The 262231-nt window shown below is 41.9% G+C and overlaps 3 protein-coding genes across 16 annotated transcripts; 2 read left to right on the forward strand and 1 right to left on the reverse strand.

Annotated features, from left to right (window-relative positions):
- Nucleotides 1-23498: 23498 nt before the first annotated feature.
- Nucleotides 23499-141231, forward strand: Ric1 (RIC1 homolog, RAB6A GEF complex partner 1). 14 transcript variants are annotated; one of them, XR_005091482.1, is made up of 31 exons: nucleotides 23612-23877; nucleotides 34649-34756; nucleotides 55558-55637; nucleotides 75027-75134; nucleotides 79834-79976; nucleotides 80094-80230; nucleotides 82230-82321; nucleotides 83429-83517; nucleotides 86775-86919; nucleotides 87887-87935; nucleotides 91471-91623; nucleotides 93982-94185; nucleotides 98794-98832; nucleotides 99124-99234; nucleotides 100462-100551; nucleotides 101304-101464; nucleotides 102537-102675; nucleotides 108239-108367; nucleotides 108817-109545; nucleotides 111648-111806; nucleotides 111895-112031; nucleotides 113516-113802; nucleotides 114539-114730; nucleotides 116153-116330; nucleotides 116480-116668; nucleotides 117615-117988; nucleotides 124730-124890; nucleotides 135486-135698; nucleotides 139464-139497; nucleotides 140288-140442; nucleotides 141052-141231. XR_005091482.1 is itself a non-coding variant. In XM_028894578.2 (26 exons), exons 1-26 carry the CDS (start codon nucleotides 23734-23736, stop codon nucleotides 117901-117903), a joined length of 4269 nt encoding a protein of 1422 aa, XP_028750411.1. In that variant the 5' UTR covers nucleotides 23499-23733; the 3' UTR covers nucleotides 117904-119497. The 14 variants fall into 14 exon arrangements, 4 of the variants coding, with proteins under 4 accessions (XP_028750411.1, XP_028750393.1, XP_028750403.1 ...); XR_005091484.1 differs by having other exon boundaries at nucleotides 135490-135698; XR_005091483.1 differs by lacking the exon at nucleotides 124730-124890 and adding an exon at nucleotides 139181-139314.
- Ermp1 (endoplasmic reticulum metallopeptidase 1) lies at nucleotides 123204-168338 on the reverse strand. The gene is given in 16 exon segments (XM_028894594.2): nucleotides 123204-126003; nucleotides 126093-126256; nucleotides 131898-132013; nucleotides 132791-132993; nucleotides 135177-135329; nucleotides 140281-140471; nucleotides 140791-140965; nucleotides 149190-149410; nucleotides 150956-151168; nucleotides 153305-153397; nucleotides 154152-154298; nucleotides 158775-158880; nucleotides 159752-159783; nucleotides 159786-159878; nucleotides 166313-166614; nucleotides 167948-168338. Coding segments are annotated over 16 exon segments (2697 nt in total). The 5' UTR covers nucleotides 168271-168338; the 3' UTR covers nucleotides 123204-125838.
- A 74862-nt stretch (nucleotides 168339-243200) lies between these two features.
- Nucleotides 243201-254911, forward strand: Mlana (melan-A). Its single transcript, XM_028895330.2, has 5 exons — nucleotides 243201-243270; nucleotides 245343-245438; nucleotides 249792-249888; nucleotides 252856-252984; nucleotides 254425-254911. Exons 2-5 carry the CDS (start codon nucleotides 245368-245370, stop codon nucleotides 254491-254493), a joined length of 366 nt encoding a protein of 121 aa, XP_028751163.2. The 5' UTR covers nucleotides 243201-243270; nucleotides 245343-245367; the 3' UTR covers nucleotides 254494-254911.
- The last annotated feature ends 7320 nt before the right edge of the window (nucleotides 254912-262231 follow it).

Below are 262231 nucleotides of genomic sequence, written 5' to 3' on the forward strand. Positions count from 1 at the left end.
ACAGCCGTCTGGAAATAACCTACATCTCTACTGATACGGAGCTGGTTAAAAAGTAATCGTATTCCTACAAAGTAGAATATAATTCAGCCATAAATAGGTATAAGGGAGCTCTCTGTGTGCAGCTGTAGAGAGACCTTTAGGGTATCTTATGTGGAATAAATCAAGGCACAGCACTCAAGTATGTCATAATTTGAGTAAATAGTTGAAAGGAACACGTGTATATCTATTTGGTTGTATGGTTATAAGTATAGGAAACCAAAAGAATTGGTTTCTTAGAGAGAACTGGGTGGGTGTGGTACATACAGGGAAGTGAGGAAGGAGACAGAACCGGGAAGCATCCTGGCAGGAGGCCGGAAAACACAACCACTGGGCTCTTTTCAAAGGTGTGGTCAGGGCTAACAACAAGAGACAGGAACCTGGTGGGCAAGTTTCGGAAGAGAATCTCTGCTGTCCGAAGGCCCGAGAAACAAGGGGAAGCGGGAATTCGTGAACCCAAATCCGAAGAAAGCTTTTGTTGGTGAGAAAGAAGAAACCTAGCCACTGTGGGCCCAGTCTGCAGGGAAGGAGCTGGGAAAGGCCCACACCACCCTTCCCGGCTCGGATCTAGCAGTGCCTCCTGGTGAGCAAACAGCCCGGGTTGTCTCAGCCTCTTTCCTGCTGCGCCTCTGGAGCTACAGTACAGAGGGCACACTGGGAACAGTCTCCATCGCTTTCTCTGTTCACAGATACGACGTAAGAAAAGTGACCAGCTTTTGTTCACACACAAAATAAATAGCAATAACAATAACAACAACAACAATAATGATGATTATGATGATGAATTAATACTCAACAACAATAATAATATTTTTAAAACCCGCACGTGAAGAATTGCAGTTTCCAAGACCTTTCTCCCCGTCTAACATTTCTTTGAAGCACTTTTTACCAAGTCTCAGTCCATGGCGCCACCTAGCGTCCAGGAGAAGCTTCACAGGCTCAGTTCCACTGCCTGCCTCCAAGCCTCTGGGCAGGCGAGCAGTTTCACTGCCAGTTAGACCCAGCTGGGAATGATCTTCGCCTCTAAACGGGGAAAATAATTTGAAATTTAAAGTACTTGGAGGTTTTTTTTTTTCTTTTAAAACAACAGTGGAAAATTATCTACATTCATTTTTGAACTGGGTCATTATGATTTCTCTGGGGGGACATGTTTCAAACTGCTTCTAAGGTTTGAAGCACCCTGTGACCCACCACTAACCATTCTGTGAGCCACTTCCGAGTCTGCACTTCCTCGTTTAGTTGAGTTTTTGTTTTGTTTTGTTTTTAAGATTTATTGTGTATACAGCGTTCTGCCTGCATGTATGCCTGTAGGCCAGAAGAGGGCACCAGATCTCATTATAGATTGTTGTGAGCCACTTGTTTTTAATATAGCGATTCTCAATCCTGGCTGCAAAATACTCACGTGACACTGGTTTGTGGATGGGTTGTTTAAAACTAAAACGCCATAGAAGCTTTAATGAGCCAGGAGCCTTGCTTGTGCTAAGGGGCCGCCAGTTAAGTATGCACCCTGCAGCTAGGAGGTGCTTGCTCCCAGACTGGGAGGCCCCTGTAAAATGGTGTTCTAGCCCCATGCTCTTGTTCCTGAGGCACCCTAGGCTCTGTTGTCATAAGTCTACCCATTAGTCCTGGGTAGCCCCGCCTCAGGGCTCCCTCTTTAAGACTTGCTCCCTCCTCATTCGCAGTGTTAGAATCTCTGACGACTTTAAAAAACGACTTCTGTGATTCTTTTTCATAACAGAAAACCAAATGATAGTTTTTGTTTTGTTTCGGCCTAGGTCTCACTATGTGACCCGGGCTAGTCTGAAACTCTTCATCTTTTTCCCCCAGATTCCATGAGTCTGGGATTGTAGACCACCATGCCTAGTGTAGACAATTCCTTTTAACTTACTAATTTTTAGCAGTCAAAAAGTATATTTCTGTGTGGTATAAATTAAATACTCTTCAAAATAGGGAGTGTGACCACAGTGAGGAGACAGCCTGCAAAATGGGGTTGGGGGAGTAGGGGTGGATCTTTGCCAGCTATGCGTGTTATAAAGGATTATTATCTAGATTACACAAAGAACAGCAAAAATTAAATACCCCCTACAACTAATTGACAATGAAGAAATGGGCCACTGAACTGAACAGGCAATTTATGAAAAAAAAAAAAAAAAGAAAAAGAAAAATAGCCAATAAATATTTTAAATATAACATTTTATAAAATACCTATATTACGAGGATATAGAAATAAAAACAATATGATACCAGCACAAAAGCAGATATGTAGACCAATGGGAAAAAAACAGAAGATCTAAATACAAATGCACATAATGACAGCCATCTCATATTTGACAATGATGCCAAAAACACACACTGGAGAAAAGACAGCATCTTCAACAAGCGTGCAGGGAAAACTGGCTATCCACATGCGGAAGAATGAAGTCAGACACGTGTTTACAAACCTGCACAAAAATCAAATGTAAATGGATCCAAGGTCTTAATGTGAAGCCTGAAATGCTTAAACGGCTCAAAGAAAACACAGACAGTGTCCTGCAGGCTAGAGGTACAGGAAATGATTTTCTGAGTTCAACTCTGTTTGCTCAGAATTTAAGGCCAGTAGTTGTCAAACAGAACCTCGAAACACTAAAACGCTTCAGTACATCAAAGGAACTAATCCACCAAGTAAAAAGAAAGTCCACGGGAGGGGAGACAATGCTGCCAGCCATACATCCTAAGAGGATTAGAATACACAAAACACTCAAAAAACTGAACAAAATCAAGGAACAACTCAATTTTAAAACTGGGCTATGGAGCTGAACAGAAAGTTCTCAGAAGAAATACAAGTGGCTGCTACTGGCCATTTTACAAAGTGTTCAGCATCCTTAGCTGACAACAAATGTGGTGTGGGTGTGGGACATGGGAGCGCTTCCATGCTGCTGGGGAAGTGCAAACCAGTGCAGCCACTTTAGAAATCAGTACGGGAGTTAGGCTAGAGACTAGAGAACATGACCCAGACATACCCCTTCTGGGCACATAGCCAAAGGACTTTATATGCTGTTTCAGAAGCACTTGACGGGCCATGTTCATTGGTGCTTTGTTCATAATAATAAAGAAATAGGATCAACCTAGATGTGTGCCAGCTGATGGATGGATAAGGAAAGCATGGTACATTTACTCTGGGAAATATCATTCCGCTGTAAAGAAAAAATGGAATCATGAAATTTTCAGCTAAATGGATGGAACCAGAAAAAAAAAAATATGTTAAGTGAGATCACTTTGGCCCAGAAAGACAAATACTGCATGTTCTCTCTCATACGAGGATCCCAGCTTCAAATCTTTTGTCTTGTGTGTTTAACCTGGAGAACAAGTGACCTAGAAAACTAGAAATGGGCCACCGAGGGTGGACATTGGTGGGGGGGAGATAAGAAAATATGGTTAAAATAAAAGAGGGGGAAGAGTGGAGGTTGAAAGGTGAAGCATGAAGTGGGCGGGACGGTGGGGCGGTGAGTAAGCAAAGGAAAGGTCAACCAAAATGAAGGGTGCGGGAAAACGCTGTATGGAAACCTATGATCTTCAAGTCCCAGGGAAAAAAACACAATTAGAGGTGGGGGCCAGTGGAACACAGGTGACATAAGAGAACAGGGGGAAAGCGAGGGGTTAAAGGCTTGAGTGTGGGTGGAGGCAGGGGAGAGAGCGTGGATACGATGTGAGCTAACCAAGACTGAGGACATACGAAAAAGATTAATGGAAAACCACAAGGATGTGCGCTAATTCAAACTTAAAAAAAAAGAAAGAAAGAAAAAAACAGTCTAAACAGTGGTACTATGCATCAGTGGATGAAGCTGCCCCCAAAAGAAAATGGGTTATTAAGTAAAAACCTCAGTGCCAAGCATAGACTATTAGATTACCCTATAAGTTATTGGTCAGAGAGGCCACGCACAACACAAGGCATCGCCGCTGCTCTTGGTTGCCCACCAGAACCAGATGGTAAGACCATATTGCTGAGGTCACCACACACTTCGTTTGCAGGACACAGAGAAATTAGTCTTGACCAGGCAACTCTCTACCTACTGGCTAGCTTTCACAGTGATGGAAGATGCTATGCAGGCTGTTGGGGAGGAAAGACAGCAGCAGTCTTACCCAACACTGGATCCTGCATGCTGCTGCAATACCAACCTTCCAGGTAAGACACGCGCACTGCTGCAACAGCGACCTGGTTTTGATGGGAGTGGGGGGTTCGAATAAGAATGTCCTGTATAGGCTTGGGCATTTGAACACCTGGTCCCCAGGTGGCGGTGATATTGGGGAGGTTTAGGAGGTGTGGCCTTGCTGGAGGAAGTATGTCACTGGGGGTGGGCACTGAGAGTTTATAACTTCATTCCATTTCCAGCACCCCCCCCCCACCACCGCTTTCACCCCTCTGCTTCATGCTTTCTGTAAAAGTTGTGAGCTCTTAGCTGCCTGCTCAGGCTGCCATGCTTGCCTGCTGCCATGCCTCCCCACCATGATGGGCTCTTATGCCTCTGGAACTGTAAGCCCAAATAACTCTTTTATAAGCTGCCTTGGTCATGTGTTTTATCATAGCAAAGAAAAGTAACTAATCCAAGGGGGTAACCAATGACCTTCTAAATGGATTTGAGGCCTGCTTCATTCACAAGAGGGATTTCGTGCCCAGTAGTGTGAACCTGACGAGAAGCCCATGTCTAAGGAGGTCATAGGCCCTAGAAGTGAACCTACCTGTTGTTTTCTAAATGGTCAAGTTGTCAAACTGCCTTCTAAATATTTATATTTACACTCATAGCTCTGTGCTGCTCTCAACCCTGGCTGGAGAAGCTTCTTTTTGCAGTGGGCAGTGGTCAATGAAAAGAATCAAGACTGATTAGAGAGCTAAGTGACTGAGTGGTCAGCCACAGACGGGACATTGACATCAACCTCCCCCATCCAAGTCTTAGGGAACACCAAGGAAGGGGGGCGGGCAGAAGGATTGTGAGGGCTGAAGGATGAGGATAACTGGGTTGGGGCACTCAGAAACTTATAGCAGATGTGATGACCTGCACAAGACCCACACGAGATCAGCCAGTCAAAACTCCAGCATGACAGGGCTCCTGAGACCACAACCCAGTTGGACGCATAATCGGTAGTTGATGGATGATGAGGGAGGGTGATAGGGATTCACAATCCGCCCCCATGGTTGGGCATGATTGTGCATGCCCGGCGGACCTAGACACTTCTGCCTAGCCATTTCTGGGTCAAAACGTCTTGGTCTCACGTGACCAGGACCCTGTGGTTTTGCGTGGTTGCGTAAAGTGTGCAGCACAACCATGTGATCTACGCGCATGCATGGAATAGCCACATGGGCCTTTATAAGCCGGCGCCATGATTCCCGGCCCCACTTCACTCGCGTGTCTTTCCACAGGCCTGTGCATGTCTGTCTCTCTTTCTTATCTTAATAAAACTCTTGTTAGTGGATTCTGTCGTGTTTTGTGACATTTCCTCGAAGGGTAAGAGTGCCACAAATAACCAACAGAGGGGAAGTTGCTTTTCTATTGGAATGTGGTTAGCGGTAGGTTGGCCAGGCCGCAGTAGATGGCCCCACACCCTTGAGCACATGAGCAGCACTAGCTGTATTCAGTGGGTTATTAGATTAAATAGAAAGAAGGGCAAGAAGTTGAAGGTAAATATGGTGGGGGTGCGAGGGAAGAACTGAAGGGATGGAGGTGATAGGGGTGAATATGTTCAAAATACATTGTATATACCCATGAAAATTTCAAAGAATAAATAAAAATAGCATTAAAAAAGAACATCACAATATGTAACTTGAGGTGACTGTAGATGTACCAACCGTCTTATTAAATTGTAAAAGAGAAAGCCAAGAGGTCAGAGTCAGAGCTAAAATCGCGTGCTCCTAGCTTCCCAAAGAGACCTATTCCTGTGTATATGTCTTTAAGTTATTGATGACTGCCTCGTCACTGCCTGTATACAGCCTCTAGGTGGCATAATGTTGGCTGTATCCCTGAAGAGATCTATGGATTAAAGGATGCTCCTCTTTCTATGGCTCTAATAGACCCCAGCGGTACAAATAGAATAGTATTACTAATAAAAGCATAAGAATCAAATGAAATTTCATATACATCCTCTTGCAGGCACAAGAATATATTATAGAAATTCAGCTGGATATTAAAGCTATACCTAGAAATTTCAAGGTATTTTTCTAGAGGCAAGCCATTTATTATTAAATATTTGGTGTTAAACAGTTTTTAATATTTCAGCTGTCTTCTGCTATGAAATTCTTGTGTGCCCAAATACTGTAGACCATTTGGCAAACAGCTAAGCTTCTCAAACCTGCTTAACTTCCAGGTAACTAACTCCCCCGCTGAGCCTAGGAGACAAGCAGGCTCCTAGATGCATAGCTTTGCTTCTTGTGCAAATGAAACTCAGACTATCCCCTTCTCTCAGGCCTAGGGGCATGGCAGAGAGACTGACTGAGGACAACAGGACTTTTTGCATAACCAGGTACAGTAAGGACTGGAGCAGAATTCCAGAAGCAGACACAGAACCATGTGGCCAGAGAAACAGAGGAAGACAGAGGTTCAGTAGAGGGTAAAGCAGGTCTCTTGTGGGGTTTATCAAGGCCAGGGGTAAGGAGCCAGGAAGGATGTAGATGGAGGACAAAGGAACAGAAGGCGAAGATCAGGTCAAAAGCATAGAGCTTACTAAAACTATGAGGACAGGAAAACTGGGCACAGAGAGGAGCTGAATGTGAGGACAGGACTGAATCTATGTAGATAGAATTGACTTGGAAGAATAAAGTGAACAGACTAAAGAACTCAGTGTGCTTAGATTCATTTGATATCCCTCAGATTAGAATCCTTAGTCATTGTAGCATCTGTTCTGGACCCTGATAGAAATCTTCTCAAGGCAGGCACAGGGAATTCATTAACATGCTTTTTTGTGGTGTTTAGATATTTGGTAATAAATGCTTTATACTAAATCAGATCAATGAAAAAAATCTAGTTTCATAAAATAACAAATTAGAAAGCTATTGTTTAAAATTGCATTTTTTTTCACAGTGAAAATGGATTTGCCACAAAAATCATTAAATGAGTAGCTCCACTACTGCTTTAATAGTTTAATAATTTAATATAAATCATGGTCAGTTTTCTGAGAACGCAGTTTCTTTTTAAGATTCATTTTATTTTTTGTGACTCTATGGGGGTATGTGTCATGAGTGCAGTTGCCTGCAGAAGCTGGAGGAAGGTGTCACATCCCCTGGAGCTGGAGCTCCAAGTCATGGAGAGCTGCTCCGCAAGGGTCCTCTGCAAAAGCAGCTGAGTGTTCTTAATTGCTAAGGCCTGTGATTGCTAGTGCCCCCACCTTTTCTCTCCATCTTCCTGTCTCTTTCTCCGTGTTTACAGAAATGATTTACTACGTTTGTCATTTTTAAGAATTTTGTCACGTTTTAATTGATTTTGACTCGATTTTTAAGATGACTTACAATAAAATGACTTCTCAGTCCTACTTTTATGAATACTGTACTTAGTGAGTTATGCTCTCGTACCACTATTTAGCACAGACCTTTCAACAAAGACACAAACTTCCCCTGCAAAGCGACATCAGTGCTGCCCATCAGCCGAGTTCCACAGGACTGCTTTCACTTCCTGTCCTTAGCCTTTGGAGTGGAGACCTGTGGACTCACTGAGATCTGTGTATGTTAGCTTTGCGCATCCACAGATCAGCTCTTAGAAAATGCCGTTTATGGTGGGGGCAGCTTGTTAAGGAGTGCTCAGGGTTCAGATCAGTCTATCGCCTGTGCTTAGGAAGTCATGCCTTCCATTCTACACTAGGGAAAGACAAATCTAGGGACATGTAAGATCCAGTTCCTTTATACAAGCAATTTTCTTTCTAGCTTCAACTTTGGAAAAGAGTTTATTTTTTCATTAAGAAAGGCAACATTTTTCCAGGGGTGGTCATGTAAACTTGAAGTCCCAACACTTAAGAGGCAGAAAGAAGAGGATCAGGTTCAAGGTCACGTGAGCCACAAGAGGCCCAAAACAAGAAAGAAAAACTGCAATTAGAATCCTTATGATTGGGCTGGAGAGATGGCTCAGAGGTTAAGAGCACTGGCTGTTCTTCCAGAGGTCCTGAGTTCAATTCCAGCAACCACATGGTGGCTCACAACCATCTACAATGAGATCTGGTGCCCTCTTCTGACCTGCAGGCTGAACATTCACTGTACACATAATAAATAAATAAATCTTTAAAAAAAAAAAAAGAATCCTCACGATTGTGATGGGGATATAAAAATAAAAATACCACATTGCACAGACATATATCACTCAATGTATTATGTAAACGTTTACTTCAGACATTGTCTTTGAAGGACTCTAGCGATCCCAAACATGGCAAAAATAGCAGCAACAGGTTTTGCTTTTTTCCCTTCTCCCCTTGCTAAACAGTCAGATTACATTCCTAAATTCCAATATCTTTTCCTTTTTTGCCCACTGACTTATTCCTGAGACTGATCACCAAGGTCCAACTATCAAAACATCAAGGCCCAGCAATCGAAATTCCTTATTTCCACTAACCTAATCAAAATACCTAAGCAGAAGTTACCAACAGGTCCTAGCCCATTCTAACACAGACTTCTCCTTTTCCCTCTCTTAAAATTAACCCTTGCAAAGCTATTTGCCGCTGTTTCTCCCTGAGTCAGGTCCAGCTACTTTGTCCCTTGGCATTGCTTAATAAAGGATCTCTTTGTGTTTGGTTTGTGCTTGGAAACTGGTGTTTGGGTGTGGTCTGTGCCTAATCGGGGTCCAGAGTGCAGTACTTGGGTCTCTTCAGTCTTGGGAGATTGAAAAGTCAGGGCTTTCTTCTTTTTGAAAATAACTTTCCCTCACCAAGTTTTGTTTAGTTTTATGTGGCATCGTGAGAATTTTTCATGCATTTTATAACCTCCTTCCAAATCTGTTCCAGTGGTCGGATAAGCAGATGTTTGCTGTGGGACGGTCTGTATGTCAAATTGCTATGATTGGTCAAAAAATAAAACACTGATTGGCCAGTGGCCAGGCAGGAAGTAGGTGGGACAAGGAGAGAGAGAATTGTGGGAAGCAGAAGCTGAGGCGAGAGACACTGCAGCCGCACCATGACAGCAGCATGTGAAGATGCCGGTAAGCCACCAGCCACGTGGCAAGGTATAGATTTATGGAAATGGATTAATTTAAGCTGTAAGAACAGTTAGCAAGAAGCCTGCCACGGTCATACAGTTTGTGAGCAATATAAGTCTCTGTGTTTACTTGGTTGGGTCTGAGCGCTGTGGACTGGCGGTGACAAGGATTTGTCCTGACTGTGGGCAAGGCAGGAAAACTCTAGCTACAGATGTTCAACAGCAGACCAAAACCTAAGCAAACCTACCCTGCTTTCATATTGTGGCTTGAGTTATCCCAAGTCTGGCCTTTGCTGACTGAGCATTGGGGAAAAAATGCCTTGAGTGAGTGAACAGTGTAATTTCATTTCAATTGAGGAATTCTACATTCTTACTTATTAAAAGGGTGGTTATGTTAGTGCGTTGGGCTGTTACAGAGGATGAAGTACAGCTTCTGTCTTCCCCTATCTCTCTCTCACACAAACAAACAAAATTAAAAACTCTCTGAGTGGAGAGGTAAGCTGGCTCAGTGAATGGAGCTACCCAGAAGCTATTCCATCCTTGGAAGATCTGGGTAACTGTAGAGCCTCATGAGGCTTGGGGCCACTGTCTGCCCTGCTGATGATAATTCAGGGGCTTCTAGCCACTAATTTGAGATGACTTCCTTGGACCAAGACCCAGGGATGCCATAAGTTCTGTTCACTGATGCAACCATAAACACTGTGCCAGCGGCAGGATTCCATCTTCTGACCCCTGGGGTGCACTGTGGCCAAGCACAAACATGGTAGGTCCTCTTCAGCTTTATGTCTCTGTGATGTGACGTGTTAAAATAATATGAATGCTAGCATTTGGAGGGATTTGTAGTAGTGCCATTCACAATTCCAAGTCCTTTTACGTGAATTACATTGTTTAATCCCTACAAAAATTATTTATGGAACTTTGAACCTTAGATTAAGAATCTAGATTATTGTTGCTGTTGTTGCTTTTGGTTTTTGTTTATTAGGCTGGGGATCAACCTCAGGGCCTCCCACAGGCTAGGCAATTGCTCTACCACTGAACAATAGGTCCAGGAACCTAGGCTATGGAACAAATCAGTATGTCCCTAGAGCCTTTGATATTCCCGAGTTCATGAGCCCTGACTTTTGATAATGGGTCTCGGTGTACTTGATGTCAGAAACAGTGTACTAGATATTGTCGGTGCCTTACCCATGCCTCCTTGGGCCTTTCAGCTGCCAGCAGCACACCACCTTCCCTAATGGCTTTATGTGTTAACTAGAGCTCCAGCTGTGAGCATGTGTGTGGAGATATAAGGCCTCCCCAAGGCACCCTCTAACCAATGACCGGTATCAGTTGGTGCACTGATATTCTAATGAGTTCTATACTGGTATCCAGAGCTCCCCAGAGTGACTGAGCCTCAGTTAGCCATAGCAGTAACATGCTTTTTTTTTTTTTTTTTTTTTTTTTTTGACTACATATATTAGCCACAAGAGGGAACTGCATGAGCAATAAAAGGCGATTTTGAGAGAGTCCTCTGAGTATCTAACCCCCATTCCTGCAGTCTAGAAGGTTCCCGGTATGCTTGCCACATTTTATGCAAGTGTTTTCACTTGAGAAAAAACTAGATAACCACTTGCTGTTTTTAAACAATCATTAAAGGGCGAACTGATTTTATCTGCTTGATTACCAGGGGAGATGGACTTAATGACAAGTTTATATTGGCAATGGCCAATTTCATTTTCTAGTTCACACACGGCTGGTATGAACCCATGTTTTTCCCTCTCCCTGGTCAAGATAAAACCATGGAAGCAGTCTTGCCGTCCTTACTCATTTTTGTTGTTGTTACAGAAGAATCCCGAGAAAACTTAAAACACTGTGTTTGCATGGGGCTGGGGACGGGTAGGATGCAGAAGCCAGGATACTGTCCTTCCTGCCTCAGGATCCTGCAGATGATGGCCCTCTGATCTGGAATTAAAGGCATTGGTGGCACAAGACAAGACCAGGATAAATTTCCAGGAAAGTGGGGCAGAAAAGGGGGAGCTTGTAATGAACTACATTGACATCTTTAGGCTGTGCCTAGAACAGGGACATTCCTGTGATGCTGTGTATGTTAAATGATCTGCATGAGCTAGAGTTAAAAGGTGATTCTACTGTTCAATGTTAATTCCTTGATTTCATTTGTAGCTTCCAACATCATGTCTGCATGATGTACTTACTCTTCCCTCTCATCCTTCTGTGTTCATGTATGCTCACCACAGAAAGTTCTAGAGAAATTGCTAATTTTCAATAATCCACAAGACCTTTGGTTTTACTCAACATTAAAAGATGCTATTTCCCAAGTGAATGTAAAAAATGTGATCTCATTTGTTTCCTTACTGGAAGAATTAAGAGAAAAACATGTTTAGGAATTGGAAAAACTAGTAAATCAAGTTGACATAAATTATTATGTGTACTTAGCAAGAAAAGAGTTTGTTAAATTGCTAAAAATTTGGACCCTGTATTCAAGTGTAATCTTCCTCTGTAATTCTGTAAACTCCCATCTGTTTTAAGCCTCAGTTTCCTCATCAGTGAAATGGGCTATAGCATTTATCTCCTATCATAAAGAGGATAAAAATTAACGTGCATAGGGTGGACCTTGACATGCAATACAGACTGAATATATGCTAGTTATTATTATTTGTGCATCTACACCAAGCACAATACACAAAGGCTTTTTTGTGGGTGAGTGTATGTTTGAAATCCCAATTCTCTGATCATACAACCAAGATGTTCTAATTCGAGAAGTCTGGCATTTAGCCAGGGAACCTGCACATTTAACCTATCTGCAGGCAACGAAGATGTGGTGACTGTGTGACTATTCCTTGAAAGTGATCTCCTTGACAGGAGACAGAAGTCATCTTTAAATAATATTTCTTATCCTTTTGATTGAAAAACACATAGGAGATACTCCAAATACAAAGTTAAAAATATATCAATACTTTTTAGAAATATGATTATAAATATTTTGGCAGTTGTCTCTTTTAATATTTTAAAATAGATGCCACTGAGGACAAGAATGATGCCTTTGGGGCACTGTCAACTATTTGGCCACATTTCCTTTTAAGTATTTATAATTAGATATACTGGGCATTCAGTTTTAGAGATATTCCACTTACGTCAATTCTTTGGATTTTCTAAATGATTCTTTTATGCATGAAGAGCATGTAAATTGACTCTGATATTCAATAGCTGTTCTAAGAAGTCACATTTGTAAGATTCATTCAACTCTTTGATTATAAAGAACAACTATCTTTGGCACACGCCTTTAATCCTAATGCTCCAAAGGCAGACAGGCAGATCTCTGTGAGTTGAAGCCAGCCTGGTCTACATAGCAAGTTCTGGGCTAGCCAGGACTACATAGTGAGACCCTGTCTCAGAAAATAAGGTAGAAAGCAACAAAGGATGGTAACTGTAAGATTATTATTATAAGATATCAAATATTTATACTATCTTCAAACTTGATGAAGAATCTGAAATTATATCCTCTAGAACGTAAAGTCAGAGATTATTTCATGACCTATGACATTTTGTGCAGGTTTCTTGATGTCACAGCCTATCAGAGATAATAGCCATGGTTCACATTGTTGCAGGAACATTGTGGAGTGTGTTTACATAAACCTAGATGGTACAGGTTATTCTGTTCATGTAACCTTTCGATAAAATCAAAAGACATGGTAAACAGAAGACATGTGAGGCTGCTGTTGGCAGAACACAGCGTAATGTTTTGTAGAATCTTTTTAATAAGCAGAAGGGGTATACGCTAATAAAAGAAGAAGAAAGCATGGTAAGTGTGGTGGTTTGAAAGGAAATTGCCCCTAAAGGGATTGGTATTATTAGGATGTGTGGCCTTGTTGGAGGGAGTGTGACACTCAGTCTATTTCCTATTACCTTCTGATCAAGATGTAGCCAGCACCAAGTCTGCCTGCATGTCACCATGTCCTGCCATGTTGATAATGGACTGAATCTCTGAACTGTAAGCTGCCACCTCAAATGTTTTCCTTTGTAAGAGTTGCCGTGGTCATGGTGTCTCTTCACAGCAATAGAAACCATAACTAAGACAGCAAGTAATAAATAAACAAGGAACATTGTTGCTATAATTACCAAGATCATACTTGATGCATAATACATATGCTATACTTTTTTTGAAGATTTATTTATTATGTATACAGTGTTCTGCCTGCATGTGTCCCTGAAGGCCAGAAGAGGGCACCAGATCCCAATACAGGTGGTTGTGAGCCGCCATGTGGTTGCTGGGAATTGAACTTGGGACCTCTGGAAGAGCAGTCAGTGCTTTTAACCTCTGAGCCATCTCTCCAGCCCATATGTGATATACTTTTATAAGCAACTGTGAATACAAATTTGTTTACACCAGCATCACAGACACCTCAGTAAACACTGTGTACACAATGATTACCACACCACTACTTGATAGGAACTCTTCAGCTCTACTGTCATCCTGTAAGACCACTGTTGTGGCTTTTTTTTTTTTTTTAAATAAACCATTATTTATGCTGTAACTCTAATAACATTTCTCTAAAGTGGCCGAAAAACACATGAAACGATGTCCAAAGTCAGTAACCATCCAAGAGTCACAACTAAAAACAAGAATACTTTTTATACTAGTAGGATGGCTAGGAAGACGGCTCAGTGGTAAAGTGCCTGCTGAGCAGCGTGAGGATCTGACTCTGATTCCCAGCACCCACCCACGTAAAAACTGGGTATGGTGAGCTCCAAGTTCAGTGAGAGATCCTGTCTTGGAAAACTCTGTCCTCTTTCTGCATGTGCATACATATGCATGCAGAACAGAGAGGAGAGAGAGTTGTGAGGGGGGGCAAAACCTGATGAGAATGTGGAAAATTTCAACACCTCTCCCCACCAGCACTGTTGCTGGGATTGAGAAACAACGCAATGCTATGAAAAACAGAATGGTGGATCCTTAAGAAATAAAGGTAGAGCCATCCATGTGGTCTGGGTATCTGTCCAAAGGACATGACATCAGAATCTCAAAGGTATTTGCATACCTGTTCATGGCATTCCACCTCACAGTAGCCAGAGGTGGAAGGAACACAAACATCCAGAGATGGACGGATGTGTTAATAGAATGTGGCATTAATACAGAATGGAATATTCTTAGATTTTAAAAAGCAAAAGGTAACTTGTCACAGGCTACATGGCTGGGACACTATGTTGAGTGAAATAAGCTAGTTTAAAAAGGCAAATACTGTAGGATTCTATTTATACAAAGTATCTAAGCAGACAAATTCATGGAAATGGAAAACAGAATGGTGGTTGTCACAGTCTTAGGAAGGAGGAAAATTAGATTTTTGTTTAGTGAGTATGGTTTTGTTTTTGTAAGATGAAAATGTTCTGGAGATGTTTCACAGTGTAAACATATTTGCACTACTAAGCTGTATGCTTAAAATGTAGGGTTGCAAATGTATTTATTACTATCATTATTATTTTGGAGACAGGATCTTGCCACATAGCAGAGGCTGGCCTGTAATTTCTAATCCTCTTGCCCAAGCCTCTAAAGTGCTGAATTACAGGCATGTAGCACTATTCATCCTCTTAAGTACTTTTTAGTTTATTTACAATAAAACTGTAAATAACTAAAAGTGGTAATGATAAAAGAACACAGTGGTCACTTTACAACATCTTGGATATTATAAAACATGACATACAATTAATATTGAGTTGGTCTATTTTAATTTTTTTCATGAGAACTGTATATTTCTAGCATTATACTTCTTGGGATTTGTAATCCCTGAATAATCATATTAAACCTAGTGATAACAATAAGAGAAAGAAACTTGCTAGGTAGTTACGGGAAAGAGATCTTGCAAACAAGCCATTCTGCTACGGCCAGAAGCATCTTTGGTTCTGTTGACAGTTCTGTCCCGTTCAAAAGCCAGACATGTATTGGCTTTTGTGTCTGTGGATTTTTGTTTGTCTTTCTTCTTTAGTACAGCAACCCAATGAGCTGCCTGGAAACTCCGCATAATCAGATACTTCATTGGTCCTTGGAGGTGTTCACAAGAACCCCAGTCCAGTTACTGGGATAGAGAGGCACATGGACACCTAGTGGGGATCTATGATTAGATAATCTGGCTAACTAGCTTACCTCCCCCATCCCAGTCCAGTCATTTTGAAAGCCAATTTACTTCCCCCATGAGAAGCCATATTAACCTCTAGACAAAGCCTCTTAGCAGCTGACCTTCTCTTGGGACTCCTTCCACACACAGGAGCTCTGCATACGTCCTCTCTGCAATAATTCTCTTTTTAAGCTTTCTCTCTATAATAACTCCCCCTTTCAAAATTTACCCTGTGAAATTCAATCTTTGAGTTTTCAAAACAAATGACTCTGAGTCACTGACTCATAGAGGCTTTGGGGACCATACAGCACCTTGTCCCCCAATTAAGCACACCCGAGACAAGAATGTCTGTAATTCTCAAAGGCCCATTTCCTCACATTTCATTCCTAGAAAACATAAAAATAACTGACAAGAGCAGGACCCATAACATTACAGAATGGCTTGTTACAAGAAAATATTATATTTACCTTATGTGATACATGGATAACACAACAGATACAAAATTTTGGCTGAATAAAGAAGCAGAGAGGAGACTGAGGGAGGTGTCTGATAAAATCATGGTGAACCTTCCTGTTATGGGGATGTGGTGGTTTGAATAAGAGTGGCCCCATAGGCTCATATGCTTGGTCCCCAGTTGGTCGGACTATTTGAGAAGGATTAGGTGTGGCCTTGTTGGAAGAGGTGTGCCACTGGGGGTGGGCTTTGAGGTTTCAAAAGCTCACAACATTCCAGTTTGCTCTCTCTCTGCCTTATGATTGTGGTCTCAACATGTAAGGACTAGGCAACCAGCACCATGTCTGCCTGTCTGCCTGTCTGCCTGCTGCCATGCTCCTCACCATGACGATCATGGACTCACCGTCTGAAACTGTAAGCAAGCCCCCAATTAAATGCTTTCTTTTACAAGTTGCCTTGGTCATGGTATTTCTCACAGCAACAGAACAGTGACTAAGAGGAGGGTTAACAACGTGTCCTTCCTCTTTTAAATAAAGGATACACATAATATTCAAGTCCAGCATTTTGCTAGACTGGAGAACTGGTTGAGACATGGACAAACAGAATAATTGTTGTTGATGACTAAATTAAATATGTCACCAGCTAGTTTTTCTTTCCTAAAAAGACCAAGCAGGGTATGGAAGCTGAATCCTGTAGTCCTTGGGAGCTGGAGGTAGGAATACAGTGAGTTTGAAAATAGCCCAGGCTACATAGCAAGACTGTCACAAAATTACAAATGACCAAAAGTGTGTGTGTGTGTGAGGGAGTAGTAACTCTCTCCCTTACTTGACTAGGATAAATAATAACTTCTTTACCTTGTTTTCTACTTTGTGCTGATGTCCCATCCCAGAAATCTCATTTGCACCCATAAAGGCTTATTAGTAATAATCGGCCTTTATGGTACACTAGTGATTCTAAGTAATATTGAACTGTGATTTGTGAGAAATGTGGACAAGATAGATTTATTAGCAGCACACCAGTTACATGTACATTGTTTCATATTGACATTTTCACTTTTACCACGAATCTGCCAATATTCCCTACATTTGCATCCTGGAGGAGCCCAGGTGGTCACTGGGCAACATGACATGCACCTACATGGGCATGATTTCCTGCTGAACAATCAAGGATGTGAGGAAATCACCATTGTGCCCAGCAAGAAGCTTTATGAGATGGCAGGACTGTACTGTGTATCTAATGAAGCAGATTGAGATAGACCAGGTGAGGGTTATCTCTAGCCCTGATACACTATAGCAGGACAGTTGTGCTCCTGGTGCCTCCCATGTACCAGCTCCTCTAGAGTGGTAAACAAGCAGCTCCCCCAGAACAAGGACCTGAAGTCAGCCATGAGATAAGAACGTAGGAACCCTCACCAAAGGAGGTGAGGGTAATGGAGCAGAAACCAGGGAAGGCTTTGCCTGAAGCTTGTGCATCATTTTTAAAGGAAGGAGGAGCACATGAATAATCCTTGGTTTCCAGAAGAAGGAACTTTAGATGAAGAAGCACAGGCCACAGTCCGAAAGGATATTGAGGAGGCAGCAATAACAAGGGGGAATGATCCCTGCTCAATTCTGGATCCCCTGGGCATTGATTCGAACTGTTATAAGATACTTAAGAGGGTCAAGGAGGATATTAATCATGAGGAAGAGATGGCTAATTCTTTGAATGACTATACCCTGCATGATCAAACCTTAAAACTGGCAAAAGAACCAAAGAAGGAGGTTTTCCCTATGCAGACAAAGTCAAAAGTAATAGTGGCGCCACCTACATTATGACAGTTCCTCAGCTTCCTCACTGAAGCCTCCTTTAAAAATGTGTCCTCCATTGCATGAAAATGATCCTGAAGCATGGGATGAGGAATTTGATAATCAATCTAAAACTGAATTCTCTCCACTTTTTTATGAGGACTTAGGAGAGCCTATGAAAAAGCTAACTTTACAACCGAGGCAAGCTAGGGAAATGAAATTCATTTAGCAAATTCTCCCTGGCCTCATCAGGTGCAATTTCAGCAAAATCAAAATGTTTACATGCACTATCCTCAAAACTCTAGAAGGAAAGATGGTGTTAGACAGTCTTTGCATATTATCTTGAGAAATATGCTTGAGAAAAGAACTACAGCCATTTGAATTCAGACTAAAAGAAGCATTTGTGTATCAAGTGGATCCTTCACTGCCTTTAAACTTATTTTCCCACTAAATTGTCTCCCACAGGTATTATAGTACAAAAGGAAAGGCCTTTGGAATGGATCTATTTACACCATAAGGGCCATAATATCCTAATATTTACCTTCCTCTTCTTTCTCAGTAAATTAGGGAAGGACCTGATGTCAACAATTACATGGGTTTGATCCTTGTTGTATGGTATTATCCCTAACTAACAATCAATTTTTAAGAGCATTACAGAACTCCATAGACTTTCAAATTTCATTTGCAAATTACTATGAAGGATACAAAATCATTATCCAGCTGGCAAACTATCAGAGCTCCTCTTATGAACTGAATTGGTGATCACTAAAATTGTCCAACCTTCCCCCATGCCACAGGCAGGTACTTATTTTATTTATGGCTCATCTAATGGTACAGGAGGGATTCATGGTCCAGATAGTCATGAATCTATTAATACTTTTTTTTTCTTCAGCCCAACAGGTGGAACTGGTTGTTTTGATGAATCTATTACAATTAATTCATGAATCCTTAAATATCATTTCAGATTCTGCTTATGTTGTAGGATTGTTTCCAGCAATAGAAATAGACTCATACTTGTGCACACCCTAACCTTCCTGGCTTTACTGCAGAAGGAAATAAACAAGCTGATGCATTAATCTGCCCTATTTTTACTTCTCCAGGAGAAAATTGGGAAGGGGTATGTGTCTGTCATTGCAGATGGAGCCTACTGAAATATTATGGATTCCTCCTCTACTTCTCTGGGCCCAGGACATCAATGACAATAGCGGAGGATAAGGAGACAGTGGGAGTTACCAGAAAGATAGCAAACCTCTAGCTGAAGGGCAAAAGGAGGTATCGACCACATCTTCCGTCAGAAGTCAAGTTAAGGCCCTGTGCACCAAGGGAGAAGTTACTCTAATTAATGACTCTATGTTTATGAATGGACCTTGGGACTCATTCATCCATCTGATGAAGGGACTACATTTAATTTTCCCTTGGGATTTAAATAACCTCCCATTTGCATAGGACATCATAACATTTGTAATCAGTCCTATTACAGGTAAATATGGGCTTATGATCTATAAGATACTAGAACTCCTAATTATATGGGTCTCTTTTCAAGCTATTCTCTAGATTTTTCTGATCAATATAATAATAGTAACTAATAGTACTGGACAAAGTTTGGATCTCTGTTCTTGGTGGCAGAATATTACACAAAATGCTTTCACTGTTCTAATATTATAATTTGCTTGCTTATAGGATACTCATGCATCAAATGACAATTAGATTGATCTACAACATCTCAAATCAAAACCACTCTTGATATGCTATTAAAAAATAAAACACAATCCAAGAATGGAGTCGTGAGAATTCTGAGTGCTTGTGAGAAAACTCCAAGAACATAAGACAAGAGTCTTCTGACCTCAGGCTCTTCAACACAGAATTGTTCTTGGAATGTGTTTTTGTGCTCCCCCAAGGTGTAGTGGATAAGAGTGAGTCTACTTCAGCTGTTGTTATTCATGTGCCTCTATGGAGAAACATGTGCTTGCCATGTGTGGTTTGTGTGATTGAGTACTTTACTCATGTGAATCTTCCTAACTCTGAGTATAAATTGCCTTATACTCTAGATAAAGTTGGCTATTGCATGAGATTTTAGTCCACCTCACTTTTAGGCCCTGCTCTCCCAGGTTCACACAGCCAACTAGAGCAGTAAACAGGGAAGCTTTCCGTCTTTAGCAGTCTAACCAGACTAAAAGTCCTGCAGCTGGAATTAATTTCAAAGCTCCAGGTTGCCTCTGGATCTTTCTGCTATGCTGTAATATTTTCAATTAAATCTCTGGCAAATTTTGAAAGATAAAATGGGGGATAACATAATGAATTTCCAAGAATTAATTCATCATGCAGCTTGAAGTTTATCAACCTATAGCCAATCCTGTTTAATATATATTATATATCTTTTCATGTACTCTGATTACTTCTATATTATTTTAAAGCAAAACACAGCTCAGTTATTCATTATCAGTTTGCAGAAAGTACATATAATCAGGAGTCCACCCCAGAAGCAAACACACAGGATACAAGTGTAATAAAGCATTTGCTGAAAGTATAATGAAGAGACACAAACTGAAACTTCCTCATCACTGGTTCTCATCATAGGCTCCCCAGACATTAGAAATGGCATGTTCAGAACTGAAATCCAGCTGTGGCATTGTCTCAGAGAAGCCTGTGACTGTATGCAAATACACACAGCCTACTTTTAGACTGGTGACTATTTTTTCCTAATCCTTCTCTCAATACCATGCCTGAAACTCTACATTACTGTATTACTGTCTTTGATTTGCAAGTGGTGCACAGCCCTACTTGAAGCAGGACATTTCAACCATTAACAAGATTACTGTTTCATAGTCTTGTTACAAAAGTAACACGAATTCCTTGAACATAATTTAGAAAGTACGGGAAAAAAAAAAAAAAAAAAAGCCCAAAGAAGACATATTAAGTATCCATACTTAAAGGGCTTTTTAAACATCAACATTTTGGTACCTTTTTCTTTTCTTTCTGCTAAATGTGTTTCTTCATAAACATGGAATAGTTTATGTAATAATTTCATTACTTCATAATACATGGTTAACATACTTTTATAACAGATATTCTCTAACATACCTTTTAAATTTTACAAAACATTACATCATAAGTATAGACAATTCTATTTAAGTGTGTGTGTGTAATTTATTTAAGGTAGGGCCTTATGTAGGTCAGGCTGGCTTGGAACTCTTAATTCTTGTCTCCACCTCTCAAGTGCTGGGATTATAGGTGTATTAGTTAGGATTCTCTAGAGGAACAGAATTTATAGAATGAATCAATCTATCTATCCATCCATCCATCCGGGATTTATTAGAATGGCTTACAGGCTGTGGTCAGGCTAGTCCAACAATGGCTGTCTACCAATGGAAGATCTAAAAACCCAGTAGCTGTTCAGTACACATGGCTGTATGTCTCAGTTGGTTTTCAGTATACACCAGAGTCCCGAAGAAGGAACTCTAATGCCAGTGAAGGAATGGACTTGCCAGCTGGAGCAAAAAACAAGCAGACAAAGCACAAGAGCTTCCTTCTTCCATATCCTTTATATAGGCTGCCAGCAGAAGGCGTGGCCTACATTAAAGATGGCTCTCTCCACCTCAGAAGATGCAGACCAGAAGTGGATCTTCCTACTTCAAATGATTTAAGCAAGAAAAAATCCCTCACATGTGTACAGTCACTTGGGTTTTAGTTCATTCCAGATGTAGTCAAGCTGACAACCAAGAATAGCCAACACTAGAGGCATCCATCACGCCTGCCTTATAGGGTATATTTGAAGGCTAAACTCAGTTTCCTTAGAAAATAATTATAGGAAAGAAAAATAGGGTCTGGGTGTCTTTCTTTATACACACACACCATACAATGCCACTGGTCTTTATAGACATTGTTCCAAATTTTCCTCTAACAGTTTACAAATGTACTTGTTTCCATGCACCTTTATCAAAAGTACCACCCTCATAATACAAAATTTGTTAAATTTGAGAGAATCAAATACGAACCCATTAACTTTTATCAGTTTACTTGTGGCTCAAGGTAGTCCAGATAGTTTGACTAGAGTGGTGACCATAGGAGAAAGAAATAGGAACAGAAGACTTGAGCACTAGAATTGTTACTATGTTTTACAATGTTAAAATATGATTCAAAAGTTAGTTCTGTCACAATGAGTAACACTTAACAGAGTTTTAGAGTGAGATATTTTACCCTATCACTCCCAAGGGAGAAAGGCCCAGAAGGTCTCCTTCTGTCCATATTCAGGCCATTATCACAATTCACCTCAACCTGGTCTAAACACCACTGGGTCCTTGGAAGGAAGAGCAATTCTCAGTCCATGTGACTTTAGGCACATCCACCACTTTGGTGCTATGTCCCCTTAAGAAAAGAATAGCATGATACAGCAACATGATGTGCTTTGAAGCTTTTCTGTGGAATGAAATCAAATCATCCCCTTAAAATTATTTTGTAAACCTTAGTCGCTACAAAAGATCACAGCAGAGATCTCCAATCCTGAGCTGGCAAGTAAGGTCAAAACTAAGAACAATGAAAAATTACTTAAAAATTACCTATGATTGCAGAAAGACAGCCAGCCACACAGGTGAGGCCCATGAAGACAGTCTGAAGCAGAGGTGGAGCAAATATTCTGAGTAGAACTGCTACACATTTTTACTTTCTATCTGCCACGTGTTCAACTGTCCAAAAAGTACTAGACAATGAAATTCTACAATTTTGTATTGGCAAGGCAGACCTCTCTGGATCTATCTGTCCAACAGTGTAACTCCAGTAGATCAAGATTGCACCCACACTTTCATCTGAAAAATATTTTCCAGTTTTGCTATGCTTAAGACATTGCAGGTACGCTGTGTTGGGGGTGGAACACACCAGGAAGAAGATGCCACCTGCACAAAAGGCTGGTGAGCAGCGAGGCATTTCTTTGGTCAACTTCTTTGAAAAGAAGCAAGCGTTAGAACAATTACGGAAAGTTACATTGCTGTTATAAAATCCAGATTGTTACTCTGTTTTCCTGTTTGCTGTTGACCCTGCTACTTTTAAACCTTGGTTAACACATGTTTGAGAAAAGTAACTCGGGAAGATGAAAGGTGAACATGAAAGGAGAAGTACTCTTTATTCAGCCCGCTTCCCCCCAAGTCTACTTCCCATCTCTTCCTTCATGCCCTGTAGGGGTTATCAGGTCAATCTGCTAAAAGCTGTAGTTATTTTTAAGGCTCCAGGTACCAAAGTTAAACACTGCCAAAAGTTGACTACCCCGATACAGTTGTCTCTAGTCTGGTCCAACTCAGAAAACTAAGTCCATTTCTTTTCCAGAACACAGTGTACTGGGGGTTGCAAAAGACACCATCTGGGCTTCGTCTAGCAATAGCTGGTAGAGGGGCAGAGGGATGCAAACTAAATTAGAAATATACACTGGACTAGATTTAGAACGCCTGGAGACCCGAAGACAGGACTGAGGCATTTTTTGGCTAAGCAGTTTAGTGAGTGAATAACGACCCTGCCTAGAATGCAAGCTCCGTTAAGGGCAAGGACATCCCCCGGGCTCTCACTGGAAACCACAGCACACAAAAGATCTCTCAGCACAGACCCCCTCCAGCCTTGGAGTCGCAGAGACCCAGGGCCAAGCTCAGCCTGGGTGTCACGTGACGCTCGCTCCGCCTCCCCCCTCCCACCCCCCGCCCCCAGCCCCGGAGCTCGTGCCAATCGAGGGGAAGTCCAAGTGGGCCGGGCCGTCGGGATTGTCACCGACTGGGCTCTGTCGCCTCTTCCCGGTCCCCAGCCTCACGCTCTCGGTCGTCAGCAAGACGCACCGCACAGAAGAGCCGGCGTCCAGCCCTGCGACCCGCTGCGTGCTGACGCGCGGCGGCGGCCGGAGAGCACCGGGCGGAGCCTCAGGAGCCTCCCCGCCCGCGCCGTGCGGCGTGCTGACGCGAGCGGCGAGCGGGGCGGGCCGGCCTCGGCTCCTCCCGCCGCGGGCCCACTGGCTTCCCGCCTCCCCCACCCTCGGCCCGTCAGCGCCCGAGACTGCGTCGCGAAGCATCGCGTCGGCCCGGCCCGGCCCGGCCCCCGGGCAGATGCCCCGAGTTGCCGCTGTCGCCGCCGCCGACTCGGCCGGTGGCGGTGTGGGAGGTGGGCACCCGGCCCGGGGCCGCCGAGCGTGACAGACGCGGCCGGGGCCGCCGGGGGCTGTCGGGGCCGCGCGCGGACCATGTATTTCCTGAGCGGCTGGCCCAAGAGGCTGCTCTGCGCGCCGCGGAGCCCGGCCGAGGCGCCGCTCCACGTCCAGTCCGACCCTCGGAGAGCGTTCTTTGCCGTGCTGGCCCCGGCCCGCCTCAGCATCTGGTACAGCCGAGTAAGTAGGCGCCGCCGTCCCGACTTCCCCCGAGCGGCCCCCGTCCCGTCCCGACTTCCCCGGGGAGGCCTGGATCTAATCCCGACTCTCCCCGAACGACCCCGGCCCCGTCCCGACTCTCCCCGAACGACCCCGGCCCCGTCCCGACTCTCCCCGAACGACCCCGGCCCCGTCCCGACTCTCCCCGAACGACCCCGGCCCCGTCCCGACTCTCCCCGAACGACCCGGCCCCGTCCCGACTCTCCCCGAGCGACCCCGGCCCCGTCCCGACTTTCCCCGAGCGACCCCGGCCCCGTCCCGACTTTCCCCGAGCGATCCCGGCCCCGTCCCGACTACTCCCGAGCGACCCCGGCTCAGTCCCGACTTCCCCGGAGCGACCCTGGTCCCGCTCGTAGCGACTCCCCCCGGCCCTCAGCCCCTCTCGCCCTCGGGTGGGCTCCACGCTCGGGCAGAGTCTCCGCAGCCCCCAGCCCCCGCGTGGCGCCCACAGCCGCGCGCCGGGCCCGGAGCTCCCAGGCTGAGTCCAGACTTGCCTGCCTCTCTCTCTGCCCTCCTTGCCGAGGTGCCAATCTGTTGGAACGTCCGTCCCCCAGCACTCCGGCAGCTGTGGCGTGCCAGCTCCCCGCTGCCTTTAAAGGTCGTTGTTTTGGAGTCCCGGAAAGCCTGTTGGTCTTTCCCCGGTGTCAGACTGTTGTAACTAAAACTTAAGAGCTGTTGGTTCGTTCGTAGAGGCCTGGTAACTTAGCTGCCGGTCTCCTCCAAACATCGCGGACTCTACAGTCCCTTACTCCTTTTCTTGGCTCCTTCCTCTTGGACTCGGGGAGCTGCTGTGGGGAGGGGAGGGGGAAAGAGTCCAGGAATTCACATCTGTCTGCGCCGCACCTGGAAATAATAAGGCTTGGAGAGAGCGTGGGGCAGAGTTCTTGGCTTTGAGTCCTGGCTTTTTCCTCCTTGTGTCTTGAGTTCCGAGTTGATAGGAGAAATAAGTTGGAAAGTAAGTGGTGAGTGGCATAGCCCTTGTTCGGACGTTGCCGCTTGCTGGAAATCTGTCTGTAAAAATGACAGAATTCTAAGTTTAAAATTGCCCCATCCCCATTCAAAGAGACAGTACTAATCGATTTCAGAGTGATGTTCTCGTTGAAAGAGATTGAAGGTTAACCTTGCTCTTGGTACATGTATGAAACACTGGTTTGGGTTTGGTTAAATCCTTTAGATTTCTACTTGTTACTGTTGGAATGCCGATAATGCCCTTGATTGTCCTCACACACAGCTGTGGTAAAACCGGTACTAGAATTTAGGTAGTTTTGGTTTCTCCTCTGTTTTACTATTGCATAGTTAGGCTGTCAATCAGACTGTCACTAAGTTTTGGCTGACCTAATTTTCAGAAAGGTATCAGAACACAGCAGGCTACTAAACAATTACAGTATCAGCAATATGATACTCCATTCTGTGCTTAATTGAATTTTTAAACATATGCGCTGTAGTTGGTACCTAAATGAGATTCGTTTTCAACATATGTGGCAGTTGAACAACTTTTATTTAGGTCTAACTGTTTAAAGTTAATAGTTTATGTAGAAAAGCATAATTAGAACTTGAATTTTACATTGTTTCCTAAATTTAGTAGTTTTATTTGAATGTAACACATTGTAAAACCTAACATTTTACTTTTTTTAACCTCTAAAGATAAAAATGTGATTTATGTCAGTTTAGCATGATAGACCAGAAGCCTGTAAGTTACCTTATTTCCCCCTACAAAAAGAACATTAAAATGTGTCCCAGTTGTCTTAGGGACATTGTGAATATTAATAAAATCTGTTGTTTGGATTTGGGGTTAAATGCAGTTTTATGGAATTTAAATGTCTCCTCCTTTCCTTCAAATCCCCATTCTACACACAGCTGTGGTTCACAGAAGTACATTGATTACTACTGATCCCTAGTGTGTAAAACTTAGAATTTTGCATACATACAAAACAGTACATCACATACAGGGAAATAAAAAATGTTCCAGATTTAGATTTGGGGGAATATAAGGGTTCAGAGGCATGGAGGGAGATAAATTTCCCGAATACCTTAGGGAGGCTGCACGGCACTCTAGTTTTACATGGGACTGTGAACACAAGCTTTGTTACTTCAAAGATCAGGTTTAAATGTGATGATTCTGAGGTCTGTGATTGTATGGCCAGGTGAGTGGGGAGCAAGAGCCAGGCTCCACCTGCCAAGTCTTCTCCTCTTGGGATGTATGTGTGTAGCTCTTCTTATCCTGTGAAATGTTCATTTTAATTTTCTCCTTCCTAAAGTTCACAAAATGTGTGTGTTAAAATAAGGTTAGGTTACAAAATGTTAAAAGCAAAAACATTTCTAGGTAAATGAGAGGCTATGAATGGACTTAAAATGGCTTCTCTGAGTATATGAATGAGGGTGTTGGTTAAGACTCAGTAAGGTAGGCCTGCAGAGGAAAAATGCAGTTTTAAAAGAGAAAACTAGCTTTGTGGAAGAAATGTGTGTTTAGTCTCAACTGGTTGTTTGAATGTCCAAAAAAAGTTGCTGTGCATGAAATGTTGGTTACTCGTGAGACTATGGGAACATTAAACTAGAATCTCTAGCACTAAGTACATTTTATGGGTCTTCTAGTAAACTTTATGGACCACTTATATTTCCCATCCTTATGTACTAAGTTGCTGTTTGGAAGTCCAGTGTTTTAGAGTCATATCTGTTCAGACTAGTTTTCTAGCCAAATTTGAAAGATATATGTTAGTGTTGCTTAGACGTGTTTATGAACAAACGTTTCTATAGATACTCATTTTACTTTTTGATAAAGATTTTAAAATAGCACATTTCATCAATAAATTGGGTTTATTGCTTTGTTTCCATTGTGATGTGTTTGTTAGTAGGGGTTTGCTTTTTTGACATTGTGATTCCAGTTCAGAATTCTAAATCTAGTCCAGGGGCCAGCAAGGTCTAAATACATGGCTGAGATGCAGGAAAGTGCTGCCAGCCCTGGTGACCCACATAGCAAAAGGAGGGAGCTGACTGCAGGTCATTCTCGCCTTCCTGCTTGTGCCCAGGCATGTGCATTTCCACATCCACAAGTACACCCAGTAAATAAATAAATACCTGCTGAAGTCTGTAATAGTATGAGCCACATTTTTCAAGCCCTAAATGGGTGTTTTAAAAAGATTTAGACCACGGCTTGGTGGCTCACTCTTGTGATCCCAGCACTTGAGATTTGGGAGGACGAGACAGGAATATTGCTATAAATTTGAGGCCAGCCTGTGCTACCTAGTGAGTTCTAGATCAGTCTGGGCTAGAGTAAGACCTTGTCAAGGAAAGGGAGGGAAGAAAGGGCTGGAAGGAAGGAAAAAGGGAAGAGAAAAAGATTTAGTATATGTGTTAGGATGAAGTGGTAGAGGTAGTGTTGATGGGATGATGTATTTCCGTCAGGAGTATTGTTGAAGAATTCAGCTTGGAGGATGGAGCTGCTCTATAAATGAGATAGGATTCATAACTGATGAGTATAGTGAGATGCACTGCATTTGTAGTATGACAGGGACTATGGGTATTCCTTTAATTGACTCCACCATGTCTCCTGTCCACTCAGGGGAATTGAAAACAAACAAACCCCCACATGTTACACTTTCTCCTTATAGACAGAATTGCTAGGCAGAGTGGTGCATGCTTTTAATCCCTGCACTCACTCAGGAAGCAAAGGCAGGAGATCTCTGAGTTCAAGGCCAGTCTGGTCTACAGAGTGAGACCTTGTCTCAAAACAAACAAACAAAAAAATCCCCACAAAACCAAATCAACCAACCAACCAACCAAAAAAACCAAACCAAACAAACCAAAAAACCCAGTACCATCAAACAAAACCATATAGACACAGTCACATTCAGCTAAGCCTAATGACATGAGCTGTAGCTATTAAAGTCTACGGATGTTAACTGTGAAATATTTAGGATGCTTCCAATCTGAATTAGATACATACTCATCTCAATTTTCAGGGTACTGTTTTCAAATATTTAAATTGCTTTCAGAAGTATTTTTGAATACTAATTGTAAAGGATGGCATAAATAGACAGAGCATCGAAGTGACTTATGATATATAGAAAACATTCTGCCCAATGCTTGATGTTAGTATGGTGCACCAAAGCTGGTTTGTTGTTTGTTTGTTTGTTTGTTTGGACACAAGGTCTCACTCTATCACTGGCTGACCTGGAATTCACCATCACACCCAGAGAATGAAAATCTTTTGAGTTATCACTGTGAGTTGCAAATAAAAAGCTGAAATTGGCAAATCACCACTTATAAATAATGTAGTTGAGGAACTCTGAGCAGAAACTTGCATTCCTTGATGTGTGCTAATAATGAAAAGTCCCTGTTAATATGCACATGGAAAACACAGTGAGGTAGATGTCTCAAGAACCAATCTGTAAGGATATAATTAGCTATACATCCTCAGGAAAGCTGTGTAATTTCTATCTCCTTTTTCCTAACATTCCCACTTCACTGTTTTAACTCTATTGTATTTACTGCTGCCAGAGACCATCCTTTTAAATTCACATATCTGAAAGTCTTCTAGGGTTCACTTTTTGTTAGAGTAAAGTTCAAACTCCGTAGTTTGATATCAGAGACACTCCTCTCCTGGAATGCTCTCTTGCCTCATCTCTGATCATTAGTATATTAACTATCTTTTAAACTTCTGTTGTAATCCTTTCTCCATGAGTCATTGTTTATAACTGGAAGTGTTCATTGTTGATGAACTACTGTTTTGGAGTTTTTCCTTCTAGCTTTATTGAACTATGTATAACAAAGCTGTAATACTTATGATGTATGGTAAAATGTTTTTATATACATGTATAGTGATGGATCTACCACCTCACATAGTTCCTTTATGTGTGATGAGAACACTTAAGATCTACTCTCAAGTTGTAGAGATAACTCGATGGTTAAGAGCACTTACTGCTCTTGGAGAGGACCCAGGTTCAGTTCACATGCTGGCTGACAACTTGGTATAGCTCTAATTTTGGAGAATCTGATGCCCTCTTCTGGCCGCCATGGGCATCGGATAACCCATTTGGTGTATATACATACATGCAGACAAATACGCATACACATAGAAATCTTTTGAGCAGTTGTCCTCTGACCTCTACTGTTGTGTGATACTTTGATTACACTCTGACTATAAAGTTGCTTTGAGGCAGAGGCAGAGCTAGCCACTAGCTGACCAAAATTAACCATAGAGATCTTGAAGGACTGAAGATAGATGGGATACAGGAAAGTAATAAGGCAGGGCTGAGAGAGGATCTCAGCCCTTTCGGATTGAGGAATGGAAGAGAGAGGAGGTCACTGGTGGCTTCTCTGTCGCTTCTCTTATCATTCAGGTTCTTACCCCAATATCTGACTGGATTTTTTTTTATTGATAAAGAATAATTAGATAAAAACTTCACTTTACACATACATTGTGGCACATACATTCTCCCACACAAAACACACACACACACACACAACTATTGTATAATAATAATAAATTAAAAAAATCTGTTCTGAGCAATTTTCAAGTATATAATAATAATATCTGAAGTTATCAAACTCTGCATTAAATCATAAAAATTGACTAGTCTTATAACTGTGTGTTGGTATTTGACCCAAAACACCCCATCTCATCCACTCCCAACTTCTGGCAGTCTCTGGTCTACTCTCGGTTCCTATGAGTTTTACTTCTTGAGAGTAGACATATGTAGTAGCTTATGCAGTATATGCCATCCTGTGTCTGGCTTATTTTATTTAACATTATTTCATTAAAAGTTCATCCTTGTTATATTCAGTGTCAGGATTTCCTTTTTTTTTTTTTAAAGACTGAATAATATCCCATTGTATATAAAGCACATTTCCTTTATCAGTCCATCTGTTGATGATCACATAGGTTGTTTCCACATTATGGTGATTTTGAACAATGCTGTAGTGGACATGGGTGTGCAAATAACTTTTAAAATATTGATTTCAAATCCTTTTTTGTACATATTTGGAATAATACCATTTTGGGGAGGGGGAATCACAGGTGCACACACAGATAGGTAAGTAGACAGAGAGAAATAGAGAAATAGGATTACTAAACTGTGTAGTTATTTAAAAAAAAAAAAAAATTGTAAAGAATTCCCCAAACCATTTTCCACAATTGCTGCACCAATTATAGTCCCACTAACAGTTTTGAGAAGTTCTCTTTTCTGTGTCTCCACCCACATTTTATCACTTCATTTCTTGATGAAAACCATCCTCATAGGTACAGAGCACTCTCTTATGGCTTTGATGTGCATTTCCCTGCTAATTAGCAATACTGAGTACCTGCTGGCTGTTGTTAATGTCTTTTGTGGGGAAAAAATGTCAGTTCAGGTCCATTGCTGATTTAAATTGTTTTTCTTTTTGTTGTTAGCTTTAGGAATTGCAAGTATCTTGTATCTGTGCTAGGTTTGTATTTTCTCCCTTCGCACAGATTGTCTTTTCATTTTATTGAGTGTCTCCCTTGCTGGTTGAGAGCTTTTTAGATTCATGTAGTCCCACCGTTGATTTTTTGCTTTGTTTCTTCGCTTTTGGTGCTATTCAAAACTCTTTACCAAGTTTTTCTCCATTTTCATCTGGAAATTGATTGTTTCTGGCCATGTGTTTAAGTCTCTAATTGACCCTGTGTTGATTATGAGTGTTTTATTCTTTTCCATTTGGATTTCTAGTTTTCCCAGCACCACTTGTTGAAAAGGCTGAGTTCCCTTTTGTTCAGTCTTAGAGTCTTTGTCAAGGATTAGGTGACCATGTATGGGGGTGGGGTGGGGTGGGGTGCATGGTTTCTCTCTAGGACTTCTCTTTTGTTCCATTGGTCTCTGTGCTTTGTTTTTTTATCTAAGTACCATGCTATCTTGATTACTGTAGCTATATACTATATTTCAAAACCAGGTAGTATGAATGAAGTTTTGTTTTTCTTTTGATTGCTTTGGCTATTTGGTCTTTCAAGTTCTGTATGAATTTTAAGATTGTTTTGTAAATTTCTATGAAAAATATTATTGAATTTTGATAGGGATTGCATTGGTAGTATATACATTTAAACAGTATCAATTCACCATCCATGAACATGGGATATATCTTGACATTTATGTCATGTTCGGTGTCTTATAGTTTTCTGTGTAATGTGGTTAAATTTATGTACTATTTTATTTTTAAATGCTATTTATAAATAGAATTGCTTTCTTAAGTTCTTTTTCAGTTGGTTTTTAGTGTATAGAAACATGATGGGTTTTATGCATATATTTTGTATCTTATAACATTACTGAATTTGTTTGCTTATTTTAACTTTTTTTGTACTTGTAAAATCTATAGGGTTTTCTGTATTGTGGAGAAAATTGTACTTCTTTCAACTTCTGCTTTGTATTGTAAGTTTTTGCACTTAGGCTTTATTTTTAAAACTAAATTTAAAGCTTTTTAGGCAGCAAAAACATCTCATTTTATATTAGCCATGGTGCATTGCAACCAGTACAGGCCTGTGATACTGGCTTCTTAAGAGGTTGAGGCAGGACAATCACAAGTTCAAGACCCTGCTTTTCAAGGAAAGATACTTTCTCATTAAAAAAAAAAAAAATTCTTAAAGACTTATTTTATGTGAGTGCTGTATCTGCATGTACACTTGCAGGCCAGAAGAGGGCATCAGATGGTTGTGAGCCACCATGTGGTTGCTGGGAATTGAACTCAGGACCTCTGGAAGAGCAGCCAGTGCTCTTAACTGCTGAGTCATTTCACCAGCCCCTACTTTCTCATTTTTGAGACATTAGATTGCTTTTTGATGCTTTGAAATATTATTTCTTAGATTTTTCCTGTTGTCTACAGGAGGGTTAATCTAACTATATTCCTTTGCCATTACCTGAAGTCATTTCATGGAAAAGAATTTTTGTATAGTTTTGCTTTCCCATTTTTAATAGTGTAGGCTGTTACCTAAACCCCACTTTTTATTTAGTCAATACTCTACTTTTAAACTATCATTACAATTTATTATTGTTGATCAAAGTCCTATGAATCTTACGTGACTGGAAATTATTTGGAAACCACACTTTGGTATTTATAGTGTTAAGGTGAAAAATCATTGTCACATTTGAGATCCCCTGGCAATTTTCCTTTGTTATATAGCCCTTTTGCTTAAGCATTCCCTTTTTAAAAGTTCCCTACAGTCGAGCATCAGTCAGGCCATTTCTCTGTAGTCTTGGGCACCTCTTGAGCTTTGTTGATGTTACTTCTTTGGCTTGAATTGTACTACCTACCCAAATTGATTAAAATGTTCCATTGATGTCTGTCTTGGCTGTGTTTCCATTATTTTTATTACTTAAGGCCTTCATGCTACCAAACAACGTTATGAATATGAAAATGTTTGAGAAACTGAAGAGCTGCCTAGATGCATTATTATTAGATTGCTTAGAATTTGGTTATGTGCTGCTCTGTCTCCCTGGATTCTTACTTTCATACATTGCTTTTCTTTATAAAATTAGAATTTTGATCTAGTATTTATTGTTTTGATCTAGTATTTATTTATTAGGAATTGACTGAAATTTTTGTGTTTCTTATTTTTAAAATAAACATTTTTTAAAAGCAGATTTGGGTTCTTAACAAAATTGAGCAGCAACAACAGAGAATCCCCACATATTGTCTGCCCTTCCCTCAATATCTACCCCTTATATCAGCATCTCTTGCTTGAGTGGTGCATTTGTTACAATTGGTGGCCTCACACTGACCAGTGATTATTACACAACATCCATATTTACCTTATTCTCTCAACGTCCTGCATTCTGTGGGTTTTGAGAAATGTATAATATTATGGTATGTGTTAGCCAACTTTTGTTACTGTTCCAAAATATCTGAGATATTGAGCTTAAAAGAGGGAAAGGTTTGTTTTGAGTCAGTTTTGGAGGTTTTGGTCCATGATCAAAAGGCTTGTTGCTTTTGGGTCTGTGGAGAAATAGTATATGATGATGAGAATACATGGCAGAGGAAGCCACTCCCCTCATTATTACTGAAAAAAAAAAGGATACTACACAGTTCCAATTACATGACACTTGGAAAAGGACAGGCAGAATTTTTTTGTTTTTATTTGTGGGTTTTTCTTTGTTTGTTTGTTTGTTTTGAAATAGAGACTGCTAGTGCTGGAAGAAGGAACTAAGTAGATAGACCACTAAGAATTACTTACTGCAGCAAATAGTCTGTATGTTATAGTCTGAGTCATAAATGTCCCCCAAAGGCCTGTGTATTTTAGGCTTGGTTCCCAGAGTGTGATGCTGTTAGGAGGTAGGGAAACCTTTAGAAAGTAGCCCCCTGCCCCCGAAATGAAATTAGGCACTGGAGCACACCCTGAGAAAGATACTGGGACATGAGTCCCTCCTCTCTGTCCCTTCTTTCACTTCTGGGCTGCCATGAGGGGATTCTCTGTTGGTTTTTTAATGTTGAACCAGCCTTGCATACCTGGGATATTGTAGCTGAAGTTTTCCTGTGTCCACATGGCTCTTGCAGCCACTCAAACCCAAGTAAACACAGAGACTTATATTACTTAAAACTGTATGGCCGTGGCAGGCTTCTTGCTATCTAATTCTTATATCTTAAATTAACCCATTTTTATTCATCTATAAGTTGCCTTGTGGCTTGTGGCTTACCAGTATTTTTACATCTTGCTTTCTCTGTGTCTGGCTGGCGACCCTGACTTAGCCTTCCTGTTCCCAGAATTCTCCTCTCTGCTTATCCCGCCTATACTATACTTCCTGCCTGGCTATTGGCCCATCAGCATTTTATTTATTAGCCAATCAGAGCAACACATTCACAGCATATAGAGCAATATCCTAGCTCTTCCTCTATGCAGTCTCTATCTAAAGAGGAAAAGGAGGTAGTATAGATATAATAGGATGAAAGGGTAGATTCATGAACCTACTTTTAAAGAAAAACAACTTGCTGCTTGTCATGGCAGCGGCTGGCAATGACTCCTTCCGCCTTCCTGTTCTTTCTTTTCTCCTCTCTGTTAGTCCTGTCTATACTTCCTGCCTAGCCACTGGCCAATCAGTGTTTTATTTATTTACCAGTCAGAGTAATTTGACATACAAACCACCCCACAGCATGAGCTAATGGCCGAGCAGTTTTAATTAATGTAAGCCTCTGTGTGTTTACTTGGGTCCAAACAGCCACAGACCGCACGAGCCAGGCAGGACCAGGAAAACTTTAGTTACAGGATCTAGTTCACTTGGTCCTGGTACCTGATTCTTTGTTGGATTTAATTTTCTGATAACTTGTTGAGAACTTTTGTATCGAAGTTCATGAGAGATTTTGGTCTGTTTGTTTTGGTTTTCATGTAGTAGTTTTGTCTGCTTTTGGTAGGATAATGTTGGATTTACAAAACAAATTTAAAAGGATCCCCTATCTACTATTGGCACTTCTGTCTAGGGAAGGTTGTAGAGAACTGATATAGTTTATTTAAATATTTGGCTTAATTAACCTATGGGTGTATGTGGGCATAGTTCTAATTTGGAAAGTTACTAATTATTGATTCAGTTTACTCATTCAGTAGATGTATGTATGACTAGCAAATTGTTTTTTTTTTTTTTTTCATGATTTGCACGGAATACTGAAGGTTGATGATTTGATATTAGATATGCTATAGTTTTAAAATATTGCCAGTATTTTCTATAAGTAACACTCAAATTTTGTTTGTATCTATTTCTGTGATATACTACTAAAATAAAATATACCTATTTTCTTCCAGCCTAGTGTGTTAATCGTAACGTATAAGGAACCAGCTAAATCATCTACCCAGTTTGGATCTTACAAACAAGCTGAATGGAGGCCGGATAGTACCATGATAGCAGTGTCAGTAAGTAGATCTTTCAATTTTAAGATTATTTGCTTAAGAAGTCATGAAGTTGCATTTAAATGAGATATTCTAATATTCATTTAGTCTTTCACAGGTTTGTGTGTGTGTGTGTTTGTGTGTATGTGTGTGTGTGTGTGTGTGTGTGTGTATGTGTGTGCACGCGCGCACGCGCGCGCGCGCAATAGGAAAGCTGTACTGATTTCTACGGGCCTATGCTATTCTACTCTCCATTATATTTTCTTTGTTGACTTTACTACGTTCTGCCATCCCTGAACAGTACTTGTAATCTTCTGAGCTACCTCTCCCCAGCCTATAGATAATGTATGTTGGAGAAATAAGAAAATAAGTTTAGGGAACTTAGATTTTATTTACTGTACCCTCCCCTCTGTCAATGGAGGTCAAACTGGAGTCTTGTGCGTGCTAGGGAAGTGTTCAACCACTGAACTATACCACTGTCCTCTTATTTTTCTCTTAACTATTACATTAGCTCACCAGCTTGCCTGTTTCCACTCTCTTTCTAGTCTGTGGTATTTCCTGTTGACTGGGCTGCTCATCTGAAAATGTTCCAGATGACCAAAAGTACCAAGTAGTTGTACTTGTAGAAGAGCTGGTAGACTTCACAACCCTTCTTGTTATATACAGTCCATAAACTCACATAGATTTTACAGATTTAAATGATCAATGCAAATCAAAAAATGCTCACATTTTATGTGTTGTCTGGACTTCTTGAAGCTACAGCCGCAGATTTGAGTTGGGTAGTGCTGACAGCAACCATATGTGATATTCTCAGAGCTTTCCCCTCTTGTTCAGCACACTATAGATTACTGTAACAGTCATAACTACACTGCATATCAAGTGTTATACATACTGTGACATTTTATGTTATATTTAGAACTAGTACATACTGTAGATGTATCCAATCGTCTTTTTAAAATAAAAAACACAGAGCTAATGTAAAAGAGAAAAGCCGAGAGGTCAGAGCTCAGAGATAAAATCTTACCTCCTGCAGTGCTCCTAACTTCCCAGAGAGAGAGCTACTTCCTGTTTGTCTGTGTTTAAATAGTCTTTCTGTTCTGCCTTCTCATTGGTTCTAAACCCAACCACATGACTGCCTCATCACTGCCTGTAAGTACCGCCCTCCAGGTCTTAAAGGCATATGTCTCCAATACTGGCTGTGTCCCTGAACACACAGAAATCTACCTAGCTCTTCTAACCATCACGCTCTTGCTATGGCTCTAATAGCTCTGACCCCAGGGCAACTTTATTTATTAACATAAAATTAAAATTACATTTCAGTGCAAATAAAATATCACCATATTTCCCCTTTCTATTTTAATAAAAAGAAAAAAAAAGGCAAAAGGTTATAACTAACAAAAGAAAAACTATATACAAAAGTACAATAACTATATACAATATATACAAGTAACAAATACCTAAACGATGTCTAGTCCATTTGTATTTGACAAATCAGAGAAAATAATTCCCTTATCTATCCTATTTTAGTAAGTCCAAAATGTATCTAATTCACTTTCTATCCTAATTAATCTTCAACTATAACTAACTAATCTTCAACTCCCTCAGAGACCCAAGAAGGAAATAATATTAGCTAACAAAAATAAAAACAGGAAGTGCACAAAAGCAACTTCCAAAAATTTTGTGAGTTGACAGAAACAGCCAGCTGCCTGGACAGTCACCTGAGGTTTCTCCGCAGTGTTGGGGCATCATCTTCAGCCTATAGGCTTATTGTATCTGACAGACTCATTTGTGAAGTAGGTTGTACACAAGGTCAACAGTTCAACCTCACATTGGGTGAGAGCAGTCCATGTACCAGAAACACCTGAATTCCACTAGTGTCATGTCATGATTCAGGATTTTAAATTCTGGAAATTGTTGATGGTTTTTGAATTCAGCTGTCCATTCTTCTTGGCTGTGTATATATGGCTTCATCTCAGCATCCCCTTTTTCTCCATATCCCTCTATTAAATGCCAGTCTACTATTGAGAGGCATGAGCTTTCAGTTGTTGTTCCATTGCACACCAGAAGCCATCGGCCCACTGCCTGTTCAGCTGTCTTCGAAGAAAAGGACACTGTACCTTTTCCAGATTGTGAAGGCCACTTCAGGGATGGTGCCATATTGTCCTGACCTCAGAAGATGCCTTTTGATAAAGCCATAACCACACTTGTTTTGGCAGGAATTGGTAGTCCTTTGTTTCGTGTTCTGTCTGTCCATTTTTTCCTGTTGATTCGAGGATACTTTGTTGTCCAGTGGCTAACTTTTGCCACAATGAAAATTAACTCCATATGCAGTTTCTTCAATGCCCATATTTTCTCTGAAGTAGATTGGTACTGCCAGGAGCCGACATGTCTCAAAAAAGAAAAATTTCTAAGTTATTAAAACATTTTAAATGCCATATTCGGTAGATCTCTGAAGGGTTTGAAGATGACCTGTCTAAAATATATCTGCTCAATTTTTAAAACATATCTAATATGACTGTAATTTCTATTGTAATGTCTAACTACTATCTTTCATTTCTTTATGTCCTAATAGTTGGTAATAATGTAAAGTATTTAAAACTAGTAATTGTCTTTTTCTTTTCTTTTTTTTTTTTAAAACAAGAACCTTAAATCTAATCTCCTTTGCTTAGCCTTTTTCCTAACCCTTGACAACAACATATAACCAACCCCCCTAAACAATGAAAATTATCCCAGACCCAAAACCCATTAAAAAGAACCAAAAAAACTACCCGCCCCACACCACCTCTTTGGGAATGTGGGCGTCGTATTCTTAAAATTGCTTGCTGCTGGGTATGGGCGAAGTTATCTTTATCCTGAAAGAAAAATTTTAGGTTAATTGTCAAATTCTAGGACTGGTAACTATATCCTTCATTATTATCCAGTCTGTGTATAATGCCAAAGTTCAGGGTTTATCTCAAGTCCTTATTCAAGTAGTCTTTGAGACTGGATCATCTCAGCTAGTCATCTCAAAATTGCTCTGAGCACCTTGTAGTTCAAAGCTGATCTGTAGATGATGTTTGTCAGTTCAGTGATATTATTATTGTCCACGTGGAATTGTTGTTGTTGTTGTGGTGGGGCCCCATCTTCTTCCCGGAGACTTCAGTTGATATTAGGCCTGGCCGTGATTTCCTGCAGAAAACTGATAAGAGACTCGAACACAAAGACATATATATGCAGCTAATTGAAGCCTTTTTTCTAGAATTAGTTAGTACTCTATATGACCATTCATATCTTAACAAAGTTTAAAATGTATATGTATATATTAATCTTGTAAATTTTGATATAAAATTTATACTTTAAGAAAAGTTTAAAGAATCAGAATAGAATCAAAGAGTTGAGATTAGTAATAGAATAGTCCCTTAATTAATTTGGCTTTTGTCCTGTCCCATAGCAGAAAATGGCTCTTTCTGGCATGATACAGGGAGTTTGCATTTTCCTTTTAACAACATGCTTGAGTTTAAAGAAGGAGAGAGCCATTCTCCAACTCCAAAGTCAGCTTTAAATTTTAATTGAACTGGGACTATTAGAAGACCAATAGTGTTAAATCTTTAGAGAAAAGCAGAAACAAACATTTAGGAAGACATAAAATTTTTTTAGATTATATATACCCATATGCCATTTCACTTTGTTTCCTGGGATAGATGATTTGTCCCTTTTCTTCAGTTGTCTCATTTGTCTTGTGTTCTTCAGATTCCTTAACCATCATTCTCCTAAAAGACAAAAACAAAAACCTTTCCCCAAGACTAATTTTGGGGATGTTCCTTTTTGGCAAATTATTATCTGATTAAATGAAAAGACGTGTTACTGGTACAAGTTAGTTTAAATTGGATGTTCATGCTGGTTGATGAACTATCATCTCCTCTAATTAAGAGGTTTCTCTTGTTCAAATCGAACCTTTATCAATTTTGATGGTACCCACAGCTTATCTTCTCCTGTAGAAACAAAAGCAAAACCTCGCCCCAATGTAATACATACCCTGGTTTCCATTCTGAGGTCAGCACATCCTTAAAGTATATAGGCTGATTTAATTCTGTAGTTTTTTCTATTATCCAATGTCTCTCTGCAGCTGTTGTTCCTTTCTCATTGGCATTCAGAAAATTCAAAGTTAATAGCGCATTGTGCAGTCTATTTCTGGGGTTTTTGTTACTCCTTTCTGTTTATTTAGCATATCCTTTAGAGTTCTGTTTGATCTTTCTATAACTGCTTGACCTGTAGGATTATGTGGTATACCTGTAATATGCTTTATTTTGTAATAATCAAAAAACTGTTTCATTTTAACAGAGACATATGATGGAGCATTGTCAGTTTTGATTTGTGCAGGTATACCCATGATGGCCATAACTTCTAGCAAATGAGTGATTACAGAATCAGCTTTTTCAGAACTCAGAGCAGTTGCCCATTGAAATCCTGAAAAAGTATCGATGGTGTGGTGTACATATTTCAATTTTCCAAATTCTGCAAAGTGAAACACGTCCATCTGCCAGATTTCATTCCTCTGAGTACCCTTTGGGTTACATCCTGCTGGTAATGGCGTTTGATTATAGAAGGAACAAGTAGGACATTTCTTTACTATTTCTTTGGCTTGTTGCCAGGTTATGGAAAAATCCTTTTTTAAACCTTTACTATTGACATGATGTTTTTTATGAAATTCTGAGGCCTCCAGCACATTTCCTATCAATAATTTATCAATCTCATCATTGCCTTGTGCTAAAGGGCCTGGCAGACCAGTATGAGATCGGATGTGAGTTATATATAAAGGATGACTCCTTTTCCTGATTGTATCTTGTAATTGAATAAATAGTGAAGTTAATTCTGAAGCATCAGGGATAAATTCTGCAGTCTCAATATGTAATACCACTCTTTCAGCATACTGAGAGTCAGTTACTATGTTGAGAGGTTCTGAAAAATCCATTAATACCAGCATAATAGCATACAATTCTGATTTTTGCACTGAATTATAAGGACTTTGTACCACTTTACTTAAATTTTCTGATTTGTAACCTGCCTTTCCTTGTTTGTTGGCATCTGTATAAAATGTACGAACTCCAGATATGGGTTTTTGCCGTACAATTCGAGGCAAGATCCAATCAGCTCTCTTTATAAAATCAATTCTGTTGCTTTTGGGATATTTGCTGTTAATTTCTCCCAAAAAATTACTGCAAGCTCTTTGCCAAGGTTCACTTTCTGTCCATAATTTTTCAATGTCCTCCTTAGTTAAAGGTACGACAATTTCTGCTGGGTCTATTCCTGCTAATTGACGAAGTCTCAATTTTCCTTTCCAAATCAAGTCAGAGATTTTTTCCCCATAAGTTTTTAATTTTTTATTTGGTTTATTTGGTAAAAATATCCATTCCAATATAATATCTTCCCTCTGCATTAATATTCCAGTAGGGGAATGCCTAGAAGGTAAAATAACCAAAATGCAATCCAGCTTTGGATCAATACGATCCACATGCCCTTCATGTACTTTCTTTTCTACCAAGGCCAATTCTTTCTCAGCTTCAGGTGATAATTCTCTTGGACTATTTAAGTCCTTGTCACCTTCTAAGGTTTTGAACAAATTAGTCAGTTCATCATTTTTTACCCCAACAATAGTTCGTAGATGAGAAATATTCCAAATAATCTTTGAAAGTCATTAAGAGTCTGTAGTCTATCTCTCCTAATTTGCACCTTTTGGGGTCTAATTTTTTGCAGCTCTATTTTATATCCTAAATAATTAATAGAATCCCCTCTTTGTATTTTTTCAGGAGCAATTTGTAATCCCCAGCAAGGCAAAATTTTCTTTACTTCTTCAAACATTCTTTCTAAAGTATCTGCATTTGAGTCAGCTAATAAAATATCATCCATATAATGATAAATTATAGATTTAGGAAATTTTTTACGTATCACTTCCAATGGCTGTTGTACAAAATATTGGCACAGAGTTGGGCTATTTAACATTCCCTGTGGGAGGACCCTCCATTGAAATCTTTTAACCGGTTGAGAATTATTATAAGTAGGCACTGTGAAAGCAAATCTTTCTTTGTCTTTTTCTTGTAAGGGTATTGAAAAGAAACAGTCTTTTAAATCAATAACTATGAGAGGCCATCCTTTTGGTAACAGAGTAGGCAAAGGAATTCCAGATTGTAGAGAGCCCATCGGCTGAATTACTTTGTTAATTGCTCTAAGGTCTGTTACCATTCTCCATTTACCAGATTTCTTTTTAATAACAAATACAGGAGAATTCCAAGGGCTGGTTGACTGTTCAATATGCTGAGCATTTAGCTGTTCTTCTACCAGCTCTTCTAAAGCCTGGAGTTTCTCTGTTGTTAAAGGCCATTGCTGAACCCATACAGGCTTGTCTGTTAACCATTTTAAAGGTAGAGCTGTTGGTATTTTTGGAAGATTATCAGTTGTTGTGCCCTGTTCTTGTATAATATGGATGGCTGGTGACCACTCAAAATAATGCCTTCTAATATTTCTCTCAGAAACATGTGCTAGTTTATGATTTGTTTCTGAGATTGGAGGGATTTTAATCTGAGTATTCCATTGTTGCAACAAGTCTCGACCCCACAGGTTCATAGCTATGTTAGCCACATATGGTTTTAATTTTCCTCTCTGTCCTTCTGGACCTATACATTCCAGCCATCTTGCACTCTGTTTCACTCCAGATAATGTCCCAATTCCTAACAATTGAACGTTTACCTCCTGAAGAGGCCAAGCTGGATGCCAAAATTCTGGTGCAATTATGGTAATGTCCGCACCTGTGTCTACCAGACCAGACAACAAAACACCATTTATTTTTATCGTTAATTTTGGTCTCTGTTCATTAATAGAAGTTTGCCAAAAAATTTTCTTTATGTTTTCTCCTGAATTTTCTATTCTCTCTGTTTCATCATCCTGACCAGCATGATTTATTCCAATAGTCATTTGGTTATTTAATCGCTCTCCAGAGCAGGCATTTCCTCTACAGCTGCAGGAAAGGTTTGAACTGGTTTTGCTATGGGGGCCTGCATGAGGCCCCTCCGGGAGTTTCCCGAAAACTGAGGCAAAGGATTACCCTGTCTGTCCTTTGTTGATCTACATTCGTTGGTCCAGTGTTTTCCCTTACCACACCTTCTGCATACTCCAGAAGGAAGGGGCATTCTGTTGCCATTGTTCCTTGAAGAAACATTGCTTCTAGGAATGACCTGTTTACAGTCCCTTTTCAAATGTCCTTGCTTTCCACACCCAAAACATCTAACACTCCTCAAACCTTTTGAAATTACTTCTCCTACCCACGTATCATCATGCTCATCAACCTCAACATTAATTGTTTCTCTAATCCAATCTTCCAAAGGTGCAGATCTTGCCCTTAACGGCCTGATTATTCTTTTGCATGCCGCATTCGCATTCTCAAATGCCAAAGCTTCAATTATTGCCTTACTAGCTTCTGATCCTGAGACCATTCTGTTTACTGCTGAAGCCAGTCTTTCTAAAAAATCTGTGAAAGATTCTTTTGGGCCTTGCATAACCTTTGTGAATGACTCAGGTTTTTTTCCTGGTTCCTCAACTCTGTCCCATGCATTCAAGGCTGCCATTCGACATAAAATTAGGGTTTGAACATCATATAAACATTGTGTTTGTATTGAAGCATATTGGCCTTCTCCAATAAGCTGATCCTGACAAACTTGTATTCCTTTATCCCTCCATCGTTGTTCTACGTTTCTAGCTTCCTCCTTAAACCACGTTAGAAATTGAAGTCTCTGGCTGGGTTCCAGAACAGCTTGTGCAAGGTCCGCCAGTCCTGTGGTATAATCCTATTATATGTTGACCAAGAGTTTAACATTTGCTTTACATATGGGGAATGCATGCCATAAGATACTATTGCCTCCTTAAACCTTTTAAAATCCATCAGTTCAATTGGAGCCCAGGTATTTTGTGTAGCCATTTGATCAGGCATCTGCTGTACGGTTACAGGATAAATTAAGGGTGACTGTGTGAAAACAGGCTTTCTTTCTGTAACCTTATGATCCAGACTTGAACCAACTTCACTGTTAAAATTAACAGGTTTTTCTAAAGCTGTTATCCTGGCACTTAAATCGACTATCTTTTTAAATAGTAAAATGAGAATAAGCATGGTGATAAACTGCATAATTCGATCAACATTAATCTTCTCATATAGTTGTTCCATTGTCAGACTGCCTAAAATTTCAAAAACCCAATTTTCTTCCAATGTACACAGAAAACCCATTTTTTTAAATGTGGAAAAAAATTGTCTTTTAAATAGTTTCCTTTATGACTTACCAAATCTGCGTAGAACAGTAGAAATCCGAGCGAATTTCAAAAGAGCCACCTAGTGTCCTAGGTGTGAATCCAGAGAGAGAGAGAGAGAGAGAGAGAGAGAGAGAGAGAGAGAGAGAGAGAAACAGAGAGACAGAGAGACAGAGAGAAAGCAAAAGCGAAAGTGAAAGTGAAGGGGTAGCCGGCTAAAGCTTAAAGCCAGCCACTTGTTCCCTCTTGAGCCAAGTCAAGGCTTGGCTCTACAGGCAGGGGCCCTGTTTAACAGGGCAGGCCTGAGCTGTTTGTAGCACTGGCCTTAAGCAAGCAGCTCACAGTCCGGCCTGAGCCCAAGCAGACCTGGGCCGGGGCTAGGGAGCCGGCTGCTCCAGCTCCGGCCCCAAGCAGTTTTTAATGGATTCTTGTCACGTTGGGCGCCAGATGTAGATGTATCCAATCGTCTTTTTAAAATAAAAAACACAGAGCCAATGTAAAAGAGAGAAAGCCGAGAGGTCAGAGCTCAGAGATAAAATCTTACCTCCTGCAGTGCTCCTAACTTCCCAGAGAGAGAGCTACTTCCTGTTTGTCTGTGTTTAAATAGTCTTTCTGTTCTGCCTTCTCATTGGTTCTAAACCCAACCACATGACTGCCTCATCACTGCCTGTAAGTACCGCCCTCCAGGTCTTAAAGGCATATGTCTCCAATACTGGCTGTATCCCTGAACACACAGAAATCTACCTAGCTCTTCTAACCATCACGCTCTTGCTATGGCTCTAATAGCTCTGACCCCAGGGCAACTTTATTTATTAACATAAAATTAAAATTACATTTCAGTACAAATAAAATATCACCATAACATACTTCTATCAAAAGAACAGAAGTGCTGGGCAGTGGTGGCCTACACCGTTAATCCCATTACTTGTGAGGCTGAGGCAGGTAGATCTCTGTGAGTTCAAAGCCAGCATCCTCTACAGAATGAGTTCTAGGACAGCCAAAGCTGTTACACAGAGAAGCCCAAAAAACAAACAAAAAGAACAGAAGAGAACATTGTCATACTTTTAAAGCATTCAAGTCTAGATTATTTTTTTGTTGTTGAATTTAGTGGCAAATGTGTATTATATAGTAAATTCCAAAAGAATACAATTTAAGTGTCATTACCAATCTAAATACTCATCATTTTAGTTCTAATTCATTGGAACTCATAGAAAATTTAAAATACTATTTATTATATCAGAATTTGAAAGTATATTCATAGTAAAATTACTGAATTCTTTAAAATTTTTTTTAGTTTTATTAGATGTTTTCTGTATATGGCATTTTGGGTGTGTGCCTGGTGTGTGCCTGGTGCCTGTGGAGGTCAGACACAGACACTGGATCCTAAATGGGTGTGAGCCGTGAGGTAGTGCGGGGAGTGGAACTTGGAGCCCTGCAAGAGTAACAAGTGCCCTTAACCACTGAGCGTCTCTCCAGCCCTGACTGCTCAATTCTTGATGAATTATCAAATGGTATAGCACTGCTCTACTGTAGTTTGTTTGCAGGGCCAGTGCTGTGTGAAAAGGCTGAGAATTACTCTGTATGCATAGCCTAGACAGAGTAACTTCAGATTCATAAGCTGCTCACAGAAATTGAGAAAACTAATTCAGTACAAACTGAAGTGGATTCTACTAAGATGGGTGTTAATTGAAAGCAAAACTTACATACAAAACAGAAAAAACTTAGTTGGACAAATTCCAAAGCTTCTGAAGATATCAGACTTTTAAAGCTTGTCTTTGTTTTCTGTTTTCATCAGAGATAAAAGCAGAATGTCTTGACTTGTGTTGCCTGACAAGTGTTTGTGGCTTAGTGTGGTAAGGATTTGGTAGAAACTTTCTTAGCTTTTGGTTGAAATGAACGTTTTTTCCGAATTTAAAGAGTCACTCTCTGCTACTTAATAGGCAATGAATGGCTTTGGAAAACAGCTGTTTTTGTGTGTGCTAGGATTAAACCTTGGGCAACACACAGGCTTCACCTATTTCTTCCCATGTGACTTTGGGTTTCCATTGCTGTGATACAACACCAGGACCAAAAACAAACTGGAGAGGAAAGGGTTCACTTCAGCTTATTACTCTCAGGTCACACTCTCCTTGAGGGAAGTCAGGGCAGGAACCTGGAGGCAGAACCTGAAACAGAAGCCATGGTGGAGTGCTGCTTACTGGCTTGCTCCTTGTGGCTTTCTCGGCCTGCTTTCTTATAGCAACCAGGATTGCCAGCCCAGGAGTAGCACTGCCCGCAATGGGCCTTCCCACTCCATCACCAATTAAGAAGATGTGCTATGGAATTGTCCACAGCCTAGTCTTAGGGAGGCATCTTTTCAGTTGACTATCCTTTTCCCAGATGACTAAGCTTGTATCAAGTTGATGTAAAACTAGCCAGGATACCATGTAAACCAATGTAATGGCTCTAACCCATTTCCCCCTTGCTCTGTGCTTCCTGACAGACTCTGGGACTTCCTTTGGTGTGACATGTCTGTATACATTCCTCCCCAAATTGTAAATGGGAAATTCTCTAGTCTATGGCAGTTGTCTACTGACCTGTTGACCATACCACACATGAATAACAACAGCAAGTCCATGGTTTCTTTTAGATCACTGACATTTAAGCCTGTTTATTTAATGGTTCTGATTAAGAATTTCAATATTCGAACTTGCTTAGTGATAATTTTTGACATATCCCTTATTTCCCATGGTTGTGCATCAGGGTTTTAAATTTTAGTGACTACTGTATCATGGTAACTCGATGTTTTTTTGGTTTTTGGTTTTTGAAGACAGGTTTCTCTGTGTACTGGAACTGGAACTGTTCCGGGTGTCTTAGAACTCATTCTATAGACCAGAGTGGCCTCGAACTCAGAGAGAGAGCTGTTTGCCTCTTCCTCCCATGCTGAGATTAAAGGCATGTGCCAATTGTGGTAACTCTGAAAAACAAATTCTTCTAGCTTTCACACGTTAGGTTGCTAATAGTTTTCCTCCAACTATTTATGTGAAGGATTTCTTCTTGTGTCTGCAGTCACTATAGTTTCTCTTCTCTTGGCAGCCAGTTACCTAAACTTTCTTTAAGTTCTACAAGGAGACATTCAGGGAATAGTTTCAGTCTCCAAAAATAACCCTCTTGGCCCGGAAACCACTTCAGTACCTGAGACTGCCCCCTCCTCCTCCTCGGTAAGCAGAAGCAACAGTCAACACCTATAATCCAGTGGTGGGGGACAAATATTGTCCACCATACTCCAGCCAGACACACTTGACACAGTTGGCCAAATATGGATAGCTAAATTGATAAAACTGACCAGCTCCATCAAGCTCTTTCCTGGGTGTTGTAAGTGTTCCACTTAGATTGAGAGTTTGATATTGTTTGAGCTCAATCTTGTAAGAAGAAACCAAACTGAAGCCGTTTTGAATAAAAACTTCCATTTTGAATAAGGGTCCAATAAAGTTTAAGTTCCCAAGACCTCCACAGACCTCCCTGGGTAACTGACGTCCCAGTTAACAAAGTGTGGGATGTAAATAGTAAGCAAGCTGCCCTGCCACCTTGACTAAATCAACCAATGAAACATGGTAAGTGTAATACATAGAAAAATGATCTTAGGAAAGTCCTTCATCCCTGAATCCTGATTGGGGAGAAGTGTAACTAACTTGGCATAGATGTTTGTGGTTTTTAGGTTTAAAAGTGATGAAACATTCTGCTTGGGTCACAGTTTAGCTCCTGAGTCTGTTCCGTGGCCCTGACTGATCAGTAGCGGCTTAATTACAATAAATTTTTGTTATCTGTGTTGACTTGGTGTGTGAATTTGTTGGCTCCAAGAGAACCCCATAGCATTGTCAAGTTCAGTTGTTTTGATAGGTGAATGGATTTTTAGAATTTCCTCTTCAGTCTTTCATGATGTAACCCTCCAGGACAGTGGCTCTCAACCTTCCTAATGCTTTGACTCTTTAATACAGTTCCTCATGGTGTGGTGACTCCAACCATAAAATTATTCCATTGCTACCTCATAACTAATTTTGCTACTGTTACGAATCATAATGTAAATATCTGCTATGCAGAATATCTGTATGCAACTCCCAAAGGGGTTTCGAGACTGGTTGAGAACCACTGCTCTTGTTTTAGGAAGTTTAGATGTATCTGTTACTAATCATAGTTGAAATTGATGAATAGAATGAAGAAGTTCCAGGAGTCAGATGCTCTCTAGAGTACATATAAGGTAGATTATGTGTAGTTACTGGCAAAGAAATGGTGGAGTCAGTTTTATAAACACATGGGAATGTTTTTCCTATAGTACTTTCATGGAAATTTTACCTAGTGTTTAGTTGGATTTCATTTAGTTTTCCTTTACTTCTTTGAACAATCAGTAGACTTACTTTGATATAAAAATTAAAATTCCTATGTTCAGTGGCAGTTGTGATTTTATTTTAGAAATAAAAACTTACCTGCTCAGTTTCATTCTGGAATGGGTGCACTGAAGTGAAAGTACCCTGAGCTGCTGGCTTATGTGTGCTGCCAGCTCTGGACCATTAGCTGTGAGGTTTGTAGTAATGAGCGTCTACACCACATATATGGAGTGAAAAGAAATAGATTATGAAGAAATTCTATACTTTAATTGAAATAAAGTCAGAGTCAACTTCTTTTATCTTTGGACTTTAAAATTTTATTAGCTTGTAGGCTTGATTAAAGAAATATAACACTGAATTAAAGTAGTAACAATGTCAAAACATTGATCTTTTAAACAAAAATTTGTAAGTAAATTTCCAAAGGTCATACTTATCCTAAGATCAATACTCACAATTGACAGTATTTTTATAAGGGAAACATAATTTAGATTACATGGAAGTATTAGTATTATTCAACTTATTACAAGTTTTGTGGCTATAAGAGAAATCAAGATGGATTCATTCTCTTGTTAACATTGATGAGGTCCCTGTATATTCCAGGTAGGAATGAAGATACAATCTGTGAAAAAGTTACCTTGAACCATGGAGTGTGATTTCTTCCCCCTCCTCTTCCTCCTTTCTTGAGATCCTCTCATGCTCATGTTGCCCGGCCTGGCCTCCAGCTGTAGAGCTGAGGGTAGCCTGGACAAACGCCTCATCCTTCTGCTTCTAGTTTCCAAGTTCTGGGATCACAGGGGCATCTCACTGTGCCCAGTGTTTTGTTGTTGGTGCTTTTGTCTGTTTGGTTTTTACCTCCATTTCCTTTATTTACTTTCATTTTTTGGAAGGGTATTTTTGCTAGGTATAAATATTTGGCTTTGTCACTAGACCCCTGTTAACTTGTTAAGCAGTTAAAAAAATAGTAAATACGAAAGTACAAGAATAAAATTTATATCAGACTTAGTGGTTTGGGCCTTTAATCCCAAGTACTTGGGAGGCCTGAAGAAGGAGGATTGTCAATTAAAGGCCTGACTAAGTTACATAGCAGTTTCAAGGCCAGTCTGGGCAACTGAGTGATACCCTGTCTCAAAAAGTAAAACAATACTGGAGATCCAGTAATAGCTCAGCAGTACAGGGCACAGTCGTAGGTTTGACACCAAACATCGCAAAAAACAAACTAAATTTACTTAATTCTGTAATGTGTATCCCATTCTGCTTAGGTAAAGATGTTCATTTGAGGAGAATATTTTCAAGGGGTATCTAATCAACATTGATGATTATTTAAGTTAAAGATTAGGCTGGATGGTGGTGATACACGCACTCGGGAGGCAGAAGCAGGCAGATCCTGAATTTAAGGCCAGCTTAGTCTACCGAGCAAGTTCCAGGGTAGCCAGGAGGAATACACGGAGAAACCCTGTCTCAAAAAACAAAAAGTAGCCGGGCGGTGGTGGCAGTGCACGCCTTTAATCCCAGCACTCGGGAGGCAGAGCCAGGCGGATCTCTGTGAGTTCGAGGCCAGCCTGGACTACCAAGTGAGTTCCAGGACAGGCACAAAGCTGCACAGAGAAACCCTGTCTCAAAAGAAACAAAAACAAAACCAAAAATTATTGTTCATTGTTCATTGTCTTCACTTGTTTCTATGGAGAAATTAGTAAATAGACTTGCTAATGACCCTTTGAGAGCAATGTAACTTCCCTGCTCTTCCTACATCCAAAACTTTCTCTATGTCTTTGGGTTTCATAATTTAGCTATGATGTGGTCAGAAGTAATTTTTGTTGTGCTCATACTACTTGGTGTTCTGTATACTTCTTGAATCTGTGGGTTGAGATCCTCAACTTGAAGATGGTCAGGCATTAACTTCTATACTGCCTTTGTTGTCCTTGCTCCCTTTTTATATCTTTACTTTTTGTTATTTTGTTTAATTAATATATAATTACATTATTTTCCCCTTTCCCTTTCCTCCCTCCAACCCCTTCCATGTCCCCCGACGCACACCTTGCTCCCTCTCAAAATTCATGGCCTTTTTACCTTTATTATTGTTACATATATATCCATAAATATATAAATACATTCTTCTGTGATAGCAGTTGACTGTGTGTGTGTGTTTGTGTTTACATCTCATGGTTTCTGTTAGTCTACTTTTCCCCTCGTTTTTTTCTATACTTTTTAAGTGACTATTTTCATTGGATAGATTGCTTAAATTACCAAGCCTGTCCAGTCTGTAGTATGCAATATGCTCTCCATTGGGATATTAAGTTGGAGTTGTATATATTTTAACTTCATAATTTTTTTGGAGGGGGCAGGTTTCGAGACAGGGTTCTCTGTAACAGCTCTGGCCATGGCTGTCCTGGAAACTTACTCTGTAGACCAGGCTGGCCTCACACTCAACAGAGATCCACCTGCCTCTCCTGAGTGCTAGGATTAAAGGCGTGCGCCACCACTGCCCAGCTTAACTTTATAATTTATATCTATTTAAAATATTATATATATGTAATATATAAAAATTAAATATAACATTTAAATTTTCCATGAAAATTTTATTCTCTTGTCTATGGTTTCTTTCCTTTTATCTTGAGCATATTGCCTTGAAGTTTTTGTCTAATTCTATTATCCTGATCCTTTGCTTTTCTTTTTCCTTTTGTTTGTAAGTCTGTGATGTTGCATTTTAATATCTGAGAGTTTGTATTTTATTATGGACACTGCAAGCGAACTATAGAGAATTACATTACCTTCAGACTCAGAAAGATAAAATCGAATGCTTCTTCTATTTGTGGAGCCTAGATTTAAACTTGTATGTGTGTGAAAGGGAACTCTGAAGGGGAGATCTTAAGGTAGAGGGGAAGGACAGAAGAAGGGATAATGGAACACATGTGACTCCAGAGTAGAAGAGGAGGAATTGGGTAGGAAGGGGACCTGTGAGAGGGGCCAGTGAAGGGAGGAAGGGGCACTGGGAAAGTGGGACAGGTACGAACAGTGTAGATATGAAGGTCTTATAAGGAAGCCATTACTTTGTTTACTAACTTTAAGAAAAATAAATAGAACCTGTTTTTGTTTTTAAATGTGGGTTCATGCTTGCTACCACACATAAAGAGTCTGAGGACAACTTGTGGGCCTTGGGGGTGGACTGTGGCTGTCAAGTTTGACAGCAAGCATATTTATCCACTTCATCAGTCTTTCTGATTCCTTGAGTAGTTTTTAGAAGTCCAAATTAGAATCACATTCATGGAAGAACCACATCTTAGAGTCACTGCCAATTCAGATGACCTGAGTTTGATCCCTGGTGCCCACATGGTATTAGGTGGAAGGAGAGGACCAACTTCCACAGGCTGTCTTCTGAACTCTATGTATGGGTTGTGGTACTTGTGTACACATACATACATACCACTCCATGCAAAAACACATCAGCAAAATAAAGTAAAAAAAATTTTTTAGGGGCTGGAGAGATGGTTCCATGGTTAAGAGCACTGTCTGCTCTTTCAGGGGACCTAGGCTCAATTCCCAGCACCCGCATGGCAGCTCACAACTGTTTGTAACTCCAGTTCCAGGGGGTCCAACACCCTCGCACAGATATACATATAGGCAAAACATCAATGCACATAAAATAAAAATAAATATATCATTTAAAAATTTTTTTAATTCAAGTAAAGGAAATAAAAGCTCAATTAAATTTAAATGCATCATTTGAGGACTTGGAATATTTATATTAGGCCACATGAAATTTCAGAATTGAATTATTCCTGTTCTATCCTTTCCCCCATTTCACTGTGAATAGTTTGATTGCTGTGATTTCATGACAAATTTCATTTCTCCGCTGTCTGTTGGCCCTGCATTGTGTACTTCTAATCTTGCATGGTTTGGTTTTTGTCCCTGAGTTATAGTTCGGTATTTTTAATTTTTCTAACCTTTTGAAGATAAAGAGCAAAGTAACTGGAGGCTTGGTGGTTAAGAACACCTGTTGTTCTTGTAGAGGACCCGGGTTCAGTTCCCAGCCCCTGCTTGGTGGCTCATAGCCATCTGTAAACAGCTCTAGTTCCAGGGGATCTCATGCCTTCTTCTGATCTCTGTGGATACCAGGCACACATGTGATACACATATGTACAGGCAGGCAAAACACGCATAAAATAAAATGAAAGTCTAAAAAAAAAAAAAAAAAAAAGAATGTCGTAACTGTCCAACCTTTTTTTGTTTTGTTTTGTTTTTCAAGACAGGGTTTCTCTGTGTAGCTTTGCACCTTTCCTAGAACTCGCTTTGGAGACCAGGCTGGACTCAAACTCACAGATCTGCCTGCCTCTGCCTCCCAAGTGCTGGGATTAAAGGCATGTGCCACCACCGCCCAACCTGTTCAGCCTTTTTGTATTCATTTCAGTTACTTGTGTTCTGGATTGTTTTGTTTGGTTAATTTTCTTCTCAGTTCTCTTTGCTAGTGTCCTGCATCTCTCTATATGTGGTAATCATTTATTGTGTGTAGATGATGCTATGTGATGTGGTCTAACTTTGTTGAGTGCTGGGACTTTTGAAGTCCTGTAAGTCTTTCTGGCATGCAGTTAGTTGGAATAGTTTGATCTGTTCATGCCTTGTTCTATGCTTGCTTTTGAGAATTATTAACTACTCAACTTACTAAGGCATGGATCCTTTCTAGGATTATTGTACAAAGAGCTGAGGATAACCTTCCTGAGTAGTCCACCCTGCCCTGTGAACTATGGTTTTTAGTCCTGTTTCTGAGACAGATGCTGTTAGCAAGACTCTTGAGACACCATGCGCTGTTGCTGTTACAGTTCTTTTTCTCTTCTCTTACCAAGTGCTTTCCTCACATCCCTGCCCTTGCTGGTCCTCTAGAATTGCTGTTGTGTGTAGTTCTTTCCTGTCTAGGACTTTGTCACGTAAATTCTATCTCTAAGAGTGTCTGTCTTCCAGAACTCCCAGCTTCATTTCCGTAGTTTGGAGACGTCTACCAACCAGGCTGTGCTTCAACTTCCTCTGTCATTGTTGTAATCTGAAAATCTTCACAGGGCAGTAAGCTATGTGAGAGGAATAGGGCTCGCTTGTTTCCCACTTTCCACGGTTGACAGGCCTTGGTGTATGCTTTGAGAGTCGTTGTTGTTGTAGAATATTATTTGAAGGTGTGTTATTTTTGTTTATGTTGCATTTGTTTAATTCTGAAGCTATGTTACTGTACCTGTCTAAAACACCTGATGGTCTAAAAAGGACTGAAGAGTCAATAGGAAGGCAGGAGAAAGGATAGGCAGGGCTGGCAGGCACAGAGTATATATAGAAGGAGAAATCTGGGAGATGGAGGAGTCAGGAGAAGGAGCCAGAGGAGGAAGACTCCAGGGGCCAGCCACCCAGCTACATAGCAAGCCACAGAGGAAGAGTAAGATTTACAGAAGTAAGACAACAGAGAGGCAAAAGGTAGATGGGATAATTTAAGATAAGGAAAGCTGACTATAAACTAAGCCAAGCTAAGGCTGGGCATTCATAAGTAAGACTAAGCCTCCATGTGTGATTTATTTGGGAGCTGGGTAGTGAGTCCCACAAAAGAACAAATACAAACAACAACCCATTGTTTTATATATAAAATGTATATTATAAGTATTTTTAAAGTTATTTCAAATTGAAGCATAAATCAACTTCAATTTTAATCCAGTTTTGTTGGAAGCTGAAATCTGGCTCCCCTCCTTCCCTTTTTTTAGAACAGAGGTTAGACCCATAGTATAAACAATGTGACAGTGTTAGGAATATAATTTAAAAAATTTATTTGTGAATGGGGGTGTGCATGTCCACAGCCTGAATAGAAGTCAGAGGACAGCTTACAGGAGTCATGACGTTCCCAGGGATCAAATTCAGGCTGTTCGATTTGGCAGCAAGTCCTTTATCCACTGAGCCATCTTGCTGACTTAGGATTCATTCATTCATTGAGGGAGGGTCTCAGAACCTTCTGTGTAGATCAGGCTGGTCTCAGACACATAGAGAGCTAATTGATTGCTGGGATTAAACCTGTGTGTCACCACACCTATCTCAGAAAAAAATATTTGATGAATGTTGTTCAGATCAAAAGATACTCATCACCTTTATTTCAGCATCTTTGTTACCTTACCATTTTCCATTTATGTATATTCATGTCTGTATGCATAATAGTTACATTATTGTCTTGGGAGAACAGTATATTTTGAGGTGATTTATATTTTTTCTTACTTTAAACATATATAACAAAGAATATGAAAATTAAAATACAATTTATAGATCAGTGTGAAGAATTCGGATGTTGCAGTCTGCTATTTCATTGTTATTTGAAATTACTGAATTTTGGATGGTTGTATGTATGTGTGTGTGTATGTGTGTATGTGTGTATGTATGTATGTTATCAGGGGGAATTAAGATTGCTGCCTGAAAAGATTAAGCAATAGTTACGTGCTTCCTTTATATTATTTTGGGGTCATGGAGAGAAAGGTCATAATGATGCATAGTAATAGATTTGGTGACTACTAAAGGGACATCATTTATTACCAAGACTTTAAAAACTTGTTCTAAGGCAGAACTGTTTATGAAATGTCAGTAGTAGATGTCATTGAGATTTAGAAGTATATGTTTGGTATACACAGAAGTCTGAAATGTTTACTTAAAATGATTGATACCAAATATCAAATAGTAAATCAAGGTATTATTTGTGTTTTCACTATTGTATTAGATGAAATACTAGCACAAAGTGATGCTTTATTCTCACTGACATTATTTTCTGTGTATGCTTTATTACTTTGGTATGTATGTTATTAGCATTTGATTGTCTGAAGTGTTGAATTTTTTGACCTTTGAGTGACTGATCTTCCAGACAGCATTTGTATGTTAATGTTACCATCTTAAAAACTGACTGACCATTCTGTGTTGCCTTTCCCGCTCTCATGAGGTGGCAGTAAAGTTCACAACACTCATCATTTGTGGGAGAGGATGTTTGTGGCTTTTGCCCTGGTTTGATTGGAAGCTATTTTCCTTTTGCAAGAATATAAAATTACCATGAGGAACTTGAAAGATAATCTTTTCTGAACAATCTTTATCTTCTTTAATATTCAGTAAATTAAACTGTAGTTTTCGAAAATATATTGCAGAAGGGTAAGTTTATAGTTAAAAGCAAACCCTGGCTGCTCTGGGAAATGTTTCCTCTGTCATTCCTTTAACTGAAAACAGGAAGCCAGTGCTGGGAAGAGATAGGAAACACTGGATGATTTCTTTGGTTTTGATTCTTTCTGCTTTGGATTCGGCCTCACTTACCTCTGAGATGATAGAACTTCAGTGTTAGGGTAAAGAAGTTTGGGTAAAAAACTGCTACTTCACTCTGTTGTTTGATTTTACAATGAAAATATCTTGAAGGAGCTATTATATATGCATATTTATGTAAATGTAAAGTGGTTGTTTGAGCCCTGTAAGTCACAGATGGACACCGTGATCATATAACATAACAATGGTTTTGTGTTTCTATTGTTGAGTTGGTTTTGTTTTTGAGAGAGAGTCTGGCCAGAAACCTGCTTCAGTCACCCAGATGCTACATTGTTTTTTAAATACAATTTCTGTCTTTATAATATTTAGTTTCTTTGGAAATTTAGATGTTCAGATGTTCATATTTTGGAAATTAGAGGTTGACTTTAGTTAGCTGATGTTTAGATTTTGAAATTTCAAGATTTGCTCTTTTTCCTCTTGTCTCAGAATTTATTTTATAGTAAGAAATTTAAATTTTTTATTTTAAGTATTTTGAAGTAAATGATAAATTTATTTGGGTACAATCAGACATTTTATACTTTTACTATTTGATAGTATTGCTTTGTAGGCTTAGAATTATTACATGCCCCACTTCTGTAGAGGTCAGAAAGGGCTGTGTATTTTGCACAGTACTCATCTATTGAGTTATAACTTGTTTTAGAATGTTTATGTCCATAATATTCTACAAACTTGATTTCAGTTACATAGTTTATAAAATATTTTTAAAATTTGTTAAACACATTTTATGATAGATTATATTAAAAGTCATTTTTCATATATAGACTATAATTCTTCAAAGGAGGGTTGAGTGAGATTTCTTTTTATAGTCCTGGATTATAAAATTATAGCCTAGGGTGGCAGTTACAACATTCTAATTTATGGTTAATACAATTTCTCTTTCAGACAGCAAATGGCTACATCTTGTTTTTTCATATTGCTTCTTCAAGAGGGGACAAATACCTTTATGAACCAGTATATCCCAAGTAAGTTTATTGGCTTCATTCTTCGAATACATGGCTTGCAAACTTAATATTTTTTAAAGACTGTCATTTGGGATTGTCTAACATCAGTAAGATGTTAAGTTGCATTTCTGAAATGATGCTTCAGAAATTGTCAATTTTTTTTAATTTAAAAAATATGTAATTAAGTCAAGGAATACTGAGGATTGTGTTATATCCTTTCTTAGACATTCAGAATTACTACTAATATACTCCAAGTCAGATACTTTCTAGTCTTTTTTAAAATGGAGAGCTGAGAGATAATATGAAGAGGCAAACTCTTAGTCAATTACAGGCTCCTTTGCCTGTGTTTATTATATATACTCACACGGAAAAAACCCCACACAGGCAGTAGTTACCCCCTAGGTAAACTTTGGGGGAGACATGGACTTTTGCTCTTTAAATGTTTAAACGGTGTCGTTATGTTTTGCATATTTCCTTCACTGCATGCTTTATTTTTTAATAAAAAAAAAAAACCATACTTTTAAAGCACAACATTTTATTTTCTAGGGACAAACCACTTCTATGTCAAAAATTTGCTTGATGTTACGTGAGAGACTGTTGCCAATATGATTAAGAGGAAACTCCTGAGAAGATTACAAAAACCTTAAAAAAATAAACTATTTTTATATTATTATATACAAATAATATTAATTATGTAACATAATTATATAAATGATATAATATATTAAAGCAGTATATTAAAAGATATTCCTAAAATATAGATCTCATTTGTGTATTATTAATCATTAGTAATTATCAGCATAATTATTTTTAATTTTAATATTAATATTTAATACTATAACAAAATAGTATAATTAGTAGAAATTAGTGATAAATATATTGTTTGTATAATGTATGATATATATTAAATATATGTTAAGCATAGATATAACATATATCAAAATTATATACATACACACATACATATATATATTAAAAAGGCCTTACTGAAGAAGACTAAGGCCAGTTATGCAAAAAAACTAGTGGGATGAAGAGATGTGAAATGAGCCTGACACTGTAATACTATCAGGATTGTCCCAAATAGTAGTTGCACTGAGCTGTTCATAATTGTTCATATTAGACAAATGCCACAGCAAACCAGTTGTATTAGCATAATGTCTTGATTTCACATTTAGTTTGCACATTATTTCAAACCTATAGATAAATTTCTTCTAGTATGAGCAGATACTGCATTTTTAGGCTGCAAAGATGGCTCAGTTGAAGACCCCAGTCAGTCCCCCAAACCCGCATAAAAAGTGCCAGGCATGGTGGCCTGAGCTTGTCATCCCAGGACTGGAGAGGTGGAAACAGGTAGAACTTGCTGGAGCTTGCTGGTTAGCCAGCCTAGTCTTCTTGGATCCTCTGACCTACACACACTTTGACACACAAAAGACAATGACATTTTGGGCTTTTCTTCGTTTCTATGAAGTGATTTCTGCCTATCTTATTGCCCATTTAACTTCACTGAACTTTTCAAAGTTCTCATTGTACATAAAATAATTTAAGAAAAGTTTTATATAATAGAATTTAAAAAAATGATCTTTAGGGTTTCTATTGCTATGATAAAACACCATAATCAAAAGCAACTTGGGGGAAAAGGGCTTATTTCCATTTCATGTCCCAGGAACAGTCCATCATGAAGGGAAGTCAGGGCAGGAGCCCCTACATGAATGCTGCCTATTGGCTTGCTCCTCATGGCTTGCCACCCAGTCTTTTTATACCATCCAGGACCACCTGCCTACAGGTTGCACACCCACAATAGAGTGCACCCTCCCACATCAATCATCAGCCATGAACATGCCCCACAGGCTTGCCTACAGGCCAGTCTGGTAGGGACACTTTCTTTCTTTCTTTCTTTTTTTTTTTTTTTTGGTTTTTCGAGATAGGGTTTCTCTGTGTAGCTTTGCGCCTTTCCTGGGACTCACTTGGTAGCCCAGGCTGGCCTCGAACTCACAGAGATCCACCTGGCTCTGCCTCCCGAGTGCTGGGATTAAAGGCGTGCGCCACCACCGCCCGGCCTAGGAACATTTTCTTAGCAGAGTCCCTCTTCCCAAATGACTCTAATTTCTGTCTAGCCAGCACAGCACTTCAGTGGTATATCATCTTTTTATAATCAGTATATTCACATAGGTAAATCACACTTGTTACATGTAAAAAATAATTTAATGATTAACATTAAGTGTGTGTAAAACTCAGAAAACAACCATCATGGACAACCAGGATGTCTGCTGCTAGATAGTGTTCCCTAGACATGACAGACAGGGAAAATGCACCCATGAACTCTCAACAGTAATGACAATACCAGTTGACATGCCAAAGTAGATGGGGGAGACTGCATAAGATCTGCCCTAGATGAATAACTACAGGTGGTCAGTGCCTGCTGGGAAGGGGAAAATCAGTTTGCTCCAAGGACGAGCTCTAGCGGAGGATGTCCGGTCCTAGTGGTCAGCCCTGGAAACATGTACATAGAAGGACTGCTAAATAAACGGGGGGGGGGGGGGGGGGGTTGTATATATACCGTGTGTGTTTATCTATGTAACAGCGATAACTAAGAATTTGGTAGAGGGTAGAACATGAGAGGAGCTGGAAGGGGAAGGGAGTAGCAGGAGTGATGTAGACACAGTCCTCATGGATGAGTGTCTCAAAAGTGTTTTTAAAGTAAGTTAAAAAGTCAGGAATAGAAAATAAAGTACACATAACCTTTTTACTTTGCAAGACTATGACGTAGAGTAGCGATTCTGTGAATCATTGGCACAAATAGTGCTCTGCTGACTGGATCCCACCCGCTGCATTTGTGAGCCCAGTGCTTTCTAGAGTTACTTATTTCACAGAGTTTTCTGAAGAAACCATTTGTAAAACAAAAAAAGAATGCTAGCAAAAGTACCTTTTTGGGGAGTTGGTGGTTAGGAGTTCATGATTTTTTGTTTGTTTGTTTTTTGAGACAGGGATTTTTTTGTGCAATAGTCCAGAGTCCTGGAACTCATCTTTAGACCAGGCTGTCCTCGAACTCAAGATCCACCTACCTGCCTTTGCCTCCTGAGTACTGGGATTAAGGGCGCCTGCCACCACCGCCTGGCTAGAGTTCATGATTTTAAAACCTGAAAAGTTGTGATCATGTAATGGTCAGAGGAGAGTGAAAAAAGTGGTTTTGGCGATGTTGCCATGTGTATTATTGTAAACGCCTATATAATTTAAGATACTTATTGCCCAAACTGCTGCACAGAAAAGCTACCCATTAACACAAGCTGATGCAGTCACAGGGAAGAGCCAGGATTCAGACAGGGTATTACAGTTCCACAGTCCGTACTCCTTAGTCTCTGATAGTACATACTTCAACCCTGTTTGCCTCATCCGGCAATCTCCTGCTTCTTAAGACTTGGGGAATAAGAAATAGTAAAAAAAGGAAGAATCCGGAAAGGTTTGCAATAGTCCCCGAAGCTAGAGGCAGCATAACAAAGGCTGGCAGATAATTGTGTCCTCTTCAATTATAGAAGTAGCACCGCCCTTTGTTTCTTCTCTCTACATCTTAGGAGTTCATCACATCGACTTTATTTCTAGAGCATCTCAGCTTTCCTGTATTACATGACAGCATCTTAACCTCAGACTACACATGATTTCCATTACACTCCAGCTGGACACACAGCTCAGATACCTTCACCTAATGTTTCCAGCATTCTTGTAGATGCAGGGAGGCAGTCTTCAACAATGATGGCAGTCTTATTAAATAACCTCTTTCATTTCAAATGTCATTCTTTGATGTTCTGTTTGTCTTTTGTATCTTTATAAGTTCCACCCTATTTTAGACTGGCTGAAGGCTTTAACGTTTTTTTTTTACATTGTAAGATGAGCAGTGAAATTTTTGATGGAAACTTTGACGTGGATAAATTAGAAATAATTATGTTTAGCTTTGAAATTTGTTTACTTAACTATATTTAAATATGAGTTTAGGAGATTTTGAAATAGCTTATTTCTTCATAATGAAAATAATTTCAACAAATTAGTTTTCATGTACTCTTGGGTTCTTTTGTAGTTGTGTGTTTGGTTGGTTGGTTTTGGCTTTTTTGTTTGTTTGTTTGTTTGTATGTTTTGAGGCAGGGTCTCTATGTAGCCCTGGCTGTCTAGAACTCACTATGTAAAACCAGCTATCGCTCTGTGCTTCCTGTTAACAATGGCTACAGCATCACTAAGCAGTGGGATTTTTCTACCCTGTTTTAATTTTATGGGACTACCACTATATATGAAATCCATCTTTGATTGAAACATTTTGGTGGCACATGATTGTAGTTTTTTATTACTGCTAATGAGACATTGGTGTTAGTTTTTGTTGTTGGTGTTTTGTTTTCGTTTTATTGTTTGGTTGGATTTTTTGTTTTGGTTTTTTTGAGACAGGGTTTCTTTTTTTTTAATTAATAAGGAATTTATAAAAGTGTACAGGCATTCTGTTGCTCACTTTTCTTTTTTTTTTTGTATTTATTTTACAATACTATTCAGTTCTACATAATAGCCACAGATTCCCTTGTTCTCTCCCTTCCTGCCCCCCTCCCCCTCTCCCCACCCATCCCCCATTCCCACCTCCTCCAGGGCAAAGCCTCCCCCCCACCCCAGGACTGCAACCAACCTGGTAGACTCAGTTCAGGCAGGTCCAGTCCCCTCCTCCCAGACTGAGCCAAGCGTCCCTGCATAAGCCCCAGGTTTCAAACAGCCAACTCATGCAATGAGCACAGGACCCGGTCCCACTGCCTAGATGCCTCCCAAACAGATCAAGCCAATCGACTGTCTCACCTATTCAGAGGGCCTGATCCAGTTGGGGGCCCCTCAGCCATTGGTTCATAGTTCATGTGTTTCCATTCATTTGGTTATTTGTCCCTGTGCTTTATCCAACCTTGGTTTCAACAATTCTCGCTCATATAAACCCTCCTCTTTTTCACTAATTAGACTCCCAGCGCTCCACCCGGGGCCTAGCCATGGATGTCTGCATCCAGATTCCTCAGTCCTTGGATGGGGTTTATGGCACAACTATTAGGGTGTTTGGCCATCCCATCACCAGAGTAGGTCAGTCCCAGCTGTCTCTCGACCATTGCCAGCAGTCTTTTGTGGGGTTATCTTTGTGGATTTCTGTGGGCCTCTTTAGCTCTTTGTTTCTTCCTTTTCTCATGTGGTCTTCATTTACCATGGTCTCCTATTCCTTGTTCTCCCTCTCTTTTCTTGATCCAGCTAGGACCTCCTACTCTCTTTCCTCGACCCTCACCCTTCATTGCTCCCACTCATGTCCAGGCTGTTCATGTAGATCCTTCCATTTCTCCGTGTCTTTCTTGGGGTCCCGTTTTCCAGGTAGCCTCACTGGTGATGTGAGTAGCAGTCCAGTCATCCTTGTTCCACATCTAGCATCTTCCTATGAGTGAGTACATACCATATTTGTCTTTCTGAGTCTGGGTTACCTCACTCAGGATGATTTTTTTCTAGATCCATCCATTTGTCTGCAAACCTCATGATGTCATTGTTTTTCTCTGCTGAGTAGTATTCCATTGTGTATATGTGCCACAATTTATTTATCCATTCTTCAGTTGAAGGGCATCTGGGTTGTTTCCAGGTTTTGGCGATTACAAACAATGCTGATATGAACATAGCTGAGCAAGTGCTCTTGTGGTATGATTGAGCATTTCTTGGGTATATGCCCAGGAGTGGTATAGCTGGATCTTGGGGGAGATTGATTCCCAATTTTCTAAGAAAGTGCCATATTGATTTCCATAGTGGTTGTACAAGCTTGCATTCCCACCAGCAGTGGAGGAGAGTTCCCCTAGTTTCACATCCTCTCCAGCATAAAGTGTCTTCAGTGTTTTTGATCTGAATCCTGTACAATAAAACAACCTCTGGAGGCATCACAGTCCCTGACTTCAAGCTCTACTATAGAGCTACAGTAATAAAAACAGCTTGGTATTGGCATAAAAACCGACATGTGGACCAGTGGAATCGAATTGAAGACCCTGACATTAGCCCACACACCCATGAACATATAATTTTTGACAAAGAAGCCAAAAGTGTACAATGGAAAAAAGAAAGCATCTTCAACAAATGGTGCTGGCATAACTGGATATCAACGTGTAGAAGACTGCAAATAGATCCATATCTGTCACCGTGCACAAAACTTAAGTCCAAGTGGATCAAGGACCTCAACATAAATCCAGCTACTCTGAACCTGCTAGAAGAGAAAGTAGCAAGTAGTCTTGAACGAATTGGCATAGGAGATCACTTCCTAAATATAACACCAGTAGCGCAGACACTGAGACAAACAATCAATCAATGGGACCTCTTAAAACTGAGAAGCTTTTGTAGAGCAAAGGATACGGTCAACAAAGCAAAGCGACAGCCTACAGAATGGGAAAAGATCTTCACCAACCCCACATGTGACAGAGGACTGATATCCAGAATATATAAGGAACTCAAGAAATTAGACATCAAAATGACCAATAGTCCAATTGAGAAATGGGCTTTAGAACTAAACAGAGAATTCTCAACAGAGGAAACTCAAATGGCTGAAAGACATTTAAGGAATTGCTCAACATCCCTAATCATCAGGGAAATGCAAATCAAAACAACTCTGAGATACCACCTTACGCCTGTCAGAATGGCTAAGAGACAGGGTTTCTGTGTGTAGCTCTGACTGTCCTAGAACTCATTCTGTAGACCAGGCAGGTATCAAACTCAGAGATCTACCTGCCTCTGCCTCCCTAATGCTGAGATTAAAGGTGTGTGCCACCACTGCCCAGCTGTGTTAGGATTTTAGAGGGAAAATTTTAACTAATTTTTCTTCTTTCCTTCTGGTAGGTACCTTGTTATTTGGGAAATAGGTGATAGTGGTTTTAAAAATGTTTCTCTCTGAGAGTTTCAAAACATTTGTATCTAGTTTGATTTCAGCAGGTGTCAGTTCTGTAGATTTACATGTGTGATTTTTAGCTGTTGAGCTTTGCATATCTCATGCATCCATTAGCATTTACATTGTAATTGTACTAGCATTTATTAATCGGATGAGTTAGAATATTACATAATCCTAAATTCTGAAACTCTTCTTGTCATATAGCCACATCCCAAAGGTGCCATCTGAATCCAAAGACTGATAGAATTATTAAAATATCTACCCAGTTCATAGATCCCTGCACAATGTTGTTGTTACCACCAGATTAAAGGCCTTAGAAATAAGTATTCTCTTGTAGTTTCTGCCTTTTGTTTAAAAGTCTCCAGGAACTGTGAAAGCTACTAGCTGCTAGAGATGTAGCGTGGGATGGGGTGGGGGACAACAAAATCACTTTACTTACATAGCTTGCATAATTATAACACATTGTATGTTATGCAGACAAATATATCAGGGTTAGGGAATCAAGAGTGGAACTACAGCTTGAAATTGAATCCTTAGGATCTTCATTGAGACGATAACACGTAAAAGGATCTTAAGGAGTTTGAGAGGAACACAGCATGCACTTAGGGGAATGACATTTTGGGGTAAGTGAGAAAATAATGAAGTTTTAGGTTCTAACAAAGGATTTATAACTAGTAAGAAGGGATGTTGTTATGTAGTTAACTATAAAAATGAAATACTATATCGTGATTTTTTAAAGTAATTTAATCCTAGAAATATGTAGAGCCAGTTCCCTTCTGTGCAGAGAACCACGCTGTACTGGAACTCACTCTCCCCTGTCATTCACATCTGAGCCAGTCTACAAAGTCCATTTTAGCCTACCAGTGCATATTTCCCTCATTTCTTCCATTGCCTCCTAATTCCCAACAAGACTTCTTTAGTTCGGAACTTGTAACCTTTTCCCTGAATTATTATTATCTTTTATAATTTACCTCTAAATGATTTAAACATATAATTTACTTGCCCTTTCCCTATATAAAATTTCTCATGGTTTTCCTGAGGTCTTAGGATTAGTTATGTTGCTGTGGTGTGTGTGTGTGTGTTTTCTTTTTTCTTGGTTTTTCAAAACAGGATTTCTCTGTGTAGCTTTTGGAGCCTTTCCTGGATCTCGCTCTGTAGACCAGACTGGCCTCAAACTCACAGAGATCTGCCTGCCTCTGCCTCCTGAGTCCTGGGATTAAAGGCGTGCGCCGCCGCCGCCGCCGCCGCCGCCGCCGCCACCCCGCCGCCGCCGCCGCCGCCGCCGCCGCCGCCACCACCCGGCCGTGCATATTTTCTTTTAAAGATCCATTTTACTTACTTGATAAGAAAGTGGGACTGATGCCATCTATTCCATGACTATTAATGGGTTTAAATCAGCGCTCTTAGTTATAATACTCGAACAGTGCTGTAGTGTTTCCAAGAGGTGGTTTGCGCGTGCGTGTGTGTGTGTGTGTGTGTGTGTGTGTGTGTGTGTGTGTGTGTGTGTGTGTTCTCTTTAACTGTGCTGTATGTAAGTAGATGAGTTCTATATCTGATCATTTCTTGAGTGCCAAGTTTACCTTTCTACGATTAAATCAATATAAGTGGTTCAGTAGCAGCCTTAAATTCACGTTGTTTATACTTATTGCCTCCTGCCAAACCAAACCTGAAATTGCTTTACCAAACTTGACTGCAAGTAATCCTTTATGTAGTCCTATGAAGTGGAAAACCTCGGATTCTTTGTTTCTCTTCACTTCCTGTATTTGTTCAGTAATCAAGTTTCATTGACTAACTACACTTCTCCAGTGCTTCTAGAATCATCTGACCACTAGTTTTTCTTCTAGTCTCTCCTGCATAGTGAAATCTACCCTTTATGTTATTTTTTCCAAAGGGAAGACCTAAAGATGTGATTCTTAAAAACTTTTATTGCTCTCTAGTTGCCACAAAATAAAGTCCAAGTTCTCTGGCATGGAATTTGGAGCCTACATCTCTCATCTGCAGACTATGGTGGAAGTCACAATTTCTGTCTTTCTCTGTTCTTTGCCCCGGGTGGTATGCTTCCTCACCATCATTTTATGTAAGCGAGCCATCTGGCCTGGCTTTTGAACTCAGAGCAGCCATCTGCTGTATCCTGTAAAGTTTCTTCCCAGCTCTCTTGTCCTCCTTTATACTCAGGGAGTCACTAGTCCTCCAGATATATTCCATAGCACTCTATAAAATTTTATAGTAGCAATCAATGTTTTATTTCAAAAATAGTAAGAAGTGTATAAAGATTTAAAAATGTGAATTTTGCTTTTTTAAATTATAATCTCATCCCACTCTCCATTTGTCCTATATTTCTTGAGTAAATAAATACCCATGTGTAGAATTACTGGGTCGTATCACATGCCTAGTTATTTTAGTTTGGATACTGGCATCATCCTACATAGTTGAGTATCTGATCTTCGTGTTTTCCTTTGGAAGAGTTTTGTGGTTTTCCTTTAAAGAACGGTGAAGTTTGTTATGGGTGACAGGTTACTTAGAAAACTTCTGAACAGTTTGAGGCTTGTTTGTGTGCTTTATGAGAATGGAGTGAGCCTTTACTTTAGACTGTCTTCCACGGTCTCCCCCGTCTAGCTTGTCAGAACTAGAGCCCTCCTCCAGGAAATCCCAAACATTACCGGTTTATCCTTTGTCTGACAGGTGTGGTGTTTCGTACGAATGGCTTTATACCCAGTATTGTAAGGGGACGGAGATTCTAGAGCTCTTCTTCAGTGTGCTCCAGCCTTTCCATTGCTCTGCTCCACACATTTGTTTCCATGAACGTTAATCTTTTTCTTTCTTTAACTTAGCGAGACTTCTGTGTTCTACTTGGGTTCTCCCACTGTATGTAGTAGTCTGAAAAGTGACTTTTGCTAGAAAACTCTTTAGTTTTGTGTTTGTGACAAGTTCTCACTTTGTAGCCCTAGTTGACCTTGAAATCATCATTCTTCTGCTTGCTATTGGATGACCGTAGTTTTTATGTGTGTGTGTATTCTGTCCAGTTTTTTTTTTTTTTTAATTTTTTTCTGGCTGGATAATTTGGGACCATTATAATAGTAAACATGACTACCTATAAGATCATCAGTTTGAACATTTTCAGTTATTTTCTATTGGAGAATATTTAGGCACATTTAAGATTATTCAATTTCATTCAAAAATACTTTCATTAATTATGGGCATACTGATAAATATGATGAATTATGACTTAGCATGTGTGAGGCTCTGTAAGACCCAACAGGTCTTTCCCCATAGAAAGGAAACCAAATCAGATTATCTACAACTGATGAAATGTGTGATGTAGAGAAAGAAACCATTGTGAACTTTAGAACTGGGAAAGAGAACCAAAGCCTTAAGTCTGGCTAGGACAGCCAGAACTCCTTAGATCAAGACTAGCACATTTCAAGCCCATCTTATAGTTGAGAATTCATGCTCATTATCATAACTGACTATTTTTCATATGCCCACTAAATTTATGAGACATTCATTATAAACTGATATTTAGGAGGCCTAAGATAGTAATAAATAAGTAAAGTTAATGTCAGGGCCTGCAAGTCAGTGGTAGTCCAGGGGTAGAACACTTGCATGCATGCACAAGGCCTTGGGAGTCCTCAGCACTGCAAAAAGGAAATTTAAAAATAAATAAATGAACAAAAGTGAATAAATGTCCTGAAAAGTCATACTAGTACTTCAAGGGAAACACTTATGAGAAAGAGGAGCACGTTTTTTTGTTTTGTTTTGTTTTTTGTTTTTTGTGTAGACAGGGTTTCTCCGTGTAGCTTTGTGTCTTTCCTGGAACTCTCTTTGGAGACCAGACTGGCCTGGAACTCACGGAGATCTGCCTGGCTCTGCCTCCCGAGTGCTGGGATTAAAGGCGTGCGCCACCACCGCCCGGCCAAGAGGAGCATTTTATAGATACAAACATTTGAGTTATTTACTTGGAAAAAAGACAAGCCTGAAGTAAGTTCTGTGGGAAAAAAAACACTGTATAAATAATTGCACTGTACTGTACTGTTTTGTTTTATTTTGCTTTGTTCTGTGACAGAATCTCACTGTGTAGCGCAGGCTGCCCTTGCACTCGGTTTACGCTCTGAGTGCTGTAATCAAGGACATGAGCCACCACATCTGATTCTAATTTACTGAACTCTTGAAGTGTCTGTCCCATACCCCAAATCCATTATGTTGTCTGCCCTATTAGTATTTTCTTTAAGTGGTACTTAATAGTATTTGAGATCTCTGCACCTGAGACTTTGTTCAAACAAAAGCTTGTTGAATTTCTGTTGTAGCAGTTAACTGTATCACTGGCATAACCCTCCAGAGTGTATTTGATTGAATTTAAAGGTGAGCTTAATTTTTTTATATAAAATTTATGCATAATTTTATGGTTCATTTGAGAGTGCTGTAATTTTGAGTCTTGATTTTTTATAAGTTCATTGGGAACTTAGTCACTCCTGAAGGCCATTACAAATTTGAGCAGTAACTGCCTTACCCTTCCCCACCAAAACATTTAATTTTTTTCATTGCTCTTTATTGACGTGAATATGTAATAGCTCATTGGAATAGAAAAGTAGAGATTTTCATTTATATTAAGTACATATTTAGAACAGAATTCTCAAATTGGGTTGGTTTCATTCTTTGCCTTCCGTACATGTGTCTTGAGCTAGACTCAAACAACCTTTTAGAAATGTGGAAAGAGGGGCTATTGTATTTCTAGTCAACTGGGTTTCATTTCTTATCTGACTTGGAAATGGGCACTTTAAAATTACTTTATGTCTTTCTTCAGTTATTTTATGTGTATAAAATGAGAAGGAAAGAAAAGTTAAACTCTTAACTGCATCCAGCATTGTTTTCTAGGTTACCTTTAAAATTGTTAAACTGCTTCCACTGGATACTTAAGACTATTCATATGTGGTCAGAATAGAAGGGAATTCTCATTAATTAAATATGAGTGTTACAGTGAACTCCACTTTGAAGGATAATGAAGTTATCTAAAAGTACAGATGTCCTTCTAAAATTGAGTTACTTACCAAATATAAGCAGTGGCAACTTTGTTTTTGAGATCTTTGGTGAAAATATTTAATATATGTAATACCCCAAAATGCAAACTATTTTTAAAGTTAGCAATGTGTTTATATTATTGTCATAGCTTATTTATTGAATTGATACTTTTAAACATGGTTAGTATCATAGCATTAAAGTTTGGTTATATAGAAAATGTAACTATATTAAATGTAACATTTTCTAAGATGTTCCATAGGGAAATATTCCACATTCACATGGTAACAGCAACTTAATGTCTCTAGATAATGTTCTGTTTAGTTAACTAGTTTTTTTTTTAAAAAAAACAAATCTCATGTAAATTATATTTTAAAGTGAAATTATTAAACTTCCCCTACCTTGAATTTATCTAAAAGTACAGATGTCCTTTTAAATATATATGACCCATTGTGTTTGATTAGTGTTGCTTGCATGAGGAGCACAGATTTGGGAAAATACCCCGTCTCCCAGGCAACATTAACTACCACTATCTTCCCAGCTGTGGCTATCATGAACCCTGCCCCTGCCCGTGACAGACAATAGATGGGCCCCGTCTTGTGTGAGTGACCACAGCTGCTGTGAGTTCCTGAGTTGCCATAGCCACGTCATGTCTGGAGGACAGCTTCCATAGCACTCTTCCCTCCTCCTGTGATGTTCCGAGCCTTGGGGGTAGAGTTGACCTGTTTAGGGCTGAGCACTCGACAGTCACTCTCCGCACTTTAACCAGTTACAGGTTTCTATACCATCAGTCTTCCACTTCCAGACAAGGCCTCTTCCACCTAGGCTAGAGCAGCACTGTTCTACAGGTGTAACTATGAATATATAGAAGGTAGCTTGATGAACACAACATGTATGTTTAGCCTAACAACAGTAGTACCTTCCTCCAAGGGCCTGTAACCTCCCAAGTATAGTCATTTGACTGGATTTACAGTACCTGGCATGAGTTCTTTGCTATGGAATAGCTCTTAAGTCCAGTCTGAACTGGTTGGTTACTCCCTGACGGTTGGACCACCGTTGCACCAGTGGGTCCATCTTGCCTGACAGTTTCCGTATAAGCTATGAGCACCCAGAGTCCACAGCTAGGTATGACTGTTGATGCGTTTTCTCCCCCAGCAGCCTGCATAGCACCATCTGGCACTGTGAATGCTAGAGAAAGGAAGCTCACAGCTTGATTTCTGTGTCTTGAAACTGAAATTTGAAGTGCCTTCTGTAGAAGTTCATACAATGTAGTTCTGAACAAACAAGAACATATCTATAGGTCTCTTAGGCATATTCTTTTTTGTTTATTTTATCTGCTTCTCAGATTGCATAGTAAAATCCCTAATATAGAATGGTTACAAACTTTGTTGGTTTTCATTGTATAAATATTTAACAATTATCAGTTATCTATTTAAGTATACCAGTCAGCTTAAGTCCTCATGGTACAGTTTAAAAACCACATAGTGTGTTGACTGCTGACTCTTAAATTCTTTTCCCAAAAGTAGCACAGATCCTTTGCCTTTGTACTTTACACTAAAGTAAGCCATATTAGCTCTCTGTAAGTAGGCAAGAAGCCACTTTTTCAAAATGCTCAGATGTAAAGAATGGTCTCCTAATTAACCTCTGGTCTCTACTGCCTTTGTCTCCATCAGTTCTTCAGTATTCATTTTAAATGTTTGTTTAGTTGCTTAGAGACTAGGATTGAAAGCACAAGTTCAGATGTCAGCTCTTATTAGTTCTATGACCATTAGCAATGTTCTCAGGATTTCTTAAGTTACATGTTTTCCCTGGAAAAGTGGAGATAATAAAGTTTGCCTTCAGAAGATTACAAATGGTTGAGATACTACATATAGTACATTTCTGAACAGTTTTTCATACATGTAAATGATTAGTAGTAGTATTTTTATACTATTGAGTTGCCTCTCATAAGCTGGCTTCAGTCTTCCAGCCTCAACTTCCATGACTCTCTTCCAACCATCTGTTATAATTTATCAAATTATTGTAGCTGTAAATAATAAAGTTTTCATTAGAAAGTTCATTTTTGTCACTGTAATTTTAAATATTTTACTGTGTTTTCCTGTGCTTGGAAGGTCGAGTAGAAATGTTTCTATGAAGTTTTTGTAAGTCATTTGGAAGTTATTGAGAAATTAAGGTTTATGTAAATTTGCTTTAAAATGTTATAATGCTTCATATCTAATAAGTAAAAAGAATTTATATAAGGAATAAGAGTTTTCACTTTAAGGTAGGTAATCTTGAAAGGTACGTGACAATCAACCCAACAACAATTTGAAATATTTCTGTCTTTAATGAAAGCGAGAGATGTCCCTAACCAACCTTTGAGCTAAAGTTTAGAAGCTAAAATTGAGAAGATTAACCTGATGACTGCCTGAATATACTGACAGAAATCACTCTATTTTACTGCAAATCCAAAAAGGCCGAGAAATTAGACAGACTACTAACCACAGAGTACTATCTACACACAGTGAAATAAGGGCCATAGATTCCTTGAAAATATTTAAATAAGGAGTAAGAATCGCTTTCTTTTTATTTCACCAGATACAGGAACTACATTGTGTGGTTGACCCTTAGGGACTGTAGGCACAAAGGAGCGTTGGGTGAAATGGGAGAGCAGAGACAGTGATAGTTCAGCAAGGCCCGCTCCACTCCACTTCACCACGCCAGAACAGTTATTTAAGAGACAGCTGTGTTTGGGAACCGTGGGGGTGGGGAGGCAACTACACACAGGGGTTTCTTGTTGACTTTTTTAGTGCTAACTTGTTAAATATAAAGAAGCAGGGATTATTAGCTGTTTATGGAAAGTTTCCAGTGTGGGAACTGGGAGACTTGACAATAGAAAAGGGTGTGTGGGTGACTTAGAAGAAGACATGCAGGAAACAAAAACATTTCAAAGAAATGATATAATTGATCACTTTCAAATAGATAATTGTCTAGAGAAAGTTTGGGGGAGAGGTTCAGAAGAAATACATTACAGCTGGGCAATGGTGGCCCTTTAATCCCAGCACTCAGGAGGCAGAGGCAGGCAGGTCTCTGAGTTTGAGGTCAGCCTGGGCTACAGAATGAGTTCCAGGACAGCCAGGGCTACTCAGAGAAACTCAGTCTCAAAAGAAGAAGAAAAAGAAAGAAATTCCACAAAAGAAAGTGAAACAGTTGAGGAACCATGTGTATGGTTATAGAACAAAAGACACAAGAGAGAAAAACAGAAAATAGATTAGTATGGGATTCATTATCTAACATAACAGGAGTTCAAGAAAAAGCATATAGGATATCATAAACCCCATTAACATTTTAAGGAAACAAAGTGTGACCATCACAGACCTACACAAAGATTGAACAGGTCAAGTGCCCAGTACAGTGATGTAGGTTCACATGCTTATGGAAAGCCTATTATTTTGAAAGTTTAGAACCTACTTTTTTTAAAAAAGAAGAAAAGTAAAGACTTTGATATTGATGGGCGAGGGACAGATAAAAACCTGCAAATAAAAGTGCCACTGAGAGTGAGAGGTAATTTGCTCAGTGTTAGAACACTTACCTAGCATGCATAAGGCCCCCACACTCTATTCCAAACACACACTTATACAGACACACGCACATGCAAGCAAGTATGCATGTTTAAAAAACATTGCATCCTGGAAGAGGAGTTATTTTTTTCAATGTTGTAGCCATTGATAAATTCATGTATTCCAGTAATTAACCTCCAACTAATGCTCATTCAAGCAACCATAACTAAACTTCCGGGTTGGGTATGGATCAGAGCAGAAAGGGACTTGTGAGGAGGATGAACGTTTTCAGTGGTGGGGAAGGTGTGCAAACTAAAATATACTGGTGATTAAATCTGAGTTACCAATAATGCATCAGTGTTTCATTAAGGAAAGAAATAAATAAAAATCACTTCCCCTTGGAGTCATTTAACTAAGACCGAGTCCAGACTTGAATCCTCTACTTCTTATTCCCTCTGTCTGTTATATGAGTCTGAATCTGTGCCTGCCTGAGGGCTGTCTTGTGACTGTTTTGAATCTCTTTGTCCCTGTCTGTGTGTATCTGTCCCAGTGTGTGTCTGACTGTTGTATGAGCTGTGTGTATGAATGTGGTATCTGTCTGTGAGTGGTGTTACTGTCCCTAGTAAGGGACTTTGCTCTGTATTATTGAACAGCATAGAAAACATCACATGAAGAAGGAATGAGATACTTTACAGAAATCTTAAACAGAGTTTTACAAAGCATTAAGTTGCTGGCTCCATCTGGTCCCTATAAACCAGTTAACACATCATTGTTTATCAATCAGTAACCATATATGGTTGCTTTCAACCTTTATGGTAAGTTTTAGAAAGTTGCTTTGAACTTCTCTGTGGCTTTCAGCAAAGATATACCTGCATTATCTTGGTCAAGGGCATGGGGCAGTACATAAGATTGTAGCTATGCAATACCTTAGGTTATAAAAGTTGACTGCATGGGAAATCCAAGACAAGTAAGGTTGATTGTTCAGTTGTTCTCTTAAAGGCAAATTAAACAAATAGGCCGAGTACACAATAGGCTAGAAGTCTTAAGTCTTACATGATTTCAAGATATGTTATTAACTTTGGCTGTGAGGTCCAGTAAAAGTTCAGTCTCTTAGAATGTAAGAGACACTTTTAGAATATTGCATCACTATAAGAATGGGCATGAAAAGGGGTAATGGGTTAAAATGACCAGATTTTAGTATATACACATATGAAATTGTCAAAAACAAAAAAAAATTACAAAAAAAAAAAGATGTAGTAACATACGATTGTAATAGCATTTTGAGAGGTGGAGGCAAGAGAATCACAGATTTGATGAAGCTGGCCTGGGTTACATAGTGAGACGTCCAATGCGCACACTGTAGGTGGAGACACAAAGCCTTTAAAATACAGAGGGAAATATATTGCTTTGAGCATGTGTAAGGGAATTTTTCTTGCATACAAGAGAAAAATATGCTGAAACCCTGTACACTTATCCCCTGCACTCAGGTTATCAGCAGCGCCCTTTTCACAGAGTGAGTGCCGAACACCGACCATTCTTTCAGATGTCTCCATTTTAACTCGGGGCTTTCTCCAAGGTTGACTTATTCTTAGCAGAGCCTTCAGAGACTACTTTGGTTTTTCCTTTTTCATAAGTCTTACAACACTATTGAATTTTAAGCATTACTTTGAAAAAATGCGTGATTACCACCTTAAATGTGACTATGGTAAATTACTCATTTTCTTTTTAGAGACTGCCACATTAGCCAAGCATACTAGCTGAATACAAACCTGAATGGATAAACATCAACTAGCTTAGCTTGTCAGACATAGAAAGAATCAAATATTCCTGGTCACTGCAATAGCAAGATGACAGTAAGCCACCATCAAGTTTATATGTGGAAAAAAAAAAAAAAAAACCACACAGTTAAAAAGGAAGCAAAGCGGGTTTCTGAGCAGCAAAGTAATTTTCACAAAAGCCAGAAACCTTAAAAGCTATTGGGTCTCGTTGAACTCTTTGTATATAACTGTGGTAGTATTAACAAATTGAGTGGCAGGATTGTAGATGATTGAAAAGAGAAGTGATGTTAGCAGGCTAGTTGTTGACAAGATTGATAGCTGCCACAAAAGATAGTTTTATGTCAGTTTGACATAAGATAGTCATTTCATAAGGGAGACTCAGTTGAGACAGTGCTTCCATAAGACTAGCAGCCTATAGACAAGCCTATATAGAGCATTTTCTTGCTTAGTGATTGATGTGGAAGAGTTCTTACATGTAGGAAAATTTCTTATATACAGCCCATAAGAAAGTAGGCTGAGTAAGACATGAGCAAGCTAATAAGCAGTGTTCCTCCATGGCCTCTGCTTCAGTTCTTGCTTCCAGGTTCCTGCCTTGAGTTCCTTCCCTCACTTTCTTCAATGATGGACTATGATACGGAAATGTAAGCAAAATAAACCCTTTCTTCCTCAAGTTACCTTTGGTCATTATGGTGATATTTTATTTGTGCTGAAATGTGATTTTATTTGTATGTTAATAAATAAAGTTGCCTGGGGATCAGAGGTAAAAGCAAGCCATTTACTAGAAGTCTGGTGGTGGTGGCCCACGCCCTTAATCTGATCACATGGCAGGCAGAGTCTCTGTGTGGTCAAGGACACAGCCAAGCGGTGACCTGAACCTTTAATCCTAGTACCAACTATAGAGACCTGGAGGTCTGTATAGACAGGCAGTGATGAGGAAATCATGTGGCTGGGCTTAGAGCCAATGAGAGGGCAGAACAGGAAAGCAATAAAAAGACGTCAGACACTCACTCGACGGCAGTGAGTGGCAAGCTAAGGTGGTCTGGGCTCCTCACTAGTGCTCGATCTCTGGGCTTTTAGCTCTGCATTTATTTGGCTCTGGGTTTCTTACTTAGTAAGACTGTTTTCGAGACAGTTCTATAGTCTTTATGAGCTGTGTGCTCAGTTTCTTGGCATTGATCTAGCAATATTTTTATGTCGCCATTAATTACCATGGATTTAAATACACACACACACACACACACACACACAATTTTGTTATTTATTGCCAAGTTATTTATGAAATATCTAATTACATCCCTGAATCTGACATTAATTCTGATAAATCCCCAGAGAATAAGAATCACAGATAGGGTGTGTAATAAGGTAAAATGAACAGTTTGGACCATACACTGCTGTATGTTGTAGCTGGAGTTTTTTCCAGTCCTGCCTGGCCCACAGTCAGGACAAATCTCTCTCACCCGCCAGTCCTGCAGCTGCTTAGACCCAATCGAGTAAACACACAGAGACTTACATTGTTTACAAATTGTATGGCTGTGGCAGGCTTCTTGTTATCTACTTCTTCTGTCTTTAACCCATTTCTATAAATCTATACCTTGCCACGTGGCTTGTGGCTTACCAGTATCATACTTGTTGGTACTCATGGCAGTGGCTGCCAGCGTCTCCTGACTCAGCCTCCCTGTTCCCAGAATTCTCCTCTCTCTTTGTCCTGCCTATACTTCCTGCCTAGCTACTGGCCAATCAGCACTTTATTTGTTAACCAATCAGAACAACACATTCACAGCATAGAGAACATCCCACAGCAGTATGTGGAATGATATAGTGTATCCGAGGTTTCCCAGCTAGGGAAGCTCTCTTAGTCATTTTAAACAAAATGTTTGTTGGTTCTCTTGAGAGTTCACCATAATTTCCCCTTCCCTCCATCCCGCCTCCTCTGATTTTTCCCTCAGTCCCCCAACACAAGTTACATTAGTCAAGCTTACTTGTATCTAGTTTGTATATAAATGTTTCTACTGTGGTAGAATTCAAGTTTGATTTTCATTTGTCAATCTTTAGGATGAACACCTGGTTTGTAAGTTTGGTTATGTTTGTTTACTTGAATGTATATTAGGTACAGAGTAGGAACAAATTTAGTATCTTTGTCTCAACCTTGTGCTTTTTTTTCTCTTAGAGGAAGTCCACAAATGAAGGGGATACCTCATTTTAAGGAAGAACATTGTGCCCCAGCTCTAAATTTAGAAATGAAGAAAATATTGGATTTGCAAGCACCCATCATGAGGTACAGTATGTTGGTTAAGATTGGTCCTTTTTGACCACAAGAGTCTATGTTGGTTAATCACATGACCAACAAAAAAATTGTTTTTGTGTCGAAATTTATAAATTAAGCGTTTGTTGTATGATATAACATACTAAAAAAGATTCTGATAGAATCATACACGTTGAGGAAAAGATGAGCTGTCCCTTTCTACAGCCTCCATACATTTCTTGGAAGTGCATGTACACTTGAAAGAACATTAAGCTTCTGAATTCCAGTGTGAATAAAGGCTGTATGACAACCAGTGAGAAATACTAAAGTACCTAAAATCTATTAGTACCCAATGATTTTTTCAACTGATTTTTACAATTTAACTTTATTTTCTTAATTGTTCATGATTGACCTTTTAGTTGTTACTTAAGACAGTTGCATATTGTGTCCTCTGCATTGTGACTAATATATAGACTATACAGCTGTGAAAACAGTGAGCTCATTCCCCCAGATAAACTGTTGAGTAAAAAGCAAGATATGTATAGTAATAAGAATATCTGGCCAGGCGGTGGTGGCGCACGCCTTTAATCCCAGCACTCGGCAGGCAGAGGCAAGCGGATCTTTGTGAGTTCGAGGCCAGCCTGGACTACAGATTCAGGAAAGGCGCAAAGCTACACAGAGAAACCCTGTCTCGAAAAACAAACAAACAAAAAAGAATATCTGGTTTTAAAGGGTATTACAAGTGTGTTGTTCTAGAAGAACACATAAGAAACTAATGGACAGGGCTGGAGCTGGAAAGATGGCTCAGCTGTTAAAGGCTAGGCTCACAACCAAGAAACTAATGGACAGATTTGGGGAAGAGATTTTTTTTTACTAGGTATTTTTTAAAAATATTGAGGCATGGGGACAGCAAGATTAGCTCTGTTGGTTTTAAAAAAAAAAAAAAGTGCTTGCTTCTGAGCCTGATGACCTGAGTTACCTCCCAAGTACTCACATGGTGAAAGTAGAGAATTGATTCCCAAAGTTGTCCTCTGGCCTCCAAACACACACCACGGCATGCCCAAGCATCTCCCCACCAACCACTAGGTAAATAAATAATGTGAAACAATTTAAAAAAAATAAAAAGACTGAACATATAACTATAAAATGAATCTATTGGACTATATAAATGTAATTTCTATTTCTTAAAAGACCTTTCTGATTTATAGTTCTGACAAAGGGCTTCTTGCATTGTTTCTTTTGTTAAAATAACACTGGAATAAACTGTACGAGATTGGCCTGCAAGTGGTGAACTGTTGTCGTTGCCCTGTTTAGTCTGTCGTCTTCTTCCTTAATCCTCCCATGGAAAAGAATGTCTTTGTTATTTGCTTAAATGTGATTTGCTTAAACTAAACAATTTAGTTTAGCTTATTCACTGTGTTGATCAAAGATTGCTGATCATTTCAGATTTTATTTACTCAGGATGGAAACCTTTTCAAGAATATAACTTGAGATGACTCAGTGGGTAAGAACGCTTGCTGCATAAACATGAGACCTAAGTTCAAATACTCAGCACCCACATAAAAATATGCATAGTCATGTACAAGGCTGTAGCTCGATTGCTGTGATGGACAGACAGGAGAATTGCTAGGGATTGCTGGCTGCTAGCCTAGCTCCAATTCAGTTGAAGACCCTTTCTCAAGGAAGTAAGGTGTAGGGTGATAGAGTGGTTACACAACTTGGCCTACACATACACAAACACACACACACACACACACCACACACACACACACGTAAAATTTTTATAGACTATTACTTGATGCAGATGGAATTTTAAATATATGTGGGTACCAAACTAGGTAGAACAATCCAACTTGGTTTTATGCCTCCACCTGGTGGTCAAGCCATGTAACACATGGAAATAGGAAAAAGCTTTTCCAAAAGAATTTCTGGGACTGTAAGTGTAGCTCAGTAGTAGAACCTGTTTTCACCATGCTCAAAGCCCAGTGTCAAGTTCTAGCACCACCAAAGAGAAGGGAGGAATTGCTTCCAACTGTATGACTGTGCCGGATAGTTTATGTCAACTTGACACAAACTACAGTATCTGAGAGGAGGGAGCCTTAATTAAGAAAATGCCTCCATAAGATAGAGCTGCAGGCAGTAGAGTATTTTCTTAATTAGTGATTGATGGGAGAAGGAAGGCCCAGCTCATTGTGGATGGGGCCACATTGCTGGTGATCCTTGGTTCTATAAGAAAGCAGGCTAAAAAATCCATAGGGAGCATGCCAGTAAACAACACCCCTCCATGGCCTCTGAGTCAGCTCCTGCCTTCAAGTTCCTGCCCTGTTTGAGTTCCTGTCCTGACTTCCTTCAATGATGAACTGTGATAAGTAACATAAGCCAAATAAACCCTTTCCTCTCCAACTTTTTGGTCATAGTGTTTCTTCACAGCAATAGAAACCCTAACCAAGACAGTGACTTTCACCTCTGTAAGAGTAGATTCTGAAACTTTAGGTAGTTGGGAGTTTCAGATTTCTCTCAAACTAACAAAAAATTACATATTAAAAAAAACTATTAGCTGGTCTAATATAAACTTCCTGGAAATTCCCTATAGATTTGTGAAATGAGAGAGAAGACACTGAAAGATTATATAATCAGCTTTTTTCTACTATCACAATCAACGTAATCAATTAAAATTGGGGATACTGGTTATAATATTGCTTATAGGAGCAAAAGTACTGTTATCTTTTATTTTTGATTAAATAAAAAAGTAAAGATTAATACTAAACATCCATCTGTTATTGCTTGAATACAAAGAATGTTTAAAAGATTAAAAATTTATAAGTTTTAATAATTGCTTAATCAGAAACACTATTCTACTTCAAATTATGTGACAGCATGTGATGACATGCATCATATTCCTTACTAACTTATTAATCATTTAGAACTCAATATCCTAAATTGAAAAATACCTATGCTTGAAAAAATGAATAATCTGTGGAGCCAATGGTGCATTAGTCTCATTCAGAACATACCTGCAGTGAGTTTGTGTGTTTTTTATATGTACTTACAACTAAGGATGATATTCAGAATATTTTAAGAACCAGTATAGCATGAAAAGACCTAATTTGTTGGGCATGATACTTGTTCTAAAAATTAAATGACAATTGGGGGGCTTAAGACAAGGCCCATTTTTAAACTTTTTGGAGAAATATTCATTACTTTATCAACTGACATTAGCCATTGTTTAACAAGTTTGTTTACTTTTAATTGAAAAGCGTGAATGGTATATCTTACATTTTCATGTAGTAGGTGTTTGTGTGTGTGTGAGGTGGGGGAGGGAAGGAGAGAGGGGGGAAAGATTGAGATTGATTAACATCTAGTGCTTTCCCAGTTGCTCTCCATATTATTTTGAGATGGGGTCACTCACTGAACCTAGAGCTCAACCATTTGCTTAGACTGGCTGGTCAGCAGACTTCAGAGATCCACCTAGATCTACTTCCCAACACTCCCAGCACTAGGATTACACATGTATGCTGCTGCCACACCTGGACATTTTAAGTGGGTAGTAGGAATCTCAACTCAGATCTTATGCTTGTGTCCCAGAACAGAATCTGGCCTTCGTGGGGAGAGAGCATTGCAGAGAGTGAGGGACAGGCCAGCAGCCACATGACCCTGGCTTTCCCCACGCTGCTCTCCCACTCTCCCAGACCTGCAAGGAGGCAAGCGTTACCAACTGGGCTGTCTTCTCAGCCCTCACATAGTCTTTGTCATGTATAACACAATTATTTTATGTCATTATCTGCTAATCCAACATTGGGGTTGTATAACAGTATTTATATTGATGAACTTTTTTTCCCTCTGGTTCACATTTTTCTATCTCTGTATCTGGTCATTTTTGTTGCAGCTTTGTTTATTGTAATGTAGAGATTATAAGCTCTATTAATTTTCAGGTATATTGTCACTACATGTGGCTACTGTTATCAGATTGTACAGGTAAAGAATTTCTATTTTTGAGAACTTTATTAGACAATGCCAGAGGATTGTTTGTTCATGTACATTCTGTGGTTTCAGTTTGTCATCCTTTGGTTGGTTACATCTATTTTTCCTCTTTAGTGGCATCAATCACATCATGCTGACTTCTTAGTCTTCTTTAATTTGTTGCCTCATTTCAATTTTTTAATATAGATTAAAATTATAAAGTTATAGACAGGTAGTGTTCTATAAGGATTCAATGATCTGCTTTGCTAAAGCATTTAGCTAAAGCTAAAAATTTTGTCATTTTTGTTTTGTTTTTATTATTCTGTTTTAGGTGACAGTCTCACTGTGTAATTCCTGACTATCCTGGGAACTTACACAGTGTAGACCAGGCTAGCTTCAAACTTAAGAGTTTTAAGTTTTCTTACCTTACAGATGTTTGGCCTTGCTTGCAGAAGCTTACTCACTGTCTGCCTGCCTGCCCTCCCTCTCTTCCTCCCTCCCAACTACCCCCCTTTTAGTGTCTTCTTTCTTTTTTTCTGAAACAGAGTCTTACTGTGTAACCCTGGCTGGCTTGGAAATCACTTTGTAGACCAGGCTAGCTTTGAACCCACAAAGATCCACCTGCCTCTGCCTCCTGAGTGCTACAAATAAAGGTGTGTGCTACCATACCTGGCTTGCAGAAGCAATTTTTGAAAGCAGTTATATTTATACTCATTGCCTCCCCAGTATGCTTTCTTAAGTTAATTGACGTAAGTTGCTTGCTTCCCCCCAGTTTACAGTCTGTGCTGGAAGACCTCCTTGTGGCGACTTCTGATGGACTTCTTCATCTTATTCATTGGGAAGGGATGACAAATGGAAGGAAAGCCATCAATCTTTCTACAGTACCATTTTCAGTAGATCTTCAGTCATCTAGAGGTACTTATACTTTCCATATGAGCTGGAACCCATTTAATATATGACATATGGTTTATTACCAAAATATATGAAGTAGTAGTGGATTATAACCCACTCTGTTTCCGTATTTTTCATTAGTAGGTTCATTCCTTGGCTTTGCAGATGTGCACATTAAAGATATGGAATACTGTGCCACGCTTGATGGGTTCGCTGTGGTGTTTAATGATGGTAAAGTTGGATTTATTACACCAGTGTCCAGTAGATTTACTGCAGAGGTATGGATTGTGTATTCTGAATTATTTTATTTGCATATATTAATTTTGCTTTGTTATCAAATCCTGTGTTCTCTTACTTTGCATATTTTTTATTCAAATTATAAGACAGTTACAGTGTTATTAACTTTATCCTGTGGGAAATTACTATTTGCTTCAATCTTCTCCAACCCCAAAACAAAATCTTTCCATCTTTCCAATAAAGTTAGTTTTAGTAGGTTACTAGCCATTGTTTATAGGATAGTCAGTATGTAAATTCTGTTGATACCAAGCTGTAAAATATGTTTTCCTTTTCTGCTGATTTTTATTTCCACTGGGAGTTAATAATTCTTTTGTTCTTTGTGTTTAATTCTGTGTGTATGTGTGTGCCTTTGCTTATGCACACATGCATGTTTATATATGTGCAGGGTGTGTGTGCTTGTACAAGCCAGAAGACAACCTAGGCTGACATTCTCAGTCACTGTAAAGCTTGCTTTTTGAGCTAGAATCTCTCTGGTCCAGAGCTTACAAAGTAGATGAGACCAGCCAGCCAGTGAGTCTTCACCTCCAGCACTGGGGCTGGCCAGTGAGTCTTCACCTCCAGCGCTGGGGCTGGCCAGTGAGTCTTCACCTCCAGCACTGGGGCTGGCCAGTGAGTCTTCACCTCCAGCACTTGGGGCTGGCCAGTGAGTCTTCACCTCCAGCGCTGGGCTGGCCAGTGAGTCTTCACCTCCAGCGCTGGGGCTGGCCAGTGAGTCTTCACCTCCAGCACTGGGGCTGGCCAGTGAGTCTTCACCTCCAGCACTTGGGGCTGGCCAGTGAGTCTTCACCTCCAGCGCTGGGCTGGCCAGTGAGTCTTCACCTCCAGCGCTGGGCTGGCCAGTGAGTCTTCACCTCCAACGCTGGGATCCCAAGCACACGACAGCCAGAGCTGGCTTTTTACATGGTCTGGGGATCGAACTCAGGTCCTCACGCTCGCACAGCATGCGTTTGACTGAGCTGTTACCTGGCCATTACCTCATTCTTCATATACTTACCACTTAACCCCAAACTGATTGTCGGTGCGGGAGGGTCTTCTCCATTCTTTAAACCACTAGGTGCTTATTTAATCTTCTTTAAGAAATTTCTGTTGGAGCTTTCTGGACAACTCCAGACTAGACTTCTCCAGACTGGTTGCTTTAACAAAGATAAGTTTTCTGGTTTTTCATCATCATCATCATCATCATCATCATCATCATCATCATCTCAAGAGTCTCTTTCTTCTTTTAATTATATGTCCTTTGATAGTTATTGATTTTTGACTTTTAGGTAGTAAATGTGTAGGTTTTGCTGCCATTTGAGATCCAAACTAAAATTGAATTACTCTGTTTTGGTATTCTTTTCTTCTGCTCCTTTCCTCCCTCCCCCCTTTGTAGCTCCAGTGTTTCTTATAACAGAGTTCTGAAGTCCTTTTCAGAGGATCTGTAGACCTGACCACCTAATACTCTGATATTTGAGTTCTGGAAGAGTTAAAAACTAGCAGGTTCAAGATGGAAACTTGGACTTTTCTTTGATGTTCACTGTTTCTCTCAAAGGAAAAATGTTCAGCTTTCTATTGGAGTAGAAGTTGAGTCTTTGTTATTTATTCATATCAGGAGTGTGCTCAGAGAGGATCCAAGTCTTAACTAGACTTTGAACCAACTCTACCATTCTTTTAGAGACATCCAAATTCCCAGCCCTTTTGTGTACCCAGTAGTTCGAAGTGAGCCATTTCTAAGCATTCGTTACCATTTGTGTGCTCCTCAACTTCTATAGTTGGCTAATGTCTTTCGTTTTTTTCTTTGTCTTCACTACTTTGTGCTTCTTGGGAGAAAATACTTAGATGATAGTCTTTGTAAGAGATTTCTTATCAATGTAAGAGATTTCATTGGTGAAACCAAATGATACCTTGTTAAACTGAATCTTTCATTGAATGAGAACTATTTGAACTACAATAAGTTTAGGGGAACACTTTTTAAACTTTTAACTCTTTTTCTTGTTGTAGCAACTTCATGGAGTTTGGCCACAAGATGTTATTGATGGGACATGTGTAGCAGTAAATAATAAGTACCGACTGATGGCATTTGGTTGTGCAAGGTAAGATGTAGACTTTGACTCTGAGTTAAACTTAAGGTATCTTAACAGACTTAGAGACTTGATTATGCCTGCTGTAATTATCAGTCATTTTCATATAAAATATAAAGAAAGGTGTTTCATTATTTTGAAGCAAAGGTAAAGAATAGATTTTAGAGCCTGAACATTTTAATTTGTAAAGTGAGATGTTTTAAACTGTAGAAAGCTGAGATACAACTAAAAAAGAATAAATAATTTAAAATCTAGGGTCTTAACCATTAATCCTTTAAGATATCAGTGTTAATATTGCCTTTACATGAGTATGTAATTTTATTTAGTGAATATTCTTAAAGCTCACATATAAAATCAATTTTTGCTGCAATTCATGTAATGGAGAGTTTTAAAATAAAATTGAAACCTGAACACTGTGACATATGTTTATAATCCAAGCATTCAGGAGGCTGAGGCAAGAGGATCAGGAATTTGAGAATATTGATAATAGCCAGGGTTACATAGTGAGGTCCAGACCAGTCTTAGTAAATTCCTTTAAAAAGGGGGTGGGGGAGGCTAAAAAGAAGGAAAAAATTTTTATGTTCATGGATTTGATTTGGTCATATTCTATGTAGAATTTAAAAATATATGGTTATAAGTACATTTTTCTTGTGTTTCTCCTTTATCTGAACCTTATAGGTATGCAAAATTATGTTTGTCTCATAAAGCAAGTTGAAGAGGAGGGTATTTGTGTAGAACACAATATGTACTTGTTGTCCATGTTAATGCATATTGTTAAAGTTCATTCTTTCAATGTTATAGATGTGGTACTGTATGAATATACCAGTTTATTTTTCCTTCCTCATGTTGCTATGTGTTAAGGTTGTTTCCATTGTTTTTCAGTTATATACAGTCGTATAGTAAACAACATGTGTTTCCTGGAAAATGTTAGGAATTTCTAGAGTATTTAGAAAGGGAATGGCTAGACTGCAGCCTATGCATCTGTTCAGATTGATGAGATGACTATTAATTACTCACAGAATAGTTTTCTAATTTGTACACCTTTCCCTAGAGCATAGACTCCCATGATAATGCCTTTTCTATTTATTTGTCATTTTTCACTAAGTGTTGTTTTCACAGTGGTTCTGTGCAAGTTTATACGATAGATAACACTACTGGAGCCATGCTGCTGTCTCATAAATTAGAGCTAACAGCAAAACAGTATCCTGGTGAGTATTTGTAATGTCTCTCTTGATCTGTGAGACGCCTCCAATGGATGGCTGAAAGCACAGGTATACTGAACTCTGTATACTGTTTCTCCCTTACACATACAGTGAGTTTTGTTTATCAATTAGGCATAAGAAGAGATACTCTGTATATTAGTTACTTTTCTCATTGTTGTGACAAAATGCCTTACAAAAGCAGCTTAAGAATGGAAGATTTGGGGGCTGGAGAGATGGCTCATCAGTTAAGAGCACTGGCTGCTCTTCCAGAGGACATGAGTTCAAATCCCAGCACCCACATGGCAGCTTACAACCATCTATAATTTCAGTTCCAGAAGAAAGATGCTTTCTTCTGGCTTCTACAGGCATCAGTCATTCAAGTGGTCTATTACATGTAGACAAAACACCCATGCATGTAAAATATTGTGGGGAAAATGTAAAGGAAGCGTTTCTTTGGGTTTACAGTTCAAGGGGTACAGCCTGTCATGATGGGGAGAGCATGGTGACAGGAAGATGAGGCAGCACTGGTTACAGAGTGTCTGTCGTCAGGAAGTAGAAAGATGAGTTCTGGGTTCACGCTGCTGTCCTGTTTGTAGTCAGTCCTGGCCCCGGCCTCCCGCTGATAGGACAGTGCTGGCCGTCCTCAAGGAGTCTTTCTGGAAATACCCTCACACATGCCCAGAGGCATGTTCCCACAGGATGACGTGAAGATGAGCCCTTTTATTTGATCAGCCACAGTGTGTGCATGTATTGCACTATCACTGTGTGTCCTATAAACAACACAGTTAAAATAACCAACACCTTAAAAATAAGTGAGAATAAAATAGAACAATTAGAACTAAATGGACTCTTTATCTCAAACTTTTTTTTTCTTAATTTTCGGGAGTATGTGGGTTCTTGGCTTTGTCTACTATACCCGACTTCAGCAGTAAGCCCTCAAGTATCATAGTACGAGTTAATCTATGATTATATTTTATATCTTATTCCAGAAAACTCAAGGGGTTTAAAAAAAAAAAAAAAGAGGAAGACTTTTTATAGCTGGTGTCCCTTTCTCTTAGCTCAGGTTCTTCAACTCTATTAGATTCTTGGCAGCCTCCTCTCCATTAGCAAATATAGCGCGCGCGCGCACACACACACACACACACACACACTAGTTTTTCAGAGTAAACCAATTTTCAATTCTATGTCACCATGCAGTTTCTAAGAAATGACTCAACAATTGTTTTTGGAGGCTCCTTGCTTAAGGTCTTCATGTGGGCTTGGCATTTCCTGGTGTGGTGTGTCAATCTGTTTTTTCTGCTCGTATCATAAACTAACAGGTTTAATGCCTTTTCTGTTTTAATAGTGCATTTATTACATACTAGAGTAAAAACTCTTACAATTTTAGGTATGATAGTAAAACCAGTACATGTTGATTTTTCATCAGTTTCACATGAGAAGATTTTTTTTTTTTAAGACAAGTCTTTTTTTAAGACAAGTCTTTTTTAAAGACAAGCATGTTAGCCCTGGCTGTCTGAAACTCTTAGCCCAGGTTGGCCTTGAGTTATAGCAGCCGTCTTGCCTCAGCCTCCCAAGTGGGATTTGTTCTTAGCAAAGTCAACATACACTTTTTTTCCTTTCCTTAAGAACTTCCATCTTTTGTTATAACAGCTCTTCTTTGCTCTTTTTTGTCTAGCTAAGCTGCCAGCACTCACCTTTGTGTTTTATGGCCTTAAGAAAAATAAGGGTTACTTGAATGCAAGGCTCTACTATACTGAAACAGCTTGTTTAATTGACTTTTGATTTTTTTACTTCTTGAATTTTTCCATTTAATACTCTGAGGCCACAGTTAATCTTGGGTAGTTGTTAAGTATGAAAATGAAACCACAGATAGGGGGACTACTGTGCTGGTGATGCTATCAGCATGAGACACATGTCACAGCGTGCATGTTGAGGGCAGAGGGCAACTTTAGAGAGTTGGTTCTCTGTGCGACCATGGGTCATAGGGATCAAGCTCAGGTCCTTGGACTTGGCGTGACAAGCACTTTTTCCCCACCAGTGTATCTCACCAGCTCTCTCTTATTTCTTTAGCTATAAAAAGAATGGTTGTGTGCCAGGCAGTGGTGGCACACACCTTTAATCCCACCACTTGGGAGGCTGAGGCAAGCAGATCTGAGTTCAAGGTCAGCCTGGTCTACAAAGTAAATTCCGGGACAGCCAGGGCAAAACAGAGAAACTCTGACTTGAACAAAAACAAACAAAAAGGTTGTTTTATAGTCTGTCTCCATTAGTCCTAGTATCCAAAGACTTTGAGTCTACCTCTGCTGTGTCTTATTTCTTAGGATTTGTTTGTTTATTTTAGGATATTTTACTGAAACCTGGTGTTTCTTGACAGTTGTTTGTGGAAACTTCAGGGCCTGGATTACATTGTATTTCTTGCAGAGGTCACTTGAGGGATACTACACTGTTCTGCACCCTTTGTTGTATTCTCTGTATAAGTGTTTTGTTTTTTCAACCACATTAATTACACAAATTCTAAATCAGAATGAGAACTGAGTTGATATGTGACTAAGAGCTATCATGGGACTTTTGTTTCTGTTCTGTGGAATAGATAAAATATGGAAAATTTCCCTGCCTCATCTGCATGGCAGTTTATCTCTTATTCTCCTTTGTACCATGGATATAGCCTTTACAATCTTGGCATTGCCAGGTTTCTTTACTAGATTTCCTGGTGTGGGTAAGCTCTGAACTTTATCCTCTGATTTCACATGCTGTGTGAGTCACCAGTAATGACAGATTCTCAGTTTGACAGATGAATTCAGAGGGAAAGTACTTTGTCCTAGTATTTTGGGACGTTCAACATCATAGTTGTTTCAGTGTGAAAAATCATATAGGTTATTACTTGATGTACTGCAAAAATAGATATATGCTCCCAACATTCATTTTTATCATGCTCACTATGTAAAAGACTTAACTGTATTTTTCTCTAAGAAGAATGTTTCTGCACCCTTATCCCCACTTTATAGAAGCCGACAGCTTTGAAGTTTATTACATAGTGGTAGTTATTTAAGCTAATCATGGCAAAACTAGCCTTCACTTCATACAATTCACCTGCATCCTGAGGTTGTTCACATTGGATCAGGGAAACCCTCCATGAACAGGACTTAGCTTAGAATTCAAGTAGTCTGTGCCATTCTACTTGTTCGGATTTGAACACAGAACTTGTAAAAAGTACTGAATATTTCTGAGCAATTTCTTTAACCCTTCTCACTATCTTTCCACAGACATTTGGAACAAAACAGGAGCTGTTAAATTGATTAGATGGTCTCCTGACAATAGTGCTGTAATAGTAACCTGGGAATATGGAGGTCTTTCTCTATGGAGTGTGTTTGGAGCCCAGCTGATTTGTACACTTGGAGGAGACTTTGCGTGAGTGAACAAAGAGAAAATCACCTTAAAAAAAATTTTAGTAGCATATAAAACAGTAGAGCTTAATGAGTACATTTTCCTATGTACGCATCAATGCACTTCGCCCATATTTTCCCTTCTTTTCACCAAGTACTTCCTCTTCCTTTATGCAGTATTATCTGTGTATTTAAATCTAGAGTGTATACATGATAGCAACATGCAGTATTGTGTCTATATCCCCCAGTCCCCACTGCCCTCTCTTATTTCCCCATCTCTTCTTCCTTTCAGGACCACTATTCCACCCTCATAGGTCCCTCTCACTGTCATGTCCTAGATTTAGATTCTGCATATGAGAGAAAAATGGGAAAAATCTATCTGTCTGAGTTTGGTATATTTCACTTAACACAATCTCTAGTTCATCCATTCTTTCTTTATTCTTATACCAAAACATTTTGTGAAATTTAGATTTAATTTGTTGAGAATATGTTGATTCTCCAAACATTCACCCTCCTAAAACTGACAGTTGGTTCAATAAAAATGACTTACTGGTCCCAAACACTAGGGAAAATACACTTCTTTTTTTTTTTTTTTTTTTTTTTTTTTTTTTTTTTGAGCTCAGTTAAGTATACGACCTCATGTTAAGATTTAAGGCTGACTGCTGGACTTGGTAGCACACACCTTTAATCCCAGCATTCAGGGATGCAGAATCAGGGGGTCTCTATGAGTTTAAGGCCACCCTGGGCTACATAGTAAGACCCTGTCTCAAAAACAATACTATAAAATACAAAACCAGAAGTGAAAGTGACTATTCTTTAAAGTAGAAATATGTAATAATGCATAAGTGTTTCATTTTCATAAACTATTATGTATTTCTGTTTTAAAGGGGCAAAGTCAATTTGATTCTATTTATTTTTTAAGCTGAAGCTAAGTGATATGTGTATTGTGTGTAATTGGAAGATGATCAAGTTAAGTTTCTGTTCTATTTCAGTTATAGGTCTGATGGTACCAAAAAAGATCCCCTTAAGATCAATTCTATGGTAAGTACTTTTTACTTAAAAACAGGTGTAACCTAGTCTTTAGGATTAGTGTAATCTAGTCTTTAGGATTAGAAGTCAAAAACAAAAATATTAAGGAAAGGAAAACCTAATTGATCTTTGAAGTATTGTTATATGGAATTGAGTGGGACTTTTGAGGCCTTTCTTCCAGAAAACAAGGACTTGGTTGTCAGGCCCATATTAGGCCTAAACCTTGGTGCCATGTTGCTGTACTTAAATCATTTCAATGGAAAGTGTCTTAGTGATTGGAACTTCTAGTGCAGTTTGGAGTTCTTCCATTTGAAAAATGTGATATTTGCATGGGATTGTTTGAATCTTGTTTTCTAGTCCCTCCCCATCACCACCCTCATAGTCTGAAGGTAGATTTTTCTCTTGATAAAGGAACAAAAAAGGTGAACATCTTGTTTGTAAATAGGTATCTAGTAACTAGTGGTAAACTTGAAATGGTAGAATTCTTTAAATCCTAATCTAGATAGCCTTAAGAAAATGTATCTTAATTACTTTTGAACCTGTATTCACCTTGTTTTTTTCAAATATCTTAAGTTATATTTTCTTTTTCAGAGCTGCTTCTTATTTGGGGCTACTTTTTTTTTTTTTAATTGAGGCGTAATTCATAAAAGGGTATATTGTTTTGATGAGACTTTTTACAACTGTGGCTGGATGTCTTTCTTTAGTCTTCCAAGAAGGGCCATTTTACTTTTTTAGAGTTACTTTTTAAAGTCATGAGGTCAACAACTTGGACTACTATGCATGTAAGTGCTAATGCAAATTAAAGCCCAAGTTGACCTCCAGCAGCAGTTCATTCTATGTTGACAGTGAGAGAACACTTTGCCTGTTAGGATACTGTTACTCGTGGACTGAAATGCTGAAGAAACCCCTCCCCCTATTTTGTTCTTTTGCAAAAATCAAGGTATATTCTAGGGTTTCCTGGTTGACCTCAACAGATAAACTGAGATGATAGTCTTAGTTTAGAAATGATCTGAATGTAGATTTACAGTCTACGTGTACAGCTGGCTAAGTGAGATCGCTTTCACAGTTCTGCATGTATCCCATCGGCTCCCCATTAGTCACTGAACTCTTAAAACTGGTATTGTAACATTATTACAATGTTTTGCGCCAATTTTATAAACTTTACAGTACAATATGTGTTCCTTTTCTGAGGCAAACCAAAGGTATATTTCTCAAGGTTCTGCTGCTATCAGCAGTGTTGATGGAGGATTTTTTATACATTCGTAATAGATAGAAATAAACCAGAAAAAAAGAAGAAAAAAAAGTGGTGGAGGAAAAGGTGAACACTGCAAGAATACTCAAAAGGGCTGAGAGTTGCAAACGCCAAGATTGGCTTTGCATAGTAAATGGAATAGAACAGCTCTGAACTATAGCTTACTTTTCCTGGTTTGGTCTGACAGAATGATTGAATGCTTTTGTACAAAAATCAGAGCCTTAAAAACAAGGATTTGGTGAGATTGTAAAATGGTGTGCCACTTTGGCAAAACAGTCTGGTGGTTGGTCAAAATGCAAAACATTGTTACTCTGTTACTCAACAATTCTACCCTTAGGAATATAACCTCAAACTACTGAAAATGTGCACCTATGAAACATGTACATGAAGGTTTACAGCAGTGTAAAAAAGTTAAAACAACTCAAATAGCTATCAAATACTGGAGAGAAATAAAATGTGGCTTATTCATACAATAGAATATTATTAAGACATAAAAATGAATGAGAAACTGACAGATTAAATGACTTTGGTGAACCTTCATAATTTCATTTGTAGATCTTTCCATTTCTAATTTATAAATACATTTGGGGTTATAAATTATAAATGTACTGCCTCCTGTCAACATTGTATACTTCTATTTGATGATTTCTGTGTCAAATATTATATGGAAATGTTTCCAAGTATTTTCTGTATTAACTGTGAATGAATAGAACAAAATAAATTGCCTGTGATTAAAAAAAAAAAAAAAAAAAAACAGGTGTAACCTATAAAATGCACGTTTTTTTTCCATTTTCCTCACATTGATTTCATAACATCAGAAAGCATTTTTATCTCAGCAGATATTTTCCCCCCAATATAGTTGATTTTTGGTGAAGTTTTCTTGGTGTGTGTAAGATGGAGTTTGCCAGGTGGTGGCAGCGCACGCCTTTAATCCCAGCACTTGGCAAGCAGAGGCAGGTGGATCTCTATGAGTTCGAGGCCAGTCTGGTCTACAGAGCCAGTTCTAGAACAGCCAAGGCTACACAAAGAAATCCTGTCTTGAAACATGCTCCCTACCCCCAAAAAAGATGGGGTTTCTTGCTGTGTAACCAACATTTGGCCTCAAACTATATAGGCCATGCTAGCCTTGACCTAACAATCTTCTTGCCCTTGCCTTTGGAGTGACTTTGTCTTGAAAAATAAGGTAGAATGACATCATCTGGCTAACACACCCCTTCAGGTACCTCATATATAGACACACAAATGTAAATTTTCAGTATAATAATATTTCTGAAACTACTAGCCAGTGCCTTCGAATGGCATCAAGTATTATTATCAGAAGTTTACTAGGTTGGTATTTCAGCCACAAACTAAGGATCCAAGCATTTATTTAGCTCCAGGTTCAGAGACCTTGTCTCAAAGGAGTAAAGAAAAAGCAATAGGACAGGCTGTCAAAGCCCTCCTCTTGCTTCTGTGTGCACCTGTGCACACGCTGTGCACACACAGGACACATACACAGAGGAAATCAACATTTTGCAGCGGTCTGAACCTCACTCACCATTTTCTTGGATTACAAATTAGTAATTACTATCTTGAAAAATACTATGATGGAATCTTGTTACAGAATATTAATTCTGATTGGGCTTGAAGAAATACATTTAAATCTTCTCACTGTACACTTCACAACTGAAGAAACCTCTATCTAGAGAAACCAGATAAGCCAAAACTTTTTGTTACACTGTTTTTGTCGTATACAAAGCTGTATTGGTTGTAGATCCTTCTTCCCTGAGCCTCTAGTCATACGCTGAGTTGTCTTCTGTAAGAAATTTCTTTGTACTTGAGAAGCAGGTAAATTAAATTGGAATCCTACGGAAGGATTATTAGAAGTGGAACCCTGAAATTGAAGCTGAGAACATTATTTAGTGTTTTACCATTCTAAGTAGAGGGCAATGATGATGATTTCCTCTGGAAATAGATAAGGTGTACTAGATGTCTAAGAATCATGGGTTGTAGTTTTCTTATAATTATTTTGTGTGTCTATGCATGGTGTCTGTATTTGTGGACATGCTACCGCATGGATGTCAGAGGACAACTTTATGGAGTTAGTTCTCTCCACTATAACATGGATTCCGGGGGTCCACTCAGGTTCTCATGCTCCCACACCACATGCCTTGACTCTCTGATCCACCTTTCTAGCCCTGGATGTGACTGATCCTTGTCGCTGGTATTTGTCATGGTTTCCCTGTTTTCAATATTTAACTGAAGTTATAAAGGAGATAAAAATAACTTTTTGTTACCTTCTCTTATTTCTTCAAGAGCTGGGGTGCAGAAGGCTATCACTTATGGGTAATCAGCGGACTTGGTCCTCAACACACTGAAATTGAGTCTGACCTCAGGAGTATAGATAAAGAGCCCAGCCTTTTGCTGTTTCAGTTTATCAAGAGTGTGCTCACTGTAAACCCTTGTATGGTAAGTAATTAAAACTGTGGGGTTTTGTTTGTTTTGTTTTGTTTTAATGCCTCTTAGCAGAATTTTAGAACCTTTTCTATGACCCACAGATTTGAATATATTCCTAAATTAAGTGTACCTTCGTTGTATATATTCTGTGATTCATGTACTTCTATAAAATTTATTCCAAAATCTTATTTCTGAACATGTTTTGGATTTTTTTTTGTTTTATTCTTTAAAAAAAAAATACCACAAGCAGTCTGAAAGAAGCAGTTTTTACATGTAAGCTAACTTGAATAATTTAGTCTTAATCTGAATAAGGATTACCAAAGTGTGTTGCATTTAGATACTACTTAGAAATATTACTAGAGGCTCCACAGGATTTAAAACAAAACAAAACAAAACAAAAAAACCATTCTAGGTGGTTGGGGGGATGGCTTAGTTGGTAAAGTGTTTGCTTCACTCACATGCATGAGGACCGGAGTTTGATCTCCCACCCCCATCGTCAAGATTGAGCATGACAGTGTGCACCTATAATCTCCGCTCTAGGAAGGTGGAAACCGGAGTCAGCAAGCTCCAGGTTCAGTGATGGACCCTGTCTCAAAACATAAGGTGGAGAGCAATTGAGGAAGATCTTTACTTGACTTGACACACATACACACAGAATAAAAATTCTGAGGCTAGGTATAATAGCACACACTTGTAATCCCAGTGCGTAGGAACCTGAAACAAGAGGATCACAGGGACAAAAACAAAACAAGACAAGACAAAAAATTCGGTCTTCATGAAAGAAAGGCTTTAAACCAAAGAGCATATTAGGACTCCAGAACTTGAGTTGTGATCACATCTGGCACAAAAATGTTGCTGTGATGTAAAAAGCAGTGTTCCTTTTACTCAGTCAGCTGTAAAATTTTTTTTTTTTTTTTTTTTTTTTTTTGGCTTTTCGAGACAGGGTTTCTCTGTGTAGCTTTGCGCCTTTCCTGGGACTCACTTGGTAGCCCAGGCTGGCCTCGAACTCACAGAGATCCACCTGGCTCTGCCTCCCGAGTGCTGGGATTAAAGGTGCGCCACCACCGCCCGGCTTCAGCTGTAAATTTTAATAAACTCTTTGAAGAAAATGTCTAAGAACCTGCTTTGGAAAACATTGCCCATAATTACAATAGAAATATTTTGTAATATTTGTGACAAATATTACAGAATGCAATATAAATGCAACATGATCTTCCCATGTTTACTTCTCTGAATTAATATATATTATATGATTATGTATTTTAATATGCTACAGTTTTATGCTATGAGTACATATCTCAGTACCTATTATCAATAGCTTTTTAAAAGATATTTGATGTAACCAGTTATTTAAAATTTACAACACATTAAAAATTAATATGAAAATAACCCAGATCTCAGAACTCTATACTATAGTTGAAAATTAAGGATTCCCAGAAAAACAAGAATAGAATATATTTCTTGCCCACCCTGCCTCCAGATCATTTTAAAGCATCCCTCTGCGGCTGATTGGATGGCTCAGTGAATGGGACTGGATTCTGAATCCCCAAAACTTACATAAAATCCAGGTGGGCATGGCAGCCTGTCTGTAATCCCAGCAGGAAGGAGGTAGGGATAGGGATTCCAGAGCAAGCAAGCTAGTCTAGTCAGAGTAACATGCTCCAGGTTCACCAAGAGACCTTGCTTCAGTATATAGGTGGAAAAGAGTTATTGAGGAAGAGACCTCAAGTCAACTTTGGTTCAACACATGCACACATGAAAACACATACATACATGTACATCTATCTCTCTCTCTCTCTCTCTCTCTCTCTCTCTCTCTCTCTCTCTCTCTCTCTCTCTCTCTCACAAAACAAATAAAGCACCCTTGATTTTCTTTTGGACTAAATGGGAAGGAATAGGATACCACTGTCTGATTTTGAATATAAGAAATTTTCCAACCTTGAGAACACTGGCCCTCTAATTAAAAACCAGGGCACAATTAACTAAAAACAGGAGCTGTTACATTTGTCTGAATATCCATTGAAATTTGCATGGTCAACTGTAAACAATGTGTACTTACATGTAGTTTTTCAGGTGGAGTTCTCATAGCACGAACATTTAGCAATTCTACCAAAAGGTACTGTTCAAACATTTGTAAACTTGGGCATTAGCAAAACACACTCTATGAAAACCTCATTTACAATAGAAATCACTAAACTATTGACTCTTTTCTAAATATAATTACGTAGATTCTGTCATCTGGAGAAAAATCAATGTTGAGATATGGTACACATTCAATAATAAAACTAAAACAGCATGTTACTTAATTGTCCCTACTTAGTGCTGAGTATTTTTATTTGTTTTCCCTTCTGCCCTTCTTTCTCTTTCTAGAGTAACCAAGAACAGGTGTTGCTTCAGGGAGAAGATCGCTTATACTTGAACTGTGGAGAAGCCTCACAAACCCAGAATCCGAAGAGTTCTTTGGCACGAACTGATCATATGCCAAATCGGGAAAAGAGCCCATTTGCAGATGGAGGTCTGGAGTCTCAGGGGTTAAGCACTTTACTTGGACATCGGCATTGGCATGTTGTACAGGTCAGTGTTCATTTCCTGACCACTAGTGACTCATTCATTGGTAATGTATCACTTGGAATCAGCTTTTAATTATTTCATGGCTGTATTATCTCTCAATGCTTTGTTATGTTTTTTCCTTGCCCTTTTTTTCCCCCTTTGATACAGAATATATCCTCACCATTAATAGTGTCGAGAACTAGAAGTTTACTTCTTTTCCCCTCAGTAAAAATAATTGTTTTACTTTGAGCCTCTGTTTTGCTTCCTCTAGCTCTGTGGATTTGCATAGCCTGAAGTATATTCATTGCATGGAGAGTAGTGATTTGACCAGTGCCCAGTCCGGCTGACTTTCTAATTTTGGTGGTTAATCACTTAACAGTAGACCCAAATTGCAAACCTCTGAACACTTGAGAAACTTGGTGTTTATAATTTCATTACTATTTAATGTTTTTCCAAATTATGGTTTCATCCTGATACCATATTTAAATTAGATTCTTTTAGCAATTTTGACAGATTGATATTTGATATGGATTAATTCTGAATTTTGATACCATTTAAGATTAATTTGGTGTAGTGAGTTAATTGAAATGTCTTGAAAGAAATTTGTATGCATAGTTTCAAAATCTTAAACATTTTCTTTCTCCTTTTGCTACTAAAGTAGATCAGAGCCTTTTCTTGGATTAGTTTCCTTTAGTCAGTTTCTTCATATTCTTTTTCCTTTTCTTTCCTTTTAAGATAGGATCTTGCTGTTTAGCTGGTCTGGAATTCACAATTCTCTTGTCTCGGCCTCCCGAATGCTGGGACCATGCATATACACTACCACACTAGCTTCTTTTCATCAGTTTCTATGTCCATAATTCTTTGCCTTCTCTGCTTTTATCTTACTAGTTTACTTCAGCTCTCATGTTATTTTCAGTTGGTTTTGAATGAAGATAATGAAAGACAGAAAAATGGTCATTCTATGAAGGGTTAAAGGAGGAATAGCTCCTACATTGACTTATAGTATGCACTAAAAGAAAATGTATTTAACATACATTAATAAACTCATGGAATCAAGCAATGTACATACCATTTTATAATTAGTAACATTTTTTTAAAATATAAAACTGCATCAGCTACTTCCTTGACTAAAATTTTCCACTGCTCCCTTCTCTCCTATAGCCATTTCTCTGCTATTTTCATTTCCCCATACTTTGAACTATTCATTCTACACTGACCTAGCATCAATGCCAGTTCTGCCTAGCCAGGTCTGTGTTACCAGAGAGCCAAGTAGAGCAGAGGATCAAAGAAGGTAGGTCTGGAACTAAAAAATCCATCAGGCAATAACAAAATTGAATTTCCTTCCAGCTCAAAAATTCAGTGATTCTTAGCAGTCCGTGAAGCCTTCCACTAACCAAGCACATGGCACTGACTTTAGGACTTCGGGTCGCAGCAGGACTGCTTGTCCTCTGATAGCTAACTGCGCTCATTTCCACAGATGAGCTTTCTAAGTGTGGATTGACCTAGTCTTTTCATTTCCTTATCCGTCTCTGTTCTTTTAGGTTCAAATAAAGATAAAATGTTTTTGGTAAAATAGTTGTTAGATGATTAATTTATTTACCATAAGGTAAACAAGTGGTTCACAAAAAAGTAAGGTAAAAATGCCAAAACTTTATTCTGCTTTGGAGACCTCACAAACCCTAATGAGAAAAAAATACTTTAAAATCTCATAAAATGCCACAGTTGTGCTCCCAAGACATTTAAATTTTAATGGAATTTCAGTTTCAAATTTCATGGAATTTTTAGAGCTGGAAGGATCTTAGAGGTCATGTAGCCCAACTGGATCTATACATGAGGAAACAGGCGCTCAGAAAGTTACTATGACTCATCCAGCATCACACAAAGGGGTACTGGCCAACCTAGCCTTAAAACAGTCCACATCACAGTAAAAAGTCCAGCATACTTTAAAAATCCAGGTACTGAATGTTGAATCATATCATTGCTGTTGACCTTGTACTGAAATTTATAATTTGCCCTTGTGGCCATTTTTTTTTTTTTTTTTTTTTTTTTTTAGCATTGCTCTGCTCTTCGCTAACACTGGAGCCTGGCAATTGGGTGCAGAGTGACAGTGATCTTTCTGGGTAGTGTTTATTAGTGCTAAAGCTTTGCCTAGTCATGTTGACTGCTTGGAGAAATGAGGGGTGTGCTTTCATTCCCCTTCCCACTTATCCTCTCTTGTGGGATAAGACCACATTCTCCATTAAAGTCAATTTGTTTGTGTGATTTCTGTTTTGTGTGCTTACTAGATAATTTAGAGTTCATCTAATAAGCTCCAGCAAATTCTGTGCTTTCTGCTCATCATCTGGAATACTGAACTATTTTTTTGTTTGTTTGTTGAAGCCTTCTGTTTTATACAACTTAACTTCTAGATTAGAAGATTTTGTTAGTTAATGTCTCTAGCCAAACCAAATGCATACACGCTGTTAGAAGCAAAGTTAGCAGCTGGCAGTATAGACTATGTATTTTTTTTTTAATTTAGTTTTCTTAGTTGCAAATTTAGAAAGTACTGTTCATTGGTTTCTAAAAGGTCTTTATTATTTTAATGTTCTAAGGATACTGATTGTATACTTAACCTGTCTCTAACTATTTTGAAAGATTATCTGTCACAAACGTAAGGGGTAAATATCAGGCACTTCGTTGGGGGAGTATCAGTAGTGAATTTTAAAGGCTATTTTGCTTATAAGTGATTTGCTCGCTTTCCCCTGGTTTTATCAGGTATGGAAGATGTGGTATTTGGCAAAGATCTAATCCCATCTTTTAGTCTTACTAGTTAGACAAAACTAGTCTAGGCTGGAGAGTTTATCAGGAACAAAGAAGGAAAACAGTTTCCATTGAAGAGAGGCTATAAGAACAGTGAGAGTCCGCTCTGTACCTTAGCACTGTCTCCCAGTGATGTGGCATGACTCCTGTGCCCTGACTTTATGTCTCAGGTTTATTTATTAGCTGCCTCTTTCTTTCCACTATTTCTAACACAACATTGAGTATATAGGACAAAGTTCAGATGACACATAACTCAGAAAAGGTGATGCTGGGAAAAATATATATACTTTGTTCTGGTAATAAAATATTCTGACAAAATTAAAAACCCATTAATTTTAAATTATATTTGGGTTTTGAAGATACATCATTTATAATTTGTAGTATGTCATAGACTTTTGAAGGTTAAAAAAATAGCTTTTTTTCTGTAGAGATATACATTAGAGTGTGATAATTTGATAAGCTTTTACTGAGCCTTTGTGTTGGAATCACTTTTGAAGTGACATGCTAGCTCACATATCACATTTCATAGGAATTAATCAAACATCAAAGTTTGCAGATTATATTTTTGGTTGTGAGCCTAGCCTTTAATGGCTGAGCCATCTCTCCAGCCCAAGTTTGCAGATTGTAGTGTTCTTTGATTTTTATTTATTTTACCCAGTGTCATTGATAATGGGCTGCTTGCTCTGGTACACCTGTTACATTCTTTTTTGAATAATTGAAAGCTATTAATTTAGATCTGTTTTTAAGTTGACTTACTGGATAACTGCTTTCTAACCCTTTATGAGTTAACTTTATCAAGAGTGATACAAGTGCTTTGGGTATATTGCTTTTACTTGATTCTCTTTTATCTTTACATAATTTTGTTGGATTTGATTATACTTTATGTGGCTTTCTGATTTGGATTTGTCTTTCAATATGTATCTGGTTTTCTTGAGTCAAATTAAAATAAATTTGAATAAATTGAAGCTTTTCTTATTTTAGGAACAGAAGACTCTTCCATTGTTCTGTTTTTCTGTTAATTCATACTCCACTTCCTCCAACTGCTCACAAAAGCCAGTTAGTAGACTAGGAGAGACAAAAGAGTCTGTAGAGCTAAATCTTACTTCACATTAGTAACTTACAGAATTTTGTCTAAGTTTGAAAGTTTCATACCAGTGATACAATGACACCACGAACAAAGGTGTACACTAGATATCATGGGAAACTGTGCTTACCATTGATGCCTCAGAAGGAGACTTAATATCTGTACTATATAAGGGTTCTTGTGGATCAATCAAGTTGAACAGCCTAATAGAAAGCATAAGCATATCCATACAGGTTTGTAGTGGCATCTCAAGGAGTAGGATAAAAAACAATCCAGTTTCTATTCTCAAGCAACAGAATTTTTGTTTGTACTTACATTGATTGATTTTATATGCATTGCTTTTTTAATCATAACAGTATAAAAGTATTAAAGATTTCCATTAAAAACCAGAACTCTTGCTGAAGCTATCATTTGTTTGGGGGTGGTCTGTGTCAGCAGACAGACTGTAGTCTGCAGTTTGGGGCTGCCATCACACATGCCTCTTTGTCAGTTTGTATTGAGTTTAATATTAGAAACAAGCAATGCTTTGGTGGAGGGAGGAAGTGTGGTGTCTAAACCTTGAAATGATAAGATAGAACATGTGAAATATTGGTTCATAAACAAAGGCTCAATTCCAAGGGCTCTGCTTCTAAAGCCACTACTTAGCACCTTAAACATGCAGGAAGCTGAATCTTATGCTTGCTAAGTTAATGTTGTAAGTTGAAGTATATTTCCTAAGTCTCACCAAACTGATATGTTATTTCCTATAGATTTCCAGCACCTATCTAGAAAGCAATTGGCCTATACGGGTGAGTTGTTATTTTGTTGGTGTTGTAGTAGTCATTCTGGGAGTTGAGCCCTTGTGGATTTATAAGAGTGAAATTTTAATGCTTGATCTGTTGTGTATTGCTAGTGGATTGCCTCTACACTTTTGTCAAATATAGCTATCAATATCTGAAATTTTAATTTAGCATTTTATATTTAAATCACTTAGCAAACATTTATGAGTAGTCTCTTCGCCTTCTATTTTATTAAGTACTTTGTACCTAATAAAGTGTATATATTTGTAGGAAAGAAGTTTTAATTTTTTTTTTTAACAGTTTTCAGCTATTGATAATCTTGGACAGAATATCGCTGTTGCTGGCAAGTTTGGGTTTGCACATTACTCTTTACTCACCAAGAAATGGAAACTTTTTGGAAACATTACTCAGGTTAGTGTTTTTTGTTTGTTTGTTTTTGTTCTTTAAACAAAAATACATTTCAAGATACAAAACATTAAAAAAAAAAAAAAGAGGCTGGAGATGTAGCTCACCTGTAAAGCACTTGCTATATTCATGGGTTCTGGGAGGAACAGAGAAGTGGGGAGAGAGACTTGACATTTGATAATTGCCAATAAGTCAGTTTTGATAAAAACACTTCATAATTTGATTAAAGATCTTGAATTGAGATAGTTGGCTTTTTATGTTTTGTTAAGATCATTTACAAATGCTGGGAGATGACGCAGCCATTTGTGGTTTCTGTACAAGCAAGGAGACCTCAGTTCAAATCCCCAGAGAGGCCATTTAGATGCTGGGCGGAATTTGCAAGTCACCTGTAATGCCATCCTTGGGAGGTAGAGCTGGGGGATCCCTGGAACAAGCAGCCTGGAGAAACTAGCCATATTAGTAGCCAGCTTTGGCTTTCGTTGAGAGATGCTACCTCAAAGAATAGAAGAGCCATCAAAGAGTATTCCAGATATCAAATCCTGGTCTATATGCACCCCCTACACACACATCTATACACCCACATATATGTATATACATAACATTTGACAGGCACATAGACATGAAAAGAAGAAAAAAACGATTAGTAGCAATAATTGTTTAACCTAGAGTTTAATATTATCTGTAAGATTGAGTTATCAGATGTGGTCAGACTAAATGTCTACAAAGTTAGAAATCATTCTGTGTGGGATATGTGCATTTGTGTAGCAGGGAGGGAGATGGAGGGTCAAAGGGTGAGAGAATTAGATATTGTGAAAAGAAATGAGGAAAACTAAAGTAGGTGTCTTTTGTGTACCAGGCACTTTAAAAATACTTTTTTGTTCTTAGAAACCCAGTTAGGACACTAATACTACCATTTGTTAAAGGATTGGGATTCAGGTACTCATCTGAGGAAGAAGAAAGCCAGAATGTAAAGCAGGTTGTTTTAGATGTAGGATTATTTATGCTGCTATCTGGTATTGAGATATTTTGAATGACACAGGCATTTCTTTATAGGAATATTTATTTTTTTAAAGATAGGATATGGTACATTATTAATAAAGACCCTGAAAAAATAATTTAGGCAAGAGAGAATGAATCAGAAAAAAATCTGAGCTTTCTAAGAGTGTTTTGTTACTTTATTGAAATTTTGGGTAACATAATGAAGGTAAATACATCTTAAAATTTTCTTTTAAGGAGCAAAATATGATTGTGACCGGTGGCTTGGCCTGGTGGAATGACTTTATGGTGCTTGCATGTTATAACTTGAGTGACCGTCAAGAAGAGGTAACTTCTTTTTTCCCTCAGAAATAATAGATTTTTAATTTTGGAGCTAAGCAGAATTTAATTTTAGGTAGACAATAACCCATTAAAAACTGAACAACATAGTATTCTGATAATTTAGCATATTTTAGTAATAGAGTTACTATTTTAGGTTATTTGTGTTGTTTTTAAGGTGTCAATTTGAATTTGTAAGATGACCTTTTATATCATAATACCCAAAAGGTTGAGACAGGAGGATTATGAGTTCGGGTCTATTGTGAGCTAAATATTGACCCTGTCTCAAAAAGTAAATAAACCTTAAAAGTATAATCTTTTAGCTAGTAGGTAATCTATGAAGAGTGGTAGTAAAACATTAGAAACCAAAAATATGTAAGTATGACTGTTCTTAAGGATAGCTTTATTAATTTATTGATTTATATGGTTGTTTTGAGGAAATGGTAGTCTCATTAGTCAGGTTTGAATACACAGATCTGAAACATGGTCTCATAATATTACATTTACTCTTGATCACATTATCTTTGGTTATTTATAAAGAATTAGCTAGCCAAAATAAAAACATTATTCATTTTTTGATAGATCATTGGTAATTCTTTCAACTCCTATTACTTTAAAGTGAGTTGGAAAGGGGTGGTCTGTACATAAAAATATAACTGATATCAAACATTCTTGGGGAAAAAAAAAAAAAAATATATATATATATATATATATATATATATATTTTTTTTTTTTTTTTTTTCCTCCTCTCCTTCCTTCAGCTCCGACTCTACCTACGAACATCCAATCTGGACAATGCTTTTGCTCATGTCACCAGAGTACCAGCAGAAACATTACTGCTGAGTGTCTTCCGAGACATGGTGGTGGTGTTTAGAGCAGACTGCTCAATATGCCTTTACAGTATTGAAAGAAAGTTTGATGGGTAAGTCGTAAGTCTTTCACTCCTGCTTATGTTTCCTCTGTTCGGTTTTCTAAAAGCTTTTCTCCATCGTATTTTGTTTCATTATAACGGGTTTTGATGATATTTAAGTAGAAGCTGCGAAGAAAAGGGAAAGAACCTGTACTAACTGCTTGAGCTTGTCTTCCAGTGTTATTGGGGGTGGGCATATAATTTTAGCTGAGATAAATCTTAGATACTTTTTCACAATGTACAAGTAAGTGGCTAATAACTATCCTACTCTCCAGACACCTGGAGAAAGTGAAGGTACCGTTCTTAGAAAAAGCATCTAATCCCTGCTGCAGTAGATGTTGTAGTCTGCAGCACACACACTGAAATCCTGCTGCATTACATGTAGCCTTATATTAGTGACGTCTAGTCAGCATACAGCATGTAGGCCATACTTCTTGGGTTTTCTTGTGTTCCTAGAAGTACATTTGTTTAATAAGGACATGAATTATATATTTGCTGAAGTACTATGAGGGGTCAGTAATGCAAAGATAAAAAATTCAGACATTACTATGTCAATAGTTAAACATGCCGGGCAGTGGTGGCGCACGCCTTTAATCCCAGCACTTGGGAGGCAGAGCCAGGCGGATCTCTGTGAGTTCGAGGCCAGCCTGGACTACCAAGTGAGCTCCAGGAAAGGCGCAAAGCTACGCAGAGAAACCCTGTCTCGAAAAACCAAAAAAAAAAAAAAAAAAAAATTAAGCTTTTGTCATTTTTCAACCAAATAGTTGTCCCCACCCCCACCCCAACTCCCTTATTTCTATTCATATAGCTTCTTCCCTGCTGCTGGTTTTCGGGGCGTATTTGTGATGTGGTTTTGTTTTTTCTGCTTTCTAACATTTTACTGCCTTTCTTGTCTTATTTCTGTATATGTTCCTTAGGTTCCTCAACATTAATAATCCTGACAGAAGGGTATTTAGGGAGGAGAGGGCAATAGGGAGAAGACATTTGGGTCTGCTGTAGACGTAAAATGTGCTGTAATGGTGGCTGACAGGAGAAAAAAAAATATATGAACATTGTTGAGCTATGAACTTTTTTGTTTTTACAGTTCGAATATTACGGCTAGTGTTCAGGTTCTTCAGGAGGTCTCCATGTCACGGTACATTCCTCATCCTTTCCTGGTAGTGTCTGTCACACTGACGTCAGTGAGTACAGAGAATGGAATCACCTTGAAAATGCCACAGCAGGTACAGTGCATTTTCAGAGCTCTTAGGAGTTTATATTTCAGTCTTTAGTGTCTTAGGTCAATATTAAGGCCTGTTTATTTGTTCAGCAGATTCATGCTAAGTGTCTGCAATGTACGTTGCATGAAGCTGCTGAGTTTTAGTGGCAAGCCAAACAGACCAGTTTCTGGTCAACCTTAAACAAGTAATTATACATATATAAACTGTTCTGAGGGCATATACTAGAACCTGATAGTAGTCTGTATAACCAGTCAGAGGAGTTTTGTATACCATTTAAATTGAAGCCTGGAGCAGAAGTAGGAGTGTTCTAAGCAAAGAAGAGGAAATTCAGGCAGTCATGCAAAGGTTTACAGATAAGAGACAATATGATGTAATCAGAGGGATAAAAAATGTTAGGGAGTCGAGCCTAGGGTATGACAGAAGACAAGTCTTATAGATAATATTAGTAGCTTTAGACTTTCATTTCAAATCTTAGAGTTTATTCTCTACAGAGGAAAATGAACATGGAACAAAACTTCATGAAGAAGTATTCGGGAGGGATGCTGTGCTGATTGTAGTGAGTGGTGTTAGTGGCCTGAGCATGGGGGGCGGGGAGAGAAGGAAAATGAATTTAGCATGTAGGAGACTCGTGACAGTTAGGAGGGAAGAGGAAATAGAATCCCATAGTTTGTGGGTGTAGTAACCAGGTACATGGTGCTCCCAACACCTGGTTGTAATTGTTACCTGTCCCAGGGCTGCTTCTGCTACCGCAGCAGTTTCAAAACTTTATGTCTGTCAGCTGGGAACCTGTTCTCAAAGGGAAATTCTTAATACGGAGATTTGTCATCTCTTATCTGCTCCATCCCCCCTTCTAATTTAAGTATACGTTAAACTTTAGCATTCTCATAAAATTATGGAGACTTTAACTGCTTTATTGGAGAACCTCTTTCCACTGCAGTTAATTTAACATTGTTATCAGCTCTTATTTATCAGAGTTCTGGTTGGGACCAGCCTACTCATTTCTCATTATATGGAATAATATAATTCACATCACCAACTATGTCATCCTTGTTCTGTATTCGTTAACTGTTCTGGTCTCCCTCTTGAACTTAATCAGTTGCTTTCTTCCTTACAACACAGCTCCATCTGTAAGCTCTGTCATAGTAACCAACTAGTCCTCTTTCACACAATTCCCACTACAAGAGTTTAAGGAAAGGTGAGAATTAAAAAGTCACCATTTTATGTCCCAACAAACTACTGATTCAGCCGTGATCATTATTGGATGAAACCTTACCTCACACCCAAGCCTTAGATATCAGAGTATCATTAAAAGTAGGGAAGAAACAAATTTAGTCTGTTTCCTAAGTTGGCATAATAGGAAATTCATATGAAGACTTTTTACCAAAAACATTGAACCTAAATGAATTGTCTAGAATCATCTTCCATTCTCAGGAATTATAGAGATAAAGAATTAGTATAGTTCTACCACAAGGAAGAAGACTGTCAGTCCATAGGTTAGCTATAAATGAACCACTCAATGTAGTGTTGGTGAGCTGCATTTATGAAGAAAATGTGATTACCGCTGTCTTAGTTTCTTTTCTGTTGCTGTGATGAGACACCATGACCAAAGCAACTTACAGGAGTTTAATTGGGCTTATAGTTCTAGTGGATTTGAGTCTATGATGGAGGAGTGAAGGCAAAAGGCTGCTGGACCGCAGCTGAGAGCTCACATCTTGATCTACAAGCAGGAGACAAAGACAGAGAGAGAGAGACAGAGAGACAGAGAGAGACAGAGACAGAGAGAGACAGAGAGAGAGAATGAAAATGAATGAATGAATGAATGAATGAATACTGGGAATAGTTTGAGCCTTTTGAAACCTTAAAGCCTGACCACTGTGACACAAGTCATCCAACAAGGCAACACCTCTTAAACCTTCCCAAACAGTGCTATCAGTGGGATCAGGCATTCTAATATAGGAGCCTATGGGGGCCAGTCTCATGCAAACTGCCATATTGCTATGCTACAGAAACAAGCCTTTAAGCTTATTTGTATCCTCATTGAAATCAGCTATTACAAAGCACTATTGTAATAATTAAGGATAAATATGAATTGAGAGAGAAAACCCAAAAAAATTATTGTTTTATTAACACTGTAGTTTAATGTAAGTGCCTATACATTTTAGGATTGGATATTAGGTATCAGAGAATAGATGGCATAGTATTTTGCTTTAAAATACCTTGACAAAATTTAGAGAGGGAAAATCTTTATAAAAGTCAGATATAAGCCGGGCGGTGGTGGCTCACGCCTTTAATCCCAGCACTCGGGAGGCAGAGGCAGGCGGATCTCTGTGAGTTCGAGGCCAGCCTGGTCTCCAAAGCGAGTTCCAGGAAAGGTACAAAGCTACACAGAGAAACCCTGTCTCGAAAAACCAAAAAAAAAAAAAAAAAAAGTCAGATATAATGGTGATCAGTAGCGTCATTAATAAGGGGTGCAACAGTTTAAGAGGGCTTTATAAAGAGATGTCTAACTTAGTGACAAGCAAATTCAAAAGTTGAAATGTAATAAGAGTTAGCCTGAGGCCACAGCACTACAAGGCAAGTCTTGCTTTAATAATCATCATCCTTAAAAACAAATAATGAGACTGATTACAGTCGGATGCCTCTCATGAAAGAGTGTAAGCTCCCTGTTAAATTCCACAGACTCCCATTTAGGATCATCTGCCAGGAATCTTGTAGGGCAAGAAGATGTTTTGACTTTTCTAAGCTTAGAATTTTGAGCATACAGGTAGCTCTTGTTTTTCTAAAAACTTGTGAAGTTGCCCCAGAATATTATTATAATCATTTATAATAATGTCAATAAAAATATTAAGACTGTTTAGTAATAATAGCCACTTTTGAAGAAAAGACATATAGTCTTCTACGGAAATAAGTGAAATATAATGGTGAAATCTACCAGCTTAAAATGAAGTGAGGAGCTAGAAATACGGCTCAGTGGTAGAGCATTTAGCTAGTATGCCCAAGGCCCATTATGAAAATTAGTCATACTGTAGTAAATTCTAGTCAGTCCTTTCAAGGTGAATGCCGTGTCCTAATCCGTGTGTCACATTTGTCCTCCTCTCCCTGCTGCCACTTAGCTGCATTATCTTCTATCTGAGTGCCTGACTTTTCGTGTGCACTCTCATTCCTACATGTTATTAGAAGAGTCTTCTTTTTTTATGACAGACATCCAAAGACACACACTTTCATGCACATTCTGGGCAAGTGTTGTATCACTGGGCTACATCTGCAGCTTGCCAGTTCAGATACAAGCAAGAACATTAAGTATTATAAAACTAGATTACATAGGGTGTAGATGTAACCAACCGTCTTATTAAAGACAAACACACAGGAAGTAGGTCTCTTTCGGAGAGGTAGGAGCACTGCAGGAAGAAGGGTAAGATTTTACACATGGGAGACCAGGGTTCGATTCCCCGACAGGGAGCCAGCATGTGAGGTCTGTGGCTAGAGGTCGTCACACTGACAGGAACAGCCCAGGCCCAGCGTGGCCTCCTGTTTCCTTTGGAAGAAGAGGGGAGGGAAAAAGACTGCGGAGGAAACACACAGTCCTGCTACTGCCCAGTGCCCAAGAAGACAGCAACACTTAGAACAGCTGAGTTAGTTCTCAGAGATGACGAGAGAATGTTCAGTGTATACACAAAGTACATAGTACATTTTTTTCTTTTTTACAAATTAAAATAAACATCATTTGCCACCATACACCTTTTCTTTAGAGAGGAAAGAATTTCGCAGCAGGTCACACGGGTTCAATGAAGTCATTTCAATGCTGAGGAAAACAAATTGAGGAACAGAGCTAATCACTTCCCTGCGCATGAGTGTTAGAATGACAACTCAGATTATTCTTCAAACTAATCCTGAGAAAAAAATCTGTTTACAATTCAAACAGTAATGTTGTGTAAAAAGTACTAACAAATCCACTATTACAAATATCAATTTCCTATATGGTCTTCTATATATACACACAATAAAATGGCAAATATATGCAAAATTATTAAAAAAAAAAAAAAACATGCACAATAGGGTAGCTGACTTTTCCTTTGGCTGAGCCCTGAATGATACTGAAAGTTTAAACTGATTGATCCAGCAGGTATCTATCAAAATCTGAGACACAGTACAACCGCAGAATAGTACTATCCCTCTCTCTCTGAGTCTTCTTTAGCTTGAGTAGCCTTAGGCTTCCCTACTTCTGTTCTAGAAGAGCTCAGGTGATGTCCCCAGCCCTTTCCTTCTGTGTACTATGGAAGTTCATCTACTTCAGCTTTCCAGCCTTAGCATAATACTTAGGTTAACAATTCTCTGCTCAGTTGTCACACACATTTCTATTTGAAAATTTAAGGTTCTTTCCAGCTTAATGTGGGTGAATGGGGGAAAAGAAACTCATTTGCCATTCCCTGAGTTTTCCTCCTTGCCAATGTCCACGACCCTTCAAAAAAGATTTAGTATTTGTAATTATGTGTTTCATGTGTGTGTCTACCTGTGGGTATGTGCCTGTGAATGCAGGTGCTGGAGGAACTGAGAAGAGGGCATTGACTCTCGTGGAGCTGGAGTGAGAAGCCTCTGTGAGCGGTCAGTGTGGGTGCTGGGAACAGAGCCCAGGTCCCTGGCAGCAGGAAATGCTCTCAACCACTTGAGCCGTCACTCCAGCACCAAACTAGGTTTTCCAATACCTCGCTTAGATTTTGTACCTTGGAACTGTCTTTAGTTCAGACATGCTTTTTCTGTTTTTTCATACCTAAGTCAGCAGTAAATTCTGTTTGCTTTTTAAGGCAAAATAATCTTCCCCTTTACAGGTGAAAATACTTGATTTATCTGAGAGTTGGTTGAAAGCAGTGCTTCTCAAACTCTACTAGGCGCTTGTTTAAGCAGGGTGGTGGAGTTTAACAGTAATAATTGTAGACTCTTTACTCTGGAATTTGATTGAAACATCCATAATAAAATGGCAAACTAGTTCCTCATTCCTAAAATCAATATAGTAATTCTTCCTGACTAAATAGAATTTTTTTTATGATACTTTTGTTTGAGAGGCATGTGTGGTGGTTTATATCCTACTGCCCTTTTGACTGACTTTTCAAGCTTTCCTTGAAGATCTGTTGCCATGCAACTAGGAGATCATTCTCGAGTTTCCCAATGGAAGGGTCCTAGCTCATGTCTTCATTTACACTTCATGCTGAAGTTAGAATACTAGCCCTTTCCCTACTACCCATGACTTCTTGACCTTCCGGGTTTCTCCATGTCCTTTTCCACCTTCTCTAGTGATGCCGGCTAGAGGACTGAAATGACCTCCAGTTTATTAGTTCTTGCAGAATAATTCAGTTTCTGTACTCATTGGTCACTAACCGCACAATGCTATGCTTTGTTCTATCAAAACCAGGAAACTTGTTATCCCCACAGTCTAGCAAAGTGGCTCTACATAGTGCAACCCCAGTAACTGTCGTTGGTTGTTTAACCTTTAAATATTACTAGGTGGCGAGGGAATGCTAAGAACACGTCTATACATTAGTATGATGAGTTTCTCTCCCCGAAATTTCAGGCTCGTGATGCAGAGAGCATAATGCTGAACCTTGCAGGACAGCTCATCATGATGCAGAGGGACAGGTCAGGCCCTCAAATCCGGGAAAAGGACAGTAACCCTAACCAAAGGAAACTCGTGAGTAAAAGTGTAAGGCATTTCAAGCCCTGAGAAGTTATGAGGCTAGGCTTTATGAATAGAGAAATGTGAGGAGAAAGCAGTGTGTTGTGATTTAGAAGCTAAGAAAATATAAAATTCATCTTACAACTGGGCTAAGAGAGAAGACTGAAGGGCAAGTCCCAAAATAAGACAGTGTCTCGTTTTCCAGATATTCTACCGCTTAGGCACAGATTGGTCAATTCCGTTTGTGTACTGGAAAATAAAAGAGATTGCTACATAGGGTTTTGTTTTTATATTTCAATGCATATCCTTGGAAAGACTACTGCTGCTTTTATCTCTAATTCTAAATAAATGTCCCTACTTAAAAACAACAAGGAAAAACTAGTTCTGAAAGTGTACAAAACTAGTACCTGTGAACTTAGAACCTACATGTTCAATAGGAAAACCAAACCCAGCAATTCTTGTGTCTCCTCCTTCAGCTGCCGTTCTGTCCCCCAGTTGTGCTAGCCCAGTCGGTGGAAAATGTCTGGACTACCTGTCGAGCAAAGAAGCAAAAGCGTCACCTTCTGGAGGCCCTCTGGCTGAGCTGCGGTGGTGCAGGGATGAAAGTGTGGCTCCCCCTCTTTCCTAGGGATCACCGCAAGCCCCACTCTTTCTTGTCCCAGCGGATCATGCTGCCTTTCCACATCAACATTTACCCCCTGGCCGTGCTGTTTGAAGATGCACTGGTCCTTGGTGCTGTCAATGACACTGTACTCTATGATTCTTTGTATACACGGACCAGTGCTAGGGAGCAGCTGGAGGTGCTCTTCCCTTTCTGTGTTGTGGAGAGAACCTCTCAGATCTACCTCCACCATATCCTCCGTCAGCTTCTGGTCAGGAACCTTGGAGAGCAAGCCCTGCTGCTGGCCCAGTCCTGTGCTGCATTACCTTACTTCCCTCACGTGCTGGAGCTCATGCTCCATGAAGTGCTGGAAGAAGAAGCTACCTCACGGGAGCCCATTCCCGATCCTCTGCTTCCCACCGTGGCAAAGTTTATCACCGAGTTCCCCCTTTTCCTGCAGACAGTTGTGCACTGTGCCAGGAAGACTGAGTATGCTCTGTGGAATTACCTTTTTGCAGCTGTTGGAAACCCCAAGGACTTATTTGAGGAATGTTTGATGGCTCAGGATTTGGACACAGCTGCCTCTTACCTTATTATCTTACAGGTAACAGTTCTCCTTATAAAGGGATAAGAATTAATGATCTTAGTTTTAGAGGGGAAGGTATGTCCTATGATGGTGTTTATGGAGTTAATGGTCATATTTTCTCTATTGTGTTTATCTTTCATTTTGAAGAGCTAAAGCTTGCCAAATGACCACAGATTTCCTTGAATGTTATAAAAGTTACATTACAAAAGTATTTTGGCTGTTTATCCCTAAATAGACCTAAAACAGATTAATGATTTTAGAATGTAATTTTAAGTAAGACTGAAGGCGTAAAGGAGTCAGGACAAATCTCTCTTACCTGCCAGTCCCACAGCCACTCAGACCCAACCAAGTAAACATACAGAGACTTATATTACTTACAAACTGTATGGCTGTGGCAGGCTTCTTGCTAGCTGTTCTTATATCTTAAATTAACCCATTTCTGTTCATCTATAACTTGCCACGTGGCTTACCGGAATCTTAACATGTTGTTTCTCATCATGGCGGCTGGCAGCGTCTCTCTGTCTCAGCCTTGGCCAGGCAGGAAAACTCTAGCTACAGAGAGAGAGAGAGAGAGAGAGAGAGAGAGAGAGAGAGAGAATCACGCACACATACATTCAGGTATACACATACTTTGGCATGCATGTGAAAGAAAATCTCTAGTAGTGAGCCTTACCTTCAACCTTGTTTGAGACAGCGTGTGTCCAGCCTTTCACTACTGTAGAAGCCAGGAGAGTTCTGTGCTTCTGCAAATTCTCCTGTCTCCACCTCCCATTTATCAGTTGGGCTCCATGAGACTACAGAGGTATGAACTGCTGTGTCAGGCTTTTTTTTTTTTTTTTTTTTTTTTTTTACAGATTCTGAATTCATGTTATCAGGCTTGCATAGTAAGAAATTTATCCACTGAGCCATCTCAGCTGAATTTTTTTTTATTATACGTAATATATATGATGTACATGTTCCATTAGAAATACTACATTAGACTGATGTAAGAAACAGTAACAGTGAAAAACATAGTACTTCGGACATTAGTGCATTCATTACCCACAAAAATAGATTTTTTTTCTTATAATGTGAAATTGCTGAAAGGATTCTGAATAACTTTAACACAGCATCCAATCTTAGCCTTTCTATGGACAGCCAAGAAGGTTCAGGACTGCCACAATAATAACCTTCATAACACATTTTTCTCAAAATAATGAGACCCCGGAAAATTCATTTCATTATATATTTGATAAAAGGGCTAGAAAGTTTGTTACTACTGTAAATCTGATGTGGATTTCAAAGGCTACACTAAAGTTCTTTCTTTTATACAACAAGCTAACATAAACCCAGTTTGAATCTCAGACTGAAGCAAACTTTTGACGACATTATTTAACTTCATGACAATGAACGGAAACCAGAGGAGATACTCAAGCAGAGGCTCGCGGCCCTGAGCTTCTGGGATTCATTTGGCTAGTTGGTCCTAATGTTCATAAAAAAGAAAGTCCGGGTAGCTGTGTTCTCCTTCTGCTGACCCTTGTTGCTCTCCCATTGTGGAGTTGGGAACTTCCTCCCACAGACTGCCTAGGTTGGTGGGAAAGGGGCGGTAAGGAAGCTCAGCCTGCAGGCAGCTTTCGTGATGGCAGGCAGGGCCAGAGTGTGAAGGAAGTGCAGGCCATGCTCAGTGTGTGATAGTCCTGCCTGGTCCTGTTGGAAGCAAACCTTTTGTCAACTCTTCAGAAAACACTGTAGGAGACAGACCAAGTGTTTTGGAGTCAAGCAATACTAGATTGATGTTGCTTTTCTATTGACCTTAAACAATTGAGAGACCTTTGTTTTTTCTTACCCTGTCAACTGGGAATGATGTAACTTTTTACAGTAAAGAGAAAGGAAGGCATGAGGAATGTAAGCTGTGTCTGGTCACCTAACACGGAGCAGTGCAGTGAGTCATGGAAGGACACTCCTAGCGAGCAGCTGCCTCTTTCCCCATGCGGTCCTTTAACTGCTCCGTTTAGTCTCAGCATTCACCTGCCCCCAGCCAGCTAACTCCTTGGGCTGAGGGAAGTATCGAGAAAAGAACCGCTCTGTCTTCCAAATTGTATCCTATAAATGGACTGTCGTCTTCCTTGTTCTTTGTGTAGAATATGGAAGTCCCTGCAGTTAGCAGGCAGCATGCCACCCTCCTGTTCAACACAGCACTGGAACAAGGCAAATGGGACCTGTGTCGACATATGATTCGATTTCTTAAAGCCATTGGCTCTGGAGAAGCTGAGACCCCTCCCTCCACACCTACAGTGCAGGTTAGTTGCAGAATTGTACAGCTTCTTTAGGGCATACACCCACAGGGCATCTTTGGCTAAAACTACTGTATGCTGTGTGTGACCGCAGGAGCCCAGTTCAAGTGGAGGATTTGAGTTCTTCAGGAATCGGAGCATCAGTTTATCGCAGTCAGCTGAAAATGTTCCCCCTGGTAAATTCAGCTTACAGAAAACACTAAGTATGCCATCTGGTCCTTCTGGAAAAAGGTAAAAGAATAAAGAACAATTACAGTTTTCAGAGCATTGCATTTCAAGGCATTTGTATAATTAAGTCTTAAGAGAATATTTAATTCAGTTGCAAATCATTTTTTTATTTGCAAAAGACTTAGAGAAGGTGTCTTTTTATCTTTTTCTTTCCTGTTAAGTTCACTCCTGTTCTGTGTAAGTTTTATGCCTTTGTACTAAAGTAACTCTAGATGCACTTGTTCTAAATGTAATGAATGTAAATTAACATCATTCTGATGACAGAGGACCAGAACAAAATGTTAGGTATTGGGAAAGCTAAAGGACTGGAGCATTCTGAAGACAGACTACATCTCTCCTAATGGAAAACTGTCTGGCAGTGTGGCTGTGGACTCAGAGCGATGGTGACAGATGGGTGGGATTTCCTCTGGCTTGTGAATTCCTTCCATTGCTTCTGGTGTTCCCTGTTCTTGGCTCTTAGGTTTTCTCCTCCCTAGGTGTTTCTTTTATGTTATTTACATTTTTACTGCAATTCTGGGCACAGATTATGATATTTTACTTTTTATCCTGTCTCTGGCCATTAACGCTCCTCCCCCAATACAAACACACTGTAAAACACAGCTGTGGTGGACTCTCAACAATTGCCTGCCAGCCATACTCTGAGTTTAAATATTGGTTAATACCTTACCAAGAGCTCAAATGCCAGGCACTGTTCCATGCATTTGCATATTTAGGTCTTAATCCTTAAAACTCTGGGGTTGTTAATCATTGTGCAGGTGAAAAAAACAGAGGCTCAGAAAAAGACTTGATTACGTTCACACAACTAATCGAAAGTGAAGTCTGAATCTGAGAAGGCCTGCTTCCGATGCCAGGCTCTCTGCTGCTCCATGCCCTGCTTCTCACTTCGAACCCACTACTCAATTACCAAACTGGCTACACACTTACTCATATCTATGAGAGATGATAAACTATATTTACTTGTCATTAATTTTTATAAGTTTTGTTTTCATATATCTATATAACTCAATAGAGAGGTTTTCTTTTATATTTTCCCCTCTTTTATTGGGATTTACAAATGCATTATTTGTTTACTCTACTTTTCCCCCTTCCTCTTCCTGGTCTGACTTCTTTTGCCTCCTATTTATTCTTATTCCATATATTCGATCCTATATATTAAGAGATAACTTTGTACCTGGCAAGGTTGTGCACACCTTTAGTCCCAGCACTCGGGAGGCAAAGACAGGATGATCTAGCTTTGTGAGTTCGAGGCCAACCTGTCTATATAATGAATTCCAGGACTACATAGTAAGACCCTGTCTCAAAATTTAAAAATGTCTTATGTTTAATAGGTTGTGGTATGATATAGAGAAGCCCTGAAGTTTTTCTTCCTGTTCAGGCACAGTTAAATATTAGATCTCTTACTTCCTTTTCAACTTTTACCAATGCTTCCTGAAAGTGTGTAGAATTCTTCAGCAGGTTGTTCCTTAGCTTTCTTTTGTTTCTTACAGATGGAGCAGAGACAGTGACTGTGCTGAGAACATGTATATTGACATGATGCTGTGGAGACATGCTCGGCGTCTCTTAGAAGATGTGCGGTTAAAGGACCTTGGCTGCTTTTCAGCCCAGCTAGGCTTCGAACTAATCAGTTGGCTTTGCAAAGAACGTACTCGAGCTGCTCGTGTAGACAACTTTGTAGTAGCCCTGAAGAGACTTCACAAGGATTTCCTGTGGCCATTTCCCATTATTCCGGCCTCTTCTATCAGTTCCCCTTTCAAAAATGGAAAGTGCCGAACAGGTAATGTGGAATTCTGACAGTTTTACAAAAATTGTATTTTATTTTAGATATTTAGACATGTTACCATTGGTAGACAGTCAAGGAACTCTTTTCATTCAAATTTAAGCAAATAAAAGCCAACTTTTTGTACATTAGTTGGAACATTCACCATTTGGCCAAAGATACATATCAAATAGAAACTATTATCTCTTAAGTCTTTTGGGCTTGAAGTTTAACTCACAGATGTAACCATTATTAAATTATGAACAGGTTTAAAACTGTCTGAATGTAGAAGCTCCTGTATTGACCTTACTGCGGCAAAGAATCCAGACTGAGTCAGTAGGGAGCCTCAAATGAGCTCAGCTATGACTGCCTGAGAGAACTCATCCCAGGTGATGAGTGTCTGTGACAATCGTGCCATTTTCTGAACTTGGAGAGGAAAAAGTGAAACCGTGTTTGAGTAAAAGAAAAAAGTTTGTAAATTCAGATATTTTTCCAGTTATTAAAACAAAACCATTTTATTGTGGTGTTTGGAAACTTTGGGTTTGTAGGAACCAAGGCAAGTCACTTAGATCAAGAGACTAAATTGTGGCCTAGGTACAGTAAGAGACATAAGATGGCTCAGAAATAGTCTTTCCCATAATTTCACATCCCTAGTTTTGAATAATGATACCATATATGATGATTGGCTTTGAACTGATCATATGCGGAATGGCAATACACTTTTTTTTTTTTTGCTTCTGGACTTACCATGCAGTGGGAGAACAGCTGTTAAAGTCTCAGTCAGCTGACCCTTTCATAACTCCTGAGATGGATGCTAGCATCTCTAACATCCAACGAAGTCAGAGCTGGCTCAGCAACATCGGCCCCACCCATCATGATGCAGACATAGCCTCATCCCCTGGACCACAAATGCAAGATGCTTTCCTGTCACCATTATCTAATAAAGGTATATATCTAATAAAGGAACAAACTTCTTGAGTTGTGTTTGGGAAAAGATTGTGTGCCATAGCATTTCCAAGATATAACATCATACTTTTTTTAAATGTCCTGAAGAATTAGTCTTTAAACATCTGCCTATAGAGATAGATAAGGACAAATTGGCTTTAACAATGCTTTACCATATTTATTTTAGTTATATGAAATACAGATCAGCACTGTGTAAATTTTTGCAATCAAGTTTTTTAGTTTATATTTATTGTGTATTTGTGTCTGTTATGTGTGTGGGAGAATACACATGTGGAAGTCAGAGGACAACTTTGTGTGATTCTCTCCTTCAATCTTTTTGTGAGTTTCTGAGATCAAACTCTGGTTGTCTCTAGGGCTTGTATTATGTGGTGGCAAGTGCCTTTACTCTCTGAGCCATCTTGTTGACCCTTTGCTATTAATTTTGATAAGGAAATACTATCTTTGAATTCCAGGTAATAAAATGTCATCATCTTATTAGGAATTCTATTGTAGAATAAGTAGACTTTTGTCATAAAAATGTACTTTGATCACTAGTTTTTGTTTCATTAATAAAGTTTATGAAAATTCTTTTTCATTTATTATATATAATTTTCATTTTACCTCTTGGCTTTCAAAGCCTGAAATACTTACTATGTAGCCATTTTACAAAAGCATACCAATGTCTGCTCTACAGTAATCGTTAAATCACAAGCAGGAAAGATTTGAAGCCATGTGTGCTGCTGTGGGATTATAAAATACAAAAGCTTCAATAGTAATTGGGCTTTGTTTTTGTTTTGTTTTTTTCTGTGGAGGAGGGGATAGCCAATACTTGGGATCGAACCTAGGACCTCCTGCATGCTAAATAAGCATACGTCACTGAACTATACCTCAAGCCCTCCCCTTTATTTATTTTTTTATTTGTTTTTTGTTTTTTATTATATTTTAAATCTTGAGATAGGGTCTTACTAAGTTTTTGATTCTGCCCTTTATCCTCTTGTCTCAGCCACCCAAGAAATTGAGACTATATATCTTGCTCTACAAGCCCAGATTAATTTTTTCCTGTTTTCTTTTTTTTTTTTTTTTTTCCCCTGTCTTAATAGTCAAGTATTTACCTAGTCTTGAGCTACCATTTTGTCATCACTGTTACTGAAGCTTCTGTTGTGGGTGAAGGCTTCTAACTGCTATTCTAATTGTAAAATTAGAATGTTTTCCCATTTTAAGGCATATACTTTATTTTTATTGCCTTGCTAGCTCTTAAAATGTATGTGTTGTTCATATAATGGCTGTTTTAGCAAGATTGTGTTCATTTTGAAATCTTGAGGAGAAATCAGCATTTAGGAAATCACTAATATTTATAATGAAAGACAGATACTCACTTATAAAATGAAAAGCTCTTTCTTAACTTCTGAAACGTCTTCATCAGGTGATGAATGCAGCATTGGTTCAGCCACAGACTTGACTGAAAGCAGCTCCATGGTGGATGGAGACTGGACAATGGTGGATGAAAATTTCTCCACACTCAGTTTGACTCAGTCTGAGTTGGAGCACATCTCCATGGAGTTGGCAAGTAAAGGCCCTCATAAATCTCAAGTCCAGCTTCGGTGAGTTTCTCAGATTGTTGAAAACACAAAAACTTAGCCAGGATTCTGTGTGCAGGTAGAAATTGGAGCTACTTTCTTAGTACTTACTGCCCTTTGTGTATCAACAGATCTCTTTCATAAAAATCATTCTTTTGTTGCTTTATATATAGTTATTTGCTGCACATTTTCATGGAGGCAGGATGTCTGGATTGGTGTGTTGTCATTGGCCTGATTCTCCGAGAATCCTCAGTAGTCAGTCAGATTCTGAGTATTGCCCAGTCCTCAGAGATGGATGGAGAGATGTTACAGAACATAAAAACAGGGCTGCAGGCTGTGGACCGATGGGCCTCTACAGACTGGTAGGTGCTGGTTTCCACCCCCACCCCACCCCCAAAAAACCAACTTATAACTCATTCATTTTAGAGGTTTTTAAGTGTGTGGAACTAAAAATGCTTTCATGTTTATGTTTTAAAGTCATTTTCTCTAACCATTGTGTCCTCAGCCATTTGAATGGGTACTGTCCATTGACTAGTTTATAGTGTTGGTTAGTTTATAATGTGGAAGCATATGCTGGCTTATGATTGACACCATACAAGTGGTGGAAGAATGAGACTGGGACTTAGATGGTAGTTGTGTGGTTAGAATAAAGTCTGCATGAAAAGACAGGTTATGAGTCTAGATCAATTTCAACACTCGGTGTCAGTTGCTAGCATCTCCAGGTTAGAAGTAGTGGGTGGTAGTTGAGAGAGCATGTCTTTGTCAGCAGTCATGTACAGATTTGGAGCTGTTTACTTCCCTTACTTACCAAATGTACTTCAGTTAGATAGTTTTCAAATGATCCCTTGGGGTCTAAAATCTATTATTCCTTGTTTCTAATTGTAATACTAATTTTGAAATAACAGTCCTTGCCCTTACTACTAAGAAACTGAAGACTGCACTGATGTCCGTTAGAAGTTTATCTAAACACTCATGTGTGTATGCCATTGTACCTGTGTACACATGCAGAAGACAGAGGTCAGCTTCAGGTGCCATTCCACAGGAGCTGTGCACCTTGTTTTTTGATAGGGTTTCTCACTGGGATCTGGGGCTCACTGATTTGGGTAGGCTGGCTGTCCAGCACGCCTCCAGAAACCTTATCTGTGCCTTCTCAGCACCACCACACCAGCTTTTTATGTGGGTGCTAGGGCTTGAGATCAAGACCTCAGGCCTGCACAACAAGTCTGTTATTGACTGAGCTATCTCCCCAGCCCCTCTACCGAGTCTTTGAATTACAACAGATGACAACTAATTTTCCCCTTTCCTCAGCCCTGGATATAAGCCATTCTTAAACATCATTAAGCCACAACTGCAGAAGCTCAGCGAAATAACAGAAGAGCAGGTCCAGCCTGACACCTTTCAGCCAATAACAGTGGGTAAGACTCCTGAACAGAGCAGCCCCAGAGCAGAGGAGAGCAGGGGCTCTTCCAGCCGAGCAAGCATCTCTCAGAGTGAGACTGGGAGTAACAGCGTGGTCAGCCGAAAAGAAGAGGACACAACACAAGCAGATGAGGAAGAGCCATTTCAGGATGGGGCTTATGACTGTTGTGTGTCCTGACAGCAGCGAGGAACATCATAACAGGCAGTATTATCACAGCAGCATGCAACTGAGTACATGCTGACCTGGCTGAATGACTTAGCAGGTAAAAGAACAAGGGTCAGAAACTTTCGTAAAGTATTATATTTTAATGAACTCTTCCACTAAATCTCTTTGACTCCATGAAAAATGTGGTATCAAAGCATCTTTCATAAGAAAAATGTAAGCTGCACTAGAAAGTAATGAGCATAATATACATATACACGTAGAGTATTTTGGTTTTATTCACGACAGATTAGTAGTTGTTAGTGTGTAGGGATGATTTTTTCCCAGGTGAGCTTTTTCACTACTTATAGCTTATATATTTTCTGGTTCGGTGTATGTCTAGGCTGGTTTTGTTTTTGTGGGGTGGGTTGTTTTTTTAACTTTCTTTTAAATAAATGCTAAGGTGCTTGCTATAGCTCATCAGGTACCTGAGCTACTTGTTTGCTTCCTTGTCTAGTCAGCTGGACTCTAGTCAGTACTCTGAATAGATGCTACTCTCACACAGTGTGGTTCATGGACAGAGACTCCTTGGATTTAGTACTCTGTTCTCTAGCAGTCCTGAACCGATGGAAGCTGTACCTGTGAGTTAATGTGCCTGTTTGAGCAAGCTTAATTCCTACTCGATCAGTGTGGACAGAGGGTGAGGGGTTCTTGTCAATTATGCTGACACCACTAAATTTTTGTATCAAAGAACTGTATCTTTTTGTGAATACTCTTATGTAAATATATGCAAAGGCACTGTCCATATTTTTAAGGCATGTATTATAATCTGTAAGGTTTTATGCTGGATTCTGCATGACTATACTCACTCTTGGAATAAAGACTTGTTCTTCTTTCCAAAATGAGAGGTCTTTATAGAGACAGGTTTATTGGCTCAGCTGTAAAGTAGTAGTAGTCCCACTGATCATGAAGTGGAAGAGGTTTTGTGCAAATTAATGTAGTTTCTTATTTATTGCTTTTGTAAATTGAATAAAAATGGGCTTTTATGTAAATAGACTGGGATCCTGTATTATCAACTACTAAAAATTAGTCTGTAAATTCTTCATTGTAAAGTTTAAAAATATTTTATGTATTTCTAGACATGACTTAAATTTTAGTTTTCATACATTATGAAAGCAGAACTACATATTCAGTTGCTTCAGACTAAACACATACCCACCATATGTAATTCTAAATAATAACAGTATTAATTTAGATAGCTTATTTGTACTGTGCAATTTGAACAAGGAATGCAATGTTATTTTTTATGAAATCTTGTTTATTTTTATAACAATATTTGATGTGGACCAAATTCGTACCACTATGTAAAACAGCCTCTTATAGTGCAGATATAGCTTAGAAATAAAACTCAGCCCTCTATTCTACTTTTTAAAGAGACAGATTTAGTCTTCTTAGGCAACAATCTTTAGAGGGAAGCTCAAAATTATTTTGAAATTACTTCAAATTTCACCAACTATTTAAAATTATTGAATTTGGTAATTTACTGTTATTTACTTTCTACATTAGAAGTGCAATAATTTTACATAATAAAACTCCTGAGTGGGTAAAATATGTGACTCTTGTTACCTGGTCCTTCTGGTGCTACTTTATTTAAGTCGTCTCAAACCATCACCTTGTTCTGAACTTTAAAATACAGAATAAGCCGGGCGGTGGTGGCGCACGCCTTTAATCCCAGGACGCGGGAGGCAGAGCCAGGTGGATCTCTGTGAGTTCGAGGCCAGCCTGGGCTACCAAGTAAGTTCCAGGAAAGGCGCAAAGCTACACAGAGAAACCCTGTCTCAAACCCCCCCCCCCCAAAAAAATACAGAATAAAGTTTCCTATGTAAGTACATGTAGTGCAGCAAAACAAACAAAACAAAGCTGAAGTTTTTTCTGTCTCATTCCATTAGGGAGAAGAGCCAGCATTTCTTTTGTGTTATGTCAATTTCTAGTGTGACTATTTAGTTAATAAAAACAATTTACCATCATAAGCAGCAAATTTCAAATGTCTTAAATGGCTGCTGCTGAGTTAATCTCACTTTTTTTGGTGGTGGTGGGGCAGCATTAAAGATGAGTCTAGGGCCCTAACCAAGTCCTTCACTAGTAAGTCACATCCCCGCCCCCCCACCTTTTTTTTTTTTTTTTTTTTTTTTTTTTTTGAGGCAGAGCCTTGCCCAAGCTGCATAGCAATCTGTAACTTGTCGGTTACTGCTTCAGTTGCTGGGATTCTAGAATTGTGTGCTGCCGTGCCCAATCATCTCTCCTCACCTCCAATCTGAACAGCTGGGTCAGGGTTATTAATGCTTCTCCTGTGGTTCGGGCTGGGATGACTCTTTGATGAAATGTACAGTGTCTAACTAGTAGAACTAGGAAACACCAAGGCAAGAAAGTTGGTGAGCTTAAGAAAACTATTCTTTGGTGGTTAGATACTTTTTTAAAAATTTTGTTTTGCTGTATTGTTTGGTTCAAAACATATCAACTGTGTAAGCCATATATTTAATGAGCTTAAATACTCAGCATAACTATTTGAAAGTTAATATATATGGTTAAATATCTTGCTGATACCAAAACAAATCACTTGGGGATTAAAAACCACCTATGCTTGTGATTAAAGTTGCTGCTGCTTCTGTACTGTGTACCCCTCACCCCTTGGTAAGGTAATAAAACTATGACATGAGCTTTTGTTTCCTTATCTCAGGCTAACGGCACAAAAAATAAGGGTATGTATTAAAATGCCACAAAAAATAATTTTCATTTTACAGTCCCACCATTTACATTCTTCTGAAGTACAGTTCAGACAAATATATTTAAAATATTTATATGTAGATACAAAGTGGGAACATCTAAGTGCCTGATGACAGAATATTGAACCATTCATAACATGGGTGTACAAGTTCAAATACAGTGAAGAAATGATAGAAAATTATGCACACCATGTAATCACCAAACAGAAGTGTACAGGAAACTAGGTGTCTTCCCTGGTAGGTAAATTGAAAATGATTAGCACAGTTCCCCATGTCCCTTAAATATGCTTTGTGGATTTCCTTATTCCAGACATTTCCAAACAGAAACATCTAGTACATGGGTGTTTATTACCTTGGCGTTATGTTTTCAAAATTCTTTATGTATAGTATCTACTTTACTTTTTTTAAAGCTAAATAATGCTGTTGTGTAGATATGTTTACTATCCATTTTAAAGTTACAGTTTGAGTTTTCAATTTTAGAATGTAACACTAAAACATTCACATAGCAGTTCTTCCTTACCCTGTTTTGTGTTCAACAGAGGCCCAAAAGGTACTAAATCTAAAATACAGACATAAACAATTTCTAAATTTTTAATAGCTTTTATTATAGCACACTGTTATACCTATTTCTTGTTGTACCTAACTCAAATCTTTTATCATAGATGTATATATAGGGAGAAAGTATCACGTATCTAAGGCTTCAGGAACCCACTGAGAATCTTGGATCATATTCCCATAGATAAGGAAGAGGATTTGAGGAACCAGGATGTTTTCAGTTCTCTGTATGATGGATGATAAAGTGACTATGTCCTTGGGCAAATACCAAGTTCTGTATGCCAGGGTGCCTACACTAAAGTTCCCATTAGCTGTGAATGAAGGCTCCAGCTTCTGCTACCTAAACTTATCATCTTAGTCAAAGTCTTTCAAGAGCTACATGAAAATGGCTTATGTGTATCTTTTTATATGGTTAGTAGACACTTACTTGGATACCTTTAAAACCAAACTGAAAGTCATTTTTATCTTTGGCTTACCAGTGATTTTTATATATTTTTGGATACGAGGCCTTATCCAAGTTTATGATTAGTATTTTCTCATTCTTTATGATTTCCCTGGCCTTACCCAAGATTATGATTAGTATTTTCTCATTCTTTATGATTTACCTTCCTTGATACTGTCTTTTGAAACAGCTTTTCTTGTTGATAAGAGTCCACAGTTTATTCTTTCCTTGTTGCTGTGCTTTTGTTTCAAAGCTGGGAAACTACAATTTAGCCCAAAGTTATAAATATTTATATCTGCTTTATAGTTGTAGCTCAAACACTTTTGAGTTAATTTTAAAATAATTTTTGTATATATGAAGAACTCTAACTTTAATCTTTTGCATATGGATACTCAGTTGTCTGAGTACAATATATGGAAAAGACTTTCCCCCCTGTGAACTGTCAAAAACAGACTATGTGTGAGCTTCTTTCTGGACTCAGTTACAACGATTGGCATCTGTTAAAATGATGTTTACGGCAGCAGCACACTAGACGATTCTTGCTTTCTATAGGAGGCTTTGGAAGTCCAAGTACTACATTTACTTATACATTCAAGGCTATTTTGGCTATTCCAGGACTCTTGCGGTTCCATGTGAATTTAGGACCATCTTTTCAGTGTACGTACACCCAAAGTGGGACTTGCATAGGAATTGTATGGAATGTGTAAACAAATCTGAAGAATGTGGTCCTTTTTAGTTTCATGCTTCCCAATCCAGGAACATATCTTTCAATTCAGGCCTTTGATTTCTTTCAGCAGTATCTTGTAGGCTTTGCTTTTTGTTCTGTTTCATGCTTCATGGTATTCTTATAAATGGAATGCTTAATTTCATCTTTTGATTTTTTTTATATAGACAGTCATGTCATTTGCAACCAGATATAATTTTGACTCTGCATTTAGGATCTGAGTGTTTTGTCTTTCCTTGCCAGATGGCCCTGGCTGGAACAACCAGAATGATGTTCAAAAAGGAGTGGCAATGACGGACATCTTGTCTTCTTCCAGTCTTTTATCATTAAGGGTGATGCTCTGGGTTCTCACTGATGACTTTTACCAGCTAGAGGAAAGCCTCTTCTGGGATGCTCAAAGCAGAGCATCATTTATTCTGTTAGTATGGTGCATTTCACTAGTCCTACTTGGTCAGAATAACTGGATTAAATAAATTCTCAATAATTTTTGCAGTCAAGTATGTTTTAAAAAGTTCAACATAATGAGGCATACATACATGCATTGTGTCTTTATTGGCCCTAAAAGGACAAGAACAAAAATTGTTGTTTTACCTTGTATTGAACTGCTGGGAAGGAATCCGCTTAGAAAACTAAGAGCGTGGAGAAATGTCTTTGTCCTGATTCTAGCCTTTCCTTGGGTGCTGAGAATTACTGTGAGTCACAGACTGCAAGGTAACTTCTTTCCCTGCTCTTATCCCTAGCCTCCTGTTTAAAAAATAATAATAATAATCCTTTTGTGATTTCCTCTCCCAGTGGAGAGGATTTAAGCCTAAATATGCTCAGGATTTTACCATTTTCTAAGCAGGTTATTTTTATTTCTTTGAAATTCAGATGCATCATTTCATTCCAGGTAAAAAGACTCCATGTGAAGTGAGCATTCCCATCTTGAATTCTTTGCTTACACCACTTGTTAAAATAGCAGTTATACTTAACCATGTAGATTTTTTTTGATATATATAAAAAGACTAGGAACATAAAGTAGCTTTAATATATGGAGATAGAATAAAAGCAGTTGTAAAAGATCCATTTTTTCCAACCAGTATGTTAAAAAGTTTATTTCAGTAACATTGTAAGGCAACAGTTAACCCTCAATAAGTCAGCAAAGCAGTGAAGAAAAGAAACAGACCACACACATTCTTCTAGCAGCTTCCTGAGTCACATGTGCTGGTTGTGGTCCAACCTCCTTCATGGTAGAACCTTGGGGGAATCTTAGACATTGAATTACAGCTGCTAAACTGGAAACACGTAGGACAATCATTCTTAAATATTAAGAACTGTGAAATCACAATTCTTTATATTCCTCCTATTGTGCTGCCTATATTCACACTCATGGGGGGGGCGGGGAATGCATTACTGAGACCCTGAAAATATCTTCTTAGAAGTGAATTACTCAAGTGATCAGATAATCTTTAAAAGAGAGGGTTACTGATAACTACAGAGTGTGCTTATTAAAAGCCGAAAGAATACTGTATGTAATTACTTGACCATTTCTGGCCTCTAAGCATGCCCTGAAACTGAGCATCTTGTTACTGGATGCATAATATCAAAGTTTCATAATGTTAAAGAAAATCAAAACTGTTTGCATAGAGAAATAACCCAAAGGCAGAAAACCATGATTATGCCAAAAAGGACAATGGCACCCTGCCAAAAGGAAAGAAATCAGAGAACATCTTGTTTTTTGTATGCTTCCTCAGCATGATGTTTTACTTCCCCTCCCCTATAATTTCTAGTAATCAATTTCAGATTAAACCAAGACCAGAACATAAGCCCATATTTTGAAATTCATTGAGCTATTAGTACTATTACTTATTTTCATCAGCTGTGGTTCTCTACAGGCTGCAAATCTTAAGCACTACCTGACAGATAATACATACAGGGCAGGAGCCAGCCACTTGAAGCGCTGATAGATAGGATTTTTGTTAAGCCCAGCAAAAACAGTGGCTCCACTGTAGAGTGTCAATACATGTGGCAGTCAGCACGTTACCATTCAGCTGTAGCTGCAGCCCTGTGTCTGCATGGGCACAGAGAAGTTTTAAGGAGTTAGAGATTAAGCAGGCAATACAAGGAACATGATTAGAAACTGACATATCACACAAGCAATTTTAAGGAAGTTTTCTCCTGCAGTGCACACTTAACTGTGCTCTTGCTGAAATTCAGATGGTGCTGAGGGCCACTCTGAGAGACACCTTCCTGTTCCTCCCTGACAAGTACATTTTGTTTTGTTTCTGCTTTACTATGGCTTTTCTTTCAACTAGATCTTGGGTCATGTTTGTTGACTAACTCAAATTTTGTCTTTTTACATTTGTTAATGTAAAAAAGAAACTAGCATATTTTACTCTTCACCTGTCACCGATGGAACCTAGAGAAGCCACAAGAGGCACTGCTATGACATACTTCACAAGCTACATCCTTGTCTTCCAAGTGAAAAGCACCACTAAACCTTACTGCTGCTTTTATGCAGGATCTGAACACAGATAAAGGTATAGTTTTCTCATTCTTATATAAGCTACAACCTCAATGTCAGGAAAGCCAGTCTCACTAAGAGCAAGTTATAAGAACTTTCACTTGCTAGAAAACAGAAAACCCAATGTAGCAATGAAATTATGTTCTTAGGATTAACCTTGTATAGCAGAGGATGCCTATAAAACAAAGGGAATAAATGTTCTATAGCATATCCCACCGTCCTCCCCTTCCACCACAGAATGGCCATGCTAGCAGCCCAGTGCTCTGGGGAAGAAGTGTAGGTCTTATGTTGCACAAATAAAATAGCCCTGAACTGTGAGGAAATGTAGCTGAAAAATGTTCTCTTCCTAAATGACAGGAACATGTTTGAGAGGAAAGCAGACAATGAATGCTACCTCAGGAAAGCGGTCCAGAAGTGGCTTCCAGGACTGGGAGTCAGGCCCAGGGCTCAAGCCTCAGAACAGACACAAAAACACCCTAATGGCTGCCTGAAGAAATGTAGCTCTCGGGGCTTCCTTCTTCATGACAGTCACTTTCCTGTGACTGCAGTTATAGACAAGGAGAGCCACCATCCCAGCAAGTGGTATTTTACCCACCATCCACTGACAACACATGGACTTACCTATTTCATTAACAGTAGTCTAACAGTGTACGTCTTTCTTGATCCGCAAAGGAAAGCTATGAAGTGGTATGTTGCTGAGTCCTTACAGTCATATAAATGACTGTATGAATGGCAGTATCCACGTGTGCTTAAGTGCCAGAAAACTGGAATTTTCAAGTGACAAAAAGGCCAGGTACCACTACCCCAGAGTTTAACCCATATGGTACTTGGCCTTGAAGAGTGTTATATCAAAAGTTCTTTGAACATCCGCTCATTAAAATTCATTGACTTGGGATATATAACATATAACATGGGAGAGAAATTGCCCAATGGAATGTCCACGGGGCATGTACTCGAAGCACTATTAAAACACAAAGAGACTGTAGGTGCAAACCCACGCAGAGGGGAATGTCCAGTCCGGGAACTTCTCCTTCAGAGCATCAAGCTGAGAAGATCTCTTGTCTTCCCCTGATAGATAGTGGGCAGCAATGGCCACCGTGACCATTCCTTCTGGCTGTTCTTCTGATACCTGACAGAGAAAATCAGTTAGCCACCTTGGAGTTCAGTGTTCTGGCTTCCGAGAACTAAGTACTATCTGGGAGGCTGGGGAATTCCCACCTGTACTTCTATCCAGAACTGCCATGCAGAGGCCTGGAGTCCATGGGAATAAAAGACAAAGTAGTCCCCTCCTCTGCTTGTGACTGGAGTGCCATTGCCAAGAGACCACTGAGAAAGCGTTGATCCTTTGTGGGTTCGAACATAGAAAGACATATGGCTTGGTCCTGTAAGAGGAACATTTCCATCAGTCAGCAGTGACAAGTGGTACAGTTAACACAGAAACCATACTGTCATGGTTCATCTGTGCTGTGACTTTAGGCAGACTCTCTACAGGGCAGGAGGTGTACCAGCCTGGATGTTCAGTATCTAGTAACAAGGTTAAGTAATGAGAGAACAGAAAAGGCAGAGCCTCTAAATGAGAAAAGTAACTGCTGATGTAATTTACCTAATCCCACCCCCACCCCAGAAGAGGTTGCAGGAAGAGTTGGAAGGTAATCTGCCTGTGGCAAGTTCCTTAAGGCACTCAGTGTTTGGACTATGGTAACAGATCAACCTGACTCAAATCCACCCCCCCCCCATTTATATGTTATCAGAAATATCAAGGTACTATTTAGTCGTGCCAGATGGACACAAAGTTAACCATCACATTTCCACAATGGACAATTCACCAGAAGGGGAAATAATTCTGATTTGTTTATTGAAGAATAGCTTGAGATGCCTATGAGGCTTTATACTAAAGACCCAAAATGCTCTGCCAAGAAGTCTGGGGTCAGTCTGCAAGCAGCAGAACTTCATTAAGTTTTCTTAAGTGGGAAGTGACAATCAAATGTAGGACATCAGCCGGCAGCACTATGAGGGAAATCCTAGAAGACTCAACGTGGAAAAGGGAAAAGTCAAGTCTTCAGGTCAATGTGTATCTGTTTGACAGTGAACTATAACACAAAGATTTCAGTAAGGCTTCTTAAAAGTCATAACCAGGTCAGGCAGTGGTGGCTCTTGAGAGGCAGAGGCAGGCGGATCTCTGAGTTTGGGGCCAGACTGGTCTACAGAGTGAGTTCCAGGAAAAAGAAAGGAAAAAAAAAGAAAAAAACAACTACAAAAGTCACAGCCACCAACACTCCAGTAATCCCTCAGGAGGCTGAGAGCAGGGAGACCATGAGTTTGAAGCTAGCTTGTCCAAAAGTAAATAAATACAAGGCAGAATAAGCTGTAATCATCTTAAGGAAGAAGCACAGAAGTGTCACAGGACTTGCCTGTTGCTTTTGAGGCCAACTCCATGTGCTCCAAAGGGGTGAAATGAGGACATAGACTTACTGCAAGTCTGAAGCAACCATTAAAATAAGTTGAATTTTGGACTGAAAAGATGTTCAGCTATTAAGAGCATCTGCTGCTCACTATGTTACCTGGCTAGCCTAGAGTTCCATATATAGACCATGTTGGCCCTGAACACACAGAAATCTGCTTGCCTCCACTGGAATTGTGTATAAACACACCCGGCCTGATTTTAATTGCCCTTTGTATTTAACTATACAAAGGGCTAAACTTTTTATGAACTAGTTGGCCAAGTTTGGTGACACACCTGTAACCTCAGTACTGGTAAATCAGAGGCAGAAGACTCAAGCTGAGGCAAGACTGAGCTACAGAGCAAGACCCTGCCTCAGGCAAATCGAAGGCGTATATACCCACCAGGCAGTACAGTGTTGTTTGAAAGTGCAACTGGATTAGTTGCAGATACACATTTCAAACTCAAGGGCAATTACTAAAAATAAAACTACAGCAGGGCTAGAAAGATGTCGAAGCAGTTAAGAACACTTGCTGCCCTTTCTGAGAACCAGAGGTGTTAGTTCCAGCATCCACATTGAGCAGTTCACAATTGCCTTCACTCCAGTTCCTGGAGATCGGACACTCTCCTTCAGGCCTCTTTGAGTACCTGCAGACATATGACATACATTGACACAGACACACATATGCAAATACAAAACTTTGGGGGTGTTTTGTTTTTTGTCAAAACAGGATTTCTCTGGCTGTCCTGGAACTTGTTATGTAGACCAGGCTGGCCTTAAATTCACAGAGATCTGCCTGCTTCCCAGGTGCTGGCATTAAAGGCATGCACCACCACTGCCCAGAACAACAACAAAAAAAGTTTTTTTAAAGAGTAGTTAATGGCTCAGTGAAAATTACATTAAGGCATAAAAAGAGTGGAAGACAAAAAGAACAGAGGTAAAAATATTAACCCTTTAAACTGGGTAATAAAATAGACCAACCTAAGTACTGTCTATAAGAAATCCTCCTTAAATACGAAGACACATAGATTAAAAGTAATGGAAGGTGGAGATAGCGCTTAGTGATAGAGTATTTACCTAATATGCATATAGCACAAAAATAAATATAGGCATAAAAATATACAATTTTAAATTAGCAGTAATCAACAGAAAGCTTTGGGGAGCTACAGTTGACTCAATGAAAATTTTCACTGGTGAAAAGGCACTTATATAAGGTCAAGAAGTAGTCTATAAGACATAACAACACTCAACTATATTCACCTACCAGCATAGCCTGAGTATGGATAAGGCAAAACCTCACAGCTAACTGAAACTGGGCCCACGTGACAGTGACAGAATGTCCATCCTACAGTAGCAGCTCACAAATGCTGCAGAAATACACAAAGGATCACAGCCGGTTACGACAAGCTAATACCTGGAAGAAGCCAAGGGCCTTCCAGAGGTCAAGCTGAGGCTCAAGGAGCCGTGGTGATATTGGCTTTTGATTATCAGCTGTTTCCTGTTGTGAGTTTCTTGTGTGCTATTGTAGCTTTTCCATCATTTATGGGGCACCATTTCCCCTCTACTAAAGGAAAATTTGGATAACCTGCGCTGACAGCTATGCACAACCAGAACCCCAGTTCATCCTCCCTGTAATTACCATCATTGGCAGCATCCGGCCAGGTCCATCCCCAGACAGAGCAAAGTACCTTACCAGAGATACCTCTGTACTCTCTAAGAACAGATTTAGGCATCCAGACTACCTGTTTGAGAAGGCCTGGCGGATGTGCCAATTAAACTTAACTTCCTCTCCTTTCCCAAATCTTATCTCCAGTTCCAGATCTCCCTTTAACTATCACCAGAGGCATCTAGCTGTACACAGGTTGCCTAGCGACCAAGCACACTTTGCCCCACCCTGCAGATAAATGGCAGACAGCTTGGATAGGAGCCACAGGAAAAAAAAAAGCAGTTTTATTTTCTCGCATTGACCTAGCAACTTATAGATTCTTAACATTTTCTACCAATCATGTTTAAGATAATAGTTGAGCACATAAGATCTCTCTTCTTAGATATTACCTGAATTCAGCCTTTAGTTAATTCATTTCCCTTTGGGGTTGCAAATGATAATTAACGGTTATTGTCGCTCTATGTGATTCTTATCACCCCTCCATTTGACCCTGGAAGCCTGGTTTTGTACTGCCAAGGGATTACGGCTTGTAAGTGTATATATACCAGGACTCCCAGAACATGGGAAGAAGAAGATTTGGGAGAATAAATGACTAGACTAAGAGCTCTGTGTGCTGAGATTCTATTTCCTGAAAATAGTCCTCGCCATTCGTACTTTCTCTCCTGAGCCCCTGGGATGTATGGTATTAAGGCTGGCCCCTCTAATATTATACAAGACACAAGGAGCATTACCCAAGCCACTGAATCCTTAGCATACAGCACACCTTAATGTATTTACAATAGAAATCATGGAAACTGATTTCTTGACTCAAAATGAGATTAAAGAAGAAACTGATGTCAGAAAAGAATCTGGAATATCTGGAATTATTTGGAAACTAAAGAACACACTTCTGATAACAAATGGGTCAATACAGAAGTCTCAAGGGCTGGGATGTAGTTCAGTAGTAGAACACTTGTCTTGCATGGGTGAAGTTCTAGGAACAAGTGTCAAGAGAAAGGGTTTTGTTTTAGTATTTTGAAGTAAGCACTAAAACATAACTTAAATTTGTAGAATCTAGAGCCAGCCTCATAAACTATGGTTTGTATAGCTTGCAGGTTGTATAACTAAATGTGTGTATGCGGGGAGGTGGGGGGAAATCAAGGGAAAGTTAGCAACAGTAAAAGGTTTCTGAAGTATGTACACACACACACACACACACACACACACACACACACACACACACACACACACTGACAGTCTGCATGAGAATGGCCTCCACAGGCGCATCAAGTTGAATGCTTACTCCCCAGTTGGTGGAACTGTTTGGCAAGGACTAGGAGGTGTGTGCCTGGGGCAGGCACTGAGGTCTCAAGAGCCCACACCATTCCTACTTAGCCTTCCCGGCTTTATGCTCGTAGACCAAAATACAAGCTCCCAGCTACTGCTCTAACACCATGCCTGTCACCTTGTTCCACATCATGATGGTCATGGACTCTGACCCTCTGGAACTGTGAGCCCCAAACTAAATGCTTTTATTTTACAGGTTGTCTTGGTCAGTGTCTTAGCACAGCAACAGAAAAGTAATTAAGAGAAACATCAAATGAATCCAAGGTATTTCTAAAGCCTTCACCTATAATGTAGTCCATAACTTAAACACAGCCTTGGATCTGAACACACAACGTGAATACTTTGTATTATGTATGTGATGTACCAAATGCTGCCTGAAACATATTTGCTTAGATTTGATATTCATTAGGTTATGAATTAGTGTTTATACTGTCTTTACAAAATTTTCTTCTCTTGCAGAAACATAACAGTCATATAGTCATACACTTACAATATTTTTTACCTTCATTCATCAGCATATAAATATCAAATCTGACTATCTTTGGACTGGAATGTGTTAGACTTTAATTTTTAGACTTGCTGTTTGAGTTCCTGACAAGTTTCATAAATGAATTTTGTCTTCTGATTAGGACAAAATTTTACAATTTCTGCATTGGCCCTAACTATACTTCTGCCATTTGTACTACCTATTTATTTGGAGTGGCACTCTGATGACTATAAAAAAATACTGATCAACTTTTGGAAATACAGGAGATGCTCTAAATCCGAAAACAGCAAGTACTCAAGTTGTAATTCTTCATGTAGAAAATAAATGAGGACAACCATCTCCGCACTGTGCAAACTTGCTTTTGTTGGTAAAATTGTATGTACACCAAAGAACTTTTAAAATAAATTTCTCTGATTTATTATCAGTAAATGATTTATTTGTATACCTATTTTATAGCCCCAGAGCCAAATAAAATTTTCTCAGATGTAAAAAGCTGCAGGTATAAAAATTTTAAGGAACCTTAACCAAGAGCGTGAGCAGCATTCAAAAGGAAATTCATAGCACTGAATGTATATATTAGGAATAACAATCTAAAGGAGGTAGTTAAGCCTCCACTTTACTAGACAAGAAAAAGAAGAGTAAATTAAATAAAAACAAGTAGGACAAAAGTAATCTAGAGCAGAATTCAAAGGAGAGTATCAACTAATCCAAAAACTGTTTTTGGGGGAAAATGAATAAAATCGATAAGCTTTAAAGTGTAGTTTCTGCGCAAATTTTTTGTAATCCTAAAACTGTTCTAAGCAATAAAAATATATATTTTCTTGAAGAAGGAAGTTTCAGTTACTGTTAGAAATACTATAAAGTATTATGGCACATGGTTCCAGCACTCAAGAGGCTAAGGCAGAAAGATCATCAATCAGAGGCCAGCCTGTGCTCTACAATGGGAGTCTCAGAAGATGGGTGAATGGGTGGGTGGGTGGGTGGATGGATGGATGGATGGATGGATGGACGGACGGACGGACGGATGGACAGATGGATGGGAAGACATATATGGCAACTTACTAAAAAGCTTAGGAAGTGAGGTGAAAAGAAAACTGTCTCACCTGTTGCTTCAAAGGTCAACTTTATAGAATCCCATGGTGTCTTCTCTTTGGATATAAGTCTGAAATGAACAGGATTTCTTGGAGAAATTTCTGGAGCCGGAAGATACCAATTTTTCCTATTGGAAAGGTAGTGTTGATATTTAGGATGCCTTATTAACTGATAGTAAAACATAACTCAGAGAAGAGTTCAGAATATACAAAGGGGTATGAAAAACACCTAATGAATGTGATAAATAATGCCAGCTCCTCTGACGCCCAGGCTGTGTAAAAACATCCTTTCTAACTGTAAGATCAAAGAAGTTAAGGGCTGGGGAGATGGCTAAACAGTTAAAAGCCCAGGCTACTCTTGCAGAGGACCCAGGTTCAGTTCCCAGTATCTACACGGCAGCTTACAGCCACCTGTAACTCCAGAACCAGAGATTGAATGCTTTCTTCTGGCCTCCAAAGGCACAAGGCACACACACTGTGTACATAAATGCAGGAAAAACATACATACACATAAAGTGTATCATTTTTAAAAGAACAGGAATTATCCAGGCATTTCCACTACCCATCCTATTTCCTTGATGCAATCCTGAGATGCCAACTCTAAAACCATCTCAAGCTGGGATGAAGCTGTAAATGTTGTTTGTATTATTTCAGGAGGGTCACCCTTTCTAACTACTACTCAGGTTTCTTGAAGAGAGACTTCTTAAAACATTCTCCTGAGTCCATTATCTGACTAAAGAAATCAGAAGTTTGTAGTTATATTACAAAGAAGCATTTTTTTTGTTCTTTGTAAAACATTACAAACAATACTTGACTAAGTTGATAAGTTTCAATTAATAAGAACCCTGATACATTGACAGAATTTGGGAACTGACCCCCAACTTAAACAAAAAGTAATGACCAACCTGATCAGAAAGTGCACTGGCAGATACCAAGGGAAGCCACAGAGTGGGGCATTCTCCTCACAGTGAGCTCGGATTGTATCGTTGATCTCAGGAATGTGAGGTGTTATGTGAGACATTCCAGTGTAATCAAACCCATTGATCCATATTCCAGAGTCTCTTTTTACTACATTTCCTTCCAAGTTATGAAAAGTTCTACTCATGTGCTAAAAAGAACAAGACAAGTAAGGAAACGGTTTCAGCTACTTCACCCACATTCCTACCCCAGTTCAGAATTGATTAGAAATGGGAAACAAGGGGTTGGGGATTTAGCTCAGTGGTAGAGTGCTTGCCTAGCAAGTGCAAGGTCCTGGGTTCGATCCTCAGCTCCGGAAAAAAAAAAAAAGGGAAACAAAAAGGAGACTTCTATTACTAAGTTACTATTAGTGTTTCTTTCCTTTTAAACCAGATGACAGATATGTAAATCACAAATGTAGTTGAGTGTCTATTTAAATTATATATAAAATTTAGCTGGGCACTGGTGGCATACACCTTTAATCCCAGCACTCCAGGCAGAGGCAGGTGAATCGCTGTAAGTTTAAGGCCAGCCTGGTCTACAGAGCGAGTTCTAGGACAGCCAAAGCTGTTACACAGAGAAATCCTGTCTTGGGGAGGGGGATGTTTATATAAACTTGATCAGGAACAGTATGTGTGCTTGTAGTCTCAATTACTCAGAAGGCTGAAGTGAAGGATCATTTGAGCCCAGGAATTGAAGGAAGTCTAGGCAATACTGCAAGAGTCTGCCTCAAAAAACAAACAGGGGCTGGTGAAATGGCTTAGTGGTTAGAGCATATACTGCTCTTCCAGAGCACCCTGGTTCAATTCCCGGCACCCACATCAGGTGGCTCCTAACAACCTGTAACTCCAGCTCCAGGGAATCGATGCCTCTGGCTTCATAGAACACCTGCACTCAGATTCACATACCCACACAGATACATGTATATACATAATTAAAAGTAAAGTACCTTAAAAACCAAATGACAAAAAATTAAATTCTATTCAAATGTAAGTTAGAATTCCTTTCAGAAAAAGATTTAAAACATGGGAAGCATGTGTGTATATTCACATTCATTTCCTCCTTGGTGCATTACAGGAAGCTAATCCATATGCAGAACAAGACAGGTATGGCGGCATACCACGTGTCAGTCTGAGTGCCCCAAAGGCTTACAGTGCATTTAAAACAGCTACTCAGCAGCAGCAGCAGAAAACAACAGCCCGGAAGTCAGGGAACAGCTCAGAAAGGGCTCCCGTGGCAAGGGTGGGCAAACGGAGGCGCGTGTTGGAACTCAGGGCTCTCAGCTTTGAGCAGAATACAAGCAGGCTGTCAGGGAGAGGAATGTGCACAGCTGGCAGGGCTTACATAGCTCTTATTTTGCCCTTTACAGGGAAAAGAACCCAAAACAAATCACAGTCCTTTCAAAAATAAAAATGTAACTTTTTCTAAATACTACTGCCATAGTTAGGACAATGGGCATGCCACTGAAGATCATCTTAAAAACTTCTTCGCTAAAGGTATTACACAAAATGGATCACTGTCCTTTAAGACTACAGCCAAGGACTATTTGGCTTCCTTTCAAAATCTCTCAAATTGCAGTATTTTTAATTTTCAGTTCTTAAGTACTGTTCTAAACGATGACTCAGGTGGCATTGTGTGACCACACTCTACAACCTCTGTTTAACAAAAGCGGAGACAAGGCTCTGTCTGTATAGTACCACTTCTAAGAGGTTTTGGAAAACGACCTGAAATCTAAAGTCCTAAACTTCATTTTTGTAACCCCTTTTTAGGTTATTTTATCACATATTACTTTGAATGTTACTATGGCTCAATTTTACTAACAATTTTTAATTTCTATTTTATTTTGCTAGTAATAGTGTAAGCCTTTTAGTCAGCCTATAGATATTTATGCAATTGGTATTTTTTTTTTTTTTTGGTTTTTCGAGACAGGGTTTCTCTGTGTAGCTTTGTGCCTTTCCTGGAACTCACTTGGTAGTCCAGGCTGGCCTCAAACTCACAGAGATCCACCTGCCTCTGCCTCCCGCGTGCTGGGATTAAAGGCGTGCGCCACCACCGCCCGGCGCAATTGGTATTTTTAAATGCTCATGATTTCCACATGATATATATGCATATATTATACACACATACACACACATATCATGGGAAGTGTATCTAGCTAATAAGCATGCCCACCAATGGTCATTATTCCTTGTTGCTTTATACACAAAGAAATATAGACCAACTAAATTATGTCAACAGCAGAAAAGTCAGTTTTCCTGTTCACTAGTGAATCTCAAAACAGACAGGGCAAATTTCATCTCCTGAATCTCACTGTTTGTGAAGAACTGCCCTTACCTGAAGGAACACTCTCTTTGGCTTTGGACTCGCAGGATTGGAGCTGTATGGGAAAAAGGTTCCACTGCAGACAAGGAGGAACGTGACTGCACACACCAGTGTCAGAGTCAGCATGGTTTTCTTGGTGCTTTTCACAAGGTAGATGAATTTAATCTAAACACAAGCACAAAACCAGAAAAGTTAGGAATTCCTATCATTGGTAGAGAGGTCTTCTAAATGATCTTTCTTAGTGGGTACTGTCACTAGGAGCCTGTGTACTATGACACCCAGTAAACAAAGCAGTAATTCCTCAGGTATTTCCGTCCTAAGTCAGAGCCTAGAAAAGGACAGACGCCTTCAACTGGATGGAACTTGGTGACAGTGGGCCCGAAAGCAACAGGAAGAACGGAAACAAACGGAGAAAGGACCAGAACCCATTCGCACCAAGCCCCTGCCTTCTCACTGCGGCAGTGGCCAACCCTGCACCACAGATACCACTGAACTGAACCCAACCATGCCATCAAGGCTGCCAAACTGCCAAAGGTGAGTTTTTATGCCTAAGTATGTGTTTCATTAAAGTTCAGATTCCACTCTAGTGTTTATAACATGCTAATAAGAGTTGGAGTCATAGAAACTAGTTCTTAGATGGATCTTCTGAAAGTTGCATTTGAGGAGGAAAAACTACACTATGAAATGGTCCTGTCCTTTTCAGTTAACCACTGTGAACACTAAACAATGAGTCTGAACTTGGGACAGTGAACATGAATCAGTTGCAAGGTTGGCATCCAAAAACGCTATTTAGCTTTTTTATTGTAGCCAAATCAGCAGATTGAAAGAAGAGTGCACACCAAATGCATCTGCAGTCCCTGGGGTCTGAGAAACACCGAAGCCAGCTGTCGCCTCCCACTGTTCGTTGTTTCTTCAGCTTCCTGCCCATACAGAGACACCGCCATTGAGAGGAACTCCTTTGCTGGGCAATTGCAACCAACAGAACTATTCTTGGATGGGAGATCTTACTCTCGTTTATTACATTAGGAAATCACCCGAGACAGCAAAACAACTGTAACCCTAATCTGCTCCTCTGTCACACTGTCACAATACCCATAATGTTCCAAATATCCCACCAAGTAATGAGCTTCCCCTCCACTGGAAGCCTGGTACATTTGGACATAGAGAAGCTGTTCAGTTAACGTTGGATGAAGGAAGGGAAATGGAGAGAAGTGGACATATATAAAATGCTTGCTACAGGGCTACAGTTCTGGCACTTCCAAGCCCAGCTACTGCCAAAGCTGTCCTACAATCCGACCTTAGCCTACCTACCATTTCCCGCTGAAGTCCTCTGTCCTCCAGACTGTGAGACTCATCTTCTGGGCGGTTATAAATGAATGGACTTGCAGAATGAAGGAGGAGGAGTGGCCATAAAGAGACAGTGTGCTTGGAGTCCACAGTTAAGCACCTTTACAGTTGTATTCTTTTACCACTTTTAAGTTCTTAAATGAGTACAGAATCAAATGAAGAAGCTAAGTGTGGTAGCACAGTTGTGTAATACCAGCACTTAGTAAGTGGAGGCAGGAGGATCAGGAGTTCAAGGTCATCTTCAGAAAGTTTAAGGCTAGCCTGGGCCACATGAGACCTTATCTCAAAACACCAAAATTACTGAGTAGTGGAGCTGGGAAGAAGGCTCAGTGGTTAGAGCACTCAGTGTGCACACATGAGGACTTGGAATTTTAACCCCTGCACACCTGTAAAAAGCCAGGCCTGACTATCCATGGCCCTAGCACTGAGGGGTAGAGACAGGAGCTCACAGGTTGGCCAGCCTACCTGAAAAGCAAGTTTCTGGGTCAGTGAGAGTTATTCTTGCAGGGGAGTAAGGCAGGCATGGCAGGGGAAGGTACCTGATGTCATCTTGTGCCCTCAGAATGCCATTCACCCACACGTGTATATACACACATATTAAAAGGGAAAAAAGCACATGTAAAGGCCCCGGGTGTAGCTTGTGAGTACTATGACAGGGCTGTTTCTCATGAGTGTCCTGACCCCACACCTATCGTCAGGCTCTTTCAGCTCTCAGCCAATCGATAGAATCGATAGAACCATGACACCCAACAACTCTAGGAAATATGGTAACTTATCACTTAACAAGAATGTAACTGTTTTCTAAAACATATATTGAATAAAGCCCCAATGGCTAAGAGACCTCTGAAGTAAAGTACACGGTTCAGTGCTCATTCAGTTAGGAAGAAGCCACTGTCTTCAGCACGATGACATAAACAGGGTGAAGGATAACTTACAGCATCTAAGAGGAACAGCACCGTTTCACACAGTAACGAAGAGGAAATAAATTGTCTTGTTTTAGGGGAAGAATGGTTGTTCTGAGACAAGTTCTTACTGCATAGCCTTGTCCTAATCTAACCTATAACTCACTATGTAGACCAGCCTGGCCTAGGACTCAAAAATGTTAGGCTTACAGTACACCAGTCTTTCTGCCTCTGCCTTCCAAGCTGAGATTGCAGGTACATGCCAACATGCTCAGTTGTAAAGGTTTTTATATTCCAAGAGGCATTCTCTGCAAAAAACTTTCCTAATAAGATATACTTTTTTTTGTTTGTTTGTTTTGTTTTGTTTTGGTTTGGTTTGGTTTGGTTTGGTTTTGGTTTTGGTTTTTCGAGACAGGGTTTCTCTGTGTAGCTTTGCGCCTTTTCCTGGAACTCACTTGGTAGTCCAGGCTGGCCTCAAAATCACAGATATCCGCCTGGCTCTGCCTCCCGCGTGCTGGGATTAAAGGCGTGCGCCACCACCGCCCGGCTAAGATATACTTTCTGATAATACACTTTTATCTCATTCTTCTGGCTTTCAAGATAGACATGCTTTGGGGACTTTCCTAATCTCCAGTTTCACAGGTTCATTATTCTCCCTTGCACATGATCATGGAATAGAATTCAAATATCCTGTAACTGGATCACCTTTGTAGGCACCAAAGAACTGAGTGATTCTCAACCTGGGGGTCAAACAACCCATTCACAATAGTCACCTTAGACCAATCAGAAAACACAGGCATTTGCATTATGATTCATAACAGTAGCAAAATTACAGGTAGGAAGTAGTAACAAAATCATCTTATGGCTGGGGTCGCCACCGGAGGAACTGGGTCACAGCGTTAGGAAGGTTGGGAAGCTCTGCTCTAGCAGGATGTGTACAGCGAAAAGCTGACTCTTCATAGAGCTACCTTCAGACCCCCGTTTACAGAGGACAGAACTCTCCTCTCTCCTTTATCAACATGTAGTCGAGGTTGGCTTCAAACTCATGATCTTCCTGCCTCAGCCTCCCAAGTGCTGGGATTACAGTTACGTTTCTCTGTGCCTAGGTCTCTATCTCCTGTAAGTGGGCAGAGTGGGTCTCAGGTCTGTTTTTCCCAGCTTCTTGTCACAGTCTCACCTAGACCTGCCATGCCACAGGCTTCCACCACAGAAGCACCACTGTGCCTTTCCCACTATGATGGACAGTACCCGCAGGAACCATGAGCCAAAATAAGTTTTTCCCTTCTTAAGTTATTTTTATCAGGTATTTTGCCACAGTGATAAGAAAAGCAAGAACACTTAACAAATACAGGGTGGAAGGGATAATAATAAAACAGAAGAAGTAAACAGCAAACATTAGGATTCCATCCTCCACCTCTGTAAATGCCAGCAAGAGTTAATCATTACCTTGTAGGTTTTGTTGTTTGTTGGGAAGAAGGGTCATTTCAGTACTGGGGAACTGAGCCTAGGGCCTCGTGTATGTGAGGTAGGCAGGCACTCTATCAGTGAGCTGCAGCCCCAGCCTTTAATTGGTATCTTAAAGGCAGACAGTTGGGATGCCAGCTTTCTTTTAGTAAAATAGAGCCAATAGCAAGTGGTGTGCGTAAGAATTACTTTTTAATGTATGCGGAGCTTTCCTGGTAGCTGAAGAAATTCCTGTGGCTGATGTGGACTATGACTGTGGTATTCCCCTTACCTCCCTGGGTCTTCAGAATCCCATTTCCACAGGAACCACCTTTACTGCAGTGGTATGAAAAACCTCACTATCCTGTCCATGAACAACTAAGCTGTAAGAACTCCAATCCCTGTCTCCACTTGGTTCCCTACCCTCGGACTACAAGGCATACCTATATAAGTAACCAGTAAGTACTTAGGAATTTGAACTGAAAAAGCATAAAACAAAGAGCTGCTTTCTCTGGAGAGGCTCAGCATCAGCTTCAGAATCATGCCAAAAGAACTTTGCCTGAGGGTTCTGGTCCATATTAATTCACCATCTCTCTTTCCTTTAAAGAGTCCCATGAGAAAAGAAGCCCTGACAAGCAAAGGTACGACTCCGTCCCTGGGCAACATACTCACAGAAACAGACAGACAAAAGCATGTTTGGGTATCACTCCAAGAGGCAAAATTCATGAAGTGTGGCTTGACAGCAATGTAGTAAAATGATAATAAAAATGCCTCAATGGCACACACACACAAATATTACTGAAACTACTGTGTATTAACATTGGCCTCTTAACTACCATCTTCAAAACATGCTCATAGGGACTATTCTAAAAGTTCAGGAACAGAACACCTCATAATCCATACTTGGTATATATTCCACACATTCATATCTTTGAGGATGGAGGGCTACCTGAAAAGAGGATTTGGAAACTAGATATGATGGCTTCCAGCACTTGGGAGGCTGAAGCAGAAGAAACACCACAAAGTCAAGGCCAGCTTGGGCTACAGAGTTCCACACCAGAGTGGGAACCTGTCTCCAGGGGGCGAGGAAGGAAGAGAAAGTGAAAGAGGGGATCCGGACAGCTAGGAAGGCAACATATATATTTTAAACCTTACAACTGTAACAATAAAACGGCCTCACCATGCAGCTCTGGCTTGTCTGAACTCACAGATCCTCTTGTTTCTTCCTCCTGAGTGCTAGGATTAAAGTGTGCATCACCAGGTCCTACATTTTCTTAGCATACTGAACCCACAGACACTGATCATATCTTCTGTTTAATTTTTTCTTAATAAAGTATTAAGCAACATAATCTCACAGAATCCCGTATAGCTAAAGTTATCACTTACATAAAAAATAAAAATAAACAAAACCCATTTTTCCTTACAAAATAGGAGGAGAGAATCATCACACAGACAGCCAAAATGGAGGCCAGTACAGCATCCGGGGGTATTTCTGAGCCACTTCTTCCAAGGATAGGAGTAAACATCTCAAATACAGCCCAGATGAGATACAGTCCATAAAGATACGGGATAAACATCCCCAGAAGGTAAAGAGCAATAAATCTTCCTTGGGCACCTGGGGAATGGAAAGAAAACAAACCTATAAGATTCTATAAGATGCAAGGCTCATTTTCAGTGTTCATCTGCTTTGGCATCTGACAGAAACTGAGTCAGATGTGATCTAGTGCAATCAGACATTTTCATCAGGGAGAATAAAATACAAATAATATTAAAGTAATATAATAGCATATGTTCAAAAACATAAGAATGGGACGGGGGTATACAGTATAAGATAAATATTTGCATGGCATGAAAATTTAAATATTTTGGGAAGCCAATTGGTTAAATAAATAATCTCTAGTTCCCATTTTTATCAAAAACCCAAATTACCCTACCGTGCTTGTTGAAGTCCTTGTACACGCAAAGCTTTGTGAGCAACGGAAATGCTACCCAGACAGCACTCATGAATGCCGAGCAAAATCCTTGGTAAGTGAGAGCAAAAAGAAAAGCACAGTGCACAAACAATGCGGTGTCAAAGAACACTTCTCCCAGATACTGGTTGCTGACATTCTGAAAGAGAGAAATGCAGTCTTGTTCAGTCATTCATAGCGATCTCTTATTACAATTTCTTCAAGCCAAATGCATCTTATTTTCAGCAGGGTCCACCCTTCAAACTGATGAAGGGAGCACTCACATTGCTATTCCTGCCAGATGTGACCGATTGCATCTGCTGCACAGGACGAGGCAGTTGGACAAGACAAGAAGGCAGGGGCCACACTGCTCTTCTATCATAAGGCTTGGAAACGTCCCCCAATAAAAAGATTCCTAAAAACAGCCATCCCGTGTGCTTCTTCTGTTTCTGCAACTTCCAAACACTGTTTCCAGCAATCTAGTGGTTCATGCTGGACATTACCAGCTGCTGCAGCATCACGGAGCACATACCAAACCACCTCCCCTTCCCAGCGATGGCCAGGTGGACGTGTGGCTTGATTTTCCTGTCTTTCCTATTGCTACTCCGCCACCTTTTCTACTCTGGATACTTTCTCACACATCTGAAGTTCCTTTTGGAGACATGGAGTCCAGGGGCACCTTATACTATCTGAGAAGAAAGTATAAACTTATGCCAAAGTGATTCCAGAAATGCAACCTTAAATTATAACTACAATGCACAGGTACCAAAGAGGGAATGGCTGGTCTATAAGCTTCTTTTTCTGTCATCTCATTTCTGTCTTCAGGGACCGCACTTTAAAGTTCACTGACAAACAGGTTTGAGTTGTTAATACTTAGATGTCCAACCCAGTGTGAAGAGGCATGGTCTTAAGAAACTAGTCCTAAGAATTCAACCTGAAGGCTAGATGGGCAATGCACACCTGTGGTCCCAGCACTCCAGAGACTAAATCAAACACTCTGAAGTTTGAAGCCTGGGTAGGCTACAGAGCAAGATTCTTACCCAATCTGGGAACACAGACTCTGCCTCAAAATAGTAATAGCAGCAGTAATTCAGTCTGAAACCGAATGTACGCAAAGAGCTTAGTACGGAACACTGAAGTTACTGAGCATGTTTTACAGGATGCCAAAGCTGGACAGATGAAACAACAGTCTTCCATCTGTTTTCCTCCACACCTCTGTTCACCCTCCCTCATGCTTGTCCTCTTCCAATACAGCTGCCAGAGTTTTCTTACTAAATCACGAAACTACTCGACTCTGTCCTGCGAAGAATAGGTTCATGGTGGCCTAACTGATTTTTAGGGCCACGCTCCAGTTTCACCCTGACCCACTTTCCCTGCGCTGTGGTTTTTATTCCCTTGACTTCACCACACTAGACTTTTTCTGACTATGGCCCAAATGTGTCTTGCACATTCCCACTTTTGACTGCTCGCCAGCCTGTTCTCTACCAGACACGTGTGCTTCTAAAGCCCCATTCAAATGTCACCGTCTCCATCAACAAAGGCTCACTCAATGCAAAACCCATGTCCTTGGCCCTGTATTATCAAAGCACTCTACTTCACATGCACAAAAACAAGAATCACTGTAGTTCTTACATCTTACCAAATGCAGCGGATTGCAGTAAGGATTCTGTTCTTATTACGTCACCAGCCTGCGACAGGTCCCAGCCAAAAAAGCGGGCATGCTCTCTCTGTGTCCTCTCTTTCCACACTCTCTCCTTCCGTATTCTCCCTGCTCCACGCGGGGTGTCTCTCTCTCTCTCCTCTCTCTCTCTCTCTCTCTCTCTCTCTCTCTCTCTCTCTCTCTCTCTCTCTCTCTCTCTCTCTCTCCCTTACTCTCCCAATAAAGCTCTAGAAAGGTAACCATGGCTCATGACTCTTCCATCACCAATACATCCAGCATTCTCCTCCGTTGGCATGGCCACAGGAGGTGGCCATCCACAAGTGCCGCAGCTTAACCAACAATTGCAAAGAAAGATATCACATTCTCATGGAGCACTCAGCTAAAAGAGTCTCTAAAACAATGAGGCACGCTACTCAAAAAGCTGAGGCAGAGGAGCATACAGTTCAAGACCTACCTGGGAGAGAGTGTGAGAACAGGGCCAATCTGAGGAATTTCAGTGAGACCCTGTCTCAAATGTAAAAGCAAAAAAGTGGGGCTTGGGAGATAGTTAAGTGCTTCATATGCAAGGATGAGGACCTGTATTCCAACCCCAGAGCCCATATAAATGAGCTTGGTACAGTGGCACTCACTGGTAATCCCAGCTTGGGGAGGCAGAGAAATGCAGGGAGGTCCCTGAGAGTCAGCCAGCCAACCTAACCCTACTAAGCAAGCTGGGCCAGTGAGAGGCCCAGTACCAAAACAGCAAGGTGCTCCTTTCCCCTTGACTAGCCCAGGCCTGCAGCCATCAAGAATGACGCAGCTTGTTGGCCAGGCAGTGGTGGTGCACGCCTTTAATCCCAGCACTCGGGAGGCAGAAGCAGGCGGATCTCTGTGAGTTCAAGGCCAGCCTGGTCTACAGAGTGAGCTCCAGGAAAGGCGCAAAGCTACAGAGAGAAACCCTGTCTTGAAAAACAAAAAAAAAACAAACAAAAAGAATGATGGAGCAACAATCCAGACAGGGGAGCTCCTGACTAAGTGGCCACAGAAGAAATAAATGATCACTGATGCCCTTCACCCTGGGAAGACAAAGAGTAACAAAGGCAGAAATTTGGGGAACGCTAGACAAAATGTACAAAGCCACACCAGATAACATTCTGGATTTGGATACAGGACCCATTTTGGTGTTGGAAATACAAACTAGCTTTGATATGATTTATGAGTGTTTGGAATATGCAAAGAAGAATGAGCCTAAACACAGACTTGCAAGAAAAAGGCATGGCCCTTATGAGAAGAAAAGACCTCCAGAGAAAGAGCTCTAGAGAACAGCGAAAGGAACACAGGACAGAATGAGGAGAGGGACTTCAAAGGCCTGGCTGGTGCTGGAAGAAAGCAGGCGGAGTAGAGTCTGCATTTCTAAGGAGAGGACAAATAAACTAAAAGCTTCTGTGTGAAGGGGACAAAAACAGATGACGGCTGAAGAGGAACACTTGAGGTTGTCCTGACCTGCACATATGTGTATGCTCACCACATATACATACATGAACACACGTACATAAATATACAACAAAAAATAATAAAAAGGGGCCAAATTAGTGCAGAGCACTTGCTCAAGCATGTGCAAAGCCCTGGGTTCAGTCTCTAGCACTGTCAAAGCAAATGCTTCCTGAGAAATGAAAACTGAGCACATCATTTTTCCACTGTGCCTTCAGCACCGTGTATACGATCAGACCACTGAACTCAGTGAGCGCAAGTGGAATTTACTCAGCATTTCCATCCCACAACTACCCAATCAACAACATTCAGCCACATTCGGATTCACATAGAGAACCATGCTGAGAACAGGCATGTGATGCTCAGTCTCAGTGTGACTCTTTAGGAAACTGAAGCTACTCTGCGAAAAGTATGGTCTGAGCCATAGTAGATGGCTCAGTCAAAGAATCGTTCTTCAATGAGGCATCCTAACATGAAGGTTCCTCACATCATTTCACATTAAATGACAGATAACAAAGACATCTAGTGAGAGGATGCTGGATGATAATCTTCATGCATCCATCTTAATCCATGTCAGGACAAATTGACAAACTGGGGACTTGAAGGGGTGTCTGAGGTTGGCTGTGTTTTGTTCTGTCTCTCTGATCTTTCAGAATTTACCCCAATACCTGGCTATCAGGTTTGTTTTTATTAATAAGGCTGTTAAAGATTCGTGTTACATTTGGCACCCAACGTTCGTGGTATGAATTCTCGAAAAAGCCACTTGCCTGTGGCCTTGTAGTCCCCAGCTCAGGCCTGAGCTGCACTCAGCTGGTTGTAGTAGTACATGCTGGTAGGATTTGCTGAAGGAGGCGGAGGCAGGAGGATCCTGAGTTTGAGGCTGGCCTAGGAGACTTGCTGAGGAGAAGCTACAGCCAGGGCTGGGCCAGGCCACAAACGGCGGCAGGACCATGGAGGTGAAGGCTGCTGCTCCGAGTTGCTGGCTGCTTCTCATCGTGCTGGTGGCTACGGTGATGCTGCTACCGGGGACGAAGGGTTTACCGCTGCTGGTTCAGAGAAGAATTGCAGGACCATCGTGTTACAAGAAAGCATTGGCAAAGGTCAGTTTGGAGAAGTTTGGCAAGGCAAGTGGTGGGGAGAAGTTGCTGTGAAAATATTCTCTTCTAGGGAAGAACATTCGTGGTTCCAAGAGGTAGACATTAATCAGACTGTGATTGCTCCAAACCACAGAGGAGGCACACACACACACACACACACACACACACACACACACACACACACAGCGCGCGCGCGCGCGCGCGAGAGAGAGAGAGAGAGAGAGAGAGAGAGAGAGAGAGAGAGAGAGAGAGAGAAGAAAAGAAAAAAATTTTCTGCAGGGAACCATGACCACGCCTAACAGTAACTTTGAAATTTTCAAAAGGATGATGGGATACCAAAATGATAATTCCACATGGACTATGATAAAGCCATTAAGCTGATTAACACCACTGAAAGATATGCTTTGGACTACAAACTGCTCAGGACAATTTTGAGATGGCTAGCTGAGATGATCCAGATTCACAGACTACTCGAACAAGGACCTAAGCCCTGCACTTTCACATGATGCAGAGACTAGACGACAAATGATATCGATACCTCTCCCAGGACTGGACAATTAATACAAGTTTTTTCCTTTCAGGATCCCCTAAAGATGTCTTCACCCCCAACAGTAGGAAGTAATTTTAAGAACATGACGCCCACATTCTTAAGAGGTGGGGTGGGTGGTTTTTTTGTTTTTGTTTTGTTTTATTTTGTTTTGTTTGTCATTTAGTGAGTTATGGATATTGTCATTGTTTACAATGTTTGGTTACAAGTTGCTAATTGTTAATGGTAAAAAAAAAAGGTAAACAAAGGAGATTAGATTCAGGGTTCTTGTTTTAAAAAAAGAGGCTATAGATAAGAGGTAGATTATTGCATCTATGTTGAAAAAAGTAGATTGTTGAATCTACTCTAAAAAGAAAAAAGGGAAGATATAGAAATGATAAGATAAAAGGTAGATTTTTTTTAATCTACTCAGAAAAGAAAAAAGAATATGGATACTATAAGATAAAAAGGTAGATTATTGAATCTACTTTAAAAAAAAACTACTTGTTTTAAATAGGATAAATAATGAAATTTTTTGTCTGAATCTGTCAAATGTTAATGGACTAGACATTGTTAATGTAATTCTAGACTGTATATATTGTATATACTTATTGGATATACTTTTTCTTACATTAGTTATAAATTTTTTTATTTTAAACAAAAAAAGGGGAAATGTGGTTGGTATATTGTGCACCCCAATAAATTTATCTGGGGGTCAGAGAACAGAAGAGCTATTATATTAAACATAGAGGTTAGGCAGTGGTAGCACACGCCTTTAATCCTAGCTATCCAGAGGCAGAGATCCCTTGGATCTCTGTGAGTTCAAGGCCACACTGGAAACAGCCAGGCATGGTGACACACACCTTTAATCCCAGCACTTGAGATCTCATGTCTTGCTTGGAAAAGACACATGCCTTTAATCCCACGAAATAATGGCAGGAAGCAGAAAAGTATATAAGGCATGAGGACCGGGAACTAGAAGCTTTTAAGCTTTGAGGCTTTTAGCAGCAGTTCAGCTGAGATCCATTCGGGTGAGGACTCAGAAGATTTCAGTCTGAGGAAACAAGATCAACTGAGGAATTGGAGAGGTGCGGTTAGCTGGGGCTTGTTCTGTCTCTCTGATCTTTTAGCATCCACCCCAATATCTGGCTCCCATGTTTGCTTTTATTAATAAGGCCGTTTAAGATTCATGCTACAGGTGTCGATGGACTGTCCTGAAAACAAAGAGCCAAGGTGTCCCCCTTCAGTTACATTAGAAAATTAAACTATTACTTTCTCACTGTAGTTCATTTTTGACCTGTTATTTCATAACCATAATCCCTAATTTTTGCCAAACAGTTTTACACAATTGAAATCATAACAATATGAGAATATTCTCTAAAAATCAGTATGAATTATATAAAACCATATTTCTCTTCCCATTCCTAATAATGTGGATTTTGTTTTGTTGGTGCTTTTTTTTGAGGGGGGAGGGGGGTCTAGACAAGGGTTCTCTGTGTAGCCTTGGCTGTCCTGGAACTCACTTTGTAGACCAGGCTGGCCTCGAACTCAGAGATCCACCTGCCTCTGCCTCCTGAGTGCTGGGATTAAAGGTGTGCACCACCACCACCCAGCTCTAATAATGTGTCATTAATCTTGATACTAAGACCATACTTTGCCAAAACTTAGATCTTCAGATGTGAGTATAAATGCTATAGTAACTGAAGACACAAGCAAAGTAAAAAGGGACCACTGCTGGGACGTGTCGGCTGAGGGCAGAGGAGCAGTGGAAAGGGGAGTAGCAGGGTACAAGTTATCTGACCAGGGAAATGGAAAGGGGGGACTCTAGTTGGGAACGGGGAGGGAGATAAATAGAGGAGGAGGGTAAAATAACAGTAAGGATGTCTGAAAAAGTCTTATGGAATCATACTACGAACTACTATCTACCTTGTATATAAAATATACATCTAGAGTTTAAATGAAAATTTTCATATAGGCTGACAGTGCTCCCTCCAAGAGCCAAAGACCATCTAGCAAAAACCCTAACACCGGACTTAAGAAGCCCTCTTTTGAGTTTTCGGTCAGAGCTGCCCAAGAGAGTCCCAAAACATTACCGACTACTGTTATTGCCCTTGGTTGCCCCTCACAGGTGGAAGGGAAGTCCCTATTGCTCAAGACACCATGTACAGACACAGAACCCATAGGCCTGTAAGCTTCCAGCTTCCAGTTCCACTGACCTGAAAGCCTTCTCCCTGAGGACTAGCTCTCATGGTACTAGAAGGCACCACGCAAGCTTCCAAAGGAGGGAAGCAGCCACCAGTCCTGCCTACCCAGCTGTGAGGCCTATGGAGCACAATGACCAGCATGGATGGTACTAAGGAAGCCCTTAGGGCGCAGCAGTGACACACAGAGCTTGGTGGTGGCCAAGCTCTAAGTGGACTCAGACCTACTCAGAGGGAAATCACACCTGGTACTGGAAACCTAGCCAACTACCCAGCTGGTGAAGTCATGGACCTTGGAGACCTACAACCACTGTTTTATCAAACCAGCATAATCCCTAACTACACTCTAAATGTCCTTATACCCACATATAAGTGTAGTCCTCACCCTACAGCAAAGAAACTTTGCAACAGATGGAGACCACTAGAGAAAATCACGACCAATCCAAATGTGAAATTGTGGTGCCCGGTCCCCACGGATACATCTACAAACAACTCTAGACCCGAAGGCTCAGGGAACATTTCAGAAGAGGGGGCACAAAGACTGTAAGAGCCAGAGGGTCAGGGAGTCACGTCAGAAGTTCCATCCATGAAGTCTCACCAGTGTGACTCTCTACATATGAGCTGCACAATGACAATAACAAGAGACATGGTAAAGTAGATGGGGGAGCCCACAAGGCCTCAACCCTACACAGAGAATGATAGGCACTAAGGAATGTTGGGAGAAAAATAGTCTTTTAGGGAAGAGCACAATTAGTTATCCAATACTAATGTCCAACTCTCTAAAAACATATGTGACAGTACAGAGACTAAGACAAAGTATGTATTATGAACATATACTCACATGCACGTAACAACAACTAATGAAAATAGAGGCCATGGATTTGAAAGAGCAGGAAGGGGTATATGGGAGGGATTGGAAGGTAAGAAAGGGAAGGGGAAAATGACATAATCTCAAAAAGTAAGGAAAACCAATGAGAAACTTTTAAATGCATTGTTCTTTTAGGGAAGTGCTCGCTGTGTCAAGTTGTGCCAGACATTGCCCAAGTACAGGCGATGCAGCAGACTTCAGCCCTGCCACCAACGTCAGCCTTGCGGTCCAGAAGGGAACGGAGATAGTCACACATGGATAACCGAGTGGACTAGGGCAGGTTGGTGAACGGAAACAGTTACAGAAACAACAGGGGAGGCAGAGAGCCACACAAGCCTCACCATCGCCCCCACTCTAAACACTGGAAAACACAGCATTGTAATTCACTTCAATTCCGCATCCCAGTTCTCAGAATAAGAAATTAACACCATGGCAGCATTTTCTATAACCATGCTGAACAATTTCTAATAGCTCCAAAAGACCAGGCACAATTAATTTCACTTCTTTGTCTTCCATTCTTGGAAGCAGCAAAAAGAAAACAACAAACACACCAACCACTTACCACATAATAAAATCGCTTTGCAAGGGTGTGAATGAGGATGATTTTGGCCACGGTTGCAGTTCCATACAGGCAAACAGCCACATAAAAGTGGTTGTACCAGGAGAGCGACTGTCCGACGAGGGAGACGAACACGGCGATGATGAGAACCGTGACAAGGCTGGTGAACCAGCCGATGAAAGTGATGGCGAGTCCGCACAGGAAGTCCCTGGTGTAGTCGGCATCTACGCAAGAGAACAGAGCTAATGTCACCAGCGTCAGCAACTCAACTCCACAACCGGCTCGTGCTAAAGGGGCCAACAGGAAAGCAAAAAATGCACTACTGTAAGTGAAAAGAGAACTGTCAAAGCCAAGAATGGGAGAAGAGTAAAGGAAGCCAGTCAAGGAACACTGAGAGTCCAAGGTATTAACTCATAAGAGCGATTCGGACAGCCTCCTTACCAGGGAAAGAGGAGGGAATCATCGTTTGGGGATGCCTTGTTTATCAAAATATCAGCAAGGGTTTTTAAAAGGCAAAGCTCCACATAAACTCTTGCTAAAAGGCAGTAAGCAGAACAGGGCTGGCAGGATGGTTCAGCAGGCACATACACTGGCCATGCAAGCTGAACAGCCTGAGTTCAATTCCCTGACCCCGCAGAACTGAAGCCCACAAGCTGTCCACTGACATAAACACCGTGGCACACTACCACCCCCACATGCACATACACCAATAGATGAGTAAATGGAAAAACGTTTTAAAAGATGCTAACATTGGAAACCAATGACAGGGAAAATAACTGGCGATAAAGAATTATTTAAATTGCTAAAAACTTACCTTGAATAACATACAACAATTTAGACTCTGAAACATTTCGAGCAGAAATGATTCAGGTAGAAGGGAACAGTTTAGCCAGAAATAATGCGTCCATCTTCTGGACTGTGATGATGGCCTGTAGTGTAGACTTACCGGGACCTTTCACTAACATTCAGTCTACAGGGCCAGCAGGATAGCTCAGCAGGCCACCTTAGTGTGACCCCTAGGACCCACATGGTGGGAGGAGAGAGTCAATTCCCACAAGCTGCCCTGATTTCCATGCTTGTGCCTGTGCCCACACCCACACACACACCAAAAAATACATAAATATGTTTAAAAAATAAAAAGGCAACTTCTACAAACCTCATTTCTTTTTGGTTGTATGAAATTTTACTTTTAACATATGTTATAGAGTTGAAAATAGTATAAAATATTACTGAATTTCAAGAAATATTAAAATTTATTACTAATAAGTAGGGAAAGCATTCTAACAGTTTCTAATTTTTCCTGAGATGAACACTTCTTTTTGTATCGTTTACAATATTGAAGTTCTGTTTCAGTATTACTAGTAATTTATATCATAACAAAAGACTAACAACTGTGAGGGTCATGGGCGACAGACAGGCCAAGGAATACAGGGTATCTACCCACAGAGCCCCGCACGGCATGGGTATTGCACTGTGTAACAGGTCTTTGGCCTTATTTGGCTCTGCCTTTCATTAGTTTGGCTAAGGCAGACAAGTCAGCTAATTTTACCAGTTTCAGGGTGAGTGAATAAAAATGGTTGACTTCACCAACCCTGAAAGTATAGTGAGCATACCAATTCAATACTTATTTAGGAGTTTTTAAAAACATGGATCAAGCACTATTCCCTAAGATGCCGTGCTTCCTGGGAAGAAACAGAAACAATAGCTGGAATCTCTCCAGCCAATCCCACCCCCGTTCCAGTCTCCACACCTTAGAGGGAAATACTTACTCCTGTGTTTGGGCTGCAGCAGCTTTTTCCCTAGGTACAGAACAACAGCCATGACCACCATGTAGTTTATTATTGCGCCAACACGAGAAGGGTACGCAATGACAAGCAGGCCAAACACGTCAAAGAAGACCATGTTTCCATGTCGGTACTCAGACGAAGACGCCAGCATGTCGGATGTAGCTAGGTATTTAAGAACTGCTAAAATGTTGTCACCTTTTAGTAAGAAAGATAAGAAGGTCTAGTAAACGAGTGGACGGTGACTCGCACACAGCCATGTAAAGCAGAAATAGATCAGGCACAATCGGAAATCCAAGTGCCTGGGAAGAATGTGAGCAGACACCCTTCCTACCATGCACTGCTCTCCCCGTTTCTCACCAAATTTCCTAGGTAAGGCCCTGCTCCTGCTCTTCTTCCTCTCCACTTAGAAGCTCAGCCCTACCCTCTGTTAGAGCTATTCCCTAAGATGACTGAACAATGCCAAAGCTCTGCTCAGGCCTTCCTTGAGGGATACACTGTAGCCTCGGGAGACCCTGTTCTAAAGGCCAGGATTCAGGGATGAGATAGAAAAAAGTCTCTTGTGAAGCTGGTCAGCACAGAACAAGTTGTTAAAGCATGTAAAGAAGTATTAGGAAGGGGAGGCAAAGGCAGAATGACTGTGCATTCAAGGCCAGCCCAGGTCACACAGCAGGTTCAAAGCTAGCCTGAGCTATACAACAAGACAAAAATAAGCCAAAACCAGTCTTTTCTAAAAAGGGCTGAAGAGGTGGGTCTGGGACCAGTGAAACAGTGCTTTCCTAGAATGCACGCACAAGGCCTGGGTTTGGTCCCCAGGACTGCAGGGTGACAAACCAGAGCAATAACCATAAAAAGCACATGTAGTCAGAGGGCAGGAGGGTGACAACTTCCAGGCCAGTCTGGCCTACATAGAGAAATCCTACCTCAAAACAACAACAACAACAAAAATTAAACATTTTAAACCTTAAAAGGTGAGCCAGGTATGGTAATGTAGGCCTGTGATCCCAGCATCTAGAAGCAGAGGCCGGAAGCTGACAAGTACTAAGCAGGTGGGCTACACAGTAAGTAATAATGACAGGGCCTAGCTAAAAAAAGAGCCTGTCCAGATTGACAGGGCTATGTCCATGAAGAGAAGAAGGCGCTCGCTCTCTCTCTCTCTCTCTCTCTCTCTCCCTCTCTCTCCCAGCACCCGCCCTTTGTCCCTATCTTTATCTTCTGTCAACACCAGTCAAGGCTCTTCTTATCCACTGAAATGACCGTCAGAATGCTAACTCCTCACCCTCTGTCCCATACTGCATTGCCAGACCTATAAATCTTAAATCACTTAAAATCACCCTAATGAGTTCACTTATAGACTCAGACCTGCAAGGATTCCGATTCCTTTAGCTTATTTCTGAATTTAAAAACTGTGAACTCACATTCTTATTTATTGGGGTGCTGTACCCCCTGCACATATCTAGAGGTCAGAGGGTCACTTTCCCAAGCTGGTTCTCCTCTTCTAACATGTGAGTCCCAGGGATTAAACTCAGCTGGCCAGGGTGGACAGTAGGTGCCTGTATCTGCTGAGCTAGCTCATCAACCATTGTTTTTTAATGCCAGGGTTGGAATCCAGGGCCTTGCACATGTTAGGCAGCACCCTACCACTGAGTCCTTGATGGTTTTTTAAGTCATCTATAACTCCTTCCCCCATATACTTCAACCTTATCTTCTACTTCTGAAAATATTTCATTCTAGCCTGAGAGCCTTCCACACCCACGCCCCACCCCCGTTTCTCCCTTCGCCGTGCTGTGCTCTTACTTAAAAGGCCATCTCCTCTCCACAGGCCAAATCCTCTATCAACTCTTTAAGGCTCAGGGTTGCCTCCCTAACGCCTCTAGATCTCTGGGAAGAACCGTAACACTGCGCTAGGTAAGTGCCTCATCTGTCCTCTGTGCACCCTGGCATGGGCCCCGTTATCATTCTCTACTCTCAGCTGGTGCCACAAACCCATGTCCCAGTGCTACCTCCAATTCACAGCTCTCACTTCAGCTGCATTCTTTACGACTCAACAATCCTACAGGCCCGGGACCGCCCCTTTCAAAGCCTCATGGTCAATCAGCATCCTTACCAGAGCCCTGAGTCACTCCTTACCAGAGCCCTGAGTAATCACAGTGACTATTTCTAAGTTTTTAATTGCTAAGTAAGACAGTAAAGACTAAAATTCAAGCCCTAATCTTTCCAACTCCAAATCTAACTCATTCAACCACATACTGACTCTCAACCACACAGACTATAGAATGTACTTTCTAGATATTCCATCACTGTATGTCAAAAGCCAAACCTGTTAATACCAACCTGCTCTCTGAATGGAATCTATGAGAATTCTGTCCGCTGTGTCGTACTTGGTGTGATATATGTATCCATTTTCAATAAAAGCTAAGTCTATTCCTAAGACAAACAATGGAAAAATCATCTTACTTTAAAGATCAGACTTGTGTTAGGCCTGTTTAACATATTAAATTCTAAAAGACCAAATGGCAAAGCAGGAGGTTAACTATCTGTCATATTCATGATGTCATAAACCCTTTTCTGTTCTTACAAAATCTGTAACCAGGGTCTATAATTTAAAATATAATAATTAAAGAAGCATTTTAAGTCACACATTAGGGAAGAAAGTTTGGGGAATAGAATTCAGGCTGTTAAGAGCAAGATTTAGGCTGGGCGGTGGTGGTGCACGCCTTTAATCCCAGCACTCGGGAGGCAGAGGCAGGTGGATCTCTGTGAGTTCGAGGCCAGCCTGGTCTCCAAAGCGAGTTCCAGGAAAGGCGCAAAGCTACACAGAGAAACCCTGTCTCGAAAAACCCAAAAAAAAAAAAAAAGTAAGATTTAAAGTTCAAATAAACTATATAAGTCACCAAAGGAGTTGGAAAGGTAAGACAACAGGGTGGGAGTCCAAGCCCCTGAGGATCCTTGGCATCTCTGAGGATGAAGTACCTGTTCTCTCCACCTCCCACACTGGTACACACCAGCCTACAGGCAGCATTTCAGTTCCTATGGGTTTTTGAAGGACAGCATCAAGAACTCTACTCTGGTGAGTTAGAAGATAAAGCTTTCACATACAGTGTCCTCTCAGAAGCTATTCCAATGTTCAAGAAGTAAAGTCTGCTTTTGATACACTAGCCTGGGACCGCTGACAGAATACCTGGAATGTTTCCAAAATCCCTGTAGATTCGGAAGTCAGTATCGGAAGGAATGATTCCACTCTGAAAAACCTCCTGAGCCACCACAGAAGCAAAAGGGTGTTTGGCTGCTGAAACATAAGCCTGGACCAACCAAGGGTTTTCGGGGCCTGAAATGAAAGGAGACAACACAATACAAGGTTAATCAGAAAGCTCTGTTCAACATACCCACACGTGGCTGGCGGCACAGAGGAGATGTGAGCGACAGCTAATTGATGAGTATGGGGATTCTTTCAGGAGTGAGAAGAAATGTTCTAGGAGCTGGAGAGATTGCTCAGTGGTTATAGAGTTTTTGCTGCTCATGAGGACAAGAGTTCAGTGCCCAATACTCATGTCAAGGGGCCCACAAACACCTGAAACTCCAGCTCCAAAGGATCCTATGACCTCTTTGGACCTTTTTATGGGTGCCTGCACAGAGAATACACACACATTCACAGGCATGAATGAGTACACACACATAAATAAACCTTTCCTTAAAATGCTCTAGAACTATGATAGTGGTACACAACCATGTAGAAACACCTAAAAAGAAAGCCACTGAATTTTACCATTTAAGTCGGTGAACTATAGGACATTTAAATTTTATCTTGATATATATTAAGGCATGATTTAAATATATATATATATATATATATATATATATATATATATACTCAAAGAAGGATACAGTTACAAAATATTATCACATTTTTAAGGAAATAATTGTTGTGAAATGGTGCTCAAGTGGCCTTGGTGAGTTTGAGCCAAGGAGACACGCCATGGCGGCAGCGGTCAAGGGGGCGTGGCGGAAAGTTACGTCATGAAGACATGGCATCCACATGGAAAGTTTTATTGGGGGGAAGAGAGCAGGGAAGGGAGGGAGAGGGAGAGAGAAAGGGGGAATGGAGAATGGAGGTGCACACCTTGTGGGAATAGAAAGAAACGGGGGGAGGAGTTTTCTCTAAAGGGATGACATGGTCAGGATGCTGGATAGGTCCCCAAGCGGCGGGTATGAATGCCAACATTCCCTAACAATGTCAGTGTTCATGTGCATACATACACATTATTAATAAATCTCAGAAGGATGTAGAGCAAATTATAACACTGGTTTGCTCAGAGTGCTGCAAAGGCCATGAGTGTTTTACTTACAGATTTCTTGTTCTCAGTTGGTAGAGCCTGGATTTTTCAAAATGAGAAATACATTAATGGTTTAAATCTGCTTAAATTTTATAAGATTGTGTTTTATTAACACCGTCAAAAATGATGTCAGCAAGCCTTCCCGACTTATTAAAGTGCTGGTCTGATAGGCCACTGTTTCTGACATTAAGTAAGAATGATCATTCCAGCCACCAAAAGCTCCCCAAATGAGCATTTCCCTCTGAAGTGACAATGGAGCTCTGGAGAGTACACACTGTTTTATCTGAAAAGCCGGGACAGGACAAGTTTCACTACACAGAAAAAAAAAAAGCTGAAGACAGCCATCTGGCACACATTCTCAGTCTACATCTGCTGGCCTCCTTGTCAAACATGGAGACACTAACGTGCTTTCTAGAAGACGGCACCACAAGAGAGCTGGGCATGCATCTCTAGGCAGTGGCGTTATTTCTGGTTAGTGGAGCACAGAATGGGGTACTGGGATCATGAGTTAGAATGCACTTCTGGCAGGAGAAATCTATAAGACAGGCTGCTGCTCTACCAGAGCCTAGGATTTTCCCAGCACGTGAGACTCACTGTTCTCCTTCCTTGGAGTTCTCTGCTGCTCCGCTTTGATCTGGTAGCTGTTGAATATGTTCCTCCTATCCTGGATGATAGCCAAGAAGCTGGAGGTGGAGGGGGTGGATAGCTGCTACCTATCCCTATAGATGTTAGAGTTCAACTGCTTCCCGCTGATTAAGAGAAAATAGAAAAATTTGAGAGCTAAAAAAATCTTGCTGTATCTCACCTTATGACCTTGAATTTCTGCGTGTGTGTGTGTGTGTGTGTGTGTGTGTGTGTGCGTGCGCGCGCACGCACGCGCTTTTTGAGTCAAGGCTACGTAGCCTTAGCTGACCTGGAACTCCCTATGTAGACCTGGAACGCAGCGCCATCTCTGTCTGCCACATACTGGGGTCAAAGGCCTACACACCACCAACCTGGCAACCCTGAATTTCTTAAAGGTGTAACTGAAGCACAATACAGATCTATTTTTAATGTTAAGAGTATAAAGTTTGAAAGAGTATTGAAATATGGTACTGTTTAGGTTACAAAAAACACTTAGTACTTAGTGTAATTTCAAAACTCAAGCACTACCATGTCTTTTAAAGGTGCTACCAAGTTTCTATCACCTTGGTCATTTCCTCTAGCCCATCTCACCCAAAACACTACTCACCATTAAGACTCCTAGCAAATCAGGCATGGTAGGACACGGCTATAATCCCAACACTCTGAAGGTAGGGGCAGAAGGATCAAGAGTTCAAGGGCAGCCAGGGATACCAAGTAAGACCGTCTTGACTAAAACATCAACACAAAAGCAGCTTTTGCAGAAGCTTTGTGTGTGGCTAAAACGCAGTGATGCTTTGTCCAAATTTCCAGCAGAGGCAGGACAAGAGACGGACTTTCCAACATCAGGTCTTAACAGGCCTTGGCTGAGCAAATCTGTGAGCTTTAGGTTCTACTAGGATAACAAGTATATGGTATTTACTGATTATATCCTGTTATCTTCAGGAAAGCTTCAGCCTAAAATCTAAACTCTCTCCAGCTATTAAATATAATACCAGAGAGCTACTAAATAGAAATGGTTGCTCTCCACTTCTGATTTTTTCAAATTAATTCAGTGATGGAACTAAATCCCTTAAACTGTGGGTAAAATTTCTCATTTTAATTAATAATTATCATTTTAAATTCCTGTTGGGGGAATTCCTGAAGAGCTGCCACTGGTTTGATTCCGGAGTGTTAGCACCTAGCTTTTTGTGATTGCTACCTCCTGTCTCCTTACCTCCTGCTTGAAGTCTTATCTAAGTTTCCTAGGGATTCGAAGCCTATGCCAACTTGGTTTAGGAACAACCCAAAGCACTGTGGTATTTCTTTACTGAGAATTTGCATTTGGTATTGTCCCTCTGTGGGGCTTAGATAAGAGGTTTTGGGTAGAAATTAACTTGTTAAAGGTGTGAATTGTTTAACAATAAATGGGCCTTTGCTAAGCTACAGTGGTTCAGTCTGGGGAGACAATACCCCCTGCAGCTGGAAAAGGCTAAGAATCATCCTTGAGGTGCCTCTATGTCGATACCATGGACCCATGTGAACACCCATGCCTGATACACAACAAATCCCTTATAATCATCCATAATTAATAAAAATAACACTCACCATTATATGATGGTGATTTTTTAAATGGTTTTTCGACACAGGGTTTCTCTGTGTAGCCCTGGCCGTCCTGGAATTCCCTCAGTAGCCCAGGCTGGTCTCAAACTCAGAGATTCGCCTGCCTCTGCCTCCCATGTGCTGCGACCACCGCCCCGCTAAATATTATTTTTATTACATTTTTGTTATAACATAATGTAAAGCATTACATATTTTTATTACATTTTATATGATGGTCTCATTTGCTCCTCTGCTACTCTGATAAAACACAGACCAAAAGGACTTTCAGGGAGAAATGGGCTCATTTAGTTTACAGGTTACAGAGTCCATCACAACAGAAGCCAAGGTAGAAACTCGAGTTAGGAACCTGGAGGCAAAATCTAAAGCAGAGGCATGGAGGAATGGCTGCTTATTGGCTTGCTTTCTATGGTTTGCTCAGCCTGCTTCTTATAAAACTCAGGACTACCTGCACAGGTGAGGTTCCACCTACAGTGAGCTAGGCCCTTCTACATCAATCATAAATCAAGAAAATCCCACAGACATGCCCGCAGGCGAGTCTGATGGAGGCAGTTCCTTAACTGAGGTTCTCTCTTGCAGTTAACTCTAGTTTGTGTCGTGTTGTCAACAAAATAGAGGAGCCCAGCACATACTACAGTCCAGTTACTGGCTCTGAGCCAAGTCTGAGCCTGAATCGCTCAGGTTCCTATAGCATGCTATACCAACTATAAAACTTAGCAGTTCAATTCTCCCTTCTCTATTTTCATCTAGAAAGTAGAAGTACAGCAGTATGTACTCCTCAAGGTGCTTTGAAAACTAACTAACGTATGTACATAAGATGTTTCAAATAACTTTTGCATATAATAAGCACTATACAGGAGCCACATGCTGATCACATTATTTTGTTTAAAAAAAATTAACAAGGACAGGCAGGAAGACTGCTGGAGCTCAAGGACCAGCCAGCCTAGCTGAATGGTGAGTTCCAGGTTCAGCAAGAGGCCGTGTCTCAATAAGGTAGAATGCAACTGAGGAAGACACCAGATATCAACACCTCTAGCTACCACAAGCTTGTACACACACACACACACACACACACACACACACACACAAACGTGCACATACCACACACATGCATACCAAAAAAATTCCACAAAGACAAATTAAATCTCATTCCAGAGACTGCTCATTAAAGAGATTACTGACACTGAAAAACTTTCCACTGTCATGAAATTAGAATTGCATTGAAATGCTCAGTGCACAGGTTCACATACCTGTTTGGAATACAAGTTCCTTCCCTCCGACACCTGCTGCCTCCAGGTTAAGAAATGCACGAATCAAACTGGCCCAGGGATGCTGGGTAATAAAACCATGACTGGCCTTAATGAGGAGAGAAACAAATGGAGGTTAAAATAGGTTTAATATTGCGTATTTGCATGACAGAAGGGCTATCTTGGAAAGGTGGAGACTATGAGGGCAAAATAAACATTTCTCAAAGGCAGACTCTAAGGCATCCTCCTGTATAAATGGTGCTCGGTTGGCCAAGTGGAAAGTCACTGTGAGAATATGCAAAAGTTAAAAAAGGAAAATACAGGAGAGGCAATCCATATAGTTGGGCATTTCTGCTGTGTACCTTCCTCAAATCACTTCTCTGAAACTCAAAGGTTAAAAGTCAGAAGAGAGTAATTATAGCATTAAAAGCCCCTTGAATCAAACACTTTTCTGGGCATAGTGGCACATGGCTGTAATCCCAGCACTCAGAAAGCTGAGGCGAGAAGATCACAAGTACCAGGCCATCGTGGGAGACACAGCAAGTCCCTGATTCAAAAAGTAAAGTGAAAACAGCCGGGCAGTGGTGGCGCACACCTTTAATCCAGCACTCAGGAGGCAGAGGCAGGCGGTTTTCTGTGAGTTTGAGGCCAGCCTGGTCTACAGAGCTAGTTCTAGGACAGCCAAGGCTACCAAAGAAATAGTCTTTGGGGGAAAAAAAAACATAAAAACAACAACAAACAAACAAAAAGTGAAAATAAACCAAAGCATCACATACTAGCAAGAAGAGCTGTTCTCAGTTGGGTTTCTAACATACTGAGCATGTCTGCATTCACAGACATTTTTAAAGTACTGCTAAGTACAGTATTTGCTTTACATATTATTTAATGACATTACTCATATTACTAATAAAACACATCATGATTAATCATTATTACTCTCATTATTATCAACTCAAATATTTAAGACAATAAAACCTTACTTGCAAGACATTTTCCTCAGCACCATTGAAGAGAAGACCACAGCATGCTTCAAGGGTTCTGACGACGCTGACATGCCTCGGAGAACCTCGAGCATCACTGCACAGCTGACTGCATCGTCACTGGCACCTTGGAGTCAGAAAAACAGATTCACTTCTCAGTTTCGGGACTTTCCACACTGGTGTGGAATGCAGCTTTCCCCTCAGAGAAGCATCAAGACAGCTGCATGACCAGAAGCATAACTGTCATCACGGGGTGACAACTACGCCCGACAAAGACAAGGCCCGTTAAGATCCTAGTCTGCTCCATGACAATCAATACCCACTCAATAGCCGTGCTAATAAGTTAACCAGATAGGACCGCAGGCCCATGGAATGTATCCTCTTCCGCCATCCTCTGGGTTGCTCTCACTTCTGGTACTCATGGCTTCCTCCACTTTACCTTCCTTGACTTTCAAAATCACAAAAGCTGCAGCACTTCCTGTTTACAGAGGATGTGACTCTCTGTGATGGGTGTTTACACTGGGTGGAGTAACACTTTCTAAGGTTTTTCTGAAGGGATGAAGTACTGGAAAAGTGCAAAGGCAGCCCCTGAACGGCAGGACACAGAAGAGGGAACTACTGACCAGGCCCGTCACAGCACTGAAAAGGTACAGCACTCAGTCCAATACTCCAGCTCTCCACCAGAAAATCACATTAATTAAAGATTATAAAAAGAGCTCTAGTGCTCCGATTTTTTAAAATAACGAAATCCATTATTTTGACATTTGTGTGGACTGATTTTGTGTGCCACCGGGGGGTGGGGGTGGGAGTGGGGGCATGACACTTGCCACAAGGCACACATGCAAGTCAGAGGACACTCTTGGAGAGGTCGTTCTTTCCTTCCATCAGTGGGTCCAAACTCAGGCAGCTGGGCTTGGTGGCAGGCATCTTTAGCACTGAGCCATCTTGCTGGGCCCCATGTGCTGACTTTAAAAGCACTGTGGGAGGTAGTTAAAGGAACTCACTGGCCGTTTGACGACACTAAAAAGTTATCGTTACATTTTCTAAGTGAAGTAGCTCATGATATTGCTAGCATTCAAAAGGGTCCTCATCCTTCTCCAGGGCAGCCTGAAATACAGAGGGGCCAATGCAGCAGAGAGCCACTTCAAAATAACCAAGGAGGAGGGTTGCAGCAGGAAAGACGACTGGACTGGATGAGAGCTGGAGGCACACTGAGGGTCAATAAACAAGTCTGTCTTCCAGAGAGCTGATTTTTTTCCTAACGGAGTCTAAAAGCATCTCGAGTAAGTAAACACTACCCTAATCCAGGCAGGAGCACTTCTGGGTGTCCACACACGGTGAGGCATGGGGCTACAGCCTTCAGTGGGGACTTGAGAGCAGAGTGCCATCTACTACTTCCTGGTCTAGAAAGCGGGCTCATGGCTCCACCTCACAGGTTTTGCACAGATTATACAAGACAACGCCCATTGCCTGGCCCCTGGAAATGTCCCACCTTAGTTTCCTTCTTTCTCTTTGAAAACTTAAGGAAGGCTCTGTAACCAGGTAAAATAAAATGCTTGCTTTGAGGCTCTGTTAAATTCCAACCCTCACTTCTGCTCAAAAAGAAACAATACTAATGATACCTCTCTTAGTGATTATTGGACTGTATTTCAGTCATTAGTCAGAGTGAAACAAATTAATGGCTACTTGATTACTATTAATTAGAGCAGGGAATATAAGCTGATATAGCTAATGTGTACCACTTTTCAGAAAACAGAGGAAATAAATATTTTCTTTTTAATTTGAAACTGTTCTTTAAAAACAAAAAGCAAACAGTAACACTTTTCTTTATTCAAAGTAAAAGTGAAATTAAAAAACATTTCCCTTTATACGGTTGATTGACAAATTTAACTCCCCCTTCATATTCCCCTATTTTAATGGTTCTCTGTCTTAGAAGAGACCCAGGAAAGGGTCAAAATATCTTTAAGAAAGTGAAAGTCAGAGGACAGTAAAAGCTGAGTGATTAACTGACATCCCTTCCCATTTAGAATCAACCCTGAAATTGAAGCCACCCCAAAATAACTCAAATGTCTCTTTTACCAATGACCTGGCACCACACAGCAGACCTGAGATGATAAATGAGGTCTTCTGTAGGTAACGTTACTACTAATTGGTATCTATTCCCGAGTCCAAATACGTTGCTGAGAACTTTAAAATAATACCCACAGGAAAACAAACATAGCTCTGCAGGCCTTCGGGCCCAGGCCTTGGGTAGCTAAAGCAGAATTGCTGGTAAGACTCAGGCCACCCTAGATGACACTGTTCAGGACGGCTCAATACAACTCCTGGAGCTGGAGCACAGCTCAGCGGTAGGGCATTTGCCCGGCAAGTACAGGTGTCGGGTTCCAGCTCCAGCACGTGCACACACATACACAAATACTCACTCTTGTTTCAGTGGGTTCATCCACTGAAAGGATTCAGTTGAAAACTATTTGGTGAGTGGGTGAAAAGCCACTCTTAGCTTATTATTAGTAGGTATTTCTTTCACACTATCAGTATGTGTACTATAAAATCTTAGGTAAAAATGATTTCTAAACTAGAAACAGAGCATTGCTTAGCATGCAGGAAGCCACAGGTTCAATCTGAAAAGAACCGAAAGTCTCTTCTAGTCAATTAAACCATGCATGGTGGGACACTCAGATCAGAGAATTCAGGGTCATCCTCAGTTATACAGCAAGTCTGAGACCAGTTCACAGCTGCATGGGACCCTGTATAAAGGGGGGGCACTCTAATGGCTCCCCAAAGAACCTTTTCATTAGTGGACACCACATGCAAGCTGTACACCTGGCACTACGTGAAGAGCAGCAACAAAATGTCATTCAAAATATGCTAGTTGGACACAAGGCTATTTGGCACTCAGAAATCCAGGAGATACAGTGAGGCTCTCTGCCCTCCTCCCATTTGCCTAAAACTAAAAGCATTTGCCTATGCAGGTGTTCCTCCCCCTCTACCAGGAAGAACGAAGGTCAATCTTCAAAGACAACCTTAGACCCTGAAGAGCCGACAGAGGGTAAGCTTTCCTACTAGACTTTCCTTCCCATACATGTCAGCTCCACAATTTGCTGCCCGCAGACTCCAGGTCCTTTCTCATTTTCTGCTTTGGTTTGGGTTTTTCCCAGCACTAAGGATGGAACTTGGGGCTGCACAGACCAGGCAATCGCTCTCCTACTAAGCTACACCCCACACCTAGTTCTTTCCCTTTGTCTTGTCACTTTTCAAAAGAAGTTCTTTGATGACAATAAGATTTAAGCCAGAGAGCTGAAGCACCTCTTTGAAATGGTTCATTTTCCTTGGTATATCTGCACATGGAAATAGCCGTGTCTGCTTTTCCTTATTTATCTTTTCTTACAAGGATCCATCCATTCCACATAAGAATTATGAGAGGTAAAGAAAAAAAAATAGGGTGTTTCTATATTTGTTTGATATCTATATATCCAGTCTTTCTAATACAATGCTCTTAAATAACCACAGCATTATGTGTCCCTTTCCAATTTAAGCATCTTAATAATGAGCACAGGGTGGCCTTGTCTAGTGTCCCTAGCATTGTTACGGCACTTCTGCCTTTTTAAAAATGAATGTGTGGATACTGATTTCCGAAAAAGCAAAGCATATATTCTAAATGCAAAGAAATGTCCAGTCACAAAATTGTTTCATCAAGTTAAGGCTAGTTTATGTCTTATGTAACTCTAGATGGTTATATTGGGCCTGCTATACATTCAAGTAATCCAGAAGTATTGTTATAATTGTTATCAAGGAAGATTTTCCTTGAGAGATGCTATCCTAATATTTTGCTTACACTTAATCCTTTGAGCAACACTATTAGGAAATTAACTATCATTTTTCTGTTTAACAGTTAAAAAGTTAAAGAATAAGTTAGGCAATAAGCCCAAGAAGACCTAATGATACTTAGATATCTCTTGGCCAGGAGACCCAGCATCTACCCCAGCTCTGTGTGATCAGAGGTGACCAGCCAGAAAAGGGGTTTTCTTTAAGTCTAAAATCTCAGGATGCCATTGTAAAACTCTACTTTCTATTCTTACCTGCCTGTGTGTTAGCTGTTTTTTGTTTTTTGTTTGTTTGTTTGCATGTTTTATTTATGAATGTTTACATGAGTATATAAAGAAGAAATTTTAGAGATTATGCAAGTTATTGGTTTTTAGACATGAGGCCATTTGTAAGAGAGTCATGGAAATTTACTTACATGATAAAAGATTTCGGGACTTAAGTACAATGAGCAGACTTCATATAGTATCATTTCAATAGTGATTTTTGTTTCACTCTATATACTTTCCAAAAACAACACCATCTCCAAATTTAAAAAAAAAAATAGTCCTTGGAGCCAGGCAGTGGTGGTAGTGGATGCCTTTAATTCCAGCACTTGGGAGGCAGAGGCAGGAGGATCTGAGTTCAAGGCCAACCTGGCCTACAGAGTGGGTTCCAGGACATCCAAGGCCACACAGAGAAACCCTGTCTTGGAAAACAAAAACAAATCCTTGGAGTTCTGCAGTTAAGAGAGTTTGCTGCTCCATCATGAGGACCAGTTCAGATGCCAGAATCCGCATCAGCCACTGCTCACAGATGCCTAAACTCTAGCTCCAAGGAATCTGACACCCTCTTCTGGCCTCCAAGTACACCCACACACATGTGGGCATACAAACACAGATACACATAAATAAAATAAATATTTCATCAATACATATTTTTTAAAAAAGCTGGAGAGAATCCTTGTAGTCCACAACTACATCAGTATCTCCACATTCTGGGCAAACTTGATCTCCAACTTTCAAGCAAACTGAATCTCTCCACCTCCAAGCTACTGCTGTTGACTATAATGCTCTTCCCTGAGATTTCAGTGGAAGCATACTGCCTCTTTTGGTTTAAGTTTGGCTACACTTACTTCAACCAAAACCCTATAAAACAGCTAAAGTTTCAAATGCTTTTCTTACCATTACCCTTGCCAACACAGCTTGCACTCTTTGGTGCTACTGCAAGGAGAAAGAGGCCCAGGGTCTGGCTCAGGACACATGAAAAAAACTACTGAAAATGTGCTTCTGAGAAATCTTATATTAAAAAAACAAGGCTGGGTGGTGGTGGCGCATGCCTTTAATCCCAGCACTCAGGAGGCAAAGGCAGGTGGATCTCTGTGAGTTCGAGGCCAGCCTGCGCTAAAGAGTGAGTTCCAGGAAAAGTGCAAAGCTACACAGAGAAACCCTGTCTCAGAAAACCAAAAAACAACAAGAAACAAGCAAACAAGAAACAAGTTCCCAATGACTCATAGCAATGAACACTATAGATATATGAACTAAAGGGTATACTGTGTGACTCACTGGACCATACTACAGCTTCCATGAAGAGATTTGTGTGCGTGCGTGCGTGTGGGCATGCGTGTGTGTGTGTGTGTGTGTGTGTGTGTGTGTGTGTGTGTGTGTGTGTGTGTGTTTTATTTTATTTTTATTTTTTGGTTTTACTTTTAAATTTTGTTTTGTGGTGAGGTTACAAGGGCAGGGGGTGGTGCTGTGGGATGTCCTCTATGCTGTGAATGTGTTGCTCTGATTGGTTAATAAATAAAGTGCTGATTTGCCAGTAGCCAGGCAGGAAGTATAGGCAGGACAAAGAGAGAGGAGAATTCTGGGAAGTGGAAAGCTGAGTCAGGAGATGCTGCCAGCCACCACCATAAGAAGAGAGATATAAAGTGCCCTGTAAGCCACAAGCCACATGGCAACTTATAGATTGATAGAAATGGGTTAAGATGTAAGAACTAGATAGCAAGAAGCCTGAGCCTTTAGGCCAAACAGTTTAAATAAATTAAGCATCTGTGTGTTTATTTGAGTCTGAGTGGCTGCCGGCCCAGGCAGGACTGGAGATAATTCCAGCTACAGGGTAGAGGTGATGGGACAGGGAAATCAGTGGGATCGGGATGCATGATGTAAAATCCACAAAGAATCAATAAAAAGTTAAATTTAAAAAAACAGTTCAATTTAGTGGATTCACACTGATTTGACAAATATGCATTATGTCAGTCACATCAAGTTCTCTATCTTGCCAGTGTGTCTACTCAGAGCACAATGTTAAGTATTCTACCAGTATGTCACATCCTCAGTGGACGGAAACTGCTAGAAGTAATGTCCTCCAAACCATGTACTCCTTAAATGCAGGGATCCTTTACCCAGTACACCAAAAGGCTACTGCAACCCTGGCTGTGTGAGCACTTACAAATGGACAGACAGACACACTGGTAAACGAATAAGGCTACTTCAGTCTACCAGAAACATCTCATGTATTCTCATGGGGCTCATGGGGCACTGTTTAATAATTATAATAACAATAGTAATAATAATAATGAACTTTAGAGAATATTAAATTCTTAGACTCTAAACTGATATTAATTACCTTGCCTCCCATCACAATGAGAAAATGTTGGTCTAGGAAAAATGGTCCCCACAACTGCTCAAACAGGCCAGGGCTAAGTTTATAAACTTTCTGGGCTGTGGTGATTTTAAATAACTAAAAACAAGTACATACCTGGAGAATTTGCCACGGAGTCAAAGTGACAGTTAGCCAGTACAGCGTGCTGGGCTCCACCTCGGGGTTCCAGCTTTACCACGACATTAGTAATGTTGTCATAGTAGCTTGTGAAACCGCCCAAGAAGTCAATGCTAAAGGAACCTGTGGGCCTTTGTATATCTACTGAAATTCTGTGGAGGCTGTTGCTCTGTACTTCAATCAGTTTGATCTGCTCCAAAAGGTACTGCACCGTCAGAATTTCATTTTCGGCACTTCCTGTAGTCCTGGGACCAATGGCTGTTATGTGTTCCAGATAATCCCTGGAAGAAATCCAAAGGATGGTGATGACACTCTCCTGCAAACTTAAAATGAACACATCTTGGAGCAACTTCCACTGTGCCTCCCTCCTACCTCAGAAAGTTTAGTTCTTTTGACTTCTCACATAAAGAAATAAAAAGCACTAGCCTCCTCCATTTCTAAGACATGGTCTCTGGCTGTCCTGGAACTCCCTATCTAGACCAGGCTAGCCTCGAACTCACAGAGACCCACCTGCCTCTGCCTCTCAAGTGCCAGGACTGAAGGCACTTTAAAAAATAAAAATAAAAAAATTCAGACATTCCAAGAAAATTACCTGGAAGTTTCATCATTGTATATTGCATCCGAGGAACTAATGCTTTCATTTTTTCCTCCATTGACCCCACATCAAATCAGTACCAAGACTAGGGCTTATATTCAATATGACGGCTAGACAGGAAAACACTACTTCACAGGCTACTTATGGATTGTTCCTTACTGGGTCTAAGTGGCAGAAACCGATGATGAGTAAAATCATGGAAAACCGTTAAGAAAATAAGTTTCCAACACGTTATATCCAATGAAGCAGCTTTTAAAACACAGCCACAATTAAAAACTTCCTGCTGGCTTAGGATTCATCTGGCTTAAGACGCAAGTCACAATATCAGAGTTCACCTTCCCAAGGTGAACATCCGAGGTCGTTTAAAAAGGTTGAACACTATACAATCCCTAGTACAGAAGAGCCACAGACCATCTGCGAACTTCAGAATTGTAGGCAAAATTCTGAATGGGTGGTCTCTAAGGAGTGCCCACAGCTTTCGGATTTCGGGGGCTGGGTGCTTGGGAAGGCAGCACACTACATCACCCCTTTCCAACACCATCCCCAAAAGGCTTTATAATGAATGTAGTCTTGGTTACATACACCCCACTCCCGTCTCATTTTAAATTCAGAGAACTAACTGAAGTAAAAGAAGTGGAAGTTGCTCCAGAAAGAGGGGAGGACGGATGACAGGGGCGTGCTAACATCCAATCCTCGGCAAGCGGGGCAGAGTGGATGGCAAAGCAGACTCGATCCACCTGGCCACCCCGAGAAAGCGAAAGGGAGAACCTGCAAGCCCCGGATACCGGCCATTCGGACCCCAGAGGGACGCGCAGGACCGTCTCACTTCCCACCCACGTGCGCCCAGGGACCCCGGGACTCAGTATCCAAGTGCCCGGCACCGCGGCGCCACACTCACCCGCCTAGGGCTCACCGACCCGGGGCTCACGGGCGCGGGACTCACCGACCCCGGCCTCCCCCAGCCAGGGATCCCCCGCCTGAGGCAGCAGCGGACGTGCTGCCGGGCCGGTCGGCCGTACCTGGCTTGGTGCGCGTCGAACTCGCCCTGGAGCCCTGCGGTCCGGCTCAGCACCAGCCGCTGCAGCGAGAGCTGCACGAGCGCCCGCAGGGCGAGCAGGTAGAGTGCGAGCGCCAGCACCGTGCGCGCCTCGGACAGCGCGCTCCCCGCGCCCCGGCTTGCGCCTCCGCTCTCCGGGCTCCTCCTCCGCGTCTTCCCGCCGCCGCTCGCATCCTCCCGCGCTGAGGCCTCTCTCTCCCGGTGCGGCGCGGCCGCCGGTCCCTCCCGACGCTCCGCGGCGCCGCGGTGCCGCCTCACGGCCGCCGACTCGGAACTCCATTCCATGGCCGCGACAGCGGCAGCCACCAGCCCCAACCGCCCCGGCCCGCGACAGCCCGGGCCGCCGCGGCCGCCGCAGCGCCTCCTAGTGAGCGGACGGAAACTGCAGAGGGCCAAACTTCTTCTGATTGGCTGGCCCGCCCTGCGGCGACCCAGCGCTGGAGTCCGGGCGATCTTTGGTGGCCCGGGCGGGGCTTGGTGGGTGTGCTTGCTCCCCAGCCTGGTGCCCTCAGATTGCCAAACGGAAAAATACCCATAAACCTAAAAATGAGCAGCCCCAACCAAGAGAAAAGTGCGAGGCCGCTTTTAGCAGAATGCACGAGGCATTTAACCTGCACTGGGCCGACGATGACTCGGTTTGCCTCTGAAAAAGTAGGACTCTAGCTAAAAAAAAAAAAAAAAAAAAAAAAAGACTTCACATCCGGCACTGGACGAACAGGCCTGTAATCCGGGCACTAGGAAGGATGGCCACTGGAGGATCCCTAATTCGAGTCCAGAGTGAGTGGGATAGTTAACGAAGACCCTGCCTTAAAATAAATAAATAAAAAATTAAAAAATTGCATGTCTAATCCCAGCACTCAGGAAGCATAAAAGGGAGGATTTACACAAATTAGAGGCCTGACCAGTCCACATAGAGAGTTCCCAAAGAGTTCCAGGCCAGTTAGGGCTACAGAGGATGAGAGGGAGAAGGAGGAGGAACAGAGAGGAGGAGGGAGACAGAAGCAAGTAATTGGGGCTAGTGCCCCCCTCCCCCTTCTCCAAACCCTGCCCCTCAGAAAACCCGCCACCTCCAATCCATAGACCTGCCATGTGATTTCTCTTCTTCCCACAAGATCACCGGGGAATGCCTTGCTCAGATTAAACCTGGTTTTATTAATTTGGCTTGATCTGGTTTATTGCGTCGGCGGAGAAACCCATTACCGGGGATTCAAAATACTTATCAGTGCCATCTCCTTTTAACAGATACAAATAATAGCTATAATTTAATGAATAGCTGCTGAGTCAAGCAGTGTGCTAAGTACAGACTTTGAAAAGAAAATATTTTTGTTCCTGTTTAATAGCTGAAGAACATAGAGGCAGCAAATGACAAATGAATGGGCTCCCGGGACAGCCTTCTGTTCCTCTGCTACACGGGCACTCTGGAACCAAAGTTCTGAAAAGATGCTCTTGGGCCAACAAGATGGATCACAAGGTAAATGTGCTTGTCCCCACCTTCCCCCAAAGCCTGACAACCAGAATTCTGAACTATGAATAAATGCTATGTAGAAGTGCTATGGTAGGAGGAGAGAACCAACTTCCACTAGGTGTCTACTGACCTAAACAGACACACACACACACACACACACACACACACACACACGCATGCGTGCACTTGCAAACATACATATCATACAAACACACATGCAAACACATCATATAAACACAATTGTGCTGGCTAGTCTTATGTCAGTTTGACACACAAACTAGAGTTATCTGAAAGGAAGGAACCACAGTTGAGAAAATGCCTCCATAAGACCTGGCTGTAGGGCATTTTCTTAATTAGTGATTGATGAGGAAGGGCACAGCCCTTTGTGGGTGATGCCATCCCTGGGCTGGCGCTCTTGGGTTCTATAAGAAAGCAGGCTGAGCAAGCCATAAGGAACAAGCCAGTAAGCAGAGGTCCCCACCCCCATGGCTTCTGCATCAGCTCCTTCCTCCAGGTCCTTCCCTGCCTTGTTTGAGTTCCTGCCCTGACTTCCTGTGATGATGAACTGTGATGTGGAAGCATAAGGAAAATAAACCTTGTCTTTCCCAGATGCTTTGACCACGGTGCTTCATCATAACAATAACAACTCTAAGACACACAATAACAAAATGAAAAAAATGCAAATACCTTAAAAATAAATAAGTAATAAGTGAATAGTTAGTCTTTTGATATCACAGTTAAGTGGCAAGAAGCTGGTCAGCGATGTTAGTGGCCTTTACTGACAACTGACCAGCCTTGTTTCTGCTTGCTGGTGCAGTAAGCCTCTTGGATTCAAAGTTCTGTGGCCCACACAGGTCATGGCTTACATGCTCTAAGGCACTAACCTAGAGACCCACTGAGAAAACACAATGTAGGATTCTGATCTTCTGTGTCTACAACACCCTGCCTACCTCTCAGACCCATCAGACGCAGGACGTGCCTACAGCCACACTGACCTCTCTCAAAGACTTCCAGGTCATCTCCTTTACAACATCTTCTCATATACTGTTTGGATTACCCAAAATGTGTGTTCCTTCCCTTCATTGCCAAGCTAATACCCTTCAAATCTCAACCCAAGTGGTCCTTGCTCACACTAGACTCTCTTGATCCAGTTAAGCCCACTTCCCTTATGTCCACTCTTATAGCAAGCACCATTAGTGCTGTGATTATTTCATGTTTCCCTCACTAGACTGCAGGCTCCATGAAGGCAAGAATCGTGTCTGATTTTACTCAGCACGTTACTCGCGTCTCCTAAGACACAGCATGGCAGGTACTATACTGTCAGTAAGTCTTGTGTGGGTGAAAACACAGCAGTTTCTGGAAGCACAGAACTTTAGTTTTCTATAAGATTCTTTCTAGTCTATAAGCTCTATGAGACCAAAAACAGTATCTGTGTTATTTATTCATCACCTTACCCATAGTGCTTAGCTTCTGCCCAGTCTCTGGTCATCACTCACTATGTATTCATTGAATGAGAGAATGAAAATATGCATTACCTTCTGTAAGACTCAGATATTTTTTGCTATTTACTTCCCCCCAAAGTCTAGACCCTTTATCATCTTTGGAAGAAGAGTTCTCAAAGTCAATAGCTGTACCTGCTACAATATATGAAGATATATCAGTACATTTCAGTATATATAGTCCACTTAGAAGAGGGACTGCCCTGAGTTCCTGTTCTGACTTCCCTCGGCAATAGAGTATGCATGCTATGGAACTGTACGTTGAAATAAACCCTTTCTTCCCCAAGTTGCAATTGATCATGGTGTTTGATCACAGCAATAGAAACCTAACTAAAATACCTATGGAGAGAATGTTCCAGGCAGAGGGAAATTAGCAATCTTCAGATGCAACACTGAGAAAGGCTGTAACTAAAACAAAATTAACTAGGAAGGGTATTGGTGAAATTATTAAGGCTACTCCACATAGTTAAAAGGGAGGTTTATTTAGTGGAGTAACTTACAAATGAAGGGATAGGTAGGTTGCAGGGTCTGGGGAAGGTGTGTCGCAGTCCGGCGGTGTTCTCTGGAGAACTCTGCTCCATCTACCTCCAGCGTCCAGGGTCCAGGAACCAAGAGAGCTGGCACATCTGGATCTCGGGTCTTCAGGGTCCTCTCTTGGCCCTGCCTTGTAGGGGTGACAGTTACTGAAGCCTCAATGGGGGTTGGAACTTCCAGATCAAGGTTGGAGTGGCTGCCCACTACAGAAGGGCATGGGAAGAGGTTAGCTAAGAGCAGGAGTCAGGGAGCTGCACGTGGAGGGCCTCATGGCTTCAGCAAGGACTCTGGAGGGTCTGAAACAGCAGCACAAAAACCACACCTAGAACAGTTGTCCAGTCATACCCCATGACCCCAGCCTCAGCCTTACGATAACTCAACCAAAAACAGACTAAGAAAACAAGCACTGAACCTAGATTTGGGCTTCCCATCCCTGGTCCTTTACACAAAGCCTTATACACCTTATATAGTATATACCTTATATATCCTTATATAACTTATACACTATATACCTTATTCACCCATATATAACTTATATAGTATATACCTTATACATCCTTATATAATTTATACAGTATATATTTTATACACCCTTATATAGCTTAAACAGTATACACCTTATATACCCTTATACAGCTTACATAGTATATACTTTATATACCCTTATACAGCTTTGCTGAACACATTGGGCTAGCCTGTGGTAATATATTATATATCCTAATAAACTTGCCTGAGGATCAGGGGACAAAGCCAGCCACTAGATTAGACATAGAGGTCGGGCAGTGGTGACACACACCTTTAAATCTTATCACTTGGGAGGCAGAGATCCATCTGGATCTCTGTGAGTTCAAGGCCACACTGGGCTACATGAGATTGATTCAGTATAGGAGAGAAACAGAACCAGGCAGTGGTGGCACATTTCTTTAATCCCAGCACTTGAGATCTCATGCCTTTGCTTGGGAGCACACATCCCTTTAATCCCAGTAATATGGCAGGGCAGAGAAAGGTATACAAGGCATGAGGAAACACTCCCTTTAGGCTGAGGATTTTGTAGAGGTAAGAACTAGTGGCTGGCTGTTCTGCTTCTCTGATCTTTCAGCTTTCACCCTGATCCCTGGCTCTAGGTTTTTTATTAAAAGACCATCTAAGATTTGAACAACACTAGCCTGCACAACAGCCTTGACTCTAATAACATCTGGGCTTTTTAAGTACCAGAGGCTACTTTGACCTGTAGTTTTATTTGTGTGGGAAGACTACAGTCAATTGAAATGTGTACTCTAGTTTCCCCATACTAAATTGATGCTGAGGATAAGACGGAGGTAAAGGCTTTACCAGCCCTATCTGATGGGCTGTTGATCATTCGGGCTAAGTCAGTTCATTTTTCTTGGCAGACAACTAAGTTTTTCTTATGAGACAGAGTTAGGCTGACGAACAAGCATAGAGATGTTCCAAAGCCTTTCTTTCTTGTTTCCCAGTTACTTAGCTAAAGTGAAGATGGAAACCTCGTGCACTGTCAACACACAGGCTGCTGTACAGCTGACATGCCTTAGATGAGCACCACAGCTTACTGACCTCCTTCCCATAGGGCCTGCTCCCCATGTATGGTTCCCTGGGCTGAAAGCTAACAGAACACTTGTTACCTTGTGTTACATTATCATTAAAATCAAGTGAGGTATCAAGCCAAGAAGTGAGAAGTCAGTTGCAAAACGAGTTGCAAAAGACAGAAACTATGCCAAAGCTAGGAAACTATGAGAGTGAAAAAGATACAAAAAACAAGCCAGGAATCCCAAATGCAAGTAAGAGCCTGGCTGTCCGATGCAGGGGGGTCGCTGAGGCTGGTCTGGTGTGCTCACTGGCACTGTATCGTGGATTTGTTTCTTTGCTTTGTCTCATGGATCCCAGGCTGGTCTCAAACTAGCCAATGATTGATGACCTGAACTCTGATCCCCTATGTCTACCTCCCAAAAGGGCTGTGCATGTGCCGTAATGCCTGTTTTATGTATTACTGGAGATCAAGCCTGAGGCTTTGTGCCTTTTATGTAGGCACTCTACCAACTGAGTCACATCGCCAGCGCAGAAACTTTATAAATGAGGCAAAGTTACATGGAAACGACTTAGCGTAGATAAGAAAGAAGAAGAAAGGTCAAGGCAGGTGGATCTCTGTGAGTTCAAGGCCAGCCTAGTCTACAGAGTTAGTTCTAGGACAGTCAAGGCTACACAAAGAAACCCTGACTCAAAAAAAAAAAAAAAAATTAAAATAGACAGAGATTCTAATCAAAATAGAAATGTCAGACAACAGAAACATTGCATATTGACTTCACAAAATTAAAATTGTATACATCAAAAACAGTCTCTCTCTCTCCCTCTCTCTCTTCTCTCTTTTTTTTCTCTTTTCTCTCTCTCTTATATGAACGTGCACACACACACACACACACACACACACACACACACACACACGGAATAATAGAGTTTGGGAAGATGGCTGAGGGCCTGCGCTTAACCCTACAGAACCCACCAAAGGACAGGCACAGAGTGACCTATGCCCCCTGTGGTGGTGGGACAGAACAAGGGGACTCTCTGGGGCTTGTGGCACTAGCTGAGTTTTCAGTGAGCTCCTAGTGCATTATGAGACTTTGTCTGAAAAAGTAAGGTGCACACTCCCGGGCACACACAAAAGAACACATACACATACACACAAGGAAGAAAAGAGAAAATGAAAGGCAAGTGAGCCCACACTGGGACAGAGTTAACAAGTGTGAAACCAAAGCAAGGATCGCATGTCTTGTTTGTATGTGTTGTGTGTTTGCAGATCAGTAAGAAAGACTTTAATGTAGACGTGTATATCTGTTCAGCCTTAGGATCAAAGGAGTAGATGCAGACATGTAACTTACATTGAGAAGGTTATTTTTTAAATAACGGGCAATTCTTACAAGTTTCATTAATAGAACTTACATGATGTTGGTAGGATATATTTTGAATAACTCTCCTGGAAAGCAATTATTTAAGGTGTACCGGGAGCCTTAAAAGAACTCACAGTTTTTGGTAGTGATTTCTTACATAGAGATCTGTCAAAATTGCTTTAAGCGGTGTGTGCACGCTTTAATCAGATCGAGCAGAGACATCTGTGAGGAGCCTGGCTACAGTGGTTCAGAAAGGCGAAAGCTAGCAGAGAACTGTCTCGCATGTGCCTTTAATCCCAGCACTTGGGAGGCTGAGGCAGGCGGATCTCTGTGAGTTCAAGGACAGCCTGGTCTACAGAGTGAGATCCAGGCTCCAAAGCTACACAGAGAAACCCTGTCTCAAAAAAAACCTAAATTAAATAAATAAATAAATAAAAAGAGACATGAATTGTGCATGTGGTTTATGTCTATAATTCCAGTATGAGAGGTTTACCATGATCCTACATATGAGTTTTGGGTCAGCCTGGGCTACAGAGTGAAACCTTGTCTCCAAGGAAAAAAGAGAGGGAGGGAGGAAGGGAGAGGAGGAGGGAGGGAGGGAGGGAGGGAGGGAGGGAGGGGAGGAGGGAGGGGAAGCAGGTGCAAGCCCAGCACTGCAAAGCATTTAAAATAGAAAGGTGATTTTGGCATCTAGAAGGGAGAAGAAAGGTCAACTAAATGGTAGACTATTCAGTTCGGAACATGTAGATTTCAAACAACATTGCTGAGTCAGTCTCATGCGGTGACAGGGTGCTCACATTACAAACACCAAGACAGGAAGAGCAGGCATCAGAACGGCCTTGTGTGCTTGCACGCACACACATTTGCAGTAAACAGTGTGTCTTTGGTGATTTTTCCTTCTCTAGTTCCTCCTTTTGTGTCTCGAGTTCAGTATTCAGAAGCTGGTGTATAGAGCACTGTCACCTCAATTCTCAGGAAGACAATTTATAATTAATTGTAGCATGGATGTGATCCAACAAGGGAATAAAATTATCAAAAATTTGATAATTTTGGCTGGTCGTCTTCAAGTACTTCTGTCTCTTCTTCCTCCCCCTCCCTCCCTCCCTTCCTTCCTTCTTTGTCTCTGTCTCTCTCTCTCTCTGTCTCTCTCTGTGTCTCTGTCTCTGTCTCTCTCTCTCTCTCTCTTTCTTTCTTCCATTTTGCTTTCTTCTTCTACTGTTGTTTAAGTAAGATAGGGTCTTGGCATGTAACCAGGCTTCCTAGTGATCTTCTTGCCTCTGGCTCCTGATGCTGGAATTACAGATGGGCAACACTTCACCTGGCCTTCTTTCTTTTTTTCTTGTTTTCTCTGACAGTATTAGGGATCAAACCCAAGGTCCCACATGTCAAGCAAGTGCACACTCGCTAAGATACATCTTGAGGCTCAGGCAAGTTCTAAACTGAAAAATTTGAAACTTCAATAATAAATTGATGAACCAATAAAATAACACAAGAGAATTTTCACTTCTTTAAATCCTGCCATCGGCCAGAGAGAATTGGTGTTTTTAAACGCCTCTGGCTTCTAGGTTTTCTCTTCCATCCTTTGCAGTCTATTAGAAAAGAACCCAGAAAACTGAATGTCTTTGCGCATTTATTTGAGGGTCACACATCCAGCTTACTTGTATTTTTCCATTGGGCTCAGGGGAGGCAGATGACTTGATACCAAGAGTGTGTGACTCAGCTGTTTGGAGGGTGGGGACACTGAATTTGCTCCATGTTGAAAATGGGCTGTTCAAGTCTACTTAAATATTCATGAAGTGTGTGCTTGCCAGAGCTTGGCACATCTACCCATGCTTGCCCAAAATACCAGCCTTCCCCATAATCTCACTTGGCCTGTGAGTGGTGACCTTCTTTAGGTCCTTGCTGGCCCAAAATAGCTTCTGCAGCTGCTGTATTTTCAAGATGCTCAGAGGAAGGAGACCACAGTGGATCTTGCATGAAAGTATGACAGTATGACCAGTCTCTCTTGGAGTGAGACAGCAGAGCCAATAGCAGGAGAATCACCTGGTAGCTTCCTGTGTCTTAGACACCTAGGGCGTCAGACTCTAAGGCCTCCTGTAGACTGTGATGCCTACTTAGACCCAAATGGTCAGCCACGCTGTCCCCAAGGTCTTCCAGGACTGGACCGTATGTCCAGCAGTATGTAGAGGCCGACTGTGCTGGAACCCAGGCCAGATGGCCCTCCTTGAGCTTCATGAACATCAGGCTTACCATGCAGACTTCCTTCCTGCTTACCCTCCACCCCTGAAGAACTTGGAGCACCTTGCCACCCATGTTGTGCAAAACAGAGCCACTTAAAACTGCGTCCATGTCTTGCTATCCCACTAAGCTGTAGAACGTCTGAGAATTAATTACCTCACCTACCTGTGCTGCCATTTTCCCCACCGCAGAATTAAGGCTAATAGGATTTCTAAGACCCTGGACCACGTTCATGGTGAAAGTTCATCTTGTCTGTTGCTACTCTTCTGGGGGAGGGGTGGCCCTTCATCTGCATGGCATTATTGAAATGGAAAGAGAGTGTCTTTCAGATCCTCCAGTTTTCCCTCTGCAGTTGGTTAGGTGGATGAAAAGAAGCAGAGAGTGGAGTCTGAGGAGAGGGCCCTGGGGTTAAGAGCACTTGTTGCTCTTCCAGAGGATCCAAGTTCTGTTCTCAGCACCCACATTGGGCACCTCACAACTGCCCAGATCCAAAGAATTGAATATCCTGTTCTGGCCTCCTCCAGCACCAGACATGAATATAGCACACAAACATACATGCAAGCAAAACATCCATACACATTAAAAAAGTTATTTAAAAAAGGGGGAGGGGGTGAGCACGGACAAAAAGCTTGACCATGTCTTTTTACAGAAACCTAGTCTACACTTGTTGAAAGGCAACCTGGGACAACAAGAAAAGCTGCATGTGTAGCTATACTTGTTAAGTGCTCCTAACAACCTTGTTTAATCCTACACATGTGTTCATATCCCTACAGGCACTCACCTCTTTATTACTACCTCCTTTTTTTTTTTTTAATTAAGAAATTCCATATACCAACCACAGATCCCCACCTCATTCCTCCTCCTATTCCCCCCCAAGCCTTCCCCCACTAGCCCATCCCTCCATTCCTTCCTCCGAAAAGGTAAGACCTCCCATGGGGAGTCAGCAGAACCCAGCACATTCAGCTGAGGCAGGACCAAGCCCCTCCCCCTGCATCAAGGCTGTGCTAGGTGTCCCACCATAGGTAATGGGCTCCAAAAAGCCAGCTCATGCACCAGGGTTATAGATCCTGATCCCACTGCCAGGGGCCCCTGCAATAGAACAAGCTACACGACCGTCTTGTCCATGCAGAGGGCCCTGTCCAGTCCCATGCAGGCTCCATAGCTGTCGGTCCATAGTTCATGAGTTTCCACTAGCTTGGTTGGGTTGTATCTGTAAGATTTCCCCATCATGGTCTTGATGCCCCTTGCTCATAGAATCCCTCTTCCCTCTCTTCGACTGGACTCCTGGAGCTTGGCCTGGTGCTTGGCCATGGCTCTCTGCATCTGATTTCATCAGTTACTGGATGAAGACACTGTGATGACTGTTAGGGCATGGGGATAGGGAGAAACCTGGTTTGAGGGACGTTCCCAGGAATCCACAGGGAGGACCCCAGCTTGGACGACTAGCAGTGGCGGAGGGACTGTCTGAGCTGGCCTACCCCGGTGATCAGATTGGTGAATACCATTATTACTACCTTCTTGATGATAAACCTCATAAAGAGAGAGACTTGTTTTCTTCTCTCCTCTCAAGGCTCAATTCCTTTTGCTACATTAGGAATCAATAAGCAAAAATCCAGAAGTGCCAAGAATAAATCCTCAGTGTCTTCAATTCAAAATACTTATTCACAGACAGGTGTGGTGGTACACACATTTAATCCCAGCACTGGGGAGGCAGAGGCAGGTAGATCTCTGAGTTCAAGGCCAGCCTGGTCTACAGAGGCCTGGCTGTCTACAGGACTGCCAGTGTTATATAGGGAAACCCTGTCTTGAAAAACAAATAAACAACAACAACAACAAAAAAAAAAAAAAAACGCTTATTCACAATATAATCCAGCCACTAGAAGGACTGAAGTATTGGTACATGCTGTTGAGGCAACGAGTCTTGAAAACGTGATGTTAGTCAGCGCACCGGAGCTCATGGTCTTCATCCACAAGAAGCATCCACAGTGAGAAGGAGAGGAACACCACAGCTGGGGACAGAGGCAGGCGGAGGGGACAGAACTGATGTTTAACATCTGTGAACGACTATTCAGGAGTGGAGAAAATGTTTTGGAACTAGACAGATGTGCCAGGCTTGAAGAATATGGGAATGTTCTAAATGGGTCACTTTTAATATGGTTAATTTTATAGGACATAGAAATACGAGAAATCTAGGCCTTACTGTAATGTCTCAGGGAGTAAAGGCACCTGCCACCAAGCATGAGGACCTGACTTTGATCTGGCACCCTGACCGTAGGAGAGAAACAACTCCCACCAAGGTGGCCTGATTGCTATTGGTGCTGTGGTATATACCCACTTCACCAAAAGTGAATCTAGATGTGGAAATATAGCTCAGTAGTAGTATACTTGCCCAGCAGGTATAAAGCCCAGGATTTGGTCACCAGAATTGCATAAACCTGGCACAGGTGCTCGCCCATAATCCTAGCATTCAGGAGGAAGAGGCAGGAGGATAAGAAACTCACCCTTAACCTCCCAATGAGTTCATGGCCAGGCCTCAATACAGTAGGCCCTCCAAACAAACAAACAAAATGTATTCGCTCCATATGATTCACAAATGACTATGGTAAATAGAAGTCTAGAAGATTTCTTAGTTCCAGAGACAGACACCTGCCCAAGTTCATCTCAGTAAAGCTGCTGTCAATGTGCTTGCTACTCCCGCAATCCACCGATGCTAACAAGCGCCTTGGACTTCCCTAGCTGAGTCTCCCTCTCAAACAGCTCCAAGTACTACAGCGGAATGTCCGACCTCCACTTGTCAAGGAAAACAAACAGATCTTCTGCAGAGATGTTGACTCTTTTTATTTTATTTCACTTTGTGGATATGGGTGTCTAGACTGCATGTATGTCTGTGCACTGTGTGTGTGTTTCCTGCCTGAGGAGTCCAGAAGACAGTGTTGGATCCCCTAGAACTAGAATTACAAACAGCCGCCATGTGTGTCTCAGGAAAGCAGCACTACTAGTGACCACTGAGCCATCTTTCCAGCCCCACTTGATTCTTTAGGAAAAGCAAAGGAAATTGGCCACTTTATAACCTAAAGGGCTGTTGTTATTTGTGTTTCATTTTGAGGCAGGGTCTCTCTGTGTAGCCCAGGTCGGCCTTGAACATCATCCTGCCTCAGACATCTCTTGTATGCTGAGATTATAGGCAAATTGGAACACACCCAGCACAGCCTATAGTTTTTAGAACCATTGTCTTCCCAGATCCCAGTAATACCTTAGCTAGGTGTCAGATTCATGGTTGAGAGACTCCTGAAAGGCTGGGACCTCAAGTTCAGAGGTTTAGATGCAAAAGCCAGAGTGATAGGCCAGGTGGAGGCAGGTGGATTTCTGAGTTCGAGGCCAGCCTGGTCTGGTCTACAGAGCGAGTTTCAGGACAGGCTCCAAAGCTACACAGCAAAACCCTGTCTCAAACAAACAAACAAACAACCCCCCCAAAAAAAAACAGCAAACAAAAAGCCATAGTGACAAATAGACTTCTATATTTTATTACCATTCTAAAGTGCAATCCTATCAGCAAAAAATTTGTGGTTTATTAGGAAGTAGAACAGAGCATTATCAGTTCCAAAGGGTACCCTTACTCCCCACCCTGCTTCACTGACTAGATCCCACCTTGAGTCTAGGCTCAGGTCAAGTTGGACTACAGAAGGATTTCTGGTGGTTAGATAAAAGCCAGCATCCTCGGGAACCCGTGGCAGAAGGAACATATGTCTCTCCATTGGCATATATCCGTAGCACCTATCAAAGTCCATGCTGGCCTCCAGGCTCCTTCAGGCCCTATTCACCCACACTTGTTCTGTATCTCAAAGCCCATGCTAGCCTCCACGCTAGCCTGCTGGCCCTTCTCACTCCCTCTACCCTAAACTCCCAGGCTGTTCCAGTTCACGGGCTTCCCTCTGCCCTGCTACTCATCTGCCTTATAACCCACATGATTTTCTATGCCCCATTCCTTCACCCGGCCATGTCCAGTCTGCTTCTTTCTCACTCTGCTCTGGACTCTTCCAGATGCCTCTAGATTCTCTCTCTCTCTCTCTCTCTCTCTCTCTCTCTCTCTCTCTCTCTCTCTCTCACACACACACACACACACACACACACACACACACACACACACACTAAAACCTAGTCATGGAGCAGCCTTTTGGTGGTTTCTTTACTTCACTCTCTTTTATAAGCATGTATAAACCATTTCCTGATTTGGATTTTTGAGATAAGATAACTAAACAAGGCAGCTTCAAATTTCTGGGTGGGGGTGGGGTGATGTGGGTTGGGGGCTGGGGAGACAAGAACCTGGGTGAACTGCAACCCCGAGACCCACCTAAGTCACCAATAGCTGGTTATTGTTCTGTGGAATGTGGACTTACAAGATCCGAATCTTCTGTTTTCCCAATAAATGGCCGCACTCAGGTATGTATGTGAAACTTTTGCTCTGTTAATGTTGGCAACTCTTAAAAAGAGAGGATCACTGTATGTGCCAGACACAACAGGCTTACAAACTGGATGCCACTCACAGGCTGCCTGTTTGCCACCCCAAGGCCTTCCCCTTTAAGCCCTGAAGGATACACTTACTCGCTAAAGATAAAATATTTCTCTACATGAGAATCAGGTTATAGACAGGATTCTTATCTCAAGATTTGGGAGAAAGTGAACAATTCTGGTACTGATCAGAGAGCCATTTCCCTCCTATTCCAGTGTAGGTGTGGACGTAATCTTGTCAAAGGCTTCCTTCCCTCTGATCTCTAGGTCCACTCTGTTTATTTTACACTAAGTGTGAGTGATTGGGGTGAGTCTGACATGTGTGCCAGTGCACAGAGCTCTGGGTTTCTAGCAGCAACAAATGACCTGAAATGGCTTCTTCCCTCCCTCATCTGGTATACATACAGGGAACACTCTGGGGCACCTTGTGAGTTACAGCGCTAACACACACACACACACACACACACACACACACACACACACACACACACATCTCTAGCCGTTGGGCCAGGCCTGGGATAAGTAGATGGATTTGTTCTTCTCCTGGGCTCTGGGGAGGAGGGAAGGGAAGACGAAATTGGAATGGCCTAGAATAAAGTGGGTGTAAGCGATGGGGCAGTAAAGGAACCACCGAGGTGGCTGTTCCATGATGAGGGGCAAGATTTTTATTATGGATGGGGGTGGGGCAGGCATCTGGAAGAGTCCAGAGCACAGAGAAAGAGAAGCAGAGTGGACATGGCCAGCATGGCTATCCCTTGGGAACAGAGAAAAGGGAGAGAAAATGGCAGAGACCAGCAAGGAAGAGCACTGTGGGGAGTCACAGGAGAGACAGTGTGGGCGTAGGGAGACGGGGGTCTGGAACAGGGTGGGGGCTAGCATGGTGCAGGAGGAGTCTGGGAGGCAAGAAGGGCCAGGATGCCAGAGTAGGGGGCTTTGAAATGTATAACAAGTACAAGTAAAGAGGATTTGAGGGAGCCTGGAAGTCAGCCTGGGCTTGGCTAGGCAACCACAGGTCTAGGTCAGTGGACAGCCATAGGTCCCTTCTGCCACAGGCAAGGGGATGACTCCGTTTGGTGGCTGGGAACCCATTTCACAAGTACCTGCTGGCATTTATCTGACTGCCAGAAATCCTCCTACAGTCCGGTCTGAGGTGGACCAAGACTGTCTTCTCTGGACATACGCATTTCCTGAGACCCAGCAGGCAGCTGTGGAGGCTAAGGAGTCTCTCCACCAGGGGCTAATCCTGCAGCCACAGGCTTTAATCTGAAGGGTAAACTGCAAACCATCATCCCTAGAGGCAAACCGCAGCCAAAGCATCATATCTGCTCCCGCATTAATGAGAAATGCTCTGACATCAGACGCCTCATCTTAGAAAACACTGACAGGCTAAGTCCCAACGCCCCCCTCCTACAGTCTCCAGCCTAGATTCAGATACCTGTGTGTAAGTGGTCCCAGGCTCCCAAGCCTAGGAGACCAAATTCAGTCTTTCTGAGAACTCTGCACTATCCACCTTGAGAGACTTGTTGAGAGGTCTCAGGATCTGCTTGGAAGCACGCCCCTGGAAAAGGCTTGGGCATACGCCCGGCTGCCCTTTCCCCTTTTCTTCATTTACAGATGTAGTTTTCAACTTCACCTGCCTTTCAGGAAGCCGCAACATACGCGTGAATATATTTCCAGTGTCGTCCCAGCTCTTCTAGAGATATCGTCTGCTGCAGAGACGACCATCAACAATACCACATTCTTCCCCACTGGCCTACCATAAATTAGGCTGGTTTGGGCATACCAACCAGCCTTCTGATTTTCTCCAGAGCCTGAGATGTGTCCCGGCCCTGCTGGTGTCTTACATGGGCTTTCTGTCAGCAGGAACAAGGGATGTCCTCCCCACTCTTGTCCCTCCATTGCGGCAGGGTGAGACCTTTGACCTTTAGACTTGACCTGTAACCTGTAACCTGGCATTTCTGTTCTCATCAAGCAATGTTTAGCATTCCTTAGTTTTTGTGATCTTAAGACTATCTTTAAAAATTGTTGTTTATTTTTATACTTTTCATATCCCTGACCTATAACTGGTCCTAAGGGAATTCAACAATTATTTGTGCTCTTCAAAAAAAAAAAAAAAAAGAAAAAAGATAGAAGCAAGACAGAAAATGAGAGAATATGTTATTTTAGCCATTTCTGTCTTCTCTCACGCAAATAACCCTCGCTCGATCAATCCATTGGTTGATTTGTGGGCTCCTCTAGATTTCCCTCAGCTCTCTTCTCTCTCTTGGCTTAAGACGGTGTCCTCTGGTTTCTAGTGGGGTCCTGTTATTTCTGCCACAGACCCTCTTCATGGAGGGAGGGAAAACTCGGCCTGACTCTCTCTGAGTTCTGTTTTAGCGTCTTTAAAAAGGAAACTGATTTTATTTTATGGTTTTTCAAGACAGGGTTTCTCTGCGTAGTTTTGGCGCCGGTCCTGGATCTTGCTCTGTAGCCCAGGCTGGCCTCAAACTCACAGAGATCCGCCTGCCTCTGCCTCCCGAGTACTGGGATTAAAGGTGTGAGCCACCACTGCCTGGCAGGAAATTTATTTTTAAAAGATTTACTTAGTTATTGTGTGTGCGTGATCCATATGGTTGCATGTGGGTCACAGTGCAGGTGTGGAGGTCAGAGGAAAAACTTGTGGGAATTGTTTCTCTCCTTCTGGTTCCGGGAATGAAACTCAGATTGTCGAGCTTCACAGCAAGAGTCTTTATCCACCAAGCCGTCTCATCTCACTGGGCCTGAGGTGTTCCTCTGAAGCCATAGGGGGACATTCCAGAAGGAGTGGGTAGAATTCTGGTGCTCAGGCCCTCATGATGTTTGCGCAGGGAAAACAGAAGGAGCCATGATGTACTATGAAGCTGGCCTGATTGTGCAAATGTAGTCAACCTGTGCTTCTTGGTCCTGGTGGACATAGAACTCCTGTGAGGTTGAAAGTAGGTAAGAAAGACACAGGAAGATGATTGATAGGTTTCTGTACCCCGATAATAGATTTCTATGCCTGTCAAGTCCCGCTTGACCTGTGGAATGGGTTCTGAAGAGGGGAGTGTGGAACTGGGAAATGCTAGCTATGAAATATAGACGTAGATGAAGAAAAAAGACAGACACACAGGATAGCTTTAGGAGGTTCTGGGTCAATACCTATGTGGAGTTTATTACTCACAGCCTTTAAATACCCAAAGCAAGGGGGGCAAAAGGACCTCCTTTGAAGGACATCAGTGTAAACATCTCCTTAATACTCAAGCCATCTGGTGACCACGCCTTAAGGCAGAGCCTCTTGTAAATAGGTTGTGAAGTATAAGACACCTGATAACCACGCCTTTGGCCAAAACATCCTATTATGCAGTCTTGCAATGTGTGTGTGTGTATGTGTGTGTGTGTGTGTGTTTGTGTAGGGGTGGAAGACACAACAAGCTTGGACTCTCTGATCCTTGAGTCAAGATGAAGACAAGTTACAAGCTGGGGTCTCTGTGGGCCCCCACATCTGCTGACGCAGTAAGCCAGCTTGTTGTGCCCAGATCGTAACCCCCAAAGAGACTACCAAGGACGAGCATACCAGAATGCAAAAGCAAGGTTTATCTGTTACAAGTCATGACAGGGAACTCAACTCAAGCCATCTCAAATGAGGCAGAGAAGAGTTACTCTTTCTTGGGGAAGTTAGTGTTTATAGGCAAAACCCATAAAATTTCTTAGAGGGGAGGGGGTTAGTACGGGTCCATCCTTGATTGGTCCAGTTTTCCCTGGCCTGGACTTTATCTTATTCTAGCTTATCTGTTTGCCCTGTCAGGAGTTTTACAACTCATCTCTGGGGTCTGGTCATGTTATCTCTGGAGAGGGGCATCTTGTGGTTAATTGGTTACCATCAGACATCCTGACTCTGTTCTTTTGTTCCTGGGGCTGGCGCCATCATTTCTGGGGACTTGAAACTGGCCTGGGTCTATCTATATTGAGATATCTTTGTCTAAGGCCCCCTTTTTGAGACAATAGAGTGAGGGTCTTGTTGTGCCTAGATCATGTCCCCAAAGCCGCCACTGGAGACTTTAGGTACAGAATGCAAAAGTAAGGTGTTTTCTAAGTTTACAAGCCTCCAGGGAGGCTCTTCCAAATCTCTCACTCACAGCAGGGAGGTTGGAAGGAGTGCTCCCCTTTCTTTGTGAGGCTAGTTCTTAAAGGCACAGACCATATAATTTATTTTAACCTGCCTCCCCTTTTAGTCTTTTGGTCGAATATCCTGACTGTGTTTTCCAAAGTCCCTGTAGCAGATACAGCCACCTGGGGAAAAGGGGGTCTAAGTTCTTATCTACACTTAAGAATCCTGGTTTAAGCTTCTCTTTGTCTGTAGGGGATAGAGTGGGGGGGTTTACTGAGGTATCACAAGCTCAAGCCAAATTAAAAAGTAAAAGACCAGATTTCTTTTGGGGAAAGCACTCCCAGGTGACCCTTCAGCCCCCAGAGATCACAGGTAGGGTAGGGAGGCAGGAGAAAACTCACATGGCCTGCCTAAAGGAGGAGGCTTAAGGGATGGTGACGTGTCTGCCACAGGCTGGGTTTGTACCCAAGTATGGTATGGTTTTAGGTGGGGGTGGAGGGGGTGGGGGCTGGGAGGTGGGAGGGCAAGTTTTGAGCAGCTAGCAGCTAAGCTGTGGAACTGGACTATTGATTTTTCTGAGAGAGCAGGGTTTGGAGAGGGGGGTGGGGGGAATGGCCAGATCAAGCAGGGATGAGCTGGAGATTACAGCTGAACAATGATTTTTTTTTTTTTTTTTTTAAAGATGGAATGTCATGACATAGCCCAGGCTAGCCTGGTACTCACAAAATAGCCCAGTCTGGCCTCAAACTTTCAATCCTGCCTGCCTTGGCCTTGGCCTCCCTGGTGACATTTATACTTCTACTTTGCCATACTTGCGTGAAACAAGGCGTGGAGTAGACCAGGGTGAAAGGTGAGACACGGGGCCGGAAAGCAGATAACAGCGGTCTTTACCTGTGTCCCCTGTTAAGGATAGATAGACAGTCTCACAGCAAAACAGGACTCCTGAGTGTAACGACACAGCGCTCAGGAGGGACCTTGGTGGGTTTGGAGGCAATGTGCCCCACAGCAGGTGAGGCAGACAGAGACCCCATGCAGGCAGGGCTCAGTGAATAATTTTGTTTTGATAGGAGGAAGAAAGCAGGGAGAGGGAAAGAGAGAAAGGGGTGGGGGGGAGAGGGCGAGGGTGCACACCTCTTGGGAATGGAGAGGGGGAGAGGGGGAGGGGGCATTTCCTTTTTAAAGGGGACTTTACGTCAGGACGCTGGGTGGGTCTCCAAGGGGGGCGGATCAGAATACTAACATTCCTCTGTTTTGATTGTTATAAACAGGCGAGTTATGGATAGCAAGTAGGGGGGAAATGAGGGCTCTGAATTCTCGAGACTGCTTCACGCTGACGAGGGGCGGAGTGGGGAGAGGGGAAGTTGGGAGTCACGTGTGGCAGGAAGTCTCAGGTGTGTGTGGGGGTCTCAGGTGTGTCTGTTCCTTGAGGGAGCTGAGAAGGCAGGTTGCAGCAGTGATGTTCCAGGAGCTTGAGGAATGGCATGCCGAATCAGGAGTTCAGAAACCATGGCATCTGCTGTTTCTCTGGAGGTCAGGCAGGAGAAGTGAAACTGTGAAATGTGCTCGAAAATGGGTGGGGTCAGAAATGGGCTGTGGAGATGGTTAGTTTTCATCAGACCAGATATCTTGATACAGTAGCAGAACTCTTCCCAGGAACCTGCAGGTATCTGTAAGACAGCTGGAATAGATTTAGGAAAAGGCTATGGCTTTGGGTTAAAAGGTATGAACATTTCCTGGCTTCGGCCCAAATGAAACGTATCTTTAAATCTATAACCAGAGGAAATGTACTGAATGGAAGTGGTTGAGTGAGTGAAGGAGGAGGGAGGCTTCCCTAAACATCATCAGATCTGAGAAGGATGTGTAAGTGAACAGAAATAACTGTACTGAGAGCAGTCAATTGTAAAAAGTTACATTGAAATCTGTTCTGTGAGTTTATCTGATCTGGTAATAAGGTAAATTATGTCTAGACCTAGTAGTAGCCCTAGGAGAGGAGGACCTGTGAATTTTATATAAAGAACTCCAAAGCAGCTGAAGCAAAGCCTGGTCGTCAAATGGAATCAGAGATCTCAGAAGGATAAATCATATCTGAGTGCAGACCAAGAAGCTTTCAAATCTGTTTAAAAAAATGACAGGGACCAGTCCATACCCAGGTCTCTGCATCATTGTAGGCAGAAGTATCAGAACAGCATCAATCCTTAGCCATCAGGACCATAAGGTGGGAGTTTTCCCATGGAAGAGGGACATAGGGAAGACTGATCTTATTTTGTCTAGGCAAAAGGGGTGCAATCAATCAATTCCCTGGTGTCCTGCTGTTTGTCCACAGTCTGGACTGGGTCCTGGTGGCAGGTGTTGCATTTGGGTAATTTGCCCAGAGGTCAGTGTTGCCATCGTCCAGATGAAGACATCTTCTTTGGAAACCTTGGGTCATTGTTAGGGGAATCTCTGTCTGATAGAATAAGCTTTTTGATCAACATGTTAAATGCCATATTCTGCAGATCTCTGAGCATTTGAAGACTGCCGCCTATTAGCTAGTCTTCCCTAAGTCTCCCATATCTTAGCAGCTTCTGTAAGGCCAGGCCTTGCTGTCTCCTGAGAAGGCAGAGAAGAGTGAAAGGGGAAAGATCCCAAGGCTGAATGAGACCAGGAGAAAAGGGGCTTGTGAGTCAGGGTGTGACCCAACTCTGAGAAAAGGACCCTCTGAGAAGAGGAAAAGGGCCCTCTCGGTAGACCAGAAACTCCATCTTGATTGATTTATATGGAAATAATAATTCCTTAAGGTTATATAATATCTATTTTGTCCTGCATAAAGAAGGTCAAGTGTCTTATTGCAATATTGGGTCCAGTTTCCTGCTATATCAATGAGCATTAGGTAGACATTTGGTCCCCTATGCCAGGGGTTTTTCTTTGACTTAGCCCTTTAGCCTATTTTGGGGGTGGTAGGGTAGGGAGGATGCTCTTCTATAGCTGCTTCAAGCTGAAACAGGACGCAGGTGGTCAGGACCCTGGCTAGTCAAAGGTAAGGAGGGAATTTGGGCAATGGGGCATTTATCAGAAGCATCTGGTCATCTGAACTAGCTATAGAGGCAAGGAACAATTATGTTTGGCTGGACTGGTCCACATCAGCCTCAGCAGGTTCATGTTGTTTCACAGGTTGAAGTCAGTAGCCAATGCCTGGATGTGTCAGTCAGCCAGATGGAAGTCCATTGAAACAGATACAGACTAGAGACTAGAGTTAAAATTTTATGAACTTATTCAGAATCTTAGGCCTGTAGTCTTAGTAATTGGAGACCAGGAGGGAGAAAAATGCCATCCTCAGGAATAGACACTTAAGGCAAACTTATTTATCTGGAGTTCTTTTGACCTCTGTGAAGTGGATCTAATGGCTTCTTTTGATCCTCTGGGGCTTATATGAATTTTTATTTTGTAAAAGGACATAAAAGTTTTAGATATATTAGCAAAATTACTGATTTGGGTTAAAAGCATGTACATTTTTTATTTAGAGAGAGCCAGATGTAGATCAGACAGAGATGTCTTTGGCCTGATGAGAAGTTTAAATTCATATTTTTGTAACTGGTATTTATATCCTGAATCACTTATTAAGAGACCTAAAAACTGCTCCCAAGAAAGAGTTCAAGATCTCTTAAATGTCTTCTTGCAATATCAAAAATAAAGTACATGGCATTTTTAAAAGATTGAAAACCTCTCAAGCATTAGTGCTGCTACACTATCCCAACATAGGAACACACTGCCCCCCCCCCACCTGAGTCAGGAAGTGACTTACTGGTGCCCTTAGTAAGGGTGGCAGGTGAGGCCATATGACCTGTCTGGCTTTGACCTTATTTAAGATGATGCCTGACCACATGATTGCCCTTATCAAATAAGGCAGCTGAGCCATATGACCTGTCTGTTTTGACCTTAGTCAAGATGGCCCCTGCCTGACCATGCTTGAGAAAGCAGGCTTGTTAAAGGCAGGAGGGAGAAGACCTGCCACTGGTGGAGGAAGGTGAGTGGATACCTTTTGGTGGGCCCTGCCAAGGTATGCCACCAAGTAGGCATGCCACATGCAGCAGAACTAGCGGGAAACGTTTGAGGGAGGAAAGAGAAAGAGTGAAAGACCACATGGGAGTAGGGGCAGGCCCTGATCACTCACGGAAGTCATACATGTCCAGAAAATACACAGTTCCCCTGGATGAGATGGGAAAAAGTTATCCCTACAGCCTGTAGCCATGGGCATTCCCAGGGCTAGAGGGGGGACGGAAGGAGGACCAAGCCATTGAAGAAGGCCATCACCGCATTCAACAGGGTCAGCTTAGCCTGGCTAAGAAGGAGTCTCAGCACCTAGGACTAGGATTTCGAGGAGATGAGAATGAAAACCAAGCTCCAAGAGGGAATCTCATCCAGAGGAAAAGGTCAGGGATCATGTCACAAAAGCTGCAAGGGCCTAAAGGAGCTGTGGGCAGCTCCGAAAGGGGAACAACCCAACTGAAACTTAGGCGATTGCGCTGGTGGATGGAGTGGTGATGTTAATATTCTGACTCACAGCTTGAAATCTTGTCCCTTGGCATCGTCCTGTGTCCTGACGTAAAAACCTCATTTTAAGAAAAAAAAAAACCCTTCTTTTCTCTCTCTCTTCCACTCTCTTTCTCTCCATCCCCATAAGGCGTGCACTCTCAACTCCCCCACCCTCTCTTCCTCTCTCTTCTTTCTGTCTTTCCCTATCTTCCTCTTCATCTCTCTATTATAATAAACTATTTCCACGTGGATGCAGTGCCTGGGGTATGAATGACTTCCCACGGGCTGCCGCCCGCCACTGCATCTGCCCAGCATGTTTTCCCCGACACGTGGGACATGTGGGACACGTGGGACACGTGGGACATGTGGGACACCCTGGTCCGGTCAGCTGGGGGTACCCCAACAGTGCAATACGATAACACTGGTGCCATGATGTCAACAGGCAATCCCGCTGCTTCCTCCTGCTCGCTGGCACCTGGGGCGGGGGGGGGGTGGTGGTGGTGGAGAGCTCTGGGACCCTGTACCTCCCACGATTTTTCTGGCTGGAGCACCGCTCGGGACTCTTCACCCCATCAGATTGGTAAGATTCCTCCCTCCCCTTCTGCCAGTTCCCACAAGTGTGGATTCGACTCGTTTTTCTCACTGGTATCATGTGTCATTTGGGCTTTAAGCCCTTCAGCCCCTGTCCGTACGGCATATGGAGACAGCCTGTGCACCCTCAATTCCATGGCCCATAGCCTTTGGTACAATGGTCCACTGGCTATCTTGTGCAGTTCATTGGCCCCCAATGATCCTCTGGGACGCTGGAGGTCAGTCTGCTGGACCTTCTTTACCTCACTGTGGAAAATGCACTTACCCTCTGCTACCCCAGCTCCCTCCTCATCACCCACACCCGCCATGGTCCTCCAGTCTCTGCTAAGTAATTACATCAACATCTGTCACCAGATTCCATGTCATGTACACCCTTTAAAATTGCCCACCAGGCAAACCCCATTCCCTTTGCCTGTCCCTTGCCTCTAATTCCTCTCCTGTCTGTGATTCTTTCTCTTAAATCTTTTCTCTCTTTCACTTAACTCTGTTGCTAGGACCTCCTGTTCCACCCATGGGACCTTGATGTGAGCCCCCGCCACTGGGCTTCTCCATCATCGCTCAGAACCAAGCCAGCCCCCCCCTCCCCCGCTTCGGCAGCTGGCCTTCCCTCTGCCGCCACCATATTTGATAGGGGCAATCACGTGGTCAGGCAGTGCCATCTTAAATAAGGGCAATCACGTGGTCGGTCAGGTGCCATCTTAAAGTCAAAACAGACAAGTCATATGGCCTCACTGCCATCTTAACTAAAGGCAGCAAGACGTCACTCCCTGTCCATGGCTTGTACATGGGCAGGGCACTGGTACTCAGGCAGTCTGTTTAGGGGGAGGTCAGGAAATTGCCTGTGCTGTGCATTGTTTTACAGGCTGAGGAAAATCCTCTGGTCTTAGCCTGGCATTCCTCAGCAGCCCCTCTCAGGTTAGAATGGGCGGGGCCTAAAGACCTATCCTCCCCACATGCTGGTGATATAGCCAACTTGCCAGCTCATTTCATTGCCTAATTCAGTTGTGGGCGGGGGCAGCATGCTACTATGCCAGGATAGTGTGGCAACAGTAATGCTTAAGAGATTTTCAATCTTTTAAAAATGCCATGTACTTAATTTTTGATATTGCAAGAAGATATTTGAGAAATCTTGAACCTTTCCTGGGAGCAAATAATTCAGGATATAATACCAGTTATACATATTTTTTAACATAAATCTGTAATTCTACTAGAACTCAAGGGTATGAGTCTACATCTGCAGTTTCGCAGACACCCATTGTCTGCTCTTCTACAATTTTGGATTTCAATACTGACTGATAATACTAATGTATCCAAAACTTTTATTTCCTTTTATAAAATAAAAATTCATAAAAGCCTCAGAAGATCAAAAGAAGCCATTGGACCCACTTACAGAGGTCAAACAAACTCCAGACAAATGAGTTTCCTCACACGTCTGTTCCTAAGGATGGTATTTCTCTCCCTCCTGGTCTCCCTTTCCCAATCTCTAAGAAAGGCTATGGGCCCAAAGATTCCAAGTAAGTTCATAAATTTTAACTCTGTCTCTAGTCTGTATCTGTTTCAGTGGGCTTCCACCTGGCCAACTGACACATCCCGTCATTGGCTACTGACTTCAACCTGAGACACATGCGCTGAAGGCTGGTGGTGGATCAGTCCAGCCAAAACGAAATTATTTCCTTTCTCTACAGCTAGGTCAGATGACCACATACTTCTGATAAAACACACCATCACCTGGGTTCCCTCCTTACCTTTGACTAGCCAGTGTCCTGACCACCTACACCCCATTTCAGCTTAAAGCAGCTATGGAGGAAAATGCGTCATCCTATGCTCCCTGTTCCCAAGACAGGCTGGGATGGTGCCCACTGATGTACCAAGAAGCTGGACCCAATATTGCAATAAGACACTTGACCTTCTTTATGAAGAACAAAGAGGTATTATATAACCTTAAGGAATTATTTCTATATAAATCAATCAAGATGGAGTTTCTGGTCCACCAAAAAGAGTCCTTTTCCTCTTCTCAGAGGGTCCTTTTCTCAGAGTTGGGTCACACCCTGGCTCACAAGCCCCTTTTCTCCTGTTCTCATTCAGCCTTGGGATCTTTCCCCTGTCACTCTTCTCTGCCTTCTCAGGAGACAGCAAGGCCTAGCCTTACAGAAGCTGCTAAGATATGGGAGACTTAGGGAAGACTAGCTAATAGGCAGGCAGTCTTCAAATGCTCAGAGATCTGCAGAATATGGCATTTAAAATGTTGATCAAAAAGCTTATTCTATCAGACAGAGATTCCCCTAACAGTGACCCAAGGTTTCCAAAGAAGATGTCTTCATCTGGACGATGGCAACACTGACCTCTGGGCAAATTACCCAAATGCAACACCTGCCACCAGGACCCAGTCCAGACTGTGGACAAACAGCAGGACACCAGGGAATTGATTGATTGCACCCCTTTTGCCTAGACAAAATAAGATCAGTCTTCCCTATGTCCCTCTTCCATGGGAAAACTCCCACCTTATTGTCCTGATGGCTAAGGATTGATGCTGTTCTGATACTTCTGTCTACAATGATGTAGAGACCTGGTATGGCTAACTGGATATGGACTGGTCCCTGTCTTTTTTTTTTAAAAAAAAAAAAAAAAAAAAAAAAAAAAAAAAAAACAGATTTGAAAGCTTCTTGGTCTGCACTCAGATATGATTTATCCTTCTCAGATCTCTGATTCCATTTGATGAATTTGCTTCAGCTGCCTTCTCAGTTCTCTATATAAAATTCACAGGTCCCCCTCTCCTAGGACTACTACTAAGTCTAGACATAATTTATCTATACAGATAGGTATGCCTCATTCACAGACTTCGTGGTACAGGATAGACTGGTTTCACATGTAACTCCAGAGGTTCAAAGTTTTAAAAATGATAAATGCAGCTTTGATAAACTGATAGAACATTGACTACAAAGAGTTCTTAAGAGTCCTTAAATTTGCCAGGTGGTGGTAGTGGTGGTGGTGGCGGCGGCGGCGGCGGCGGCGGCGGCGGCGGGCGCCTTTAATCCCAGCACTCGGGAGGCAGAGGCAGGCGGATCTCTGTGAGTTCGAGGCCAGCCTGGGACAGGCTCCAAAACTACACAGAGGAACCCCTTCTCGAAAAAACAAAAAAAGAGTCCTTAAATTTCTATGGATTTTTAGCCCTTTTGCTATGATGTAAATCCATTCTAGCTGTCCCACAGACACAGTTTCCTGAGAAAAGTTATGCTACTATATCAAAAAATCTGGTCTGACAAAAACTAGCAATCTCCAGAGCCCATTTTACCCCGCCCTTTTGCAATTTCCCTCCTCCTGCCTGGGCCAAGGAGCTCTCCAGATATGCTACACCCTGTACCAGTTGGCACCGCCTCCAAGGACACCAACTGGGATGGATGCACCTCCACCTCCAGAGAAAATGGAAGCACTTCTAAAGAACACATCATTCCTCAAATCATAGCTGGTACCACTTCTCCAGGCTCATTCAGGCACCTGCCCAGCAACTGGAACCTGGTTTCCCAAGATGTCCCAATAGAAGGCATACCTGCTCACGTGTCTCACTCATTCACCCTTTCCTCTTCTGTACAACCAGGGCACTTCTCTGTTCCATTCTTTCTGGCAGCAATCACTCTTCCCATGGCTACCCCCACTCATGAGGCCAATGATAACAATCAATTTTTTTCCTTCCTAGCAACCTGCCCTCTTAGCTCCCTCAAGAAACAGACACCTGAGATTTCCATGATGACAGCTAACTGAATGCTTCTTCACGCATGCCTCCCGCCGTGTGTGACTTCCGGTTTCCCCTTCCTCACTTCGCCCCTAGTCAGCTTGAAAGCCGTCTCTGAAATTCAGCGCCCTCGTTCCCCACTTGCTTCCATAACTCCCCTTATAATAATCAAAATGGAGGAATGTTAATATTCTGACCCACCCCTTGGTGCTACCTGGTTCCTGACATAAAAGCCTTATTTTAAGGAAAAACCTCTCCTCTTCCTCTCTCTTTTCTCTCCATCCCCACGAGGTATACACCCCTCAACCCCCACCCTCTCTTCCTCTCTCTTCTTTCTGTCTTTCCCTATCTTTCTCTTCATCTCTCTATTATAATAAACTATTTATGCATGGATGCAGGGCCTGGAGTGAGAATGACTTTCCACACACTGCTGCCCACCACTGCATCTGCCCGGCATGTTTTCCCCCATGTGTGGGACACCCTGGTCCGACCAGCTGGGGGTCCCCCACATACAATAGTATAACAAGTGAGCGACTGGGTGAGCTGGAGCTTGTTGTGGGTAGACTGAGTCCAGGATCCCGGCGTGCAAGGGGCTGCCAGGAGGACACTACCTGAGTCATGGCATCAATGTAATGATACAGGATGTGAGAGGAACCTTGGTGGGTTTGGAGGCAAGGTGCCCCACGGTGGGTGAGGCAGACGGAGATGCCATGCAGGCAGGGCTCAGTGAATAGTTTTATTTTGGTAAGGGCAAGAAAGGAGGAAGAAGGAGAGAGGAGGAAGGGAAGACAGGGGGCGAGGGTGTATACCTTATGGAAATGGGCGGGGAGAGGGAGTTTTCTTTTTAAGGGGGACTTTATGTCAGGATACTGGGCAGGTCTCTAAGGGGCAGGTCAGAATACTAACAGTAACAGGGATCTGGGCTTAAAACTCGTCAACCTCACAGGATTAGTGTGAGAATTAACTGTTGTGTATAGAGCAGTGTTCTGAAGCTCCCAAGGTCTGTCAAATGTAACCTGTAGTCATAGTGCATTAATTCTCCTGTGGGACAGTGCGAAGTCCACCCCAGGAGAGTAATAACCTCAAGGAATTGTGTTCCCCAGGGACTGGGCGAGCCCTTGCTCCCATGGGCGTGGAGGGAGGAGGTGGAGGGAGGAGGTGGGGGGAGGAGCGTTATTTATTCTGTTATCCTTCAAAGTAACCAGCCAGGGTCCCTGGGATTTTGCCATCCTTTGTTTCAATATCAATCACTTCACTTGTTTGACAGGACGTTTGCCCCTCTCTGGAAGGAGGAAGGACCTGTTTGTGTTGATGGAGACTCCTGTTTTCCATTTCTGGAGATCTCACCTTTCACCAAGAGTATACTCTTGGGCAGAATACTGGTTATTCCTGTTTGGCATGGTGCTGGATGCTGTTTACACAGGGAACTCCAAACAGACAGAGGCAGAGATGTGTATGAGGTGCATTCCCCTTGAAGCAGGGCCGACCTCTCAGTGTCCTCTCCAGAGTCAGTGTATTCCCTCTGCACCCATTCAGTAGGTACCTGTCTAGCCGCTCTCAGCCATCAAGAAGCCCAGAAGCCCAAGGGACAGACAGATGGGACTCTGGAAGGTGGACTCAGCTCCTGTATCTAAGAAGCACTATTTGTGTACATGAGGTGCTGGGACCCAGCCCAGGGCTTTGCTGGTGCTAGATGAGAACTCTTCCACAGAGCTACACCAACCTGTTTTACCTGTTCTTAGAACTAAAGCTATTCACAAAATCTTAATTAAAACATAATGAACTGTCACTTTCTTTTGAAGACCACGGCTTTGCAGCACCGCCTGACATTTCCTGAAAATCAGGATTTTGTAAAAGCTTAACTAAGTCCTAAGTATGAGCACTGAGTGCAGCGATGCTGGGATGCAGGTGACTGGGCACAGGCCCGAGGCTGACTTTGTTTTGACTAAGTTCACCCAGCTGGACAGCACGGACGTCAGGGATTCTGCCCTGGCTACCTCCCATCTGGCTGTAGGGTATCCTGGGATTGCAGGTGCATACTGCAATGTCTGGTTTTCACATGCACTCTGGGGATCTGAATTCAGGTCTCATGCTTGTACGGCAAGCATGTTCATCATGAGCTGTCTCAGCAGCCCATGATGTCGGCAATTTTTAATGACCTTCAGTTATAGTCAACTTCATCCCGTCATCTTAACTGCTACAAGCCTTCTTGCAACAGCCCTCTAGCTCTGTCTTCAACTCTATTTCTATTTTGGAACAATCTTTCTCTTGTAGAACAAAACTGTATTTTACCATATTTTTTTTTAAGCCAAAAGCATTTATTTTCCCCCACTAGAAATGTGTTTCTACACTTCAGGCTCTCTTTCTCATACTTGCTAGTTTGTTTCTCACTTACCTTCCTTTATAATAATCCCTAGTGTCATTTACATATTTCTCTTAATGTCATAAAAACAAACAAACAACAATAAATAAATAAATAAATAAATAAATAAATAAATAAATACACCTGACCACTTTTTGTCTTTTACAAGACAAACCTAGCTGGAAGGTGCCATTAAAGCTTAAGTGGCCCATTATTGGTCATACTGCTCTAATATCTAACTTAAATTCCAAGTTTCATTTGATATAGGTATGATAGGATGAAAGGGTAGGTTATTGAATCTACTTTTAAAGAGTAACAACTTGTTTGAAATGTTTCACAATGCTATAGATTTTAGTTTGTTGATACAAATTTAAAGTTAATTTTGTTATATTGTATATATATTTTTATTCTTGTTTAAGGTATTATGTTTGTACAGCTCATCTGAAATTGTAATGTATAATTAAGAAATACAGATTAGTAATTAGTCATCTATGATAATCAAACTTATAGTCACATTAGTTAAGTTTTCTATATATACATAGATATATTTCAATTAAGTATGTAATCTTCAAACACTTTGAAGATCTACAAAATATGGCATTTAAAATGTTTTAAAAACTTTGACTTTCCTGGACAATGAGACATGTCTACTCCTGGCAACACCAACCTACTTCAGAGAAGATAATGGTCATTGAAGAAACTCATTATGGAGTTTACTTTCTTTGTGGCAAAAGTTAGCCACTGGGCAAAAAAGTGCCCTTGATTCAAATGCTTGACAATATGTTGTATAAAATGGACATGCAGGACACATAGGAAGGTGACCACTGAACTCTGCAAGACAAGATGATCCTTCAGGTTCCTGCTTGAAGAGGAGACTGCCAGATATTCTACAGGACACAGAGAAGTGAATGAGAGACTCTAGACCTATAGGCTAAAGATGGATGCCCCAACGTTACAGAGGAACTTTGGGTGACTGTCCAGGCAGCCAGCTGTCTCTGTCATTATAGATTTTTGGAAGTTGCATGCAATGCACTTCCTGTTTAGTTAGGTAATATCCTTCTGCGGTCTTTGATGTAGTTGAAGCCTAAATAGTTATAATTTTCCTTGGTTATGATAAAAGATAAGTTAGATATGAAACCTTAGACTCACAAATATAGGATAAATATTTTCTTTAAATTTGCCAAATATAGACTAGATATTGTAATTTAATTCTTCCTTGATAACTGTTTTATTATATGTAATTTTACTAGATTAAAGTTAAAATCTTCCTTTTTGATTAGATAGGAAAGGGGAAATGCTATGGGATGTCTTTCTGTATGCTGTGAATATGTGTTGCTGTGATTGGTTGATAAATAAAGCTGCCTTGGCCTATGGCAGGGAAGGATTGAGCCAGGTGGGAAAATCCAAGAGAGATAGGAGAAAGAGAAAGGAGAGGCAGAGTGACGCCATTCTGCCATCCAGGGAGCAGCATGTAATGGCACACAGGTAAAGCCATGGAACATGTGGCGATGTATAGATTGATAGAAATGGGCTGAGTTTAGTTGTAAGAGCTAGTTAGCAAGAAAATTGAGCCATAGGCCATGGCCATGCAGTTCATAATTGTTATAAGCCTCTGTGTGTTTATTTGGGTCTGAGTGGATGCAGGACCAGGTAGAACATAGGAAAACTTCTGACTACATTCATTCATTGCACAAATCTGGATCTCTTACTCCGGAACATTTGCCCAACCATTTGCAGAAGAGGTAAACAAAACTTGAACTCTCAGGTGACTTTCAGTTTTCAAGGTTGAAATTATGATGGATATATTCTAAAGATGAACAGACAGGGATTGGAGGCAAGTTACCCATCTTGTACAGAAAGAATACAAGGTGCTCAAGGAGAATGCATCCTTCCACTTGAGCCTCATCAAAACACCAGTGAATGACTGGACCACCCTCCACCCTTCACACAGGGGCCTGGAAATCAAGTGTAATGTGACTGACCTGACTCCAGAATTTCCTTGGCTGACAGAAACCAAGTTTCACATAGACACTCATCTTATTTTGTTTTGTTGGTTCACAGTAAAGGGAAAGTTGCTTCTCTTAGGTATACTATGAATTTCCTTCCTATAGGTCCTGAAGCAATTCACAGGAAACCCCAAAAGACAAACCACATATTGTGGTCATGATATTTTGGAGGCAAGTGATCACAGAGGATTCTTTAAGCTCTCTTCAGGATCCATTGGTGCATTATACCAAATGAATGCCTCAAAAACAAATGAACTCACCACTTGAGGTCTGGTAATACCTCTTTAATCTAATATTTACCAATTCAGCCCAATGCATTGACCTTATCACATGGCAACATGGACACCCAGGAAATAATACATGAGCATAAGTCACTCCTGCCCCCTTTAGAAAAGGACAGGTTAGCATGGATAGCAAAAGCAAGGGAACTGAGGCATATAGTATCTAAAATAGGAAGGCAAGGGAGACCCAACAAGCAGTGCAGAAATGAGGGAAGCTGTGAGTACGAAGGAGCAGGGAATTGCATGGTCTCAATTCAAGGAGCAGAAGTCCATGCTTTGCCATGATGAAGACAAAGGAAATCCAACTGAAACCAGTGAGAACAAGCAGATGTTGCCAGGATCTATCTCACCCCTTCTCCCAGGTCTCCCTGAAGTAACTTTAGCTCCCTGGACCTTGCCATCTCTGTCAAAATAATCCAGATGAGACACAGAGTGTCGTGTAGAAGAGAGGTGGAGGGGATTACAGAATAAAGTGAGCATTCTCAAGGGTGAGAGTGGACAACTGTTAAAGAGACCATTGGGTGGAACATTCTAGGCCAGCCTTGACACTGTTTCAGAAGGCTCTGGAACAAGCAGCTTCTCCTGAGGGTCTTTGTCCTGAGCAAGTCATTACCAGGCCCACTTGGGTAGACTCTTACACAAGAGGGCAGTGGGCTATCTCTGTTATTTATCTGAAAGCCTCCAGCTCTGTAATACATTTATAAAAAGGCTTAGGCTCTTAGGGCTAGTGTTGGCTAGCTGCCGGCTTTAGGGAATTATTTCTGGGTATGAATTCAAGATTGTATATGTCCTCTTGTGGCCAAAGATATGACTCAAGTCTTCAAGCCAGTAATTAGTCGTGTAGCACCAGCCTTTAAGTTTTACACCTGCTGATTATGAGGGAGGAGTCCATTTCCTGCCCATTTCTAACTAGCTACCTAGGCCCTTGATGTGGAGATTGTATTGGATTCCCCAGGGTAGGGGACATGAGAGTTCTTATAAGGGAAGCAGGAGGCAGGGGAGTGAGGATGGAAGCAGAGGTGAGGTGACACACTGGCAGCCTCCTTGAGCGCAAAGAAGGATATAGACTCCTCTCCTCTGAACTCCAGAGTGACGGGAGCCCTGCCGGTCATTGTATAGTGATGCATGTACGTTTGTATTTTAAGCCATCAAGTTCGTGGTCATTTTAGAGTCATTGCAGGAAACCCGCACACCGTGATATAAGGAAGAGTAGGAAGAAAGGCTCGGCAATGGTTTTAGTCAGTGGTTCATTTATTTGTTGCTGTTCACGTTCTAATTTTCATGTAGATATGGGGAACTGTAAGCTGTTTTGTTTTTATGCTTAGAGCTGAACTCTTAACCACGGAGCTAAATGACCTCTTTCTGCCTCCACCCCACACCCCAAATGCCCCAAACTTAGTATTTGGAAGTAGTTGGTAGCTGAGTTCTACCAGGTAGTCTGAGACACTCTAAGCCTGTGAGAGATTGAATGGACATTAGAGATAACCATCTGCCCCATTTTATGTACTAAAAGCAAGGCCTAGGGAGAGGAACTGATTTGACCAAGGAACATACTGAGTTTCAGGCCAGCAATAAAGCCAAGCCCCAGCCCAGCCCTTGACCCAGTCCTCACTCTGTCCACTTCCCCTATCTTAATATGGTTTGTGTGTACTAAACACAGACATTTCACATAAACAAGGTCTTGGTTTGGTTGCTATTTGAAAGATGATATTTCCAGCTAGTGGTGGTGCATGCCTGTAATTCCAGCACTTGGGAGGTAGAAGCAGGAGGATCAAAAATTCAAGGTCATCCTCAGCATTGAGTTTAGTTTGAGGTCAGCCTGAGCTATATCAGGCCTTGTCTTAAAACAAACAAACAAACAAAACCCCAACTCTATTACCAAGTGATACTCAGGTTTCAATAAACTGTCTGTTGTTCTTGGTTAATAAAATCCATGCTTTTGAATGGAGGAGGGCTTACAAGCTCCCACCCCTAGCTGAGAAACTACTGGTGATTGGTGGTTGCTAGGAGAGGGAGAGGTGGTTTTCTGTAGAGGCATGTCTGTGGTGGTATTGTGTATTCCTGGAGTGAGATAGATACAAAGGCCACTCACACCTGCATTCCACCCTCTGGATCTCTGGAGTTCAAGGCCACATTGCAGCAAGCAACAAATCTGGGACTATATAGGCGTGAGTAGAAGCATTTAAGCATTTTGGCTGGTTAAGATAAGCATTCAGAAGTGTATGAGGACTTAGAGGCCTCCAGTCTGATCTGAGAATCTAGCATGGAGAGGTTTGAGAACTTTTAAGATTTCTGAAGGAGTAAATGAGGGCACACAGGGGTGGTTCTAGGTGGACTCAGTGGGCTATAAAGTTTTTAAAAACTCAGAATAAGCTATGAAGTAGAGAGGGTCAAGTGAAGAGGGGATCTGGAGGAGTATGATTGAAATACATTGTATGCATATATGAAATTCTCAAAGAATAAATTAAAATATCATATTAAATGAATCCCATGATGTTACAACAGGTTTACTTGAGAACCACATATATTATTAAAAAAAAATAGATAAGTCTGCTAACCTTTTACACCTTGGGTTCCTATAGAAGAAGTTCTTATGCTAGTATTAGTCTAAATATCTTCTAGCCAAATCATGTATAAACCCACCCACATTCTGACACACGACAGCAGAAAACAGGCCAACGAACACACTTCTGCCATGCTCTAAGATCACATGCATCAATGTGCTCACCAAGGCCATGTGAAAATAATGAACCCAGAATTTCAGGATATTATTAATGAGGCGCCATGGGTTTCAGTCCTGCCCCTCACACCTTAGTAAAAATTCATATTTAGTGGCCACCAATGTCCTTAACCCTTTTTAGTCTGCTTTCCCAAATAGGAGTCATTTTTTAGTCTACCTGAGTGCCTACTGTGTGTCACATTGATCTATGTGCTGGAAATGCAGAAACTGAATGGGCTCCAGCCCCTGACCCATGGAGCTCTTTTCTATTTGGGACTCAATTGAAAATCCATGTGTCATCCTGAGATAATCGTGCAGCTGACCATTTCTCTAACCGTTTCACCAAAGAAGAAAGCAAACCACAGTGTTCAATGCTCAAGTAGGAGCCTGGAACAGTCTCACAGGCTGCTGGGGTCAGGGCAGACCGGAATCCAGACCCTCCCTCAGTAAACTCAGTGGATTGGATCACTGTGTCTATGAATCCACCGCATGGAAAGGCCCTGGAGCGCTTGTCTGTAACACAGAATCTCTGAGCCTGAGATGCTTGGGAGGAAGAGTGCGGTCTGACCATGTGACTGATGCAAGGTCCAGTATAATCCCCCTAGGGATCCAGCTGTCAGCACTATTCTATTCCCACTGTACCTAAGACTAAATGGAGCCCATTTCTAATGGTCTATGTTCTGTTAATCTGAGTGGCGCCTCAGTAATCATAACTTTGTAATGTTTCTCAAGTTATCTAAAGTGCCATCATAATTGGAAATGCATGCCCGTGTAAACAGTGGTTTAGAAAACAACCCCACAGCTCAGAGGCAGGGTGATCTCAACACTTTGCCTATGCCCTTGCTGTGGACTCCGGGAGGAAGTTAGGGTCTGGGCCCCTGAAAATCCTAGAGCTACAGAACGCCAAGTCCATCCTTCACACATTGGGGAGGAGGACGTACCAAAGCCAGAGCGGGGAGACCTTGGCTCTGTCTCCTGAGTGCTGGGATTAAAGGTGTGTGCCATCACCACCTGGCTTCTTTTGTTTCTTTAAAGTAAATTTTGGTGTGGCTCTATGTGAGGAAAAGGTGTATGTGGTGTGTGGTATGTGTATGTGAGTTGTGTGTGGTGTGTGTGTGTATTGTGTGTAGTGTGTATAGTGTGTTAGTGTGTGTGTGTGTGTGTGTGTGTGTGTGTTACTAGAGATTGATGAACTCAAGGCCTCACAAGTGCTAGGCAAGTGCACTACCACTGAGGCACACCCCCAGCTCTTACTTTTCTTTCTCTATTAATTTTGAGAATTTTTGCTAGGATTATGAGCAGGCACTACAACACAGACCTTTATGTGTAGTGAAGACTAAACATATGGATTCCCTCATGATGGGCAAGGACCCTGCCAACTAGACTCCCAGCCCCAGAAACAATTTTTATAATCTTATAAATGAAGAATCTCCAATTTCAAAGTAAAAACTAAATTTGAAGTCATATAGGCACTTATGACCATTACCTTGGTCTAAACAAAACTCATGCCCAGCTACAAGAAGTCAATACACACTGACTAAATTTCTGTGGCAAATCTACTCATTTTAAATACAAATAACACTATAAGGCTTCAGGGATGTTTTAGTGCTTAAGGAGTTCTGTTTTTCTAGAAGACCTGAGTTTGGTTCCCAGAATCCATGTCAGGAGATTCACAACTGCTTATATCTTCAGCTCCAGAGAATCCAAAGCTCTCCTCTGGCCTCTGAGAGTACTCACACACTTGTGGCACACACACACACACACACACACACACACACACACACTCTAAATCTGGAGCCAAGAGTAGTGGTACATACTGTTAACTCCAGCACTGGGGACACAGAGGAAGTGTGTCTCAGTGATTTCCAGGCCATTCTGGTCTATAAAGTGGTGAGTTCCAGGTCAGTCAGAGCTACAGAGAGAGGTCCTGTCTCTATGTATATATGAGTTATATAATAAACATAGTATACACACACACATTTTATAGACTCCTAAAATAACCTAGGAACCTAGAAGACATTAAGGTTTTTTGTTTGTTTGTTTTTTAGGTTTTTCAAGACAGTTTCTCTATGTAACAGCCCTGATTGCCCTGGATCTCACTCTGTAGACCAGACTGGCCTTGAACTCACAGAGATCCTCCTCCCCTTGCCTCCCAAGTGCTGGGATTAAAGGACACTGAGTTTTTAAGCCTTCCCTTTAGATGTGTTTCCAGCATGGGTAAGCAGCAGCTTTCCATCTGCTCCAACCCTGGAGTGAGAAGCTAATCAAAGAACAGTGCTTTAAATAAACAGCTTGCAAATCTTAGGGATTTGTTTTCATAGATTTATTTTTAGCGCTCGCAGTGTAGGGGTGCAGCCACCAGAGGTGTGTGGAGGTCAGACGACAGGTCTGCAAAGTTAGTTCTCTCCACCTTCTCATGGGCTCCAGGGACAGAACTCAGGCTTGCTGGGGCAAGCATTTCCACCTAGTTAGTCATCTTATGGCCCTTGTTTATTGTTTTTAACCTAGTAGTATATGTGCCTCGTTAAGCTGTCTCAAATCTGCATTTTGAAACAAGAAAGCTAAGAAAGACTTGAAGAGCAACCAAAGGATCGTGTTCATTACTCTGAGGTGGAATTTTATAATTCCAACAGAAACCCTTCCCTCTTTCAGAGTGCAGCGAAAGGGACACTCTTTTCCTCTGTCCCATTGGTCCAGTGGCCAAGGGCTCCAAATTAAACAGGCAAAAGTTACATGACAGGAGAAAGGGCGTCCACTTTACCAGTGCTAATCCTTTTTTCCCAGAAAAGCCAGAAAGGTACAAACATTTTCAACAGAAGGTGAGCGACCGTGGAGAAGAAACCACACAAAGTCAAGGGCATTTGGGCCTCTAGAGGTGGAACACTGTAGGGCAGCGGCAAGAGATATGTGGGAAAGAATTGTTCGAGGTTGTTTATGCAAACTCATCTTAAGGCCAGCTCTTCAGCTCTGGGGCTTGGGCGATTAGCACAGGAGATGGGGGGACATTTGTATCCTGCTTTAGGAGAAGGGAAGAAGGCAGGGCATGCTCCCAGTGCTGGCTCTTTTCCTAAGTGCTTCCGTCTCAAACTCATCAGTGTGCCCAAGTGGCATGTGTTGTGGGATATCATCTGAAGGTGTGTTACTCGGTTATGCTGTGGAACATTTGTTTAATAGTGCAAAGATGTGTTGCATACTTTTATGTTGCATTTGTTTAACTCTGTGAAGCTGGGTTACTTTGCCTGTCTAAAACACCTGATTGGTGTAATAAAGAGCTGAATGGCCAACAGCAAGGCAGGAGAAAGGATAGGTGGGCCTGGCAGGCAGAGAGAATGATAGAAGGAGAAATCTGGAAAGAGAGACTGAGGATCGAGAAAAGGAGGAGAGGAGGATGCCAGAGGCCAGCCATCCAGTTACACAGCAAGCCACAGAGTAAGAAGTAAAGAAAGGTATATAGAATAGAGAAAGATTAAAAACACAGAGGCAAAAGATAGATGGGGTAATTTCTGTTAAGAAAAGCTGGCTAGAAACAAGCCAACCTAAGGTGGGGCATTCATAAGTAAGAATAAGCCTCTGTGTGTTAATTTGGGAGCTGGGGGGTGGGCCTCAAAAGAGACAAAGTACAAAGAGTAAAAAAATAACCAACAACAGGCATGTCTTGGGGTAGTATGTCCTGATCTGCTTTGTGTTATTCCTGACCTGAGCCTGAACTCAGGGAGACCTGACAATTCAGTGCCAAGCTCCTACCATAGCCATGCTTGTCCTGACAGGCACTGTGCTCTGCTACCCAGGAAGCAGCCACCCTTAGGCACAGTGCCAAGGATTCTGCACCCAACTCCTCTGTGTTCCTAACTGTGACTTGGCCTAGAGAAACAAAGGCTGCACAGTAGGTGTTAAGGGTGCCCTGGCAAGGGTCGTGGGCACCTGCTGGGTGCCTCCCCTTCTTCTGCGGCCCGCCTGGTTCTCCAGGAAGATGTCTTCAAATTTGAGTGTACCTAAGACTCACCCAGAAGGTTTATGTAAACAGATCCTGGGGCCTTGTCCCAAGAGGGTCGGCTGATGTAGGATGCCCGGTAATGTGCACTCCTAATGAGCCCCCAAGGGGTGACTCTGTTGTGGGTCCGGGGGCTGCACTCAGTAGCACTGTCCCAGGGCTAGGACTGTCCTTCTCCCAGTTAGCTGAGAGGGGGAGCCAACAGCTTCTGTGGGTAACGGGTCACTGGAGACGGGTGGGAAAAGACAGTCTGTGCTTACGTCTGTTAAGTACACACTATAAGGAAAATGGCTCATCTTTCCCACATATTGTCAGCGTTAGCCGGGATTCTGGCTGGCAATAGGTGGTGCCCTTAAAAAGGTTATGAAAGGCACTATTTACAAAGGTGTGGGCAGGGATGGTGGTGAAGCATGCAGCATCTAAGGCTAGCAACAGTGGGACTCTGTCACCACCCCTCTGCCTACAGAGACAAGGACAGAGTGTGGCTATAGACAAAAAGCAGTACCTAGCCAGGCGGTGGTGGTGCATGCCTTTAATCCCAGCACTTGGGAGGCAGAGCAGGCAGATCTCTGTGAGTTCGAGGCCAGCCTAGGCTACCAAGTGAGTTCCAGGAAAGGCGCAAAGCTACACAGAGAAACCCTGTCTGGAAAAACAAAAACAAAAAAACAAAAAAAGCAGTGCCTAGCATTTGCAAAGCTTGATCCGGATTGTATCTCAGCGTGACATGATAGGTAGATGACAGATGGACAGACAGACAGACGAGGACAACAGTCACATTTCCAAGAAGCTGTGCCAGTAAGAGCATATTTTGGGGAGATAGGCCAAGCAAGCATATATCAACTCAGGTGTACCCAACCTTTTTTTATTAAATTTTTTTTATTGATTCTTCGTGGGTTTCACATCATGCATCCAATTTCATTCATCTCCCCACCCCTTCACATCTGCCGTCTCCCTTGCAACCTCCCTGCAAAATAAAACAAAAACCAAAAAACAAAACAACCAACTATCATATCAAAAGAAGAAGAAGAAGAAGAAGAAGAAGAGGAGGAGGAGGAGGAGGAGGAGGAAGAGGAAGAGGGGGAGAGGAGAAGAGAAAGAGAAGAAGAAAGAGTCTCTGTATGGAAGCTGTAGTGTGACACAGTGAGTCACACAATACTTCTTTCAGTCCATACATCTTTACTTGTAAATGCTCACTGCAATGAATCTCTGGCTTCTGCTACGCCCTTGATACTGGGCCCTCACTGGGACTCCTCTTGGATATCCTGATGCTGCCTTGTGTCATGGAGATCCTGTAGCTTTCGGTCTGCAGGTCCAGCCCCTTCACATGCTCCAACCGTTTATAGATGAGGTAGATGTTAGGGTGGGCCAACTCATAGGCCTGGTTCTGGGCCTGAGTGGTAGCTGGGTTGGTCAGCCTGCCAGCTTTCCCTCACTGATACCACCAGGGTGAGGTCTCCAACACTGCCCTGACAGGCTCACCCACTGCATCAGGCAGGAAGGAACAGGGCCAGCTCTCCTGCTCTCACATCCTTGGGGCTGGCTCACCCACACTCACACCACCAGGGCCAGGGCCAGCTCTACTGTTTCGCCCAGATGAGGTGCAGGGTCCTCTCTCCCAAGTGCTGCAGCCGGTGGGCTACAGGGCCAGCTCTCCTGCTCTCGTGCTACCGAGGCCAGCTCTCTGGCCTGCTGCAGGTGAGAAGGGGTGAGGACGGGGCATCTTTCCCTCACCCATGCCACCACATGGCAGATGGGGAGGTCTGCCCTCCTGCTCTCACGCCTCCCAGGCAGGCTCACCTGCACCCCCAACAGGGTCAGCTCTACTGTGCTGCCCAGGCGAGGTGCAGAAACCGTTCTCCAGAGTGCTGCAGCTGGTGAGGGGCAAGGCCAGCTCTCTCACTCTCGTGACCTCAAGACAAGCTCTCCCATTCCCCACAGGCAGTGAGTGGTGGGGAATAGGGGAGGGCATCTCTTCTCACCCACTCCACCATATGGCAGATGAAGGGTGATGCCCAACTGTAGTGGTATTTCCTCTGCCCATGACCTTGAGCTATAGGGCCCGAAGGAGGTGGTGCTTCCTGATGTTGTATGTGACCTCTTAAAATAAGAGGGAGAAGGGTCACATGTCCCTTCTCCCTGCTGCCTGTGAGGTAGATTTGCTCCGGGGCAGGTCAGAGGACGACTTCAGCTGTCTACTCCATTCTGTATTCATGAGTATATTTCCTTAATTTATGTCTTAATACATCCCTATTGCCCATTAAATAGACTCTCCTGGATTGATCATAATACCCAAACTTTTGACATTGTAACACGATGCTGTCATCTCTGTAGTTCACACTAAAGAATTTTATTTTTAAAAAGTCACATGAGGCTTGCTAGATGGCTCAGTGGATAAAGAAATATCCGTTCTGACAACCTTGGTTCGATCCCCAGTCCCCATGTGTTGGGAGGAGAGAACTGACTTGTACAAGTTGCTCTCTTACGTGTGCCAGGGCACATACATGCCCTCCCTTTCTAAATAAACATTTTTAAAAACTGCAAAGCAAAAACCACCTCATAATACTTTGAGTAAATTTTCAGTTGTGTGTTGGGCTGCCTCCATAACAATCCTGGGATGTCTGCACCTGCTAGGAGCCTGACTGGGGATTAAATGCACTTAATTCTCACCACTCAAAGGAGTTACAAAGTCATTACAAGCACTGTCACCCAATACTGGGCCATTGTCCCTAAAATAAATACAGGGTTATAGGTCTCTGATCCCAGCATAAAAACCAAGTGAGCTAAGGTCAGTGAGATTGTCCTGAGGGCAGAAGATTGTGGAGGGAAGGGCTCTGAGCCAGATCCTGGAGCCCAGGATGGGGCAAGCAGGGCTGGTGAGGGACTAAGCCCGTGCATAAGGGTGATTTCAGGTCCCAGTCTGGAAAGTGTCACAGAGAGGGGGACAGGTGAGCACTATAGGGGTTCGCAGTGGGTAAGATCACATGGAACTGACACTAACAAGGACTCTCGGGACTTGCAGAGAAGAGCCAGTCAGGATATTCTAGAACTATTGGTTTCTGGGCTACTTCCCTAAGAAAGGTGGGGCTCCTCTCATCCCTCACTAACCTCAGTACAGGGTACAGAGTGCCGGCAAACTTTCTCAGGGCTCTTTCTTGGAGCTCACACCCATCTGTATGCCAGGGAGGTCTACCTGTTCCTCTGGGGCATGTGTCCAAGTTGTAAGGAAAAGAGCCCTCAATGGCTGAATGGGGTAAAACTGTGGGGAGAGGCTGAATGCTGAGGAGGGGTTCCATTCACATTGCACAAAATGGTCATCTTTGCCCTCCTGATGGTCCTAAGATCAAAGAAGTGTCCAACATCAACACATACCCTCTCCTGCTCAGCAAAAAGTAAGGATGTTCAGTGGAAGCTGGAAGGATGGATAGATGGATGAGAAATTCAGTTCCTACTCTTGTGAGGCTGCGGGTGGGGGGTTGGGGAGGTTTAAGTTGCTGAGTTTGCTAAATCCTTCCTAAGTGACCAACTCCACATGGTCCTTCTTATAAACATGAACTCATTTTATACATCCAGTAACCCTGACGGGTGGGTGTTGACTCACCTGTTAGGTGAGTGAGACCGTGGGGCCGACAGATGCCTAGTAACCCACTGCACAGTCCAGTTACACTCCTGCCTGGAATGTAGCCTCACCTCATGCCTCTGTCTCCAGGCTGTGTCTTCTCCTCTCTCACTGTGCTTTCTCTTCCCTTTTCTTCTTCCTTATTTGTTTTTTTTTGTTTGTTTGTTTGTTTGTTTGTTTGTTTTGGTTTTTCGAGACAGGGTTTCTCTGTGTAGCTTTGCGCCTTTCCTGGAGCTCACTTGGTAGCCCAGGCTAGCCTCCAACTCACAGAGATCTGCCTGGCTCTGCCTCCCAAGTGCTGGGATTAAAGGCGTGCGCCGCCGCCGCCGCCGCCGCCGCGCCGCCGCCGCCGCCGCCACCGCCGGGCTCTTCTTCCTTATTTGTAAGAAGAAAACCTTTTTAAAAATGTTACTGCACTCACGTCTTATTTTAATTTAATGTGGTGGGGGAGGGGGAGAGGCACTTCATAGCCCTGACTGGCATTCTACCACTGAGTTCTGGGGATTGAACTCATGGCCTCGCGTTGCACAGCAAGTACCTTTACCTGTTTCGCCATCTCACTGCCTCAAGAAAAGTCCTTTGAGACAAGATCCTAGCTGGAGGCAGAGGCAAGAGGACAATAGTGAGTGTGAGGCCAGCATGGTCTACAAGCAAGACTCTGTTTCAAAACTCCAGACCAGCCAACCAACCAAAACCTTAGACCCAGGCCAGATCACCTCTGCCTTAAATATGCCGCATGGAGCTCTCCTGCAGGCAGAGGCGGGCCTTTGGTTTTCTGTGAGTGATGGGCTCTCCCTGCTTTCCTAGGCGTGCCCTGTTCTATTCCATCTTCCAAACACTTCCTCATTCCCCTTTGACCCATAATAGCTGTATGGGATGTTTATGGGAAATGAAAGTCTCTATTTCAGACATGAGTTAACACAGGTTCAGAGGAATGTAATGACACCTGAAAACTACACAACCTTATCTTGAAACAAAATAAAGAATTTCTTTGCTCCGGGCCTCTTTCTCCTGGCCTGGAAGTGGCAAATAGTTGCATCTTTTACTGAGGAGATTATAGGGCTAAAGTCAGGTTCTGTGGCAAAGGTGATCAGCTAGCAATGCCTGCCGTGAGTCAGGAAAGATATAAATGGAGGGCCACAGGTTTGGTGCTTACTGCCCCAACTTACCGTAACTCTTCCAAAGTTATGATCAGTGCATGTGTGTGGAGGTCATCGGCTTTCTCCTTCCATCATGTGGGTCCTAAGGATCAAACTGAGGCCATCAGATGTGGTGGCAAGTAGCTTTAAGCCCTAAGTCACTTTACAAGCTCTGTTTCACACACTGATATCTGCAACACTTGGCTGACAATGCACTAACTCAAAATGAGTGAACGGAGGACTAAGGAGCTGAACCCCATTTGCCGATAAGGTTATCAGCAGTGTGCTACAGATCATCCCTCTAGGTGCCATAAAAGTCACAAACACCCCCCCCCCACTCCAACCCTCCCCACTACACCCCACTCTGTTTTTTTCTTAACTTAAAAAAAGCTTCCTATTTATTAAGCTTTCTGATTTCGTGTTTGTGCCTCCAACACTCTCACAATGATGTTCTGCTCCTCAATCAGGACGCACATCCTATCCTGTAACAGGTACCCTTAGTACACACAGGGCCACAGTAAGCCCTGATGACTGCCTCTTTGTCTTAGACAATCTCATAGGGACTTTAGGTCTTATGACATGAACCCTGGAAGTCTGCCTGGGCGCACACCACTTGTGGGCTGGGATGCTTTCCCAACCTTCTTGGTATAAAGGTAAACAATCCTATTACCAGGGGTCCGAGACAGCCTAGTTTTGTTGAGGCTGTGTTGTAGGCAAGCCTACAACGGTGTTGTCAAACACTGGACCATTCAGAGTGCCTCTAAGCACTGTCCCCAGAAGAGGAAAAAGAAACTATTTCTTTTGTTTAATCAGCAGTCACTGTTCATTAACTGATCAGATTGTAATAACACCATAGTAGATACCCTAAACATGAGCAGTTTAAACACCTTTGGTCCACAATTTTTCTGAGAGAGAGAGAAGGTCTGGCTTTGTACCCCTGTCTGTCCTAGAACTCACCATGTAGACTAGGCTGGCCTCAAACTCACAGAGACCCTCCTGCCACTGCTCCTGAGGGCTGAGATTAAAGATGTATGCCACCTCATCTGGCTGGTTCATAAATTTAAAAAATGTTCTGTTTTTGTTTTTGAGACAGGGTTTCTCTGTGTAGCTCTCTGGCTGTCCTGGAACTCACTCTGTAGACCAGGCTAGCCTCAAATTTACAGAGAGCCACCTGCCTCTGCTTCCCAGGTGCTGGGATTAAAAGAGTGCACCACCATTGCCCAGCCCCCCCCCCCAATGTTCTTAATATACACACTTTTGTCTTCGAAGTTAACACACTGCTGTTGTATGTGCGTTAATGTAGGTTCAGAAAAGGCAGTTACTAATACCTATGAGCAAATAGCCACATGCTAACCTCAAAGACAAGGTGTTCTTCATGTTTTGATCATCCATGGTCACATATAGGACACCACCTCTGTCCGGGGAGGAGGCGGGGGTGACGGCTTCAAGGTAGGCCAAGCTGTCAAGTGAGATGACTAAGACCGCGACGGCAAAGGGTCAGTGTTGCGTGGTATGAGCAATAATGGAAAGAGGAAAATCTCAGATCAAAGCAGGGCAAGTCTGAAGGGCTCTGACTTCTTCAGGTGCCATGCGCTTGCGGTCGCGCTTGCGCGCTCACACACACAGCTTCTCTAGGCTGCCTGGGACCTTCAGATGCACTCTGGCGGGAGGACAGGTGGTGTGGCGCAGGGACATGTCAAGCATACATTCGAGAAGTTTCACAGTTCAAGCTCGTTTTGTCGGAGTGCTGGGAACAAATCTCCCTACACAGAGGCTCAGCCAGGGCTGGGCGGCTCGCCTCTGGCAACTGCTGCTCTCAGTGTCAGTCAGTTCCTGTCTCCTGGCGCCTTCAGCTGGGGATCCATCTGCTCCCAGCACGCTAAGCTGTATGGCCTCTAACCTGCTTTCTCCTGCCTCAGGGAAGTCAAGGTTTGGCTGCCCGGACTACACCCACAGTGCTCCACTCTCTGAGGCCTTGCCTCATCACCTCCTCTAGATCCTCAGCCTATTTCAGGTTGGGAAAGCTTTGGTGTTATAGGGTAGGGTTGGTTGCTATGGTTTGAATGATCCCTCCACTCACATAGAAGCCCCGACATGACGGTACATGCCTGTACTCAAAGCTATTCAGGAGGCTAAGGTAGAAAGGTTGCCTGAAAACAGGAGCTGAAAGCCAGACAGGGCAGCCCAGGGAGGGCCAACCACAAACAAACAAACAAACCTCACGTTGAAACGCAAGCATTGTGGTATTGTTAAAACCGGACTTTTGAGAGATAATTTGACTGGGAGGGAATTTGTTCCATTATCACAAGTGTGAGTTGGTTACAGGAGGGAGTTTGGCGTCCTCCGTCTTCGCCGTTGCTGGCTTCCAGACTTTCTACCATGTGATGATCCAGCAGGAGGCCACTGGCAGAGATGGCGGGCCCTTGATGTTGGACGTCTCAGCCTTCTCAACTGTGAGCCAATAAGTTCTGCTCATCATCAACTCCCAGTCTGTGGGGCTCTGTTCTAGAGGCACAGACGACCAAGGCAGGGATGTCAGCAGCTGCGCTCTGGGCCAGAGTGTTCTCACTTTTCCTGTGGGGCAATGACCCCACAATAGCCTAGGGAGTGTGTGTGTGTGTGTGTGTGTGTGTGTGTGTGTGTAGTCCAAAATTTCCTGGACGTTTTGTGTTATGACTTTTTTGGCTTTAGTGTTTTCTTTGACTGATGAATATATTTCCTCTATTGTATCTTCAATGCCAGAGATTCTCTCTTCCATCTCTTGCATTCTGTTGGTTACGCTTGCATCTGTAGTTCCTGTTTGTTTACTCAGATTTTCCATTTCCAGCTTCCCCTCAGTTTGTGTCTTCTCTACTGCCTCTATTTCAGTTTTCAAATCTTGGACTGTTTCATTCACCTGTTTAATTGCTTTTTCTTGGCTTTAAGGGATTTATTGATTTCTTCCAATTTTTTTTTGTTTGTCTTTTCTTTAAATTATTTAAGGGTTGTTTTCATTTCCTCTTTAAAGGCCTCTATCATCTTCTTAAAGTCATTTTTAAGCTCTATTTCTTCTGCTTCTTCTGCTTTGGGACGTTCAGGTCTTGCTGATATAGAACCACTAGGTTCTGTTGGTGCTATATTGGTCTTTATGTTGTTGGCTGTATTTTTGCACTGGCGTCTACCCATCTCTTCCTCCAGTCCATGAAAATGCTGTCTGTGTCTGAGGGAGCCTCTTTTGGTCTGATTTATACTCTTGGTCTAATGGGAGCTCTTGGTCTAATCTGAACTCTTGGTCCAGTTGAGCTGATGGATTCTGTGTCTGAGGGAGCAGATCTTAGTCCAATGGGCACCAGTGGGCTCTGTCTCAGGGAGCAGCTATTCCCAATCAGTATAGGGTGGGACCTGTTCCCAATTGGTGCAGGGTGGGCTTATGTCTCCGGTTTTCACTGGTGTCACAGGGTCCTGTTTTCTTAGTGAGGGGGGGGGAAGGGGTAGCTGACCAGTCCCTGGGGCTCCAATGGCTTGGGGGAGGGGCACAGGATGTGCCCCCGGGGCCTAGGGCCTAGGGACCTGGTCCAGTCCAGAGATGGGGCCTTACCTATTCCCATTTGGTGCAGGGTGGTATGTTTGTGTGTGTATGTGTGAGTATGTGTGTAAATGAGAGAGACAGACAGATAGACAGACAGAGACACAGAGACACAGAAACAGAGAGAGATGGACAGACACAGAGAGAGACAAGGACAGAGACAGAGAGACTCTTGGAAAAGAAAATACTGCATATGAAAAAAAAAAACCAGTAAATATGTCAAAGGTTATCCCAGAGATATAGGAAATTCTGGGGGTATCCTTGAGAGTGGCAGGCCCTTTCTTGACTCTTAATGAACTAAGCCCAGGAGTTGGGGTGCTGGGTGCTCATACTCACAGTGGGCCAGTGGCTTTCAGGGTCTCACCCCACAAATTTGAATAAAATTCATGGACCCCAGAGGCTGAATTTTAGAAAGAAATTTATGTTAGATTCCTCGGTGTGAGTTTAAGAGAGAGCAGGTGATGCCCCTACACTGCAGGAGTGGCCACTGGCTTAGAGTTAGTAAGGCTTTACTTGATGAGGTGCAGAGACGGTATGAACTGGATAACATAGTTCCCAATTACAAGGTGTACCTCTCAGTTTTAGTCACATCCTTACATATTGTTTCTAGGAAAGAGCTTCTCATTTAGGGGAAAGAACAAGAAACCAGACCCACCCCCTTTCTGGCATCCTTGGCCTCTAGGGTCGAGCTAAAGACATTTTGGCTCAAACACTTTCAGTATCTCTGGCCTCAAAGGATAGAGTTGTCAAAGGGGACAAGGACATTTTCGGTGTTTATTCAAGGGGGTGTCTTTCATTTTTGGGGTGTTCTACCCTAAACTGCTTAGCCAGTTTCTACCACCTATTCTCACAGCCAGGATGCCATTATTGGCTTTTGCTGTGCTGGATTTGAAGGAAATTTTAAAAAGACCAACACTGAAGGAAACAATATATAGACAGAAGTTTTCCTATCTGGCCCATAGCAGCTTATAAAATAACCACACAGAGGCTTAATATTAATTACAAACTGTTTGTTCTATGGCTCAGGCTTATTGCTACCTAGCTGCTACATCTTAAATTAACCCATTTCTATTACTCTATATACTGCCATGTGTCTTGTGGCTTTACCTGTATTCTATTACATCTTGCTTCCCCGGCAATGCTCAGTGTCTCCCCTGACTCCGCCTTCCTTCTGCCTGTATCTTTGCTTGGATTTCCCACGTGGCTATAACCTATCTTACCATAGGTCAGAGAAGCTTCTTTATTAACCAATCATAGCAACACATATTCACAGCATACAGAAAGACCATCCCACAGCACTAGTATAGCTGCTTTCTGCTTTTTTTTTTTTTTAAATGGTTGGGTCTTCAAAATTATAATTACTAAATTTTGTTTTTAATTTTTTGGGGCAGATTTTCACTCTGTGGGACATCTCACAATAGAATGTATCAAAGAGAAGAAAACCATCTGAACTTAAAGAAGAACAATATAGACATCAATAAAACATTTAGAAAACACCAGTGATAATTCCAAGGTATAAGTGATATTCAGAAATGACTAGATAAGCTGAGCCATTTCTCCATGTTTTGTTAACTTTACATTTTTAAAATGCTAATGAGAAAGGAATGACAGCTGCAGAGAGACATTGGATAATAGAAAATACTGCTGAAATGAATCAGCCTGTATGCTTTAAAGATGTGTTGACCTCAGAATGGAAACCAGGATATGTGTTATGTTGGGGAAGAGGTTTTGCTTTTGTTTCCATGGGAGAAGAAAAGTTATGGATATCATTAAAATTGATAAAGATTAGATTTGAACAGGAGGGACCTCTTGATTAGGAGAGGTTCATCAAACAGCGTGGCCTTTCAACCTGCCAAGAAGGGAAACTCCCCAAAGTTAAGGTTGGGGCAGGGGTTTGTTTTGGCTTTCCAGGAAGATAAAAGCATCCAGCTAAGGAATCTGGAGATCACTGGAAAAATGAGACATGTGGAAAAAAAGGATGAATCATCCAGAGAAAATGCCCCAAGAAAAGGAGCAAAATGTCTTAAATAGCACACTTCCAATAGGATAAAATCTCATAAATCTTACCAAATATTTGTCTCTACTGTTCTCTACAGACATATAAGGTAAATGGCCACCAAGATATGATTGATAATAGATGATTTTCTCCGAATTTACCAAATACTACTGGACTGGACATTATGAATGTATATCTTACTTGGTAATTGTTCTTATTGTATAGAGTTTTACTATGTTAGAGTTAAAACCTTTCCTTTTTCTTTAGCCACAAAAAGGAGGAAATAATTCAGGAGAATTGTTTGTACAGCCATTTCATTGTGCCAATAAAGCAACCCTAAATCAAAGGATGGAGTAAGTGATTTGCTGACTGGAATTAGCCATAGAGTTCTTGGAGGACTGAGGAGGTCTGCTAGAGAGGACAAGAAGAGAGAAGAAAGAATTTCCAGGGGATTTCCTTTGGAGGTGGTTCAGGGAAAAACATGGAGAGAGGGTCAGCTAATCAACTCTCTGCTGTCCTTGGATTTATCAGGTCTTTATCTCAATTTTTGACTCCTGAGTACTTATTATGCTGGAACAATTTAGATATTCATTACATACTTCAATGCCCACTCATACCAATTGCCAGGTTCTCATGAACAAACAAACAAACAAACAAACAACAAAAAACCCTAAACAGAAATATTTGAATTAAATGACATCATAGATCAAATCACCTTACCAGATATCTATAGATCATTCTACTCAAACACAGAATGATTATTTTAATCAGCATTTTATGGAATAGTCTCTAAAATATATCATATATTAGGACCCAAAGCAAATCTTAATAAATACAGGAAGATTGAAATAACTCCTTGTATTTGGTCTGATCACAATGGAATAAATCTACAAGTCGACAGGAAGAGAAACCCTAGAGTACACACAACCTCATGGAGATTAAACAACACACTGTTGAGTGATGGATTGGTCCCTAAAGAAATACAAAGGAGCATAAGAGAATTCCTAGAGTCAAAGGAAAATGAAAGCAATACACCCCAACCTTTAAGACACTAGATGCTAGTCCTATGAGGGAAGTTTACAATTCTAAGTAAGTTTATAGTTCTACATTAAGAAATCAAAGAGATCTCAGATAAATAACAATGATACTCTTTAGGGCCATAAAGAGAACAAACCAAATCTTAAATAAGTAGATGGGAAGAAAACATTTCTCACCCCACTCCTCTTCCGTGCTGTTTCTTGAACCTTGTGGGGAAGGAATATATAGTAGTTTGAGTAATAAATATTCCCCAGTCTCAGATACTTGAGCACTGTCCACAGTTGGTGACACTGTTTGAAAAGGTAGTGGAAGTCTTAGGGGGTGGAGCCTTTCTGGAGAAAACGCGTCATTAGGGTTGTGCTTTGAGAGTCTATAACCCCACTCTCCTTATGCACTCTATCTGATGCTTTTGTGCAGAGGAAATATGACCTCTCTGTGTCTCACCCCTGCTGCCCTGCCTCCCACTTGTTTCATGTTTCCCCACCACGGTGGACCCTCATCTCTTTGGAACAATTAGCCAACTCGTTCTTCCATAGCTGTTTTTGGTCTTGTCATTTTATCACAACAAAAAGTAACTGCTACAGACTATAATATAAAGATTCCATTTATGATGAGCACCCATAGTCCCTTGTTCTCTACACTTGACCAGTCATGAGTCTGTACTGACCACCATCCACTGCGTAGAGACCCTTCTACAATTAGGGATGAGAGCGTCCCTAATCTATGGTTCAGAGGTAATGCATTGCAAAGGCAGTTTGATACTATGTCCATTTAGCAAAGTAGTAGTAGCTTCACCCCTAGTGCCTATGAGATTCCCAGCTATGGGTTCTTGGCCAGAATTACAGTACCAGGTATGTGTTTCTTCCTGTGGAGTTGGTCTTAAAACCAACCAGAAAGCACTTGCTTACCCCCACTTCATGAAACTATGGTATCCATGGGTATATATTGGCAGGCCAATTATCTAGGTAAGTCTGTTGATGACTTGCTCCCTCCAGCAGCCTGCATAGACTTTCTGGTACTATCTATGAAAGCTAGGCAGTAGAGAGGGAGCATTCACATCATTTAGAGCTTGATTTCTCCTAGTCCCGTGACCAATGTATGTAGCATCTTTAGGAGCAGGGTATTGCTATCAAGTTTTGGTGGGCAGCCAAGGACAACAGCAATAGCTTATGTTGTTTTGAGAACTTCTGCCCAACTCCCTCTGACCAAAACCTCGAGGAGAGGTATACCACACCTGGCACCGGGCCCTTCATTTGGCAACCTTTAGCTTCTGGGAGGAGCCTTATTCCCTGTACAGGGTGATTCCATGTGCACATGTGTGTACTATAAAGTAGTAGGTTCCAGATGGCTTCCTCAAGCATTCTTGCTGCTAGTTGTCCTTCCCCACCTCCTTCTTACTCTCCCATCTCCTCCCCACTTGAACGTCACCCTCTTCTGCCCACCTTCATGTATTCAACTATCTCCCCCACTCCCCAAGATCTACCTGCTCCATGTCTCCTTTCTGGTTTCCTGACTCCTACAGGTATCCAAATGAAACACACAAAGTTAAAGACTTGTGTCACATCCATATTAAGATCCCCATATTAAAAAAAAAAAAAAAAAAAAAGCGGCGGTGGTGGCACACGCCTTTAAATCCCAGCACTCGGGAGGCAGAGCCAGGTGGATCTCTGTGAGTTCGAGGCCAGCCTGGTCTACCAAGTGATCCAGGAAAGCAAAAGCTACACAGAGAAACCCTGTCTCAAAAAAAAAAAAAAAAAAAAAAAAAAAAAAGATCCCATATGAAGCCAAGAGTGGTGGTGCATGCCTTTAGTCCCAGAACTCGGAAGGCAGAGGCAGGCAGATCTTTATGAGTTTGAGGCCAGCCTGGTTTACAAAGTGAGTTCCAGCATAGCCTGGGCTGTTACACAGAGAAATCCTGTCTTGAAAAATAAAAACAAAACCAAAAAAACCTACATATATGAGAGAACACATCATAGGGTTTTGTTTTTATTGTTTGTTTTGGATTTTTCAGATATCTTTTGAAATTTCATTAATTTTATTGATTTCCAAAGTTATCACTTTGTTATTGTCATGGGTATGGGGCACCATGGCCACATATGGAGGTCAGGTAACAGCTTGCAGAGAATCAAACTGAGGTCTTCAGATTTTGGTGGCAAGTACTTTTACTTGCGGGCCCCTTGTCTTTTGTTTTGTTTTGTTTTTGGAGACAGGCTCTTGCTGTACAGCCATGGCTGGCCACAAACTTACTACATACCCCAAGCTGGTCTCAAACCCACGGAACTCCTCCTGCCTTAGCCTCTGTGCTGGGATTCCAGACATGAGACACCATGCTGTTTCTTTATCCTTTGAACAGGTGGCCTGGAGCTTCAAAGACAGTCTCAGGCCTACTCATGAGGTCAGGCAGCAGCAGAGAACTGGAGGATGCTGGCCCCTTGAGACTGGCTCCTTTTGTAGCCACTCTAGGGAATTTAGGCAACGGTCTGTTCTGGATATTAGATGTTGGCATCTCTGTTGCTATGCTACAGCTATGGGATCCAGGAACTTCTATGGCTCCCTACGTTGGTTGGAATGGAAGCTGGAACAGAGAGGGCAACTGGACAGTTTACTCACAGTTTGCTCAGTGCTGTTGGGGATTCAAATAGGGTACATAGAAGGTTGCCGTCTAAAGAAAAAACTCTACCCTGGTGGATGGCATAACCGTCCCTATGAGCCACCCAGACTGGTGCAGGCAACCTGAGAATTTGTGATCTTGAGGGAGCAAGATGGACTAGGAATGTAGCTCAGTGGTAGGGTGCTTACCTAGTCCTCATACAGTCTTCTATGGCATTGGGGTAGAGAGAGGAGGAACCGGGTGTGGTGGCATATGCATCTAATCCCAGCGCTCAGGAGGCAGCAGTTAGTGCATCTTTGTGAGTTGGAGCCAGTCTAATCTACACAGCAGGTTTCAGGTCAGTCAGAACTGCATATTGAGACCCTGTCTCAAAAAAAAAAAAAAAAAAAGCAAAACAACAACAAAAAACCCGAACACACACACAAAACAGAACAGGTGAGTGACCTGCCTGCCAGCAGAACTGTACAATGTTGTGGAATAGTCTTTCTGTACACTGTGAAGATGTGTCATTCTGATTGGTTTAATAAAGAGCTAAAAGGCCAATAGCTAGGCAGGATTTCTGGGCAGAGAGAATGCTGGGAAGAAGAAGGCAGAGACACCAGGAGACAGAGAGCAAGTATGATGGACAGTATAGAGATGAGGTAATAATGCCATGAGGCAGAAAGTAAATTAATAAAAATGTGTTAATTGAAGTTATAAGATCTAGCTAGAAACAAGCCTAAGCTAGGCTGAGCTTTCATACGTAATATGTCTCGGTTTTGTTTTTTGTGAACTGGCAGCCCAAAGAAAAGCTGGACTACAGTATCCCTCCCTGAATTCTGTCCCCTGAGACCCTTTCTCAGGCCCACCCCACCTCAGCTCATCACTGGCCCTGCTGCTACTGGGCCCTGCCCAATCTCCAGCAGACTTCCACTACTGAGGCACAGACCACACCAGCCACAACTGGTGAGTGACCCTCCTGTTCTGTGGCCTATACCCTCTCATCTCAGCATCAGCACCACTGCTGGGCCCTGCCCCCAACTCTGGAGGAATCCCACTGCTCTGGTATACCTCTCCCTGAATTCTGTCCCCTGGGACCCTTCCCCAGGCCCATGCCATCCCAGCCCATCCCTGACCCCTTTGCTAAGCCCTCCATCTAACCCTAGAAGACTTCCACCAAGCAGGCCCAGGCCACATAAGTCAGAACTGGTGAGTGACACACTTGTCAGCTGGATTACTGCCACTTCCTGGATTCTGCTCCCTCAGGACCCACACTGCCACCCAACCCCTCCCACCTCAATCATCCTCCCTGTAGTCAGCCCTTCCCCAGAATTCTGGCAGACTCCATAGGCCCAGACACAGTCCACACCACTTGAAAGAACAGATTTGTAGGTCCATCACCAGAAGAACATCCCCAGCAGCTCTACTAGAGGCCAGGCTGAGCCTGAGTACCACAGAAAAAGACTCAGGTTTTACTGGAGGCCAGGCCAGATCTAGAGAACCAAGAAGACTTTGGCTTTACCAGAGACCAGATCAGATCTAGGGACCCAAAGCCCCCCAAAACCCCAGCAGAGACACTCTAATGGACCTGAAAACTAATCAGTCATCAAAATCCTTGGCCACTTAGGCCAGAAGACCAGAGAGGAAAGAAAAGTCAAGGAACAAAACACCCATCCAAAAAGACAAACACAGGAATTAACACCCAGACCTAGATCTATTCAATATAGTACTTGAAGTTCTAGGTAGAGCAATAAGACAATAAAAGGAAATCAAGGGGATACAAATTAGAAAAGAAGTCAAAGTGTCACTATTTGCAGATGACATGATAGTATACGTGATCTACCCCAAAAATTCTACCAGGAAACTCCTACAGCAGATAAACATCTTTAGTAAAGTGGCTGGATACAAGGTAGTTAGCTACACCCATGAAAACATAGACAATAGATAACTCCACACCAGCAAAACCCAAAGAAGAGAAACACACATACACACCATCATCACCACCACTAATACCAACAACAATAGCAAAAATAACAGAAATTAACAATTACTAGTAATTAATATCTTTCAATATCAGTGGATTCAATTCGCCAATAAAAAGACACAGGCTAACAGAATGCATATGAAAACAGGATTCATTCTTCTGCTGCATACAAGAAACACACCTCAACATCAAAGACCGACATTACCTCTAAGTAAACAGTTGGAAAAAAAATTTTCCAATCAAATGGATCTAAGAAGCAAGCTGGTGCAGCTATCCTAATATCTAACAAAATAGACTTCAAACCAAATTTAATCAAAAGAGATGGAGAAGGACATTTCATAGTCATCCAAGGAAAAACCCACCACGATGATATCTCAATTCTGAACATCTATGTCTCAAATGCAAAGGCATCTACATTTGTAAAAGAAACATTACTAAAGCTAAAGTCACATACCAAACCCCAAACATTAATAGTAGGAGACTTCAACACCCCACTCTCACCAAAGGACAGATTTTTCAGACAGATAAATAGAGAAATAATGGAACTAACAGAAGTTATGACTCAAATGGACCTAACAGATATCTACAGAATTTTTCACCCAAACAACTTCTTCTCAGCACCTCATGGAACCTCCAAAATTGGTCATGGACCCAGTCACAAAACAAATCTTACTAGATTAAGAAAAAAAGAAAGGAAGGAAGGAAAGAAAAGGACTAATTACCTGTATCTTATCGGATCACTATGGATTAAAGTTAGAGTTCAACAACAACACAAACTACAGAAAGCCTGCAAACTCAAGGAAACTGAACAATTCTTAATTAAATTATCACTGGGTCAAGGAAGAAGTAAAGAAATTAAATGCTTTCTAGAATTCAATGAAAATGAATGCACAATACACCCAGACTTATGGGACATAATGAAAGCAGTGCTAAGAGGAAAGTCCATAGCACTAAGGGCCTACATAAAGAATTTGAGGAAATCTCATACTAGTGGCTTAACCGCACACCTGAAAGCTCTAGAACAAAAAGAAGCACACTCACCCAAGAGAAAGTAAATAGCAAGAAATAATCAAACTCAGGCTGAAATCAATAAAATAGAAACAAAGAGAACAATACAAAGAATCAATGAAACAGAGAGTTGGTTCTTTGAGAAAATGAACAAGATAGTCAAGCTCTTATCCAAACTAAAAGGCAGAAAGAAAATCCAAAACAACAAAATCAGAAATGAAAAGGGGAACATAACAATAGACACTGAGGAAATTCAGGCAATCATTAGGTCATACTTCAAAAACCTGTAGTTCACAAAATTGGAAGTAAAAACTAAAAGAAATGGACAAATTTCTTTTCTTTTCTTTTTTTTTTTTTTTTTTTTTTTTTTTTCGAGACAGTTTCTCTGTGTAGCTTTGCGCCTTTCTGAACTCACTTGTAGCCCAGGCTGGCCTCGAACTTACAGAATCCGCCTGCCTCTGCCTCTGCCTCCGAGTGCTGGGAATAAAGGCGTGCTCCACCACCACCCGGCCAAATTTCTTGATAGATACGATACCACATACCAAAATCAAATACAATCTAAATAGACCTATAACTCCAAAGGAAATAGAAGCAATAATTATAAGTCTCCCAAGCAAAAGAATCCAGGGCCAGATAATTTCAGCATAGAATTCTACCAGACTTTCAAAGAAGAGCTAATACCAAACTCCTCAAATTGTTCCATAAAATAGAAACAGAAGGAACATTTCCAAACTCTTTTTATGATGCCACAGTTACCCTGATACCCAAACCACTCAAAAACTCCACAAAGAAAAATAATTGCAGCCCAATTTCCCTCATGAACATTGATGAAAAAACATTCAACAAAATACTGGCAAATCAAATCCAAGAACACATCAAAAAAATCATCCACTATGATCAAATGCATTTCATCTCAAAGATGCAGGGATGGTTCAACATATTAAATCTGTCAATGTAATCCACCATATAAACAAACTGAAAGAAAAAAACCCACATGATCATCTCATTAGATGCTGAAAAAGCCTTTGACAAAATCCAACACCCTTTCAATGAGAAAAGTCTTGGAGAGATCACGAATATAAGGAACATACCTAAATATGACTAAAAAGCTGACAGTCAACATCAAATTAAATGGAGAGAAACTCAAAGTGATTCCACTAAAATCAGGAACAAGACAAGGCTGTTCACTCTCTCCATATCTATTCAATATAGTACTTGAAATTCTAGGTAGAGCAATAAGACAACAAAAGGAGGTCAAAGGGATACAAATTGGAAAAGAAGTCAAAGTATCACTATTTACAGATGGCATGATAGAATACATGAGCCACTCCCAAAATTCTACCAGGAAATTCCTACAGCAGATAAACATCTTTAGTGAAGTGGCTGGATACAAGATTAACTAAAAAAAAAAAAAAATCAGTAGCCCTCTTATATACAAACATTAAAAGGGCTGAGAAAGAAATCAGGGAAATAACACCCTTCACAATAGACACAAATAATATAAAATATCTTGGAGTAACTCTAACCAAGCAAGTAAAAGAACTATGTGACAAGAACTTCAAGTCTCTGAAGAAAGAAATTGGAGAAGATATCAGAAGATGGAAAGATCTCCCATGCTCATAAATCACTAGGATCGGCATAGTAAAAATGGTAATCTTACCAAGAACAATCTACAGATTCAATGCAATCCCAATCAAAATTTCAACACGATTCTTTAAAGACTTTGAAAGAATAATACTCAACTTTATGTGGAAAAACAAAAAACCCAGGATGAGAAAAAGCAATCCTATACAATAAAGAACTGCCAGAGTTATCGCCATCCCGAATTTCAAGGTCTACAACAGAGCTATAGTAATAAAAAACAGCATGGTATTGGCATAAAAACAGATAGGTGGATCAATGGAATCAAATAGAAGATGCAGATATAAATCTACACACCTATGGACACCTGATTTTTGACAAAGAAGCCAAAATTATACAATTGAAAAAAGAAAGTGTCTTTAACAAATGGTGCTGGTATGGTTGGATGTTGACATGTAGAATAATCCAAATAGATCCACATCTATCACCCTGCATAAAACCAAGTCCAAGTGCATCAAAGAACTTAACATAAGTCCAGATACACTGAATTTGATAGAAGAGAAAGTGGGAAGTAGCCTTGAACACATTGGCACAGGAGACAACTTCCTGAATAGGAGAATACCAGTAGCACAGACACTAAGATTGGCAACTAATAAATGGGACCTTATGAAACTGAAAAGCTTCTGTAAGGCAAAGGGCATGGTCAATAGGACATTCCCTACAGAATGGGAAAAATCTTCATCAACTCCACATCTTCCAGAAGGCTGATCTCCAAAATACATAAAGAACTAAAGAAACCAGGCATAAAAAAACCAAACAATCCAATTAAAATATGTTGTACAGATCTAAACAAAATTCTCAAAAGAAGAATCTCAAATGGCAGAGAAACACTTAAAGAATTGTTCAACACCCTTAGTCATCAGGGAAACACAAATCAAAAGGACTCTGAGATTCCATCTTAGACCTGTCAGAAGGACTAAGATCAAAAATACAAATGACAGCTTATGCTGGAAAGGATGTGGAGCAAGGGGAACACTCCTCCATTGCTGGTAGGAGTGCAAACTTGTAAAGACACGTTGGAAATCAATATGACAGTTTCTCAGAAAATTGGGAATCAATCTAACTCAAGACCTACCAAGCTATACCACTCTTAAGCATAAACCCAAATGATGCTCAATCATTCCACAAGAACACTTGCTCAACTATGTTCATGGCAGCTTTATTTGTAATAGCCAGAACCTGGAAACAACCTAGATGCTCCTCAACTGAAGAATGGATAAAGAAAATGAAGTACATTTATGCAATGGAGTATTACTCAGCTGTTAAAAACAATGACATCAGGAAATTTGCAGGCAAATCAATAGAACTAGAAATAATCATCCTGAGTGAGGTAACCCAGACCCAGAATGACAAACATGGAATGTACTCACTCATAAGTGGATATTAGCTGTAAAGGATAGCCACTGTCTTAGTTAACATTTCTATTGCTGTGAAGAGACACCATGTCCATGGCCAACTCTTATAAAGGAAAACATTTAATCAAAGTGGTAGTTTACAGTTCAGAGGGTCAGTTCATTATCATTATGGCAGGGAGCATGGTGGCCTACAGGCAGACATGGTGCTGGCTACATCTTGATCAGAAGGCTACAGGAAGTGGATTGTTTGTCACACTAAGCGAATCTTGAACAAAAGAGACCTCAAAGCCCGCCCCCACAGTGACACAGTTCCTCCAACATGGCCACACCTATCTTAACAAGGCCACATCTCCTAACAGTGCCACTCCCTTTGAGAATATAGGGGCCAATTACATTTAAACTACCACAACTATGCTACAATCCATAGACCTAGAGAGGCTAGCTAACAAGGAGGGCCTAAAAGGCGATGCATGGATTTCCCTGAGTAGGGGAAATAGATCTCCTGGGTGGATTGGGAACAGATGGAGATGGACACTTGAGGGATTGGGTAACAGGGTGGATGGAGGGGGAAAGTCTGAAAAAGATGGCTGGAAGTGGGAAGGCATTTGGGGGTCAGGTAGAAACCTGATGCAAGGGGAACTCCCACAAATCTATAAGAATGACTCCAGTTAAGACTCCTAGCAATAGTGGATATGTAGCCTGAACTGGCCTTCTCCTGTAATCAGTGATTGGTGACTATCCCAATTGTCATCAGAGAGCCTTGATCCAATAACTGATGGAAACAGATGCAGAGACCCACAGCCAAACATTAGGTTGAGCTCAGGGAATCCTGCTGAAGAGAGGGAGGAAGGACATCACAAGAAACAACTAAGAGCAACCACTCACCTGGCTCATAGGAACTCACAGATTGTGAACCAACAACCAGGGAGCCTGCATGGGACCCACACAAGCCCTCTACATATATGTGACAGTTGTGTAGGTCGTCTTGTGGAGTTCTAACAATGGGAGCAGGGGCTGTCCCTAAAGCTTTGGCTGGCTTTTGGGACCCTACTCCTCATTCTGGGTCACCTTGCCCTGCCTTAATACAAGGAGATGTTCTTAGGATTACCTCAATTTGATATGCCATGCTTTGTTGATCCCCATGGGAGGCCTGCCTCTTTCTTAACAGAAACAGAGGAGGAGTGTATTGAGGGGGGTTGTGGAGGGGAGGTGGGGTAAGGGAGTGGGAGGAGAGGAGGAAAGGGAAACTTTGGTCCGGATGTCAAATTAATTAATTAATTGATTGATTTTTTTTTTAAAAGAAGAAAGATAAAGTTTATCATAACCAATTTAGAAAATACATCTTGTGCCAGGATCCAGCCTGACCACACATCCTGTGCTCTTTCCCAACCAGGTCCACATCAGACACAGAATCAACAAAAGAAGTTTACATACAAAATACAGCAACAATACGAAAGATCAAGGCAGTACCTCATCACTGTGATGTTGTCCCCACCCCTCTCTCCAAACCCTGCAGTCGTGTAGAAATATTTTTCCAGATGAACTTCAGGACACAGAGCTTAAAAGAACAATTGTGGCTAATTTTGGTGTTAATTTGACACAGATTAGAGTCACTGGAGAGGAGGGAGCCTCAGATGAGAAAGTGCCTTCATAAGATTGGGCTATAAGCAAGCCTGTAGAGAATTTTCTTAACTAGTGATTGATGGGAGAGGGTTCAGCACCCTGTAGGTTGGGCCACCCTTCAGTTGGCAGTCCTAGGTTCCACAAGGAAGCAAGCTGAACAAGCCATGGAGAGCAAGCCAGTAAAGTAAGCAGGACTCCTCCATGGCCTCTGCATCAGCTCCTGCCTCCAGGTTTCTGACCTGTTTGAGTTCCTGTCCTGACTTCTCCCAATGATGAACAGTGATATGGAAGAGTAGGACAAATTAACCCTTTCCTCCCCAGGTTGCTTTGGCCATGGTGTTTCATCACAGCAATAGAGACCTTAACTAAGACAACAGTCATAAACTTCATCAAAGAATTCAAAGAGTGTAGCTGAAGTAAATTTCAACTCTGAAAGAGTTTAAAGAAGACACAAAGAAACAGCTCAATGAACTTATAGAAAATATGCTGTGGGATGTCTTTCTGTATGCTGTGAATATGTGTGGCTCCCACTGGTTGATAAATAAAGCTGCATTGGCCTATGGCAGGGCAGGATAAGGTTAGGCGGTACATTCAAACTGAAGACGAGATGAAGAAGGATGGAGTCAGGGAGATGCGAGCCCATCACCCAAGGAGCAGCAGGATGTCAGCAGACCAGTAATACCATGGCCACATGGTAACATATAGATTTATAGAAATGGGTTAATTTAAGATGAAAGAGCTAGTTAGCAAGAATCCTGAGCCATAGGCCACAGAGTCTGTAATTAATATAAGCCTCTATGAAATTATTTTATTATCAGCTGTGGGACTGCAGGTGGGAGAGATTCATCCAGACTGCTGGGCAAGGCAGGCCTCTAGAAAATTCCCGCTACAAAAATAAATGTCCAAGTTATGTCCAAGAAAGCTCCAATATAATGTTAAATAAGATTATGAAAGCAATCTAGGATTTAAAAACAGAATTGAATAAAAGATAGAACTGTTAAAAAGAACTCAGGCTGAAATGAAGATGGAACTGAAAAACCTAATAATCAACTAGGAAACTCAGGGGAAAGCCTCAAGTAGAATGGATCGAGTAGAAGACAGACTATCAAGACATGAAGATAAAATAGAGGAATTAGACCATGCCGCAAATATGATGAAAATTTTTTAAAAAATACAAAAGAAACATGCAAGAAATGTGGGACACCTTAAAAAAAATAAACCTTAGAATTATAGGCATAGATGGAGGAGATGAATCCTAGGTCAATGGCATAGACCAGATCTTCAATAATATCATTGAGAAAAATGTCCTGAAACTAAAGACACACCTGTAGTGATAAAAGAAGCACATAGAACACCAAAGAGACAAGACCGGAAAAGAAACTCCCCATTTTGTATCACAGTAAAAACACTAAATATACGGAACAAAGGAAGGGTATTGAAATCTTCAAGAGAAAAGAACGTAAGTCACATTTAAAGAAAAACTCTTCAGAATAACATCTTATTTCTCAATGGAAACTTTGAGAGCCAAAAAAATTCTGGAGCAATGTCACTCCAAGTTCTAAGAGACCAAGGACTACTAGACTACCCTACCCAGAAAAATCATCTGCCATAGTGGAAGGAGAAAGAAAAACTTTCCATGATATAAACAAGCTAACAGGATTCATGTCCATGAAATCAGATCTAAAGAGAGTTTTAGAAGCAGTACATCAGACTGAAAAAAGGAATAAGCACAAACAAGATCAGAAAGAAAACAAATGAAGCATAATTACTGGAGCATGAAGTACAACTAAGAACACAAATAACAACAAAATGTCTGCAATCAACACACACTTTACAATAACTTTAAATATCAATGCTCTCACCTCTCCAATCAAAAGACACAGGCTGAACGAATGGATTAAAAAAAACCAAAATCCATCTTTCTGTTGTCTACCAAAAAACCAATCTTGGAAGGAGGGCAGAGTCAGAGTAGTCTCGAGCCAGATGCAGAAGCAGCAAATGAAGTTCATAAACTTGAAGTAAATAAGCCTCGGGGAAGCACACAGATTAACAGAAATGGGTTAATTTAAGTAAGAGCTAGTTAGTAACTCGCCTGAGCTATCAGCCGAGCATTTATAATTAACATTTAGTCTCTGTAGGTTATTTGGGAACTGGCGGGCAGGAAAGGAAAGTCTGCCTCCACTCTTGTCTCCGCTTTCTCAGCTCCAGGACTGCAAGCACGCCCTGTTGTATGTGGCTTTTTTCATGTTGGTTTGGGGGATTGAACTCAGGTCCTCACGCTTGCATGGCAAACACTTTACCAACTGAGCCATCCCCCCAGGCCAAAAGCAAGTGTTTACTGTTACCAGAAACATAACTAGAACCCTTTATTTTATCTGGCAACTCTAACTTTGCTAATTTTTATTTCTAAAAAAAAAAAAAAAAAAGCAGAAAAATAATAATGAAAGAACGATAAATAGTTCCCTGTGTCTGCGCCTCAGGAACGAGGTGTCATTTGCATAAATTTCCTGTAGCTGTATCCCCCTGTCTATTGCTCACTCACTTTCTAAGAAAGAAACCCCAAACTCAGGATGAGCAAATTGCCTAAATTCACAGAGCTCTGAAGCCCATTTTCCTTCTATACCATTGTCAACATCTGGCACAAACAGCTGAAAAATTTTAAACCTCCCTATTCTAATTAGTTTAGACTTCCTACTTGACACAGTCTAGAGTCATCTAAGAGAGGAATTGCGTAGATCAGATTGATCTGTGGGCCTGTCTAGTGGTGGGAATTGTCTTGATTGCTAACAATCAAGTGTGTGTGTGTGTGTGTGTGTGTGTGTGTGTGTGTGTGTGTGTGTACACCTGAAAAATAACTAAGGATAGGGGAAATAGAGGAAATTTCATGAGTTGACTGAGGAGGGTGGTGATGGGAACATGAAGGGTCAGGTTGGGGACCAGAGGAGGAGAGTACTGAAAGAGACTACTGGAAAGTGGGGGGCACATTTCAGGGTCAGGTAAACCCCTGGCACAAGGGAATCTCCCAGGAATCTACAAGGAAGATCCCAGCTTAGACTCCTAGCAATAGCGGATATGTAGCCTGAACTGGCCATCTCCTGTGACCAGATTGGTGTCTAGCCCAATTGTCATCAGAGAGGCTTCATCCAGCAACTAATAGAAACAGATGCAGACCCACAGCCAAACATTAGGCAGAGTTCAGGGAATCCTGCAGAAGAGGATGAGAAAGGATTGTAGGAGCCAGAGGGGTCAAGGACACCACAAGAAAACTCACAGAATCAACTAACCTGGGCTCACAGAGCTCACAGAGGCTGGATAACCAGGGAGCTGCATGGGACTGACCTAGGCACTCTGCATATATGTGACAGTTGTGTAGCTTGATCCTCTTGTGGAACTCCTAACAGTGGAACAGGAGCTGTCTTTGGCTCTTTTACTGGCTTTTGGGACCCTGCTCCCCACATAGGTCACCTTGATCAGCCTTAATAATGGGGAGGTGCTTAGTCTTACTGCAACTTGATATGTCATGTTTTGTTGATTACTCATGGGAAACCTGCTCTTTCCTAAACAGAAACGGATGAAGAGGCGATTGGGGGGTAGGAAAAGAGGGGGGAGGGGGAGGGACTGGGAGTAAAGGAGGGAGGGGAAACCATGGCTAGGATGTAAAATAGATAAATAAATAAATATGTTTATTTAAAAAAATCTCACCTTTAAAATTTGTCTCATTTTATATGTATTGATGTTTTTTGCCTGTATGTGTGTCAATACATCACATGCATGCTTAGTACCCATGGAGGCCAGCAGAGGGCATCAGACTCCAGGAGCTGGAATTACAGATGGTTGTGAGCCACCATATAAGTTAAGTGCTAGGGATTGAACATGGGTCCTCTGGAAGATCAGCCTGTTGTTGGTTGTTTTTGCTCTTTTGGGAGGCCCACCACCCAGCTGCCAAATAAATCACACAGAAGCCTATTCTTAATTATAAATGGCCGGCCTTAGCTTGGTTTGTTTCTAGCCAGCATTTTTTAACTTTAAATTATCCCATCTATCTTTTGCCTCTGGGCTTTTGCCTTTTCTCTATTTGTGTATATCTTTCATTACTTCTTATTCCATAGCTGGCTGTGTGGCTGGGTGGCTGGCACCTGGATTCCTCCTCTCCTTATTTTCTTGCTCTTTCTTCTTATCCTCACAGGTTTCTCATTTTATTTATTCTCTCTGCCTGCCAGCCTTGCCTATTTCTCTCTCTTGTCTTGCTATTGGCCATTCAGCTCTTTATTAGACCATTAGGTGTTGTATACGGGCACAGTAACACAGCTTCACAGAGTTAAATAAATGCAACATAAACAAAAGTAGCACACCTTAAAACAATATTCTACAACAGCAGTCAGGGCTCTCAAATACCAAGTCATCACTCCAACCCCAAGAAACTCATCTTAACTTACAAATAGGAGTCACCTTAAAGTGGAAGATTGGAAAAAAGTCATTAAGAAAATGGGACCAAGAGGCAAGCGGGCACTGCATTAAACTAAAACTAATCAGAAGAAATTAAAAGGAACATTTACTTCTAATCAAGGGAGCAATTAAGCAAGAAGACATTACAATCCTAAATATATACGCACCAAACTCTGGTGCACCCAATTTCATAAAAAGCATATTACTATAAATAAAGTCATAAACTAACATCAACCCATGAAAAGTAGGTGATTTCAGTACTCCACTTTCTCTAGAAGACAAGTTGTCCAGACAGAAAAATAGACAGAAATACTTCAGAATTAAATGACATCATATATCAAATGGACTTAACAAATATCTACACAATATTCTACCCAAATGCTTAAGAATATATATTCTCCTCAGAAGCCCATGGAAACTTCTCTAAAATAGAGCACAATCCTGGGACACAGAATAAATCTTAACAAATTCAGAAATGGAAATAATTGTGTGTGTCCTGCCTCACCATAATAGAGTGAACTTGAAACTAATAATAAGCAAATCCCTAGGAACCCCAACCTCATGGAGAGTAAACAAGATTGACATACCTTTGGCCCAACTAACCAAAAGAAAAAAGAAAGAAAGAAAGAAAGAAAGAAAGAAAGAAAGAAAGAAAGAAAGAAAGAAGCTAAATGAACACAATCAGAAATGAGCAGGGAAACACTACAAGAAATGCCAAAGAAATCTAAAATATTATAAAGGAATACTTTAAAAAACTTGTAATTAAGTTGGAAAATATAAAAGAAATAGGCAAAATCAGGGCCTGGTGCACTGTGAGCAGTGCTACCCCTGGGCAGGTGGTCCTGGGTTCTATAAGAAAGCAGGCTGAGCAAGCCATAGGGAGCAAGCCAGTAAACAACATCCCTCCATGGCCTCTGCATCAGCTCTGCCTCCAGGCTCCTGCCTGAATTCTAATCCTGGCTTCTGTTACCAATGGACTCAGATTTGGAAGTGTAAGCCAAATAAACTCTTCCCTCCCCATTCTTTTGGGAGGGGTGTTTATCATAGCAATGATAACCAGGACACGAGGTAAAGAGACAAAGAAAAAAAAAAACTACAGGCCCATGTCCTTGATGAACATGTGTTTAAAAATCTCAATAAAATACCTGTAAGTTGAATACAGCCATACAGCAAAAAGATTTCACACTGTGTTCTAGTTGGCTTTATGCCCGAGATGCATGGATGATTCAACAAATGTAAGTCAGATATAAATGGACTTAAAGACAAAAATCACGTGAACATAGGCAATAGAAGCAAAAAAATAAAAAACAGCCTTTGACAAAATCCAATATGCCTTTGTGATAAAAGTCCCAGAGAGAGAAAGACTGGATGGAACATACATACCTCAACATAATAAAGCTTATATATGACAGACCCATAGATGATATCATCCTGAATGGAGAAAGACTTGAAGCAATCCTATTAAATTCAAGGAGGAGTCAGAGATGCCCACTCCCACCCCACACTCCTTTCCAATTTTGTGTGCTGAAGCACTAGTTGGAACAATAATGTAAGAGACAGAAATTAAGAGGATGCAAGTAGGAAAAGTAGTCAAAATATCCTACAAAACATAAAGCATGGGCTAGAGAAATGGCTCTGTGGTTAAGAGGACATAGTATTCTTGCAGAGGACCCATGTTCGATTCCCAGCTCCCTCATCAAGCAGCTCACACCTGCCTGGAACTCCAGCTTCAGGGAGCTGACCCCTTTCTTACCTCCTTGGGCACATACACAAACACACATTACATATACATAAATAAATAATAAAAAGTTTTAAAACATATAAAGCATAACCAGCCTTGGGCAATTTCAACTTCGTCTTTCTTTCCCCTAATATAAGGCTTGAAATCATAAGATCTTGTCCTAAGGAGGAAATCTTGTCTTAACATCCCCCTCCCCACCGTGGTAAGGACAGTTCTATCAAACACTTGGGTGGTTCTCTCCATGCACGATAACTCTTTCTTTTTCTGGTTATTTTGATCTGTTCACTGGCTGGGGCTGTTTCTCCAGATACTTTAGGCTATGAACAGGAACTAAGAAGGCTTCTGGTCAGGTTGAAATGCCCTCTTGCTGAAACAGTTACATAGCCTGTCCTTACATTTTTAAAACTCCACAAACTTCAAAACGTCCTTGGAAAGCAGGCCCTGTGGGGTCATAGACTTTATAACTGGACAGAGAGCCAAGGAGAGAGGGCTCCCGGGGACACGGGAAAGCGAGCCGTCTCATACTTAAAACACCCCATACTTGCAAACGTTTTACTAACCCCTTTCCTGTTTGATACTAAAGGTGAAGAGGGAGCCATGAAGAACATACCTACCCCCAGTAATCTTACCCAGTGTCAGGGCAAGGCCACCCTCATGGCTGCCCTTCATATCGTCAATGCGGTGTACAGCCCTCCCTCTCTGAATCCTACGCCGGAGGAGCTGCTGAAGGCCGTGTGCTCAAGAAAGAGACTACACTAGCAATGACCATGCTTGGATAGAGAAAGTGGGGAGTGGTTTCCTTTTCAAACCAAACCCTGAAAAAATAAAATAAACAGAAGCCGACAGCTGTTGTCCTTAATGTTGACTGACTGCACAATAATTTTAAAATAAACTCCTTGATAGTGGAGCCTCAGGGGATGAGAGCTGAGCGACACTGTGGTTCACTGGTCTCTCCACCTCATTACGGTGTGCAGGATCACAGAGGTACAGAGACATAACCCCATCCCTGGAATAACTGTGGCAGACTGCAAATGTGAGCAGACAGCGAGCGCCAGGCTGTGAGGATGAAGAGAGAGCTGCTGGCAGCCTTCCTGTCTCCCCTGCAAGATGTCCAGATACGCAATTCCGTTCCTCCCTCGGGGCTTTTTAAGAACTAGCAAGAGCTGGTGAGGGCAAGTTTGGGCTTGATGAACCGGGTCTAACTGAGGGCCGCTGTCTGAAGTAGAAGCAGTCTTTTGTCTCTCTTGAACCTTTTCCAGCTTGTTTTGGTGGCAGTAATCTAAACATCTTCTAAAGAATTTCCCCTTCCCTGTCATCAACCTTGAAAGCTGGTAACTCTCTCTCCCACCCAAGCCACTTTATACAGTGCCGGACTGGACCTGAGACTCAAGATTCCCACAGAGTTTGAATATTATACACAAAGATGGAGATCCTTAAAGCTGCTTTCACAGGGATGGTCATAGCTTGAACAGTCTCGCTATGCGGTCCAGGCTGGCCTTGAATGCTCTGCCTTCTTGGTTTTGTCTCTCAAGTGATGGGGTCTCAGGTGTGCATTACTATACCCGGCTGTCCTAAGTTCTAGTTACTAAACATCTTCAGTTCTGTGGTAACCGACCCTTCCATTTCCCTCAGTAACCAGGTTCAAGTTTTCATTGCTCAAAACCAACAGATAAAATTGATGTCAGCTGATCCCAGCTACCAGCCTCCCGGAGAGGCTGCATTCCCATTCTGCAGAGGAAACCACTTCTGAACGCAAAGATGCAGAACCAGTCAATGCTGGAGCAAGCATCTGGTTCTGAATCCGAAGCCCCAGATGTCTCCTGTCTGCCCTTCATATCGTCAATGCAGTGTTCAGCCTGCCCAGAACACGCTGCTTCCTTGGTGTCTTACTTCAATATAATTTGCACTTCACCCAATGTTTTACCCACACAGGCAGCCCTGGCGCCCTCTAGTGGTGGGTATCTCAGTGACATAGAAAGTAGACGGCTCCTCAACCTTGGAACCCTGTTACTCAAAATGGCTTAAGAAGTCAGTCCACGGGCGGTGGTGGCGCACGCCTTTAATCCCAGCACTCGGGAGGCAGAGCCAGGTGGATCTCTGTGAGTTCGAGGCCAGCCTGGGCTACCAGGTGAGTTCCAGGAAAAGCGCAAAACTACACAGAGAAACCCTGTCTCGAAAAACCAAAAAAAAAGAAGAAGAAGAAGTTAGTCCAATAGCCTTGTCTTAGGGTTTCTGTGGCTGTGAAGAGACACCATGACCGTGGCAACTCTTAGAAGAAGAACATTTAATTCGGGTGACTCGCTTACAGTTTCAGAGGTTCAGTCCATTATCATTATGATGAGGAGAATGGTGGTCTGCAGGCAGACAATGTGCTGGAGAAGTAGCTGAGAGTTCCACATCTTGAAGGCAACAGGTCTCAGTGTCATACTGAGGGAAGCTTGAGCATAAAGACCTCAAAGCCCACCCCCACCGTGGAACACTTCCTCCAACAAAGCCACACCTCCCCATGGTGCCACTCGGGGGGGGGCATTTTCTTCAAGCCACCACCAGCCTTGGTGGCAATCCAGGCCCTCTGAAGACCAAAACCTGACCCCAGGTTTCTTTGTCTCTTCCTCCTAATGTGCTCTAGACACAGAGTTCCCCATCCACCAGCCCTCCCGACACCTGCCCATCCCCACCATCACCCCACCTCATGAGCAGCACTTACCTTCCTTCTGGAATGCCCCTTTCGGGCCTGGTAAACCCCTACTTTACCTTTCTAGGCTCCAGAAAAGCCCATTTTCTCCTGGCCCTTTTCACCCCTCCCGCTCCACACGGAACCGACACTCCCACCGCTCTCTAGACAAGAACCCGGGGTTGTAATCTGATGTCAGAGCAAACATGGACAGTGACTGTTCACTGTGACCACGGGATTTCAGGTTTGCATTTCCTCTCTGCTCACCTTGGGAGCAGAGCTGTGTCTCACCGATGGAGTTAGGTTAGAGTGATGGTAACCCTTTCTTGCGATGGGCTGTTGCTTGGGGCTGTCAGGGAGGAAAAGCAGGCTTGGAGAGCTTCCCGTCAGGTACTTCCTAGACGGCCTGCATCACTCACTTATCTACCTCACACTGCCCATCATCATCATCAGAACCTCCCTGCCCAGGCAGTGGCATTTAGTTAGGCTGACACTTAGCTGTGACCCTGCGAACTCAAGCGTACCTGGGGGTTCTCAGGAAATTCGGAGGCACCAGACTTCCTCCAGCTTCAGTAAGCTGCCAGGCTCTGAGCGAGCAATTCCGTGGGGTTTTGTTTTGTTTTTTTTCTTCCCATTTTACAGATAAGGACTCTGAAGCTCAGAGTGGGGAGTCACTTAGTGAACTGGGGCAAGTAATCAACGGTGAGAGCTGGGATTCCGGGGCCATTCCTGTTAGGAAAGATGTCTTTCCACACCCGACCCTCATGAGACCGGCCTGGGGCGCGCTAGGGAGTGTCCAATAGGTGGCAGCAGAGAGCCGGTCAGTGGCCTGGGCGGTACGTGGTGCAAGTTCTCACCTGGGACAAAGGCAGGCCTGGCCTCCAGAGCTGGCGTGTGGGCAGCTCCCGGAACAGCTCCCCCTGCCGTGGCTAAGCACTTTGTGGGCGAGCACGCACGAGCGCGTTACCTCCTTTAGTCTCACGATCCACCTGCGCAGCAGATGCCTTTAGCCTCACTTTCTTCAGAGGAGTGAACTGAGGCGCTCAGAGTTTAGACTGAATAGATGGGGAGCAGGCAGTTTGGATTGCAGCCCTAGCTGTTCACCGGGGAAGGAAATGCAGTCCCTTGGAAGTAACAAGGCCTGGTTTGGGCTGGCTCCAGTATGCTTGAGGCCAGTCCAAGGACAGTGACTAAGACCTAACTATGGAGGACTTCCCGGAGGTTGTGTGAGTCCAAGAAACAGGATGTGGTAGGATTTTATTTTTCAGGCTAAGGTTCCTGGAGCATCCACACAGATCATTCGGGTACTGTAACTCTAAAGAATCCGGAACCTCAGTGGCTGCAAGGCACTAAAACCCCCAAAGATGCTCCTGTAGATCTGGTGATGGCGGCTTTCTTGGGTTTCACAGAACAGACGAGCTGGAGAGTATACACCTGGCGTATGGCAGCACTATCAGCATGCTGCATCTGTCCATAGGGCCCCTCTGTGGGGGGAGTTGATGACAGTTTCCTAGATGTCCCCACCCTGGAAGAATGCCAGGACATACTCAAATTCTCCTAATCGGCTTGTGCCGCCAGAGGATGCCACTGAGACCTGGGAACTTCACTTTGCCCTGAGATCCAAGAGAGCACCTCCTTCGTCCGTGGTCTCAGTGGTCTCGCCCTGATCATCCAGGCACCCAGCTTGTTTGTAGAGTCCCCCTGGGCACAAACATTGGGCTCCTTAGCTCAGAACCGCAGCTCTCTTTGTAGATCAACTATCACCACTAGCTGGATCACCAGACGTAACTCCAAGGTTTAGACAGAAGTTACTGCATCCAGATGTGAAGATACCGGAGGTCCGCATCCCTCCCAACTTTTATACAAATCTCCTGACGCAAACTGGTTGGGGTGCGTGGACCTGTCTATAGTTGCAGCCCTTGGCAAAGAGGCAGAGGTTCAGTTCATCATTTTCTATACTTAGTGAACTAAAGGCCAACTCCGGCTATGTGAAACCCTGTCTCAAAAAATTATAAAAAAAGGGCAGGGTGCGGGGAGCTGGAGAGATAGCTTAGCAGTCTCTGAGCTCTGGTAGAGCTCTGAGCACTCTGCCAGAGGACCTGGATTCCATTCCTAGTACCCACATAATGGCTCACACCCATCTGCAACTCCAGTTCCAGGGGACGCAACACCCTCTTCTGGTCTCCTTGGGCACCAGGCACACTTGTGGCTCACCTACATTCACCCAGACAAAACACCTATACTCTAAAATAAGACTTTAAAAAACATTATTTTTTTTTTAGTTTTTGGTTTTTAATATAACGTTTTTAATTTTAATATAACATGGCTGAATTCTTTGAAAATTTCAATCATGCAGACAATGTATTCCTATCCCCCTACTCTTCCTAGATCCCCCCACTTCCTTTTACCAACTTTATATCCCTTTTCCTCGTCATTTCTTTTCACTGAAAATGGATTTTTCATACACTATATCCTAATTGCAATTTCCCCTCTGTCTACTCCACCCAGTGCCTCCCTTCTTCCCCTCCGCTCCAGACCCACTCCTTTTCTGTCTCTCATTAGAAAAGAACAGGCTTCTAAGAGATAACAGCCACACATGACAACATAAAGTGTAATAAGATAAAAGAAAAGCCGTCACATCAAAGTTGGACAAGGCAAACCAACAGACCCTCAAGAGAAGGAAAAGAAAGAGTCCTAAGAGCAGGCACAAGAAACAGAGACCCACTTGTTCTCATGCTCAGGAGTCCCATCAAAATACTAAGCAATAGCTATAATGTATACACAGCAGAGGACACAGTACAAGCCCATGCTGGCCCCATGCTTGCTGCTGCAGCCCATGAGCTCATGTGAGCCTTGCTTAGTTGATTCAGAGGGCCTTGTTCTCCTGACATCCTCCAGCCCCTGTGGCCCTTACAATCTTTCTGTCTCTTCTTCTTTGGGGTTCCCTGAGCTTTGAGGGAAGGAATTTGATGGAGACCTTCTACTAGATTTTCTTTTCATGTAGTGCCTGGCTTTGGGTCTTGCTGCAGCCCGCAGGAATATCATAAGAACTCAGCTGGTTATGGCAAAGTCACTACCTGGAGGAATCAGGGAATTCCTCCAGAGGAAGCCAAATTCCAAGGAGTTTTTGTGTTACTTGGCTTGTTATATATCAGCTGCATTCTGTTATGAAAATCATGTGTGCCTTCATAGTTTTCCCAGTTGACTTTTCCCTAAGAAGGGCTAACAGTGTGTACTGATCACTCTCTGGACATACACATTCCAGGTGTTTGGAGAACAGCTTCAGGAAAGGCTTTCTCTGGAATCAGATATCTCCCCTAGCCACTTTCAAGGACTAAAGGAGACATCAGGTGGTCACCCAACTTCCGAGGACTAACAGTGATAACAATCCACAGGCGAGTCTCCTGACTTAAGGTAAATTCCACAAGGGGACACCGCCTAGGTCAGGTAGACATTAAGTAATAGCTTTACACAATTTAGCTCAGACCCCTCCTTTCTTACAGCCTTACTAACTTTATAGACCTCTAACTACTTACCTAACCACTTCTAGGAATATTTAGATAACATTCTGCGCTAACAGCTATGCTCAGCCAGAACCCAGTTCATCCTCCCTGTAATTACCATCATTGGCAGCATCCGGCCAGGTCCATCCCCAGACAGAGCAAAGTACCTTACCAGAGATACTTCTATACTCTCTAAGAACAGACTTAAGCATCCAGGCTACCTGTTTGAGAAGGCCTGGTGGATGTGCTAATTAAGCTTAACTTCCTCCTTTCCCAAATCTTATCTCCAGTTCCAGATCTCCCTTTAGCTATCACCAGAGGCATCTAGCTGTACACAGGTTGCCTAGAGACTGAGCACACTTTTCCCCACCCTGCAGAAAAACGGCAGACAGCTTGGACAGATAGGAGCCACAGGAAAAAAGAAGACAGTTTTATTTTCTCCCATTGACCTAGCAACTTATACATTTTTAACATCTTTTACCAAACACATTTAAGATTATAGTTGTGCGCATAAGATCCCTCTTCTTAGATATTACCAGTATTTAGCCTTTAGTTAATTCATTAGTCACTTCCCCTTTGGGTCGCAAATGGTAATTAACAACTAGTGCCCCTCTTTGTAATTCTTATCAACCCTCCATTTGATCCTGATAGCAGAGAATCACTGCCCGAGGAAGTTCAGGCTGAATGTCCTGGGTGGAGGGGAGGATTGTGATTTTGGGGAGATATATAACTGTAAAGCAGAGGACAGAGGAGAAGGAAAAAGAGAATGGAAGAACTAAATGGGTAAGAACTTGAGAGGAACGAACTGAGATGGGGAAGAACTAGATTGAAGGGCTAGAAGAGAGGACAAGAGGAACGAGATGGAAGATGAGGAAGAGCCAGATGGGGAAGAACAAGATGAGAAAGAGCCAGATAAGAGAGAAGGAGATGGGAGAGGAGCTGATAGGGGAAAGAACTAGATAGATGAGAACCTAGAGGGGACAGTAGACAAATATAGAGAAATCGGGCAAGGAAGGAGCTAGACATGAGAGCAGAATAGAAGCTGTGTAGAGAGAGAACTATCACAGAATAATAATAAAGTGTATGAACTAAGGAGTTTCGTGTACATATATTCATTTCTTTTCTTCAAAGATTAATTATCAGCTGGTTGTAGATTCTTCCCAGACCCTGGGAGGGGACTATCGAGGGGCTGGACTCCCATAGTCCCCGATAGGGTCTCTGCATCTCTTCCCATCTGCTGCCAGAGGAAGCCTCTCTGATGGTGACTGGATAGAGCACTGATAGGAGTCATTTTAATGAATTTTTTCTTCTTTTTTCAGACACCAGTTGTGTTTTGTTTTACCCCAGGCCTCTCAGCTACCTAGTTTCTAGATCTTGGTCACTCATGCAGTGTTGGGTATCGGTTTCGTCTCATGGGGTGGGCTTCAGGTCCAATCAGACAGTGACGCTGCTCCCACAAGTTCTGTGCTACTGTTGCCCAGGATATCTTATGGGCAGGACAGACTGTAGGTCTTTAAAAATCTACTGACCCACCCGATTCTGGGCCAGCTCATGCTCTGGTTCTGCCTCAGTGCCTTTGCACTGTTGCTCTACCTGAGAAGATTTTCCTCCTCGTTTTCCTTTCTTTTCTTTCTTTCTTCTTTTTTTTAAAACATGGCCAGGGATTGAATCCAGGGCCCCATAATTGCTCTGCCACAGAGCCACACCCTGAATGCCCTCATGAAAAGCACAGCCTTCTCCCTGCTGCCGTTTAGTTCTTAGTTAACAACGCCTGTCCTTTGCAGAAAAGTATAGATGGACTTTTCTGTTCTACTAGCTGCTCCCCAAATAACCACACAAAGATTTAGTATTATTATAAACGCTCAGCCGATAGCTTAGGCTTGTTTTTAGATAGCTGTTATAACTTGGATTAACCCACTTCTATGAATCTATGTGCTGCCCTGAGGCTCATTTACCTCATGTACGTACCTCTCATCCTGCTCTCTCTGCATCTCATGGCAACTCCTCAGACTATGCCCTTCTTCCCGGCATCCTCCTAATCTGGCTCTCCTGCCCAATCTCTTCCTGCCTAGCTATTGGCCAGTCATTATTATTAATTATTATTAGCCATTGAGCGTAATATACAGGTAGTGTACAAAGATTGTTCCACAGCAGAAAGGCTCCCCCTAGGATCAACTCTCTTCTTTCTCTGTCATGCTTGTCCCTTGCTAACTCTAGTGACAGTCACTAAGTTTCCAGCGGGCTCATATTACCCTCACACAAAGCAAGCTTCATACCCCAGCATGGAGACTAGAATCATAGGCTCTGAGATGATACGGCCGTCAGATGCGAGGGGAAGGAATCTTTGCGGTCAGTTCCCCCAAGTCCTAGCTGATGGAGACTCTCGTACTCCTCAGTCTGGGGTGGGTTTGTCTGTCTATGACGGTTAGGGAGGGCCAGTTAGCAAAGGTGACCACTGTACCATTGCTACAGACTGGATTTTGATGGTGAGTAGAATTATCTCTAGTTTAGTGGGAGTCTAAGTAGGTCCACGTTGAAAAGGAAGAGTTCAACTGTCTCTTGCAAGTGCACAGAAACTCACAATCCTCAGTGGACAGTTAACCCAGGGCCACCACAGACAACGAGGACATGGACTGCTGGGACTTGCTTTTCAGACCTCAGCCTACCAACTCTTCAATTCTTTGGGGTGGAAGTCGGGCACCCAGTTAAACTTGGGCTTCAGATAAACTTTACACATATTTGGAAGCAGGTCTCACTATATAGCCCAAGCTGGCCTTGAACTTGTGATCTTCTTACTTCAATGACCCAAAGGGCTATTACTGTAGGCATGAGCCACCATGCCTTGCTCAAAAAATAGAATTCTTTACTGTGACTTTATCCCAACAACATGTGAGACATTTAAACAATTTTTGATATTTTTTTAAATAACATTTTATTAAAATTTACGCCGGGCGGTGGTGGCGCACGCCTTTAATCCCAGCACTCGGGAAGCAGAGTCAGGCGGATCTCTGTGAGTTCGAGGCCAGCCTGGGCTACCAAGTGAGTTCCAGCAAAGGCGCAAAGCTACACAGAGAAACCCTGTCTCGAAAAACAAAAAAAAAAAAAAAAAAAAAAAAAATTTCATATATTTTGATCATATTCTTCTGCACCTCCTCCTGGACTCACCCTCCCACTCTTACCTCCCTACCCACCCAAATTTGAGTTCTCCTCCCCGTCTTCCTCCTCATCTTTACCTATGGAGTACAGTTTGGGTTGCCCAACTACTCTTGGGAGTGGACTCTGCCCTAGAGTGTGGTCACTCTATCAGGGTCAACACCATTAATGGAATCTCACGCTCTCTCTCCTGCAGCTATCAAATGCTCGGCTGGTGGTGAGCTTTGTCTGATGTGAGTAGGTCTGCAAGGGCAGAGTGTGACATGCAAGTTGCATTTAGGGCTGAGCACTCCATGACTGAGGCATTTTTAGAGTAAGGGAAAAAAAAAGATTACATTAGATGTATGACAAGAATACTTGTTTATGTGAAATAGAATACTTGTTTATGTGAAATAGAATACTTGTTTATGTGAAATGCAAGTTTACCTGGACACCCACTAGGCAACTTAAAAATGAATGGCTTCCATGGGGTAAAGTGTTGGGACTGGGGAAACACAGACCACCAAAAACTGTGTGTGTGTGTGTGTGTGTGTGTGTGTGTGTGTGTGTGTGTGTTTTCCCTAAAGGGTAGAATGAAGTTAGTTTCTTTCATGCCAAATAAGGAATCACAGACAACCCGTTAGGAATCTAAACTCATGACTATCATGAGACTCAAGATCAAGAATGAAAAAAAAAAATTTTTTTTTTTTTTTAGATTAATAGCCAGAGAAGCCGTCTTCACACACACAGCCAGTCAGTCAGCGCGCAAAGGACCGTCTCCTCAAGAAGGTAAGAGCTCTGGCTTCTTTCAGAACAGGGCTTGGGGACTCCTTTGTCCCCCCTCAGGGCTTTTTTTGAATCTCAAGTGTCAGCAGAATTCCCCTCTCCCTGTCCCTGTTTGTAATTGTCTCACTTCTGGAGTCCACAGTCTCTTAGATTCCCTCTCAGTCCTCCAAGGTTGCCAAGATTGGCGACATGGAGGGGAGGGATTGTTGCTGGTGACAGGGACTCCTTTGCTCTAGATGTAGTCATAGTCTGTCACCCAAAGGGACTTCTGCTGGCTTGAGTGGGTGAGGAGCACTTGTCCTGTAACTGTTTGCCAAGGCTCTGAGCTTGAGGTAGATGCACACAAAAAACAATGAATGCGGAATTAATTGGCCCTCTTGTCTGTCAACACAGGCGTCACCCCTCTTCTACCCACCTGAGATAACCCGTGAGATCAACTGTAATTTCTTCTTTATACCTGGGAGGGGCAAATGACATGCAAAATGCCCCTGTGGAAAGGAGTCACAGGGTAATAAAGGAAGTCCTGATTTTGCTCTTCCATAATCCCTGTTCTTCAAAAATGGAGCTAATTAATGTAATTCCATGGGGATAGGCCTTAAAAATGTATAAAAACCATTTTAAAAAAACCACCCCACAATAATAGCAAGGAGTGAAGCTCTCATTATTGCTTTTTTAATGAGCTCACTTTAATTATGACCAATGGAGTCTATGAGATTTTTTGTTGTTATTCATTTATACACATTTTAGGGTTTGTTGCTGTGTGTGTGTGTGTGTGTGTGTGTGTGTGTGTGTGTGTGTGTTGGGTGTGGTGGCACACACCTTTAATTAACTCTAGCACTTGGACAGCAGAGGAAACAGATCTTTATGAGCTCAAGGGCAGTCTAGTCTACATTTTGAGTTCTAAGACAGCCAGGGCAGCACAGTGAGACTCAGTCTAAAAAACAAAACAAAACAAAACAAAGAAGTTTTTAATTCCTAGGCATGAGACCTGGATAGATAGAAACAGAAATTGAATTGAATGGGAGGAGAAACAAAGTACTAGATGAAATGAGGTTTCCTTTCACTGGTTTGTCTTGGGTGATTTGTACTTAGCCAAAAAGACCGGGTTCCCTCGTTGGAAAGTGGGTTTGGAAGATGTTCTGTCACTGCTGCACACACCCTGGCCAGCCTCGGGGTGCAGTGCTCTGGGAAACACACCTCACTGAGGGCTGGAACCTTCTGCTTGGCTAGAGATTGATGACGGTGGTGATTTTGGAGAAAAATAATGCATCTTCTTTTCTTTTTCTTTTTGTTGTTTGTTTGTTTTTTGAGACAGGGTTTCTGTGTGTAGCAGCCCTGGCTGTCCTGGTACTAACTCTGTAGACCAGGCTGGCCTCGAACTCACAGAGATCCTCCTGCCTCAGCCTCCTGAGTGCTGGGATTGAAGGTGTGCTGCCACCACTGTCTAGCTTCTTTTATTTCTTTTAAAATTTATTATTATACAATGTGTGTGTGTGTGTGTGTGTGTGTGTGTGAGAGAGAGAGAGAGAGAGAGAGAGAGAGAGAGAGAGAGAGAGAGAGAGAGAGAGAGAGAGAGAGGCAGAGGGGCAGTAGGGCTCAAAAGACCCTGTCATGGAGTCATCTTCTACCTTTACCTGGGGTTCTGGGGATCACACTCAGGTTGCCAGACTCGTGTAGCAAACATCTTTACACACTGAATCATCCCTCCAGAACCACCTCTTGTTCTATTAACTGCTGCCCTAGGCCAGTAAAGAGAAAGAACAAATAAAAACCTCCCTGATTTTATCATAGAGTCAAACTGAAGGCCGGAGAGACACACTCTCCCATGATAACTCCGTTTTAATTGCTGTTTCATTCATAGTTTCTTCTTAGACCTTTCCAGTAATTAAAAGGCGTCTGAAACCTGAGCTATTTCTAAACTTCTTGGAATTAGTGAGAGGAGGTATGAATCCCCACAGGGAGGACTTAGAGGATGTGCTAGCTGACACCCATCCTGGGGACACTCCCTGTGTGTCTGAGAGATGCTTGAGGGTGTTTTGGATACACTGAACCATGTCCACACGCCCTTCCTTTAGGTGTTCTGTGCTCTGAGTCCACACAATGCCACAGGAAGAAGCTCACTTCGGTTACCCCAGGAAGGGCCACAGCCACTCTTACGTCACCGCTGAAGAGTAAGTTAAAAAGCAGACCTTCTGGGTTTCCAGTTTGCCATTCGTGGATCAAACCTGCTGACTTCCACCCACACATGCCAACCACTGCCACCGGGGGAGACCTGGTGGCCCTAGAATGCTCTCACTCACACTTCTCTGGGGCCAAACGGAGGGGAGCTAAAAGTGAGAAAAGTTAGAAACTCCTATTCTTGTCTGCATTCTCGGGCCTTGGTTGTTGGTTCTCAAATTGGGAAACATCTGTCCAGAACCCAACACCTGCTTCCTTAAGCCTATCCCATCAGCTCCTCTCAGGACTCCTGTGGGAACTTTGTAGACAGAATAGCATTAAGTTGCTAAAGAGCCAGTGTGGCCTCCATGGGACTGGACTAGGCCCTCTGCATAGGCGAGGCAGTTGTCTGGCTTGGACTGTTTAAGGGACCTCCTGGCAGTGGGATCAGGATTCATCCCTGGTGCATGAGCTGGCTTTCTGGAGCCCACTACCTATGGTGGGACACCTTGCACAGCCTTCGTGCAGGAGGAGGGGCTTGGACCTCCTTCAACTGAATGTACCAGGCTCTGCTGACTCCCCATGGGAGGCCTTGCCTTTGAGAGGTGGGAATGGGGTGTGGGTTGGGGAGGAAGGCTGGGGGGTAAGGGGTAAGGAGAGGGAGATGTGTGGTAAATGAATAGAAAATTTCTTAATAAAAAAAAAAAGAAAAAAATTCACACCCACACCCACATTAAAAAAAAAAAAAAAAAAAAGAGCCACTGTGGATAAGGGGCATGTGTGCGGGTCTCAGCCTGCATGCAGACTTCAGTCTGAAGATGGTGGTCATGACTTTTCCACGATAATGCCATCCTACAGAAAGATATTTGGACTTCTGAGTTAATTAACAATAAGTATTTATGTGATTACTACTTCTAAGAACTAAGTACATGGTTCAGAGATACTGTTCTATATCTCTGAAAAGGGCCAGAGTCCAGCGGGAGAGTTAGGCAGGGACTAACTCCAGCATTTGTGAGTGTCCTTAGGGGAACACCAGACATACTCCACAGGTGCTAGGAATGGGAAGGGTGTGGTCGGAGGTGAACCCAAGCTGGGAGTCCAGCCAGGCTTTGATTTAGACCAGTGGTTCTTAACCATCCTAATGCTGAGACCCTTTAATACAGTTCCTCATGTGGTGACCCCCAACCATAAAATTATTTCACTGCTAATTCATAACTATAGTTTTGCTACTGTTATGAATCATAATATAAATATCTGATTTGTAGGGTATCTGATATTTGACCCCTGTGAAATGGTCTTTCGATCTGGGGGTCGAAACCCACAGGTAGAGAACTGCTGATTTAGACCATCTTTATGTCGTCTGTTCAGAGCACGTGCAGATCTGCTCCACTTGTAGAAAGAGCTTCTGGAAAATCTCACATAAACTACACAGAGTCAAACGGCAAACAAGGTACAGACTCCATCAACGGAGTCTAGCTAGGAGAATTTCCCAGTGGATTTTCCACGCCATGGCATCGCCAGCGGGGAGGTGGGAGTGGTGACGCAGTCTAGCAAATTGTCTCAACAGTATATGGCCAATTGTCTCCGTACTCATCCATACTGCATATGGATGAGCCCACTTAAACTGTATTCTTCTTAAACTAGAATTTTATTATCTCCCATTTAGTAGTCTGGGAGCCCTAACCAATCAGTTCCCTTCTTGCTTGCTGTCACCCCTGGACATTGCCTCTGTCTAAGTGAGGATGGGATGACATCATCTTTGTGTTCCCCAACAGAACTAAGAAACCCAGGGAAGGCTGGGGCCATTGTTCCCACTGCACTCAGCCCTCTCTCTATGCTGCACATCATGACACCATGTCTGCCTGCCGTGTTGGATGCGGGAAAAGGCTCAGAGAAACCAGGGGATGTGCAGCAGGACGTGGTGATGTTGGGATTCAAGTACAGCTCTGCTTGCCCACGAAGCACTAAGCTGGTAGGCTAACAAAGGCAAATATTTGCACAATCCCTTTCAAAGAGAGGAGAGGCCAGAGATCAGTATCTCCAACTGCCAAGCTGAAAGCTGGAGGCAGGCGTTGTGGGCTCCGTAGGCTGAAAGCTGAGTCAGCCTTTGTGGTGGGCAGCCATCATTCCCACCCAGCGAAGCTGGTAAAGCGGCACCCCCAGCCAATGCAGAATTACTCTCCGGGTCTAGAAAGGAAGATGGATGACAGCAACTCATTTCACCTTCAGCGCGAGGAACTGGTGGGGGCCTCGAGGAGACAAAGCCACAGAAGTGACACTGGGCAGCCCAAACCGCAGGATGCTGCCTCTGCCGCTGGGGCGGAGGGGACAAGTGGAAAGGCAGTTGGAACCTAAAATGGAGGGGAGCGATCCCACAGAATGGGGCCCACATGACGGAAGGGGATTCTGTCGGCTGGTTCCCGTGTGCTCAGGTGTCTGGCCAGTGGGGCACTGGTCAGCTGGGAGTGGCAGGGAGCGAGCTGGCGACTGAGCTGACTAGCAGTGTGAAGAGCTGCTATGGGTGATGCCTGAACAGAGCAGGAAGCCAACTGTCGTGGAGACTCTTCTTGGACACTCTGCAGAGGCCCACGGGCAAAGCAGAAGTAGGGTTGGGAGAGTCCAGAGCCAGCATCCAGAGCAGGGCATAGGAAGGTGGGTTTGGAGTTGGGGACAACAGCTTATCAAGAGCACCTGGGACTTCTTCTTAGCATCGTGTTAAGTAACCCCTTCACTGGAGGCTCATGCTTTCTTACATCCTGACCAAAGTGCTTATGCAGGGTCAGGAGAGTACTATGGTGTCTTCCAAGAGCACAGAGAGGTCCCGGGTTCCAGCACAGAAGAAAAACACCCACTCAATCTGCATATATGGATGCCATCATGTCCATTGACATCACCAGAGGCCCCAGCACAGGGCAGTGACACTTTTAACTTCAGTCCTTGAAGGAGGGAACCACAGAGTACCCGAAACATCATGGAGCATGATTTTGTGCAGGGTAGTGAAAGAGACCAGGCAAGAACACGAGAGAATCACCGCACAAGGCCACCAACATCAGGACCCCACTCATCTCGCTGTCTGTTTGAACGGGAGGGTCAGACACAGGGGTAGCAGAGGCCACTGCAGTGAAGCAATACATCTCCGAGGTGCTTGGAGGATAGTTCTCCTCCTTTGAAATCTGCCAAAGGTATAATGAGGAAGAACGATATGACGTGAATCCCCATAGCCAGTCAAAAAGGGCTACCCACCTGCTGACCGTTAGCTCTCTCTGACGCCCCAGTAGACAGGGGTTCTTACACACTTGAGTGGCTAAATGCAGATTCCTAGGTGCTGCCTTCAAGAGGAATCAGTTTAGGTCAGGCGTGGAGGCCCCAGGATCTGAGCTTCAATTGCACCTCAGGTGACTGCTGCCAGTGTCCGAGTGACTGAGGAGCCTGCTAGGTTGGGCAGCGGCTCCCTGTGGCGCGTCTGGCATTCTTTGATGTTTTATGCTTTCAGTCACTGGTGTGTGTGTGTTTTAAGCACAACGTGACTGGGCATAAGAAGCTGGAACAGAGCTCTGTCTGTGTCAAGATGCTCAAAGAGCGAGCAGAGGGTGAAGCGAGGTGCATGCTGGGAATTGTGTCAGCTGCCTTCAATCATAAGAGCCATGCCTTGTGACAGCATCATCTTAGATGGATTTTTTTTTTCCAGGAAAGCACTGGACAGTGGACCTAGGTCTGGTCTGAATCCTAGAGCTTCCTTGATGGCTGTCCAGTACCACTTACTCTGCTCATTCTGCCATGCGCTGGCTGTGCAGCCTTGAGCATTTTGACAGCCTGATGTCAGCTGTAAAGTGAGCTCTCCCTAGCTCAGAGGATTACTGTGAAAAAAAAATGGACAAGGGGGATGGGTAGCACAGCACCTGGCCGGAATGGTGTCAGAGGCGGTTCTGATGCCCGGGACCTCTGAATTTATTTCTTCCAGTGTGATATGGAGATAATGATTGGTTCCTTGCTGCAGAATTAGGACCCTGGCTCATAGTCAGTGTTCATTTCTACTTCTATTTTCTGGATTGGGTTGGGGGGAAAATGCTTTAAAAGAGCTGTGTTGAGAAGTAAAGGTTAATCTATTTTGGTAAATATGCTGTCCACATAAGGGTCAGGTGCCAGGACACCCCTTAATCTTGGGGCTTGGGTGTTCCTAAACTAGGCCCTGTCCTTAGATATTGGAGCTGGAGGTCTGGTCAGATGCCCTTTGTAGAAAATGGCAAACTATCTGGAGACCAGAAGATGCTTTTCTGGACCACGAAGGGGAAGAAGGTTGGTTGTTTCATTGCAATCTGGAATGATGTTTCTGAGCTGCGTTGGACGTTGTCTATCTCTTGGCCCAGGGCTGCGGGGATTGGCATCCTGACTGTGGTCCTGGGAATTGCTCTGCTCATCGGCTGCTGGTATTGTAGAAGACGAAGTGGATACCGAACCTTGACGGTGAGTGTGGTCCCCTGCAGGGTCCCATCTTCCTCTGAACTTCTGGGGATGCCATGCATGCGTGTGCATGTATATGCACATGCCAGGGTATGGGTGTGGAGGCTAGAAGAGACAACTTTTGGGAGCTGGTTTTCTCCTTCCATCATGTGGGGCTTGGGAGCAAACTCAGCTTGTCAGCCTGGGTGGCAAACGTTCTCCTCTGCTGAGCTGTATCCCTGCCGAATTCCAAGTTCTCCTGACTCTGTCATACTAACTCTGTCATACCAGGGTATCCAAGGTCTTCCTGAGGATGATCACATCAGCATCATCCTCCCTGCAGCATCAGGGGCACCACGAAATAGTCCCTTCATCCATTTATCTGTCTATTGGTCCTGTAAAGATCACGTGCAAACTTGTCATAACGCTAACATTAGAAGGGGGCCTTGAAAACCTGAACGTTTGTGTAGGTTCCAAAATAAGTCTGGGCTTTTTGAGGCCAGCCAGGCACAGCAAGAAAGGGAAATTTACACTTGATCTCAAAGGAGAACCAAGTGTTACATAGTAAAAACAAATCTTCAAAAACAAAAGCCACTGGGTGGGAGAGATGGCTCAGCTGTTAAGTGCACTGTCTGCTCTTCCAGGGGACCCAGGTTCGGTTCCCAGCATGGTGGTTCACAGCACTCCGTAACTGCAGGCCTAGGGGATCTGTTAAGCTCTTCGGGCCTCTGCAGGAACCAGGTATGCACATGGTGATGCACAGACATACGTTCTGGCAAGATACCCATACACATAAATTAAATAAGTAAAATAACAAATTAAAGCCACTAGCTAGGGATGGTAGTAACTTCAGCACTTTGGAAGGCTGAGGCAGGAGGACAGAGTTCAGGCCACCACAGGTGAACAGGAAAAACATGTTTAAAAAATAATAATAATAAAGCACCCCTCCCAATCCTCAAGCAGGCTTTCAAACACATCACTTCAAAGTTAGATTGTCATAGAATCATCAATATACATTGTCCTAGAAACAGCGAAACCATACCAAAACACAAAGCCCTGAAGTCAGGGGGCTGAAATATGGCAAAGTGGACTGAAACTTTCAGGAGTGTCAACCCTCTGTGATTCTGACCCACACTTCACAAGGCTGCAGAAAACCTCTCAGGAGGAAGGGAAACCCTAACAAAAGCCCACCAGTACCTGCCCAGGCTGCCTTCCTGGCATGGCCACACCCCCCAGTCCCCAGGCTTGTATTATACTCCCATTTCTTTTCTTTCTTTCTTCCTTTCTTTTTCTTGAGACAGGGTTTCTTTATGTAACAGCCTTGGCTGCTGGATCTCACTCTGTAGACCGGGCTGGCCTCGAACTCAGAGATCCGCCTGCCTCTGCCTCCCGCGTGCTGGGACTAAAGGTGTGCGCCACCACCGCCCGGCTACACTTGCATTTCTTGAGTGCCTGCTATCTATGGCCTTGCAGCTGAAAAGTTTCTTTTCCAGGAAACCAGGTGGCACCTGTGTCTCTTTCTCTACTTGCCCTTCTTAGCTGAGGGTCTAGAACGTAAACCAAAGAGACAAGGCTCATTGGGACCCGCACATCACCAAGCAGAGTCCCCTAGTGAGTTCACACTAAAGTGTGGATAAGAAGACTCCAAACAAACTGCAGGAAAAACGAGATTGCCCTAAGCCTAGAACTCCTGTCCACAGGGTAGTGCCACTGTCCACGCTGAGGAGGGGAGGGACTTCACTTTCGGCCCGCTGACTCCACCTGTGCACCTATGGCATGGAGTGATGACATTATCTTGCAATTGGTTATTTACTGTTTGGTCCCCTGACTCAACTGTCACATAAAAGTCACTAGGTTGAAGGGCATCAAGATTTGGCTTCATTGTCCACCCCGGATTTGCTTGGTGACCTTAGATTAATTTTTCCAAACCTCGTTGGTCCTACTCTACACCTAGTCACGACAAAAAACATGAAGAAAAAAATGTTTCTTAGTTTTTACTTCACACATCTTCATCTTTTACATTTATTTTTTATCTTAAATTATATGTATGTGTGTGTCTATTTGTGGGTATGTGCATGAGAAGTACCTGTGTCTGTAGAGGCCAGAAGAGGGTCTCCCTGGGCTTGGAGCTACAGACAGCTGTGAGCCACCAAATGTAGGTACAGGGAATTGAACGTAGGCCCTTAACAAGAGTAGTAAATGCTTCTAACTGCTCTCTCTCTCTCTCTCTCTCTCTCTCTCTCTCTCTCTCTCTCTCTCTCTCTCTCCCTCCCTCCCTCCCTCGTCTCGTCTCTCTGTCTCTCGTCTCTCATCTCTCTCTCTCCTGTCTCGTCTCTCTGTCTCTCGTCTCTCTGTCTCTCGTCTCTCCTCTTCTCTCTCTCCGTCTCTCCTCTCTCTCTCTCTCTCTCTCTCTCTCTCTCTCTCTCTCTCTCTCCCCCCTCCATTTTGATGTATATAATGTTTGCCTACATGAATCAAAGAGCACCACATGCATGCAGTCCCCCACAAGGAGGGGGACATTGGATTCCCTGGAACTGGAGTGATGGATGGTAGTGAACCATCATGCCAGTGCTGGGAACAGAACCTGCGTCCTTTGCAAGAAAAGCAAATGCTCCTAACCACTGAGCCATCTCTCTAGCCCCATCTCCTTATTTTTGAAGTACAATTTCATAAATTGTTCATTTTGTAGACTCAGACTTCCCTTTCTCTTCAAAACTCCCCAGTGAGGGACAGCTGGTGCCAGGCACTGCCTTGGCACTGTCTTTAGTTGGCTCCAACAACTCTGAGAAGTGGGTTTAACCATCCTGCTACTACAGATCTAACAAGTGGAATTCACAGAGAAAGGGAGTGGCCTGAGGACCCAGAGCAAGTGAGTGGCAGCAGCTAGCTTAAAGCCCATTTTAAAACCTGGTCCTTTTCTCTTTCCTTTAAGGGACTCAGTTCTTTTTTTTGTTTTTTAAACCACTCATTCTTCATGACTTTATATTTCAGGAAAAAAGGCTACATGCTGGTACTCAAAGTATCCTGAAGGGAAGATGCCCGAGGGAACAATGCTCATGTGATGGTCTTGGTCATCAGGACAGCCCACTGGCTTTTCAAGAGAAAACTCATCAGCCTGTGGTAGGTGGAGATTGTGCATCCAGGCATTTCCATGCCAGCTGCTTTCAGCTCAAATGAACAAAGTGATTTCCACTGAAAAGGCAAGGCGAATATACTGAATGTCACTCAACTCTTAACTGACTGACAAGGGTCAAAATTAGGGCTGGGACCGTAGCTCATGGTGGAGCACTTTGCCTTGCACGCACGAGGGCCTGGATTCAATCCATACGACTGCCCCTCCTCCAGAAAGGTCAAAGTGATCATTTTTGGTTTGTATATTCTATAATAAAAGTAAACAAAATGGGAAGTAGGTTTTCTTAAGTTGTATCTTCTTATATTTAGATTTCACAGTCAATAATGAGAGCCCTACATGTAAGAGCCACAGCATTTTCTTCTATAAAACTGAGCCACCACCACATGTATTAATCACTTGAAACAGTAGTTTGAAAGTAGTTTTGTGACATATATTCAGAGACAGAACACGTGAAAAGACTACTGACCTATTGATTTCATGTTGAAATGACTGTAGTTTGACCACCGTAAGTATTTTATCTGATTCACCTGCTTTCTGCAGGTGAAGCTATTAGGAATTTAAGTTCCGCCTGTGACTTGCATGCATTTGTGTTCTAGAGCAGTGGTGCCCATTAGGAATAGCAGAGTAATGGACACTGACTATTGACTCAGATAACTGTGTTTGATTCTTAGCCCCATGACTATTTGTGACCTAGGGCAAGTGACTTTCCTATGCCTCATTTTCCACTTGACAACATCTCCTAGAATTGTGAGCATTAACTGAGTGATTGACACGTTTGTGCTCAGCTGGTAGATAAATGTGTCTCTCCAACCTCCATGGCATTGTCTTTGGATGATGTCCATCACTGAGCTGCCCCTCCCCACAGGCCTAAATATGCCTTTAGACACAACTAACAGGGAAATATGTGGTGAAGACTGCAGGTTTGTTGAGTGCCACACAGGGTTCAAGAATTCATGGGTGGGCGAGTTGCTTCAATGGATACCTGCTGCCAAACCAGACAACTTTAAGATTGATCCCTGGGACCCACCTTGTAACAAGAGAGAGTCCATTCCCCCAAATTATCCTCTAACGCCCACATGTGTGCTGTGGTACAGGCGCTGCCCCTATAAACAAAATAAGTGACTAACTAACTAACTAACTAAATGTTCTTTAGTTAGGACTTGGAAACTCTGACATGAGCAATCTGGGCATAAATACACTTTCAGGTTTTGGGAAGCCTCTATTTTCATTTTCCCTTCCTGCCAACGTTTCAACATATGCATTTGTGAAATTTAACAATTATCCCATTGGACAAAAAAATATGTATGAACAAACATTTAGGAACTTCAGTCCAGAGCAAAGGATAAACGTGATGCAAACGGTTGCCTCCTCTGTCCCCAGAACACAAACACTGCTGCCAAGTCACTCTCCCCTCTTCATCCTCACAGGTTCCCAACGCTCCACCTGCCTATGAGAAGCTCTCTTCAGACCGGTCACCACCACCATATGCACCCTGAGCGCCAGCAAGGGGCTAAGAATGCTGAGATGATTTCCCTCACACTTTCGCTTTAAAGCTGGTAGACACCCGTGCTTTTCTTTAGAATGCTACATAATGTGCGTCTCTACTAACAGGCCAGTGTTACATTCTTGTTAGGTCAACCAGAGAAATAGTGAGGAATGGTGAGAAATATGAACCTGGGAAACACTTTAATAAACATTTTGATGCATATTATCTGTCCCAGAAGTAATACTATTAAATCATCATCATCATCATCATCATCATCATCATCATCATCATCATCGTCATCATCATTTTGAGGGGTAAAACTCACATGGATGACCTGGGAGCACCTGATTTCTTTGGGAAGAAAAGATTTTTTTAACTTTAGTTATTCTTTGTGTCTTTCACATCATGCATCTCAATCCCATTCATTTCCTCGTCCCTTCATATCTGCCCTCTGCCCTTGCAACCTCTCCCTTCTAAATAAAATAAAGTTTAAAAGGATAAAAAAAAAAGGAAAAAAAGAAAAAAATCTCATCATAGAAGCTGTATTATGATACAGTGAGTCACACAGTAAGCCCCTTTGTCCACACATCTTTACTTGCAAGCGTCCAATGCAAAGAGCATTGGTCTGGTTGGAGGCCTCTGCTTCTGCTACACTATCAATGCTGGGTCCTCATAGGACTCCTCTTGGATATCCTGTTGCCCTGTGTCATGGAGACCTAGAGCGTTGGGTCTGCATGACCGGCCCCTTCATTTGCTCCAGCAGATCACAGATGGGATGGATGTTGGGGTGGACCAACTCATAACCCTAGTTCTGGGCCTGGGTAGTTGCTTGCAGTGTTAGTCAGCTTGCCAGCATTCCCTGTCCTCAGGACCAGGGTGAACTCACAAGCACCCCCCTCCCTCCCTGTGCAGTCACCCTCATAGCAAAGAGCAAGGGGCAGGACCAGTTCTACTTCCACATCCTCAGGAGCGTTCTCCCATACTTACATCATCAGGGCCAGCTCTACCATGTTGTCCAGGTGAGGTGCTGCAGTTGGGGAGGGGCAGAGACAGCTCTCCTGCCCTTATGACCTCAGGAACATCTCTCTCACCTGCCACAGGTGGCAAGGGGTGTGGGGAGAGGGCATCTCTCCCCCACCCACGCCACCATATGGCAGATGAGGGGCGGGCCTGATCTCCTATGCTCAAATTCTCAGCTGGTTCACCTGCACCTCAGTCAATAAGGTCAGCTCTACTGTGCTGCCCAGGTGAGGTGCAGGGTCCACTTTCCCGAGAGCTGCAGCTGGTAACGGGAGGGCCAGCTCCCTTGTCCACCAAGAGGTGGCAGTGGCAAGGAGGAGAGGGTATCTTTCCCTTGCCTTCACCACCATATGGCACACAAGGGGTGTGAGCTGCTCTCCCATTCTCATGCCCTCAGGGCCAGCTCACCCATGCTGCACTGCGTCAGCTCTATTGTGATGTCCAGGTGAGGTGTAGGACCCTCTCTCCTAAATGCTTCAGCTGGTGAGGGGAAGGACCCGTTCTCCCCAGTGTTGCAGCCAGTGAGGGGTGAGACCATGTCTGTGCAGCCCTAGCCTCGTGGCCTTCGTTGTTATCAGGAGTCACGGACATGAACATAGACCGAAGCTACATCAGGGCCATGTTTAACCCAGACATGGGCCCCACCAGCAGCTCAGGCTGGGTGGAAATCAAACCACCCACCTCCGCCCACTCCTCACCGCTTTCACCTCTTCAGATGTGCCTCTGTCCACAGGCCATGAGCCATTCTGTCCTCTCTCCTTCCCACATCACACCATGTATTTGCTCACCATAATAGCGCCTGGCTAGCTGTCGCCACAGTGAATACTTGAAGATAAAGATGTTTGGATGAAAGGGTTTACTGCATGACTCCTCCCATGTCCTACCCCCCCTTCTCAAAGCATGATCTCTTTTCTGTAATTATCCTTACACTTGTATACATATACATGTTTATATGTATACGTGTGTGTATATATGCAATGTGCATAAAACCTACTGAGTCCATATAGTGTCGCCAAGAGCCTCTATCTCAAACCATACATATTAAATAGTCTTAATTGTATTTTACTTCAACATTCATAGTGAATGGTAAGTTAATTTTCCATTAAGCTTGAAAGTGGTGTAAGGATTTCAAAGTAAAAGAAGCTCGAGTTTGGCTGCTGTCTGTGTTTTGTCTTAAGTGTCCTCATGACAGCTCAAAGCAGGGTCTATCGTTTCCGCCACTGCACTGGACACTCAGCCAGTGCTGTCTCTGTCCGACCCATCTTTCCGTGGGAATGCTGGGATCACAGATGCACACTGTCACACCTGGCTTTTTGTGAGGGCTCCGGGGCTCCAAACTCAGGTCTCCAGGCTTGTACAGCAAGTACTTCTACCCATGGGCCGTCTCCCTGACCCCCATTTAGTTTTGTGTTGTTCCCCAACTCTTACAGGAGCATACAGAGTAAATGACAAAGGACCAGAGATTCTTGTGTGGTATTATTTACACAGTGACTTTTTCATTCCATGTATGGATTACCTAACACTTTTTGGCTAGCTCATTATTATTATTATTGAGACAAGGTCTCATGTAGCTTGCGACCAGGCTGGTACTGTTGCCTCTACCTCCCAAATGCTCCAACCTCAGGCTGTTCATGCAGTGCTGCGGACTGACTCTTGCACTTCGTATGCGATAGGCGAGCACTCCCCTGATCTGCATCCCTAGCCTATTATACAAAAAAAAATTGGCCAAAATTTTATGATCGCCCTTTTAGATTAGAGACCCTCTGGCTGGCTTCTCCCCCTCTGCCAGAAATCAGGCTACCTCCACCCCTACCCCACGTTACACTCCAGGAGAAAGAACTGACAGATGACTGTGCTCAGGCCTTAGTGGAGAGGCAAGTCCATCTCCTCCTCTTGCAACTCCGAGATAAACTTTTGATCCTACCTAGTGGCTGCCTCTGTGACCCTCAGCACACATCTAGCTCAGAATCCTCCTCTGTCCTGGGGATTTAAATGGCTCTACACGAAGCTCCTCTTCAGATCTCAAAGCCTGCTCTCTTCCTGTGTTAGCCAGTTTTATGTCAACTTGACACAAGCTAGGTTCTATAAGAGCGCAGGCTGAGCAAGCCATAAGGAATAAGCCAGTAAGCAGCACCCCTCCATGGTCTCTGCATCAGCTCTGCCTCCAGGTTCCTGCCCTGTTTGAGTTCCTGTCCTGGCTTCGTTCAGTGATGGACTGTGATGTGGCAGTGTAAGCCAAACCCTGTCCTTCCCAAGGTGCTTTTGGCCTCATGTTCCTCGTCACAGAAGAACCCTGAAGGACCCAGTCAGGGCTCCCGTTCCTAACAGTGTCTGAAGGGTAACCGTGTCAGCTCCTGTTGATGAACCCGATGCCCTTTAACACCTAGTTCACCCTAAATGCAAAGATGTCACTTTCCTAGGTAGAGCTACAAAATTAAAGTGAGAATAAAAACAGGCTGATTTTAAATTAAAACCTAGAAGACTGAAGAGCTGTAAAGAGCCATGAGCCTGAGACCTGCTTGCTTTGTTGGAGACATTAAGACCCATGGAGAACTCAATGCTGTTTAAAGAAATGTTTTTTTTTCACTATATGATTCTTTCTTATTTAAGGCTATCAATAAATCATCTAAAATACCTTTTGTCATTAGAAACATAAGCATAACATTAACAAGACCATGTCTACCAAAGACAAGTATAAAGGATAGGGCTGCAGAGATGACTCAGAGGTTAAGAGCACTAGCTGGTCCTGAGTTCAATTCCCAGCAACCACATGGTGGCTCACAACCATCTGTAATGAGATCTGGTGCTCTCTTCTGGCCTGCAGAGATAGGTACAGGCAGAACACTGTATACATAATAAATAAATAAATAAAAAAGATTAAAGGGATGAACACAACAGAAAAATGACATTCAAAGAGATACTAAAAATGTTTGTGCCTTTCCCGTTCCGTCTTCTCACGGAAAATCCCGTTCTCCTTTCAGATACATGACTCTAATGAAGAGACTATCAGGAATTTTGCGACCCCCACCCCTGCTTCACAGTCTTGGAACCTCACTGACATCTTCAGAGGGACCTCCGGCTTGATCCCCAGCCTCCCACACTGTTAAGACATTTTTCCATGAGGAAAGCTTCTCAGTGTCCTTCAGAGAGTGTCAGGGATGACAGACAATAGGCTTGGGCTGAGTACGCCAGAGAGAAATTAGCGTTTGTTGAAAGAAATAGGAGGTTCAAAATTGTAGCCCTACTTCTAAAGACTACTCTTTGGATTCACAATCAACTGCAGGCCTCCCTGGCAGCCCTTTGCTAAAGACAGAAGTCGCACATGGTGTTAGAGTCTGTCTGTTAACAACGGAAGAAGTCTAGCCCACCTAGAAATGCCCCCACTGAATCAGAAAACAGCTTCACAGAAACTCCATGAATGTTAAGACTGGCATTCTGACACTAAAGACCATTAAGCACTAGGCTGAGGCTCTGAATTTGGGATTTCGAGGCCTTCGATGCCTGGACTGAAAAAGCAAGGTGTGGTTGAGATATTGTGCACCCCAATAAACTTATCTGGGGGTCAGAGAACAAAACAGCTACTACATTAAACATAGAGGTTAGGCAGTGGCACACACATGCCTTTTATCCTAGCATTCTGGAGGCAGAGATCCATCTGGATCTCTGTGAGTTTAAGGCCACACTGGAAACAGCCAGGCATGGTGACTCATGCCTTTAATCCTAGCACTTGAGATCTCATGTCTTGCTTGGGAAAGATATGCCTCTAAACCCAGGAAGTGATGGCAGGAAGCAGAAAGGTATATAAAGCATGAGGACCAGGAACTAAAGGCTTTTTAAACTTTGGGGCTTTTAGCAGCAGTTCAGTTGAGATCTATTCAGATGAGGACTCAGAGGCTTCCAGTTTGAGGAAACAAGATCAGCTGAGAAGTTAGCAAGGTGAGGTTGGTTGTAGCTTGTTCTGTTTCTCTGATCTTTGAGCATTCACCCCAAAACCTGGCTCCAGGTTTGTTTATATTAATAAGACCTTTTAAGATTCAGGCTACAGCAAGGAGCAAACAGCCTCAGGGAGGGGAGGTCCTTGTCATCTTTGTAGGATTGGCTTTCTGATGAAGAAAATGTGAGCCTAGGAGATCAAGCCTCCACTGCAGTGTGCCCACTTGCGGGCAGAGAAGGGTTCAGGGTATGGTGCTGCTTTCATCTTGTTTTCTGAGAGCCAGATGGAGATGAGAGTGGCCAGAACTCATGACTCATTTCCTCTGACTAGGAGTAGTCTTCTCCAGTTAGTCAAATATCACGTACAAGTCACACCATCTTCACTGAGGTGGGCTGAACAAAGTTACAGAACAATTTTATAGAATTGCCTTTCTTCTCTCCTCCAGTCCCGATACCGTGGTCTGCTTGAATCCAATGTTCAGGCTGCTACAGACTCCGTGGAGATCGATACGGACACTATGATTACTGCTACGGTAAACAGCAGGCATATTAACTTAAGGAAAAACTCGCCAAAATTCTCAACTATCATTAAACCAGTTAGACAGTAAGACTGACTTTAATAATTGATGAAATTACTGTACCTGAAGCTACAAATGCTGAGCTTGGTAGCACTTGTGAACATCTGGAGAGGCCTACTTGACTTGAAGATATCCCAGATCTTCAATGGAACAGGAAGGAGTCCTCAACATTTTCATCTTATGGCTTGACTTCAACAGTTCAGCCTCTTGAGATATCAAAATTCCTTAATCTCAAATGATGGCAAGACTATATTGAATGTGTCATAAGAACTTTAGGTGGAAATAATTTTTAACAAAATCTAAAACTGTTGAGAATGGGAAATTGAAATGAAATTCAACAACCTTTGGAGTCTGAGAAAATTTCTGAAACTGAAGACTGGGTCAGCCTTTTTATTTTTTAGAGACCAGCTTCATGTATCTCAGGCTGGCCTCCAGCTATGTATCCGAGAATGATCTTGAACTTCTGATCTTCCTGTCTCCTTAGCGCTGGGGACTGAATTCAGGTCCTCATGCATACACGCTAGGCAAGAATTCTACCACCTCAAAACCAAGTAAAGTAGGCCTTCAAATAAAAAGCTACCTAATCTAGTCAACAAATACGTATTGCATACCATGTGCCAATGGCTGGGATGATAGTGACTGAAGAGGTCCCTCTTAAAAACAGCAGGCAAATACATATAGTTGTGAAGGAGTGCTGCTCTCAGGCTATACGTGACTGCAGTATCATGGTAGCTGTAGTATGGCAGTGAGAGGGAGATTCTGAGCAATGAGAAGCTATAATCAAGCTTTAAAGTCAGAGAAGGGAGATATGTCTCCAACTTTCTGGAAACAACAGCCCAGTACGGTGAAAGGAATGGGAAGCAGGCAGTCATACACCTGACACCCAAAGTCAAGGCTTCACTCCAGGGAGTCAGTAGCTCATACTGAGTTTTCAAGATTGTATTGAAATTCTGGATTTGGGGATTGGAAACATGTTCAGTAGTTAGTTCCAGTTCTTTAGTCTCCATGGAACTGAAGTTAGGCCACAGTAATTTAGTAAATTAGGTTCTATAAAGAGCTTAGAGAATTCTTTTGAGACAGCAGGTGAAGTGTTAGGTTTCTTTGCTTTATAAATTGGGTATATAAACATATTCATCGAATAAGTACCATCCATGTGTAATACGACACATTGAAAAAAAGTTCTGCTGGGCAGTGGTGGCGCAAACCTTTAAAAAAAATTTTTTTTTTTTTGGTTTTGGTTTGTTTTTGTTTCTCGAGACAGGGTTTCTCTGTGTAGCTTGCACCTTTCCTGGAACTTGCTTTGTAGACCAGGCTTGGCCTTGAACTCACAGAGATCCACCTGCCTCTACCTCCCGAGTGCTGGAATTAAAGGCATGCACCACCACCACCCAGCTTGGTGCACACCTTTAATCCCAGCACTTGGGAGGCAGAGGCAGGTGGATCTCTGAGTTCACGGCCAGCCTGGTCTACACAGCAAGTTCCAGGACAGCCAGGACTGTTAACATACAGAACCCGTTTAGAAAAACAAAAAACAAAAAGTTTTATTTATCTAAATGATTTATATATGTATTTTATATACACTGGTGTTTTGCCTGTGTGAGGGTGTCAGGGCCCTGGAACTGGGGCTATAGGCAGTTGTGAGCTGCCATTTGGGTGCTTGGAATTGAATCTGGGTCCTCTAGAAGCTGGTGCTCTTAATCACTGAGCCCTCTCTCCAGCTCCCTACAATGCATTTTAAACATCACCCACATCACATCTCTTGAAGACCAAGTTTTGTTTTTTAGGTCCTCCTGGGGAAATGGGGAAGGGGAGGAGTGAGTGATTGAGTAGACCAGAGACACGCTGGTAAAGGCACTGTCCTAGAGCACGAATATGTATTTAGGGACCGTGAGAGTAGAGGCATGTCTGTAATCATTGCATGGAGGTAGTACAGATCAAGGGTTTGAGGCTAGCCTAACCTACACCGACAAAAACGATTCCATTTTCCCTTCCACACTGAGTGATTTTTCTTCTCTCTCTCTTTTGTGGTGCTAGGGGTAGAACCCATGACCTTGTACAAATTAGGCCAACACTCTACCATTGAGTTATGTCATCAGTATAAAACAATTGTCTGAGAAATCTGAGCAACATTTTTGAACACTCATTGTCCTTTCCACTTTAATAACATTATTTTGATACAATCTGAATGGAAATCTTTAGGCCTCCTCTTTTTCTCTA

Source organism: Peromyscus leucopus, chromosome 1, assembly GCF_004664715.2.
Source record: "Peromyscus leucopus breed LL Stock chromosome 1, UCI_PerLeu_2.1, whole genome shotgun sequence".
In the NCBI taxonomy this organism is placed as follows: domain Eukaryota; kingdom Metazoa; phylum Chordata; class Mammalia; order Rodentia; family Cricetidae; genus Peromyscus; species Peromyscus leucopus.

Bases quoted from the DNA above. Each gene is read 5' to 3' on its own strand.
- Ric1 (XM_028894560.2), top strand. From the start codon at position 23,734: ATGTATTTCCTGAGCGGCTGGCCCAAGAGGCTGCTCTGCGCGCCGCGG. The intron at 109,546-111,647 runs GTAACAGTTCTC...TTCTTTGTGTAG, and splicing joins CTTACCTTATTATCTTACAG to AATATGGAAGTCCCTGCAGT. The intron at 114,731-116,152 runs GTATATATCTAA...CGTCTTCATCAG, and splicing joins GTCACCATTATCTAATAAAG to GTGATGAATGCAGCATTGGT.
- Mlana (XM_028895330.2), top strand. From the start codon at position 245,368: ATGCCACAGGAAGAAGCTCACTTCGGTTACCCCAGGAAGGGCCACAGC. The intron at 245,439-249,791 runs GTAAGTTAAAAA...CTCTTGGCCCAG, and splicing joins TCTTACGTCACCGCTGAAGA to GGCTGCGGGGATTGGCATCC. The intron at 252,985-254,424 runs GTAGGTGGAGAT...TCATCCTCACAG, and splicing joins AGAAAACTCATCAGCCTGTG to GTTCCCAACGCTCCACCTGC.